Source organism: Bufo bufo, chromosome 1, assembly GCF_905171765.1.
Source record: "Bufo bufo chromosome 1, aBufBuf1.1, whole genome shotgun sequence".
In the NCBI taxonomy this organism is placed as follows: Eukaryota; Metazoa; Chordata; class Amphibia; order Anura; family Bufonidae; genus Bufo; species Bufo bufo.
In genome coordinates, this window is record NC_053389.1 from 422,938,392 (window position 1) to 423,226,749 (window position 288,358).

General features: G+C 43.5%; 1 protein-coding gene across 5 annotated transcripts; it reads right to left on the minus strand.

Moving 5' to 3' along the window:
- Positions 1 to 88,788: 88,788 nt before the first annotated feature.
- SH3TC2 (SH3 domain and tetratricopeptide repeats 2) lies at positions 88,789 to 203,277 on the minus strand. 5 transcript variants are annotated; one of them, XM_040406420.1, is made up of 18 exons: positions 203,198 to 203,277; positions 188,713 to 188,838; positions 172,796 to 172,885; positions 165,112 to 165,239; positions 159,368 to 159,473; positions 146,680 to 146,823; positions 145,709 to 145,913; positions 142,180 to 142,256; positions 139,922 to 140,117; positions 136,546 to 136,679; positions 131,803 to 131,844; positions 117,471 to 119,174; positions 112,379 to 112,559; positions 104,536 to 104,686; positions 102,187 to 102,309; positions 100,438 to 100,588; positions 90,566 to 90,762; positions 88,789 to 89,466 (listed from the first exon to the last, which is right to left on the minus strand). In XM_040406420.1, the coding sequence occupies exons 2-18, from the start codon at positions 188,720 to 188,722 to the stop codon at positions 89,275 to 89,277; spliced, it is 3,831 nt and encodes a 1,276-aa protein (XP_040262354.1). In that variant the 5' UTR covers positions 188,723 to 188,838; positions 203,198 to 203,277; the 3' UTR covers positions 88,789 to 89,274. The 5 variants fall into 5 exon arrangements, with proteins under 5 accessions (XP_040262354.1, XP_040262340.1, XP_040262332.1 ...); XM_040406406.1 differs by lacking the exon at positions 203,198 to 203,277 and adding an exon at positions 189,295 to 189,361 and having other exon boundaries at positions 136,546 to 136,655; XM_040406398.1 differs by lacking the exon at positions 203,198 to 203,277 and adding an exon at positions 189,295 to 189,361.
- Between the last annotated feature and the right edge of the window lie 85,081 nt (positions 203,278 to 288,358).

Genomic DNA, 288,358 nt, shown 5'->3' on the forward strand with positions numbered 1-288,358 from the left:
ATCTGCAGGAAAAGCTCCACAACAGTCTTCCTGGAAGGTGTTGCTTCCTTACCTTTCCAAAACAGACGGGCCACATTCCTACGGTCCCCCCCGGGTGTGGGGTGAGTCCAGACGGTCTCACCCCCCTTTTGCTCTCGGAAGGTTCTCAGCCCGTGTCTCTCCGTCCAGAAAGACAGGTCAACCGATTCACCCTCTACTTGTATGGAGGTCTCCGCACCCTCTTTCAAGGCCCCCAAGAGGCGCCGTTGCAAGTTTCCCTTGCCAGAACCTGTGAGCAAAGAGTCCCTTGTTCCCTGCTGAACGATATTTGAAAACGTACGTTTTGCATTTTTTCCCTGTCTCACCCTTTCTTCCTCCTCCTCCTTATCTTTTCTCAATTTCTCCATATCCTCAGCAGTCAAAATCCTTACATCATATTCTTCCATATCCACATTTTCACCACCTACAACATTCCCACTTACATAATTTCCACTCACTTCCATATTTTCACTTACTTTTGTATTCCCACTTGTATCCACAATTGCACCCACACTTACATCCACATTTGGTCCTGCATTACTGGCTCCATTCTCCCCTTCTTTCATACTACCGTTCATATCTCTTTTTTCATCATTCACTCTACTTTTCACCACATGCTTATCACTTTCTCCCTGGGAACCACCACTCACTCCCCCTAGACTGGCAGGGTTCTCCCCACACCTCAGTGATGCCTTTGCAGGAACCACCACCCCTTCTACCGCAGAAGGAGCTACCTTGTCCGCAGCCAAACAACTCCCCCGCTCTGTATGGCCTAGCTCCACTACAGGAGCAAGGTTGGGCCCAGCAGCGGGTTTTAGAGGCTCATATACCAGGAGCTCCCTCTCCACAGTCTTGCTTTTATTTATTTTTCCCTTTACTGTCTCATCTTCAGGAATCTCTTCATTACAAAAGTATAATTTCCCCATTGGGGATTCCAACTGTTTTATTTTTTTTAGAATTAGCCCTCCACCAGATCCACTTTCTTCTCCAGATACTGCTTCCTGGCTCCAGGAAGGTTCTCCCTGCCCTGCTGGCAAGGAGTCCTCCTCAGATTCCTCTATTACCTGTTTTTTTTCCTCACTCCTGATCTGTGGCCCTGACAGCCCAGGAGAACCAGACTCAGTTCCAGACATGCATTCAAACCGTTTGTCATTATTAAATTTTTCCATGAAGGGGCCACCGTTTTTCTCTATGGCCAGTTTATCCTCTTCTAGAAACATTATCTCTTCTTCTAACTTGTCTAGCTTAGCAGAGAGAATAGATTGTTTGCGTTTAGGCAATGAGCCCTCTTGCAGCTTCATCTTTTTATGCTCCAGTTTGACTTTCCTTAAGTCTCTTTTAACATCATCATATAGTCTTAGGTAGTATACCACTCTAGTGGCCAAAACGTCCGGGGTCTCCGTGGGGCCTTGTATCCCCCAGTTGCGCATCCCTCTGGCCCCCTTACTTCTGGACTGGGGCACATAAGGGCAAGATACACCAACCTCCCCTGGAGGAGATATGCCGGACACACCAGGGCGAGGCATACCGGACCCACCAGGGCAAGATACAGTCTTACAGTCTCCAGACTCACGCACCTCAGCCGCAGACACCACATTTTTTGATACCTTTACCGGCGCCTTCCCCACCGATTTCTCTGTCGCCACTTTATGGCTAACCAGAACTCTCTGAGCCGTTTGCTCAGCGGCAGTCGCCTTTTTCCCTGCGCCCACTACTTGTTCAGCAACAGGCATTTTCACGCTGCAAGGCTTTACCGGATGGACGCCAGCCCTATCCAAGGATGAGTCCAGGCTGCTTCCCTTCCTAATGTTACCTCTGCTCTTTTCAGAGGACCGGGTCTCCGTACCTCTCTTATTTACTGTGCTCCTTACTGGAGCGCTTGATTGCAAAACAAAGGTCCCATGTCGCTTACCTCCTGGCTGCGACACTACCCCCGATCTTTCCATGTCCTCGGGCATCACATCCGAGCTCTCCGGACTTTCCGGTGTCTCCACTCTTTCAACTTCCACCTCTATTTCCCACATCACAGACGCATCCTGTGACGGGCCTCTTGCAATTCTTTCCACCGCTGTACCTCCATCATGGCCGCCTGATGTAGCACGTCGCAAGGCAGTAGACCTGGTAGCCATACCAGGAGAAAGCGCTACCCCCTGGGGAAAGGGCAGCGCTCCCCCCGGCAAACACTGTTGGCCTCCAGGCCCTGCCTCCAAGCCTTTCCTGCAGCTCTCACCTTCCAGGACCTGGGATGATGTCACACTGGTCAGCTGACAGGAAGTGATGCAAGCAGGATGGCCCACACAGACTGTATTGTGGCCAACGGCTAGTGGCTAGACCTCCACTTATACCGTTACAGGGTGTCACTCACTCACAAATACCTCGCAGATAAAAAATATTATATTTCATATTTTTCTGTGATATAATCACAGTTGCAAGCCCGTGTGTGTCAGGCCCACACAGACTGTATTGTGCCCACTGGCTAGTGGCTAGACTTCCACTTATACTGTTACAGGGTGTCATTTACTCACAAATACCTTGCAGATAAAAAAAAATTCTATTTAATATTTTTCTGTGATCTAATCCCATTTACAAGCCCGTGTGTATCAGGCCCACACAGACTGTATTGTGGCCAACGGCTAGTGGCTAGACCTCCACTTATACCGTTACAGGGTGTCACTCACTCACAAATACCTCGCAGATAAAAAAAAAATTATATTTAATATTTTTCTGTGATCTAATCCCATTTGCAAGCCCGTGTGTGTCAGGCCCACACAGACTGTATCGTGTCCGCTGGCTAGTGGCTAGACCTCCACTTATACCGTTACAGGGTGTCACTCACAAATACCTCGCAGATAAAAAAATATTCTATTTAATATTTTTCTGTGATCTAATCCCATTTGCAAGCCCGTGTGTATCAGGCCCACACAGACTGTATTGTGGCCAACGGCTAGCGGCTAGACCTCCACTTATACCGTTACAGGGTGTCACTCACTCACAAATACCTTGCAGATAAAAAAAAATTATATTTAATATTTTTCTGTGATATAATCCCATTTGCAAGCCCGTGTGTGTCAGGCCCACACAGACTGTATTGTGGCCACTGGCTAGTGGCTAGACCTCCACTTATACTGTTACAGGGTGTCATTCACTCACAAATACCTTGCAGATAAAAGAAATTCTATTTAATATTTTTCTGTGATCTAATCCCATTTGCAAGCTCGTGTGTGTCAGGCCCACACAGACTGTATTGTGTCCGCTGGCTAGTGGCAAGACTTCCACTTATACTGTTACAGGGTGTCATTTACTCACAAATACCTCGCAGATAAATAAAAAATCTATTTAATAAATGGAACCCAGATTGGGGACGTAACAGGGATTAAACTGATGAGAAGAGAGAACTACAGAAAATACCACTCATATCGGGTGGGGCAGTAAATTGCACGGCGCAAGCGCAGTGACCGTGGCGTGGATTTTAACAAAGGGGAGGGAGCCAGCACTTTTTTTAACAATCTCCCTGTTCGAAAAATCTATTTAATAAATTGACCCCAGATTGGGGACGTAACAGGGATTAAACTGATGAGAAGAGAGAACTACAGAAAATACCACTCATATCGGGTGGGGCAGTAAATTGCACGGCACAGACGCAGTGACCGTGGATTCAAACAAAGGGGAGGGAGCCAACGTTTTTTTAACCATCTCCCTGTTCGAAAAATCAATTCAATTCACCTTTCGGGGACCCTTGTTGTTGTACGTGGCTGGGTGGAGGAAGAAACCTTCAATGACATCAACGGGACATGGCTAGCTTGGTATCCAACCTTGAACAAATGGGGAGTTTGCGGTTGGGCAAATGGACTTTTTTTTAAGGTTGTTTGCGGTGCATTAAAAGGGGAGTTTGGTCTGTCAATGTCTGTGAAGCGGGCGTAACCCTTACACTACCTGATCGATACAACATCATACCTGATCGTATACACACACTGGATGTTTTAAAGCACGTTGTTCAAAAAAAAATTTGATTGTTAGGTGATTTATGCCCTTTATGGATTAAAATCCAACTCTGCGTCAACTACATAATTTTCCATGGGAGTTTTGCCATGGATCCCCCTCCGGCATGCCACAGTCCAGGTGTTAGTCCCCTTGAAACAACTTTTCCATCACTACTGTGGCTAGAAAGAGTCCCTGTGGGTTTTAAAATTCGCCTGCCTATTGAAGTCTATGGCGGTTCGCCCGGTTCGCCCGTTCGCGAACATTTGCAGAAGTTCGGCGTTCGCGAATGGAAAATTTTATGTTCGCGACATCACTAGTCCCGAACTATTCGCCGGCGAACAGTTCCCGGCGAAGATAGCTTGTTCGCGTTCGCCGCGGCGGGCGAACATATGCGATGTTTGGTCCGTCCCCTATTCGTCATCATTGAGTAAATTAGACCCTGTACCTCACAGTCAGCAGACACATTCCATCCAATCAGCATCATACCCTCCCTCCCAGACCCTCCCACCTCCTGGACAGAATCCATTTTAGATTCATTCAGAAGCTGCATTCTTAGTGAGAGGAGGGACAGTGTAGCTGCTGCTGATTTAATAGAGAAACCAATAGCTAGGCTAGTGTATTCAGTGTCCACTACAGTCCTGAAAGACTCATCTGATCTCTGCTGTAAGGACAGCACCCCAAAAAGCCCTTTTTAGGGCTAGAACATCAGTCTGCTTTTTTTTTTTTTTTCCCTGTGTAATCTAATTGCAGTTTCCTACCAGCATGTGTGTCAGGCTCACAGCGTATACTGTGCCCACTTGCCCAGTGCCACCACTCATATCTGGTGTCACAGTAGCTTGCATTAAAAAAAATATATACTTTTTTGACTGTAATATAATAGCAGTCAGTTGCCTGCATGCGCGTGTGTGTTTCATGCCCTGCGCTGCAAGTGCATAGTGTCACCAGTGAAACTCATATCTGGGGTCACAGTAGATTACATTTAAAGAAAAACAACAATTTTGACTGTGAATAAATAGCAGTCAGTTGCCTGCACGCGCGTGTGTGTCTCGTGCCCTGCAAGTGCATAGTGTCACCAGCGCAACTCATATCTGGTGTCACAGTAGATTACATTTAAAGAAAAACAACAATTTTGACTGTGAATAAATAGCAATCAGTAGCCTGCACGCGTGTGTGTGTTTCAGGCCCTGCAAGTGCATAGTGTCACCAGCGCAACTCATATCTGGTGTCACAGTAGATTACATTGAAAGAAAAACAACAATTTTGACTGTGAATAAATAGCAGTCAGTAGCCTGCACGTGTTTGTGTGTTTAAGGCCCAGCTGCAAGAGCATAGTGTCCCCAGCGCTACTCATATCTGGTGTAACAGTAGATTACATTGAAAGAAAAACAACAATTTTGACTGTGAATAAATAGCAGTCAGTAGCCTGCACGTGTTTGTGTGTTTAAGGCCCAGCTGCAAGTGCATAGTGTCAACAGCGACACTCATATCTGGTGTCACAGTAGCTTGCACGCATAGTACAACTAAACTAATCTAAAAAAAATGACAGGCAGAGGCAGGCCACCCCGCAGGGGCCGTCGTGGTCGTGGTGCTGTGATTCCCTTTGGCCCTAGAATAATGCCCAGTGTTCAGAGGCCACGTACCCTGAACTCGAAAAGTTCTGAGGACATATTTGACTGGCTAACACAGGGCACCCAATCTTCTACAGCTTCCGCTCGGAACCTTGACGCACCATCCTCCTCCAGCTCAGCTTCGGGCACCTCTCAAGTTACCACTCGCCTGCCTGCCGCCACCACCAACACTAGCTCAACAGCCGCTTCACTTGATCTGTCAGAGGAGTTATTTACACATCAGTTGGAAGAAATGAGTGATGCGCAACCATTATTGCCAGAGGATGTAGATAACAGACATATGTCTCAGTCAGGCAGCATTACACACATGGACGTACGGTGTGATGATGATGATGATGTTGTACCCGCTGCTGCTTCCTTTGCTGAGTTGTCAGTTACAAGTGAAGCGTTGATGATGACGATGTGTCCATGGATGTCACGTGGGTGCCCGCTCGAAGAGAAGAAGAACAGGGGGAAAGTTCAGATGGGGAGACAGAGAGAAGGAGGAGACGAGTTGGAAGCAGGGGGAGGTCGTCGCAAGGAGCTAGTGGCACAGTCAGACAGCATGTATCGGCACCCGGGGTCAGCCAGACAGCACGCCAATCAACGCATGCTCTTGCCACCACCAGAATGCTGTCATTGCAGAGCTCAGCAGTGTGGCATTTTTTTTGTGTGTCTGCCTCTAAAAACAGCGATGCTATTTGCAACCTGTGCCAAAAGTAACTGAGTCGTGGGAAGTCCAACACCCACCTAGGTACAACTGCTTTGCGAAGGCACATGATCGCACATTACAAACGCCTATGGGATCAAAACATGAGTACAAGCAGCACACAAACTCAAAGCAGAATCTTCATCCACGTCAACCACTGCTGTCCTCCTTGCCCCCTCTCAACCATCCGCCACTCTGTCTCTCGCCTTGAGCAGTTCCTGCTCATCTGCCCACAGTCAGGTGTCTGTCAAGGACATGTTTGAGCGTAAGAAGCCAATGTCACAAAGTCACCACCTTGCCTGGCGTCTGACAGCTGGCTTGTCGGAACTCTTAGCCTGACAGCTTTTATCATACAAGCTGGTGGAGTCTGAGGCCTTCCAAAAAAATTTAGCTATTGGGACACCGCAGTGGAAGGTACCCGGCCGAAATTTCTTTGCACAAAAGGCAATCCCCAACCTGTACTCGATTGTGCAAAAGGAAGTAATGGCATGTCTGGCACATAATGTTGGGGCAAGGGTCCATCTGACCACTGTTACCTGGTCTGCAAAGCACGGTCAGGGCAGGTACAGTTGCAAGAAAAAGTATGTGAACCCTTTGGAATGATATGGATTTCTGTACAACTTGGTCATAAAATGTGATCTGATCTTCATCTAAGTCACAACAATAGACAATCACAGTCTGCTTAAACTAATAACACACAAATAATTAAATGTTACCATGTTTTTATTGGACACACCATGTAAACATTCACAGTGCAGGTGGAAAAAGTATGTGAACCCTTAGACTAATGACATCTCCAAGAGCTAATTGCAGTGAGGTGTCAGCCAACTGGAGTCCAATCAATGAGATGAGATTGGAGGTGTATGTTACAGCTGCCCTGCCCTATAAAAAAACACACACCAGTTCTGGATTTCCTTTTCACAAGAAGCATTGCCTGATGTGAATGATACCTCGCACAAAAGAGCTCTCAGAAGACCTACGATTAAGAATTGCTGACTTGCATAAAGCTGGAAAGGGTTATAAAAGTATCTCCAAAAGCCTTGCTGTTCATCAGTCCACGGTAAGACAAATTGTCTATAAATGGAGAAAGTTCAGCACTGCTGCTACTCTCCCTAGGAGTGGCCATCCTGTAAAGATGACTGCAAGAGCACAGCGCAGACTGCTCAATGAGGTGAAGAAGAAATCTAGAGTGTCAGCTAAAGACTTACAAAAGTCTCTGGCATATGCTAACATCCCGGTTAGCTAATCTACGATACGTAAAACACTAAACAAGAATGGATTTTATGGGAGGATACCACAGAGGAAGCCACTGCTGTCCAAAAAAAACATTGCTGCATGTTTACAGTTTGCACAAGAGCTCCTGGATGTTCCACAGCAGTACTGGCAAAATATTCTGTGGACAGATGAAACCAAAGTTGAGTTGTTTGTAAGAAACACACAACACTATGTGTGGAGAAAAAGAGGCACAGCACACCAACATCAAAACCTCATCCCAACTGTGAAGTATGGTGGTGGGGGCATCATGGTTTGGGGCTGCTTTGCTGCGTCAGGGCCTGGACGGATTGCTATCATCGAAGGAAAAATTAATTCCCAAGATTATCAAGACATTTTGCAGGAGGACTTTAGGCCATCTGTCCACCAGCTGAAGCTCAACAGAAGATGGGTGTTGCAACAGGACAACGACCTAAAGCATAGAAGTAAATAAACAACAGAATGGCTTAAACAGAAGAAAATACGCCTTCTGGAGTGGCCCAGTCAGAATCCTGACCTCAACCCGATTGAGATGCTGTGGCATGACCTCAAGAAAGCGATTCACACCAGACATCCCAAGAATATTGCTGAACTGAAACAGTTCTGCAAAGAGGAATGGTCAAGAATTACTCCTGACCGTTGTGCACATCTGATCTGCAACTACAGGAAACATTTGGTTGACGTTATTTCTGCCAAAGGAGGTTCAACCAGTTATTAAATCCAAGGGTTCACATACTTTTTCCACCTGCACTGTGAATGTTTACATGGTGTGTTCAATAAAGACATGGTAACATTTAATTCTTTGTGTATTATTAGTTTAAGCAGACTGTGATTGTCTATTGTTGTGACTTAGATGAAGATCAGATCACATTTTATGACCAATTTGTACAGAAATCCATATTATTCCAAAGGGTTCACATACTTTTTCTTGCAACTGTATATCACCTACACTGCGCATTGGGTAAACCTGCTGACGGCTGCCAAGCATGGAATGCGTGGCTCTGCAGAGGAGTTGGTGACACCGCCACGACTGGCAGGCAGGCCTGCTGCCACCTCCTCTACTCCTCCTACTCCATCCTCTTCCATAACCTCCTCGGCTGAGTCCTCTTCTGCTGCTGCGTCTTTCTCCACATCAACGGCACCTCCCCAGCTCCCCAGGGGCTATTCCACATCCCGGATACGACAGTGTCACTCCTTCTTGGGGTTGACTTGCCTGAAAGCAGAGAGTCACACCGGACCAGCACTCCTGTCCGCCCTGAACGCATAGGTGAATCAGTGGCTGACTCCGCACACACTGGAAATCGGCAAAGTGGTGTGTGACAACGGAAGCAATTTGTTGGCGGCATGGAATTTGGGCAAGTTGACACATGTGCCGTGCATGGCACATGTGTTGAATCTGTTCGTACAACGCTTTGTGCATAAGTACCCAGGCTTACAGGACATCCTAGAGCAGGCCAGGAAGGTGTGTGGCCATTTCAGGCGTTCCTACATGGCCATGGCGCACTTTTCAGATATCCAGCGGCGAAACAACATGCCAGTGAGGCGCTTGATTTGCGACAGCCCGACACGTTGGAATTCAACACTCCTAATGATAGACCGCCTGCTCCAACAAGAAAAAGCCATGAACGAGTATTTGTATGACCGGGGTGCTAGGACAGCCTCTGCGGGGCTGGATGCTCATGCGCAATGCCTGTAGGCTCATGCGTCCTTTTGAGGAGGTGACAAACCTAGTCAGTCGCACCGAAGGCACCATCAGCAACATCATCTCATTTGTTTTCTTCCTGGAGCGTGCCCTGCGAATAGTGCTGGATCAGGCCGTAGATGAGTGTGAAGAGGAAGAGTTGTGGTCACCATCACCACCAGAAACAGCCTTATCAGCATCGCTTGCTGGACCTGCGGCAACGCTGGAAGAGGAGTGTGAGGAAGAGGAGTCAGAAAAGGAATGTGGCTTTGAGGGGGAGGAGGAGGACCAACCACAGCAGGCATCCCAGGGTGCTCGTTGTCACCTATCTGGTACTCGTGGTGTTGTACGTGGCTGGGGGGAAGAACATACCTTCAGTGAGATCACTGAGGACGAGGAACGGGACATGAGTAGCTCGGCATCCAACCTTGTGCAAATGGGGTCTTCCATGCTGTCGTGTCTGACCCTCATATAAAAAGGCTGAAGGAGAACGACCTGTACTGGGTGGCCACGCTACTAGACCCCCGGTATAAGCAGAAAGTGCCTGAAATGTTACCAAATTACCGCAAGTCAGAAAGGATGCAGCAGTTCCAAAATAAATTAAAAAGTATGCTTTACACAGCGTATAAGGGTGATGTCACAGCACAACAGGAATCTAACAGGGGAAGAGGTAAAAGTAATCCTCCTCCTACCACGACCACGCCGGCAAGGACAGGAAGCTTTACAGACGTGTTGCTGATGAAGTACATGCGGACCTTTTTAAGTCCTACGCATTGCCACAGCCCTTCGGGGTCCACCCTCAGAGAACGACTCGACCGACAGGTTGCAGACTACCTCGTCTTAACTGCAGATATCGTCACTCTGAGAAGCGATGAACTCCTTGACTACTGGGTGTGCAGGCTTAACCTGTGGCCTGAGCTATCCCAATTTGCGATAGAACTTCTGGCCTGCCCCGCTTCAAGTGTCCTGTCAGAAAGGACCTTCAGTGCAGCAGGAGGTATTGTCACTGAGAAGAGAAGTCGCCTAGGTCAAAAAAGTCTAGATTACCTCACCTTTATTAAGATGAATGAGGCATGGATCCTGAAGGGACTGACAGTGGGCGATACATTAGACTAAAAAAGGCCTGATGAGATGAGCTGCCTTGGGCTAAAAATGTTCCACACGCTGCTGTATTTTATCTCTGAATGCCGGATGACTTGCGTGACTTATCCGCCACCAACTAGGGTTCAAGCCGCAATGTTTTAGGGCACTTTCTGCCTGGGAAGCATCAATTTATCTGGCCGCTGCAACAATACCAAATTTTTCTGGCATGTGTACATGCCTAATTTTTCTGACCTCTGGTGCTACACTGTGGCTGCAAAAACAAAACAAAAAAATAGGCACATACATGTGTCAATCCCCCTTCGTGATCGTTACCTTGTTGTGGTGAAGGAGCTTGTGTATCACAATGAAGCGACCACCTCTATGAGTGTGTTGGCAATGGAAATGTTGGCACACCCCAGTTGATAAGGTCATTGCTTCATTGTGAACAGACCAAAAGCGATCGGCTGAATAATTTTGCATAGAAAAAACATAAATTTTCTTTGTGATCATCTAAGGTGATCATTAAAGCCTACTAGGCCAACAATGGGCCCATACTGCAGAATCATTGTTTTCTGGGTCAGTTAACTGTCACTGAAATACCTCAGCACGACCAGAGGCTTTGAAAAACCCCCATCGCCTGAAATCTCCCAAACGTGCGCACGAGCACAGTCATCACTACACCAAGATTGACGCATAGAGGAATAAAATTTATGATAGGGGACGTAACAGGGATTAAACTGATAGGAATAGTACTACTTAACACACCACTCCTATCTGGTGGCACAGTAGATTGCACGCGCAGTGCCCCAAATTGGAAGTAGGAGGACCGACCAAGCATCTTTTTCCATCTCCCGGTTCCTAAAATCTATTCCATATACACGTCCCCTGATAGGGGACGTAACAGGGATTAAACTGATAGGAATAGTACTACTTAACACACCTTATAATAATAATAATAATAATAATAATAGTGGACGTAACAGGGATTAAACTGATAGGAATAGTACTAATTAACACACCACTCCTATCTGGTGGCACAGTAGATTGCACGCGCAGTGCCCCAAATTGGAAGTAGGAGGACGGACCAAGCATCTTTTTCCATCTTCCGGTTCTTAAAATCTATTCCATACACGTCCCCTGATATGGGACGTAACAGGGATTAAACTGATAGGAATAGTACTACTTAACACACCTTATAATAACGCAGAGAGAGGCAATGCAGAGAGAGGAGTCTGAAGAAGAGGAGTCAGAGGAGGAAGGTGGCTTTGAGGAGGTGGAAGACCAAACACAGCAGGCATCCCAGGGGGCTTGTTGTCACCTTTCGGGGACCCTTGATGTTGTACATGGCTGGGTGGAGGAAGAGACCTTCAATGACATCAGTGAGGACACGGAACGGGACATGGCTAGCTTGGCATCCAACCTTGTGCAAATGGGGCGTTTGCGGTTGTGCAAATGGACTGTTTGCGGTTGTTTGCGGTGCGTTAAACGGGGAGTTTGGTCTGTCATAGTTTGGTCTGTCACTGTGAAGCGGGCGTAACCCTTACACTACCTGATCGATACAACATCATACCTGATGTTTTAAAGCACGTTATTCCAAACAATTTAGGAATGTTAGGTGATTTATGCCCTTTATGGATTGAAACCCGACTCTGCGTCAACTACGTAATTTTCCATTGGAGTTTTGCCATGGATCCCCCTCCGGCATGCCACAGTCCAGGTGTTAGTCCCCTTGAAACAACTTTTCCATCACTATTGTGGCCAGAAAGAGTCCCTGTGGGTTTTAAAATTCACCTGCCTATTGAAGTCTATGGCGGTTCGCCCATGTCGAATCCGTCTGCATGAAAGTAGCCTACGGACACGGATCATGGACACGGATGCCAATCTTGTGTGCATCCGAGTTTTTTCACTGACCCATTGACTTGAATGGGTCTGTGAACCGTTGTCCGTCAAAAAAATAGGACAGGTCATAGGCGGATGACAAACGAGGCATTTTCTGAGTTTTCAACGGACCCATTGAAAGTCAATGGGTCCGCAGAAAATCACGGAAAACGGAACAACGGCCACGGGTGCACACAACGGTCGTGTGCATGAGGCCTAAAGCTGACAGTCTGCAATTAAAGCACATCTAGTTCATTTCATTTTAAATCCATTGTGGTGGTGTATAGTGCCAAAAATCTTGTGTCGATGTCCCAATATTTATGGACCTGACTGTATTATTGGTATATAACGCCCCGCTTCTATAATTTTTTTTGGGGGGGGTGACTGGTATATCACACCAGTTATAATAATTTTTTCCAATACCGTTTGTCACTGTGTGTAGCAGAGGGAACGCAGAAAAACAGCAAACAAATGCTGCAGTACCTAAATGCACTATAGATAAAGTATATAATTGGTATATAACACCCCTGCTTCTATCAGTTTTTTTGGGGGGGCGACTGGTATATCACACCAGTTATAATTATTTTTTCTAATTGCGTTTGTCCCTCTGTGTAGCTGCTGTATCGCAGCAGATCTGCTCACCACTGCTGCACAATACAAATCCACTATAATATGCTTTCTATGTTAGAAAGTATATTATAAGTGTATTACACCCCTCTGTGTATCACACCTATCAATAGTACACCTATACCAGTCCTTAAAAGGACTTTTGTGGACCTATTTGATAGCGTTTTTGTCCCTAACAGTCTGTCCCTGCTCCACACAGCAACCTCCCCTACACTGACAAAAGACTGAATGTAAAATGGCAGCCAGATCAGGTTTATTTATAAGGTGGGGGTATGTCCATGTGATGAAACTTTTTGTCCCTAACAGTCTGTCCCTGCTCCACACAGCAACCTCTCACTACACTGACAAAAGACTGAATGTAAAATGGCAGCCAGATCAGGTTTATTTATAAGGTAGGGGTATGTCCATGTGATGAAACTTTTCAATTGGCTGTCCTGTACCACCTGATGGATGTGTCATGGGTCAAAGTTCTTCACAATGTAAAAGAATATGGCGGGCGCGAGTATCGCCATATGTTCGCATGTTCGGCAAATCGTGAACGAGCAAAGTTCGCAACGAACCGACCGCCGGGCAAACCGTAATGCCATCACTAATCTTAAGCTCTGTCAGGTAGGATGGCGACCGTTGGTGTACAGTCATTTTCAGTTCTCTCCAGAGATGTTTGATTGTGTTCAAGTCAAGGCTCTAATTGGGTTACTTAAGGACATTCAGAGAGTTGTCCCTAAGCTGCGCCTTTATTGTCTTGGCTGTGTGCTTAGGGTCATTGTCTTGTTGAAAGTTGAACCTTCAGCCCGGTATGAGGTCCAGAGCACTCTGGGTCAGGGGAAAAATATCTCAACACTTTGCTTCATTCAGTTTTCACATTTCCCGGGCAGTATATATATTTATACGAGAGATGAGCAGTTGTATATTTAATCATCCCCTGCACCTACTGTATTCAGGACATTTGTCAACTATGTGAAATGTTTACTGGCATCTGCATCATGGAGATTCTTAGTCTATTCTTTCACATACAGGTTCTTCTCAAAAAATTTGCATATTGTGATAAAGGTTATTATTTTCTGTAATGTACTGATAAACATTAGACTTTCATATATTTTTGATTCATTACACACAACTGAAGTAGTTCAAGCCTTTTCTTGTTTTAATATTGATGATTTGGGCATACAGCTCATGAAAAACCAAAATTCCTATCTCAAAAAATTAGCATATCATGAAAAGGTTCTCTAAACGAGCTATTAACCTAATCATCTGAATCAACTAATTAACTCTAAACACCTGCAAAAGATTCCTGAGGCTTTTAAAAACTCCCAGCCTGGTTCATTACTCAAAACCGCAATCATGGGTAAGACTGCCGACCTGACTGCTGTACAGAAGGCCATCATTGACACCCTCAAGACAAGCAAGAGGGTAAGACACAGAAAGAAATTTCTGAACTAATAGGCTATTCCCAGAGTGCTGTATCAAGGCACCTCAGTCGGAAGTCTGTGGGAAGGAAAAAGTGTGGCAGAAAACGCTGCACAACGAGAAGAGGTGACCGGACCCTGAGGAAGATTGTGGAGAAGGACCGATTCCAGACCTTGGGGGACCTGCGGAAGCAGTGGACTGAGTCTGGAGTAGAAACATCCAGAGCCACCGTGTACAGGCGTGTGCAGGAAATGGACTGCAGGTGCCGCATTCCCCAGGTCAAGCCACTTTTGAACCAGAAACAGCGGCAGAAGCGCCTGACCTGGGCTACAGAGAAGCAGCACTGGACTGTTGCTCAGTGGTCCAAAGTACTTTTTTCGGATAAAAGCAAATTTTGCATGTCATTCGGAAGTCAAGGTGCCAGAGTCTGGAGGAAGACTGGGGAGAGGGAAATGCCAAAATTCCTGAAGTCCAGTGTCAAGTACCCACAGTCAGTGATGGTCTGGGGTGCCATGTCAGCTGCTGGTGTTGGTCCACTGTGTTTTATCAAGGGCAGGGTCAATGCAGCTAGCTATCAGGAGATTTTGGAGCACTTCATGCTTCCATCTGCTGAAAAGCTTTATGGAGATGAAGATTTCATTTTTCAGCACGACCTGGCACCGGCTCACAGTGCCAAAACCACTGGTAAATTATTTACTGACCATGGTATTACTGTGCTCAATTGGCCTGCCAACTCTCCTGACCTGAACCCCATAGAGAATCTGTGGGATATTGGGAAGAGAAAGTTGAGAGACGCAAGACCCAACACTCTGGATAAGCTTAAGGCCGCTATCGAAGCATCCTGGGCCTCCATAACACCTCAGCAGTGCCACAGGCTGATTGCCTCCATGCCACGCCGCATTGAAGCAGTCATTTCTGCAAAAGGATTCCCGACCAAGTATTGAGTGCATAACTGAACTTAATTATTTGAAGGTTGACTTTTTTTGTATTAAAAACACTTTTCTTTTATTGGTCGGATGAAATATGCTAATTTTTTGAGATAGGAATTTGGGGTTTTCATGAGCTGTATGCCAAAATCATCAATATTAAAACAAGAAAAGGCTTGAACTACTTCAGTTGTGTGTAATAAATCTAAAATATATGAAAGTCTAATGTTTATCAGTACATTACAGAAAATAATGAACTTTATCACAATATGCTAATTTTTTTAGAAGAACCTGTATACTCCAATGACTTCAGTGTCATACCAGCGAATGATGGCATACTATGTAGAAACTGTATGTATTAAAATTACGTGAGGAAAAAAGATCATTGCACCATTGTATTGCATTCTAATTATACTGCTTCCTTGTGTATACATATGACTATATACAAACTACAGATTGCGTGGTATTAAAAAGCAGGAAGTGCTCAACCCCATATGCAGAGGTGCATCTATACAGGAAGGGCAGATCCTGCACTTGTGGTCCACTGCTAATGGCAATCCCCAGCAAAAATGCATACAATGGAGGATGCCTGCAGCGAACCACAAGTACCACAATGGACTGGTGTATCACTGCACACTTCACTTATTTGGGCAGTTACGGGGCCCAAACTGACCAAATAATTCAAGTGTGAACTCAGCCTTACAAGTCAATGTTAGCGTCAAGAAGAAGCGCACTCGACAGGAGTGAATCCAAAACATGTGAATGGAATATTTGCATGTCTTCTGTGTTTTGTACCCACTTCTCCTTTTGGCTACCAAATCATAAGCCAATTCTGATGCAAAATCGGGACCATGTCATGCATGCCTAACAGCTGTTACATAGACAGGATCTGTTGTGCTTCTCATTTTTCCTTCCTTCTGACAGATCAGAAGAAGGGTCAAATAAATGATGATGTCAGCCAGGCCGAAAGGCAAAATAGTGGCCCAGTCATTAATTGGGGAGGGTGGGAACAGCATGAGAAGCCCAAAGAGTGGCCCTACGACATAGTAGTGAGGTAGAAGCAGCATGAGGAGAACACAGAGTGGCCCAATGAGTATGGAGGTGGCGGCAGCAGCAGCATCAGGAGGAGGCCATAGAGTGGCACAATGACAGTGTGGAGGTGGCATCAGCAGCATCAGGGGGCCACAAAGTGGCACAATGACAGAGTGTGGAGGTGGTGGCAGCAGCAGCATCAGGGGGAGGCCACAGGGTGGCACAATGACAGTGTGCAGCATCAGGAGGAGGCCACAGGGTGGCACAATGACAGAGTGTGGAGGTGGCAGCAGCATCATCAGGAGGCCATAGAGTGGCACAATAACAAAGTGTGTAGGTGGCAGCAGCATCAGGAGGCCACAGAGTGGCAAGGTGACATAGTGTTGAGGTGGCAGCAGCATCAGGAAATCACAGAGTGGCCATGTGACATAGTGTGGAGGTGGAAGCAGCCTCAGGAGACCACAGAGTGGCACAATGACAGAGTGTGGAGGTGGCAGCAGCAGCAGCATAAGGAGGCCACAGAGAGGCATGGTGATATAGTGTGGAGGTGGGTGGCAATACCAGTACCAGCTTAAGATGGTGTGTGAAAGAAAGAGCACTTGGCATCAGATGTGTGGCATCAGGCGGGTGGCAGCATCAGAATAGTATCTGAGGCAGGTAGCCAGAAGAAAGTGTCAAAGTGTTGGTGTGGCACCATGGATGATGTAGTCTGATGCATCAGGCATTGGTAGGTGGAAATCCTGGCTGATCCATGCCTGATTCATCTTGACAAAGGTCAGTTTCTCCACAGGCAAGTTCTTTTTGGGGTTACTATGACCCCCCACCGCACTAAACACCCACTCTGATGTCACACTTGTGGTCGGGCAGGACAGCTTTTCCAGGGCAAACTCTGCCAGCTGCGGCCACAAATCCAGTTTGGCTGCCTAGTAGTTTAGCGGATATTCAATGTGGGGTGACAGGGTGCTGTCCAAGTATGTCACCACCTGCTGGTTCAGGTCCTGCTCCAGGTCTAGTTACTGCTGCTGCTGGTCAGCGACTCTAGACTCAAGTTGTTGCTGATGGAGCTGAAACTGCTCCTATTCCCCCAACCTACTACAGCAGCCATGGCAGAGGAAAGTGAGTGCAGAGGGCCCCCCAGTCAGACCTGTGAGAGGATGGACGATGGCGCAGATAGGCAGCGGCCAACTGACTACATAGGGTGTCTCTATAGTAGTTCAGTTTGTCCTCCCTCTCAGCAGGTGTAAAAAAGGCCCCCATTTTCAACCGGTAGCGAGAGTCCAACAATGTGGAGAGCCAGAAGTCATCGCTCTGCTGAATGGTGACAATTCAAGCAAGTGAGCTTGCATCGGGACATTTCTGCAAGGGACTCAGAGGGACTCCCTGTCTCCATCTCCACTGCATACTGCCATGGTGTGTCTGGGTCCATTGCCTCTTCCTCATCACCCTGTAACTCATCTGGATGCTCCTGCTCCTCCTCTCCTGTCACCTGTGTAGAAAAAACAGCCATTTTGCTATACATTGCTTGTGCTCCAATGTCCTCCTCCTCCTCTAGTTCAGCCCGCACAAGGCTCATGTGGCCATGAGATCTAGGCACCACGTCTCCAGTCCCCTGACCAGCCAGATTTACCAGCATCTGTTCCAAGACATGAAGCAGTGGAATGACATTGTTCATCCCATAGTCCTGGCAACTGACAAATAACGTGGCCTCCTCAAAGGGCCTGAGCAAAGAGCAGGTGTCACACATGAGCTGCCATTGGCTGACATCGAAGTTACACAGGGGAGTACTCCTGTCCGCTTGGATCATCAAGAAATCGTTTATGGAATTTCTCTGTTCGTATAGTAGGTCCAACATATGGCGGGTGGAATTCCAACGGGTAGAAATATCACATATCAGTCTACAGTGGGGGATGCCGTTCTGCCGCTGCAGCTCAAGTGGCTGAAGTGCATGCAAAGTTTCCTGGCCATTTTTAAGATGTCTTGCAGATGGGTGGAAGACTTCAGGAACCGCTTGACAAAAAGATTGAACACGTGTGCCATGCAGGGCACATGGCTCAGCCCTCCTTGATCTCCTTGATGCAGCGCCCACACTATGTTCTTCCCATTGTTGGTCACCATACTTCCGATTTTGAGTTGTTGCGGAGAAAGACAGGATTCGATTTCTTGATGAAGGACACAAAGCAGTTCCTCCCCTGTGTTACTCCGTTCGTCAAGGCAAACGAGGTGCATAACAGCGTGACACCGCCATGCCCTGCACATGTGGTATGCTGGAGGGGCACTGTGAATTGTCCCTGCAGTAAAGGCTGAGAACACGGTGGAGGAAAAGGAGGCAGAGGCGGACATTGTCGCAGGACCAACTGAGTGAGAATGTGGAGGCGGAAGCGGCATCACCTGGCCAAGTTACTGGCCAGGTGATGCCGTAAAGGACATGTACTGTCCTTGACCGTAGTTACAGCTCCACACATTGGCGCTGCCGGGCACTTTTTTTTTTTATATTGACAATTTTTATTGTTTTTCTTTTTCATACGTTTGTAAATTGCCAAGGACAGTATATAATAATATCACAGGTGTAATATTGAAATGAAACAGTCACAAATAGGACTAGCATGTACAAAACGTGGCCGGCAAGGCCCAGTAAGGACAGGTAACAAATAGTGTTAAACAATTGTACTGGTTTAAGATAACAGTATGACATGAATATCTAGGCACAGGCAATGTGTTATGAGGTAGGGATTTTTTTGTGCATGAACAACTTAATTTTGGATTGTGGGTTATACTACTAGTAAGGGGTGAGTGCTAAGAGAATTTTCTGTAGGTCCTCCAGGGAGACCAAATCTGGAGAAAGGTGGATCTGGACAGGGCCGGTGCTACCATAAGGCAGACCAAGCGGCTGCCTTAGGGCGCACCCTGGGGGAAGGCGGAAAAATGTGACATGGAGGGGGAGAAATGTGACATGAAGGACTGATGTGACATAGGGGGGTGATTTGACACAGAGAGGGAGAAATGTGACATGGGGGGCTGATGGCTGACATGGGGGCATGATGGCTTACATGGGGGCATGATGGATAAGGGCTGATGGCTGACATGGGGGGCTAATGGCTGACATGGCGGCATGATGGCTGACATGGGGGGCTGATGAATGGGGGCTGATGTCTGACATGGGGGTCTGATCTGAGATCTGATTAACATTGGGGGTCTGATTGGGGCTGTGAGCTGAGATCTGATTAACATTGGGGGTCTGATTGCTGGTCTGACCTGAGGTGTAATGGAAAAAAAAAAATCTTATTATCCTCCTCTAAAACCTAGGTGTGTCTTAGAGGGCGAAAAATACGGTCCTCAAACCAGCGATTGTCTGAAGCAGAGAGAAGATACCAGGAACACACAGAGAAGAAGCCAGCTGCTGCAGATGGGACCAGGGCGAGGTGAGCTGCAAGGGGGGTGGGGGGGCTCCAAAATGTAGCTTCGCTTGTGTTGGCAAAAATCCTTGCACCGGCCCTGGATCTGGAGCGTGACTCCCAGTGAGAAATTTCTTCTAGCCTGTAGATCTGGTCCACTTTGCTAACCCAATGTTCCACACTGGGAATCTCAGGGGACAGCCAATGGTTCGGTAGGAGCAATCTGGCAGCTGCTATCATAAGGGAGAAGAGTGATGATCTATGGGGGCCCACTCCCCCAACTCCCAGGGATAATAAAGTTAGTTCGGGGGTGCAGGGGAAGGAAGTCTGGCAGATCTGATTGCTTAGTTTAATTATGTTGAGCCACCAGGGTTTGATTAGCTCACAAGACCAACAGATGTGGATAAAGAAGCCTCTATCTTTGTGACATCTCCAACAGACATCAGAGGCACTTGGATTATACAAACATGTCTTATCTAAAGTCCTGGACTTTGTAGCTGTTTTCTTCAATACAGGTGCATCTGGAGGTCTTATGAGGGGTGATTAATACTTTTGCAATCTCAGAGGGTGTCAGAGTTCGCTGTAGGTCTTTCTCCCAGAGACTAATTACAGCCGGTTTTGCTAAAGAGGGAGGGGATTTCAATTGTTTGTATATTGTAGAAATGATTTTGGGGGGGGGGGGGGTACTTCGTGTTACCTAACATTTCTTCAAACCAGCTAGACTCAAGTGAAGGGGGAGTCTTCTTTGTAAGAAGAGTGATTCTGACCTAAGGAAGTGCATAAGAATAGGGTTACGGGTCTGTGTTTTAAGTATTTTGCAAATTTCAAGGTCCGGGAGCATACAACCATCTTGATCTAACAGTTTTGAAATGGCAACTTCCGATGACCTTAAGGAGATTGGACAGCTCTCTTTCAGCTCTTTGGGAGCCAAGACAATAACATCCTTTATAAGCATAAGGGGGGAGGGGAGTGTTAAGGCCCTAGAGCTGGCCGAGAACCACCTCCAGACCTTTAGAGTATTATGGATGAGGGGATTACAGTCGTGGCCAAAAGTTTCGAGAATGACACAAATATTAGTTTTCACAAAGTTTGCTGCTAAACTGCTTTTAGATCTTTGTTTCAGTTGTTTCTGTGATGTAGTTAAATATAATTACACACACTTCATACGTTTCAAAGGCTTTTATCGACAACTACATGACATTTATGCAAAGAGTCAGTATTTGCAGTGTTGTCCCTTCTTTTTCAGGACCTCTGCAATTCGACTGGACATGCTCTCAATCAACTTCTGGGCCAATTCCTGACTGATAGCAATCCATTCTTTCATAATCACTTCTTGGAGTTTGTCAGAATTAGTGGGTTTTTGTTTGTCCACCCGCCTCTTGAGGATTGACCACAAGTTCTCAATGGGATTAAGATCTGGGGAGTTTCCAGGCCATGGACCCAAAATGTCAACGTTTTGGTCCCCGAGCCACTTAGTTATCACTTTTGCCTTATGGCACGGTGCTCCATCGTGCTGTAAAATGCATTGTTCTTCACCAAACTGTTGTTGGATTGTTGGAAGAAGTTGCTGTTTTTGGTACCATTCTTTATTCATGGCTGTGTTTTTGGGCAAAATTGTGAGTGAGCCCACTGCCTTGGATGAGAAGCAACCCCACACATGAATGGTCTCAGGATGCTTTACTGTTGGCATGACACAGGACTGATGGTAGCGCTCACCTTTTCTTCTCCGGACAAGCCTTTTTCCAGATGCCCCAAACAATCGGAAAGAGGCTTCATCGGAGAATATGACTTTGCCCCAGTCCTCAGCAGTCCATTCACCATACTTTCTGCAGAAGATCAGTCTGTCCCTGATGTTTTTTTTGGAGAGAAGTGGCTTCTTTGCTGCCCATCTTGACATCAGGCCATCTTCCAAAAGTCTTCGCCTCACTGTGCGTGCAGATGCGCTCACACCTGCCTGCTGCCATTCCTGAGCAAGCTCTGCACTGGTGGCACTCCGATCCCGCAGCTGAATCCTCTTTAGGAGACGATACTGGCGCTTGCTGGACTTTCTTGGACGCCCTGAAGCCTTCTTAACAAGAATTGAACCTCTTTCCTTGAAGTTCTTGATGATCATATAAATTGTTGATTGAGGTGCAATCTTAGTAGCCACAATATCCTTGCCTGTGAAGCCATTTTTATGCAACGCAATGATGGCTGCATGCGTTTCTTTGCAGGTCACCATGGTTAACAATGGAAGAACAATGATTTCAAGCATCACCCTCCTTTTAACATGTCAAGTCTGCCATTTCAACCCAATCAGCCTGACATAATGATCTCCAGCCTTGTGCTCGTCAACATTCTCACCTGAGTAACAAGACCATTACTGAAATGATCTCAGCAGGTCCTTTAATGACAGCAATGAAATGCAGTGGAAAGTTTTTTTTGGGATTAAGTTAATTTTCATGGCAAAGAAGGACTATGCAATTCATCTGATCACTCTTCATAACATTCTGGAGTATATGCAAATTGCTATTATAAAAACTTAAGCAGAAACTTTTCCAATTTCCAATATTTATGTAATTCTCAAAACTTTTGGCCACGACTGTAGGTATTGAGCAGGGTGCAAGAGGTGGTCTGTCAGCCAGCAGAAGGGCCCGGATAGGGGAAGGTAGCAAAGCATTTTCCAATATGAGCCAGGACTTATGAATTGGGCCCCTCACCCAATCTACAACTCTTGAAAGCTGGATAGCCTTCATGTACAGTACAGACCAAAAGTTTGGACACACCTTCTCATTCAAAGAGTTTTCTTTATTTTCATGACTATGAAAATTGTAGATTCACACTGAAGGCATCAAAACTATGAATTAACACATGTGGAATTATATACATAACAACCAAGTGTGAAACAACTGAAAATGTCATATTCTAGGTTCTTCAAAGTAGCCACCTTTTGCTTTGATTACTGCTTTGCACACTCTTGGCATTCTCTTGATGAGCTTCAAGAGGTAGACCCCTGAAATGGTTTTCACTTCACAGGTGTGCCCTGTCAGGTTTAATAAGTGGGATTTCTTGCCTTATAAATGGGGTTGGGACCATCAGTTGCGTTGAGGAGAAGTCAGGTGGATGCACAGCTGATAGTCCTTCTGAATAGACTGTTAGAATTTGTATTATGGCAAGAAAAAAGCAGCTAAGTAAAGAAAAACGAGCGGCCATCATTACTTTAAGAAATGAAGGTCAGTCAGTCAGCCGAAAAATTGGGAAAACTTTGAAAGTAAGGGCTATTTGACCATGAAGGAGAGTGATGGGGTGCTGCGCCATATGACCTGGCCTCCACAGTCACCGGACCTGAACCCAGTCCAAACTTTTGGTCTGTACTGTACATATCAGGCTCAGGTAGCCCAATTCCCCCTTTAGCTCTAGGTTTGGTTAGTGTATCAGAGATACGTGGGTTTTTTCCCTGCCATATGAACTTGCGAATGTGTTTGTTTAGGGAAATAAAGTAAGATTTAGGAATCTCAATGGTGAGCACTTGCATCAGGTATGTGAGTCTCGGTATCACCAAAGACATGAGGATATTCTTTCTCTCGAACCAGGAGAGATAGGGAAAGTCCAATGAGTCCAGCTGGGCATGTATAGATAGTAGCAAAGGTTTATAGTTCAGCTGGAATAGATCTGACAGGTGGGGGGAAATCTTCACACCCAGGTATGTCAATTGTTGGGTTTGCCAATTAAAGGGAGAATTTGTCTAAAGCAGTGGTGGGCAACCTTTTTTTTCAACTGAGCCAAATCTCGCCAAAACCACGATTGAAATTTATTTTGAGAGCCACATTTTTAAAACCGAAAATGCATAGGATGGTACACTGTTTTTAGTTTCAATAAGTTTTTATTGAGAATATTGTGCATGCAAGTATCCACATAGGTCGGGTACTGTGGGACTCTTTGCCCCGGCCCTGTCACGTGGACGTGACCAGAGCCTGTGCAAGGATTTTTTGGCAACACAAGCGAAGCTACATCTCGGTGACCCCCCCCCCCCTCCCCCCGCCCCGCCCGCAGCTCACCTGGTCCTGGTTCTGTCTGCAGCAGCTGGCTTCTCCTCTGTGTGGTCCTGATATCTTCGCTCTGCTTCAATCTGGTTTGAGGACTGTACTTTTCGCCCTATAAGATGCACATAGGTTTTAGAGGAGTATAATAAGAAACAATATTTTCCATTATACCTCAGGTCAGACCACCAATCAGACCCCCAATGTTAATCATACCTCAGATCAGCCCCCCATATCAGCCGTCAGCACCCCATCCATCATGCCCATGTCAGCCGTCAGCCCCCATCCATCATGCCCCTATGTCAGCCGTCAGCCCCCCATGTCAGCACCCCATCCATCATGCCCATGTCAGCCGTCAGCACCCCATCCATCATGCCCATGTCAGCCGTCAGCACCCCATCATGCCCATGTCAGCCCCCATCCATCATTACCCCCCATGTCAGCCATCAGCCCCCCATGTCAGCCATCATGCCCCCCATGTCAGCCGTCAGCACCCCATCCATCATGCCCATGTCAGCTGTCAGCCCCCATCCATCATGCCCCCCATGTCAGCCGTCATGCCCCTATGTCAGCCGTCAGCACCCCATGTCAGCCGTCAGCCCCCCATGTCAGCACTCCATCCATCATGCCCATGTCAGCCATCAGCCCCCATCCATCATGCCCCCCATGTCAGCCATCATGACCTTATGTCAGCCGTCAGCCCCCCATGTCAGCACCCCATCCATCATGCCCATGTCAGCCGTCAGCACCCCATCCATCATGCCCATGTCAGCCGTCAGCACCCATCCATCATTACTCCCATGTCAGCCATCATGCCCCCCATGACAGCCGTCAGCCCCCATCCATTATGCTCCCTAATGGGGGACAATGTTGGAGTCTGCACCATCGGGGGGGTGACATGATGAGGGACAATGTTGGAGTCGGTACCTGATATATCACTGGGGTCTGGCTGGAGTGGGGTTGGTCTGGTCCTGGCTCCAATCTCAGCTGGCTCTGCCTTAAGGTGTCTTCTCCAGAGTCCAGACTAGAGTCCAGCAGGGTCGGCCAAGTTCCAACAAGTCGTGCCTCAGTGTTACTCTGTGACTGTGTTCTTCTGCTGCCAGCCTGGAGGGGCAGCTTTTACAGGCCATAGCAGACAGAGCAGCTCCGCCTCCTCGCCTCCCTCCGCCGCGGCCCCACTGACAGTCAGTGACGCCTCCTTTGGCCTGAGCGCCGCACGGCACACATGTAGGCAGGACAGCCGCAGGCTGCCGCCCCCGAGAGGAGGGAGGGGAGCGGGCGCCCGGCACACAGAACAGTGCTAGTTCCTAGTAGCCATTGGCTCCTGAACTGAAAAATTTAGGAGCCAAATCAAATTTTTAGTCGCCAAATCGAAACTGAATCAAAATTTTGGTATCGTGACAACGCTACGCCGATCAGATCGGCGTAGGGTTGTTTTGAAACCAAAATTTTGATTCGCTTTCGTCACCATAAAAAAGTATTGTGATACTCAATACCGTGCAAAAAAAAAAAAAACACCAAAAAAAGCTGCGTGCATTTCGCATTTTATGAAACATTCGGCCCATAATAGAACAGTCCTATGCTATTTTTTGGGGTGACAAGGTGACTAAAAAGGCTATGTAATAGCTTGTGCGTTGTGTGAAAATCGCAGCATGCTCTGTTGTGCGTTTTTCGCGCAACGCAGGCCCCATAGAAGTTAATGGGGCTGTGTGAAAATCGCAAGCAAGTGCGATTTTCACGCATGGTTGCTAGGATGAAAGTCTATTCACTGTGTTATTTTCTCTTATAACATGGTTATAAGGGAAAATAATAGCATTCTGAATACAGAATGCATAGAAGAAGGTCAATATAATAAACATTGGTGGCGCAGTGCGCCCCCCCATCACCCCAATATAATAAACATTGGTGGCGCAGTGCGCCCCCCATCACCCCAATATAATAAACATTGGTGGCGCAGTGCGCCCCCCCTCAATATAATAAACATTGGTGGCGCAGTGCGCCCCCCCCATCACCCCAATATAATAAACATTAGTGGTGCAGTGCGCCCCCCCTCAATATAATAAACATTGGTGGCGCAGTGCGCCCCCCCCCATCACCCCAATATAATAAACATTGGTGGCGCAGTGCGCCCCCCCATCACCCCAATATAATAAACATTGGTGGCGCAGTGCGGCCCCCCCATCACCCCAATATAATAAACATTGGTGGCGCAGTGCGCCACCCCTCAATATAATAAACATTGGTGGTGCAGTGGGCAGTGCCAATGAGGGTTAAAAAATAAAAAAATAATTAACTCACCTCCTCCAATTGATCGTCTCCTGTTCTTACTTCTTTCTAGTTTCTTCAGGACGCAGGACCTGTGGTGACATCACTGTGCTCATCACATGATCCATCACCATGGTAATGGGCCATGTGATGAGCTCAGTGACGTCACCACAGGTCCTGAAGAAACTAGAAAGAAGTAAGAACAGGAGACCGGCAGCTACCTGATCAACTGGAGGAGGTGAGTTAATTTTCTTTTATTATTTTTAACCCTCATTGGCACTTCCCACTGTGCCACCAACGTTTATTATACTGGGGGGGGGGGCACTGTGCCACCAACGTTTCTTATACAAATACAGGAGGCGGGTGCTGGAATCAAATAGCCGGCACCCGACCTCTGTGACAGGGAGCTGCGATCAGCGGCAGTTAACCCCTCAGGTACCGCACCTGAAGGGTTAACTCAACTGCAGCGGATCGCAGCTCCCTGTCACAGAGGCCGGGTGCCGGCTATTTGATTCCGGCACCCGCCTCCTGTATTTGTATTAACAGGTCAGTTTTCTTCATTGGTGGCGCAGTGGCCACTGCCCCTCCCCTCCTCCTCCCGTCTCTTCTTATTGGCAGCGGAGGGGGCAGCAGCACAGGGGGGAGGGAGAGACTCCTCCTGCGCTGCTGAGAACGATCATCTCCTGTGCCCGCCGCTGTATTGAGCAGAGCTGCGGCGGCGGGTCCAGTCGCAAATGGCATCTGGAGACCTGCAGAAGAGCCGCATTAAAGTGTGTAAAGAGCCGCATGTGGCTCGCGAGCCGCGGCTTGCCGACCACTGGTCTAAAGGAATGAAAGAATAGGGGGAGAGAGGCCAACATGGAGCATTTGGGACTTGGAGGGGTTGACTTTAAAATTGGACAGGGATCCAAAGAGGTTAAGTTTTAATAATATTAAAGGCATGGATTTGTGTGGATTTGTAGTAAGGATCAGTAAGTCATCTGCAAAAGCCGCCAATTTTAATTCACAGCCCTCAACCTTCAGACCTCTGATTTCATTGTCTTGTCTAAGGACTTGTAGGAGTGTTTCCATCACCAAGACAAATAGGAGAGGTGAGAGTGGGCAGCCCTGTCTAGTTCCGTTTCTAATTGGAAAGTGGAAGGATAGGATCCCGTTAACTGATACGGACGCCGAAGAGCAGGAGTACATAGAGAACACAGCATTAATGTAAGGGTCTGGTATTTGAAATTTAGAGAGAGTCAACCTAATGTGACTGTCACATTTAGGACAGAAATACAGCTTTTTGGTTAGGGTGAAAAAACCCTCTAATATACTGCACATCTGGGATTAGACAAGCATAAGTGACTGTCACATTTAGGACAGAAATACAGCTTTTTGGTTAGTGTGAAAAAACCCTCTAATATACTGCACATCTGGGATTAGACAAGCATAAGTGACTGTCACATTTAGGACAGAAATACAGCTTTTTGGTTAGGGTGAAAAAACCCTCTAATATACTGCACATCTGGGATTAGACAAGCATAAGTGACTGTCACATTTAGGACAGAAATACAGCGTTTTGGTTAGGGTGAAAAAACCCTCTAATATACTGCACATCTGGGATTAGACAAGCATAGGTGACTGTCACATATAGGACAGAAATACAGCTTTTTGGTTTGTGTGAAAAAACCCTCTAATATACTGCACATCCTGGATTAGACAAGCATAAGTGACTGTCACATTTAGGACAGAAATACAGCTTTTTGGTTAGGGTGAAAAAACCCTCTAATATACTGCACATCTGGGATTAGACAAGCATAAGTGACTGTCACATTTAGGACAGAAATACAGCTTTTTGGTTAGGGTGATAAAACCCTCTAATATACTGCACATCTGGGATTAGACAAGCATAAGTGACTGTCACATTTAGGACAGAAATACGGCTTTGGCATACTGGGGTGAATAAAGCCTCTCATATACTGCACATCTGGGACTACACGTGCATAAGTGACTGTCACATTTAGGCCAGAAATACGGCTTTTTGGTCATTGGGGTAAAAAAAAAACTCTAATATATTGCACATCTGGGATTACATGTGCATAAGTGACTGTCACATTTAGGCCATAAATACGGATTTGGCATACTGGGGTGAAAAAAGCCTCTCATATACTGCACATCTGGGATTACACGTGCATAAGTGACTGTCACATTTAGGACAGAAATACAGCGTTTTGGTTAGGGTGAAAAAACCCTCTAATATACTGCACATCTGGGATTAGACAAGCATAGGTGACTGTCACATATAGGACAGAAATACAGCTTTTTGGTTTGTGTGAAAAAACCCTCTAATATACTGCACATCCTGGATTAGACAAGCATAAGTGACTGTCACATTTAGGACAGAAATACAGCTTTTTGGTTAGGGTGAAAAAACCCTCTAATATACTGCACATCTGGGATTAGACAAGCATAAGTGACTGTCACATTTAGGACAGAAATACAGCTTTTTGGTTAGTGTGAAAAAACCCTATAATATACTGCACATCTGGGATTAGACAAGCATAAGTGACTGTCACATTTAGGACAGAAATACAGCTTTTTGGTTAGGGTGATAAAACCCTCTAATATACTGCACATTTGGGATTAGACAAGCATAAGTGACTGTCACATTTAGGACAGAAATACGGCTTTGGCATACTGGGGTGAATAAAGCCTCTCATATACTGCACATCTGGGACTACACGTGCATAAGTGACTTTCACATTTTGGACAGAAATTCAGCTTTTTGGTTAATGTGAAAAAACCCTCTAATATACTGCACATCTGGGATTACATGTGCATAAGTGACTGTCACATTTAGGCCAGAAATACGGCTTTTTGGTCATTGGGGTAAAAAAAAAACTCTAATATATTGCACATCTGGGATTACATGTGCATAAGTGACTGTCACATTTAGGCCATAAAAACGGCTTTGGCATACTGGGGTGAAAAAAGCCTCTCATATACTGCACATCTGGGATTACACGTGCATAAGTGACTGTCACATTTAGGACAGAAATACAGCTTTTTGGTTAGGGTGAAAAAACCCTCTAATATACTGCACATCTTGGATTAGACAAGCATAAGTGACTGTCACATTTAGGACAGAAATACAGCTTTTTGGTTAGGGTGAAAAAACCCTCTAATATACTGCACATCTATGATTACACGTGCATAAGTTAGTGTCACATTTAGGCCACAAATACCGCTGTCATATAGAGTAAAAAAAATAAAATTAGTGCAATACCCTACATCAGGGTTTTTATTGGCGGTTCATTTTTTTTAACAGACTTAACCACTTTTTGCTTTTCTTTGTAAACGCTAACTATGAGGAAAACATCTAATAAGGGACGCTGTCATGGTCGTGGTGGTGGTGTTGGTGGAGCCTCTGTTGCAGGGAGAGGACGTAGACGTTTTGCCACAGCTACACGTCCTACTGAACCTACTACCTCAGGTCCCAGTAGCCGCCAGAATCTACAGCGATATTTGGTCGGGCCTAATGACGTTCTAAGGATGGTAAGGCCTGAGCAAGTACAGGCGCTAGTCAATTGGGTGGCCGACAGTGGATCCAGCACGTTCACATTATCTCCCACCCAGTCTTCTGCAGAAAGCGCACAGGTGGCGCCAGACATGCCCATCAGTCTGTCACATTACCCCCGTGCATATCGGGGAACCAAGAAAGGGCTCAGGCCCCTCCTGCTCCCTCTTCTGCTGCTGCCTCGGCCTCTTCCTCTGCAGGAACGTTGGCACCTGCCGCCCAGCAAACAGAGGATGTACCACCAACAACACCACCTCCGTCACCAAGCATCTCCACCATGTCACACAGAAGCGTTCAGCTCTCCATCTCACAAACCTTTGAGAGAAAGCGTAAATTCCCACCTAGCCAACCTGGCCCTTAATGCCAGCATTTCTAAACTGCTGGCCTTTGAAATGCTGTCATTCAGGCTGGTGGAGATGGACAGCTTCAAACAGCTCATGTCGCTTGCTATCCCACAGTACGTCGTTCCCAGCCGCCACTACTTCTCCAGGAGAGCCGTGCCCTGCCTGCACAACCAAGTATCGGATAAAATCAAGTGTGCACTGCGCAACGCCATCTGTGGCAAGGTCCACCTAACCACAGATAAGTGGACCAGTTAGCACGGCCAGGGACTCTATATCTTCCTAACTGCACACTGGGTAATTGTAGTAACGGCTGGGCCCCAGGCGGAGAGCTGTTTGGCGCACGTCCTTCCGCCGCCAAGGATCGCAGGGCATTATTCTTTGCCTCCTGTTGCCTCCTCTTCCTACTCGGCTTCCTCCTCCTCTTCTACTACCTCCTCATCCGGTCAGCGACAGACCTTCACCACCAACTTCAGCACAGGGGGTAAAAGTCAGCAGGCCGTTCTGAAACGAATGTGTTTGGGGGACAGGCCCCACATTGCGCAGGAGTTGTGGCGGGGTATAGAACAACAGACCGACGAGTGGTTGCTGCCAGCGAGCCTCAAGCCCGGCCTGGTGGTGTGCGATAATGGGCGAAATCTCTTTGCAGCTCTGGGACTAGCCGGTTTGACGCACATCCATTGCCTGGCGCATGTGCTGAATTTGGTGGTGCAGAAAATCATTCACAGCTACATCGACATGTCTGAGCTGCTGCATAAAGTGCGGGCCGTCTGTGCGCGCTTCCTGCGTTCTCATCCTGCCGCCGCTCGGCTGTCTGCTGTACAGCGTAACTTCGGCCTTTCCGCTCACCGGCCTCATATGCGACGTGCCCACCAGGTGGAACAACACCTTGCACATGCTGGAGAGACTGTGCGAGCAGCAGCAGGCCATAGTGGAGTTTCAGCTGCAGCACGCACGGGTGAGTTTCACTGCGGAACAGCACAACATCACCACCAATGACTGGGCCTCCATGCGAGACCTGTGTGCCCTGTTGCGCTGTTTCGAGTACTCCACCAACATGGCCAGTGGCGATGACGCCGTTATCAGCGTTACAATACCACTTCTATGTCTCCTTGAGAAAAAACTTAGGGCGATGATGGAAGAGGATGTGGCCCAGGATGAGGAGGAGGAAGAGGGGTCATCTCTAACACTTTCAGGCCAGTCTTTTAGAAGTGGCTCAGAAAGAGGATTTTTGCAACAGCAGAGGCCAGGTACAAATTTGGCTAGCCAGGGCCCACTACTGGAGGACGAGGAGGAGGAGGATGGGGAAGTAAGCATGTTCACAGCGGGGTGGCTTTTAACGCAGCTCGGGCCCATCACTGGTGTGTGGCTGGGGGGATACGGAGGACGCAGACGATACGCCTCCCACAGAGGACAGCTTGTCCTTACCTCTGGGAAGCCTGGCACACATGAGCGACTACATGCTGCAATGCCTGCGCAACGACTGCAGAGTTGCCCACATTTTAACGTGTGCTGACTACTGGGTGGCCACCCTGCTGCATCCCCGTTTCAAAGACAATGTGCCGATTCCCTCACTGAATCGTGATCGGAAGATGCGCGACTACAGGCGCACGCTGGTAGACGTGCTCCTGAGAGCATTCCCGACTGACGCCGGGGGACAAGTGATAGCACAAGGCGAAGGAAGGGGAGGAGGAAGAGTTCGCCAACGCAGCTGTGTCAGCGCCAGCACCTCAGAAGGCAGGGTTAGCATGGCCGACATGTGGAAAACCTTTGTCAGCTCGCCGCAACAACCGGCTGATTTGGAGTGTGTTAGCAGGAGGCAGCATTTGAACAACATGGTGGAACAGTACCTGTGGACAAGACTACACATACTGACTGATGGTTCTGCCTCATTCAACTTCTGGGTCTCCAAATTGTCCACATGGCCAGAGCTTGCCCTGTATGCCTTGGAGGTGCTGGCCTGCCCTGCAGCCAGTGTACTCTCTGAACGTGTATTTAGCACGGCAGGAGGCGTCATTACAAACAGACGCAGCGGCCTGTCCACAGCCAATGTGGACAAGCTCACGTTCATTAAAATGAACCAGGCTTGGATCCCACAAGACTTGTCTGTACCTTGCGCAGAATAGACATTTATACCACCATCAAACATACATTCTTGTACTTAAGTCAAGTGCAGTGATTCTTTGTTTTCTTTTTATTTTTATTTGTCCCAATATTTTGGGGGCTACCTACCCCCATAAAAAATAAAAAATAAACATTGTTGGCTACCTCTTCCTCCTCCATTGCTACCTCCACCTACAACACCACATTCACTGCCTCCTCAACCTCCGACTCCATATCCACCTCCTTCTCTGAGTTGCAGGTTAATAATTTGTCATTTTTAGTTATTTTATTTCATTATAAGTTATTTCTCTATCCACATTTGTTTGCATAGCAGTTGCCGTGCTCTTAAGCTCATTTTACTGCCTTTTACATCCCTCTAGCCTTTTTTAAGGACCATTTTAGAGCCATTTTAATTTAAAAAGTGTCAAATTTAGTGCCCTAAATTGAAAAAATTCTTATTTTCAATTGTCGGGTGACATTTTACAATTTTTGGCGTATGCAAACCACTGCTGTGCCTGGGTGACAGGGGCCTAAATCTCTCAAAATCCTCTGTTGTATTGCTGGGTTACATGAACCCCCTTTTGCCGTGAATGAACCCCTTCTGTGCCTGGGTAACAGGGGCCTAAATCTCTCAAAATCCTCTGTTGTATTGCTGGGTTACATGAACCACCTTTTGCCGTGAATGAACCCCTTCTGTGCCTGGGTAACAGGGGCCTAAATCTCTCAAAATCCTCTGTTCTATTGCTGGGTGACATGAACCCCCTTTTGCCGTGAATGAACCCCTGCTGTGCCTGCGTGACAGGGGCCTAAATCTCTCAAAATCCTCTGTTGTATTTCTGGGTGACAAGAACCCCCTTTTACTGTGAATGAACCCATGCTGTGTCTGGGTGACAGGGGCCTAAATCTCTCAAAATCGTCTGTTCTATTGCTGGGTGACATGAACCCCCTTTTGCCGTGAATGAACCCCTGCTGTGCCTGGGTGACAGGGGCCTAAATCTCATAAAATCCTCTGTTGTATTGCTGGGTGACAAGAATCCCCTTTTGCCGGGAATGAATCCCTGCTGTGCCTGGGTGACAGGGGCCTAAATCTCTCAAAATCCTCTGTTCTATTGCTGGGTGACATGAAACCCCTTTTGCCGTGATTGAAACCCTGCTGTGCCTGGGTGATAGGGGCCTAAATCTCTCAAAATCCTCTGTTCTATTGCTGGGTGACAAGAAACCCCTTTTGCCGTGAATGAACCCCTGCTGTGCCTGGGTGACAGGGGCCTAAATCTCATAAAATCCTCTGTTGTATTGCTGGGTGACAAGAATCCCCTTTTGCCGGGAATGAACCCCTGCTGTGCCTGGGTGACAGGGGCCTAAATCTCTCAAAATCCTCTGTTCTATTGCTGGGTGACATGAAACCCCTTTTGCCGTGATTGAACCCCTGCTGTGCCTGGGTGATAGGGGCCTAAATCTCTCAAAATCCTCTGTTCTATTGCTGGGTGACAAGAAACCCCTTTTGCCGTGAATGAACCCCTGCTGTGCCTGGGTGACAGGGGCCTAAATCTCTCAAAATCATCTGTTCTATTGCTGGGTGACAAGAACCCCCTTTTGCCGTGAATTAACCCCTGCTGTGCCTGCGTGACAGGGGCCTAAATCTCTCAAAATCCTCTGTTGTATTGCTGGGTGACAAGAACCCCCTTTTGCCCTGAAAAAACCCCTTCTGTGCCTGGGTGACAGGGGGCCTAAATCTCTCAAAATCCTCTGTTGTATTGCTGGGTGACAAGAACCCCCTTTTGCCCTGAAAAAACCCTTTCTGTGCCTGGGTGACAGGGGCCTAAATCTCTCAAAATCCTCTGTTCTATTGCTGGGTGACAAGATCCCCCTTTTGCCGTGAATGAACCCCTGCTCTGCATTGCTGACAGGGAACTAAATTTAGTGAAAACATCTGTTACTGATCGGAAGATGTGCGACTACAAGCGCACGCTGCTGATGGCATTCCCACCTGACAGCGGGGGCACAGTGGAAGCACAAGGCGAATGCAGAAGAGGAGGAAGAGGTCGCCAACGCAGCTGCGGCACCACCAGCACCTGAGAAGGCAGGGTTAGCATGGCCAAAATGTGGAAAAGCTTTGTCAGCCTTGGAGGTGCTGACCTGCCCTGCAGCCAGTGTATAGTGTCAACGTGTGTTTAGCACGGCAGAGAGCATTATCACAGGCCGCAGCCAATGTGGACAAGCTTACGTTTATTAAAATGAACCAGGCATGGATCCCCCAGGACTTGTCCGTACCTTGTGCAGAATAGACATTTATACCAGCCTCAACCATCCATTCTTGTACTTAAGTGAACTTATTCTTTGTTTTATTTTGTTATATGTCCCAATATTTTGGGGGATACCCCAATTAAGAAATAAAAAATAACACAAATCAGTGTTGGCTACCTATTCCTCCTTCACCGCCGCTTCCACCTACACCGCCACGTCAACCTACACCGCCACATCCGCACATCCACCGCCTCCTCAACCTCCTACTCCTGGATCCAGATTGTTATTTTTAATTTTTCTGTATTTTATGTTATTTTAAGCCATTTCCCTATCCACATTTGTTTGCAGAACAGTTTTCATGCTCTTAAGCACATTTTGATGCCTTTTGCAGCCCTCTAGCCCTTTCCAGGACTATTTTAGAGCCATTTTAGTGCCCAAAAGTTTGGGTGCCCATTGACTTCAATGGGGTCAAGTTCGGGTCAAGTTCGGGTCCCGAACCCAAACTTTTTTTTCAAGTTCGGCCGAACCTGCCGAACCCGAACATCCAGGTGTCCGCTCAACTCTAGTACTGACCTATATAGACAAGCAACGGATAGAAATAGCGTGTTACACTATCAAAGTGCACATCCATTTCCCCTTAAAAAAGCCATCCCAAAATCACAGTTTATGAGGATTAAGAGGATAGTCTCAGATCCAGGGACGCAACATACAAGGATGGAAGAGATAACATTTAGATTTTTAAATAGGGGTAATTCTAAGAAGATACTAACTGAGGCCAAAATTGATAGCGGGGTACAATCCATCCCCAAAAACAAGAGTAACCGCATAGCGTTTGTATATACAGGGAGTGCAGAATTATTAGGCAAGTTGTATTTTTGAGGATTAATTTTATTATTGAACAACAACCATGTTCTCAATGAACCCAAAAAACTCATTAATATCAAAGCTGAATATTTTTGGAAGTAGTTTTTAGTTTGTTTTTAGTTTTAGCTATTTTAGGGGGATATCTGTGTGTACAGGTGACTATTACTGTGCATAATTATTAGGCAACTTAACAAAAAAACTAATATATACCCATTTCAATTATTTATTTTTACCAGTGAAACCAATATAACATCTCAACATTCACAAATATACATTTCTGACATTCAAAAACAAAACAAAAACAAATCAGTGACCAATATAGCCACCTTTCTTTGCAAGGACACTCAAAAGCCTGCCATCCATGGATTCTGTCAGTGTTTTGATCTGTTCACCATCAACATTGTGTGCAGCAGCAACCACAGCCTCCCAGACACTGTTCAGAGAGGTGTACTGTTTTCCCTCCTTGTAAATCTCACATTTGATGATGGACCACAGGTTCTCAATGGGGTTCAGATCAGGTGAACAAGGAGGCCATGTCATTAGATTTTCTTCTTTTATACCCTTTCTTGCCAGCCACGCTGTGGAGTACTTGGACGCGTGTGATGGAGCATTGTCCTGCATGAAAATCATGTTTTTCTTGAAGGATTCAGACTTCTTCCTGTACCACTGCTTGAAGAAGGTGTCTTCGAGAAACTGTCAGTAGGACTGGGAGTTGAGCTTGACTCCATCCTCAACCCAAAAAGGCCCCACAAGCTCATCTTTGATGATACCAGCCCAAACCAGTACTCCACCTCCACCTTGCTGGCGTCTGAGTCGGACTGGAGCTCTCTGCCCTTTACCAATCCAGCCACGGGCCCATCCATCTGGCCAATCAAGACTCACTCTCATTTCATCAGTCCATAAAACCTTAGAAAAATCAGTCTTGAGATATTTCTTGGCCCAGTCTTGACGTTTCAGCTTGAGTGTCTTGATCAGTGGTGGTCGTCTTACAGCCTTCATTCATAAAGTGGGCGGCGCAGGCACGTGACATAGTAAGTGACGCACCGCCCGCCTGTCCTCCCAGCCTGCCTCCTCCCTCCTTTCTGCTACAGAACTTAATGTTGTAATGTAAGTAATACAGATGGATTATTATATCTTAACAATGCAGGTTAGATCATAAGATTATACTACAGTGAGCGGGGCCGGTGCATTAGAATACAGGTACTTCACCGGTCCCCTTTTTGTATTTGTAGTATTGTATATAGGAGTTGTGGCTGATTTAAAATTGATGCTGGGAAGGGGGGCGTTGCACAGGTAGAGAGGAGTTTGGGGGGCTATATATGGGGGTGGTTTAAGGTGAGGGGTGCCATTTTGTGTGAAAGAAAAACTTGTAAGATGTCCCAGGCACTTACCATTGAGGACATGCTGTCTAGGTTGCAGGAGGCAGCAGCGGAGCGGGGCCATGAGTCTTTGAGCTCCCAGATGGATGGCATGTTGAGGGGGGAGGCGGTGGGTGCTGTCAGCTCGCCGCCTGAAGGAAGACGGACGCGGCAGGTACGGCCGCTGGCGCGCCTGAGTCCTACTGAGACCCCCCTGGTTCGGCGCCGTGTCAGGAGCCCCTCCAGGGACCCTCCACCTCGGGGGACTGCAGGACAGCCTCCATCCTTGTCCTCCCGGCGTGGGAGGAATCCTATTAACAGGCAGAACCCAGCACAGGGCAAGAGGACCCTCCCCCTGCCCTATCCAGCAAGCAGTGGTGGATCGGGAGCGGGAACGGCGGGATCCTTCCCTGCTATTGGGGATGGGAGGCCTGCTCAGCGCTGGAGTGACAGGAGCCATGAGGCACACGGGGCTGCACAGCAGCAAGATGGTGGAGAGCGCAGGCCCCAGGAGGAAGATGTGCCGGGAAGATCTGCGTCTCTCCAGCGCCCCCTGGTGGCCAGAAGTGAGGAGAGGAGCGCACCCAGCATGGAGCCTGCTGGGGTGCAGAGTATCAGCGTCAGTCAAGTCCCAAGACGGAGCGTGGTGGTCCAGAGGGATGAAGGACGTCAGGATGCAAGAAGTTCCGCTGCAGGGTTCACAGCGCCCTGGCAGCAAGGTGAGAACCCGTGGGGATCCCTTAATTCTCTGTTTAGCGCCCAAGGGGGGAGCGGGCTGGGGGTGGTCATGGGGAGTTAGCTGGTGGTTTAGGACAGTTGGGGAGTGCGGGTAGGGCCCCGTTGCAGGCATGGGGGGTCGGGCGGGGAGCGTTGGTGGGACTGGCGAAGTGGTGACGCGGGATGGCGGGTCGGTTTCTGTGCAGACGCAGGTGGGGGGTGAAGAAGTGGGGGAGAAGGTAGGTGATGCGGCTCAAGGGGAGGTATATGTGTGTTTTGAAGGGCCGTTAGGGGCGCATTTGAGACAAGAGGTGCGGGATAGTATTTGGAAAGGGGAATACGTGGAGATTTTTTCTCTCCTCCCGCTGGTGCGGTTTAATCTGGATAGGGAGCGGAAGGACGAGAAGAGGAAAGGTGAGGATGAGAAACGGCGTTACAGATTGATACCGCATACTTTTGGGAATTGGTTGCAAGCGTTTGCAATTTTGGCGAGCGTGATAGGGGAAAAGAATACGGAGTGCTGCTCGGCGTTATTCTGTTACATGGATGCGATAGGGGTAGCTTGGATCCTGGGCCACTCCTTTGTATGGTGGGGAGCGCTTAGGGCGGACATGAGAAAGCATGGTTGCGATAGGGGAAGCAATCCAACAAGATTTGAGGGATTCGTGGATTTGACGAATTCGTCGTCCAACCTCTATTTATTATTTACTTTTAAAACGAAAATACTCAGGTATAGACAGGTTGCAGTATAGGGCAAGATCCACAACCAGCAGGGTCGCAATCATTGTCCAGCTCAATACATATTGTGCAAATGTTCTGAGGCAAACTGCCTGATCTCCCAGCGTGTGAGATGTGTGAATGAATAATGGATGTCTGTCGCATAGGGATAAAGGAATACATCTCAACTATTTACAATAGAAACTCCTATACTTAGGACCTATAGGGACACCAAACAATTCACCATTTAAAACACATCTGCTAACCTGTGGTGATACATGGCCACAGAGTATCTATGAGGTTAACCACCTCTTAAATAGAATGTAGAGCGAGCGACAGCAGCCCAAAAAAGACATAAATTAACTGACTTAGCCCGTAACTGCAACCTGATATTTTTAAATTACCTTGTAGTATTGGTTTCTCCGAGTATTTTTGTTTTAAAAGCAAATAATAAAGGTTCAAGTTTTAACATATAGATAGGACCCCTAAAAGGAGTTTTTGGTCAGGTGACCGTGGTTTGATTTTTGTTACAATCTCCTGAGCGCCCTATAGGGACATAAATCTGGTTCTTTTTCACTGTATGCAATGCATGTGTGCAGAAGGGCCAATATTTCTATCATCCACTCACTGGAAAACCTTATAAGATCAAAGGTTACTATACCTGTGACACCACAAATGTAATTTATCTTATAAAGTGCCCTTGTGGTCTATTGTATGTTGGGGAGACTATGCAGATGGTGAAAGATCGCATTAGCAAACACAAGTCCACTATACGTAAAAAGAACCTCTTGTTACCCATACCTTTTCATTTTCATACTTAAAAACATTAAATTGCTCAACTGAAATATCAAGTCATAGAGCAGGATCATCAACCAAGGAGGGGAGGTGATCTAAGAAGACTATTACTCAAAAGGGAGGCTTTCTGGATCCATACTTTGGATACCTTACAACCCAAAGGCCTGAATAGAGATTATGAGGTTATGTGTTTTTGATTTTAATATGGGATATATTCTCTTACAGACCACAACACCACGATCATAGTCTGGAAGACTGTTTTTCTTTTCTTTATGATGAACATGGACCATAGTAAGAAAAATACACTTTGATTATATGCCTATGTCATTTCCTGTTTGTTTCCTCAATTGATGATGTCATGACCAGGTGATTGTAATTTGTGTCTATAAAATGTTACACGGTGTCATTTAGCATCATGCAGTTGAGGAAGGCTGGACGAGCCGAAACGCGTTCTGTGATTTTGTTATTTTGATCATGAAATAAAGCATACTATAGATTGGAAACAAGTACGCCTGCCGAGATTATCCTTTGAATTTTGATTTGGGGATTGCCCTTTCTCCCGCAGCGTAACAAGAGGATCGTGAGCTGTCTGATTTGGTTCTCACACCCCTGTGCAGGGCCTGGCACTTTTCTGTCTGACATACTGTTAGACCAAATAAATTAATGAAAAGAAAATTAATACACCCCAAAAAATACTGTAATTTTCTCACTTCACCGCACAACGGCTAAAAAGCCCCTTTTTTCCCACTAATACACGCAAAAAAGGGCTTTAGAACATATAACTGCACCGCTGAACAGCAAAGGGCCCTTATTTTCTTCCACTTATACACGCCACAAAAGGCTTTAGAACATATAACTGCACCTCTGAATGGCAAATATATATATTTTGCCACTAATACATGCCAAAAAGGGCTTTAGAACAGATAACTGCACCACTGAATGACAAATATATATTTTTTTGCCACTAATACACGCCAAAAAGGGCTTTAGAACATATAACTGCACTGCTGAACGGCAAATATATATATTTTTGCCACTAATACAAGCCAAAATGGGCTTTAGAACATATAACTGCACCGCTGAATGGCAAATGTATATTTTTTGCCACTAATACACGCCAAAAAGAGCTTTCGAATATATAACTGCACCCCTGAACGGCAAATACTGTATTTTTTACTTTATAAGACGCACCTGATGATAAGACACACCTAGTTTTTTTAGGAGGAAAATAAGAAAAAAATATTTTGAACCAAAAGGTGTGCCTTTTGTGTGTTTTGAACTAATAGTGGTCTGTGGATGACACTGTTATGGAGGGGATCTGTGGATGACACTGTTATGGAGGGGATCTGTGGATAACGCTTTGTTTTGGGCAGCGGTGTACATAGAAATCATTAGGCCCCATAGCAAGAATCTGGATTGGGCCCCCATGCCCCACCAACATGAACTACTGCATGCCTATATAGTGTGCCATACCAGCCAAGAACTATGTCTATTGCTGCATATAATATACAGTGTGTCATACCCCCCCTGACTGCCTGCTGCAGCATATTATATAGTGTGCCATATATACCATCCCCCCATAAAAAGTGTGCCTGCTACATATAATATATAGTGTGCCATAGCTCCCCAATGATCTGTGGTTGTTGTTCCCTATTATATAGTGTGCTATACCCCCCCTTCCCCGTGAATAGTGACACCTCCCCCTCCTTATTCACTGAATCGGTCCCAGCCTTCATAAACTTTTATTTTGAACCTGTAGTAAACAGGGCTGACTTTACTTACACAGTAAGCTACTCGGCTTTCACTTGGACTGGTATCTGCAGTGCCTAGCCTCAGTCATTACTTGCTGGCAGAGGGACTCCAGCGTGGCACTGCTCTGCTGGTGCAGGCTAGGCCAGCCAATTGCAGCAGGCTCTGCTAGCACTGCAAATGCTGATTTGCTAAGGTGGTGCTTAACCGACTGGAAGCATTATCTGCTGCAATCCAACCAGCCACCTGGTCGCACTGGTCTGACTTCGAGAGTGTTGTCCTGTGCCGCCGTACAAACTGGGACATGAAGCTAGGTATAGTGGATGATTGTTTTTCTTGTGCTCTGGCAGCAGGCACAGTTTCAACGCGCCCAGGGCCACAGCCTCTGCGTGCACCATCAGAATCACAGCAACTTTCCTGTCTCTTACTGCTCGCCTTCTTCATATTAAATGTTATATATGATTGAAAGTATGTCACACGTACAGTAGCGTAGGATTTGTAAGTGTATGCGCCAAAAAATTAAAAAAGGTATTTGGGATGTGGAAACGTCACACAGGAGATATACCGCAGATAATGTCACTGATGTCACCAGCGGCTCATAAAAAAATTACAGGGAATGTCGCAGGTATTTGGGATGTGGAAACGTCACACAGGAGATATACCACAGATAATGTCAATGCTGTCACCAGTGGCTAATATAAAATTACTGGGAATGTCACTGGTATTTGGGATGTGGAAACGTTACACAGGATATGTACCCCAGGTAATGTCACTGTCCAGAGGGAACACCGTCTACGGAAAAAGTACACTGGATGTCACTGATATTTTTTGGATGTGCACACGTTACACAGGAGATGTAGTCCAGCTAATGTCACTATCCGCAGCGGGGCGGGGCAACAATGAAAGAAGGCAGGGCAACCTGGGCACCAACACAGTGAACGCCGCCCCTGGGCACTTGCGAGTGCTCATTTGCATATGAATCAAAGTGTAAAGCTTCTGCAAGTGTAAAGACAAAGACAGAGGTACCATTACATTCATGTATAGGTGTGCTATAGGGCCATGTAAGCACTGTATATGGCCATATGGAGGTGACAGACTACCTTTAAAAGGACTTTTGGGTCTCTGACAAGTTTTTCTAAGAAAATTTCACTCCCTACACTATCTTTACCTTCTTCAGCACAGCTTTCCCTTACTAACACTGAGCCGAACACGTGTCATCGGATGCTATATAGCACCCGATGATGCGTTCTGGCCAGCCAATCACTGTAATGCCAGTAACCAACATGGCATTACAGTGAAGGGCAGTACTTACCTGTCCGTTTATTGGCTGCATAGCAGCCAACAAACGTGCGGTGAGGAGACTCGAGCATTGCGCTCGAGCACATGCGGTGTTCGGCCGAATACCGACTTGTGACGCGCATCGAGATCCTCGAGCTGAGCTAGTGTTCGGCCGAGCATGCTCCATCAACTCTAGTCATCAGACCTAATAGGGTTATGAACCTCTGTAGATGATGTTGTGTCATAGCATTACAGCAGAGGATCCAGCAGTAAAAAAATGTTATAGACGTCATAAAGTAAGGTTAGCGCCAGGCCATAGCTTTGCAAATTGTTTTTGTTGCCTCTTTATAGTTTATGGACTTGTTTGACTCCCACAACAGACAACAGCAGCGTAATTAATAGATGGGAGTTTATAATTCACTTATTTTGTGGCTTAATTCAGCACAGCTCCAGCTCCTCAGCAGCTTCATAGTGCAGACCATGAAATGATGTTAATGTGCTGCAGATGTTGCATTGTTGGTGAGGGCAAAAACATTTACTGTAGATAATGTACTTTATGGTTAATATATTGCACTGTGTGCACTATGTTATGTGCTGGAGTCCGGAATAGATAACCACTCACATACAATAGCTGCCAATTTTTTGTAGCGGAAAGGGAGAGGGAAGGAATAGTCACTTCTCCAGAAATGCACTCTACATAACATTTCACCCCACAGTACAGTACATGCTGACTGTATGTTTTGTTAACGTCTGTATATGGGTGTGTAGCTGGAGCCAATTTTCTCATTTCCAGTAAAGTACTGTATACTGACATAGTGATATTGTGTATTTCATGTGTTTATTAATGCTTGCTACCTATTACCATGTTTCTTGGAGTTACATATTTTACAAATTTATTTAATTTCCCAATGTCATGATCATTTATCTGTGACAAGCTAACATTGTGAGGCAGGTTTCTTTTAGTCAGAATACATAGATTTTAGAACCATAAACTAAATTATAAATATTAATTGATGGATCATTAACAAAAAACATTATGCATATGGGCAGCTGTCTCACAAAGAAAATCATGCCCGTATGACCTATTAGGGCATGAAATCAGATGAGCGTAGAGTAGAATAGGACTTTTCCACAGTTCTCCTTTACACTCTTTTTCCAAAATTATGCAGATTTAAAGCAACCATCCAGTTCAAGAAAACAATCACATTAAAAAAAAGATTATGGGATTCATCAAAAGGGGCATAGATGCCCGTGATGAGAGCATAGCCCTACCACTTTACAAATCACTGGTCAGATCACACATGGAGAACTGTGTCCAGTTCTGGGCTCCTGTGAGCAAGGCAGACATAGCAGAGCTGGAGAGGGTTCAGAGAAGGGCAACTAAAGTAATAACTGGAGTGGGGGAACTACAGTACCCTGAAAGATTATCAACATTAGGGTTATTCCCTTTAGAAAAAAGACGACTGAGGGGAGATCTAATTAATATGTATAAATATATCAGGGGTCAGTACAGAGATCTATCCCATCATCTATTTATCCCCAGGACTCTGACTGTGACGAGGGACATCCTCTGCGTCTGGAGGAAAGAAGGTTTGTACACAAACATAGAAGAGGATTCTTTACGGTAAGAGCAGTGAGACTATGGAACTCTCTGCCTGAGGAGGTGGTGATGGTGAGTACAATAAAGGAATTCAAGAGGGGCCTGGATGTATTTCTGGAGTGTAATAATATTACAGGCTATAGCTACTAGAGAGGTGTCGTTGATTCTGATTGACTGATTGAAGTCGAGAAGGAATTTTTTCCCTAAAATCAGAAAAATTTGCTTTCATCTTATTGCTTTTAAAATTATTTTTTGCCTTTCTCTGAACCAATTTGCGGGTTAACAGGCTGAACATACAGTATGTCTTTTTTCAGCCTTATAAACAATGTTGCTTTGTAACTAGAGAATGAACAGAACACTTATCTGGTGCCCTCCTTTCCATCTTTTCAGCTGCAGATCCACCGATTCCTAAGCTTCTCTTCTGCCATTCAAGATAGTCACACAACTTTGCACACTATCTAGATAGATGATAAATAGACAGACACAGACAGACAGATGTCACATGAACACAGTGCTACATTTAATAGGCCTGGGGCTGTTACCTATCCTCTTTCTTTTTCTTCTCCATCTGGCTATTCAAATAAATTCAGACAACTCAATAAATATAGATCAAGGAACAGTTACAAACCCCACTTAACAAACAAATACCCCACATTGCAAAGCCATTAAAGTCACTAGACAAGAACCTACTAAAATAAAGCCAAAGAACAGACTCCCTAAATAAATACAGACCACTGAACCAGTCATTCTAAATACAGAGCCAGATCCCAATAAAAATTTAGACCTCTTAAATACAGAATTCAGATCCCCAGACCCCCAAAACCACAAATGTCAAACTCATGCTCCTCCAGCTGTTGCAAAAATACAACTCCCAGCATGCTCTGATAGCTGTAGGATGTTCAGGCATGATGGGCATTGTAGTTTTGCAACAGCTGGAGGGCCACAAGTTTGACATCCCTGCCCTAAACTATTTTATTTTTCAGACCAAACCTCCCTAAATACATATAGTGCCCAGAACAGACCCTTACCAGGTCCCCTATATAAACACAATCAATCAAAACAGACGACCTTAAAATAAATACAGACCCCCAAAGCCACATTCCTTAAATACCTAGAGCTGACCTGCTAAAGAAACTCAGATCCCAGGCCCCTAAAGTCAGACTCCCTAAACTAAAGCAGACCCCATATACCTACTATTTGCAGCTCATTGAAATTCTCTGCCTCCTTGCTACTGTCTCATCTGGTTTGAGGACCTGCAAATGTCATGTAACCATGAGCAAGTCCTTCTGATCATTGCACTTAGCAGTAGTGTTGAGCGCGAATATTCGAATTACGATTATTTATCGCGAATATCGCAACTTCAAGAATTTGCGGATATTTCTAATATAGTGCTATATATTCATTATATCGAATATTCGTAATATTTTTCCATCTGAAAACATGATTCCTCCCTGCTTCTTGCTAGTAAGCCAATGAGTCATTGGCCCACAAGCAACTTAAGCAGGGAGGAATCAAGACTTCAGATGGGAAAAAAATTACGAACATTCTAAAAATGAATATATAGCACTATATTCAATATAGTGCTATATATTTGTTTTCTAGAATATTCGTCATTTTTTTCCATCTGAAGTCATGATTCCTACTTGCTTAAGTTGCTTGTGGGCCAGTGACTGTTCACTTCAGATGGAAAAAAATGACGAATATTCTAAAAAATTAATATATAGCACTATATTCTATAGTGCTATATATTCGTTTTTTACCCACTTCGCATTATGTGATTTTTACATTGCAGATTTTTTGCAATCACAAAAATAATCTTAAGCGATTTTTACATTGCAGATTTAATCTCGAATACGAATATTTGCGAATATATGACGAATATTCTACCACATATTCGCGTAATATCGTGAATTCAAATATTTCCCCTGCCGCTCATCACTACTTAGCAGTTGTGTCATGAATTTTACTACTATAATCATAAAAAACACAATTAAACTGCAGTGTCCATCATGACTTTTAGCACTTTGTACTCTGGGTGGACATCTTTGGATACATAATCAAATGCTGGTGGTGTGAGACTATGTACTATTTTGCTTCTTTTAGACAAACAAGTTGAGTCTGTACCATCTGAAGGCAGAGATAACTACAGTATTATGTAAAAAAAAATAGCAACATTTTGAAAACATGCTTTTTTGTGCTTGTGTACAGCTGAGATCCTAGAGCACAAATGTAAGGACATGAAGAGTTAGTACAGATAAAATCTGATGTCTGGTTGCAGACACGCAAAACAGTTAAACTTTTACTTGACCTTCCTGAATCATCTGGAAACTCAGAACTTTCTCAAGATTATAATTTTGCTTTAAAATGAGAAGTTTCAACAAGTCTACGGAGTGCACATATTGTATTGGATGATACATGTAATACATTTTTTTTATTCTCATTTGTAACCAAATTACAACTCCATACCAATGGAGATGCTAGAAAGTTTTGGAATCCTTTAGCAATTTCTCAGTTTCTGCATAAATTTAAACTAAAATTATAAACAGTGATCTTAAACCTGATTTTTCAGCATACCATGTAGCTGTCAGGGCATGGTAGGAGTTGTAATTTTGAAGTAGCCAGAGAGCCACACGTTAGAGACCATTAATTAAAGGGGTTGTACCACAAAAAATATTCTACAGTTTTCAAACCGGCATCTGAATCCTTTTGTAATTGCATGTAGTTAAAAAATTTGTACAGCCACTGAGTTATTCAATAAAATATATCTGTATAGTGCCACCTGCAGTTAGTTTTTTTCTTATTTCTTTGACCGGTTCACTGAGATGGCCGCACATGCTCAGTTTAATCCTTCAGCTTTCTCCTGAGTTGTGATAGGGAGAGCATGGATACGCCCCCTTAACTGCAGCAGTAAAGACACTCCCCTTGAGCTGTCATCTGGACATACAGTAAATCTAGCAGAACAATGAATAGGGAGATCTCTGGATCCATGTGAGGTACAGGGCTGGTTCTAGCTTTGTTCGAAAGAAATTGTCATGTACTATATGGTGTCTGATTTTCATTTTTTACATTAGTCATGGTATAACCCCTTTAACCCCTTTAGGACACAGCCTTATTTCACCTTAAGGACCAGGCCATTTTTTTGCAAATCTGACCAGTGTCACTTTAAGTGGTGATTAGGGATGAGCGAACCCGTACTGTATAGTTCGGGTTCCTTCCAAATTTTGGGGTGTTCGTGACACGGACCCGAACCTGAACATTTTCGTAAAAGTTCGGGTTCGGTGTTCGGCGCTTTCTTGGCGCTTTTTGAAAGGCTGCAAAGCAGCCAATCAACAAGCGTCATACTACTTGCCCCAAGAGGACATCACAGCCATGCCTACTATTGGCATGGCTGTGATTGGCCAGTGCAGCATGTGACCCAGCCTCTATTTAAGTTGGAGTCACATAGCGCCGCACGTCACTCTGCTCTGATCAGTGTAGGGATAGGATGCAGCTGCTGCTGTTAGGGCGAGATTAGGCAGTGATTTACTTACTGAAGTAATCGATGTACAGCTGTGTATCATACAACCTCTGCTATTCAATTGCTCACTGTTTTAAGGCTGCCCAGAGCGTTTTTCAGTCACTTTTTTCTGGGGTGATCGGCGGCCATTTTGTGTCTTGTGGTGCGCCAGCACAAGCTGCCACCAAGTTTATTTTTAACCATTAATAGTGTTTTTTTTTTTTTTTTTTTGCTATATCCTACATCAGGGACTTGGCTGTGCTTGCTATTTTATTGAGGGGTAAAATACAATTGCCAAAATAGCAGTACCCTAAATCTGGTGTTTCAGCTGTGGCTAGCCAATTGTAATACTGTCTGCTGTCTGTCGAAGCACAGTTTTTGTTCTGGGTTGAATACAATTCCCAACTTAGCAATTCCCTAAATAATTGTTTTCTGCTGTATCAGGCCAAGTTTAAATCTATCCATAAAAGGGTATATTAGATTAAAGGTGCGGATAGGGTCATTCTCAATAACTTCAAACGCTACCGTGCATCACCAAGTCTAATTCTGTCCGTAAAAGTATACCTGTCATCCAGCGCCTAAATAATAGGCCTAAAATTTATATTCAGCTAAATCTGTGGTTACTGCTGTGCCTGGCAAAGTTATTTAGTGTCTGCCAAAGCACAGTTTTTGTTCTGGGTTGAATAAAATACCCAACTTAGCAATTCCCTAAATAATTGTTTTCTGCTGTATCAGGCCAAGTTTAAATCTATCCATAAAAAGGTATATTAGATTGAAGGTGCGGATAGGGTCATTCTCAATAACTTCAAACGCTACCATGCATCACCAAGTCTAATTCTGTCCGTAAAACGTATACCTGTCATCCACTGCCTAAATACTAGGCCTACAATTTATATTCAGCTAAATCTGTGGTTACTGCTGTGCCTGTATTAGTGTAATATGGTACCTAAGTAGATAGCTAGATAGTGTTAGGTGCCTGTAAAAAAAGGCCTGAATTTGAATTCAATACATTGGGCCAAATAATTTTTTTATTATTGTGGTGAACGGTAACAATGAGGAAAACATCTAGTAAGGGACGCGGACATGGTTGTGGTGGTGTTAGTGGACCCTCTGGTGCTGGGAGAGGACGTGGCCATTCTGCCACCGCCACACGTCCTAGTGTACCAACTACCTCAGGTCCCAGTAGACGCCAGAATTTACAGCGATATTTGGTGGGGCCCAATGCCGTTCTAAGGATGGTAAGGCCTGAGCAGGTACAGGCATTAGTCAATTGGGTGGCCGACAGTGGATCCAGCACGTTCACATTATCTCCCACCCAGTCTTCTGCAGAAAGCGCACAGATGGCGCCTGAAAACCAAGCCCATCAGTCTGTCACATCACCCCCATGCATATCAGGGAGACTGTCTGAGCCTCAACTTATGCAGCAGTCTCTTATGCTGTTTGAAGACTCTGCTGGCAGGGTTTCCCAAGGGCATCCACCTAGCCCTTCCCCAGCGGTGGAAGACATAGAATGCACTGACGCACAATCACTTATGTTTCCTGATGATGAGGACATGGGAATACCACCTCAGCACGTCTCTGATGATGAAACACAGGTGCCAACTGCTGCGTATTTCTGCAGTGTGCAGACTGAACAGGAGGTCAGGGAGGAAGACTGGGTGGAAGACGATGCAGGGGACGATGAGGTCCTAGACCCCACATGGAATGAAGGTCGTGCCACTGACTTTCAGAGTTGAAGAGGCAGTGGTGAGACCAAGCCAACAGCGTAGCAAAAGAGGGAGCAGTGGGCAAAAGCAGAACACCCGCCGCCAAGAGAGTCCGCCTGCTACTGGCCACTGCCATCTGGGACCGAGCACCCCAAAGGCAGCTTCAAGGAGTTCCCTGGTGTGGCACTTCCTCAAACAATGTGCTGATGACAAGACCCGAGTGGTTTGCACGCTGTGCCATCAGAGCCTGAAGCGAGGCATTAACGTTCTGAACCTTAGCACAATCTGCATGACCAGGCACCTGCATGCAAAGCATGAACTGCAGTGGTGTAAACACCTTAAAAACAAGGAACTCACTCAGGCTCCCCCTGCTACCTCTTCTGCTGCTGCCTCGGCCTCTTCCTCCGCCTCTGGAGGAACGTTGGCACCTGCCGCCCAGAAAACAGAGGATGTAGCACCAACACCACCACCTCCGTCACCAAGCATCTCAACCATGTCACACGGCAGCGTTCAGCTCTCCATCTCACAAACATTTGAGAGAAAGCGTAAATTCCCACCTAGCCACCCTCGATCCCTGGCCCTGAATGCCAGCATTTCTAAACTACTGGCCTATAAAATGCTGTCATTCAGGCTGGTGGACACAGACAGCTTCAAACAGCTCATGTCGCTTGCTGTCCCACAGTATGTTGTTCCCAGCCGCCACTACTTCTCCAAGAGAGCCGTGCCTTCCCTGCACGACCAAGTATCCGATAAAATCAAGTGTGCATTGCGAAACGCCATCTGCGGCAAGGCCCACCTAACCACAGATACGTGGACCAGTAAGCACGGCCAGGGACGCTATATCTCCCTAACTGCACACTGGGTAAATGTAGTGGCGGCTGGGCCCCAGGCGGAGAGCAGTTTGGCGCACGTCCTTCCACCGCCAAGGATCGCAGGGAAACATTCTTTGCCTCCTGTAGCCTCCTCCTCCTACTCGGCTTCCTCCTCCTCTTCTTCCACCTGCTCATCCAGTCAGCCACACACCTTCACCACCAACTTCAGCACAGCCCGGGGTAAACGTCAGCAGGCCATTCTGAAACTCATATGTTTGGGGGACAGGCCCCACACCGCGCAGGAGTTGTGGCGGGGTATTGAACAACAGACCGACTAGTGGTTGCTGCCGGTGAGCCTCAAGCCCAGCCTGGTGGTGTGCGATAATGGCCGAAATCTCGTCGCAGCTCTGGGACTAGCCGGTTTGACGCACATCCCTTGCCTGGCACATGTGCTCAATTTGGTGGTGCAGAAGTTCATTCACAACTACCCCGACATGTCAGAGCTGCTGCATCAAGTGCGGTCCGTCTGTGCGCGCTTCCGGCGTTTACATCCTGCCGCTGCTCGCCTGTCTGCGCTACAGCGTAACTTCGGCCTTCCCGCTCACCGCCTCATATGCGACGTGCCCACCAGGTGGAACTCCACCTTGCACATGCTGGACAGACTGTGCGAGCAGCAGCAGGCCATAGTGGAGTTTCAGCTGCAGCACGCACGGGTCAGTCGCACTGCGGAACAGCACCACTTCACCACCAATGACTGGGCCTCCATGCGAGACCTGTGTGCCCTGTTGCGCTGTTTCGAGTACTCCACCTACATGGCCAGTGGCGATGACGCCGTTATCAGCGTTACAATACCACCTCTATGTCTCCTTGAGAAAACACTTAGGGCGATGATGGAAGAGAAGGTGACCCAGGAGGAGGAGGAGGAAGAGGGGTCATTTTTAGCACTTTCAGGCCAGTCTCTTAGAAGTGACTCAGAGGGAGGTTTTTTGCAACAGCAGAGGCCAGGTACAAATGTGGCCAGACAGGGCCCACTACTGGAGGACGAGGAGGACGAGGATGAGGATGAGGAGGAGGTGGAGGAGGATGAGGATGAAGCATGTTCACAGCGGGGTGGCACCCAACGCAGCTCGGGGCCATCACTGGTGTGTGGCTGGGGGGAAACGCAGGACGATGACGATATGCCTCCCACAGAGGACAGCTTGTCCTTACCTCTGGGCAGCCTGGCACACATGAGCGACTACATGCTGCAGTGCCTGCGCAACAACAGCAGAGTTACCCACATTTTAACGTGTGCGGACTACTGGGTTGCCACCCTGCTGGATCCCCGGTAAAAAGACAATGTGCCCACATTACTTCCTGCACTGGAGCGTGATAGGAAGATGCGCGAGTACAAGCGCACGTTAGTAGACGCGCTACTGAAAGCATTCCCAAATGTCACAGGGGAACAAGTGGAAGCCCAAGGCGAAGGCAGAGGAGGAGCAAGAGGTCGCCAACGCAGCTGTGTCACGGCCAGCTCCTCTGAGGGCAGGGTTAGCATGGCAGAGATGTGGAAAAGTTTTGTCAACACGCCACATCTAACTGCACCACCACCTGATACGGAACGTGTTAGCAGGAGGCAACATTTCACTAACATGGTGGAACAGTACGTGTGCACACCCCTCCACGTACTGACTGATGGTTCGACCCCATTCAACTTCTGGGTCTCCAAATTGTCCACGTGGCCAGAGCTAGCCTTTTATGCCTTAGAGGTGCTGGCCTGCCCGGCGGCCAGCGTTTTGTCTGAACGTGTATTCAGCACGGCAGGGGACGTCATTACAGACAAACGCAGCCGCCTGTCTACAGCCAATGTGGACAAGCTGACGTTCATAAAAATGAACCAGGCATGGATCCCACAGGACCTGTCCATCCCTTGTTCAGATTAGACATTTATAACTACCTCCCCTTAACCATATATTCTTGTACTCCAGGGTACTTCCTCATTCAATCCTCGTTGAATGAACCTCTCCTCTGTCTGGGTGCTGGGGCCTAAAAATATCTGACAATGGCCTGTTCCAGTGGTGGGTGACATGAAGCATGATTCTCTGTTATGACATGAAGCCTGATTCTCTGCTATGGGACCTCTCTCCTCTGTCTGGGTGCCGGGGCCTAAAAATATCTGACAGTGGCCTATTCCAGTGTTGGGTGACATGAAGCCTGATTCTCTGCTATGACATGAAGCCTGAATCTCTGCTATGGGACCTCTCTCCTCTGTCTGGGTGCCGGGGCCTAAATATCTCACAGTGGCCTGTTCCAGTGGTGGGTGACATGAAGCCTGATTCTCTGCTATGACATAAAGCCTGAATCTCTGCTATGGGACCTCTCTCTTCTGTCTGGGTGCCGGGGCCTAAAAATATCTGACAGTGGCCTGTTCCAGTGGTGGGTGACATGAAGCATGATTCTCTGCTATGACATGAAGCCTGAATCTCTGCTATGGGACCTCTCTCCTCTGTCTGTGTGCCGGGGCCTAAAAATATCTGACAATGGCCTGTTCCAGTGGTGGGTGACATGAAGCCTGATTCTCTGCTATGACATGAAGCCTGAATCTCTGCTATGGGACCTCTCTCCTCTGTCTGGGTGCCGGGGCCTAAAAATATCTGACAATGGCCTGTTCCAGTGGTGGGTGACATGAAGCATGATTCTATGCTATGACATGAAGCCTGAATCTCTGCTATGGGACCTCTCTCCTCTGTCTGGGTGCCGGGGCCTAAAAATATCTGACAATGGCCTGTTCCAGTGGTGGGTGACATGAAGCATGATTCTCTGCTATGACATGAAGCCTGAATCTCTGCTATGGGACCTCTCTCCTCTGTCTGGGTGCCGGGGCCTAAAAATATCTGACAATGGCCTGTTCCAGTGGTGGTTGACATGAAGCATGATTCTCTGCTATGACATGAATTCTGATTCTCTGCTATGGGACCTCTCTCCAATTGATATTGGTTAATTTTTATTTATTTTATTTTTATTCATTTCCCTATCCACATTTGTTTGCAGGGGATTTACCTACATTTTGCTGCCTTTTGCAGCCCTCTAGCCCTTTCCTGGGCTGTTTTACAGCCTTTTTAGTGCCGAAAGGTTCGGGTCCCCATTGACTTCAATGGGGTTTGGGTTTGGGACGAAGTTCGGGTCGAGTTCGGATCCCGAACCCGAACATTTCCGGGAAGTTCGGCCAAACTTCTCGAACCCGAACATCCAGGTGTTCGCTCAACTCTAGTGGTGATAACTTTAAAACGCTTTGACTTAACCAGGCCATTCTGAGATATTTTTTTCGTCACATATTGTACTTCATGACACTGGTAAAATGAAGTAAAAAATAATAATTTTTATTTATAAAAAAAATACCAAATTTACCAAACATTTGTAAAAAAAAATAGCAAATTTCCAAGTTTCAATTTCTCTACTTCTATAATACATAGTAATACCTAAAAAAATTGTTATTAATTTGCATTCCTCATATGTCTACTTCATGTTTGGATCATTTTGGGAATGATATTTTATACTATGGGGATGTTACAAGGCTTAGAAGTTTAGAAGCAAATCTTGAAATTTTTCTGAAATGTTCAAAAACCCAATTTTTAGGGACCAGTTCAGGTCTGAAGTCACTTTGTGAGTCTTACATAATAGAAACCACCCAAAAATGACCCCATTCTAGAAACTACACCCCTCTAGCTATTCAAAACTGATTTTACAAACACCGTTAACCCTTTAGGTGTTCCACAAAAGGTTAATGGAGATAAAATTTCCAAATTTAGATTTTTTGGCAAATTTTCAATTTTTATCTATTTTTTCCAGTAACAAAGCAAGGGTTAACAGGCAAACAAAACTCAATCTTTATTGCCCCGATTCTGTAGTTTGCAGAAACACCCCATATGTGGCCGTAAACTACTCTACGGGCACACAGTAGGACGTAGAGGGAAAGGTGCGCCATATGGTTTTTGGAAGGCAGATTTTGCTGGACTGGTTTATTTACACCATGTCCCATTTGAAGCCCCCCTGATGCAACCCTAGAGTAGAAACTCCATAAAAGTGACCCCATCTAAGAAACTACACCCCTCAAGGTATTCAAAACTGATGTTATGAACTTTGTTAACCCTTTAGGTGTTGCACAAGAGTTATTGGCAAATGGGGATGAAATTTGAGAATTTCATTTTTTTGTCAAATTTTCCATTGTAACCCATTTTTTTCACTAACAAAGCAAAGGTTAACAGCCAAACAAGACTGTATTTTTATTGCCCTGACTCTGCCGTTTACAAAAACACCCCATATGTGGTCGTACACTACTGTACGGGCACACAGTAGGGCGTAGAGGGAAAGGTGCGCCATATGGTTTTTGGAAGGCAGATTTTGCTGGACTGGTTTATTTACACCATGTCCCATTTGAAGCCCCCCTGATGCACCCCTAGAGTAGAAACTCCATAAAAGTGACCCCATATAAGAAACAACACCCCTCAAGGTATTCAAAACAGATTTTATGAACTTTGCTAACCCTTTAGGTTCAGATTGGAACAGTTTCATTGGAGTCCAGGAGAAATGGGACTACTTAAAAGTGGCACTATTGAAGGCAACAGAAAATTGCATTAGGCTTGTCAGTAAAAGCAAAAAAAGGAAGAGACCACTGTGGTACTCAGCAGAAGTGGCCAAAATCATTAAAAACAAAAAGATAGCATTTAGGAATTATAAAAAAAACAAAAAAAAAACGAGGATGACAGGCAAATTTATAAGACTAGGCAGAGAGAGGCAGAGAGAGGCCAAACAAGTTATAAGAGCTTCTAAAGCACAGGCAGAAGAGAAATTAGCTCAGTCAGGGAAAAAAGGCGATAAGGCATTCTTCAGATACATAAATGAAAAAAGGAAACTAAAACAATGAATTACCAAATTAAAAACAAAAGAAGGAAGGTATATGGAAGAAGATAAAGAACTAGCTGACTGCCTCAATGAATACTTCTGTTCATTTTTCACAAAGGAAAATGAAGGAAAAGGACCTCAGTTAGGAAAGAAGACTAATGAATCTTTTGATGCATGTGTCTTTACAGAGGAAGAGGTTCTAAGTCAGCTGTCTAAAATTAATACAAATAAGTCACAGGAGCCTGAATGGAAATTAGCAAATGTTGTGCCCATTCACAAGAAAGGTAGTAGGGAGGAATCGGGCAACTATAGGCCAGTAAGCCTGACATCAATAGTGGGGAAATTAATGGAAACCATACATAAGGAGAGGATTGTGGAACATCTAAAATCCCATGGATTGAAAGATGAAAAACAGCATGGGTTTTTCTTCAGGGAGATCATGTCAAACTAATCTTATTGATTTTTTTTGATTGGGTGACTAAAATAATAGATGGAGGAGGTGCAGTAGACATCATTTATCTAGACTTTAGTAAGGCTTTTGATACTGTCCCACATAGAAGGCTTATCAATAAATTGCAGTCTTTGGGCTTGGACTCCCATATTGTTGAATGGATTAGGCAGTGGCTGAGGGAAAGTCAACAGAGGGTTGTAGTCAATGGCGTATATTCAGACCAAGGTCTTGTTACCAGTGGGGTACCTCAGAGATCTGTTCTGGGACCCATATTGTTTAATATCTTTATCAACGAAATTGCAGAAGGCCTCGATGGTAAGGTGTGTCTTTTTGCTGATGACACAAAGATTTGTAACAGAGTTGATGTTCCTGGAGGGATACACCAAATGGAAAAGGATTTAGGAAAACTAGAGGAATGGTCAAAAATCTTGCAACTAAAATTTAATGTTGATAAGTGAAGGATAATGCACATGGGGCGTAAAAAACCCAAGAGCAGAATATAAAATCAGTGATACAGTCCTAACCTCAGTATCTGAGGAAAGGGATTTAGGGGTCATTATTTCAGAAGACAAAGGTAGGCAGACAATGTCATAGAGCAGCAGGAAATGCTAGCAGAATGCTTGGGGTATAGGGAGAGGAATTACCAGTAGAAAGAGGGAGGTGCTCATGCCGCTCTACAAAGCACTAGTGAGACCTCATTTGGAGTATTGTGCTCAGCACTGGAGACCATATCTCCAGAAGGATATTGATACTTTGGAGAGAGTTCAGAGAAGAGCTACTAAACTGGTACATGGATTGCAGGATAAAACTTACCAGGAAAGATTAAAGGACCTTAACATGTATAGCTTGGAAGAAAGACGAGACAGAGGGGATATGATAGAAACTTTTAAATACATGAAGGGAATTAACAAGGTAAAAGAGGAGAGAATATTTAAAAGAAGAAAAACTGCTACCAGTGGACATAGTTTTAAATTAGAGGGGCAAAGGTTTAAAAGTAATATCAGGAAGTATTACTTTACTGAGAGAGTAGTGGATGCATGGAATAGCCTTCCTGCAGAAATGGTAGCTGCAAATACAGTGAAGGAGTTTAAGCATGCATGGGATAGGCATAAGGCCATCCTTCTATAAGATAGGGCCAGGACTATCCATAGTATTCAGTATATTGGACAGACTAGAAGGGCCAAATGGTTCTTATCTGCCGACACATTCTATGTTTCTATGCACAAGAGTTATTGGCAAATGGGGATGAAATTTGAGAATTTCCTTTTTTTGCCAAATTTAAAATTTTACCCCTTTTTTCCACTAACAAAGCAAGGGTTAACAGCCAAACAAGACTGTATTTTTTTTGCCCTGACTCTGCCGTTTACAGAAACACCCCATATGTTGTCGTACACTACTGTACGGGCACACAGTAGGGCATAGAGGGAAAGGTGCGCCATATGGTTTTTGGAAAGCAGATTTTGCTGGACTGGTTTATTTACACCATGTCCCATTTGAAGCCCCCCTGATGCAACCCTGGAGTAGAAGCTCCCTAAAAGTGACCCCATTTTGGAAACTACGGGATAAGGTGGCGGTTTTGTTGGGACTATTTTTAGGGTACATATAATTTAAAGTCTAAGATTCTTTTTTTTCTTTTTTCGTTTTTTAGCCGATTATCTTATGTAGGGGCTCATTTTTTGCAGGATGAGAGGACAGTTTTATTGGCACTATTTTGGGGGCTATATGACTCTTCGATCACTTGCTATTAAACTTTTTGTTATGTAAGGTGACAAAAAAAGTTCTTTTTTTTGCACCGTTTTTTGTTTTTTTTTCTTTGGACCGTGTTAATCTGGGGGGTTATGTCATAGGGTATTTTTATAGAGGAGATTATTACCGATGCGGCGATACCTAATTTGTGTACTTTTATAAAATTTATTTTAGTTTTACAAACTTTTAGAACAATTTTTTTTTGGTGTCTCAAGTCTGAGAACCATAGTTTTTTTATCCGATTGTCAGGGGTTAAATTGGGATATAAATTTAGTACTCCATGGAAGTATGGTACTCCCTGAAGCAACCAATAATGCAGAGGCCCGAATGATCGGGGCACGTGTCACATTGAGTAGTGGTGTCCTTCCGTATCCCCCTCCTGTGACACACTCTGCACCTTTTTTGGGTCCGTCCCTTCTTTCCAGTATGGGGGACCACACCTGGAAAGTGTTGGCCAGGGACGATCCGGGTGCCTCCAGTTCCCGAGGTACTCCGGCCTGCTCTTTCCCGGTCCGAAAAGATCAGGGCCTTGAGGACTGCCTCATAGAACTGAAGGAATGTCCTGTGTTGCCGGCGCTCCGGGACAGCGCAAAAGAGTTGTACAAGGCAACCTGTACCAAGTAGACCGCAACTTTTTTGTACCATGCCCGGGTTTTGCGCATGGCATTATATGGCTTGAGGACTTGATCAGAGAGATCAACTCCTCCCATATACAGATTTTAGTCGACGATACAATCGGGCTTGAGGACCGTTGCCGCGGTACCTCGCACAGGGACAGGGGTGATGCCGTTACCATAAATTGTGGACAGTACAAGGACATCCCTCTTGTCCTTATATCTGACCAGCAACAGGTTTCCACTGGTAAGGGCACGGGTCTCACCCCTGGGGATAGGTACCTGGAGGGGGTGGGCAGGGAGGCCGCATTGATTTTTCCGCACGGTCCCCCAAGCGGACGTGGATCTGGCGGCGAGGGACTGGAACAAGGGGATACTAGTATAAAAGTTATCCACGTACAGGTGGTAACCCTTATCTAGCAGTGGGTGCATGAGGTCCCACACAAGTTTCCCGCTAACAACCAGAGTAGGGGGACATTCTGGGGGTTGAATACGGGAATCTCTCCCCTCGTACACACGAAACTTGTAAGTGTACCCTGAGGTACTCTCACAAAGTTTGTACAGCTTCACACCATACCTCGCTCGCTTTGAGGGAACATACTGGCGGAAAATGAGTCTCCCCTGGAGCGCAATGAGAGACTCATCAACCGCAACCTCCCTTCCAGGTTACATAGGCCTGTACAAATTTGGCCCCAAAGTGATCGATGACCGGCCTGATTTTGTACAGGCGGTCATAGGCAGGATCACCTCGGGGGGGGGGGACATGCTGCATTATCTGAATAATGCAGGCATTTCCGGATGGCCTCAAACTGAGAGCGTTTCATGGCCGTACTGTAAAGTGGGGTCTGGTAGAGGACGTCCCCACTCCAGTAATGCCTGACACTAGGTTTTTTGACTAGGCCCATATGCAGCACGAGGCCGCAAAATGTCCTCATCTCGGCTGCACTGACCGGCGTCCAGCCACCGGGCCTAGCCAAAAAGGAGCCCGGGTGTTGAGCAACGAACTGTTAGGCGTACAGGTTCGTCTGCTCCACCATTAAATTTAACAGTTGGTCACTGAAAAAATGACTAAAAAAGTCATATTCAGTGAAGCCCACTGTGGAAATCTGGATTCCTGGTTGGCCTAAAAAATCAGGAATCACTGGCTCAAATCGCTCTGGGGTATACCAGACAAGTTCACTGGCAGGGGGCTCCGGTGAAATTAACCGGTGGGCTGGAAAACTAGTACGAGCCCCAGAGCTGCTCATACTAGGGTGGGCCACAGTGTCCCTAGCATGGCGGTCCCCTTGCTCCGCCTGGTGGCGTCTCCGCCGCCTTGGGGCTCATCATCATCGCTAGATGATGAGGAGGACGTGGATTACAACAGGAAAGTGGAGTCACCCTCGTCCTCACTGGGACTCTCGGACTCGTAGGCAAGCTGGGCGTATGCCTCCTCGGCCGAGAACATCCGGCGGGCCATAGGGGAGTGTGTGTCTGCGTGTGTATGTGGGTGCATGTAAATCTTTATTTGGTGTGCGTGTATGTGGGGGCACGGGTGTTCGCGGACTTATCCCTAAAACGAACAAAAAAAAAAGACTAAACTAAAAAAAGGGAACAAAATTTGAATAAAAAAAATTCTAAACCGCTGATCAACCGTCCGAAGTTGATCAGCGGTGGGGTGTGCGATGTGCTAACAGTGGCCGGATGCTAAGAGTGCCGGCCACAGTCAGCGTACGCACAAAAAGGGGAGAAAGCGGCAGCACCCCTGGGGGGTGTAGGGTCACACAGCTGTGCTGTGGACCCCAGACACCCTACTTAGGGTGATGCAATCAAACTTTTTTTTTCCCACTAACTTTCCCTTTTTATATCCCTGCCTAGCCCAACCTTTCCCTAGCCTTTCCCTAATTACCTGGCTGATCAGATGGGGGGTGCTGGGGCACAGATCGGGTCCTGGGGCAAGGATGGGTGCGGGGGCACAGATGGGGTGATGCTGGCTGAGATCCACATGTGCAGGCAGCGCAGGCAGTGCTCTCTCCTCTGCTCCCCGGACACAAAAGGAGGAGAGAGCACTGCCTGTTGTTCCGATCACCGGGCGGCGGTGATAGGAACAACACATAACGTACCGGTATGTCATGTGTCCTGAAGAGGTTAAGGGGCTGTGTAAGTTATATAAAAGTTCCATCAGCCATGAATTGTCATAAAATAATAAAATAACATATACTGACCATTTGGTACTGTTTATACTCTTCAATTTGTATTCTACTTTAGGAGCAACAGTCCACATACAGTACACAGTTGAGTCACATTATTATAACTAGAGATGAGCAAAGTTTGCAAAAATGCTTCTTGAAGTTCACAGAAATTCGATTTGTGACGAATTTATTGTGAGATTTTATCTTTTGACACAAGTTAGTGGAATATGAGACTTTGTAAGAAAACAAAACAATTTCCGCTAACTTGGGCCAAAAAAATGTCTGAATGGAGCCTTACAGGGGGGTGATCAATGACAGGGGGGTGATCAGGGAGTCTATATGGGGTGATCACCCCCCTGTCATTGATCACCCCCCTGTAAGGCTCCATTCAGACATCCGTATGTGTTTTGCGGATCCGATCCATGTATCCGTGGATCCGTAAAAAACATACGGACGTCTGAATGGAGCCTTACAGGGGGGTGATCAAGGACAGGGGGGTGATCACCCCATATAGACTCTCTGATCACCCCCCTGTCATTGATCACCCCCCTGTCATTGATCACCCCCCTGTAAGGCTCCATTCAGACATACGTATGTGTTTTGCGGATCCGATCCATGTATCCGTGGATCCGTAAAAAACATACGGATGTCTGAATGGAGCCTTACAGGGGGGTGATCAATGACAGGGGGGTGATCAGGGAGTCTATATGGGGTGATCACCCCCCTGTCATTGATCACCCCCCTGTAAGGCTCCATTCAGACATCCGTATGTGTTTTGCGGATCCGATCCATGTATCCGTGGATCCGTAAAAAACATACGGACGTCTGAATGGAGCCTTACAGGGGGGTGATCAAGGACAGGGGGGTGATCACCCCATATAGACTCTCTGATCACCCCCCTGTCATTGATCACCCCCCTGTCATTGATCACCCCCCTGTAAGGCTCCATTCAGATGTCCGTATGTGTTTTGCGGATCCGATCCATGTACCCGTGGATCTGTAAAAAACATACGGACGTCTGAATGGAGCCTTACAGGGGGGTGATCAATGACAGGGAGGTGATCAATGACAGGGGGGTGATTAGGGAGTCAATATGGGGTGATCACCCCCCTGTCATTGATCACCCCTCTGTAAGGCTCCATTCAGACATCCGTATGTGTTTTGCGGATCCGATCCATGTATCCGTGGATCCGTAAAAAACATACGGACGTCTGAATGGAGCCTTACAGGGGGGTGATCATTGACAGGGGGGTGATCAATGACAGGGGGTGATCAGGGAGTCTATATGGGGTGATCACCCCCCTGTCATTGATCACCCCCCTGTAAGGCTCCATTCAGACGTCCGTATGTGTTTTGCGGATCCGATCCAAGTATCCGTGGATCCGTAAAAAAACATACGGACATCTGAATGGAGCCTTACAGGGGGGTGATCAATGACAGGGGGGTGATCAGGGAGTCTATATGGGGTGATCACCCCCCTGTCATTGATCACCCCCCTGTAAGGCTCCATTCAGACGTCTGTATGTGTTTTGCGGATCCGATCCATGTATCCGTGGATCCGTAAAAAACATACGGACGTCTGAATGGAGCCTTACAAGGGGGTGATCAATGACAGGGGGGTGATCAATGACAGGGGGGTGATCAGGGAGTCTATATGGGGTGATCGGGGGTGATCAGGGGTTAATAAGGGGTTAATAAGTGACAGGGGGGGTGTAGTGTAGTGGTGTTTGGTGCTACTTATTACTGAGCTGCCTGTGTCCTCTGGTGGTCGATCCAAGCAAAAGGGACCACCAGAGGACCAGGTAGCAGGTATATTAGACGCTGTTATCAAAACAGCATCTAATATACCTGTTAGGGGTTAAAAAAAATCGTATCTCCAGCCTGCCAGCGAACGATCGCTGCTGGCAGGCTGGAGATCCACTCGCTTACCTTCCGATCCTGTGAACGCGCGCGCCTGTGTGAGCGCGTTCACAGGAAATCTCGCGTCTCGCGAGATGACGCGTATATGCGTGACTGTGCCTGGAGCTGCCGCCTCCGGAATGCGATCCTGCGTTAGGCGGTCCGGAGGCGGTTAAATATGGCAGAGCAGGCATCTGCTTACACTGATGGCAGGTGCCTGCTCTGCCAGTAAATTACCGGAGGAGAGGAGGCGGGTGGCAAGGGAGGCTGTTCTAGCAGCTCCCCACTCCTCCCTCGTGCGCCCTCTGTGATGCCGGAATATGACGTCATTCCGGCCCCGCCATACTAAACGGCGCGCTGGAGGACTAAGGAGCTGCACCACACTGGACCCCAGGGAGGTGAGTGTTTAAAGGGAACCTGTCACCAGTTTTATGGTGTCCTAACTAAGGGCAACATAAATAAGTGACTGATTCTCTTAGCACAATGCTGGGTCACTTTCTTTAATTGACCCAGTCAATCTGCCAACATCGTGTATTGAAAAGCTCCAGCTGATAATGATGAGTCATGAATATTCATGAGCTCCTGACACTCCCCGCCCACCTGCTTCTGAATGACAGTTTGTTTCCATATGAATCAGCAGCAGGTGGGCAGGGGAGTGGCTATAGCTCTGAATTAAATATACGCTGGACTCAATGACATCACGCCGGACTCCAATCAGATCATTAGCATGCGGCATCTTTGTGTGTATATTATGAGATAACCATCCGTCACACCAGTAAGTGAATACATCTAAGGTACTTTTTAGTAGTTAATGATTGTATATAATTAGTTAGATTATAATCAAATATCCACATGACAGGTTCCCTTTAAGTGTTTGACTGAGCGAGCGTCTGCCTGTGTATTTATGTCAGTGAGTGTATGTATGTCTGTCTTTCTGCCAGTAAATGTATGTCTGTCTGTCATTAAGTGTCTGTGTGTGTATGTCAGTGAGTGAGTGTATGTCAGTGAGTGTGGATGTCTGTCGGTCAGTAAGTGTCTGTGTGTTTGTCAGTGAGTATGTGTATGTTTGTCAGTGAGTATATGTGTGTGTTTGTCTGCCAGTGAGTGAGTGAGTTTCCGTGTGTGTGTCTGTGTTTCAGTGGGTAGGTGTATGTCTGTCTGTCAGTGAGTGAGTGTGTCTGTCTGTCAGTGAGTGTGTGTGTGTCTGTCTGTCAGTGAGTGTATGTGTGTCTGTCAGTGAGTGAGTGTGCCTGTCTGTCAGTGAGTGTGTGTCTGTCAGTGAGTGAGTGTATGTGTGTCTGTCAGTGAGTGAGTGTATGTGTGTCTGTCAGTGAGTGAGTGTATGTGTGTCTGTCAGTGAGTGAGTGTATGTGTGTCTGTCAGTGAGTGAGTGTATGTGTGTCTGTTAGTGAGTGAGTGTATGTGTGTCTGTCAGTGAGTGAGTGTATGTGTGTCTGTCAGTGAGTGTGTGTCTGTCTGTCTGTCTGTCAGTGAGTGTATGTGTGTCTGTCAGTGAGTTTCTGTGTACGTCATTCAGTGAGTGTCTGAGTGCGTGTCTGTCTGTCAGTGAGTGAGTGACATGAGGGGGCGGCAAAAATCCTTGCACCGGCCCTGGGTTGCAGAATGTTCTGTGATATTCCTCGCCTACCATGTCAACGTTCATCCGTTTGATGGCACTGTACGGTTCACAGTCCACCCTAGTGCAACTTTGTAGCCAATGTTCACCTCTCACATCAATGGCCATTGATAATGTTAAGGTGCCATTTGTCCTCTCATAATACACTTTCACAACAGCAGCACATGAAAAGTGCAATTCTGATAACTCGCCCCTTTAACTACCATCAAGCAGGAGCCCCAACATCAGGGTGTGCAATGAGGAAAGAAAGGGTGCTGCGTTCAGTCACTGTCCGGCCCTAGGAAGCATTGGTGTGAGGATTGCCATTGTGATTTATATGAATAGCTGTTGCAGCCAGAGCCACTAGCACTTTTGTCCTCTGCTCCTCCCAGGCTGTAGCACATGGTACCATGTAATTTGGCTGAAGCTCTATAATAGTTCCATATGAAAACAGAGCCTTAATACAGAGGACTCTGACCACAGACTCTGAATGTACTCTGTAAAGGGTGTCGCAGACAGCATGAGTGAGGGGAGTTGTAGTTGTAGCCCGGAGGAGGGTTGCTGTGCTCACAGATCACAGTGGCAATCTCCCCTCTGCAGTGACTGGTGGGTGCACCCTTTCTTCTCTCAGGGTACACCCCGATGTTTGGGCTCTTGGCTGGTGGTAGTTGGGGTTCACAGTTGCACAGTATGTTAATGAGAGCTAAAATATGCTCATACTATATAATATAGCTGCTTAAATGATTGACTGTTTTCCCCACATATAGATATTTCGTTTTTTTTTACCATAGATGAGTACAACTTTTGTATGTGAATCTGATCCTGTATAGACTTCTAAGATGAGATTCTCCATAGTGCTTGATAGTTGATTAGAGAATAGAAGGTGGCAATTCATCTGCAAACTAAACTTTTCATGGAGCGAATGTGAAAAACATTGAAACAAAATTATTATCTACTCACAGCAATGCGATTTACAACCGACAGATCTGAGCAAAAATTGAAAAAAAATAAAATATGGAAAATATGCCAGGATGTCAACCAACAAAGTTTAGCTTTTCTGGACTATGGACTGGGGCCAGAATGTAACGGATAGTCATATTCATTTAGAAATGTCCGTATTATGTAATATTTTGCTTATTGGGTCTATTTGTTACCAAGAAAGAGGACAACAGAACAAAAATGGTTTATACAATTTTGACAGGTGAATAATTTATCTTAGAGATCAGAGGAATAGAGACAAAATGAATGCAGTGATCTAGTGTAAATAATTAGATTAGGGGAATTCTCAAGAAGATAACAAAGAACCTAATATAGTTTAGAAATATATTGGAGTCTCCCAAAAACTCCTTGTGAATAAACAGCCCTGAGGTAAATATCAGCATTTTCGTGGAATTCATTCTTAACTTAAAGGGGTTGTCTCGCTTCAGCAAATGGCATTTATCATGTAGAGAAAGTTAATACAAGGCACTTACTAATGTATTGTGATTGTCCATATTACTTCCTTTGCTGGCTGGATTAATTTTTTTCATCACATTATACACTGTTCGTATCCATAGTTATGACACCAAGCAATCCAGCTGCGGTGGCCGTGCTTGCATACTATAGAAAAAAGTACTGACCTATGCATACCCCATGGCCTCGGCCACCAGAGAGGTCAGTGTTTGTTCCTATATTGTGCAACCATGGCCACCGCTGCTGAATTGCAAGGTGGTCATAACCATGGATAAAAGCAGTGTATATTGGGATGGAAAAATTGATCCAGCCAGAAAAGAAAGCAATATAAACAATCACAATACATTAGTAAGTGGTTTGTATTAACGTCTTCTAAATAATAAACGCCATTTGCTGAAGTGACACAACCCCTATAATTAATTATGGTATTCAGAGAAAAGAACAAAATGGAAATGATTGGAACTTTTCATTGATTGAGCATCTGTCAGAATGATCTGCCCTATTAAACCAGGCATATTGCTTGGTTTAATGCAGCGTAAAATGATATATTTATATTTATTTTTAGGTGTATAAAACTAATATAATCAAATTTAGTACCATGCTGACTCCCCTCCTGGTGCCCCCTCTAATTAGTTCCAGCTCCATTAGTAAATACTATACAGTACAGTGCCAGTGTTCCCTTAGCGTACATGCATCTATCAAACAATGCCAGTGATGTATTCTATATTGAAGATTTCCTTGCCATTGCCGAACTTTTTGTCAGGGGAACTGTATTTGTCTTATTTGTCTATTGACAGGTGGTGCGTGACGTACTGTATTAACCCTTGTATTATTACCATCTGCCCAGAAGGGGCGCTCTGTGCTAAACTGGCCCTCTGTAAATGTTTTATAGATGTTATTGTATTTATTTTGGAGTGGGGGGGGATATGCTGGAATTTTTTTATGAACTTAACCCCTTCTGGACCTCTTCTTTAAACATGGTGCCCGCTTGCACATGCAGCGGACACCATATTATTATTAAATAGCAGAGACCCTTGGCACATGTATGCGATCAGTCATAAGGATGATTGCATATATTTTCCCTTTCAGATGCCATGGTCAAATGTGACCACGGCATCAGGACAGCCCGGAAGCTGAAGCTGCGCGCTTCCGCTCCAGTAACAGCGTCCCCTGGCTGAGATTGGGGAACTTGTTACATTGCGCTAATAGACCGAAGACTCAAGCAGGCTTCGGAGTCTATTAAAGAAATATACCAATATGTCCCACTAGGTGACAGCATTGTATTGTCATATTGAAAATTATGACTCTAATGATTGCCAGTTATTGTCACCCAAGGTGACTTAAAAACATATTTAACCCCTTCAGGACACAGCCTTATTTCACCTTAAGGACCAAGCCATTTTTTGCAAATCTGACCAGTGTCACTTTAAGTGCTGATAACTTTAAAACGCTTTGACTTATCCAGGCCATTCTGAGATTTTTTTTTCGTCACATATTGTACTTCATGACACTTGTAAAATGAAGTAAAAAATTATAATTTTTATTTATAAAAAAATACAAAAATGTACCCAAAATTTGTAAAAAATTGCAAATTTCCAAGTTTCAATTGCTCTACTTCTATAATACATAGTAATACCTTCAAAAATAGTTATTACTTTACATTCCCCATATGTCTACTTCATGTTTGGATCATTTTGGGAATGATGTTTTATTTTTTGGGGATGTTACAAGGCTTAGAATTTTCGAAGCAAATCTTGAAATTTTTCAGAAATTTTCAAAAACCAAATTTTTAGGGAACAGTTCAGGTCTGAAGTCACTTTGCGAGGCTTACATAATAGAAACCACCCAAAAATGACCCTATTCTATAAACTACACCCCTCAAGATATTCAAAACTGATTTTACAAACTTTGTTAACCCTTTCGGTGTTCCACAAGAATTAATGGAAAATAGAGATACAATTTAAAAATTTCACTTTTTTGGCAGATTTTCCATTTTATTTTTTTCCAGTTACGAAGCAAGGGTTAACAGACAAACCAAACTCAATATTTATGGCCCTGATTCTGTAGTTCACAGAAACACCCCATATGTGGTCGTAAATTGCTGTACGGGCACACGGCAGGGCGCAGAAGGAAAGGAATGCCATACGTTTTTTGGAAGGCAGATTTTGCTGGACTGTTTTTTTTTACACCATGTCCCATTTGAAGGCCTCCTGATGCACCCCTAGAGTAGAAACTCCATAAAAGTGACCCAATTTTAGAAACTACGGGATAGGGTGGCAATATTTTTGGTACTAGTTTAGGGTACATATGATTTTTGGTTGCTCTATATTACACTTTTTGTGAGGCAAGGAAACAAGAAATAGCTGTTTTGGCACCGTTTTTATTTTTTGTTATTTACAACATTCATCTGACAGGTTAGCTAATGTAATATTTTTATAGACCAGGTTGTCACGGATGTGGCGATACCTAATATACATACTTTTTTTTATTTATGTAAGTTTTACACAATGATATCTTTTTTTAAATCATGTTTTAGTGTTTCCATAGTCTGAGAGCCATAATTTTTTCAGTTTTTGGGTGATTACCTTGGGTAGGGTATGATTTTTGCGGGATGAGATGATTGTTTTATTGGCACTATTTTGGGGTGCGTGTGACTTTTTGATCGCTTGCTATTACACTTTTTGTGATGTAAGGTGACAAAAAATGTTTTTTTTCTACACCGTTTTTATTTTTTACGGTGTTCATCTGAGTGGTTTGGTCATGTGATATTTTTATAGAGCCGGCCGATACGGACACGGCGATACCTAATATGTATACTTTTTTTTATTTATGTAAGTTTTACACAATAACAGCTTTTTTAAAACAAGAAAAATGATGTTTTAGTTTCTCCATATATTGAGCCATAGTTTTTTTATTTTTTGGGCGATTGTCTCAGGTAGGGGCTCATTTTTTGCGGGATGAGGTGATGTTTAGATTGGTACTATTTTGGTGGGCAAATGCTTATTTGATCACTTGCTGTTGTACTTTTTGTAATGTAAGATGACAAAAAAATGGTTTATTTAGCACAGTTTTTATTTTTTACGGTGTTCATCTGAGGGGTTAGGTCATGTGATATTTTTATAGAGCCGGTCGATACGGACGCGCGATTCCTAATATGTATACTTTTTTTCCCCCTATTTTCTACCAATTTTTTTCACTTTATTTGGGGAAAAAATGACGTTTTTGTTTATTTTTACTTGAAACTTTAAATTTTTTGGGGGGAAAACTTTTTTTTTCACTTTATTTTTTGTCCCACTTTGGGACTTGAACTTTGGGGGTCTAATCCTTTACAATGCATTCCAATACTTCTGTATTGGAATGCATTGGCTGTATGATTAATACTGTGTGTATTACTCATACAGCTTCCGGCCTGTGAGATCTAGGGGACTGGATCTCACAGGCTCATCACTGGAAGGCAGCGCGATTCCTTCCTTAGGCATCACGCTGCCTTCCATGCCATCGGGTCCCCCCTACAGCCGCATGGTGACCCGATGGCACCGCCGATCGCCGCCGCAAATCACAGTTCTAAATTGATCAGTGGTTTGCGGCTATTGCCAACACGGGGGGGTCACGGGAACCCCCCGTACATTTAGCCAAGGTGTCTGCTCAACGGGCGGCGGTGATCAGAAATACACAGGACGTACCCGTACGCCCTGTGTCCTTAAGTACCAGGACATCAGGGCGTACCGGTACGCCCTGTGTCCTGAAGAGGTAAAAAAAAAAATATATATATATATATATATAAAAGTTCAAATCACCAAATCAATAAAAATACTTAACAAATACAAAAATAAACATTATGGACATTGCCGCGTGCGAAAATGTTCATACAATTTAAATATAACAATATTAATCAACTTGTGTCATGGCACTTAACAGGTTGAACTTAGTGGTTATGTTTGCAGCTTGTATTGGAGGTGTGGCTGACTCTCCTATTTGGTCGTGCACTTCTGAATAGCCTGTTTGCCTCATAGGCTTATTTTAAATTAGTATGAGTATAAAACTTAGTTTGCTCTGCATGCATGTTGGTACTTGTAGTCCCTAGATTCAATGGAGGCCATTTTGGCACTGAAAATGATAAAAACCAAAAGGGGGCCCAGCATGCATGCGGAACCTACATCCCCTGAACTTTATGGTCGCTGTCATGGCACTTAACAGGTTGAACTTAGTGTTAGGTTCCCGTCTTACAGAGATCGCCTTAACGTGCGGCAGACGGGCTCAAATAATTTTGTACAAAATGATTTGCCAAGCATCTCTAATTTATAAGCATAGCATTAGCAATATAATTCATTTTTGTACTTTATTTGGTTTGCAGAGTGCTGTTGCATTGTATGTTTTGTTATATGGCAAATGGCGTAACAGGAAAAAAAAATTAAAACAGCCAATTTACCATTTTTTTATCACTTCAACTCCCTAATATTTTTTTTTATAAAAAGTGATCAAAAAGTCACACACACTTCAAATTGGTATCAGATTGGTATCAATTGGTATCAAATTGGTACAGATCACCCCGCAAAAAATGAGCCCTCACACAGTCCCATACACATACTACAAAAAAGTTATAGGGGTCAAAATATGTTGCTAATTTTTTTTTCTCAAAGGTTTAAAAATAAAAATCAGTATTAAAACGCAAGAAAAATTATACAAGTGTGGTATTGTAACTGTACAGAACTGGAGAATGAAGATAACAGGTCAATTTTACTGCATAGTGCATGATGTAAAAAAAAAAAAAAGAAAGAAAAACTTTTGTCAGAATTGTGTTTTTGCCCAATTGTACCTCTTTTAGAATGTTTTTTCAGCTTCCCACTACATGTTATGCAACCGTAAAAGGTGCCATTGGAAAATACAACTTGTCCCACAAAAAATAAGCCCTCATAATGATAGTATAAAAGTTATCCACGGACAGGTGGTAACCCTTATCTAGCAGTGGGTGCATAAGGTCCCAAACAAGTTTCCCGCTAACACCCAGAGTGGGGGGACATTCTGGGGGTTAAATACGGGAATCTCGTCCCTCGTACACACGAAACTTGTAAGTGTACCCTGAGGTATTCTCACAAAGTTTGTACAGCTTCACGCCATACCTCGCCCGCTTAGTGGGAATGTACTGGCAGAAACTGAGTCTCCCCTTGAAAGCAATAAGAGACTCGTCAACAGCGACGTCCCTTCCAGGTACATAGGCCTCCAAAAATTTGGCCCCGAAGTGATCGATGACCGGCCTGATTTTGTACAGGCGGTCATAGGCAGAATCACCTATAATGCAGGCATTTCCGAATGTGTCATGGCCATACAGTAAAGTGGGGTCTGGTAGAGGACGTCCCCACTCCATTACTGCCTGACACTGGGTTTTTTGACTAGGCCCATGTGCAGCATGAGGCCCCAAAACATTCTAATCTTGGCTGCACTGACCGGAGTCCAGCCACCGGACCTAGCCAAAAAGGAGCCCGGGTGTTGAGCAATAAATTGTTGGGCGAACAAGTTTGTTTGCTCCACCATCAGATTCACAAAGTGGTCACTGAAAAAAAAAACTAAAAAAGTCATATTCAGTGAAGGCCACTGTGCGAATCTGGATTCCTAGTTGGCCAACAAAGTCAGAAATCACAGGCTCAAAATCCTCTGGGGTACTCCAGGCCAGTTCACCGGTAGGGGGCTCAGGTGGACTTGCCTGGTGGGCCGGAAAACTAGTACGAGCCCCAGGGCTGCTCATACTAATGTGGGCCACAGGGTCCCTGGCATGGGGGGCTCCTGGCTCCACCTGGCGGCGTCACCGCCGCCTTGGAGCTCATCATCATCACTAGATGATGAGGAGAACGAGGATGACAACAGGAAAGTGGGGTCATTCTCGTTCTCACTGTGGCTCTCAGAGTAGGAGAGCAGCTGGGCGTATGCCTCCTCGGCTGAGAACATCCGGCGGGCCATCTTCTAACGCTAAAGGGGAGTGTGTATGTGTGTGTAAAACTTTATTTAGTGTATGTGGGGGGGGGGACAGTGTGTTTTTACGTTTACCCTACCCTAACCCACCCTAACCTAACAGAAAAAAAATATTTCTAACTAAATTTAAAAAAACGCAAGCCCCAAAAAGTGGTAAAAAAAAAATCGCTTCAATCCTCGAAAAATTGCTCACACCCCAAAAACTCGCTGATCAGCGGTACCAAGCTGATCAGAGGGGGGGTGGGCCATGCGATAACAGTGGCCGGATGCTGTTTTACGGCTAAGAGTGCTGGCCACAGTCAGCGCACCTACAAAAAGAAAAAAAAAGCGCTTGCGCCCTAAAAAATGTGTGGGGGGGGGAGAGCAAGCTGCAGCACCGCTGGGGGGTCGGGGGTCGCACAGCTGAGGTTGCTGTGGACCTCAGACACCCTCAGATCCGGATGCTGCACACACAAAAAAACTTTTTTTTTTTCACTTCCCCAGCCTAACTAAAGCTTTCCCTTAATGTTTATGTGCCAGATGGCACTTTATGGTGGCTCAAGGGCCAAGGGCCACAGATGGCGGCGGATCGCATGGGAGGCAGAGGGACTGACACAGGGCTCCTCTCTCCTCGCTGACACGGAAGTCTGTGGGCGGGGAGAGCGGAGCTCCGGGACATTATCCCCCCGTCCGTCCAGCCAATCGCAGGCGATCCTGAGAGGTGGCCACCTCCAGGATCTATGGAGGGTGATTGGTGGTGTATATTACACCACCCATCACCCTCCTATTCCGGGTCACCGGAGACTCGAATGACCCGGAAACGCTGCAAACCGCAGGTCTGAATTCAGATGCAGTTGAAGTTCAAACTTTCAGCTTTAATTCAGTGGGTTGAACAAAATGATTGCATAAAAATGTGAGGAACTAAAGCATTTATTAAACTCAATCCCTTCATTTCAGGGGCTCAAAAGTAATTGGACAAATTAAATAATTGTAAATAAAAAATTTATTTCTAATACTTGGTTGAAAACCCTTTGTTGGCAATAACTGCCTGAAGTCTTGAAATCATGGACATCACCAGACAGAGCTGTGTTTCCTCCTTTTTAATGCTTTGCCGGGCGGTTTTCAGTTGCTATTTGTTTGTGGGCCTTTCTGTCTAAAGTTTAGTCTTTAACAAGTGAAATGCAAGCTTTATTGGGTTCAGATCAGGTGACTTGGCCATTCAAGAATATTCCACTTCTTTGCTTTAATATTCTCCTGGGTTGCTTTGGCTTTATGTTTTGGATTATTGTCCCTCTGTATTCTGAAACGCTGACCAATCAGTTGGCTGCATTTGGCTGGATTTGAGCACACAGTATGTCTCTGAAAAGCCCAGAATTCAGCTGGCTGCTTCTGTCCTGTGTCACATCATCAATAAACACTAGGGACCCAGTGCCACTGGCAGCCATGCATGCCCAAGCCATCACACTGCCTCCGCCATGTTTTACATGTGGTATGCTTTGGATAATAAGCTGTACCATGCCTTCACCATACTTTTTTCTTTCCATCATTCTGGTAGAGGTTGATCTTGGTTTCATCTATCCAAAGAATGTTCTTCCAGAAGAGTGCAGGTTTTTTAAGATGTTTTTTTTTTTTTTTAGCAAAGTCCAATTTAGCCTTCTTATTCTTGAGGCTCATAAGTGGCTTGCACCGTGCAGTGAACCCTCTGTATTTAGTTTCATGCAGTCTTCTCTTTACAGTAGATTTGGATATTGATACGCCTATATCCTGGAGATTGTTGTTCACTTGGCTGGCTGTTGTGAAGGGGTTTCTCTTCACCATGGTAATTATTCTGCGATCATCCACCACTGTTGTCTTCCGTGGGCGTCCAGGTCTTTTAGCATTGTTGAGGTCACCAGTGCTTTCTTTATCAGTATGTACCAAACTGTAGATTTTACCAATCCTAATAGTGTAGCAATTTCTCGGATGTTTTTTTTCTGTTTTCGCAGATTAAGGATGACTTGTTTCACCTGCATGGAGAGCTCTTTTGACCGCATATTTACATCTTCAAAATACAAGCACCACACCTCAAATCAACTCCAGGCATTTCATGTGCTTAATTGAGAATGAAATAATGAAGGAATTGCCCACACCTGCCCATGAAACAGCCTTTGAGTAAATTGTCCAGTTACTTTTGGTCCCTTTAAAAACAGGTTGCCAGATGTAAAGGAGCTGAAACTCCTAAACCCTTCATCCAATTTTAATGTGGATACCCTCAAATGAAAGCTAAAAGTCTGGACTTTTATGTCCATTATATAACTATATCTTGAATATGTTTTAGTAAACAGGTAAATAAAACAAAATTTGTGTCAGTGTCCAAATACATATGGACCTAACTATGTTTCACTTAGTGATCCATTGATTCATTATGAAGAAAATTTACTTTTAATCCTTCTTGATTGACAGGGCAAGGCAAGACTTGGTGCACTTAACTGCTCATTTGCATATGGATTAAAAGTACTTTTTCTCCAGAATGAAGCAATGGATCACAAAGGGAAAAGCTTTCTACATTCAGCTGAGCTAGCCCTACAAGAAATTGTATCGGGTGCAAGAATGAATTTCCTGAGACTCCCTTTCATAATCACATTCAACATATGTTTTGCAATATATAAAAAAGAAATGCCATCAGCCTCTACATCCTTAAAGTGAGCATGAGATCAACCAAGCATGCATGTTTTCTACCTTCAAGATAGGGATTAAAACCACTGGCAGACACCTGTGGCCTATTGCAATCCCCTTGTATGCAATGAGGGACAGTCAACTGGCCCATACACATTAAATTTTCAGCCAAGAGTTACTTAATGTTAATAACTAGCTCTAGTATACCTGTTAAAGAGTTAATGAAGATTGACTTCCACTTATCTGAAATAGCATTTGTCAATTCCATTGCCTACTTTTCTTGACAGATTAGGCTATGTTCATATTGCATTCATCTTGCACCAGGAGATTCCTAGACCTGACAGATGCATTTCTGGAATGCATACACTGGGGTTACAGGTTGCATATGTTTAAAGAGGTTGTCCAGGACTTATTCTTAGGATAGGTCATCAACATCCGGTCAGCGGGTGTTCAACTCCCAACACCCCCACTAATCATCTTTTTTTAGAAGCTCCAGTGCCACAAATAGGTAGCACTCTGGTCATTACTAGAGACGAGCGAATTTCTCAAAAACTCGATTCGGTCTGTTCGCTGAATTTTCCGAAATGATTCGATCCGAATTAATTTGTGGCAAATCGCGTTAAAAAACAGCTATTTCCTGGCTGCAGAAAGCCCGTGCCTTACAGCAACACGCAGAGTGAGTCTGCTGTGGTAGTATAACAATACTGTCAGTCAGTATGACATGCAGATGACAGGAGTCGCTCTTAGAATCACTGCACACTTCACTTCTTTGAGCAGTTAAGGGGAAAAAAAATGATAAAATAACTCAAGTGTGAACTCAGCCTTACAGGTCTATGTTAGCATCAAGTATAAAGAATCGTGCAGAGGCCCAAGATCCTACTACAGCGTTAAAGAGCGCACTTCTTTTACACCATCATCAGCTGATTCCACCTAGATGTCTATAGAACCTGTTCTATTAAACGCTTATACAAGTAGAGCCCCCCTGACAGAGTGGAGAGGGTGTCAGCAGTAAGTTTGTGTTGACTTCACTGATTATTTTGCCCTTCCTCTGATTCTTCAGAACAATAACCCCCCAAAAAACTTATCCTGTCTGTTGAGCATCCACCTTCACTTGGTCAGCATTTGGTCAGTAATCCATCAATATTCCTAATGCAAAAAAAAACAGGAGTGGATCCAAAACAGAGATGACACATAAATGGAATGTTTGCATTTCTTCTAGTGTTTTGTACCCACTCCTGGTTTTGGCTACCAAATTATAAGCCAATTCTGATGGGACTATACAGGCTTTACAGATGCTACACAGACAGGATCCGTTGTGTATCTCATTTTTCCTTCCTTCTGGCAGATCAGAAGAAGGGTCAAATAAATTATGATGTCAACCAGGCCAAAGAGGCATAATAGTGGCCCAGTCATAGAATAGGGAGGGTGAGAACAGCATGAGAAGTCCAAAGAGTGACCCAATGACATAGTTTGGAGGTGGCAGCAGCATCAGGAGACCACAGAGTGGCAAGGTTACATAGTGTGGAGGTGGCTACAGAGGCAGCATGAGGAGGCCACAGAGTGGCACAATGACAGAGTGTGGAGGTGGCAGCATGAGGAGGCCACATAGTGGCAAGGTGACATAGTGTTGAGGTAGCAGCAGCATCAGGAGACCACAGAGTGGCAAGGTGACATAGTGTGGAGGTAGCAGCAGCATCAAGAGACCACAGAGTGGCACAATGACATAGTGTGGAGGTGACAGCAGCATCAGGAGACTACAGAGTGGCAAGGTGACATAGTGTGGAGATGATATATGAAGGGGAGCTCGTCTGCACTGGGTTCGTGCGGCGAACGGATGGACACAAGGCGCAATTTGACCACAGCAATATTTTATCATTTACCAAAAGTCCACAAAGGCATTGAAAACCCGCCAGGAAGACCCATCATATCAGGGATCAACTCCCTGACTAGTAACCTCTCACATTACGTCGACCTTTTTTTTACAAAAACATGTTACCAATCTCCGTTCTCCTAAGAGATTCCGCCCAACTTATATCCTTGTTAAAAGATATCAAATGCAATCCCACGTACCGCTGGCTGAGACTAGACGTGGCATCTCTGTATTCAAACATTCCACACTAAGCAGGCATTACCACATCCCAATATTACCTAGAAACGGATAACCAACTTTCTCCAGAACACAAGACATTCATTACAGCATCCATTCGGTTCATCTTAACACACAATATATTCAACTTTGAGAACTGCCTGTATAGACAGCAGAGGGGGACCGCTATGGGGACGCGTTTCGCGCCGAGTTATGCAGACCTTTACATGGGACGTTTTGAAGAACAACTAATATACAACAACCACAACTGGAACGACGTGATCATATTATACAAACGATATATCGACGACCTTATCATCATCTGGGGAGGTAGCAATGAGGAGGCAGAAGCATTAATTTCACACCTCAACACTAACACCTGGAACCTCACCTTTACAGCCAACATCTCAACTACGTCAATCGAATATCTGGATCTACTTCTATTCTCCTGTAATGAAAACATCCAAACAAAAACTTTTTTTTTGAAAAAGTAGATGGAAACAACTATCTTGACTTTAGGAGTGCACATTATAGAAAATGGAGGAACAACATACCATACAGCCAGTTCAAACACATAAGGAGAAATTCAGATCTTACGGAATAGATTCCTGAACAAAGGGTATCCAAGTAGGATCATCGAGAATGCCTACTCCCGGGCAAACACCCTAAGCCAAGACGAATGCCTGGCGACTAAAACTAAACCAAGAGAAACAGAAAATCCTAACCAATACAAAACATCACCGATCACCACCTGTAACTCCAACCATGAAACCCTGAGGGGAATTCTGACGAAACACTGGCACATTTTAACCAATGATCCATACCTCAAACCCAATATACCACAGAGACCGCAAATTACATTCAGGAAGGCAAAGTCGCTGAAGAATACTAAAAAAAGAAACTAAAAAAAAAAAACAGCCACGATTAGCACTATCAGTGGGACCCCTGGCCCTGTTGGCAGCTTCTAGTGCGGCCACACCCTATGTAAGTGCTACACCAATATCTCTAATAAAATCAGGACCTTTAGGAGCAACACTTCTGGCGAGGATTTCCACATCAAAATTGTCATTAACTGTTCAACATCATATGTGATATACCTATTGGAATGCGAATGTGAATAGTACGTTGGCAGGACTATCCAGGCCCTAAGGGAACACATCAACAAACACCGATCCAACATAACTAAGGGGTACCAAAAACATAGCGTCTCCAGACACTACCTGGCCACCCCCAACCAGGATCCCTCTAAACTATCCATAACCCCTATAGAACATATATAAGCTCATTGCCCGGACAGATACAGGACCCTCCAAAGACGTGAAATGTTTTGGATATTCAAACTCCACACACTTGAACCCAATGGACTTAATGAAAGCATGGAGAATCAGTGTTTTTAAATACTCCCGCTCATATATTTCACACCACCGGGCCACCTTCGCCTTTGGTAAATGATGAAGGGGTGACAGCACCCTCTGATAAAACTGTGCATGGACGTATTTATTTATTCATCTATCAATTTTTTATGTATTTATTCTGTTAATTCCTGTCTCATCCAGTCCAAATAATTATATCTTTTAAATTATGTATATTGACCCGTTATTACGTCCACATATACTTGCTCATATTTATGAAATTTCTCATAACCAACACACCTTCAAAAGATAACATTTTTATTTGTTATACATATAGATCTTTTACATTATTATAGATATATTTTCAATATTTTTTGTTTTAACCTAAATCTTTTATCCATGGATCCGTTTATATGTATATACATTATTGTATCAACCTTTGTGTTTTTTTAGACTTGATAAAGGGGTCCTGTGTACCGCGAAACGCGTCATCTTTGTTAAACAAAAAAAAAAATAATACTTTGTATCCACAATTGGGTTGTGAATTGTGCCTTGTGTCCATCCGCTCGCCGCACGAACCCAGTGCAGACGAGCTTCCCTTCATATATCACAATACGCACCAAAGTGGCGGCTTGGCTCCTGCCCATGGTCAACTTGGACAATATTCGGCTGCACCAACCCAGAATACCCCAACTCTTTTATCTCTACCAGAGCTGCACTACATACAGTGCAACTAAACCAAGGTGAATAGCAATCACTCACCCTGGTTAGGAATAAGTAACAATATCTTGTTCACCACTACCTATGAGCGCCTTCTCCCCTTTCTTTTTGGCCATTTAATCATAGTGTGGAGGTGGCAGAAGCATCAGCAGACCACAGAGTGGTAAAGTGACATAGTGTGGAGGTGGCAGCAGCATCAGGAGTCCACAGAGTGGCAAGGTGACATAGTGTGGAGGTGTCAGCAGCATCAGGAGACCACAGAGTGGCACAATGACAGAGTGTGGAGGTGGCAGCAGCATGAGGAGGCCACAGAGTGGCAAGGTGACTTAGTGTTGAGTGGCCAGTTGCAGCCACAAATCCAGTTTGGCTGCACAGTAGTCCAGCGGATCTTCAATGATGGTAAGCACGGTGCTCTCCAAGTATGCCACCACCTGCTGGTTCAGGTTCTTCTCTATGTCTAGCTGCTAGTGAGTAGGCTCTTCACTATGTGGGTGAAGAAAGCTGCTCATCAGCGACTCTAGACTCAAGTTGCTGCTGATTGAGCTGGTACTGCTCCTGCCACCCCCCCAAGCAGCCATGGCAGTGGAACATGAGCGCAGAGGGCCCACCCAGTCAGACCTGCTAGAGAATGGACGATGTGCAACAGAGGGTCGGTCCGCAAGGGGTCACTTTAAAATGAGTTAAGTGTTTTGTGACGCCAGTTGCAATGAAGCAACAGGACAGAGTCCCTTTAAGAAATGGTGTTGGTACCCAGGTGTAGGAATGGCCGAGTGGTATAGGGTGGCCTATAATGTCCCTTGATGTTTTGTGCACGTGTCACGGTGCTCCTATCTGGATACGATGGAACCCCAGGCGTTGGCTTTGAAGCAGACAAAGGGGGTAGTTGAATTGTGGGATGAAGAATAAATTGAGTCCAGACCTTGTGATGAAGTTGAATAACAGCTTTACTTTCAATAAATGTTTCTCCAAACGGTTTCCAGACTTTGTCTTGGTCCCAGCAGGTTTTAGCATTAACTCTAGCAGTCAAACAAACTCAACTCTGTTACATCGGTTGCTCTGTAGCTCTGCTGTGCCAGGTTGACTGAATTGCTCAGCTTTTTCTGTATGCTGCAACTTCTCTCTTAGTCTGTCTCTTTATTAGGCCAGGGAACTTTTCCTGCTGGCTCCTGAGGCTCCAAGCTGTGGCCTCTATATCCAGCAGAGCTTAGGATGCTCTAGCTGCCTTGCTTTGCTTGACTGGAGAATGTCCAGCAGGGACGTGTACCTGCTGCACACACTTCCTCTTGCTGGGGGTGTACTAGACTGACCTCTAACTAACTAGTCTCCTCCCCTCCTTGGAGGAAGTGTTAGAATGGAAAGAAGGGTTTCATTTTCTTTCATTTTAGCACTGCCATGCTTGCTGCCACCTACTGGTGAACCAGGTAAATTACAATTGAACATAACAGTTGCAAAACATATGATGACATGAGGTTACCCAATAAAGAGGTTAGTCAATAATCCTTGACAACTGTAATGTTCTAATCTCCATCCTAAACTGTTCTTGTGGCGCCCCCTCGGTACTCTCAGGAGCCCCCTGAAAGAGCACCGCAGACCATTTTCTCACTCATACTTACCTAACAGTCCACAATTGTGTACTGATTCTCCTTTTTTTTGGCTTGGGGAGCTGCCTCACCACCAACATCAGTGTTTGTTTTGTTTGCTTGGTTTTGTTTGCTTGTTTTTGTATCTACCTCTTTTATTACTTCCATCACCAACTACCGCCATCTGGTGCATCCACTGGCGCCTCCTAATCTCCTTTCCTTCCCTCCTTTCTTTCCAAAATTTCCTTACCCCAATATATTTGTCCAGTCACTCCTTTGTTTCCCTTTTTTTGCCAATTTTTAGTTTTTTTTCTCTTTTCACTACTTTCCAGGCCGGTTAGCTCCTGCAAAGTGGGTGGTCTACCCCGGCATGTTTGGCTACCAACCTTGCACTGCCACCCTGCTGACTCTTGGCCACACTATCGACTTGCTTGCTGCGCCGCTGCCTCACGCGCAAACTGCCACCCTCTTCTCCGGATGATGATGAAGCCCCTTCGTCACCCGGCTCCCAATTGCGATCGGCTACATCATCATCGAGTACTGTCTGCTCAGCACTGATATCCTCCTCAACGGTCTCCGAGCCAGGAGCCTGACTGCTCACAACACCAGCTCCCATGACACTCTCCTCATCACTACTAGCCCGCCTAGCAGAGGAAGCGGCGGATATCTACTCCAGATCTTGACTGGGCAGTATCTGCTGACTGTCCTCTAGTAGCTCATCTTCGCTGTATAGTGGAGCTGAGCCCACAGCATGTAATACTTCTCTGGCTGAGGAAACAGAAAAGGACAGAAGCAGGTTGAGGACAGGTGAGCAGTGATGGCCAGTTCGCATTGTTCGCCCGCGAACATATGCGGGCTGCCATCTTTTTTCACAAGTCCGGCGAGGCACAGGTAAGCCCTTACCTGTGCCTGTGCACGAGCCGGTCTGAAAACAAGTGCGGTCAGCGGGAGCATGCAGTTCCGAGAACAGCCACCGGGGGCCTTCATCGGGCTGTTCTCGGAACTGCCTGCTCCCGGTGACCGCATTTGTTTTCAGACCGGCTCGCGCACAGGCACAGGTAAGGGCTTACCTGTGCCTCGCCGGACTTGTGAAAAGATCAGCTGATCAGGCCTCTCGAAGTGACCCCTGCTGCCATGCCCCTTACTCTGCTGCGACCTGTGCCTGCGCCAGAAACATTTAGGCCTGTGCCCCTCCCCTGTGCAGGGCCTGTCACTTCTCTGTCTGACATACTGTTAGATCAAATAAGTAAATAAAAAGGAAATTAATACACGCCAAAAAGGGCTGTAATTTTCTTACTTCACCACACAACGGCTAATAAGCCCTTTTTCTTTTTCCCCACTAATACACACCAACAAAAGGCTTTAGTACATATAACTGCGGCCGTGAACGTCAAATAATACTTTTTTTTGCCACTAATACACGCCAAAAAGGGCTGTAATTTTCTCACGTCACCACACAAAGGCAAATAAGCCCTTTTTCTTTTTTGCCACTAATACACACCAAAATAAACTTCACCGCGCAAGGGCTAATAAGACCCCAATAACAAAAACAGTTTGAATCCGCAGTCAGTGCAGCAAGGTGTAATAGGATTGTTCCTATTACCCAGGCTGTAAACACCCCTATTGAACCCTGTTCTGCTTCAATACTGTGGAATAATTCCTCCCTATTCTTTCCCTACACTTCTAATGCTCTTTCCCTGAACTTCTATTGAGCAAAATATACGTTTTCAAGTCTTTCCTAGCACTGTCCCTACTGCCTGCTGACGTCTCTCCCTGCACTAAGTACACTGGAAAATGACTGAATCCAAGATGGCTGAGGCTATTTATAGGGCTGTGACATCACAGGGCTGGCTGGCTGCTGATTGGCTGCATGCATGGCATTGTGGGTGATCCCTTGTTCACAGAGTTCCTTGCTCCATGTCCTAACATGTGCAGCAGCCATTTTAGGAAAAAATGCGATTCGTTAGCACGAAGCGTGAGGAAATTCTGATTCGGTGCGAATCTAATAATTCCTAAAATTCGGATCGAATTCCCCTTCGACAGCTTAGATTTTCTCATCTCTAGTCATGACCAGATGTGTTCCTGAGCCTCCCTGTTCAACTACATTTACTGTATACAGCTGAATAAGAAGACTCAGGAACAGATCCAATTTAGATCTAAGAAGAAGAGCCCTCAGCCACTTTGAGTGCAGCAGGGACAGTGGAATTGGTAGTGTAAGGAAGGGGTAAGTTCTGACCAAACTATCTTCCCACAAGAGGTCAGAAGGCTGCTTGATTGTTTTAATGCCCTCAGAACCCCATTCAAATTTGAAAAAGAGTTTACTTGATGTTCAAATAGCTTAATAACAGCTACACTTAAATGAAGTAGCACCTTGTAATATGAAGATTCAGGTGTAATTAGGTTCCCTAAAAAAGAGATGTAAGTCTTTACTGTCATGTTTTGAAGGCAGTCTGTCATTTTTGTCCCATTTGTGTAGTTATTTTGCTGTGCCGTATGTTAGTTTTCAGCATGACAGGGGTGTTTATAGAACTGAGCAGTGTATCTTCTTGTCTAGTTAAATCTTGGTGATCACTCTTAAGGAACATATAAGTGACAGCCTGGGAAAGCTAAATCAATGTTCAGTATTATCCACAAAAGGTACAAGTGTCCAGAACATAGCAGATTTAGCAAGAGTACATGTAATTTAGTAAAAGCAAATAATAGTAAAAGCAAACACAATGTAGCAGAACTCTGCAAACATAGAAGATATGGACTAGTGCTTTATTTACTATATAATATGAATATGAGGTACTAAGCAAATATATATGATCAGTTGATCAAATCATTTGTGTCCATCCACCACGGCAAGGTGACCTCAGTCTAGATAGAAACCTACTCTCTGATACCATCTGGCCTCTTAATTCAGGGTAAGATAGTTCCACATTTGTTCAGTGTCTGCTCCATTTTTTACCTCTCTCTGTGCCAGCAGGGAGAACAGACTACAGCTACATATACTGCACTTATTAAAATCAGCCTGTGGAAGGCATGGGTTATTTAGGAGTGTACAACCAAAATGGAGACAGCCACACCTCCAAATGCATACTGCAAAGACAAAAGTCAGCACCCCCTGAAAAATGAGGTAAATGCGCATCATCATGACTGAAGCTACAAAAGTAAAAGCAAGTACAGTGTCCATTTGGAGGTCTGGCTGTCTCCATTTTGGTTGTACACTTTGCAGGGTTGGTTTGCGGCTGGTATGGGAGAGATAAATTTGTAGAGTAGACCTGAACAAGCCACCTGGGTCAAAATAGATTCAGCCAGCGGGAAGTGAGAAATAGTGTAGTCCATGACAGATATGTTGAAGCAGCTACAGCAATTATCAATAATTACATGGATGCACCATAATTACACATGATATCAGGGAACATGTGCACATCTGTTGCTAGTGTACACATGAACATACTGTTAGCTAAGGCCTCCTGCACACGACCGTTGTGTGCACCCGTGGCCGTTGTGCCGTTTTCCGTTTTTTTTCGCGGACCCATTGACTTTCAATGGGTCCGTGGAAAAATCGTAAAATGCACCGTTTTGCAGCCGCATCCGTGATCCGTGTTTCCTGGCCGTGAAAAAAATATGACCTGTCCTATTTTTTTCACGGCCAACGGTTCACGGACCCATTCAAGTCAATGGGTCCGTGAAAGAACACGGATGCACACAAGATTGGCATCCGTGTCCGTGATCCGTGGCCGTAGGTTAGTTTTTATACAGACGGATCCGAAGATCCGTCTGTATAAAAGCTTTTTCAAAGCTGAGTTTTCACTTCGTGAAAACTCAGAACCGACAGTATATTCTAACACAGAAGCGTTCCCATGGTGATGGGGACGCTTCTAGTTAGAATACACTACAAACTGTGTACAAGACTGCCCCCTGCTGCCTGGCAGCACCCGATCTCTTACAGGGGGCCGTGATCAGCACAATTAACCCCTTCAGGTGCGGCACCTGAAGGGGTTAATTGTGCTGATCACGGCCCCCTATAAGAGATCAGGGCTGCCAGGCAGCAGGGGGCAGACCCTCCCCCCCCTCTATTGTAATAATAGGTTGGTGGCCAGTGCGGCCCCTCCCTCCCTCTATTGTAATAATTCGTTGGTGGCACAGTGTGCGCCCCCCCCCCTCCCTCTATTGTAATAATTTGTTGGTGGCACAGTGTGCGCCCCCCATCGGCCCCCCCTCCCTCTATAGCATTAACAACATTGGTGGCCAGTGTGCGGCCTCCCATCTCCCCCCCCCCACCCCCCCATCATTGGTGGCAGCGGAGTTCCGATCGGAGTCCCAGTTTAATCGCTGGGGCTCCGATCGGTAACCATGGGAACCAGGACGCTACTACAGTCCTGGTTGCCATTGTTACTTAGCAATAGTACAATAGTAGAAGATTCATACTTACCGGCTGCTGCGATGTTCGTGTCCGGCCGGGAGCTCCACCTACTGGTAAGTGTCATTGCTAAATGAACTGTCACTTACCAGTAGGAGGAGCTCCCGGCCGAAAGCAGACATCGCAGCTCCCAGGTAAGTATGAATCTTTTACTATTGTACTATTGCTAGTAACCCGCTGCCACCAATGATCGGGGGGGGGGGTAGATGGGAGGCCGCACAGTGGCCACCAATGTTGCTAATGCTATAGAGGGAGGGGGGGCCAATGGGGGGCGCACACTGTGCCACCAACGATTACAATAGAGGGAGGAAGGGGGGGGCGCACACTGTGCCACCAACGAATTATTACAATAGAGGGAGGAAGGGGGGGGCGCACACTGTGCCACCAACGATTTATTACAATAGAGGGAGGAAGGGGGGGGCGGGGGGGCGCACACTGTGCCACCAAGGAATTATTACAATAGAGGGAGGAAGGGGGGGGGGGCCGCACTGGCCACCAATGATATTCAAACTGGGGAGGGGGGAGGGGGGGGGGGTCTGCCCCCTGCTGCCTGGCAGCCCTGATCTCTTACAGGGGGATATGATAGCACAATTAACCCCTTCAGGTGCGGCACCTGAAGGGTTAATTGTGCTGATCACAGCCCCCTGTAAGAGATCGGATGCTGCTAGGCAGCAGGGGGCAGTCATGTACACAGTTTGTAGTATATTCTAACTAGAAGCGTCCCCATCACCATGGGAACGCCTCTGTGTTAGAATATACTGTCGGAAATGAGGTTTCACGATCTAACTCATATCCGACAGTATATTCTAACATAGAGGCGTTCCCATGGTGATGGGGACGCTTCAAGTTAAAATATACCATCGGATTGGAGAAAACTCCGATCCGATGGTATAAAAGGGACTCCAGACTTTACATTGAAAGTCAATGGGGACGGATCCGTTTGAAATGGCACCATATTGTGTCAACGTCAAACGGATCCGTCCCCATTGACTTGCATTGTAATTCAGGACGGATCCGTTTGGCTCCGCACGGCCAGGCGGACACCAAAACGACTTTTTTTTCATGTCCGTGGATCCTCCAAAAATCAAGGAAGACCCACGGACGAAAAAACGGTCACGGATCAGGGAAAAACGGGACCCGTTTTTGCGGACCGCAAAAAAATACGTTCGTGTGCAGGAGGCCTAAGGCCAAGAACAGCTTCCAACTCCAAGCAAGCTATTGACACTGTGGCAATCATGGACACTCAACATGGACACCTTGTCACACTTTCCCTTTTCTGCAGTACTATCACTGTCTGAAGGACTTTTGGCAGGAGGACTTGAAATATAAAGACTGATTACATATTATTAGCAATAGCTTGAAATAGCTTTTACTTTGTGGTGGATCTTGCATGAGGTCGCTCTGTTTAGCTGTATGTTAGAGAAGCAGAGTGACAACCATTGTTGGTGCCAAAATAGAACTTTAATTTTTTCATTCCTGGTTGCTGTGCCAAGTTGAGACCTACAATACATTATACAAACTGAAATGGGAGGGTTTTCCTGGTTGAATAAATACAGTAACTGCCGGAACCAGAATTATGATAATATAATAAAGTAAATGAAGGCAACTTACTATATATAAATATAGAATTCTTTTTATTTACATTAGGCTCATATCCATTACATGAATAGCATCGTCATACATGATTCTTACAAATGTTCTTACACTCTGGAACTTCATGTACAAAAACGTTCAACAGGAAAAGGAAAACTTTGTAGTCTCATTTAACATGTTATGTTTTCTATTGTCCTATATGCTATTAGTAGGTAACTTGGGATTTCTGTGTGCCAGAATATTATGGTACTTTAATGTTGCCACAACCATGTGCTAGACATCCTATATATAAAAATGTATAGTTTTCAGAAGATTTCTTTATTTACTGACATTTCTACCTATTTAGGTTTATAAATGTTACTGTGTCTTTATGCAGGTTGTACATTACATATATAGACTATGGATCATTCTCAGTGCATGAGAGTTTCTTATTTTTTATCTTCAATATACTTTTTTTTATAAATTAAGAATTGATAAAAACACTTAATTCAGGCAAACGATTTCAATAAGTAAAAGCATGGGGTGAATCGCTGCATTCAGTATCACTTGATCTACGCGTCCATTTCCAGCCAATTGCATATTCTATATACACTGTGCAGGAGAAGCAACAATCAGTCACACTCAACCCAAGAAAAAACTGCGATATTTATGTAAGAAAATGGCAGGTATATGATAAGGATCATTGCTCCCCGTGACAGCTGCTTTTTCCTATCCATAATTATAGTGTAGGTCAGGCAGGATCAATGGATTCCTTGGACAATCCGATTTTCCACCACCTCTGGTAAACAAAAAATTCAAGATGCATCTTTTCAAAAACACCAATCTGCTTATTTTAAATGCATATAATGAATAAAGCTGAAACTATAGTAACAGAAGTGGCAGCAGAGATGACACCTGCTGTGAGCAGATTAATGACATAGAAATCTGTGCTATATATAGTGTAGTGATATATATATATATATATATATATATATACAGTGGGGGAAATAATTATTTGACCCCTCACTGATTTTGTAAGTTTGTCCAATGACAAAGAAATGAAAAGTCTCAGAACAGTATCATTTCAATGGTAGGTTTATTGTAACAGTGGCAGATAGCACATCAAAAGGAAAATCGAAAAAATAACTTTAAATAAAAGATAGCAACTGATTTGCATTTCATTGAGTGAAATAAGTATTTGAACCCCTACCAACCATTAAGAGTTCTGGCTCCCACAGAGTGGTTAGACACTTCTACTCAATTAGTCACCCTCATTAAGGACACCTGTCTTAACTAGTCACCTGTATAAAAGACACCTGTCCACAGAATCAATCAATCAAGCAGACTCCAAACTCTCCAACATGGGAAAGACCAAAGAGCTGTCCAAGGATGTCAGAGACAAAATTGTAGACCTGCACAAGGCTGGAATGGGCTACAAAACCATTAGCAAGAAGCTGGGAGAGAAGGTGACAACTGTTGGTGCGATTGTTCGAAAATGGAAGGAGCACAAAATGACCATCAATCGACCTCGCTCTGGGGCTCCACGCAAGATCTCACCTCGTGGGGTGTCAATAGTTCTGAGAAAGGTGAAAAAGCATCCTAGAACTACACGGGAGGAGTTAGTTAATGACCTCAAATTAGCAGGGACCACAGTCACCAAGAAAACCATTGGAAACACATTACACCGCAATGGATTAAAATCCTGCAGGGCTCGCAAGGTCCCCCTGCTCAGGAAGGCACATGTGCAGGCCCGTCTGAAGTTTGCCAATGAACACCTGAATGATTCAGAGAGTGACTGGGAGAAGGTGCTGTGGTCTGATGAGACCAAAATAGAGCTCTTTGGCATTAACTCAACTCGCTGTGTTTGGAGGAAGAAAAATGCTGCCTATGACCCCCAAAACACCGTCCCCACCGTCAAGCATGGGGGTGGAAACATTTTGCTTTGGGGGTGTTTTTCTGCTAAGGGCACAGGACAACTTATTCGCATAAACGGGAAAATGGACGGAGCCATGTATCGTGAAATCATGAGCGACAACCTCCTTCCCTCTGCCAGGAAACTGAAAATGGGTCGTGGATGGGTGTTCCAGCACGACAATGACCCAAAACATACAGCAAAGGCAACAAAGGAGTGGCTCAAGAAGAAGCACATTAAGGTCATGGAGTGGCCTAGTCAGTCTCCGGACCTTAATCCAATCGAAAACCTATGGAGGGAGCTCAAGCTCAGAGTTGCACAGAGACAGCCTCGAAACCTTAGGGATTTAGAGATGATCTGCAAAGAGGAGTGAACCAACATTCCTCCTAAAATGTGCGCAAACTTGGTCATCAATTACAAGAAACGTTTGACCTCTGTGCTTGCAAACAAGGGTTTTTCCACCAAGTATTAAGTCTTTTTTTGTTAGAGGGTTCAAATACTTATTTCACTCAATGAAATGCAAATCAGTTGCTATCTTTTATTTAAAGTTATTTTTTCGATTTTCCTTTTGATGTGCTATCTGCCACTGTTACAATAAACCTACCATTGAAATGATACTGTTCTGAGACTTTTCATTTCTTTGTCATTGGACAAACTTACAAAATCAGTGAGGGGTCAAATAATTATTTCCCCCACTGTATATGTGTGTGTACATTGAGTGATCTCGGGGCTTTGGCAAATTCCTACAGTTTCAGAGTAACTCTGCCCATTTCTCACCAAGCACTGTTGATTAGTGGTTTTAATCCTATAAATTATACAATACAGTTTAATCTAAAACAAGACCAAAATCCTGGAGAAAATCATATTCATTCATGTGTATACCAAGTAACCACCATTGTGGAAAGTACATTTTTGAAAATATATTTTTTTTTTTACATTTTTAAAATCTCATTGATCATCCAAAGTGCTCATAGACTCCATGTCTGAATTCAAAAGAATTTCCCCTAACCTTTTCATTCTTGTGATTGGAAGATTAAAGCACTTGGGTCTCCAATGATCATAAATTATTTGCAGACACAGCACTGGTTTTATCCAGGCTCTATGTCTGATACTGCAACTAAGCCCCGTTAAGGCTACTTTCATACTCGCGTTTTGGGCGGATCCGTCATGGATCTGCAAAAACGGATCTGTTGCAATAATACAACCGCATGCATCCGTCATGAACGGATCCGTTTGTATTATCTGTAACATAGCCAAGACGGACCCATCATGAACTCCATTGAAAGTCAATGGGAGACGGATCCGTTTTCTATTGTGCCAGATTGTGTCAGAGAAAATGGATCCGTCCCCATTGACTTTCATTTTGTGTGTCAGGACGGATCCATTTGGCTCACTTTCGTCAGGCAGACAGCAAAACACTGCAAGCAGGTGTCCACCTCCAGAGCGGAATGGAGACTGATCGGAGGCAAACTGATGCATTCTGAGCGGATCCTTTTCCATTCAGAATGCATTAGGGCAAAACTGATCCGTTTTGGACCGCTTGTGGGAGCCCATGACGGATCTCACAAACGGAAAGCCAAAACGCCAGTGTGAAAGTAGCCTAACTTGAGCTGTAGGAGTTCTAGCAGTTAAATCCCACATGAATGGCATATCTTGGAAAACCTCCATAAAGATAATCACACACCCTCCCCCCCACCCCAAAAAAATGACATCAATCTGACATAAAAGTAAGATTAGGTAGTATTCTCAACTGATTTCAAGATTGAACCTGGTGGAAGGTCACACAAGGTTAATCTCAAAAGAAATGAACACACATCTACTCTCGAGAGTGCTCATAGGTTTCCATAAATCCCATTCATTTCATTGGATTGGTATTGCACATACATGGCCAGTATTTTCATGACAACAGGAATGGCGTTAGTTCATTTTCAGGATCTGTGACCATCGCAGTTGATATTCACCAATCATTTATGGTATTAATGAGTGATATTTCATAAAAGTGTCAAATATAAAAGTATTGTATATAATAGCTAACATTGCAAATGGAAGCAGTTGGATGCGATATAAGTCAAGGAGCAGTTGACGTACATCACATAATGGAGTTGTGTAAGAAAACAGCAGAGCCATGGCACTTACTTCTGAATAACTTACACAATCCATAAATCCCATCTGTGCAGGACAGGTCATTCCAGACAATGGCCGTTTTTCATCGAGAGTGACATTTTGTCAAGGCCTTGCCTTGACATGGCCTTGACGTGGCACCACTTATCACTAGTAATGGCCATTGGACCTAATTGCACTATTCTGACTTGTATACTGCCTTTAAAAGCAGCTTAATGTATTCAAAATGGTGACAATCACCAGTACTGGCTGCATAATTGAAAGAAAGGATCTAGAAGTTAATGATCCAAATGACATCTATTGATGATGCTTTTATAGCCTGGGTCTTCTTAAAACAGGTTGTTTTATATAATTTATTTGTTGCAGTCTATTTGTTTTCTTGCATATTCTTCCTATGCATTTGACTGAGGAATCCAATTTAAACACATTTGTTTTTCTAGTGATGTGATGATCGTTACCGATTTCACAGATTTCTATTTCATATAATATTGGCATGTGTAATGTGCTGAGCAATATCCCATATTTTAAGATTATAGCAGAGATTCAATATTGTTCAGTGTCTTGCTACCTCCGGGGAATATATTATTGGATGATTCATATATGGGACCTGTAAGTTCACATAATTCTACACAAATCTCTCTATCACTGTGAAGGATAAGACGATGATCTCCTTTATACCTGAGATGCTATGAAGAGCTCTGTGCAATAAGTCTAGTCCTGTGCCGTCCAGTACGGAGACCGAGGAGGTAATCCTTAGCAACCTCAACTCCAGTAACTTGTCAGTGATCGTTCATATACCGGGGCTCTTTTAACCCCATATGTTATGTACAATGGAAGGGGTTTATGTGTCTCGTCATTATAAGAGTATGTACAACACAGCTTCACGTACAAGTCTGGTTATTGCCAAGTTGCAGAATCTGTTTAATGAAAATATCTGCCTGTTCTTCATCACATAGGAACTTCCCATACACATCGGAAAGTTTCCCCATTAAGAGCAGCTGAAACTCTTCATTGCCCACTTCAATAGCAGCTGCAAGGGCCAAGGAGAGGTAAGTGACCGCATCTTCAGCATCCTGTAAACAGGTAACATGGTTACATCAGGACAGCTGTTCTGCTACTTCGTCTAAGAGGAAGTATCATCACCCTTCAGTCATCAGGGCTAATACACACAGCACAAGCAGACATGTTCACGTGACGTTATGCACTCATATTTAACTTGAACGCTTACCAAATTATTTTATTGTCTTCAGCATATTATTTCCTTCACGTCTACTGTAAGTAATGATGCATTTATGTACCATTGCTCCATTGTATGATAATATGGTACACTAGATACTATTAAACAGCACATAGGTTATGTTCGGTTAAAGGAGCTCCAATATTTTTACATTTCTGTTTTTAAAACAAATTCTCAATTTAATGGTGATTTTTTTATTGTTCTCTTTTATATGGCTTACCACTAAAATAACATGGCATATTACAATTTTCATTATTGGCCACTAGATGTCAGTGCAAAAGTCAATACTGGGGCCAAATACAGTATGTTACTGGCTACAGTAAATATGAGTGTTATGACAAAATAAAATTGCTTTAACCTGACACCTAATTGTCAACAAATCTTGGCCAATAATAGAATGCTTTACCATATCCTAAACCAAGTTTATTTAAAGGGGTATTCCAGATTTTTGATAGTGATGACCTGTCTTCCAAATATTTTTTATCAAAATCATTATTAATATCAGATCGGTGGATGTCCAACACCTGGCACCTCCACCATTTAGCTGTTTTCAGCAGCTGCCCGCACCGGAAGCTAAACATTGGATAGAGCCAGAAGCAGAAGGATTCATCTACTGTGTAGTGGTCGTGTTGGTGTACTGAATCTCAGGTCAAGTGAATGAGACCGAAGTTGCGGTATACCAGTACGACCACTGACCAGAGCCTTCTGTTTCCAGGTCTACCTACAGTTTAGTTTCCATTGCCGGCAATTCTTCATAACAGCTGCTTGTGGGGATACTAGGAGTCAGAACCCCTAAGTATCATTATGATGACCTATGCAGAAGATAGTCCATGAATATCAAAAAGCTGGTTTACCCCTTTAAAACAGATATGGCAGCCTAAGGTTTTCTTTCAGTTCTGTCATACATAAAATACAACTTTTATAGGAAATTTTACCTTTCGTCTATACAGCGCAATGTCTCCCAGCCGCCAATACACCTTCACATAATATCCAGCCTCGGCTGCATGTTGTATTGGTGATGAACATACAGACAATGCCTTGAGATAACAGTACTCAGCAATCTCATAAATCTGCAAGGCATAGTAGACTCCTGCCAGTCGATGAAATGCAACCAGCTCATTTACTGGGTCATCTGGTTGGAGATATAAAACAATCAGGAGGGAGAAATTCTTTTAGTGTTGTCAATTATAGAATTACATGTGAAATACAGCACTCCATCAATTTCAGATGAAGATTTCTTACATTCCATTACTAAGACATGTACAAGGCTTCCAATAGTATATGACTGCTGATGATGTGCCAAACCCATATCCCATCCATCAAAGGGGTTCTCCAATGAATAAATGTTACATTTCTCAACACGTTTTCAGTTGGGATCATAATGTGCCTATGTCCAGATATTTCCTATTACATGCTTGTTTTGCACCCATTGTGATCTTTTAACTCCCTTTCAGAGTGCCCACCTAGTGTCCAAGTTGATTGGTCACATCTGCAGAGTAGCTCAGAATCAGGATCCTCTTGTACATGGGCGGAGAAGTAATTCCTGTATTGGGCAGACCAGCCAATAAGGATCACCAAACTAGAAGCAGCTTCTCAACAGCACTAGAGACACATTAGGTGGGCACCTCATAGATTGTAAGCCATTGCGGGAAGGGTCCTCTCTCATTCTGTACCAGTTTTTAACTTGTCTTGTTCATGTTTAGTGCAATTGTCTGTATTATATATGTTCACCCCTTTTCATGTGTACACCAGGGGGCGCCACATCAAGTATGTAAGAGAAATATCTAGATGAAAGAGCACATTTTTTTAAATAATTCCAATGTTTTCCATAAACTAAGAGATTAAACTAATATTTAATAATGAGACAACCCCTTTAAGGATGATGTGTATGAAATATACATTTTAATAAGACTGTTGATAAACTATTACAGATTAAGGGGTAGCTGCATGGGAATTTAAGAGAATTAAGAGTAATAGTGATAAGTTATGTTAAATAAGCCATATGCTCACGATCGTGCATGTTTATTTGACATATACAATATGTTGGCTATTTTTAGTTAAACCAATTAAGAAAAGTCGTAACCTTACATTTTATTATGAAATACCAAAGGGGTCAAGATAAAATAAAAGTTTTTTTTTATCTCTTCCATGTAATATGGAAATATTCGGGGTTATGTATATGCAAACTAGTTCAGTAAAAAGCTTGGATTTTAAAGTTATATAGGATTCTTAAATCTCATATAAAGAGCCACTTGATACTCATGGGCCCTGATGTAAGCTTTCCTTTTCCGCTATGTTTACTGTTGTCTTTTCATTACTTTGTGCAATGATAGAACCTATTTTACGACTTTTTTGTGCCATGGTAATGATTCAACAGCATTAAAGAGGTATTACAGTTACAACAAGGTATTTGCTATCCACTGAATAGGTAATAACTGTTAAATCATTGAGGTTCCCCTGGGCCTTGCACCAATTACAAGAACTGAGGTCCAGTGCACCGCCACCCCTTGTATGAATGGAATAAACTGGTGAATGTATGGAACAAGTAGTGCTGCTGTAATTCCAAGCCACAGAGGTATATTTGAACATAGCCTTTATTTATACAATACAACATGTTCCAGGGCCAAACGGGCCCCTTTGTCCTGATTGTACTGAACCTGACAAAAGGTGCCGGTTTGGCTCCAAAACACATTATTCTGCATAAATAAAGACCATCTTCAAAAATACCTCAGTGGCTTGGAATTCCAGCAGCGCCACTTGTTCCATACATTCACAGGTTCATTGTATCTTCAGGCCCAAAACGACACCTGCCTAGAAGGTGAGAAACAGCTGAATATCCCTGGGTTCAAAGCTTGAAAGGTTGTTTGCCGAGCTAAACTTGATGGTTAACACATTAACAAATTGTTACACAAGTGAATAATGGTACAAAAAGGTTAACTAACTCTTTCAATGTATTGCAATGGCATTTTTCAAGTGAAAACACTGTGACATGTGTTATCAGAGTTATCAGAGTCAATTTTAGCTTGGCTACATCTGTAGGTGAGCATTTCCTTGTCATGTATTGGAAGTTCTGCCTTTGATGTGCTTCTTTTCTCTTGGATAATTGTATAAAAGGAGTGGCAGGTTCAGAATGCTCATTGCTGCTGTAGTCATCTCTATGGAACTGTTGGAGATATATAAGCATGGTGCTTATCTATTTCTAGGAGTCTCGTAGACTTTTAATGGAGCAGAGTCGGGCATGCTCAACCATCACTCTATTCAAACAGAGGACATGGGCCATCTTTGTCGCTGCAGGTAGCAGTAGCCGGACCCCACTATAGAGGGGATAGCTTGTCCTAACCAGAATTTCCCTTTAATGAACCAATCAATTTCCCCCAAGCAGTAGGTGCTTAATTTACCTGGTCCCTAAACCTATACCAGTATATGTTTATGGTGTGGGCATAAAATTGCTGTCTGAGTGACCTGGGACATTGGAAAAAGTCAATGAGTGCTTAAATAGCCTAAAGACTCATTCAGATGAGCAATTTTCAAGTCCGAGTTTAGAATGGACAGGACTGAACACTGAAACCTTAGGCTGCTTTCAAACAGGGGATGCTTTCATCTGAGTGTTGTCGAGTTGAGCTCCCAGTAGCTCTCTTGTACCCTCTGCGAAGAGATTGGACCTCCAATGACTTCTTGTTACATTATAATTATAAGACCACTATGTCCAGGGTTAGTGTCAGCTGAGTGCTCCTATGGGGCCCACTCAGGTCTACAGGGAGTGCAGAATTATTAGGCAAATGAGTATTTTGACCACATCATCCTCTTTATGCATGTTGTCTTACTCCAAGCTGTATAGGCTCGAAAGCCTACTACCAATTAAGCATATTAGGTGATGTGCATCTCTGTAATGAGAAGGGGTGTGGTCTAATGACATCAACACCCTATATTAGGTGTGCATAATTATTAGGCAACTTCCTTTCCTTTGGCAAAATGGGTCAAAAGAAGGACTTGACAGGCTCAGAAAAGTCAAAAATAGTGAGATATCTTGCAGAGGGATGCAGCACTCTTAAAATTGCAAAGCTTCTGAAGCGTGATCATCGAGTAATCAAGCGTTTCATTAAAAATAGTCAACAGGGTCGCAAGAAGCGTGTGGAAAAACCAAGGCGCAAAATAACTGCCCATGAACTGAGAAAAGTCAAGCGTGCAGCTGCCAAGATGCCACTTGCCACCAGTTTGGCCATATTTCAGAGCTGCAACATCACTGGAGTGCCCAAAAGCACAAGGTGTGCAATACTCAGAGACATGGCCAAGGTAAGAAAGGCTGAAAGAAGACCACCACTGAACAAGACACACAAGCTGAAACGTCAAGACTGGGCCAAGAAATATCTCAAGAATGATTTTTCTAAGGTTTTATGGACTGATGAAATGAGAGTGAGTCTTGATGGGCCAGATGGATGGGCCCGTGGCTGGATTGGTAAAGGGCAGAGAGCTCCAGTCCGACTCAGACGCCAGCAAGGTGGAGGTGGAGTACTGGTTTGGGCTGGTATCATCAAAGATGAGCTTGTGGGGCCTTTTCGGGTTGAGGATGGAGTCAAGCTCAACTCCCAGTCCTACTGCCAGTTTCTGGAAGACACCTTCTTCAAGCAGTGGTACAGGAAGAAGTCTGCATCCTTCAAGAAAAACATGATTTTCATGCAGGACAATGCTCCATCACACGCGTCCAAGTACTCCACAGCGTGGCTGTCAAGAAAGGGTATAAAAGAAGAAAATCTAATGACATGGCCTCCTTGTTCACCTGATCTGAACCCCATTGAGAACCTGTGGTCCATCATCAAATGTGAGATTTACAAGGAGGGAAAACAGTACACCTCTCTGAACAGTGTCTGGGAGGCTGTGGTTGCTGCTGCACGCAATGTTGATGGTGAACAGATCAAAACACTGACAGAATCCATGGATGGCAGGCTTTTGAGTGTCCTTGCAAAGAAAGGTGGCTATATTGGTCACTGATTTGTTTTTGTTTTGTTTTTGAATGTCAGAAATGTATATTTGTGAATGTTGAGATGTTATATTGGTTTCACTGGTAAAATAAATAATTGAAATGGGTATATATTTGTTTTTTGTTAAGTTGCCTAATAATTATGCACAGTAATAGTCACCTGCACACACAGATATCCCCCTAAAATAGCTAAAACTAAAAACAAACTAAAAACTACTTCCAAAAATATTCAGCTTTGATATTAATGAGTTTTTTGGGTTCATTGAGAACATGGTTGTTGTTCAATAATAAAATGATTCCTCAAAAATACAACTTGCCTAATAATTCTGCACTCCCTGTATGCAGAAGATCGCTGTACGGGGAATCCCCCAGTGCTACTGAAGATCGCTGTACGGGGAATCCCCCAGTGTTACTGAACAGTCAGGACTCTAGTTCCCGGCTTAGGAGTCCCTGCTCTGACTCCATATATGGCTATGTCCATATATGGAGTCAGTGCTATGAACATGAAGGAGGTATCCCCAAGCATTATCTGAAATGTTTCTGCAAGGATTTGAACTCACAACCTTCTACATTAGAGGCAAAAATCTTAACAGCTGAGCTATGGAGCACAAAATAAATGTGTAATTACTAATTATATAAATATAAATATATATATATATATATATATATATATATATATATATATATATATATATAATCATACTTCTGATATATATGAATGCATATTATGTGGGAAACTACTATTGAGGTTTTTAGCCATAATATATGTTCAGAAAATTAACATGAATCTGTATAGCCCAGTGGTTAAGGTTCCTGACTTTAATGTAGAAGGTTGTGAGTTTGAATCCCAGCATAATCATTTCTAAAATAGAGGCTAAATAAAACTTAATTAGACACACCAACCTTTTTAATTTGCGTACCTATTATTTTTTGTTGGGAAAGGTGGCAACCCTATCAGAACCCCTGCTCCTCGGTGACCCCAAAAACTTTTTTTATAGTTATGTCTACGGAGATGTGTGGGGGCTCATTTGAGCCTTTTTTTTTTTTTTTCTGTTACATCCTTCACCATATGGGCTAACTTTTTCACATGCAACTGACGATGCCAATAATGTTATTTTTTTATTGGTAATTTTGGGGGAAAGTGGGGTGAGTTCACGTTTTAAGTTTTTAAAATATTTTAAAATCTTTTTTTTTACTTTTTTTAAATTACTTTTCATCAGATTTGAACTTATACAGAATAATGGAAATTGCTCCATTATTCTCTATAGAAATCACTATATCACAGTTTAGTGCTGCCACCTAGTGGCCTGAACTGGGATATATTAACAATGAGCCTGGATGTCTAGTACAGGCTGCGGCTCATTTCTAGAACAGGGTGCTTTCCCTGATCTTCGCTTTGGGAAGGCGCGTCTGAGCAGGAAGCCTGTGCTTCCATTTTTTAACACTCTCAGATGCTGTGGTGACATTTGACAAATGCCACAAGGGGGCCCACTGAGATTTATTGCCCAAGGGCCCACATGAACCTGGAGCCGGCCCTGACTATGTCACCAATGTTTTTACTTATTGATGATATTGGAGGGATGGGGGTACGCTGAGAATCGAGGGGATAGGGTGCAATGTCATTTAGGTGATACACTATTGGGATGGGTGCTTGAGAAGCAAGAATACAATCAAAGGGGAGGGGGAAGTTCCTAGAGGAGATGGACAGTGCTCAAAGGCTTCTGGCCTACACCTTGGTGCACAAATGAGCTAAGGTATTGTTTTCCTCAGAATGATCAACCCTACCAGGCAGTATGCCTGCATTTATAGGGTTGATCCTTCTAACAGAGGCTCTTTAAGTAAAAATTTGAGGAGCAATACATGTACCCATCTGTAATCTTTTGAGATTTAGAAAATTCTTAATAAGGCTACTTTCACACTAGCGGCACGGACCTCCGGCAGGCTGTTCCGTCGGGTGAACAGCTTGTCGGATTCGTCCTGCCGCTAGTGAATGTGTGACCCCGGACTGCCGCTCCGTCCCCATTGACTATAATGGGGCGGGGGCAGAGTTCCGGCGGAGGCACGGCAGTGAGAGGCTGACGGAATAAATGTCAGATATGTCGTAGTTTTATTTCGGCAGCCTCTCACCGTGCGCTGCCGTGCCTCCGCCGGAACTCCGCCCCGTCCCATTATAGTCAATGGGGACGGAGCGGCAGTCTGGGGGCACACGTTCACTAGCGGCAGGACGGATCCAACAGGCTGTTCACCCGATGGAACAGCCTGCCGGAGGTCCGTGCCGCTAGTGTGAAAGTAGCCTTAAAGGGAGTCTGACACCAACCAGGACCATTTGTAATGGTTGGGATGTCTGTATAGCTCTCCTAATGTCAACTCTTTTCGGTGTGTGCTTGAGCTCTCTGTTACCTGCTGCTTGCAGCGGCTTCAATAACCAGTGTCGGACTGGGGTACTTAGGGTCCACCAGTGTAACTGATTCTGGGGCCACCTTAGGGCTCCTGTACACTAACTTATTTTTTTACGTGTCTGTACTATTCACTTGACTTCAATGGGGCCACAAAAAAAGAAAAAAAAACACTCTGTGTGCATTCCGTGTCTGTATGTCCGCATGGCCGGCTGTTCTGTTCCGCATAATGTGAAATGCACACACTCGGTATCCATGTTTTGCGGATCTGCAATTTACAGACTGCAAAACATCCAACGGTCGTGTTCATGAGCACTTACAGTGATAACAGAAATATTAAAGCTGAAGTATGATGGCAGACATTCACAGCAAAATGCACAAACATACATGTGGCAGAATTTACACATATATGGATATCCTGCACTTAAGTCAGTCAGAAACAAGACACATGCAGCGCACACCAATCACTCATTGGACACATGAAGCACACAAGACACTTATACATGGGTCACATGCCACTGATGAATTTGTCACATGCTGCACATACACCACTGATACATAGAACATATATAACACACACCAATCACACATAGGAAACACACAATGCACACACCAAGACATTTAAGCTGAACCCTATTAAGTGTAACACACTTAAAGGGGTTAAAGGGGTTGTGTCACTTCAGCAATTGGCATTTATCATGTAGAGAATGTTAATACAAGGCACTTCCTACAATATATTGTGATTGTCCATATTGACTCTTTTCCGTCACATTATACACAGCATTTATCCATGGTTTTGAGCACTCTGGAATCCAGCAGTGGTGGCCATGCTTGCACACTATAGGTAAATGTGTTTGCCTATGCGCACTTCCAGCCTTTCCCTATAGTGTGTAAGCACGGCCACCACTGCTGGATTACACTGTGGTAATAATAATGGATACGTGCTTTGTATAATGTGATGGAAAGGAGGCATTATGGACAATAACAATACATTAGTAAGTGCCTTGTATTAACTGCATGATAAATGCCATTTACTGAAGTGAGACAAACCCTTTAACCTCTTTAAGCATAAATGTCTGGCATGAAATTTACCAATTCTTAACTTCCTCATATTGTACATAATCTACATTATAATTAAATGGGTTGTCCTACCATAATGACCTATTGCCTATCTACAGGATAGGTGATAAATATCAGATTGCTGGGGTCTGACTGCTGGAACAGCCACTGAACATGAAAAAAGGGGTCCTGAGACATTCAATTACATTACCACCAATCTATGTACACAAGGCAGGGGTGTAGCTATAGCGGAAGCAGGGGAAGCGGCTGCTTTGGGGACCTGACCCAGAAGGGGCCCATCCAGGAGGAGGAGGACTAAAAGACTTTGTCAGGGCCCCCTCAACAGTATTACACAATGAAATGATATACAGTGACAATATAGACAGCGTATAAAACAGATGGAACAGCTGCCGGCCCTGGTCTGAGAGAGCGATCTTTACTAGCCACAGGAATGGGGGCTGCATGAAAGGAAGGGGTTGCGAAAAAATTACTAGGGGAGGGGGGCCCCATTCAAAAATTTGCTGTGGGGCCCAGTCATTTCTAGCTACGCCACTAGGGGTCTTAAGACCACGTTTCCTTGATCATGGGGGTCCCAGCAGTCAGACCCCCATCAATCAGACACTTATCATCCATCGTGTCATAGCTGTTGGACCTTTTCATATTCCCTATCCTTAAAAGTTTTTGTGTAAAAGATAAAATTAAATTAAAATTAAAACTCTGGGCCAAAATATGTGTCAAACTAAAAAAGAAATCCTCACCTGTTAAAGGACCTGTGTCCACTTTTCTAGTTATCCTCCATCCACAGTGATCTGTGGGGGTCTGAACGCTGGAGCTCCCACTAATCCCTCTTCTTCATTGAGTGGCAGGTCGAGCATATGCCCTGCATCTCCATCGATTCTCTATGGGGTCGCTGGAAATGGCAGAGTAGAACGCTGGCTATTTCCAGAGAGAATAAATGAAGCAGCAGGGCATATGTGTGGCCTGCCACACCGTTAAAAAGGGGGAACAGGACCCGTTCCTGGGATCAGTGGGGGTTGCAGAATCGGACCCTACTAATCATATAGTTATGCCCTATGGTGTGGAGAGGATAACTTAAAAACCTGGAGTCAGTCTTCAGCCCCAGGCATGTACATCAAGAGTTAATATTATCTACATTTTACCCTACACCAGCACTGCAGGCGTTCCTTAACATTTTCAATTGATTTCAGTCTCCTCTTTTTGTTTAAAAAGCAGTTACATGCTTGTATCTGAATACTTTATACTATGAATCCATAAAGATTGTACTATTGATTTACATTATGTTACCGTATATGCCGGCGTATAAGACGACTTTCTAACACAAAAAATTATTTTCAAAAGTCGGGGGTCGTCTTATACGCCGGGTATACTCAGATCCGATGGTATATTCTAACCCCCAGGCGTTCCCATGGTGACGGGGACGCTTGCCTGGGTGTTAGAATATACAGGGCCCCACCGCTCACTACATTTATTAACTGTAATCTGTAACTTTAACTTTAAATGAGCGCTCATGTCTTTACTATTGTACCTTACTCTCAGCTCAGTGCGGGCGGCGCTCACTCACTGACGTCTGACGTTACGTGCCTGCTCCTTCCACTAGGCGGCGCAGGCGCGTGACGTCAGTGAGTGAGCGCCGCCCGCACTGCCTATTACCAGAGCTGAGAGTAAGGTACAATAGTAAAGACATGAGCGCTCATTTAAAGTTAAAGTTTACAGATTACAGTTAATAAATGTATACTCCTCTGGGCGTCGGGGAGGAGGATCTGTGGATGGCACTGTCATGGGGAGGGAGATCTGTGGATGGCAGTGTTTAGGGGGGGATCTGTGGATGGCACTATTTGGAGGGGGGATCTGTGGATGGCACTGTCATGGGGGGATCTGTGGATGGCACTGTCATGGGGGGATCTGTGGATGACACTGTTATGGGTAGGGAGATCTGTGGATGGCACTGTTTAGGGGGGGATCTGTGGATGGCACTGTTTAGGGGGAGGGGGATCTGTGGATGGCACTGTCATGGGGTGGATCTGTGGATGACACATATAGCATAAGATGCTATATAGTGTCATCCATAGATCCCCCCCATAGCAGTGTCATCCACTGATCCCCCTCCCCATAACAGTGCCATCCACAGATCCCAGTCAGTTCCCTGGACTGGAGAAGATCGTCTTGAAGACAGGGAGGGCTGGGCATTCAGGGGTAGTCTTATACGGCGAGTATAGCCCAAACCCTATATTTTAAATGGAAAAGTTGGGGGTCGTCTTATACGCCCAGTCGTCTTATACGCCGACATATACGGTATTTTTATTGAAAAGTTGGGTACACTTTAAAGATGAGAAGAAACATGTGGAATACCTACCAATAAGAGTGCTGAGCCTGACAGCCATTGTAGCAAATTCCAGTGATGATTTATGATCTCCTTGATTTGTTAGAAGCTGTGTGAGTTTGTGAAAGATTCGGAGCTGTGCTCGGGTGTCTTCTACTTTCTTTGCTAGTGGTAAGGCACCTTCCTGAAATTGAGGATACACCTTATGAATATGGCTGTACTGAAAATTACTTACAAAACAGACTACTTTTCACTAAATATTACATATCAACTCTTATCATATGAGTAATGTTATATGGGTGTAATGCCTGTAGGAAGGGACAGACCCGGACAGTGAGCCCCAATCTGGAACCCAGCCTGCTTTCTCTACCTACTTGCAGTGCAAGCCTTAGGTAGCAAGACCACAACTGGCCGACAGTCCCTATGCTACAGACAGACAAACTCCTACAGACAAGCAACACAAAGACAGAGTCGTATGTAAATGGGTCAGAACAGGGAAATGCAATGCAGTACAAAAATGAGACACAGAGAGTAATCAAACGACGAGACGAGGTCAGAACCAGACAGGATGCACAGTACAAATCATGAGAGACAGAGAATGGTCAAAGGATAGGACAAGGTCAAAAACATTAACAATCCAAATCAACATAGGAACAAGAACCAGGAACCTAGCTATCACTGGCACTGGTGTATGGCCAGGAAGGGGTTTAAATAGAGCACCGAGCCCCTGGATCAGCACCTGATAGGTGCTCCATCAGAAATATTAGAACGTAGGAATAGAGCAGCTGAGCAATCAATCCACTGCTAATCTCGTCCAGCACACATCCGCTGCAGGGAGAAACAGAGCATTGCATCTTGTTGCTAAGGATGCTGTTGCATTACCAGGGGACAGGGTATGGCTTTGCAGCATGTCTCTCCCAACAAGGCCGTTCTGAGGCTGAAGATCGCGCCGCTCGGACAGGTTCCAACTTCTTATGTCAATATTCACTGAGAACTGGGCAATCCAAAGATGATGCTCAAATAATATGCATTTATTGAAAGCATAACATAATGTTTCAGTTTGATACCAGATCTGCACCACAGTAAAAACACTGCAATAAAGGCACTGTGCAATGCAACCACCAGCCCATGAAAATAATTCTGTCTCAGAACTAGTCTCTATCGACGAGAAAAAAAAAGAAAGAAAGATAACATATTTTTGGCCCTGTTTGGGGGTTACATATAAATTACTTTGCAATTTATATATTTATTTTGAAATAAAAAATTGTTTTGATGTTTAAAATATTTTATACTATTCAAGTTTCACACTGAATTACCCTGTTAAGTAATTCTTCATGCTATTATGGTCATGTGTGTTTTTTTTATTTTTTTAGAGTAATTTTTTGAGAGTAATTTTTTTCTAGCGAAGGCTTACCTCCAGGAAGAGCAAAAGAAAATATACATTTGATGAAGTTGGGGAGAGTCGGGAGCTCCCCATAAACATTATAGTTTTGTCCTAACCCGCCAACAAAAGAATAATGTATATGGACAGCTTTACAGCAGGAGCATACAGTAAACAGCTCTGCTCCCTATACTATGGCAAAAGATGATTGTAGACAAAGGACTTGCACCATTTGCCATCAAAAGTCAGCAGGCTGTCATTAACTAGTTACTATATTCTTTGTATAGATGCATATCATGCAAGAAACACTAAATTCTTGATTAAACACGGATTACAATATTAGGGCTCTCCAGTTCCCAAAGGGTTAGCATTTAGAAGTTTTATTTATAAGTAGTCATTACCTTATAAAATGGTAGAGCCTTCTCTCTCGTCTGCAGCCCATGGAAGAACACATCTCCAGCAGCTTCATACAGGTGCAATGTTGCAGTAAAGTGCTCTGCTTTCAAGGAAGTCTGGATGCCAGCCTGTATTAGATGCATGTTATAGCCACAGTGTATCTTAACATTTTAGCATTATTTCACAATTTATAGGTATAATCAGGGGTTTAACAAGGGGGTGCGGGGAGTCAAGGAACATGTAACAGTTTGTAAGAGGGTTAAACATACCTGTAGTATGTAATTGCAGTCTGTTCTAGTATCTGTATAATATGTATTCCACTGTACTATGTCTAAGATGTAACTGTTTTTCGCAGTAAAGTTGTGCAAAATCTGCCGCCTTCTTGATTCTTATGATTATATGCTACACTGGTTGTGCTCACAAGTTGCTAGATGCTAGGAGGGTAACAACAAGCCACTCTGCTTCATTCTCAATGCAAAGCCAGGGCGGTTAACAGAATTTTTGCTATTGATGAAGAAAAGCATAGGTACATAGGACTCTGGGTATAAGTTAGCACTGTTAATGCATTACTTTACGTGTAGTTGATCCTCATCCAAAACTGAATTTATAAATCTACTGAACACAAATCTCCCAGCATTCCTTATATTTACAGATGTACAGAAAAATGTATAACTCCCAAGATGAAGAGCGCAATAAATTACATTAATTTGGGTAATATGATGTATATGTCATCAAACTGTTGACTGTTTCTAATGGTGATCAGCAGAAATCTAAAGCAACTCTGGGCTATAGAAAAAAGGCTGTAACTCAGGACCAGTTCTCGTTATACAATTTATTCACAAACTTACTAAACCTTTTCTATAACTATATCTGCGTATAATTAAGGCAAAGTGAGAGAATTCTTAACTGTTAGCATACTGTGCATTGGCATATAAACATATTAAGCAGGTGAAGGCTATGTACACCTTTAGGGCCAATTTGTTTTTATTATTGCATTGTACTCATTTTGAGCTAAAAATAATTTTTCAAATTGGTCTTTATCAAAAATATGAAGTTCTTTTTTTCTGTACAGAGCTGAGATGCCCTAGTACTGTGATGGCCAACCTCTGGCACTCCAGCTGTGGTAAAACTACGACTCCCAAGATGTAAACTTGCTTGGCTGTTTTCAGAACCCCATCACTGCTCTAGTAGCTCCCTTTGAATTTTCTGTCTTTTCCGTCTGTTAGGGAGCTCTGCTCTCTGATATTAGAAACACTCAGTTCTTATCTTACTGATAAGAATGTGGCTTAAATAAGTGTTTATGACCTCTCAGTAGTTTAGAAATAAGGTTTCTTAGATGACCGGCACAAAGTTAAAGTAAAAAGTCAACACAGCTAAAAAAAATAGTTAAACCTTTGTGACAGAATGGCTCAATATTTTTAATAAAGGTTAGTTGAAAAAAAAAAAGATTTTAGCCAAAAATGAGTAAAATGCAATCATAAAAAAATTGCCTTCAAATGTGTACATAGCCTTTAAGACACATAGCTGTGGTTCGCCTGATTAATACTCTGGTTTTCTTTTGTTGATCCAAGGCTCCGTTCCCGAGTTATGATACTTTTTCTTAATATACAAATTGGTGCAATGAGGACGTCACCATTGCTCTTGTTGCATCCAAGCTCCACTCTTTTCTGTGGTCAGCCTCTCACTGGCTGCTTTGATTGACAGAGCCAGACAGTGGCAAAGCAGCCAGGGAGGGGCAGGCCACAGAAAGGAGCAGAGTTTGAGAGCAACAAGAGCAATAGTGACCCCCTCATTGCACCAAATGACTAATCATCATTATAACTCGGGACCAGAGCCATCGATCAACAAAAGAAAAACAGCATTTTAATCAGCTGGACCACAGCTATGTGTCTTTGAAAATATTTTGATGGGAAGGTTGCTGGTGACAGACTCCCTTTAAAATCTGCACACTAATGCAGCATAGATATTTTTGCTATCATCCAGTGATAATATAATGAAATTCGGTGGAATTATATATGATGTATACCCTATTTAGACTTTGCCCTGCCATGTTGCCAGTTGAATTCTGTCTGCACAGTTTTCAATGAACCCAAGACAGCTGTGCCAGATCTGATTTCTGACAGATCCTGGCAAACCTTGGTGCATCCCATCGATTCATATTGGCATTTGTCAAGGGTTACAGTATTTTGACAGCAAAAATAAAAAAGGTCTGCAGACTGTATTTTTCATACCATCAAAATAAGGTCAGAACCCCTGACTGGCAAACTCAGGACAGACTGCCAATAATACCACTGTGAGCAGAGCCTTCCCATTCACATTTTAGTGTTACATTGCATTTCACATTTATTACGTACATGCAGGTATATCTCGACAAGTTCATCTTCCTGCAGCAGATAATATAGTTTTCCAGCTTGAATCCACCTCTCAGCAGATTTTTCATGTTGCCCCAGATCAATGGAAATCCTTAGACTTTGCTTTGTATAATCCAGAGCTTTTCTAAGGGATCTAGAAATGAATACAATATTCTTAATACAGCAGTGTTGAGACTCATGATAGGGTAAAGCACAGAGAAGTAAATTGAAGCTATTCTTCCCAATCACTAATGTGTATAATGTGTTTCTGGTTATGTACTTTATTATATAACCCTATATAATGACATTACTGTATTAGAATTTTATCATGGTTCCATTATGTTATGTCAATATCTTTGAACAGTTTACTAATAATTATGCTTTCGCATGGAAGCCTGCTGGGCCCCAAAGCATGATAGCCAAGTTCAATTGCAAACCATGCACCCTATATTGCACTGCTAGAGCACACCATACCATACTAGAAGAATAAAGTCAAAATAAAAATTCCAGTCACGATAGCTTTCTCTAAAAATATACTTGCGCTCCAGGTCCCTTAAGTGAAGTGGGTATATTCCCACAGAGTTCCAATGTGTAAATTTGGGACCGTGCTGCTTCAGTTGGTGCAGATAGCACTATCCTCCAATGCAGTTAACCCAATAATCCGACACAAGACACTAATACTCCCAACTTCGGTCTCCATCCAGCGTCTGCAGAGCATCAAAATAGCACAATAGTGAAGTACCTTCCGTGCAGTTGAATAAATAAGGGTTTTATTACACTCACAAACAAGTTAAAATTGATAGCATGTCTTAAAACAGATTAGCTTCACATGGGCGGCGATATGAAAGAGAAGCTAATGTGTTTTAAGACATGCTATCAATTTTAACTTGTTTGTGAGTATAATAAAACGCTTATTTATTTAACTGCACTGAAGGTACTTCACTATTGTGGGATTTTCATGCTCTGCAGACGCTGGATGGAGACCTAAGTTGGGAGTATCAGTATCTTGTGTCAGATTATTGGGTTAACTACATTGGAGGATAGTGCTATCTGCACCATCTGAAGCAGCCCCAAATTAACGCATTCATACTAGAAGAATAGTCAGCGACAAGCACCTAAATGGGATCATTAAGTCAAAATTATTTGGAGTAAAGAATTGTACAATATTATGTACACAATATATACATATGAATATTTAATAATAGACCTTTCATTAAAAGGGTTGTCCCATGAATAAAATGTACATTGCTTTACATTGTGCATTTTTACAATATTGTTGGTACATACTTTTCATGATGCCCTCTGGTGTTACTTTGATTCCCTCTCAGAATGTTAACCTAATATTTGCAGTGTAGGTGGTCACAAATGCCTAGTAACTCCTACTGCCCAGAGTTTTTCTGTACATAAAAAAACAAAGTGGTTCCTGCTTATATGTAGGCCAGCCAATAAGAATCATCACACTATGGGGGCACCCAAACAAGTACGTACAGCAATGGCTAGATAAGTGACTACAATTGAAAAATACATTTTCCTGATTTAACAGGGAGATCTAACAAGTAATAGAAGGAAACCTCCTTTAAGTGAATAAAAAAAAGAGACCTTCTAATCCCCAGGATAGGGAATAACTATCAGATCACAAGAGCAGGGGCCCTGTACCTCTTGCAGGTTCTCTGCTTCTCCCCTGAAATTAATGGAGTATTCATGGTAACAGGGGCTCTAAATTAATGGTTCCATTGGCCAAATGTAGGCAAGAACATATCAAAGGAATCAAATCCCTCACCAAAGATGCTCTCACAAAGACTAAGAGACTAGGAGACCAGTGAGGAACGGAAACTCCTCAACAATCTGAATCTCCCCAAATTAAACCTCTCTCAGCAAAAAGTCTGGGCACAGTCAGACTTATAATCCTTTATTATAAAACTTTTGAGAATGTTTTGTTTCCCCACCTACTAGTTACTTTTAGCAACAGAAGAAAGTAATCCAGTTTCCATTAAAATTAAACTTTCCTGGAAAACCAGTAAAAGACAAAAAAGACAACATGTGCTAGGATCTCTCCTAAATAGAGAATCCTACTGGATTTTCTCTATGGATACACGTACACCAAAGGGACTCAATCGCAGACAGGATTTGATATTGCACTACTGATCCTAGCATATGTTGTCTTTTTTGTCTTTTACAGATTTTCCAGGAAATTTAATTTGCATGTAAGAAGGAGTGGTTATTGCCAATTATCTCCACCTGAGATGTCCGGCCTCTCTTTTTATTTAAGACTGGCACTCAGCATATACCATTGTCATGAATAAGAATCAGAACCTGACGATCCGAAACGCGTAGATGTACATGTTGGATTTTATTCTGCACCCATGAAATAAAGAATATCACGTTTACTACTGGCATCCTGGAAGCTGGATTACTTTCTTCTGTTGCTTTCGTTCACGCCTGGTTCCTGGCATTTTTTCCGGGCTTACACTGGTGGTGATTCAGGTGAGCTCCGCCACACTCCATTGCATCCTACTAGATACTTTTAATTCCATCTCACATATGTCCCCAAATTCCCAAAGCAATCACTAGAGGCACATGACATAACTATCGAAGGAGGGTATATGGATGACTCTCAGTGCAGTAGCTACCAGCCAATATTACTTATAGCAATACTTATAGCCAACATGCTGAAACACTACAGGGAGGGCAATAATAACAACCTGAGAATCCTCCATCTTATCCAATTCACCGGGTCTAGGAAGATTCTGCCAGTCACTGATGCTGAAAAAGTCTTTGAGCTGTGGACTGGACTTTTGTGAAACGGACATTACATAAATCTGGACTACCAAACTGTGTTATCAGTATGATGACGTATGCCTGTCTGCATCAGTCAATGGAACTTTATCTCCCCACTTCAATATCTTAAATGGCACAAGACTGGTGTGTTCCCTCTCCCCTTTGCTTTTGTCCTCTCCATTGAGACATTAATTCAATCCATATGTCACACTCATCCCATAAAAGGAATAACTGTGGAGGGTTATACACATTACACTGCAGCCTCCAACTATAACGGATCATTACCAGCCCTAACAACCACATTGGATTACTTTCACTCTATATTCAACAACAATAGTTCCTCTAAATCAATAACTCTCAATGCCACATGCCCCTGCAAGATAGTCCTGACATCAATACAGCTCCCATGGGCTACTAATTCAATTAAATCTCTAGGACTGTAGATATCAGCCTCCCCAAACTCCTAGTTTTCATTGAATCATGAACCTTTGCTGCAAAAAAATGATGCTATTAAATGATAAACGATCCCATTTATTTCCCATTATTAAGTCTTATTTTATGAAACTACACACAAATCTTTAAACTACTTTTGGCAAAATACTGGTCATTCTACTCAGTCTTAATCAGACCTAAATTTCTTGATGTGATTAATTACTGCTATGTACACATATTATCAAGTTACAGATGAAGCAGATAGAATTATTGACTAGCACAAAACGTTAAGTATAAACTTGACCTCCCAATAGAGGAAACTATAATAAAATCCCCACTTACACATTCTTTATTATACATACAGACAACTAAAATGCTCTACTTTAACAGAAATCACTTTACAAATGCTATTCTTGAGGTATGGAGCGAGATTTCAAAAGACGAAAAGGTGTGGTCCACTTCCTCACAAGAATGGGAGATTTTTTTTAGGACACAGGCAACCCCTCACTGGCACATGGCTCCCTCTACAAACTATCTTAAAAGTTTTGTGGGAGATATCTTAGGCTGGGTTTACATGACGTTTTTCCCATCTGTTTAATATATACCAAAAATGTATACGTTAAATGGATGCCATAGAGGATATAGGATGTGCAGGATACAAGAAGGTGGTGTGCTGCATTTTAGTATTTTTTTCAAATGTATACATCAAAAAGAGGGTTAAAACATGATGTGAACCCACCCTTAGTGGATGGAGCTTGTTCCCCCAAGCAACAATGGGTCTTTTCAAAAATGCTGACTAAATTTAAGAACTTAATAAAAACAATGCCATAGCCTAAGAGATCTAGTCTGGCTAAAACAAATGGTTTTCTCTGCTTCACCAACAAAGAAGGCAACTTCAAAAATATACAGACACCTAATTTCTCACAACCTTGATAAGATCCTTCAATATGCTAAAGCTTAGATGAAAGAATTGGAACACAATATCACCTCATCGAAATATTGACTATTTTAGGCTGGTTTCACATCAGTGTTTCATTTTCTGTTCTTCTGATCCATCAAGAAAAAAAATGGATCCTGTTGCATCTGTTATGCACATTTTGCATCTGTTTTAGCCATTTCTGTCTGAGATCCATTTTTTAAGATAAGTATTGCATAAAAAAAATATATTCTGGTCAGAAAATGAAACGGTGATGTGAAACCAGCCTATAGGCATTCTTATAGTTCCTCCAGAAGCATAAACTTGCCATAAACTAGTTACAAGCTTGCAAGTAGATGGTATGAAAAGCCAGTGGTGCAACATAAATACAGTACAATACAATTCCAGACTTATACTGGAGATGCTTAGTTAGCACATCAGAGCTCAGTCTTACACATTTGGTGGGAATGTGACGCAGTCACTGGTAGGAAACATTATAAATGATGTATGAACAAGGATTCCTTCACTAAATCCCCACCTCATATTCCTGCCCCGGATTTTCCTTGACCACTTGAACCCATATGATAAATATCTGTGGCTACAACTGCTTCTTGCAGCAAAGGACATGATCCCATTATAAAGGTGTAAATCTCCCACTTGGTGAAAAAAGTAGTTCAAATTGCTGCATTAGAAAGAAATATGAACATTTGAACAAAGGAAAATGTTAAATTCACAAAAATATGCCCCCTCCCCTCACCGGATACATGTCAATATGTGATGCCTGTCTACATTATGGCTACCAATGTGGATTATGATTCTTGTAACCTCTGGACTGCATAGGGATCTTTCTGCTCTCTTTGTATGACTGCATGTTCAATATATATTGCGTCTTTTTTATTCTCTTGTGCAATAAGTACAATAATTCACTGATTGTTAATTTGTGCATATCCGTTGTGAAAATGTTTCACACAGTTCTATGCGCATGCAAATAATAAAGAAAGTATCTACTGTTAGCAGATGGCACATCACTGTTAGAAATTATACTGAGTAATAGGTGGTAACCAGGAATCACCTATTTTTAGCAGATGGCACTTCACTATTAGAAATTTATAGTCAGTGATAGGTGGTGAGTAAGAAACATCTACTGTAAGTATCAGATAGCACCTGTGTTTAAACAAATTATAGACAGAGATAGGTGTTGACCAGGAAACATCTACGGTTAGCCGATGGCACCTGCATATCCACAATTTATAGCCAGTGATGGGTGGTGACCAGAAAACATGTACTGTTAGCATTATATGGCACCTATATTTATACAAATTATAGCCAGAGATATATGTTGACCAGGAAACATCTACTGTTAGCAGATGGCACCTCAATATCTGACATAGTCAGTGAAAGGTGATAGCAGCATGGTTATTGGACAAATGTACACTCCAGTAACTGAACAATGAACACCATGAAGGAGTTAAGATTTATAAGAAAGCCTATTTTACAATATGGCAATGCTGGAGGGTGTTATACATCACAGTTTTTCATCTTCTTTCTTACTGGACTGTTGATTGGGTGTTGTTGAAATGTTCACTATGCCTGCTAGACAAAGATGTGCACTATTTGTGCAGTTAACGGACATTGAAAAGGGATAAATAGTGAGACTCCTAAGAAGCTGGATTGTCCATCCGTCAAATCTCGGAAAGAGTTAGACAAGAAAATTCTGTTTACAATGGTCAGAAGGGGGGCACTCACACATGTAGAGAGGGTTCTGGATGGTCAAGACAGATGCAATATAAGAAGACCTGCTGTATCGCAAAAGACAGCCACAGCATCACAAATTGGTTCTGCAGTAGCTCCAGCTTGTTTGCCATTGACCTCTCATCATCGTCATGAATGCCTGCACTGGTGTGGCAAGAGGGCCCACTGGAGACATGAATGATAAACAATAGTGTTCAGTGATGAAGGAAAGGTCTGCCTTGGCACTATTGAACCTTGGCTGAACTACAGGTGCAAGCTGAAAGAGTTTGGAATGACAGGAGGATATCTAGCATCTTTACAGCGTTACAATGCCAGAGTGGTAGCTTGTATCGCAGCAAGGGGAGATGCTACCCAGTCTTAGTTGACCCTGCCTCAACATAGACCATGCTGCAGAACCCAAAATAAAGGATGCACCACCTTGGTTCTGTGATCTTTAACCAAGCACCACTAGCAATTTATACGTTGTCAATCTCAGCTCAATCGCATTGTTTTCCAGGTGATTATTTTTCATCATCTGCTAGTGTATATATTTGGTTATCAAAAAATTTGTCAATGGGCAAAAATGCTAGTGGCTTCACAGTAAACACAGACCTTGTATGCTACATTACATTCTCAAGGAATTGTTCACAGTACACCAACACTGTACAACATAAATCATATATTTTCTTTCAACAGTAGTTAAAGTCATCCATAATAAGAAATAAAGGTCCATCTGAGCATTACACACTTTGCCAGCGCAAATAGATTATTACAACCATATGTAACCTCCAGGCTAAGAGTTAATAAAAACAAGTAATTTTAAAATAAAACTTTTGATATTTTTCAAATGCAACTGCAGAAAAAGAGATGATACAAATGAAAATAATTTATTCTTTTTATCAGCTCCATAGAGTGATCTTTTACAACCTAAAAGTTATTTTTACAAATTTAAAAGAAGCAATCATTCAGGTTTTATTTTAATTTCATTTATCTTTTGTAGCTGTGAGTTTCTGGCTGAAAGGTGTCATATATATAACACCAGGTTTTGTAATATAATTTGCTATCTGGATAAAGGGTGATCTGCCAATCCTGACAGTTCAATATTTAACTATGGTTGAATAAGAGTAAAAAGATTAATCAGAAAAATCAGAAAAATAGACAATGTTATCGCTTTTCAAAAGTAGTTTTTTATTAAACCGCAACATTCTTTGTATATACCGTATGCTAAAATGTGTAAGACCATCTGGTACATAATGAGAAGAGGTGAGCAAAGTTTTGAAAAATTCAACTCGACAGCTTCGCTGAACTTTGTCAAGTAATTGAATTCCTTACCAATTACAGAGCAGGTGCAATGAACTGCGATTGCGCTGCCCTTATCATTTAATCCCTCAGATGCCGCTTTCAACACTGATCGTGGCATCTGAGACTCATCTTTATCTTCTCAGGGGTTAATCCAGGGGTTAGTCACCTCATCCACTTGATCGTGGAGAGGCCATCTGCTTCCTTCCTTTATCGGGTTTTCTTCAATGAAGATGGGAGCAGACAGCCTCTTCATGATCAAATGAATGAGGTGAGTATAATTTTTTTTATTTTCAACTACCAGTTTAGGGGGAAGAAAAATTGTTACCAAGAAGCACGAGGAAATTCTGTTTCGTGGAGAATCGAATGTTTCCTGAAATTCACTCAACACTAATAATGAGATTAAAAGTCCAGTCATATGGTGACTTTAAATTAAATGTATGATCACCCATATGCATATGCACATTACTGGGTTATTTCCCCCACTCAAGACTCTCCTCTGTGAGCCAGAATGGACAGCAACACTCTATGATGGGCTCCGAATCACCTTGACAAAATAAGCTTTTTGATGGGTCTTTGATAGTGACTCAGGGTGATTGATATCTAGTTCTAGATTTTCAACATAATTATTACTCATGTTTGCTGATCAACTCACTTCACATAATACACCATCAAGTTGACTGTACTTACTTGGCAGTGTTCAGAGTCTGATAAAGCCTACTTAGGGTACTTAAAACATCTCCTTCCTTTTTTCTGTCTTTCAAAAGTTGCAGTAGGTGGACCCAGTGTTCACAATATGTTATGTGAGCTCCAATGACCGGACACACCTCACTGTAGAAATTGGACAATTCTTCTATGACACTAAGTTGACCTGCATAAGTAATGCATAGTACAATCACTTTTCAAATTATATAAAATTACAAAAAGACCTGTGGGAAATAAATCGTATAAGAAATTAAAATATAAGTGCATGCTTTTCACTCAGTATGTAAATTACATAGTATTAAGGCCTAAACATTTGAAATCTCTCTAAATCTGATAAAGAAAAAGGGGAGAAAACTAAAAGAAATATTAAACATTTCAATTGTTCAAAACTTGCATATATGGCATACTTGGCAGGATTCTTGTGGTGTTTAAATACATTTCATTAATATTATTTTGCCATTTTTTGCAAGGCAAATTAATATTTTATGACATATATAGGGTGAGTAGAATGTCACTGTTGAATTTCGAAAAACTGGATCAGAGAAGGACACATTGAGACCAAGAAAACCAGGACACTCATAGATTTAAAAGTACATAATATTTCAGCTTCAATTACCTAAAATCCCAAACAGTCAGTTTGTAAATTGACACAGCAGTGAACCATTTCCCAGGGCAGATATGGCACTATCTGCCATACCTATCAGTAATATATAGTCGGCATCCACCACAGATGGAGCGGGCTTGACAGTTGAGCACACTCCATACATATTTACCCCACAATGTAACTGTAAATCATGGTGTGTGTAAGGTTAAACCTCTGACTTCTTCTATACATATACAGCACAAGTTGTTAAGGGATTTGCTTTAAAAAAAAATTGGCGTAAATTCTTTGCCCTGCATTTATCAAGCGTTTTAGACACTTTTCTAACCCTTTTATGCCAGAAAGGGGACATGCCTTAGTGAAAGTGGGGTGTGGTGTCACTGAAAAAAGGGCATGGCTTATATATGCCTCTGTTTGTCAACATATAGGTGGCATAAACTTAAATTAAATGGTCTAAAAATGCAACAGATTTATCATCCAGCATCAACCTAAATCTTATGCAGTTTAACATTTTCTAAGTTTACAATTGCTTACTTTTAGACAGTATTATTAAAGAGGACCTTTCACCACTCTTGACATGTCTGTTTTAATAGCTACATGCATTCCCCATGTAATAACAATTCTGGAACATCTATTCTTATGGCCCTATGTTGTGCCATTCCTTTATTATTTCTAGGAGAATTTATGAATGAAGTTATATATTAATTGCTAGCAGTCTGCAGTAAGGGTACAGAGGGGTGGTAATAAGTTGGGAGTGTGCACACTCTATCCAATCAGTGTTGCCATTTTCAGACTATGCAGGTACACCCCCCAACTTATCACCCCTCTGTACCCTGCAGACTTCTAGCAATTAATTTATAACTTATAGTAGATAAGTAGGTAATAATAAAGGAATGGCACAACATAGAGACATAAGAATAGATGTTCCAGAATTGTTATTACATGGGGAATGCATGAAGCTATTAAAACAGGCATGTCAGGAGTGGTGAAAGGTCCTCTTTAAATCTGCTCCAATGTGTTTAGGGATAGATTCATTTTCAATTACATACATTTGGACAGTATTCAGACTCTTTCACTTTTTGCACATTTTGTTAGATTGTGGCCTTCAGCTAGAATAAAACAATATTTTCTCCAATTATTCTACATTACTACCCTATAATGAGAAATTGAAAACAGGATTTTAGAGTCTTTTGTAAATTTATTAAAAAAGAAAAATTAAAATTATACATGTATTCAAACCCTTTTCTATGACATTTGAAAACTAGCTCTGGGATTCCCCCCATTTTTTTTGAACATCCTTTAGATGTTTTCACACCTTGATTGGAGTCCACCTGTTGTAAACTCAGTTGACTGGACATGATTTGCAAAGACAAAGACCTGTCAATATTAGGTCTTACAGTTGACAATGCATATCATAGCAAAATCCAAGCCATAAGGAGGAAAGAACTGCCTGTACAGCTCAGAGACAGGATTACATGGCGGTAGAGAACTAGAGAAGGGTACAAAACATTTCTGCTGCATTGAAAGTTCCCAATAGCACAGTGGTGTCCATAATTCTTAAATGGAAGGAGTTTGAAACAACCAGGACCATTGCCTTGGTAAGAGAGGTGACCAACAACCAAATGGCCACACTGGCTGAGCTCTAAAAATCCTGTGTGCAGATGGGAGAAACATCCAGAAGGTCAACTGTAGCACTCCACCAATATGGACTTTATGGCAGGCCAGAAAGAAGTTTCTTCTCAGTACAAAACACATGAAAGCCCACCCAGTTTTCAAAAAAGCAGACTGTGAGAAACAAGAGTCTCTGCTTTGATGAAACCAAGATTAAACCTTTTGGCCTCAATTCTAAGCTTCATGGAAGCTTCTGGAAGAAACCAGGCACTACTCATGACCTGCCAAATACCATCACGACAGTGTTCCTTTCTGACAGTCGGCTGCTCATTCAATGAAGGAGACTGGTGCATTTACATGCAGCAATCTTCATCACAGTATGAGGACGAGGGATCGCTATTGCGATTGCTTTTGCCCATACAGAATTTTTGTTTCTGGGCAGCAGATCGCTGTTTAGACAGCACAATTTGCTGCCCAGAAACAATAATTGGTGTTTCTGCAAAAACGAAAGGATCACCCGATAAACAAGCGTTTCAATCGTTCATCGGGTGATTAGCGGCACATTTAGATGGGCAGATTGTCGGGAACGAGTGTTCACAAGAAAGTTTGTTCCTGATAATGTAATAGATTATCGGAAAGAGGAAAATCCACCTTAAATCTTGAGTAAAGAGTCTTTATATTTATGTCAATACACTGCGTGCAGAATTATTAGGCAAATGAGTATTTTTACCACATCATCCTCTTTATGCATGTTGTCTTACTCCAAGCTGTAAAGGCTCGAAAGCCTACTACCAATTAAGCATATTAGGTGATGTGCATCTCTGTAATGAGAAGGGGTGTGGTCTAATGACATCAACACCCTATATCAGGTGTGCATAATTATTAGGCAACTTCCTTTCCTTTGGCAAAATGGGTCAAAAGAAGGACTTGACAGGCTCAGAAAAGTCAAAAATAGTGAGATATCTTGCAGAGGGATGCAGCACTCTTAAAATTGCAAAGCTTCTGAAGCGTGATCATCGAACAATCAAGCGTTTCATTCAAAATAGTCAACAGGGTCGCAAGAAGCGTGTGGAAAAACCAAGGCGCAAAATAACTGCCCATGAACTGAGAAAAGTCAAGCGTGCAGCTGCCAAGATGCCACTTGCCACCAGTTTGGCCATATTTCAGAGCTGCAACATCACTGGAGTGCCCAAAAGCACAAGGTGTGCAATACTCAGAGACATGGCCAAGGTAAGAAAGGCTGAAAGACGACCACCACTGAACAAGACACACAAGCTGAAACATCAAGACTGGGCCAAGAAATATCTCAAGACTGATTTTTCTAAGGTTTTATGGACTGATGAAATGAGAGTGAGTCTTGATGGGCCAGATGGATGGGCCCGTGGCTGGATTGGTAAAGGGCAGAGAGCTCCAGTCCGACTCAGACGCCAGCAAGGTGGAGGTGGAGTACTGGTTTGGGCTTGTGGGGCCTTTTCGGGTTGAGGATGGAGTCAAGCTCAACTCCCAGTCCTACTGCCAGTTTCTGGAAGACACCTTCTTCAAGCAGTGGTACAGGAAGAAGTCTGCGTCCTTCAAGAAAAACATGATTTTCATGCAGGACAATGCTCCATCACACGCGTCCAAGTACTCCACAGCGTGGCTGGCAAGAAAGGGTATAAAAGAAGAAAATCTAATGACATGGCCTCCTTGTTCACCTGATCTAAACCCCATTGAGAACCTGTGGTCCATCATCAAATGTGAGATTTACAAGGAGGGAAAACAGTACACCTCTCTGAACAGTGTCTGGGAGGCTGTGGTTGCTGCTGCACGCAATGTTGATGGTGAACAGATCAAAACACTGACAGAATCCATGGATGGCAGGCTTTTGAGTGTCCTTGCAAAGAAAGGTGGCTATATTGGTCACTGATTTGTTTTTGTTTTGTTTTTGAATGTCAGAAATGTATATTTGTGAATGTTGAGATGTTATATTGGTTTCACTGGTAAAAATAAATAATTGAAATGGGTATATATTTGTTTTTTGTTAAGTTGCCTAATAATTATGCACAGTAATAGTCACCTGCACACACAGATATCCCCCTAAAATAGCTAAAACTAAAAACAAACTAAAAACTACTTCCAAAAATATTCAGCTTTGATATTAATGAGTTTTTTGGGTTCATTGAGAACATGGTTGTTGTTCAATAATAAAATTAATCCTCAAAAATACAACTTGCCTAATAATTCTGCACTCCCTGTACAATACTTTAGTTTTTATACTTTTCAATAAATTAGCAAAGATTTCAAACTTTCCATTTTCACATTGTCATTATCAGATATTGAGTGTAGAATTATGGGGAAAAGCTTTGATTTTTTTTTTATTTTAGCACAAGGCCACAATATATAAAAATATGAAAGCATAAAATGATCCAAATGCATTGTATGAACTCAGCATTCACCCAGATGCACATCCTGATATTACTTTCTATATGATACTATGAAAGGTATAGTTTACAAACACAACAAGATAAAACAAGTACGGTACATGCATGTCTAAAAGCATGTCTAGAGCAGGAGGAACTGAGCAGCTATATACTGTATGTATAGTTTTTTGGGAGAATATTCAGCAAGACTTGTAATTTATGCATTACAATCGCTGCTTATTTTTGAGCTTCCAAAGTGGGCCATCTTATCTGAGATTGACTGCTATCTCCTAATATGCCCTTAGCAGAAAAGAGCAGAAACCATTACTCGTATTTTTTCATATTTTCCCACCAAACTACATTATATATCAATCTGCTCAGCTTCTCCTGCTCTATAACATGCTGCCTGCAGTGAATTTCATGGTGACAGGTTCTCTTTAGGGCACACGTTAAAGGAATAACTCACTTTTCAAGTTAGTGGACTTCATAGCAAACAGCAATGCAAGTTCAAAGCAAACATTGCCATTTTCAAGCTTCTGTTGTTCTATCAAGATTTTTCCCAACCAGAGCAAGACTTGAGATAGCTCTCTCTCTGCATCACCACAGTCATGTACATCTATAAAAAGTTGGACAGACTTTACAAAATATCTCTCTGCCATAATAAAGGCTTGGCAAGACACAGCCAATGTCCCAAAGTTTGCAAGGGCTATGGCTTGGTTTCTTCTATTGCCTGTTTCAGTAGCCATTTTAAGGGCATATGAATACCCCCTTGAAGACTCATGTACCTTTTTATTCCTCTTCTGTGCATTTGCAAGGAGATTGTGCACAACACCACACTGAGTGGTACTGTCAGTTTCCTGCATGGAGTCTAAAAGAGGCATTAAAATACAGCAAGCTTGTTCAAAATTCCCGTTCAAAATATATAACCAGCCTAAAAACAGAGCAGACTCAAAAGCTGCTTCTTCACTGGTCCATCTACCTAATTCAACAGCCCTTTTAGTATAACCAATGGCGCCAGAAAGAAGACTTTGTTGGAGGTAGAGCTTGGATAAAAGAAGACACAACGTTCTCTGAGCTTTCACATCTCCACCTTCGTATGAAGAGGATAATGCATGTTTTAAGTAAGGGGAAGCTTGAGCTGGAATATGGTTGCCTTTTAGTGGACATCCCATAATTTTGGATATATTTTGCATAACTACACCAACTCGCCACAATGGAGATGGCATTATTTTCATGCCAACTGATTTGTACAGTCTAGCTGATGCCAAAGCAACATGGGGCAGATATTTTTTATCATACAAGTAACTTAATATGGGCATCACACTTGTATTGGAATTCAAAGTTTGGGAGCATGAAGTAATAAGAAGAAACTGCAAGCGTTCCAGAAATGGTAGAGCATCGTCATGCCTTCCGAGCTGATATAGCAACCGAAATATAAGGAAGCAAGTACGAGATTCTAAGGAGGCATTGTTAACAATTACAGCTTTCCTAAATACATATTTTAGCACCTCAAGCTCACTTTCTGAGCTAAAATTATGCTGAGATATGCAAGTTAAAAGGCTAGCAGCTTTTTCCAGCAAAAGTTCTTGCTTAGATTTCAAATTTTGCTTCAAGTAGATAGCTGATAAATTTCCGTACAAGGCAGCCAAAAGTTGCAAATCTAGAAATCCATGACTAATGGCACTTAAGGCTTCTTCAAAGTAAACTCTTGCCTGGGATAGCTTCATTCTCTTGGCACAAATCCGTCCTAGAAGGAAACAACATCGTATGTGAGCCCAAGACATGTTATTCCTTTTTGCCCAGTTCCGGGATGTTTCCAAGTACATTACCAAGTCTTCTTCTTCTGAAAACCCGTAAAATGTAGAGTTGAGGAAAGACATAGAAAGATCATATAAGGGCTGGAAATGAGAATCATAGCCTTCTTTATTGAGAAATGTCAATACAGGATCAAAGACTTCAGAGTCTTCTAGGTCTCCAGCATTTAAGTCAACGAAGAACTTTGGGTCATCAATATCCTCCTGCCCGGCCACATGGAAGCCTTCTACTTCATATCTCCACTCTGAATCTGGACTTGACTTCTCAGACACACTGCATTTAGTAGATTCACTTATAGCTTCAATTTCCTCCCAACTATCAGATATTTGTGTTTCATAAAATTTATTTCGGGCACCTGGAAAAATTGCAATGTAAGATTATTACAGATTGTGACAACATATTTAGCACATTTGGCACGTTTAATAAAATCTCAGTAAATGTTATGTCAAATACAGAAAATATGTTTGATTGAACCATCAATGAAAGCACTATGCAATATAACTCCAAAAATGTTGCTATAAACTATGGCTGCTTTCATAAGTATGTAAAATTGTGTCACCTCAGTCTACTTCTTTGTAAAAGATTCCTTATCAGTGTTGCCAACCTGAATTTTACTTTTTTCCTTGACAAATTATCCCCCCCCCCCAAAAAAAAATCACAGAAGCAAACATTTTTTACGTACGAACTGTAAAACTATAATAAATGATAAAGGTTATACAGTGAGTATTACATGTCTAAGGCTCAATATACTGATGTGGACTGATTACCAGCATTTACTGTGAGCCGTAACATCATGATAATTACAATAATAATAACCTGCTAAAGTACACCCAGACTCTTAAAAATCACGGATGCCTCATTTTTTTGTTCATTGTCACTAGAAAAAGTTCCCTATTTTGCATATTGTCCAAGAATTTCTGGACGGTTGACATCCCTGCTAACCACCTCAGCCCCCATGGCTTAAACACCCTGAAAGACAAGGCCACTTTTTACACTTCTGACCTACACTACTTTCACCGTTTATTGCTCGGTCATGCAACTTACCACCCAAATGAATTTTACCTCCTTTTCTTCTCACTAATAGAGCTTTCATTTAGTGGTATTTCATTGCTGCTGACATTTTTACTTTTTTTGTTATTAATCGAAATTTAACGATTTTTTTGCAAAAAAATGACATTTTTCACTTTCAGTTGTAAAATTTTGCAAAAAAAAACGACATCCATATATAAATTTTGCTCTAAATTTATTGTTCTACATGTTTTTGATAAAAAAAAAATGTTTGGGTAAAAAAAAAATGGTTTGGGTAAAAGTTATAGCATTTACAAATTATGGTACAAAAATGTGAATTTCCGCTTTTTGAAGCAGCTCTGACTTTCTGAGCACCTGTCATGTTTCCTGAGGTTCTACAATGCCCAGACAGTACAAACACCCCACAAATGACCCCATTTCGGAAAGTAGACACCCTAAGGTATTCGCTGATGGGCATAGTGAGTTCATAGAACTTTTTATTTTTTGTCACAAGTTAGCGGAAAATGATGATTTATTATTATTTTTTTTTTCTTACAAAGTCTCAAATTCCACTAACTTGTGACAAAAAATAAAAACTTCCATGAACTCACTATGCCCATCAGCGAATACCTTGGGGTGTCTTCTTTCCAAAATGGGGTCACTTGTGCGGTAGTTATACTGCCCTGGCATTCTAGGGGCCCAAATGTGTGGTAAGGAGTTTGAAATCAAATTCTGTAAAAAATGACCAGTGAAATCCGAAAGGTGCTCTTTGGAATATGGGCCCCTTTGCCCACCTAGGCTGCAAAAAAGTGTCACACATCTGGTATCTCCGTATTCAGGAGAAGTTGGGGAATGTGTTTTGGGGTGTCATTTTACATATACCCATGCTGGGTGAGAGAAATATCTTGGCAAAAGACAACTTTTCCCATTTTTTTATACAAAGTTGGCATTTGACCAAGATATTTATCTCACCCAGCATGGGTATATGTAAAATGACACCCCAAAACACATTCCCCAACTTCTCCTGAATACGGAGATACCAGATGTGTGACACTTTTTTGCAGCCTAGGTGGGCAAAGGGGCCCATATTCCAAAGAGCACCTTTCGGATTTCACTGGTCATTTTTTACTGAATTTGATTTCAAACTCCTTACCACACATTTGGGCCCCTAGAATGCCAGGGCAGTCTAACTACCCCACAAGTGACCCCATTTTGGAAAGAAGACACCCCAAGGTATTCGCTGATGGGCATAGTGAGTTCTTGGAAGTTTTTATTTTTTTGTCACAAGTTAGTGGAATATGAGACTTTGTAAGAAAAAAAAAAAGAAAAAATCATCATTTTCCACTAACTTGTGACAAAAAATTAAAAATTCTAGGAACTTGCCATGCCCCTCACGGAATACCTTGGGGTGTCTTCTTTCCAAAATGGGGTCACTTGTGGGGTAGTTATACTGCCCTGGCATTTTCCAGGGGCCCTAATGTGTAGTAAGTAGGTAAATGACCAGTGAAATCCGAAAGGTGCTCTTTGGAATGTGGGCCCCTTTGCCCACCTAGGCTGCAAAAAAGTGTCACACATGTGGTATCTCCGTATTCAGGAGAAGTTGGGGAATGTGTTTTGGGGTGTCATTTTACATATACCCTTGCTGGGTGAGAGAAATATCTTGGCAAAAGACAACTTTTCCCATTTTTTTATACAAAGTTGGCATTTGACCAAGATATTTATCTCACCCAGCATGGGTATATGTAAAATGACACCCCAAAACACATTCCCCAACTTCTCCTGAATACGGAGATACCAGATGTGTGACACTTTTTTGCAGCCTAGGTGGGCAAAGGGGCCCATATTCCAAAGAGCACCTTTCGGATTTCACTGGTCATTTTTTACTGAATTTGATTTTAAACTCCTTACCACACATTTGGGCCCCTAGAATGCCAGGGCAGTCTAACTACCCCACAAGTGACCCCATTTTGGAAAGAAGACACCCCAAGGTATTCGCTGATGGGCATAGTGAGTTCTTGGAAGTTTTTATTTTTTGTCACAAGTTAGTGGAATATGAGACTTTGTAAGAAAAAAAAAAAGAAAAAATCATCATTTTCCACTAACTTGTGACAAAAAATAAAAAATTCTAGGAACTTGCCATGCCCCTCACGGAATACCTTGGGGTGTCTTCTTTCCAAAATGGGGTCACTTGTGGGGTAGTTATACTGCCCTGGCATTTTCCAGGGGCCCTAATGTGTAGTAAGTAGGTAAATGACCAGTGAAATCCGAAAGGTGCTCTTTGGAATGTGGGCCCCTTTGCCCACCTAGGCTGCAAAAAAGTGTCACACATGTGGTATCTCCGTATTCAGGAGAAGTTGGGGAATGTGTTTTGGGGTGTCATTTTACATATACCCTTGCTGGGTGAGAGAAATATCTTGGCAAAAGACAACTTTTCCCATTTTTTTATACAAAGTTGGCATTTGACCAAGATATTTATCTCACCCAGCATGGGTATATGTAAAATGACACCCCAAAACACATTCCCCAACTTCTCCTGAATACGGAGATACCACATGTGTGACACTTTTTTGCAGCCTAGGTGGGCAAAGGTGCCCAAATTCCTTTTAGGAGGGCATTTTTAGACATTTGGATACCAGACTTCTTCTCACGCTTTGGGGCCCCTAAAATGCCAGGGCAGTATAAATACCCCACATGTAACCCCATTTTGGAAAGAAGACACCCCAAGGTATTCAATTAGGGGCATGGCGAGTTCATTGAAAAAAAAAATTTTGGGCACAAGTTAGCGGAAATTGATTGTTTTGATTTTTTTTCTCACAAAGTCTCCCTTTCCGCTAACTTGGGACAAAAATTTCAATCTTTCATGGACTCAATATGCCCCTCAGCGAATACCTTGGGGTGTCTTCTTTCCAAAATGGTGTTATTTGTGGGGTGTTTGTACTGCCCTGGCATTTGAGGGTCTCCGCAATCATTACATGTATGGCCAGCATTAGGAGTTTCTGCTATTCTCCTTATATTGAGCATACGGGTAATGAGATTTTTTTTTTTCGTTCAGCCTCTGGGCTGAAAGAAAAAAATGAATGGCACAGATTTCTTCATTCGCATGAACCAATGTGGATGAAAAAATCTCTGCCAAAAAAAGAAAAAGGAGGGGAAAGGCGTCTGCCAGGACATAGGAGCTCCGCCCAACATCCATACCCACTTAGCTCGTATGCCCTGGCAAACCAGATTTCTCCATTCACATCAATCGATGTGGATGAATAAATCATTGCCGGGATTTTTTTTTTTATATATATATACAAAGTGTTTGCCAAAGTCTATGAACACCGCCACCTCCTCAGCTCATATGCCTCGGCAAACGTATCTTTTACTGCAGAGGAGAAATCTCGTCTTGCAGCGCCGCATACACCGACTTGCGTGTAATCTGACAGCAGCGCAATGCTTCTGTCAGAATGCACATCAGTGCTGCAGCTAGTCGATCGGTTGGTCCACCTGGAAGGTAAATAAAACAAAACAAAAAAGAAAAAACCAGGCCGCAACGCAATAAATTTATTAACTTTTGAACAGAACATATAAACTTTTTTTAACTTTTTTAACTGAACATTAACTTTTTTACTTACCGGTATTTTTTTTTTTGTTTAGTTTTTTTTACCTTTATAGAACAAACCTCTCCTTCCCCATGGGACAATGTGCAAAGCGCAAATCGCCCAAAGATGTGGCGAAGTACGTTATGCACTTTATCCCAGGTGAAAGGAGAGGTTTGCAGAAGCTGTGAGTAAAAGGGCCCTAATAGCCCTGTGTGCCTGTCCTGTGAGATGCAATCCCTATGCTAAGTGTACCTGTGTGTGGTACTTCCGGAAACACTCACCAAAGCATAGGGCAGGGTGGTCAGGACAGTCAGGACAGAAATAGCGGGTGTCACGCCTTATTCCACTCCTGCTACAGACACGACATCTTTTTCGGGGTGACGGTTGGGTTGAGGTACCAGGAACGACACTGGGGAAATGTCGCTCGTGTAGACGGCTAACTACACTGGTGGATGGGGCCACGGAACCTCCTGGATACAGGAGGTTCTCAATGATCTCTTCCTGGAATTTGAGGAAGGATCCTGTTCTCCCAGCCTTACTGTAGAGAACAAAACTATTATACAGCGCCAATTGAATTAAATATACAGACACCTTCTTATACCAGCGTCTGGTTCTGAGGGAAACTAAATACGGAGACAACATTTGGTCATTGAAGTCCACCCCTCCCATGAGCGCATTATAGTCGTGGACACAGAGGGGCTTTTCAATGACACGGGTTGCTCGCTCAATTTGTATTGTCGTGTCTGCGTGAATGGAGGAGAGCATGTAAACGTCACACTTGTCTCTCCATTTCACCGCGAGCAGTTCTTCGTTACACAAGGCAGCCCTCTCCCCCCTTGCAAGACGGGTGGTAACGAGCCGTTGGGGGAAGCCCACGCGACTAGTTCGCGCGGTGCCACAGGCGCAAACCTGTTCTAGAAACAAATGCCTAAAGAGGGCCACACTTGTGTAGAAATTGTCCACATAAAGATGGTACCCCTTGCCGAATAAGGGTGACACCAAGTCCCAGACTGTCTTCCCACTGCTCCCCAGGTAGTCAGGGCAACCGACCGGCTCCAGGGTCTGATCTTTTCCCTCATAGATCCGAAATTTGTGGGTATAGCCTGTAGCCTTTTCACAGAGCTTATACAATTTGACCCCATACCGGGCATGCTTGCTTGGGATGTATTGTTTGAAGCCAAGGTGCCCGGTAAAATGTATTAGGGACTCGTCTACGCAGATGTTTTGCTCGGGGGTATACAAATCTGCAAATTTCTGGTTGAAGTGGTCTATGAGGGGCCGAATTTTGTGGAGCCGGACAAAAGCTGGGTGGCCTCTGGGACGGGAGGTGGTGTTGTCGCTAAAATGCAGGAAACGGAGGATGGCCTCAAATCGTGCCCTGGACATAGCAGCAGAGAACATGGGCATGTGATGAATCGGGTTCGTGGACCAATATGACCGCAATTCATGCTTTTTAGTTAGACCCATGTTGAGGAGAAGGCCCAAAAAAATTTTAAGTTCGGAAACTTGGACTGGTTTCCACCGGAAAGGCTGGGCATAAAAGCTTCCCGGGTTGGCGGATATAAATTGTGTGGCATACCGGTTTGTCTCTGCCACGACTAAGTCCAAGAGCTCCGCAGTCAAGAACAGCTCAAAAAATCCCAGGGCCGAACCGATTTGAGCCGTCTCAACCCGAACTCCAGACTGGGCGGTGAAAGGGGGAACTAATGGTGCGGCTGAAGTTGGTGACTGCCAATCAGGGTTTGCCAGCACCTCAGGGATTCTAGGGGCTCTACGGGCCTGTCTGTGCGGTGGCTGCGACGGGGTAACTACTGCACGTGCCACCGTACCAGCTTCAACTGCCCTTCTGGTGCTCGCCACGTCACCATGTTGTACGGCAGTGCTGGTACTAGGTCCAGGGAGGGCTGCGCTGCTGGTGTATGCCTCACCACGTGATCCGGCAGAGACAGCCCCACTCTGCTGCTCTTGAAGCGGATCCTGCATAACCTGTGGTCTAGCGACATGGGGCCTGGTACGCCTGGTGCTATCAGGGACCTCCACCTCCACGTCCGAACTTTGGGTCAGAGAGCCACTGCTTTCCACAGGTTCATATTCTGACCCGCTAGATTCGTCAGATGAGGGTTCCCACTCCTCATCCGACTGGGTCAGAATCCTGTAGGCCTCTTCAGAAGAATACCCCCTGTTTGACATTTTGGACTACTAAATTTAGGGGTATTCCCTGAGACTACCCAAGAAAAAAAGCAAGCCTGTCTTACAAAGGGGAGGCTAGCGAAGTACCGGAGGCCGCTGCGGTTGATAAAAAATATCAAAACTGATTTTTTTTATCGCCGCAGTGCGTGTAAAATGAATGTGCAGTGATCAAAAAAAAATATATTTTTTGTCACTGCGGTGGGGCGGGCGTGGGTGAACGCACGTGTGGGCGACCGATCAGGCCTGATCGGGCAAACACTGCGTTTTGGGTGGAGGGCGAGCTAAGGTGACACTAATACAATTATAGATCTGACCGTGATCAGTTTTGATCACTTACAGATACTATAAAAGTACAAATGCTGATTAGCGATATACGCTAAACAGAGAATAAGTGACTGCGGTGCGGTGGGCTGGGCGCTAACTCACGCTAAACTACCTAACCAAGGGGCCTAAACTATCCCTAAAACCTAACAGTCAATACCAGTGAGAAAAAAAAAAGTGACAGTTTACACTGATCACTTTTTTTCCTTTCACTAGTGATTGACAGGGGCGATCAAAGGGGTGATCAAAGGGTTAATTGGGGTGCAGGGGGGTGATCTGGGGCTACAGTGAAGTGTTTGGTGCTACTCACAGTTCAGTCTGCTCCTCTGCTGGATCCAACCGACGAAAAGGACCAGCAGAGGAGCAGAGAAGCCATATAACAGATCATATTTACTAATATGATCTGTTATATGGCTTGTGATTGGATTTTTTGAAAATCACCAGCCTGCCAGCCAATGATCGTTGCTGGCAGGCTGGTGACGAACTTGTTCTTTAATTTTTGCCGGCCCGCGATGCGCATGCGCGGGCCGGCTTTGAGCAAAATCTCACGTCTCGCGAGATGACGCGTATATGCGTGACTCTGCGCAGCGCTGCCACCTCCGGAACGCGAATCTGCGTTAGGCGGTCCGGAGGTGGTAAGTCAGCATCACAAGCTTTAGGCCCCTTTCAGACGAGCGTTTTTTCCACACGGGTGCAATGCGTGATGCGAACGCATTGTGCCCGCATTGAATCCGGACCCATTCATTTCAATGGATCTGTATACATGAGCGTTGTTTTTCACGCATCACTTGTGCGTTGCGCATGATCTATATTCTGCATATTTCACGCAACATTGGACCCATAGAAGTGAATGGGGCTGCGGAAAAAACGCATCGCCTCCGCAAGCAAGTGCGGAAGCGATGCGTTTTTCACTGATGGTTGCTAAGAGATGTTGTTTGTAAACCTTCAGTTTTCTATCACGCGTGTGAAAAACGCATCAAGGTGCATTTCACCCGTGCGATAAAAACTGAACAACTGAATGCAATAGCAAACAAAACTGACTGAACTTGCTTACGAAATGGTGGAGTTTTCCTGAACGCACCCTGAACGCATCCGGACCTAATCCATATCGTTCGTGCGAAAGGGGCCTAAGGAGCAATCCCTTTTTTCATCTCTCATTTAAAACATAACATAAAATCTGACTTAACCCTCTCAACACTGCCGCTGTACATGTACGGTGAAAGTACAGGTTTTAAACATGACACCTGCCATGGCAGTTAGACAGGGCAGGAGACAGAGATGCTATGTGTACTACTCAAACAAAGTTACACACAGCACAGGTATCCTACCCTATTGTTTCACTCAGGCTATGGCTGCTCTTCTCATCACTATGGCTGTCTACTTTCAAATTCAACCACACTGTCCACCCTTTGTCCCTTCTCTCCACATCAGTCCCTCCTTCCCTCACCCTTGTTCAGTTCCTATACACTTTATACCCTCATACATTACACTGACCCATCTTCCTCCACAGTGCAGCATAAAAAACACCAATATAAATCTTTCAACCACTTGCTGTCTCTTTCTGTTCTACTGCCACTAGCTGCAGGGGATATTTTACCAAATTCGGGCCCACCCTCTGTTGCTAAATTCTCCTTTGCCACACACAGAAACTCCAAAAATCATATTAATGTTAACTGCACATCCTCTCCAGTCCCTTTTAACTGCGCACTCTGGAACGCATGGTCGGTTCGAAACAAACTACCCACAATTCACGATTTCTTCCTCTCACAATTTCTGAACTTGCTGGCCCTTACATAAACCTGGCTTCAACCCTCTGACACTGCTTCCCCTGCTGCCCTATCCTATGGTGGACTTCACTTCTCCCATACCCCCAGACCGGATGACAGGCACGGTGGAGGAGTAGGCATACTACTTTCTCCACAGTGCACATTTCAGGTCATTTCCCCTGTACCCGCTCTCACATTCCACTCTTTTGAGGTTCACACCATTAGACTCTTCCTTCCATTCCCCCTGAGAGTTGTAGTTGTCTATCGTCCCCCAGGCTCCCCCCACCAATTTCTGGATCACTTTGCAGCTTGGCTTCCTCACGTCCTATCTTCTGAATCACCAACTCTTATTATGGGTGATTTTAATATCCCCATTGATGCTCCTAACTCCCCATCAGCCACTCACTTTCTTTAACCTCCTCTCTTGGCCTATCACAACTTTACTTCCTCTGCCACGCATGAACAGGGCAATATACTTGATCTAGTCTTTTACCATCTCTACTCAGGCTCAAACTTTAGTAACTTATCCTTCCCACTTTCTGACCAAAATCTTATTTCATTTACCATAAAGACCTCTCACTTTTCTCATGGCAATCCTACTTTTTACACTTACAGAAACCTACACACTATTAACTGCAGCAATTAACACCCTACAACTAGTTCTTACCCCAATCACTTCCCTTCCCTGTCCAGACTTGGATGCCAATCATTCCAACCAGACCCTCAAAACCACTCTAGATGAAGTTGCTCCAATATCAATCCGACCCTCTCGACACAGAATACGGCAACCCTGGCACACACCTGAAACACGTTTTCTACAGTGCTGCTCCAGATGTGCAGAACGCTTATGGAGAAAATCGAGAATATCAGCAGACTTCCTCCATTATAAATTTATGCTCAAAACATACAATTCGGCTCTCAACATTGCCAAACAAAAGTACTTCACCTCTCTAATATAACCCAAAATGACTCTTTGACACTTTTCATTCCCTTCTAAGCCCTAAGGTTCCAGAACCTGTCACTGACCTCTGTGCTGATGGCATGGCCACTTACTTCAGAGACAAGATTGGCAGTATCCGGCAGGAAATAATCTCCCAGTCCCCAAATAATTTCAATCCTCCTCCCTCTAATTCCTCCACATGCTCTCTCTCTCTTCTTTTGACCCTATAACAGAGGAAGAAGTCTCCAGGCTTCTCTCTTCTTCTCGACCCACAACCTGTAGCAGTGATCCTTTTTTATCACACCTCCTCCAGTCCCTGTCCCCGGCTGTCATCACTCACCTAACTACAATTTTCAACCTCTCTCTCTCTTCTGGTTTCTTTCTCTCCTCTTTAAACACTCTATTATAACCCCACTACTAAAGAAACCATCTCTTGACCCGACCTGTGCTGCTAACTACCGACCTGTTTCTAACCTCCCCTTCATCTCTAAACTCCTTGAACGTCTTGTCTACTCTCACATAATAAGTTATCTCTCTGCAAACTCTCTTCTTGAGCCCTTACAATCTGCCTTTCGCCCCCTCTTCACTTGACAGAAACTGCCCGTACTAAAGTGTCTAACAATCTCCTAACAGCAAAAAAAAAATCATGTCCTCTCTGTATCTAAAATGTAACCTCTCAAAAACTGAACTTCTTGTCTTTCCCCCATCTACTAACTCACCTAAACTTGATATTTCAATTTCGGTCTGCAGCACTATCATAACTCCTGGGCAGCACGCCCGCTGTCTTGGGGTCATATTTGACTCCGATCTTTCCTTTGTTCCCCATATTCAATCACTTACACGCTCTTGTCGTCTGCACCTCAAGAATATCACCAGAGTCCGCCCTTTTCTTACAGTGAAAACTGCAAAAACTCTTGTTGTTGCCTTAATTCATTCTTGTCTTGACTACTGCAAAGCATTACTAATCGGTCTCCCGCTCACTAAACTCTCCCCCCTTCAGTCTGTTCTAAATGCTGCAGCCAGGCTCATCTATCCATCCAACCTCTACTCTGATACTACTAGTCTATGCCAGTCACTTCACTGGTTGCCCATCCACCACAGAATACAGTTCGAACTTCTCACCCTCATCCACAAAGCTCTCCACAGTGCTGCATCTCCTTATATCTCCTCCCTCATCTCCATCTACTACCCTACTCATGCTCTCCGTTCTGTTAGCGACCTAAGATTAATAATCTCCATAATTCGTCCCTCTCACTCCCGTCTTCAAGACTTTTCTCATGCTGCACCTACTCTCTGGAATACTCTGCCCCGGAATACCAGGTCAATTCACAACTTCTCCACCTAAAAACGTGCCTTAAAAACACATCTTTTCAGGCAGGCTTATCAAGCTACCTAAAATGACTTTTCCCAGACTAAACCTTTCCCCCCACCAACTTCTCTGGCCTAAACTCGATCCTCTAGTAGTCCCAAACCCGAAGCAGATTGGCCGGCACCACTCCTGTCAGTTCAATAATGGCTCAAATCCTACTTATCACAGTCAACTACCTTATGTGTCACCCCCAATTCCTCATAGATTGTAAGCTCTTGCGAGCAGCGCCCTGACTAGTGTTTCAGTAACATATTAGCCAGTTACTTTTGCTTTGTACATGAACCCTATGAATTTGTAAAGCGCTGCGGAATATGGTGGCGCTATATAAATACATTTTATTATTTATTATTATTATTAGTCCTGACCCCACCGGGCTCCATAGTGGCTAGTTTCTTGCTGTTTTGAACAGCAGACACCTGGGGTTAATGTCTCTGATTGACGATAACACTGACAGCAAAAATGTAACCCCTTGATGTGACCACAATATCTGACAGCGGAAAACCGTGAGCCTTGCACTCCTGGGGCAGGATCACATTCCCCTTGTTGAGATTAAGGAAGGCATTCCTTACTGGTAATAGGCCTAAACCAGTACAAGCCTAAGAGGCCTATTACAGATATATTCCAATGCAGGTCTGCAGGTAGTCGCACTGCATTGGAATTTTCTGTTCAGTAATATACAGTATTAAATTCCATTACTGAATAAAAAAAAAAGGCATACAATCTAATGATTGAAAGTTCGGGTCCTCTTGGGGGCTAACAAAAAAAAAAAAAAAGAAAAAAAAGTTTCCCCTTTCCCCAAAATTTATAAAAAATAAATAAAATATCACAGGCAACACCTTGTCAGAAAACAACCATACTATTAAAATATAAAAATAATTATCCCATACAGTGAACAGCATAATGGAAAAAAATAATCAAAATGGATAATTCACCAGTTTTTGGTGACTCCCCCAAAAAATGTAATAAAAAGTGATCAAAAAGCCATACACACTCCAAAATGGTATCAATAAAACAACAGATCACCACCAAAAAGGAGTCCTACAAAAAACTTATGGGGCTCAGAATATGGCGATAAAGAGAAAAAAATAATTTGTTCCAAAGTTGTTGCTATTTTCAATATTAAAACACAGGAAAGACTATATGAATGTGATGTGGCTGTAATTGTTCTGACCCAGAGAATGATCGTAACAGGTCGATTTTACTGCACTGGGAAAGCTGTAGAAACAAAATCCTGTGGTGGAATTTTTTCCAATTCCCCCCCATTTTGAATTTTTTTTCAGTTTCCCACTTCATTGTATTCAATATTAAATGGTGCCATTAGAAAAAACTTGTCCTGCAAAAAAACAAGCCCTCATACAGCTATGTGAACCGAAAAATAAAAATTTTATGACTCTGGAAAGGCGAGAAGTAAATAGTGGAATCGGAAAAAAAGTTGGAAAATGGACTGACCCTAAAAGGGTTATACAGTTACACTTTAGATATACTGTATATAACATAAAATTAAACTCAAACTGAAGAAAAGAATGAAGGGTCGATACAGATGTTTACTAGTAATTGTTGGAGGACTGAAATTTCCTAGGGGAACAAATCTTTAGAAATAAACTTTGGTTTGGTTACACTGGTCCCTTTTCTATATTCATTGATTAATATTGTATACGCTTATTTACATGCCCTACTTGCTATGTCCGTGAGCTGTGGTTATAATAACAGTGTACATACACACACATTTTCCTTTTATAAGATTAAAACTAAATTCTAGTATCAGAAAATTATATTTACATCTATTATTTCATAATATATCTTACCTGGAGGCGATTTCAGATATATTTCAACTGGATCAAGACCATCTGCAAAAATGGCAAAGATTAGTAACAATACTACATGTGATTGTAAACATTATATGACTCCATGTGTGCAAGCTATGTATTATGCTTTACACATTGGGGAGATTTATCAAAACTAGTGTAAAGGAAAACTGCCTTAGTTGCCCATAACAACCAATCAGATTCCACCTTTCATTTTTTAGAGCTCCTTTGGAATATTACCAAATATTCACAGACATCACCAAATGCAAGGCCTTGTTAGCCTCTGGTTTGATGTTGTAGGATCAAAATGTTATGTAGACCTAATAATCTGTGCCAAAACGTTTTTTACATTTGCACAATGTCACCAAGCATGGAGGAACCAGGCATGGACACTAATTTATCACTAATTTCTCACTAATACTTGTTGAAAAGATATAGGTGTTGCCTAGGGTCCTGTACCACCAGAAGCATATCTACTATTACCTTTTGCTGTTTTTTATATATAAAACCAAACTACAGAGACCACCAGGGCAGTCTTTAACAAGGGGAAAAAGGGGAAGCTGCCCCGGGTCCAGTTGCTCCTAGGGGACCCAAAGCAGCTGCCTCTTGAGCCCTGCTGGCCACTGCCCCGGGTGTCAGGCTGTCAGCTACACAGGGGGTGCTGCCATGCCATGCCTGCCGGCACTCCAGGCAGCGTACTGTGAGAGCTGTGATTCTCTAGGACCTTAGATGACATCATCACCATGTGACCAATAACCTAGCAATATTACTGGTCACATGGCTATGAGGTCATCAAGGTCCTTTCTACCAGGAGTGTTGCTGTAGAAGTTTGCCTTAACTGTGGAGCTTTTTTTGTGAAGATTACATCAGAAAAAGGTGACAGGGGTTGTTATGCTAATATACTGTAAACTACTGTATAGTGGGGTGCTGTATAGTGTTGGGGCCTGTATACTGTGGGGGGCTGTATACTGTATACTGTGGGTGCTGTATATTGTGGAGTGCTATACTGCTGTACTGTATACTGTGGGGGGCTGTATACTGTGGGTGCTGTATATTGTGGAGTGCTATACTTCTGTACTGTAAAGTGTGGGGGGCTGTATAGTGTGGGGTGCTGTATCGTGTATAGTTTGGGGTGCTGTATATGGTGAGGTGCTATACTGCTCTACTGTATACTGTGGGGTGCTGTATACTGTGGGCTGCTATACTGCTCTACTATATACTGTGGGGTACTGTATAGTGTGAGGTGCTATACTGCATACTGTGTGGTGCTGTATACTATAGGGTGCTATACTGCATACTGTGGGTTGCTGTATACTAAAGGGTGCTATATTGCATACTGTGGGGTGCTGGGGTGCACTGTAACACTAGGGTGAGCCGAGCCCTGGTCTCCTTCCTGCAGAGCGGTGACCACTTCCAGCCTGAGCCCAGCTGCCCAGAGCACTAATCCTGAGCCGCTGGAGTCTTCAGAACTGGAAGTATTTACAGTCATTCACTGGACTCTACCAGATGTGTGGATTTTTTGTGTGTGTGTTTTGGTGGAGGGCGTGATTGCCTGCTAAGGTGTGGGAAGGCGGGATCCAGGGGGCCCAAGTAAATTTTTGCCCATGGTCCAATCAATATTAAAGACGGCTCTGGAGACCACACATGTAATACAAAAGCCTTCCTTATTGTGTCATATCCAAGACATACAATACATGCATATAGAAAAGTAATAAATAAAAAGCAGTGCAGATCAACGCTGTGAGAATGATAGCCCAATAATAATACGCGCCCAGAGGAAGCGAGGCGAAGCATACATCAGGGTTTTTCTGCCCCCCATCCTCCCCTTCTCCTGGTATGTTTATCTCATTTATCTCAGTGCTCTTTAACTTTTCTCTTTTGTGCCATCTGGTTCTATTCTAACCAGGAAGGCCATCCAGATTTCTGGATTATTAGCATAGTAGTTTGGTCTGATCACTTCCCTATTATAAATTAATGTCTATGATAATATGATAAAGTGTAGGGGATTGGATTCTAATACTATTTCTTTTGCTAATATGGCACTGGTGATTCAGTTTACATCTCTGTATTACTGGTTGAATGTTTAACATTACTAACCATATATCCTTAAGTGAGATGGACTAATATAATACATGCGGACCTAGAGCCCGGTGGGGCTATCATTCTCACAGCGTTGATCTGCACTGCTTTTTATTTATTACTTTTCTATATGCATATATTGTATGTCTTGGATATGACACAATAAAGAAGGTTTTTGTATTACATGTGTGGTCTCTGTAGTTTAGTTTTGTAGTTATGTTCCCACACATGATTCTTTATTTTAGGGCTGCTTTTGTTTGGTTTTCTTCTTCTTTTTTTATATATGCAATGAACCATGGATGAGTCAGGGTTAGCAATCCTAAATCGGCAGTTAGGTGTGGGCATAGCTCCTTGTTAGTCAGTCTAGAGTTAGCAGAGGAAGTGAGAAGAAGCTACATGTGCTCCACTATTCACAGGACTAAGCCAAAGTTCCAGAGAATGACCATCTCTGAGAATTTTTTCTACCATCTCTGTAGATAATTATTTATTTTACAGTACTCCAGAAAGGAAGAGACAAAAACAACTAAGAAGATCCAAAATCTGAATAGCTGAGCATTGGTGTCAGTTATTTGCTGCTTAACGGGGTTCTTCAGTTTGTTTTAACTGATGATCTATCCTCTGGATAGATCATCAGCATCTGATCGTCGGGGGTCCGACACCCTGGACCCCCGCCGATCAGCTGTTTGAGAAGGCAGTTGTGCTCCAGCAGCGCCGTGGTCTTCTCACTGTTTACCGCTGGCCCAGTGACGTCCCAACTAGTATCAACTAGCCTGGGCGGGGCTAAGCTCCATTCAAAGTGAACAGAGCTTAGCCGCTCCCAGGCCAGTTGATACAAGTTGTGATGTCACTGGGCCAGCGGTAAACAGTGAGAAGGCCGGGGCGCTGCTGGAGCGCCGCTGCCTTCTCAAACAGCTGATCGGCGGGGGTCCCGGGTGTCGGACCCCCGCCGATCAGATGCTGATGATCTATTCAGAGGATAGATCATCAGTTAAAATGAAACTGTAGAACCCATTAAAGGCTGATCGAGACTTTATTGAGAGGGACATGGCTAATACACCTTTCACACTTGAACATGCTCCTGGCCAACTGTATCTCAATCCTGTACCCCTCATTTAGGAATTACAGGCACCACCAGGAGTATTATTGCCAACCTTAGATTCTGGCAGAATCTAGAGAAGAAGGAGTACTACAATCCTCACCCTGGCCTATATCCATACATTGCTATATGAGGAGATTTTCACTGCAAATTATATTGAACTGTGTTTTGATACTGTTGGATGTACTAGAACTCCCATACTGCACTGCAAGTAAAGAGAGATTTATTTTCCTATAACTGGCCTGGTGTCTAACTCCAGCATCATACGCAGGTCACTGCACCTATATATCCTGCCTTGCACCCGTATAACACTTATTACACCAAGGGCACGCCAGCTATCATCAGGCAGGAGCCTCAACATCAGGGTGTGCCCCGAGGAAAGAAAGGGTACAACCTTCTATCACTCTCCCTGGCCCTAGGGAGCATTGGTTTGAGGATTGCCACTGTGAATAATCATTGGAGCCAGATCCATAATTACTTTCATCTTCCACTCAAACAGAGCTTGCGGCAATGACTTGACTGGCCCTCAGTTGAGGTGATCGCTGGGGGTCTAACACTGGCACCCCCATTCACCAATCACAATGAACGGGTTGCCAAGCACCTTGAGCAAATGTTGCAGTAGAGCACATGCATGACCACCACTCCATTTACTTCTATGAATCTTCTTTGGATGGGTGCCTAATGTTTTCAGGACAGCCTTTTTAAGGTTGCAGCCATTTATACTATTTTAACTGAGATGAAAATGTAATTACAAGACAGGGGACTTTCACATTCCTGTATTCTGTCAATAGACTGTCACACACAATTGACCCATTCAAAAACATGTTGAATTGAAATGAGTTGTCCCTTCTGGCGACCTCCTTGTACCCAGTTGACATCCATTGGCCACCTTTAGCTCCTTGCTCCCACTCATTCACTATAGAGATAGACCTTTAAATAATTCAATGATCATGTAATACCAGGTGATACTGGGTCCACCAGCTTGAGAACCAGGATGAGGAGTAATCGACCACCTAGGGCGCCATCTTGCCACAAGGGGAGAGGAGGTGGCACAATTTTTTTGTGTTAGAATCTCTTTTATTAGCAAGTGAAGTTGTTTTTAATGAATTTAACTCAAGGGGTGTAATTTACTTAATCTGCCTAGGTCAACCAAAATACTTAGTCCCAGCCCTGGTGGGAGCTGCCCTTTGTATTGGCTCTGTAATCTGGACCTTCCCTTCAAGATATTAAGATGTTAAGAAATTTACAGATGAGACAAACCATTTAACATTTGCCAAAGTCCTGCTGAAATCTTTAGTGCAGTGTATGGTCTGTGCGACAGTGCTTCCTGTGATAAAAGCTGTGTCGTGATGTGAGGAGGTGAATGAAAGGAAATGAACAGGCAGAGGATTAGATAAGGAGAGCGGCAGGGTCCCCTAACAGTACAACGGTAATGATATATTGTTATTCGTCTGTCAATATGCTGCTAAGCTAAATATTATATTGTCAATCCCATCAACATCCGCTTTGTTCCTCCTCGCCGCTCAAGGGTACATCTGTAATCAATAGTAATATATCACAGAACTCACCCAGTCTGTACACCGAGCTGATGTCTGTCTGAGCCAAGCTGCTCAGTAGCTCCACCGGGCCTTTCTGAGCATCTTCATCAAAGGAATTAAGGGAAATCTTCTCATCCTCACTAAGAAATAATAAATCCTTACCCCTGGAGGAATTCAATACAAATATGATAATGGTGGTTTCAAGTATGCAGTCACACGCTTTGCAGAAGAAATGGAGTACTCTCAGACTAATGGAAAAATCTTTAGGCCTACATGATACCTGTGCAAGGCTACTCTTCAGATCAGTAGGGTGCCTGTTTCATTAGCTTAAAGGGCATCTGTCAGCAGATTTGTACCTATAAAACTGGCTGACCTGTTACATGTGCGCTTGGCAGCTGAAGGCATCTGTGTTGGTCCCATGTTCATATGTGCCCACATTGCTGAGAAAAATGATGTTTTATTATATGTAAATGAGCCTCTAGGAGCAATGGGGGCGTTGCTGTTACACCTAGAAGCTCTGCTCTCTCTGCATTTTGAGTAGGAGGGCCATGCAGTGCAAACGTGATCACGCCTGGCCCTGACTTCTAAAGTCTCACACTGAGCCATGTGCTTCAGTATCCGGCGCAGGAACAGTACAGGAAAGAGGCTTGCATTACAGAAGAGAACTGCTGGTAAGCCTGTGCGGGATACTGAAGCGCACAGCGCAGCGCGAAACTTTGGGAGAAGTCAGGGTCACGTTTTCACTGCCGGGCCCTGCCGATCAAAGTGCAGAGTTGCAAAGAGAGCAGAGCCACTAGGAGTAACGGCAACACCCTTGTTTCTCCTAGAGGCTTATTTGCATATATATATAAATATTTTTCTCAGCAACGCAGGCGCATATGAAAATGGGACCAACACAGATGCCTTCAGCTGTCAAGTGCACGATCAGCCAGTTTCATAGGTACAAATCTGCTGACAGATGCCTTTAAAGGCACAGGCAATCAATATCTGATCATTGGGGGTTCAACTCCCAGCATCCCAACTGATCAGCTCCTGGAAGCTTCATCACACCTTCCCAAGCACAGTGCCGTTCAATGTTTAGTGGCTATATAACTTTTTTTAGACTGATAGTTTAACATCTTATTCTCTAATCTCTTCTTGAATCTCCTTTGCTGGTGGCCTGGTAATCTAGAAGTACTCATGTGATCAGTGTATGTTAGATTTACATTCAAGACGGCATTTCACTACAACAAGCTTTACTGTTTTCCCGAATGTTCGCGATGAACCATGTACAGAGGAAGTAGGTCCTGGCATGCAACATATGTAATCATTTAGACCACTTGATGACACAATTAACTTGATGTTTTAAAGGGATCTTGTCCTTTGCCATCCAGATTTGCACTGCAAACAATCAGGCAAATCACGATTATTTTATGAGCCGTTTCATGATGTCATTTACATTTAATAGCTTTGGCAATTTAGACGCTGAAAGTCTGGAAGAAGAAAACAAAAGCATTTTCCTAGGGAAAAAAAATCTGATTTCTATCAGTCCATGTATGCCTGTGAGAACCCTAATTCTTACAGTCTGCAGAGACTGATGTTAAATGGTAGTGCTAGGCAGAATTCTATTTTTATAGAAGCATTAGAAACCAGCAAAACATAAAAATGTTGCCATCTGTTAATATTTCTGTTATCCAAAAAATCTCAGTGCATGCTCATTAATATTTTGGACAACACATATTTTTGATTATAACAATACACAAAAGTCAAAAATCTAGACCTCTATTTTTTTCAATAAAATAGTGAGTTGGGTGAGGTTAGAGCTATAGCCCCACCAAGTGGACAATCTTAGTACAGCACATTTAGATGACTAATGAGTTGGTTGAATACCGCCACATCTTGCATGGCTGTATCTACCCTAGGCAGACCTACTATTATGGGGAAAGTGGTGGGAACAGGATTAGCAACTGCTTTAGGGTACTTTCACACTTGCGTTGTTGGATTCCGGCAGGCAGTTCCGTTGACGGAACTGCTTGCCGGATCCGGAAATCCGTATGCAAACGGATAGCATTTGTTTCCAAATCCGATGCGGCTGACAAATGCATTAAAACACCGGATCCGTCTCTCCGATGTCATCCGGAAAAACGGATCTGGTATTTATTTTTTTCACATTTTTAAAGGTCTTCGCATGAGCAGATTCCAGAACACTTGGTACCGGATCCGGCATTAATACATTTCAATGGAAATTAAAGCCAGATTCGGCATTCCGGCAAGTGTTCAGAAATTTTGGTCGGAGAAAATACCGCTGCAGTATTTTCCCTGGCCAAATACCGTAAAAATGACTGAACTGAAGACATCCTGATGCATACTGAATGGATTGCTTTCCATTCAGAATGTATTAGGATAAAACCAAAGCGTTTTTTTTTTCGGGTATTGAGCCCCCGTGACGGAACTCAATACCGGAAAACTTTAACGTTAGTGTGAAAGTACCCCAAGTCATTCAATTAGTGTTTGACTGCAGCTGCCACCAGGGGGCAATCACGGAACACAGAATTTTTTCAGCTTCCATTAAGTTCCCTTCTTAAATATTTCTACATTGATGCAGTTCTTTTTTTTTGTGTGCACTGGCTATTATTGCACCTTTTGTGATTTTTCAATAACTTTGTGGGCATTATTTTAACCAATGTAAAGTATTAGCATATGGATGTATACCTTTCTAGTGACATGCATGATCTTTGGAATCTGAAAACTTACTGATATTATGAATTATAGTGGGAATTAGCTTTCTTAATAACATGTTTTATCCCAACTGGGGATGGGTCCCTGCTGGATGTTTGCTATGGGGTCTATAATTCCAAGCCATATATAAAGCCATTTCCTTTATACATTATTTTCTAATTATTCATTATAATTCTTGAGCAGGGATGGATTGGCCATACAGGGAAATTTCCCAGTGGGCCGATGTCCAGATGGGCCGCTCGAGACCTCCTCACAGCCGCTAGCCAGGTACATAATGATTTGATGCTCACAGCATAATGCTAGGAGCATCAGGTACTTATTCACCTCGCCCAGCAGCCGCAGGAGCCCTTCAGAATTGAACTGTATCACTGTCCTCAGTATGGTGATGGGGCAATATTTTATGCTGTACTACGGTATGTTTTCCATGGGGCGGTATTTTTGCTGCACTGTGGTATTGCTGGCCTCACCTACTTCTGTTGTCCCTGCCTACTTGAGTTTCCTGCCTTCTGTGAATTTGGACTCGCCTACAACATGAAGCCACTTTTGGTTTTGTTTGCAATTTTAGGTTCCCTGTCCACCCCTGTTCCTATGTAAGCCGCTGTATGTGCCATTGTCTTTACATTACTTTCTACTTGCTCATAGCAATAGTAGATTAACAACAGCGATAATAAGCTGCAGAGGTACTTACAAAGGTTTTAAGCAGTTGGGATCAACATGTTTAGTTTGGACAAAGCCAGTGGCTCCAGTAGAAGGACATTTGCCCACAAACCACTTGAGTCCAGGTACAAAAAAGCCAACAACTTCAATGGCATCACCCCTGCAGTAGTTGAGCTCATCCCATCCTGTAGCTGAGTGGTTCTCTCTAGCAGTACATTGACCCAAACCTAAAAAAAATGAGAAATTGAGCTTGAGTTACACAAAGATTAACAAAATGCATGCAACAAACCATACGTTGGTGTGTAATGAACCGTATGAACTTGCTGCAATGCTTTCTGGATATTTCTTAATTGAAACTCAATAGTAGCCTTGGGGCTACTTTGGGGTCTCCTAAGGTTTCTCGGTATTCCATCTATGCCTAGTAGAGACATGGAATCCAACAAAACAAAGGCAAGAGGGCAAGAGTGGAGAACAACTATTTAATAGGAATGCATAATTTATGGCTCATAATAGTAACCAAATGAGATCCAGGAGCTAGAACGCCATATCCAGAATATGACAAAATCACCACATATGTGGGTGCATATGACTGACTATTAAGGGCAGGGCCGGCTCCAGGTACATGTGGGCCCTTGGGCGATAAATAGCAGTGGGCCCCCTTGTGGAATTTTTTTACATTTACATGTACCCCTCTGGCTCCCACACCGTATAAAGACCTCCAGTGGCCCCCCACACAGTATAATGACCCCCCAGTGGCCCCTCACACAGTATAATGACCCCACAGTGGCCCTGCATTTAAAATAATGACCCTCAGTCACCACCCATTCAGAATAATGACCCCCATTGGGCCCCACACTGGGGGTTATACTGTATGGAGGGGGCACTGGGGGTCATTATATTGTATGGGGTCACTGGGGGTCATTATACTGAATGGAGGGTCATTGGGGATCATTATACTAATTGGGGGGCACTGGGGTCATTATACTGTATAAGAGGCCTTCACTAGCTAAAACTGACTGGGCCCCACAGCAAATTTTTGTACGAATCTACTCTTTAATTTCTAGGAGTAAAAACAGAAGAATGGCATAATATAGAGTTCTAAGGAAAGATGCTGCAGAATTGTTATTTCATGAGGAATAAAGCCTTCACTCAAACAGATATGTCAGGAGAGGTGACGTGTCCACTTTAAGTGCACTTGTATCAGCTTCACTGAAACAATGGCTAAATTAAAGGCTATGTATACCTTCGGAGGCAATTTTTGTTTATGATTGCATGTTACTTGTTTTTAGCTAAATATAATTTTTTCAATTGACCTTTATTAAAAATATTGAGCTGTTCTGTCACAAAGGGTTAACTGCTTTTCTAACTGTGTGACTGGTAAATTCACTTCTATTAAACCTCATCTCTAAATTATTGAGAGGTCATAAACTCTTATTTAAGCCGCATTCTTATCAGTAAGATAAGAACTGAGCTATAATAAGTGTTTATAATGTCAGAGAGCAAAGATAAGGAGTCCGTCAGCTCCTGGTCTGATAGAAAAGACAGAAAATCCAAAGGGGGCTACTCGAACATGTCAGCTCTGTACAGAAAAAAAAGAGCCATACTTTTAATAAAGAAGATCAATTTAAAAAAATGTTTTTAGCTCAAAATGAGTACAATGCACTAATTTAAAAAAATGCCCCCAAAGTGTACATAACCTTTAAGAAATGAGTGGGAGACAAATTACAAAATGGTTCTATTCAAGAAGGGATTTCTGGAATGTACATTGATGCCCTTCTAGACACATTAGCACATCTGTACATCTAGCTGTGCCTAGTACTGTTGATAGGTGGGGACCCAGAGGCTGGAACTCTAATTGATCACACCTTGGTGACCTCTCCTGAGGATAAGCTATCTATGTGTACCTATAAAATGGCACAACTTGCGAGGCCGAGAGGAAAGTGCCTTAAATAGTGCATCTTATTACAGTGCCAGTATGCAGGCTACATGAACATTTCTGTCTCCTGTAAAATCATATACTGCGAAAGCATCACCGCTGTTGCAATGGATAATATTATTCTTGCGTTTGCTAAAAGTGATAGGTCATTATAAAGTGATTTGCTTGCCGTACTTTCAATGCAAATGTTTATGAATAGATTTTCATCATAATCCATTATACAAACAGTCTTGGCTTCACTGTAGGAACATGATGATACTGAGCAGTACAAAGGGAGATTGTGCTGAAAGTAATTGATACATACAGGACTGTAACCATAGCATGTCTGTGTGTGGTGTGGTAAGGAACTTTACCTATTGGCTGAGAGGTAATGTTCCGGCAGTTCTGCTCTGTCACGTTACAGGACATCGGGTATGTTTTCAGAAACCATCTGAAGGAAATACATCAAATCTTATCAGCTCATCTTACTGTACATCCTTAGTAATCAGAAAAGTGGAGAATTTCGAAAAACATTAAAAAAAATATCTAACAGAAGGCTATACAGTATATGACAATAATAATATGCATTATGGACATTTCTTATATTATACTTTTGGCCACAATCAGTAATGTACTTTGTGGAATGAATAAGAAGATTCTTGTTTAGCCCAGTGTGCAATCTAGGAAATATGTGGCGACTTGGCTGATTAAACTCACTGATCATTCAGGGATTTATGATGCTGTGAGTTCTAGCTCAACCATGGATCTACTGTCATGTGCTCCAATGAATCTGTGAGTAGGGGACAGTAGACCAGTGGTGGGGCTACATCTCACAGCATCATTGTTCACTATGAAACAGTGAGTTTGTGTTGGTCAAGCCACAGTCGGTCCATGAAATTAAGCCATCACACATACTGGACTCATATGAAACTGGCCATAAGCTGAAAGCTAGAGATGAGTGAGTATGAGAACAATTGCTCTCCTGCTGTTTCGCCAACAGTTGAAATTCCTACTAGATTTTTATTACAGAAAGTATTGCTATAGCATTTTTCCCTTTTTTTGTGTTAAAAAGCCATGTTTTTCAACCTTAATTTTATTTAAAAAAAATTCACAAACGTGTGGCTTTTTAAACATTTTTTTACTGTGATATTTTATGCAGGCATTTTTCAACTGGCAAAGAGAACCCTAAAAGAAAAGTGTCTGAAAAATCCATACCTAGAGCATGCTGTGTTTTGTCAAAAATGTCAAACACAACTCCAAAAATGGCATGCAAAAAAAAAAAAAATCACTTTGGAGGAGATATATCAAACTGGTGTAAAGGATAACTGGCTTAGTTGCTCATATCAATAAGAGCGATCCTTTCATATTCCAAAGGAGCACAAAAAAATGAAGGGTGGAATTGGTTGCTAGGGGCAAGTAGGCCAGTTTACCTTTGCAACAGATTAATCTCTGCATTTGTCTGTAGTGAATTTCATAACATCTGGACACAAAAAAAGCTGCAAAAATGATGAAAAAAAATGTTAAAAAAATTGTAAAAGTGAAAAAAAAAACACAACGGAGTAGGTTTACTATTGCAAATGTGTTATGCTGGCTATACAACATGAGAGAAAAGTTGGCCAGCTGTTTGAAAAACTAGCAGAAATGATTATTCATGATCGGCAACAGCAAGGTCTTGTCTGCCGTAAACGTAATTGGCCATGCTGGAAAATTTCATCGAACCTTGGCCATCTTTATGGCATGACCTGCCGAGTTACAAAGGGTGAAATCCGCAGTGGAACTTCACAGCATAAAATGACATGCTGTGGGTTTAAAACTTATACTGCAGATCAGTTTCCACTTCTGAATTTTTTCAGCCTACAGTTCTGTGAACTGTTAAAGGGACTCTGTCACCACTTTCTAACCCCCCCCCTTTTAAAAGTATTGTTATCTCCATGGCGCCCCTGTGATTACAAAGGTGTTGTTAGAAGATAAATTCGCCGTCTCCTTTTGATAAAAAGAGCTTTTATCTAACCTGTCAATCTTCTTGATAAGGTGCCCAGGGCGTTTCTGTTGGTCTCAAGCTGCCGCCCGCCGCCGCCGCCGTTGGTGCCCAGCTCCTCCCCTGATCCTTTCAGCGCCGCCTGAATGTAATGAAATACGCCTCCGGCTCTCGCTCAGTGCCCCCTCCTCCTTTTCAAAGATCCCGCGCGTGCGCACAGGCCTGTGCCTGATGCGCCCGTGCGGACATTTAGAATCAGCCTCATCAGACGAGCACTGCAGCCAGCCACTCAGAGCCTGCCAAGCGCTGTATGGAGCCGCACGTCTGCCCACAGCTGATTTCAAAGACCCACAGAGGACTATATTATATCCCCCTTTTCTCCACTCCATATTTGTGCGCACGCGCGGGATCTTTGAAAAGGAGGAGGGGGCACTGAGCGAGAGCCGGAGGCGTATTTCATTACATTCAGGCGGCGCTGAAAGGATCAGGGGAGGAGCTGGGCACCAACGGCGGCAGCGGCGGGCGGCAGCTTGAGACCAACAGAAACGCCCTGGGCACCTTATCAAGAAGATTGACAGGTTAGATAAAAGCTCTTTTTATCAAAAGGAGACGGCGAATTTATCTTCTAACAACACCTTTGTAATCACAGGGGCGCCATGGAGATAACAATACTTTTAAAAGGGGGGGTTAGAAAGTGGTGACAGAGTCCCTTTAAGTGTGAACTTACCCAAAAGTACCATGGACATGTTATATCACATTTCTTCTACTGTACTGCATCAATTATGTAGGGGGGGAAATTCCAGTTTGTTTTTATTGCATTTTTTTCATTTTGCTTCTGCAGCTTGACTGTGTTCCAATACAGAGCATGCTGCAGAATGCCATTCAGTGCTACAGCTAACAGCTCATCTCTATCCCCTCTTTCTCAGATTTGATTAGAATTTAGAAAATGCTCACTAAGGCCTCTTTCACACTACCGTTTTTTTTTCCGTTTTGCGGTCCGTTTTTTGCGGTCCGTATACGGTCCGTATACGGAACCATTCATTTCAATGGTTCCGCAAAAAAAACGGAATGTGTTCCGTATGCATTCCGTTTCCGTATTTCCGTTTTTCCGTTCCGTTGAAAGATAGAACATGTCCTATTATTGCCCGCAAATCACGGTCCGTGGCTCCATTCAAGTCAATGGGTCCGCAAAAAAAACGGAACACATACGGAAATGCATCCGTATGTCTTCCATTTCCGTTCCGTTTCCATTCCGTTTTTTCTGAAACATCTATTGAAAATGTTATGGCCAGCCCAATTTTTTCAATGTAATTACTGTATACTGTATATGCCATACGGAAAAACGGAACGGAACGACGGGACGGAAACGGAAACACAACGGAACCAAAAAAACGGAACAACGGATCCGTTAAAAACGGAACGCAAAACACTGAAATGGACATACTGTAGTGTGAAAGAGGCCTAAAGAGGAGAACTAGGGAGAGAAGATGAGCTGCCAGAAAGTCCATGGCATTCTGCGGCTTCCTATGTATTGGAATAGATGCAAGCTGCAGAAGCCAAGCAGATCAAAATGTTTAATAAAATCCCACTTTTTTGTTACATAATTGATATAATGCAATAAAAAAAGTTTACCAAAGGTATCCACAGCCTTAAGCTATATATGCATGTATGTATTTCTACTGTATCTAGGTGTCTATAGGCCAATTACCACAGCTGAACAGGGTATTGCTCCAATTGTGCCTTGTTTGACAAGTTGTTACACTCAGGACCCCTAGGCCATGCCTCTTTTCCTATATACTCTACAAGTGCAACAAGTGTAAATAAATAATTGGGCATTTTATCTAATATCCGCCATTATCTGCACACATTTCCGTCACATATGGCAGATTTTCCCAGTTCCTCATGAAACCTTGAAAAGCACTTACTGGTAGAAAGGATGCGGGAGCGGCTCCACTGCTATAATTGGCAGTAAGCCACGTTCTCCTGTGCTTAATGACTGTCCTTCCCATGACGACTCATCACCAACATCTTTAACATATACCACATCATTGACAGACACTGCTAAGAATTCTTTCTCTGTCTCCACTTGTGCACTGGCATCATGTACCACGGCTCTTGCATAAAAGCACCCTAAAATGAAAAATAATAAACATTAGTTACTTCGACAATCATTGTAAGCTACAGTATGACAAAGCAATAGGCATGACCTGACCTTTCATATGAGGGGTATGGCATACAAACTATACAGGGTGGTGCATGCTACCCATGGGCAGTCAGTTTGAAATTAGATCTAAATGTCACTTCATAAGAGTCCTATGGGCCTGAAACAATGGCTAAACTAATTTGTGAGTTAATAACCGCTCATGAGCAGCGTAAGGCTACTTTCAGATCTGCGCTTTCCCTTTCCGCTATTGAGATCCGTCACAGGATCTCAATAGCGGGGGGAAAACGCTTCCATTTTGTCCCCAATTATTGTCAATGGGGACATAACTGAATTGAACGAAATGAAGTGCACCAGAATGCATTCCGTTCCGTTTGGTTGCACCCCCATTGCAGACAGAATAAGCTGCAAGCAGCGTTTTTCTGTCCGCGATGTGGTGCGGAGAAAGATGGATCCGTCATGACTCACAATGTATGTCAATGGTGCCAGATCCATTTTCTCAGACACAAAAGAATCCGTTCGCCATTGACTTACAATAGTTTTAGTGACGGATCCGTTTTAGCTATTTTACAGATAATACAACCGGATCCATTCATAACAGATGTAGCTCATTGTATTATTATAACAAAAGCGTTTTTGCTGATCCATGACGGATCAAGTAAAAACGCAGATGTGAAAGTATCCTAAGAACGCTGTAACACGTACTGTAAACCAACATGAAACGTCTTCTCTTACCTTCTTGAAGAAGCAAACCAAGATATAATGTTGCCAATTCATCTTGATTTACAGATACTTGTATCTCAGTGTCTTCAACCAAGGCAGTGTTCAACCAGTACCTCTCATCAAACAGCAGATGTTCCAGAGTGCAAGCCACTATGCCTAGTGTAGCATAACACATTCCACATTATATTCACAGATGTCAGACATTCATGTACAATGATATAACAGAGGAATTCCCTTAGGACTATGCTATGACTATGATCAAACAATCATTATATGTTGCTGGGTATGTGGCCAAAAAGAAACAAAATAATAATACATTATTATGTAGAGCAGCAGGATGTATGGTACGTGCTCTGTTGTGTGATGACTGGAATTATACTGACATCTAGTGGCACAAGAGAGAATTTACAGGCATCTTCTTTCAAACTATCTGCTTTTATTTTACAGCATTATGCCATCAAGTCTCCGGCATACATACAACACTAAACATGCATAATAAAAAATGGAAAAATGGGTTATCCCATGACTAATGTAAAAAATCTGAGCATGATATAGTAAATGACAACCTCTTTCTAACAAAGCTAGAACCAGTCCTGTACTTGGTATGGATCCAGAGATCTCCACATTCATTGCTCTGCTAGATTTATATCAAGCTGACAGCTCAAGGGGAGTGTCTTTTCTGCTGCAGCTAAGGGAATGTGTCCATGTTCTCCCTATCACAGCTCAAGAGGCAGTTAACCCCTTCAGGACCCTGCCATTTTTCACCTTAAGGACCAGGCCATTTTTTGCAAATCTGACATGTGTCACTTTATGTGGTGATAACTTTAAAACGCTTTTACTTATCCAGGCCATTCTGAGATTGTTTTCTCGTCACGTATTGTACTTCATGACAGTGGTAAAATTGATTCAAAAAAATAATTTTTATTTATAAAAAAAAAAAAAAAAAATGTACCAAAAATTTGGAAAAATTAGCAAATTTACAAATTTCAATTTGTCTACTTTTATAATAGATAGTAATACCTCCAAACATAGTTATTACTTCACATTCCCCATATATCTACTTCATGTTTGGATCATTTTATTTATTTTTTGGGGACGTTAGAAGGCTTAGAAGTTTAGAAGCAAATCTTGAAATTTTTACGAAAATTTCTAAAACCCACTTTTTCAGGACCAGTTCAGGTCTGAAGTCACTTTGTGAGGCTTACATAATAGAAACCACCCCAAAATGACCCCATTTTACAAACTACACCCGTCAAGGTATTCAAAACTGATTTTTACAAACTTTGTTAACCCTTTAGGTGTTCCACAAGAATTAATGGAAAATAGACATAAAATTTCACTTTTTTGGCAGATTTTCCATTTGAATCCATTTTTTCCCAGTTACAAAGCAAGGGTTAACAGCCAAACAAAACTCAATATTTATGGCCCTGATTCTGTAGTTTACAGAAACACCCCATATGTGGTTGTAAACTGCTGTACGGGCACATGGCAGGGCGCAGAAGGAAAGGAATGCCATATGTTTTTTTAGGAAAGCAGATTTCACTGGGATAATTTTAAGCTGTCATGTCACAATTCATTACCCCCTGATGCACCCCTAGAGTAGAAACTCCAAAAAAGTTACCCCATTTTACAAACTACACCCCTCAAGGTATACAAAACTGATTTTGCAAACTTTGTTGACACTTTAGGCCAGGGGTGGCCAACCTGTGGCTCTTGAGCCACATGCGGCTCTTTGCTTCTTCAAGTGAGGCTCTAGCTGTGAAGCCAGGGAGCAGTCAGGCCGGCTATATTTCCGCCCCATGCTCAGATCTCTTTTCCTGATCGGGCACTGTTACTACTTTGCAGCTCCAGCTCACTCTCCACTACATCCTGATGCACACAGTGTGAAAACGTAGTATGTGGAGACACGCACTATGACCTGACGTTGTGCTCATCAGGTCACAGTGGAGAGCGTGTCAGACCTGCAGAGTAGCAGATGCCCGAGCAGGAGAGGGAAGAGATTTTTTTAAATGATAGAACTGAGCATGGGAGGTTCTTGTCTGAGCATGGGGGGGTCCTGATCTGAGCAATGGGGGCCTGATCTGAGCATGAGTGGGAAGATCTGAGTATGAGGGTTCAGATTTGAGTATGGGGGCAGATCTGATCATGGGGGTCTTGTTTGAGCATGGGTTGGTCAGGTCTGAGCATGGGGGGTCAGATCTGAGAAGGGGGAGATCTGAGCATGGGGGGGGGATCTGAGCACTGAGGGTCTGACACTGGGAGTCTGATTTGTGTTGTCTGATCCGAGCATTGGGGGGTCTTATTTTGGGGGTCTGAGTTGGAGGTCTGATGAGGTTAGGGGATCTTATTGTAGGTCAGATTAGGATTGGGGATCTGATTTAAGAGTCTGATCTGTGGTCTGATGAAAAATATATTTTTTCTTTTTTTCTCTGCTAATGAAAAATAAGAAAAATATATATTTTTTGCAGATCTCAGATCGGTTGAAAAATATTTTTTTTAATCTTATTTTTCTTTGTTAACTTGTGTGTAAATGTATAGCTTGTGGCTCCTGGTAGTCATACTTTTTTTGGGGGGCTCTTTGTGTATGTAAGGTTGGCCACCCCCTGCTTTAGGCGTTTCACAAGAATTTCACTTTTTTGGCAGATTTTCCATTTTATTCAATTTTTTTCTAATTACAAAGCAAGGGTTAACAGCCAAACAAAACTCAATATTTATGGTCCTTATTCTGTAGTTTACAGAAACACCCCATATGTGGTCATAAACTGCTGTACGGGCACACGGTATGGCGCAGAGGGAAAGGAATGCCATATGGTTTTTGGAAGGCAGATTTTGCTGGACTGGTTTTTTGACACCATGTCCCATTTGAAGCCCCCCTGATGCACCCCTAGAGTAGAAACTATAAAAAAGTGACCCCATTTTGGAAACTACAGGATAAGGTGGCAGATTTGTTGGTACTATTTTTAGGGTACAGATGATTTTTGGTTGCTCTATATTACACTTTTTGTGAGGCAAGGTAACCAAAAAAAAGCTGTTTTGGCACTGTTTTTATTCTTTGTTATTATTGTAAATAACAAAGAATAAAAACAGTGCCAAAACAGCTTTTTTTTTTGTCTCACAAAAAGTGTAATATAGAGCAACAGCTTTTTTTTTGCCTCACAAAAAGTGTAATATAGAGCAACCAAAAATCATCTAACAGGCTAGATCATGAGCTATTTTTTATAGAACAGGTTGTTATGGACCCGACAATACCAAATATGACAACTTTTTTGGTTGTTTCAGTTTTACATAATAAAGCATTTTTTTTTATAAAAGATTTTTTGGGCGACTGTCTTATGTAGGGGCTAATTTTTATCGTTGCATATGACTTTTTGATCGCTTGGTATTACACTTTTTGTGATGTAAGGTGACCAAAAAATGGCTTATTTTATGCTGTTTTATTTAAAAAATTTACGGTGTTCATCTGAGGGGTTAGGTAATGTGATATTTTTATGGAGTAAGTTGTTATGGAAATTCCAAATATGTATATTTATTTATTTATTAAAGTTTTACACAATAACAGCATTTAAAAAAAAAAATCATGTTTTAGTGTCTCCATATTCTGAGAGCCATAGTTTTTTTAAATTTTTGGGCAATTGTCTTATGTAGGGGCTAATTTTTTGCGGGATGAGATGACGGTTTGATTGGTATGATTTTGGGATGCTTATGACTTTTTGATCGCTTGGTATTACACTTTTTGTAATGTAAGGTGACAAAAAAAATTGCTGATTTGACACCGCTTTTTTTTTTTTTTTACGGTGTTCACCTATGGGGTTAGATAATGTGATATTTTTATAGAGAAGGATTATTTGGATGTGGCAATACCTAATATGTATACTTTTTTATTTATTTCAGTTTTACACAATAATATGTTTTTTGAAACAAACAAAAAAATCATGTTTTAGTGTCTCCATAGTCTGAGAGCCATAGTTTTTTTATTATTTGAGCAATTGTCTTAGGTAGGGTATCATTTTTATGGGATGAGGTGACGGTTTGATTGGCACTATTATGAGGTGCGTATGATTTTTTGATCTCTTGCTATTAAGGTGACAAAATGGTGACAAAATGTTTTTTTACACAATTTTTATTAGATTTTTTTATGGTGTTCACCTGAGGGGTTAAGTCATGTGATATTTTTATAGAGCATGTTGTTACGGACGCCGGCGATACCGAATATTTTTACTTTTCTTATTTATTTAAGTTTTATACGCTAATATCATTTTTGAAACAAAAAAAAAAATCATGTTTTAGTGTCTCCATAGTCTGAGAGCCATACCTTTTTTAATTTTTGCGGGATGAAATGACGGTTTGATTGGTACAATTTTGGGGTGCATATGACTTTTTGATCGCTTGCTATTACACTTTTTGTGATGTAAGATGACAAAATGGCTTTTTGACACCATTTTTTTTTTAAGGTGTTCATCTGAGGGGTTAAAGCATATGATATTTTTATAGAGAAGGTTGTTACGGACGCGGGGATACCTAATATGTATACTTTTTTTTTATTTATTTAAGTTTTATATACTAAGATTTTTTTAACCAAAAAAAAAAAATGTTTTAGTGTCTCAATAGTCTAAGAGCCATAGTTTTTTTAAATTTTTGGGCGATTGTCTTAGGTAGGATCTCATTTTTGCAGGATGAGATGACGGCTTGATTGGTACAATTTAGGGGTGCTTATGACGTTTTGATCGCTTGCGATTACACATTTTGTGATGTAAGGTAAGAAAAAAATATCTTTTTTTACACCGTTTTTTTTTTTTACGGTGTTCCCTTAAAGGGGTTATCCCACTTAGCAGTTTCATACTTACCTGCTGCCACCGCGCGTTCACTTCTTGGATTCTGGCTGGGGGCGGGCTTCATCTTGATTGAAGTCTTCTCCCGGCCGGGCCGCGCGCTGGACTGAACGCGCACGCTGCCGCGCATGCGCAATGTGACTTATTTCTGGCCAGTATAGTACAGAGCCGGCGTGCGCGTTCGCAGCTCTGTACTATTCTGGCCGGGAAGAAGTCACCGTCGCGCATGCGCGGCAGCGTGCGCGTTCAGGACAGCGAGTGGCCCGGCCGGGAGAAAAGAAGAAGTCTTCTGGGCAAGCGCGACCATCGGGATTTTGCGAAAGAGCGGTGGTCGTAACCAGGGGAGACCGAGTCACAACAATAAGGTAAGTGGGGATGAATTTTCTCCTAATCGGTGGGAATTTGTTAATAAAGTATATTTACAAAAATGATCACTGTCAAATCACTAACAGATTTAACAGTGATCATTATGATGGGATAACCCCTTTAAGGGATTAGGTCATGTGGTATTTTTATAGAGCAGGTTGTTACCGATGCGGCGATATCTAATGTGTATACTTTTTTAATTTTTTTTACATTTAACACAATAAAAGCATTTTTTTTAAAAAAAAATCATGTTATAGTGTCTACATAGACTGAGAGTAATAGTTTTTTATTTTTTGGGCGATTGTCATATGTAATGGCTCATTTTTTGCGGAATGAGGTGACGGTTAGATTATTATATTATAGACTATTTTGGTGGCATACGCCTTTTTGATCGCTTGGCGTTGCACTTTTAGTGATGTAAGGGGACAAAAATGGCTTTTTTTTTTTTACACAGTTTGTATTTATTTTTTTATGGTGTCTATCGGACGGGGTAGATCATGTGATATATTTATAGAGCCGCGCTACCTAATATGTGTGTATTTTCTTTTTTTTTCTCTATTTTTTATTATAAAATCAGGGGTAATGGGAGTTTTTTCTGTTTTTAACTTGAAACTTATTTTTTTTAAATTGAAAACACTCTTTTTTACATTTTTTTTTAAAACTTTATTTCTGTCTCAGTCTGGGACTTCAACTTTTGGGAGTCTGATCCCCTCTGCAATGCATTACAATACATCTGTATTGTAATGCAATGCCTGTTAGTAAATTACACAGAGTAATACACTAACAGGTTGCCTAGGAGACCCAGCCTGAGGCTGGATCTCCTATGCACCTGTAGAAGGCAGGTCCCCATGCCGTGCAAGGCATTGGGCAGCCTCTGCATGGCATTGGGCTGCCTTGTCACACATCCTGGACCCGATGCGCTCCTTCACCCGCCGCAAACCACTTCTATGTCGCGGTCAGCGCTGACCGTGGCACAGAAGGGGTTAATCCGCTGGCATCGCTGTAAATAGCGGTCGGCATATACAGCAGGGGCCCGGCTACCAGGGACTGCCGGACCCCTGCAGCTGATCGGGTGGGCGCAGCTCCTGCACCCGCCCAATCAGCCCGCCGTGCATGTATGGCAAAATGCGTTCTGACACAGCATCCCCCGCCGTATATGCATGGCATTTTGTGTTAAGGGGTTAAAATTGTAGAATATTTTTCGTGGGACAACCCCTTTAATAATATCTGTTAATATATATATCTGTAAATTCTACATAGAATCAGTTCCTGTAATTTTACTGTTGATGCAGGAGCAGTAATCAGCATCACAGAAGCTTTCAATTTTGGATTGCATGAAAGGGGTTGTCTCACTTCAGTAAGTGGCAAAGGAGGCAATATGGACAATCACAATACATTAGTAAGTGTCTTGTATTAACTTTCTCTACATGATAAATGGCACTTACTGAAGTGAGACCACCACTTTAAGTAGTGTTGTTCAAGCACCAAAGTGCTCGGTTGCTCGAGTAGATCCCCTCGGAAGTCAATGGGAGAACCCAAGGATTAAACCACGCACCCCCTGCTCTGAAGAGGGGAGGGTGTCTGGTTCACATGAAAAGGTCAGCAATTGATGGAAACACCACTGAAATGGTTCAGGAATGGCATGGGGAGGATGTCTGGATGCATCTTGGACTCCCAGGTCACTGCTGGGAACAATGTTGTCCGAGTAGTACGCCACTTTTACAGACTGACAATAATACGCACACAACCGAAGATAAAATCGATTTTAAAAGAAAATTGTTAGGAAACAATCTTTCCTGTATATTTACTTCTATATAAAGTACAAGTGCTGCCAAAAATTACAAGGAAGAGAGACTCCGATACAACCTGTATATTACATAAAGGAGGGCCTCATTCACATTGTGCTACAATTGTTCAGGTAGTGGGACTCCTACACTCATAAAGCCTATGCAAGTGAAAGGGCTCCAAAAATTACAAGGACCTGGCACTCCAATACACCCTTTATTACAATTAAAGAAGGGGGTCATACACACCCTTGAAAAATTATGATTAATGGCCTGCTGGTTACCCTCAAAAACATTAGGAGCAAAGGCCTGCTGGTGACCCTCTAAAACATTAGGGGCAATGGCCTACTGCTGATCTGACCATCTAAAACATTAGGGGTAAATGTCTCCTGCTGATCTGACCATGAAAAAAATTATGGGCGAGTGCCTGCTGCTGATCTGACCATGGAAAAAATTATGGTTGAGGGCCTCCGCAAGGGGGTGCTCCGGGGGACCGTTGACTTTTTGGCAACTGTGTCTCATCATTATCATCCACCTCGTGAAACAATAATTGCCATTCCCCACCGTCATCTTCTTGTGACTGTGGATGCTCAAGAGTTTGGGCATCGGTGCACACGATCTCCTCATGTCCCTCTTCAAGCGGGTTTGGCGAGAGGGCCAAATCAAGGAATGGTGATAAAAAGAGCTCCTCGGAATATGCAAGTGTGGGATCACTTGTTTGCCAAAACTCTCCATGGTGGGAGGAAGAAGGATCAGGGCGAGGATTCTGTTGACCAGACTCTTGGCTACTGAGACTGGACTTTGTGGAAGACAGGGAGATGCTCAACCGACTGGAAGCATTATCTGCTGCAATCCAACCGACCACCTGGTCGCACTGGTCTGACTTTGAGAGTGGTGTCCTGCTCCGCCCTGCAAACTGGGACATGAAGCTAGGTATCGTGGATGAGTGTGTTTCTTGTGTTCTGGCATCAGGCACAGTTTCAACGAGCCCAGGGCCACGGCCTCTGCGTGCACCATCAGCAGCACGGCCACTTCCCCGTCCCTTACTCCTCGCCTTCTGCATATTAAATGGTATATATGCTTGCAAGTATGTCACACATACACTAGCGCAGGTTTTGTAAGTGTATGCGCAAATAAATTAAACTGAATGTCACTGATATTTAGGATGTGAAAACGTTATACAGGAGATGTAGCGCAGGTAATGTCGCTGTAACTAGTGGCTAATAAAAAATTACAGGGAATGTCACAGCTATTTGGGATGTGCAAACGTTATACAGCAGATGTAGTGCAGGTAATGCCGCTGCCACCAGCAGCGAAAAAATTCGACTGAATGTCACTATTTAGGATGCGCAAAAGTTATACAGGAGATGTAGCGCAGGTAATGTAACTGTCCGCAGCAGACACCGTCTATGAAAAAAGTACACTGGATGTCACAGATATTTTTAGTATGCGTACACGTTATACAGGAGATGTAGCGCAGATAATGTCGCTGTCTACAGCATCTACGGAAAAAGTACACTGGATGTCACAGATATTTTTAGGATGCGCAAACGTTATACAGGAAATGTAGCGCAGGTAATGTCACTATCCTCAGCGGACACTGTCTATGGAAAAAGTACACTGAATGTCAGATATTTTTAGTATGCGCACACATTACACAGGAGACGCAGCGCAGATAATGTCACTGTCTGCAGCAGCCAAACAATTGCAAGCTATTTAGACATGGTTGCGCTAAAAATATATATTGCTGCCAGATACAACAATAGTCCTTAAAAGGACTTTTGGGTCTCTAACACCAACCCTGCCTAGCAAAAAAAATAAATATTCAATTTACCAACACTATCTGTTCCTACAGCACAGCTCTCCCTGACTAATACTGGCCGAACCACGTGTCATCGGGTGCTTTAAAGCACCCAATGACGCGTTCCTGACAGCCAATCACTAATGCCAGTAACCAACATGGCTACGGCATTACAGTGGGTGGCAGTACTTACCTGCACGTTTAATTGGCTGTGTAGCAGTCAAAAAAATGCGCGGGAAGGAGACTCGAGCGTGCTCGATCAACACTACCTTTAAAGGGACTCTGTCACCACTTTCTAACCCCCCCTTTTAAAACTATTGTTCTCTCCATGGCGCCCTTGTGATTACAAAGGTGTTGTTATAACATAAATTCGCCGTCTCATTTTGATAAAAATACCTTTTATCTAACCTGTCAATCTTGTGGATAAGGTGCCCAGGGCGTTTCTGAAGGTCTGAAGCTGCCGCCCGCCGCCGCCGCCGTTGGTGCCCAGCTCCTCCCCTGATCCTTTCAGCGCCGCCTGAATGTAAAGAAATCCGCCTCCGGCTCTCGCTCAGGGCCCCCTCCTCCTTTTCAAAGATCCCGCGCGTGCGCATAGCGAGAGCCGGAGGCGGATTTCTTTACATTCAGGCGGCGCTGAAAGGATCAGGGGAGGAGCTAGGCACCAACGGCGGCGGCGGCGGGCGGCAGCTTCAGACCTTCAGAAACGCCCTGGGCACCTTATCCACAAGATTGACAGGTTAGATAAAAGGTATTTTTATCAAAACGAGACGGCGAATTTATGTTATAACAACACCTTTGTAATCACAAGGGCGCCATGGAGAGAACAATAGTTTTAAAAGGGGGGGTTAGAAAGTGGTGACAGAGTCCCTTTAAGGTCTGCACGCACCCCTGAGCTAAACATTGATTGCCCCCTACCTTTTCTATTTGGAAAAAAGAAAAAATTTACTAGCTCAGAGGATTAAAATAGGACACTGATAAATTACCATAAATATGATTTTTTTTAGCATCATAAAAAAAAATGGTGTGATCATAATAACCGTTTGTTAATAAGTATGTATCATAAGGTGCACAAATAAGAGCACCAGGCATAGACTAAACAATGCTACCATATAGTACACAAATAAAACCACCATGTAGAGCTGAAATAACAATACCACACCGTGCAAAAATAATACCACCACCAGTGATGGTCAGTTCGCAGTGTTCGCCAGCAAACACATGCGGGCTGCCATCTTTAGTAAGGTAGACTCACCCGTCCGGCGAACTGCCTGCTCCTGGTGACCGCATTTGATTTCAGACCGGCTCCTGGCACAGGCACAGGTAAGGGCTTACCTGTGCATCGCCGGACGGGTGAGTCTACCTTACTAAAGATGGCAGTCCGCATGTGTTCGCTGGCGAACATTGCGAGCTGACCATCACTGACCACCACACAGTACATTAAAAATTCTTGCAGTGTAGAAATAAAACCTCTAGTCAATGTATAAATAAACATCATTCAGTATATAAATAAAACCACCATACAGTATGTAAATGAAACCTCTATTCAGGATGTCTAAAGGGGTAGTGGCACTCTCTGCATCATTTCCTGCATGTTGTCTTGCTTGTAGAGGCCACACAGTATATTTGCAACTGCTCCATTCCATCAAGTGAATGTGACGAGCAGTTCTAATTACACTGCGTGGCTGCTGCAAGTGACACAGCACACAGGTTATTTTGAAGCAGAAGCAGCACTTTTCATATTCTAGCGAGGGTCGTACCGACAGCTAGAACATCTTAGGCAAACATACCAAAGCAAGCAGAGACAAAAGACATGACAGTGAGCAAAACTGAATTCTTTATTAACAAGATTAAGAAGTGTCAGAAAACTGAATATGCCTGGACCCCATGCAGAACAACACATGGCGGTCATAGACAGAGCTTTCACAGACAGATGTCCTCAATCCGGAGAACCAAGAACCCTCTCACCGAACGCAGATCATACAAGACAGGAACAGAAGCAGTAAGCACTGCCAGGATATCATAGACCTAGGCACTGGTAAACAGATAAAACAGATGTCCTCCCTCCGGAGGACCCAGGAGCCTTCTCACCAAAGGCAAAGACGTGGACAGACAAGCAGATGCCTGGACCCCATACAGAACGACACATGGCGGTACCAAACAGAGCTGCACAAACAGGCAGATGTCTGGACCCCAAGCAGGACAACACGTCGGCCACAGACAAGACCTGGAACAGAAAAGCAGATGTCTGGACCCCATGCAGGATGACACATGGTGGTCACAAACCAGACACAGAACCAGATGTCTTGACAGTATGACTTACTAGGTGGCCACACAGACAGGGCAGGTGGAATAACCCTAGGTCAGGTGCATAGCTCGTGCACCCAGCAAAGCTGGAGACAGACTGACCCCCAAGCCCACAGCAAATAGGAATATAAAGCACCTAGTGACCACACCCAGACAAAGACAGTAACACCACAAAAAACAGGACCCAGGGAAGGGAAAGAAAGGAAGAGACAGAACACACACAGGTTGCCGCCACTACACGTCTCCCCTGGCAACCAGCCTACATGGAATCCATCATAGCCAGTATGCCAGAGCACAAACGTGAGCAAGAAGGCAACCCGTGTCACAGAAAACCACACTGTGACAGCACTTGCAGATGCGTCATCACCCCTTCAAACAGGTGATCGTTGGGAGGGCCAGGACTCAATCCCTTTGACCCCCCCTTCACTGATCTGATTTGATGACCTATCCAGAGGATAGGACATCAATATTTTTCTACTGTGCGACCTTTTTAACACCATACAAACTGACTTTTTGCCATTAAAGGCTAAGTACACCATTGCATTTTTTTAATTATTGCATCGTCCAAATTTTGAGCTAAAAATCATGTTTTCTATTGATCTTTATTAAAAATTCTGAGCCCTTTTCTCTGTACAGGGCTGAGTTTCTCCAGTACCAAGATCTGATTTTTTTTCTCTGCTCCATCAAGCAGCTGAGCTGACGGCTCCTTATCTCTTATCTCTGACCTTATAAACACTCTTTATAGCTCAATTCTTATCTTACAGATAAGAATGTGGCTTAAGTGTTTATAACCCTTTATGACAGAACAGAATATTTTTAATTAAGACCAATTGAAAAAAAGATTTTTAGCCCAAAATGAGTAAAATGCAATCATAAAAAAATTGCCCCTGAAGGTGTTGTGATAAGTGTGATAAGGAGGACAGTGCGGAAAGAGGTGTATATCCCACTCCGATACCTCAGCTGGGTGGGATAGCTAAAATACCGGAGGTAATAGTCTCAGCAGCATGTAGGTTGCTGAGACAAGGTTCTTGTTGGTGTAGTCTGGGCTGGATTTTAGTTGGATTGGCAGAAAGGATTGGAAGTGGGATCTGCCAATCCACACCCTTCCAGCACGGGTGTTCCCTTGGACCAGAGAGGATTCCAGGTGAGATCTGCGATAATCAGACTGGGATAAAGATCCTCCTAGGGTGTCAGTTAGTGGGGAATGTACAGACAGAGGCCTGGTGAAGCTCTGTCAGTGTGGCTTCATCAGGGCAAGGCTGAGTGACCAGAACGTGTTGAAGGGTCACAGCCCAAAAGCTGCTGGACTGTATACCTGGAGAAAGCCGCATTTATGTTCCATGTGGGAACAGCGCTCTGTATAGGCGAGTCAGGGATCATGTTATATTTTAAGGTAGAGCCTAGACGGGATGGTATTCATTTTGTATCGTTTTTGCTGGTATCAAAATAAATGCACTGTTTGGACATTCAACACTGTTGTCAGCGAGAATATTGTGACTGAGACCCCGGAGATAGAGCTAATCCCTCACAGTGTACATAGCCTTTAAAATATACTGTAGTTTGTCAAAACATTGCCTAGTCATTTTATTCTATGTTTATTGCAAATGTTACATTACCAAGTGAGAGATAAGTAGTAAATTTCCAGATTTCCTCTATAGTCTTGAAGGTGACAACAAAGACATCATTCTGTGCTTGAATAGACACTAGCCGGGCGGACAGTTCCTAAAGTAAGGGGGGAAAAAATCAAAAAAAAGTTTATAAAAATGAAAACTCTACTGAAAAGAAGTGATCTTCTCAGTGTAAGGCTACATGCACACAACCGTATGTGTTTTGTGGTCTGCAAATTGCGGATCCGCAAAAAAAAACAGATGACATTCCGTATGGCATCCGTTTTTTTTGCGGATCCATTGTAATAATGCCTATCCTTGTCCGCAAGCTAGAAAAAAATAGGACATGCACTATTTTTGTTTGCGGGGCAACGGAACGGACATACTGATGCTGTCCGCGTTTTTTGCGGACCCATTGAAATGAATGGGTCCGCATCCTATCCGCATACAAAACGGAACGGACACAGAAACAAACAACGTTCGTGTGCATGTAGCCTATTTCTAAGTAATTGTAAATATCAGTGACGGTCATTTTTTTTTATACATGCTTGAACATTGATCCATTTGGACAAAACATATTGTGAATAAATTGGACACTCGAGATTAAATACTATCTATGACGGCGATATTACAATGAACGTGTTTGTATCCTTGCGTTGCTTCGTTTTAGGAGAATTCACCTGCTGTCTCAGCAGTTTCCGGGTTGACAGTGCTCTTTAAATGTCTGTTTCTTCTCTGTTAATACTTCCTAATTAGAGAACAATACTTGCAGGCTATGGACAATTAAACGGGCTGTCTGGTTTGGAAAACCTTTCCTCTAATACCCTATTAAAACAGTTAAAATTAATAAAGGGGTTTCCCTCAAGTGTAATCTGTATCAATTAGCCACAGCAGGGAGTAGCTTCAAAGACTGCCTCTCTGGAGTACTTGGTACGTACAGCATACATAGTACGCACACAACCCACTGATGTCAATGGACACCAAGAAATGCTTAATGAGGACCTGATATGTCTGTTGTAGTAACCATATGCATTTCCCATGTAAAAATAATTCTGGAGCATCTTTACTTATGACTCTACGCTGTAAAGTTCTAAATGAATTACTAGCAGTTTGCAATGAAGGTCCAGATGGGAGAGTATCTGATCAGTGCTGCCAGTGTCACTGTGCAGGGACACACCACTAATGAGTAACACACATCTTGACCTTCATTATACTTTATTCAGAACTTCTAGCATGAATAATAAGGGCTCCTCGTGTCCACACAGTCGTCAAGGCATCTCCCCATCGCGTGGATCAAAACATCCGGCGATGGGGGGGGGGAGCAGCCAAAAGTAGGGCGCGACGGGAACAAGCCTCCCTGGAGTCACCCCCACTCATCCCTGTTTTGATCTGTGCGACAGGGATCAGGAGCAACGCAGATGCCATATGGGGGGATGCTGCATTTTGGGGGGCATTATAGGGGTTGGAAGTAAGAAACATAAGAACAATTTACTAACCATAACTATCTATAGCGAGTGGTGACATCTATCTATGCAGTGGCATACATAGAAAAGTAAGGGCCCCATAGCATGGATCACACCAGGCCCCCACACAGGACAAATGATTTCCACCTTAACCCCTTGCAATGACCCTTGGGCCATTTTTTCCACTGTCTCGTTTGCTAAAAGTTGTTCCTTTAGAGGGTAGAGTCCTGACCAAGTTTTCACCTCCAGTAGAAGAGGAGATTATCACAACTACGACTGGACCCCCTCTTGCCCTGGGCCCCATAACAGTCGCATGGTCTGCCGCTATGGTAGTTACGCCGCTGTATCTATCTATCTATCTATCTATTATTGTCACTACCAGAGCTTTGGGACGTTCTCACAGCTCTGTTTCTCCACCCCTGTGATGATGTCACTACTAGAGCTGGGAGGAGTTCTCACTGCTCTGTTTACTTTTGGTTTCCTTCCTCCCAGCTGTTCCTCATGCGTTTGATTTCCCTCTCTTTATATCACCCCTCCTCCTATTGTAGGGCGTGGATTATAGTTCTCATTTCAGTTGTAGCTCTTGCTTTAGTATCGTCACTTGTAGCTATCAGTTCACTGGATCTGTGTTCTGCTGCAGCAAGCACTCCGGATATTGCCAGCTGTCCTTGGATCCGTCTTCTCTGCGGCTGCAACACCTTCAGCTAAGTGTACAGACATTGTTGTGTACCTGATTATTTTCTGACTGGATCTGAGGTGGCCACGATTCCCTCAATATATTGAGTAGGGTACCGGTGGCCGTGCCCCTTCCACTATTGTAGGGGTTACAGTGGTCATCAGTCTTAGGTACGTGGGCATGCCTCGTTCCGCCATTTGGATCCGGGCATGTGCTTAGCAGCATAGGGAGAGCTTTGAGGGTCTGACAGGGGTCACCCTTTATCCTCCCTAGTTTGGGTCCGGTCACTAGCTCTTTTACTGTGTATACTATTGTTGCTCACATACAGCCGTGACATTTATATATTATCTATTTATTTATCTATATATATATATATATAATATATTTATATATTAGATATTACTATAGATAGATAACTAGATATCTATTTCATATCTATCTATCAAAATATCTATCTATCTATCTATCGTTAGATGAAGTAAGAACATTATGGCCACTTTCCCCTTAGCACACAGCCTCTCTTATGAATGGTAAACTATAGGTCAACAATGGCTGCCTTGGTTAGGAGTACAGCTCCAGGCCTCCTTACATGAACCCTGCTTAGCAGTGCCTCTGTGGACTCTGGCCAATGTTATTTGGCGAGATACCCAGATGCTTTGACCTTTATGTGACACAGCATGAAAGGTCTGTAGTGAAGCCCAGCTCTGGTGTGTGCAGAGAGGCGGCTGGGAGGGACGGACACTCCTGTACGGTCTGTTGTTTCACTTCATCATGTAAAGAGACTATTACTTCTGGAATCTTTGTTACAGTAACATGAAATCATTTTCCATTTCATAAACATACCTAGATGATTATATATACTAATAAGTTTGTAGGTTCTATACAAATTTACATTTACAGACCATGCTACAGCTAAGGGGTCTATGGTAAAAGTGGGCATGGTGCTCACTCGACACATAGGAACAGCACTCTCATGCAGTCACCTATGGGGGGAGCTCAGTGCATAGACATTTTATGGCATTATTGAGTTCAATGCATATGAATTCACATGCACTGGGCTCCTCCTAGTGGTGGCCACAGGTAGTCTATTTTATCATGTGAAGAGAGGCAGATGTGGGAGATGAATCAATATATTTATGGCAGTTATAGGGAGTCTGTCAGAAGTTTTGACCATGGTAAATTGCAGACAACTAAAAGGTAGGGGCTGGGGAGAGCAGTATAAATATAACTTTTGTGTGTGGGGGGGTTCATTAGGAGTAGAGAGAATATGATGTTATATTCTGCTCCTGCAAGTACCCAGGGAGGAACTTCACTGTGGAGGGCTCTCTGCATTGATCTGCGTCACACCCCTCACCTCTGCTCGGAGTGGAAAATGCACTGATCTCCTGGTTGGATGATACAGCTGTCACACAGAGCATAGAGGGGCGGCTCAATGCAGACAGCATTTCACAGGGAAGCTTTAGGAACTTGCAAGAGCCAAATCTGGCCGAATAAAACTTCATATTCTTACTACTCCTGATGAGAAAAGCTACAAAAGGTATGTTTGTACTACCCTCCCCAGCCCCTACCTAGTGTTGTCAGCATATTGGTCAGAACTCCCCTTAACTGGAGAAAATACTTTAGAAAATGTGGTGTTCATCTAAATGCCATATATATGAAATACTTGCTCTATTTTTCTACATAACTTGGATAAAGTTGTCAAGCTTTCCTTTTAAGTCAAAATATCCTCCACCTTTCTGCATAGTAAAGTGTCATAAAAAGGCAGTTTATTAAGCTGTTACTTGTATACAAATGAGAGATCTTACAAAAGTATGGCGAACATTAATAAAAAATGTTCTAGAGCCGGGTGATTGGTTAGCATTGGGGGCCTTGCAGCTCTAGGGGCCTGAGTTCAAATCCGACCAAGGACAACATCTGCATGGAGTTTGTATGTTCTCCCCGTGTTTGTGTGGGTTTCTTCGGGTACTTCGGTTTCCTCCCACAGTCAATAGACATACTGATAGGGACCTTAGATTGTGAGCCCCATTGGGGACAGCAAGCAATGATAATGTCTGTAAAGCGCTGTGGAATATGTCAGCGCTATATAAATGAGTAAAATACATAAAAGGATTGCAAGTATGTCAACATGGTATATAATGTTATATAGGTGAGTTGGTTGAAGCAAAGCCCTGAGACACATCAGAAAATAGCACAGCTTGGGGCCCCCTAACCTTAGGCACATGCACTACAGGGTAAAACTGGCGGTAACAGTTTTATGCAGGGGCTATAGCTGGTTCATATACTCACTATGCATATTAGCCCTTATAGATGCAAATCGCAGATCTGCAAAATATGGATACGGTCTGTGTTGCATCTGTATTTTTTGCAGACACATTGCCTTTAATGGGTCCATGGTCCGCATTTTGAGGACAAGTATAGGTCATATTCTATCTTTTTGCGGAAAGAACATATGGATGGGGAAAGCACATGGATCATCCATGCTCTTTCCACATCCATATGCCCGTTCAGTAAAAAGATAGCATATGTCCGCAAACATTGAAAACAATGGATCTGCGAATAAAATGCTGATGGCACACAGACTGCATCAATATTTTGTGTATCCATGGTTTGTGGTCTGTGAACAGGTACAGACAGTTGTGTGCCCGAGGCCTTACATAAGGACTTCAGCTCATTTTCTTATAAGTGTATTGTTACACGTGCCTTACTATTTGGTTCAGTCTATACTACAAAGCATCTGGTACCAATTCTTCTACTTTCTTTACTTATTCAGTCACAGACTGGCTGAACAACCTAAACTCTCTGATCTTCAGGCATCCAGATGTCTGACATATCAAGAGGGTCGCCAATGCGTCATGTTAAAATAGCGACATTTTCTTTTGCCATCGTGGAACCCTAAGGCCTAGTTCACACAATCGTTTTTTTTGCGAGTGTACAGGCTTTTTTTTGTGTTCCGTATACGGTCCGTATACGGAACCATTCATTTCAATGGTTCCGCATTAAAAACGGAATGTACTCCGTATGCATTCCGTTTCCGTACTTCAGTTTTTCCGTTCCGGTGAAAGATAGAACATGTCCTATTATTGCCCGCAAATCACGTTCCGTGGCTCCATTCAAGTCAATGGGTCCGCAAAAAAAATGGAACACATACGGAAATGCATCCGTATGTCTTCCGTATCCGTTCCGTTTTTGCGGAACCATCTATTGAAAATGCTATGCCCAGCCCAATTTTTTCTAAATGACTGTATACTGTATATGCCATACTGAAAAACGGAACGGAAACGGAAACACAACGGAACTCAAAAACAGACCGCAAAAAACTATAAAAGCCATACGTTCGTGTGAACTAGGCCTAACGTAGAGGTGATGCAATAGCATGCAGTTTTTTCTGGATTTGTTTTATCCCATGCAGATTTTATTTTAATCTGAATCTCCAACATGTCATCTCTTTACTTACAATGTGATTGTCTCAGTTGGATTGACCAACACAACCCCCTAAATCATGGTGTTTTCTCAGAGCAGTACATCCTGCGTTTTTTGTGGCGTGAAAACATGACATGTAAGAGTTAAAACTGATCCGGCACCATGAATGCATAACGTACACAATAGAAGTCTACCTTGAATAGCAGCAGCATTTCCTTGTTGTCATTTTCGAGAGCCCAGAGAGTCTTCCTAGCTGCCTCCTGCAGAGTGACATTAGGGCCCAGGGTGGAACGTCGCAGGATGGAAAAGGACAAGGAGATTTCTGTAGAAAACAGGAAGGGCAGAAACAGGAGAGGAAACGAGCAGCGTTTACTTGGTAACTGTGCTATGACCAAATACCTGGAGATCTAATAAAATACAGACAGACCCCACACCAGTTATACCATCGCCCTACCATCTGCTCACACAAATTCATAAAGAGGTCACTAGACCAGAGAGCTTGCAATCTATTCCGTCCATACAATGTTAGCTCACTGAATTAAAATTAAATAGGTCACCAGGGATAAACTACAAATAAGCAAAAAATCAGTTTTTCTAAAGCAAAAATAGTCACTTATTCAACACAGGCCATATGTGAAGATTATGGGGGTCATCTACTAAACATGTACCAGTTTTTTTCAAGCGTGCAAAGGTCACTAATTTTTTTTTTCCGAGTTTTACACCACTCTTGCCACCTTATTAGTAGAAGGAGAGGAGTCACCACCGTTGGACACATTTTACTGTCATTTATGTCAGAAAATTGGCACAAATAATGACTGAAATCGATGCCAGCTCCGAGCTGATGAACAGATATCACAGATGTGACAGTTTTATTAAAAAGAGGACCTGTCACCACTCCTGACATGCCTGCTTTAATAGCTTCATGCATTCATCATGTAATCATTCTGGAGCATTTATTCTATGGCTCCAGTTGGGGGGGTGTCCCTGCACAGTCTGAGACCAGCAGCACTGATTGGATAGAGTCAGACTGTGCAGGAAGACACCCTCAACTGGTTACCTCCCCTCTGTACCCTTACTGCAGACTGCTAGCAATTCATTCATAACTTCTAGTAGAAATAATAAAGGAATGACACAACATAGAGCCATAAGGATAGAGGCTCCAGAATGGTATTGAATTAATAGCCTGTCCGTTCATCCACAGCTACCACATGTGTACATGTATCAGGAACAGTTTACATTGCATCTACGTGATTTTCCATTGGCAGAAAAGAGGCATCAATTATAGGGGTCTGGTGCACAAAAGACATTACCAACAGCACTATTTGCCAGCAGAAACATATGTAGGCGGCAGTGTCACTACCAGAGCTTTGGGACGTTCTCACAGCTCTGTTTCTCCACCCCTGTGATGATGTCACTACTAGAGCTGGGAGGAGTTCTCACTGCTCTGTTTACTTTTGGTTTCCTTCCTCCCAGCTGTTCCTCATGCGTTTGATTTCCCTCTCTTTATATCACCCCTCCTCCTATTGTATGGCGTGGATTATAGTTCTCATTCCAGTTGTAGCTCTTGCTTTAGTATCTTCACTTGTAGCTATCAGTTCACTGGACCTGTGTTCTGCTGCAGCAAGCACTCCGGATATTGCCAGCTGTCCTTGGATCCGTCTTCTCTGCGGCTGCAACACCTTCAGCTAAGTGTACAGACATTGTTGTGTACCTGATTATTTTCTGACTGGATCTGAGGTGGCCACGGTTCCCTCCATATACTGAGTAGGGCACCGGTGGCCGTGCCCCTTCCACTATTGTAGGGGTTACAGTGGTCATCAGTCTTAGGTACGTGGGCATGCCTCGTTCCGCCATTTGGATCCGGGCATGTGCTTTAGAAGCATAGGGAGAGCTTTGAGGGTCTGACAGGGGTCACCCTTTATCCTCCCTAGTTTGGGTCCGGTCAGTAGCTCTTTTACTGTGTATACTATTGTTGCTCACATACAGCCGTGACAGGCAGTACAGGAAGACATTACTAGTGTGTAGAGGCATTACTGTGAAAAGGAGCCCAAAGAGAAGCACCATTACTGTTTGGTGGCACAAAAGGGGGCACTTTAACTGTGAGAGGTACTGAGAGGAGCACTATTAATGTGTCTGGCCTAAAGGGGCTTTAAAACTGTTTAGGAGGCACTAGTAATGTTTAGGGGTACTATTATTGTGTGGTGTATAAATGGGTGGTACAATTACTTATCTTTCGGTCCTAGCAATACCACTGAGGCCTGCACATCCAAGTGACAAACTGGTGGGGGACAAGGTCCAAAATCTGTCCTGGGGCCAACAGAACTTTAGTTATTCCCCTGACTGTAGAGTACAGTCAGGACTGGCGCAAGGATTTTTGCCACCCTAGGCAAAAGTTAATTTTGTCGCCCCCTTGACTCCGCCTATTGACCACGCCCCTTTTTTTCGCCCACCTATTTATACAGACTGTACCCTTCATTGTGGTAAGGCCACGTTTTCTCCCTCCAGCTACATACTATGTCATCCACAGATCCCCCACAAGTGTCATCCACAGATCCCCCACAAGTGTCATCCACAGATCCCCCACAAGTGTCATCCACAGATCCCCCACAAGTGTCATCCACAGATCCCCCACAAGTGTCATCCACAGATCCCCCATAAATGTCATCCACAGATCCCCTCCCCGCCCAGCGCCACCTCCTAGCTAATTTATTCACTTAACTTGCCTCTGTGTAATCTCGCACAGGCGCACTGGCAGAGGCATCGTCGAACGAGGTGCGCTGGAAGACGGCGCATGCGCACTTCGCTCGACGGGGCCTCTGCCAGTCCGCCTGTGAGAGATTACACAGAGGAAAGTTAAGTGAATAAATTAGCTAGGAGGCGGCGCTGCGGGCCGGCGCCTCCAGCAAGAGTGCGCTCTACGCGGTGGCCTACCTTGCTCATGGGTGGCGCCGGCCCGGAGTACAGTCCCAAATGTATGGCACAATGCTGTATGTACGGTAATTACATACGGGAAAATTTGCCATAGGTTTCTGAGGTAATGTTTGCCCCCTTTGACCATAGACAGCCATGGACATTTTCCATAGAATTCAAAAAAAATTCAGGCACTGCAGATCCCCAAACCATGAAGTTCTTTTCATCTTTTAGACACCTGACTATCAAACTTTATTTTCTGCGGCCCAGATAGCCACTTTAGTGCAGATATAGTGCAGCAAGCTTTACACATGCATATGACATTTCTAAGCTGCTTCTTGCTATTGTTACTAGGGAAACAGAAGTATTGTAAAAGAAAATCTTCTTTTCTGCCGCATATATTTTAAAGGGAAAATATGCTTTTGTTACAATTCCAGATTCTGAAGCAACATAAAGGGGGAGATTTATTAAAACTAGTGCAAAGGAAAGCTGTCTTAGTTTCCCATAGGAACAAATCAGATTCATCCTTTCATTTTCTAAAGGAGATCTGAAAAATGAAAGGTGGAATCTGATTGGTTGTTATGGGCAACTAAGGCAGTTTTCCTTTACATTAGCCTTGATAAATCTCCCCCACAGTGTCTATTTTGCTTTACTGTTTTTCTAGTTACACAATGGATTTTTCTCCATTCAGTCATTTTTTTCCACTCATTCAGCTGGTTTCCAATTGCCAGAGAGCAGTACATTATAACATCTATTAGGTTACATGTCTGAAAGGAGACTACAGACAAATTGCTGTCTGTTTTCAATGGAAGAATTTTGAATTCACTTTAAGCTAGGTGACATGTATTCAGAGATATCTATTACTGGCTTCTTTAACCCTAAGGACCCGTTCACATGGCGTCTTTTTCTGTCAAAATTCTGCCGGTTGTGAATTAAGGCCGCAACCACTCCAAGTAGAGACATCTCTCCTTGGTACAGTGTCTGGACAGATGCCGCTGGATGTCACAGCAGCTGTCATCTCACACTCAGGGGCATTGCTACAGGGGGTGCAGAGGTAGTAGTTGCCTGAGGGCGCCCAAATACCCTTGTGCCACATAAGAAGACACTGGTATTGTAGAAAGTGCATGCTGGCCAAGTTACACCTCTGACTGGAGGGAAGGGGTTAGGTCAAGAATTTGGCATGGGGGAAAGTGCCTGTTCAATTTTTGCCTCAGGCAGCACGATTGCGATGTGCTTCCCTGCCCCTGGCCACAAAGCATTGAGAGAAGGCGGGGCCCAAGCGGAACTCTTGCACTAGGGCCCATGAGCCTTTAGCTACGCCACTGCTCGCAGTTTAGCTCTGTGCAAAGGGACTAAACCACAAGAAGGTTCCACAGCATTCAAAGTGAAACACTGCAGCAGAAACCGTGTCAGTTTCCACTGCGGAATATTTTGCAGTGGCAAATCTGCTGTGTGAATGGGCCCTTAGTGATTAGCTGAGGTAAGAAAGTTACAGGCAGCCAGTGCAGAGATAATGCAGTATTACAAAATGCCCATTCAAATGTCCTGAAGAGTCTGTCAGATGGTAAAGAAGCTTTTTGCATTGGCAGTCTGGAGCAGATACCCACATTTTATGATGCCCCTATGCCCTATGGAAACTAGTCCCAAGAGGCTATCCTAGAAATATCTAACATCCAATCATGCAGAAAAGGCTGGGTTTAGCTGAGACTATTCACATTTTTCCAATTCATTCAATATTATGCACAAAAATATTTGATTTAGGGTACTTTCACGCTTGCGTTTTTCTTTTCCGGCATAGAGTTCTGTCACAGGGGCTCTATACCGGAAAAGAACTGATCAGGTATATCCCCATGCATTCTGAATGGAGAGTAATCCGTTCAGGATGCATCAGGATGTCTTCAGTTCAGTCATTTTGACTGATCAGGCAAAAGAGAAAACCGCAGCATGCTACGGTTTTACCTCCGGCAAAAAAAACTAAAGACTTGCCTGAATTCCGGCATTTTTCCCCATAGGAATCTATTAGCGCCGCATTCAGAATACCGGAATGCCGGATCCGTCCTTCCGGCCTGCGCATGCGCAGACCGGTAAAAATGTGAAAAAATGTACAAGACGGATCCGTCTGTCCTCATGACAAGCAGAGAGACGGATCCGTCCTTGCAATGCATTTGTGAGACGGATCCGAATCCAGATCCGTCTCACAAATGCTTTCAGTCAGTGGCAGATCGGCGGATCCGGCGGGCATTTCCGAAAGTAGCCTAAGATAGGAACAGAATATATACACATTACACTCTCACATTATCAAAATGATCTCAGAATTCCCATAATGTCATTTGCCTTCCAACCAGCATTAAAAAGCAGTATATTCCTCTCACCAATCCCCTGGAGTTTCCATGACAATGCTTCCCTGGTTCCCAGCAGACTCTGATCACCCAGTTCCAGCAAAGATCTTGTAACTGGCTGCATTGGTCACATGTCCACATTGCATATCATTGCTGGGGGCTATAATAGGAGACCACTGGGGACAAGAAAGTATTGCCTTGGGACTGGCAGGCAATTGGTAAAGTGATTCAATTATTAGCCACACCTATACATGTTGCTGCAGATCCGCAATCTGGATCAATCCTCACAACCCTAGGTTTTGATTGCAGGTTTCTTCTTCCCCATTAAGAAAGCATTCACACGACCGTGTTGGTTTTGCGGTCTGCAAATCACGGATCCGTGTGTTCGTATGTCTTCAGTTATCTTTCCTTTTCCGTTCCGTAAGTCCGTATAATACGGACGTGGTGATTCCGTGTGTCATCCGTTTTTCACGGTCCGCAAAAAACTGAAATGGGGTTTCCTAGAATGTTTTCAGTCCAGGGATCCGCAAAACACGGATGACATACGGATGCATTTCCGTGTGCTATCCGTTTTTTACTGACCCAATGACTTTCTATGGGGCCACGGACCGCAATTTGCGGCCAAGTTAGGACATGTTCTAAAATAAAAGGAACGGACAGCACACGGATGACAATTTTTGCGGACCCATAGAAATGAATGGGTCCGTGCATTGTCCGCAAAAATTGCAGAACGGACGCGGAATGGACACGGAAGAAAAACACGGTCGTGTGAATGCTTCCTAAATCCAATGGGGAAATCTGCAACAATTTCATGACCAACATTAACATTCTGCAGATTAGAAAATCTGCACCCCGGGTCAGTTTCCTCATCGAAATTTTGTTACATTCTCATCCACTGTATTCTGCTGCTGATGTTTCCAGCTCACATCCACTATAACATTCTGCTGAATTTTTGTCATGTGTGAACTCTCCCTAAGGATACAGGCCCATGGGAAAGATGTGCTGCTGATTTTCTGCAGAGAATTAACATGTCTAAAATCTGCAGTGTTTATAGTAACGACAGGACACAGTGTGCTGTCTGCATTTTTTGCGGACCCATTGAAATGAATGGGTCTATATCCTGTCCACAAGAAAAACGGAACGGACATGGAAACAAAATACGTTCGTGTGCATGAGGCCTTATGCTAAAGATTTTGCAATGTATAGGGTGAATTTCAAGGCAATTATGCAGCAAAATCTGTTCCTAATTTGCAATCTTCATTGTTCATTTAGCAGTGAATGTATTTGTATCTTTGTTTATATATGTATATATATATTGTGGCAATGTGAATAGTGATGGGTGCAGTAAAGTCCCGGGGAAGCATGAAAAAGGGGTGTTGTTTGCACCAGGAATGTGTCACCAAGAGGCCCAGCCGTGGTGGAGTAAAGGCCCTAGATATAGGTGGCCACCAAGTTAGTTGGTGGACACCAAGACAGTTAGCTTAGCTGGCTCCAGCTAGTCCGGGGCGGGCTTTTACTGGGAACAGGCAATGTGTTGGGTGGGTGCCTGTTCCCCATGCTCCAGTCCCCGATTTTGGAATATGCCCATGTCCAGGGATGGTATTTAATCCTGTTGCTGGACTTGGGTGTGGCTCCCAGTCTGGGGAAGGAGACAGAGTTTTTGTGAAACACAGTCCTGCTGGAGGCTCTGGAAGAGTGGTCTCAGCTGGGCTGGCTGAGGGGCCACGGGGGCTAGGTGCTAGCCGGAATGTTGGGGGACGCCGTGACGCTTGGGCACAAGTGGTCACAAGGCCGGAGTCAGGAGGACTACTGGGCCACACTCCCCATAAAGGCACTGGACTTTAGACCGTGTGTGAATGGTGCTCTGTACAGCCAGGAGGCTGATGGACATTGGGCTGGGAAAGCCGCATGTTATGACATTGTGTGTGAACAGTGCTTTAGGGGAGTCAGGTTATGTTATGTTTAGTTAGAGCCCAGTCCGGCAGGTGTTTATTTTGTATCATTTATGTTTGTTTTGCTGAGGTGTCAAATAAAGCAATGTTTGGACCTGAAACTTGGTGTCTAGCAAAGATACTTGTGTGAATGACCCCCGGAGAAAAGCTAACCCCCACAATATATATATAAACCTTTGAATACTTTTTTACTTTCATAGTGTTGATCAATCTACAGCAAATTAATTACTCAAAACAAGAAAATTGTAGAGAAAACTAACTTGAAACGATGCAATAACGCATCATATAAAGTGCATATACTCTTTACAAATTAGCATGCATTAACAGTTTAAGATTTAGAAGGGTCAGTATATGTAGTAGTAGTTCTTATTAGAAATTATTTGAGATAAATAAGAACTCTCCAGATGGATTTATCTACTGGATAACTTTGTCTTCATAATTTAGTTATTGGTGTCCAGTCACTTACCTGTAGTCCATATACAACAGAGTTTTTGCCAGAGTACTAGACCTACATTTATTAAATTATATTCCCTTACATGCCCATACATTAAAGTGAGTTTACTGTAATTTTCCATTAAAGGTTATAGCATTGTTGCTCACATCTTACAATGTTTAAGCAACACAGAGCCTTCACAGACTCTTTTGAAGAACATGTCTGGTTTTACACCAGGTATTACCAGTGATATATCCTTCTCCCACTCCCAAGGAGATAGTTTCCTTCCCCAGTGGGGTCTCCTCAGCCACTAGCTCTGAATCCTCCAGGTCATCTATGGAGACAGAACGTTACAAAATGTATAAGTGCTTAGAATTAAGCATGGTGTCTGCAAATCTATCTAAAAGGAGGCCATAGTATGCATTATAGATAAATTAGATTTGCATATTATTTTAATTGCTTGCTTCATCTTTAGCATTAAAGGAGTTGTGCAACGGTTGGATCACAAGAGGTTAAAAATAAAAAAAAAGCCTTACTCACCCTTACCAATCCCCTGTCGTTGCTGTTCCGACGCTGCTCTGATCCCCACTGTTCTCAATTTCTGGTCTCGCCTCAACACACTGAAAAAACCAGAATAGTCCTGCATAGTCAATCACTGGCTGAGGTGGTTATGGCCAATAACTGGCTGAGGAGGCCTTTCCTGGAATTTCCAGTGTGTTGAGCTAGGACCATATCAGTACTAGAATGGCAGTGAAAGGGGATAAGTGAGGGTGAGTATTTTATTGAATCCCTTGTAAAACATATTTGAATTAATACTGCTTTAAACAGTGGTTCATTTCTAGTGGTACTCTTTACAAATATGAGGGGACTGAGAAAATTAGTCAATCAACAATGAAAAATGATGGTAGGCCTTGCAATGATAACTCTTAGAATAGTCTACTAACTCTTAGAATAGACTACAGACTTGAAAATTAAAAGCTATGCACACTTTCAGACAGAATATTTTTTTTTATTACCCACATAAATTCTATAATAAAAAGCAAATCCCCCTTTTAATAGGCTTTCATTAATTTTCTCCTCTCCATGGTGACAGACAGAAACTGTCAGTGCAGTTCACTGTGTCACTGGCTACTGCATGCGCTCTCACGTACTGGCTGCAGGCTAGCCTCTATATATGCTGGTTTCTTTGGCCTTCTAGTGTGTGAGCTGTGGCCTGTAAATACTCCCCGTGTCTGCACCACAGTGCAGTTCCTGACACTGTTGCCGTGCAGGCTGGCTGCAGGTTCTCTTGCGTACTGGCTGCAGACTTCTTCCCGTGTATGCTGGTTGCTTGGGAATGCATGCTGGCTGCAGCTTTTTGGGTGTGAAAGGTGGCCTGTGTATGTGGATACTCTTTTCCTTTTTTCTCTCTGGTTCGTTTGGGGTTAACGTTCCCTGTTCTTTCTGGGTGTGTTAGCTAGGTGGTCAGATTACCTTGTTATCCTGCTATATGATCCAGTGTGCTGTGGGTTTAGGGGTCAGTCTGTCTCCAGCCTTGCTGGGTGCAGGAGCTGTGCACCTGACCTGGAGACATTCCATCTTCCCTGTCTGTGTGGTCACCTAGTGAGACATCAAAGTCACCTTGCTGGGTTCCATGTTTTGGGGTGCAGCTGTCTGTTCCACCATGGACGAACTCCACATGGAGAACAGGCATCTGCAAGTCTGGTTCTATGTCTTATGTGCAGCTGTCTGCTGGCCCATGGACTATCTCCCCATGGGCAGGCATGGGATTCAGCTGGTTCCCTCCGGTTCTCTAGATCTGGTTGTTAAAATTACAGCTGGATCGGAGAACCGTGTTACCGGCTGAATCCCGATCCAGTGCTGCAGGAGATGAGCGCTTGTATTGTGGAAGCGCTCATCTCTCTACATTCATATGTATCACCGTCGTCAGGATGGCGATGCAGATGAACACTGCAGCAGGGCAAGGGGGAGGCGTCTCCCTTCCCTGTTCCTCTGATAGGCTGCAGACACTAGGCAGAAATAGGCCTGCATCCCACCGCTGACAGCGTGGAGGTAAGTGTTTTTTTTTGTTTTGTTTTCTGTGGCACGCTGGGGGCATTGTTGGCACATGGAGGACACTATGGAGGTATCTACTGGGGGCATGGCTGGCACATGGGGGACACTATGGGGGTATCTACTAGGGTCATTGCTGACATATGGGGGACACTATGTGGGCATCTACTGGGGCATTACTGGCACATGGGGGACACTATGGGGGCATCTACTGGCACATCCTTGGGGACACTATGGGGGACTTCTACTGGAGACATTGCTGGCACATGGGGGACACTATGGGGGCATCTACTGGGGGCATTGCTGGCACATGGGGGCATCTACTGGGGGCATTGCTGGCACATGGGGGACACTGTGGGGGCATTACTGGCACATCATGGGGTCACTATGGGGCCATCTTATACTGGCACATTATGGGGACACTATGGTGTTGGAGGGGGGGAGAACACTATGGGGGCATATTATATAGGCACATTCTGAGGGCACGAAGAAGGGGCATTTATACTGGCACATTCTGGGGGACACTATGGGGGAATCTTATACTGGCACATTATGGGGGCACTATGGAGAAGAGGAGCACTACTAGGGACATTATATAGGGGTATTTTATACTTGCACACATTATGGGGGCACTATGGGGACATTAGCTCAACTGGGGGCACTGAGGGAATTTTTTTGTACTGGCACACAGAATGGGAGCATTTTTGAACTAGTGCATGTTATTATTATTTATTATTATTATTATTATTATTATTATTATTATTATTATTATTATTATTATTATTATTGAAGGTGGCAGATGAGTTGTTAAGAAGGTAGGAGGATGATAGAAAAGTAGGAACTTAAGATGTCTTTTGTCAAACTGCAGAGACGAGAGATGGGTGAAAAATCATCATGGCGGTCTGGTCTCAACGGAGAAGATGAAGAAAGAGAAGGTCTGCATCAGAGGAGAAGTCACTTGATGTAAGAGGTATGTGGTGCTGTATTCTCGATAGCACAGAATATAATATGTATGCAAATATGTATTAAGTGCTATGTACAAATGTGTATAAAATGTATATGGTGTAGGTAAATCTACGGTAAGTGTAGCCTAGGTGTCATTTATATACTGTATGGTGTATATTGTATATGTGATTATGTGAGTGTAGTGTCTATATAGTCTGTTTATGTATGCATACCTCCCAACCATCCCAGATCTGGCATAACTACTGTGTGGGGGGCACAATGGAGACTAAGCAGGGTTAGGACATGTACAGATAGACATTGGGAGAAGTTAGAGGTGTGGGCCAGGGCTGTAAAAAAAAATCACGCGACACTGATAGTTTAGCTCCTTAGGCTTTTTAAAAGTTTTGTGGTATGTGTGTGTAGTGTATACATGATGTATTTATGTATGTGTACCATGTATATGGTGTATTTATGTGTGTTGCATATTTATGGTGTATGTATATGTAAACACGTATCGTGACGCTGCGTATCTGTCTTTTGTGCAGCTGTCTGTTCGCCCATGGACTAACTCCGCATGGGGAACAGGTATCTGCTAGTCTGGTTCTATGCCTTGTGTACAGCTACTGTATGTCTGTTGGCCCATGGACTAAATCCGCATGGAGAACAGGCATCTGCTAGTCCGCTTCTATGTCTTGTATGCAGCTCTGTCTGTTGACCCATGGACTAAATCCACATGAGGAACTGGCATCTGGTAGTCTGTTTCTATCTTTTGTGTGCAGCTGTCTGTTCATCCATGGACTAACTCTGCATGGGGAACAGCCATCTGCTAGTCTGGTTCTATGTCTTGTGTGCAGCTCTGTCTGTTGGCCCATGAACTAACTCCGCATGGGGAACAGGCATCTGCTAGTCTGAGTCTATGCCTTCGGTGAGAGGTCTTCTAGGTTCTCCGGAGGGAGGACATCTAGTCTGTGTGCAGCTCTGCCTGTGACCGCCATGTGTCGTTCCGCATGAGGTCCAGCCCAGGCATCTACTTGTCTGCCTGTTTGGGCAGCTCTGCCTGTGACTGCCATGTGTCATTCCGCATGTGGTCCAGGCATCTGCTTGAGTTCTGGTTCCCATTGTCTTGTCTGAACTGTGTCCTGTGTGGTTGTTTGGGTTCCAGTCCTTGTCTGTGTGGACCACTGGTGCTTGCACCATCAGTCTCCACAGGTAAGTGGCCAAGTGCACCAGGACCATCCTGGAGGTGCAACCAGTAAGCCCTCAGCTAAGTCCATCCCCACCATCCGGGGCTCTGTCAAGAACGGGCCTAACTGAGTCTCTGCCCTCTGGATTTGGCCCCAAGTCAAACTGGAGCACTTGGTTCAGTGGTATTACCTGCCATTGGTCCCTTACCTACTGGTCCATTTTACTGTCGTGTCTTGATCTCTGTGTATAAAGTATTTGTCTTGGTCCTTGCCTTGTTTATCTCTGCTTGCTTTGGTGTGTTATGCCTGAGAGATGTTCTAGGGGTCAGTAGGACCCTTGCTAGAACATGACAGAAACAAGTTCTGTGCAGTGTAATCCAGTAGTATTATACTTTTTCCATGTGTCCCCTACTTTGTATTATGGTACATGTGGTAGATCAACCAGAATATAAGGATAGAGAATAGGGAATATGATTCCAGGGTTAGACAATGCAGAGTTTGTTGTCTGTTACCATGGAGAAACATAGTCAGCACAGAAGGTGCAGATACAAAATGGTAAAACATTGTAATGAAGACTTAGTGCAAAGCTGCTTCATTTTTATTTTGATTCTTTTTTTAATAAAAAATATTTGAGATGGTGCACATAGCCTTTAAAAGGGGTCGCTCACTCTTTGCTTTTTTCAGACCCCAGTGTCCCCAGTGTGGCTGGACCTGCAGTGGTGAGCATACATACTTGATTTCCAACACTGGGTTCCAACCCCCCATCGCAGGTCCCGGGTCTTCTCACATCATCCTGTTTGCCGCTGGTCACGTGGCTGCTGCAACCAAAAAAATGGCTGCAGTGGTGATGAGGAGATGAGCGCTTGTATTGATACCCATGTATCACATAATCCATGCCCGAGTGGGAGTGTTGGAGCCGGAACCCAGTGGTGGAGATCAGGTAAGTATGTCCACCACCGAAGGGTTAGCCATACAGGGGAGGGTCTGAAAAAAAAGCACATCAAAGGTGAAGAACCTCTTTAAAGTACTTTTGTCACCAGATGTTTTCTAATTCCCTCCTGTATTTATAGTGAAGAAGGTGATGAAGTGAGAGGGAAAATCTTCTTTATGAATCTTCAGATCTCAATGAGCTAAAGGTGCTTTTGAGTGTCAAAGAAGAAGGTGCTCCTTTCCTACTCCTTAAATTTTTTACTTAAACATATGCAGCCACTAAGACTTTACTCCTTCACAGTGCTACACATACTTGACTAAAAACAGGAGCAGGGGCTAAGAAGTACCCCCATTGCTACACATACTTGAGTAAAATCATGAGCAAGGACTATGAAGCAGCTTTCTCTTCAGGGTTTCACATATTTGAGTAACTTCATGTGTAGTGACTAGAAAGTTTTTCCCTCTTCACTAGTCTACTTGACCAGTGAGCAAGAACTAGGAGTATCTGAGCGAGGTGACAGATTTACTGAAATGATGACATATTGACTATTTGTGAAAATGACTATTCCAATATGAGTCAAAGTTGCATCTATTGATTATAATGATTTATGAATTGCAGAAGTTAAAAAGTAGGTTTAATACAATTTCATATACTGATTTGTAGCTACAGCTACATTATCTTGCATAATATCCTAACAATGTCTACTAAATGTAGAAGTGCAGACACTAAAAAGACCTCAAGAACACAATACATTTTCTGGTAACAATAAATGTCATACTGTAAACATCATTCAAGCAGATACTATTTGCACTTCATCTTTGTACAGTATACAAAAAAGGTCCTGGAAAGAACCTGTTCTGCCCCTTGTTCTATACCGCTTACATGGTGCTAGTTCTTGGCTGTACGTCATCTCCAGAAAAATAAACGGAAACTATTTTTGGTGCTTTGACCTGGAATTATCTGTTAGCCTCAAAGATAACAAATAAAAAGTTGCTTTGATAACAATATGATATGGCAGATGTCCTCATACACATTAGCTCCATTGAATGGGGCTAAAGCTGTGGGTAGACCCACAACATTCAAACTGCAAAACCACAGCAGAAACACGAGGGTCAGCTGCAGGAGGGCATTGCATTGATTAATGTTGTGTAATGCTCTATTTGAGTCACTACAGGGGGGTGGTCTCACTGAAAAAGCTAAGAGAGACTGGTTGCTGTGTTAAAAGTCCAAACCACAGCCTAGTATGGACAGCTTTAGGAGAATCTTTTTAATTATTGCATTCCATTCATATATGGATACAATTATATTTCTTTTCAGTTGCTCTTTATTAAAAGTTTTCAACAGGCTTTCTTCTACAGATTTCAGTTTTAGAGTATCTGCAGACTATTGTTTTATGCTTTACACTGAATCAGTCCGAGAGCTGCTCTGTTGGCTTGATCTGAGCCCTCATCTCTGAACTCCTGGCAGCTCATAAACTCTCATTGAAGCTAAATTGTTATCAAACTGATAAGAATTTATCTAAATTATTTATGAGCTGTCAGGAACGTACAGCTAGAACAAAAAATCCAACCAACAGAGCAGTTCTCTAATGGATTAAGTGTGAAACAGAGAGTTTGCTAGTCTGCAACTGAAAGCTGTAAAAAAAAAGACTAAGGGGGGGGTTCACATCAGCGTTATGGATTCCGTTTTTGTTTTCCATTATAACATAGTTATAACGGAAAATAACGGAATCCATAAGACGGAAGTCAAAACGGAAGCCTTTAAGAGGCATTCCGTTTTGATCCATCATGATAGAAGTCTATGGGAAACAGATCCGTCCGGTTCCCGTTAATCAAGATGGAAAACAAAGTCCTGACGACAGGACACCAGACGGATCAGTTATGATTCCCATAGACTTCTATTATGACAGAAAGCAAAACGGTATGCCTTTTAAAGGCTTCCGTTTTGCATTCCGTCATAATACAAGTCTATGGGCAGCATAACGGATCCGTCCTGGTTTCCGTTATGCAGGACTGGACTCCTACATAATGGAAACCAGGACGGATTCATTATGCTGCCTATAGACTTGTATTATAAAGGATCAAAACAGAATGCCTCTTAAAGGCTTCCGTTTTGACTTTCGTCTTATGGACTCTGTTATTTTATGTTATAACGGCAAACAAAAACTGAATCCATAACTGTGATGTGAACCCACCCTAACTAGTCCAAAATGAGTAGAATGCAACAATCAAAAGAAATTACACCAAAGATTTCCATAGCCTTTAAAGAGTTAGGGCATGAAGTAGGATACATGGAGTGACTTAAAGAGGACCTAAGTATCATGATATATACAGCGGCGCCTAGGGATCTCACTGCACTTACTATTATCCCTGGGCGCCGCTCCGTTCTCCTGCTATGCCCTCCGGTATCTTCGGTCACTTGGTTATAGTAGGCAGAGACTTAGTGGACTTGTTTATAGTAGGAGGAGACTGCCCTCGTTCTCCTGGGCGTTTTCTTCTCCCAGGCTGTAGCGCTAGCCAATCGCAGCGCAGAGCTCACAGCCTGGGAGGTTTTTTCTCCCAGGCTGTGAGCTCTGCGCTGCAATTGGCCAGCACTACAGCCTAGGAGAAGGAGACGCCCAGGAGAACAAGGGCAGTCTCCTCCTACTATAACCAAGTGACCGAACATACCGGAGGACATAGCAGGAGAATGGAGCGGCGCCCAGGGATAATAGTAAGTGCTGTGAGATCCCTGGGTGCCGCTGTACAGATCATGATACTTAGTTCACAATGTTTGGACCGATGAAAGGTCCTCTTTAAAAAAATATATATCCAGAAAACCATCATTTTTTAAATGAAATATATTCACATATAGGCTACTAATATGTGATTAAAGATTGATGGAAGTATTCCGTTAAAATCCACTGAGTAAAAGCAATGTAAATTAACAATTAAAATGAGTTAGCATTTATTTGAAGGGGGGGAGGCGATGCTGGTTTATGGTCAGTCTACCAACCATCATCTGGTTTATTTCCTGCTTCCTCCAAAGTATGCATAGTGTGATATCATCTGCATATATTACTATGACTTTATCAATATTTAAACCTTAGAAAAAACACTATAAGGCCTCTTGCACACGAACGTGTGCGCCCCGTTGCCGTATTGCGGACCGCATTTGCGGATCTGCAATACACGGGTGCCGTTCTGTGGGCATTCCGCATCACGGATGCGGACCCATTCACTTCAATAGGTCCTCAAATCCGGAGTTTCGGAATGGTGCGGAACGGAAGCACGGAATGGAACCCTACGCAAGCACTACGGAGTGCTTCCGTGGGGTTTCTTCCCGTACTTCCGTTCCGCAAAAAGATAGAACATGTCCTATCTTTTTGCGGAACAGCCAGATCGCGGACCCATTAAGGTGAATGGGTCCGCAATCCGCTGCGGCTGCCCCACGGACTGTGCTCGTGCATTGTGGCCCGGGGGGGACCACGGGGCGCACATGTTCCTGTGCAAGAGGCCTAATACAAAGGATCAAAGAATGGGCCAGATTATGACATCACTGTGTGCACACTATATATATATATATATATATACATACAGTACAGACCAAAAGTTTGGACACACCTTCTCATTCAAAGAGTTTTCTTTATTTTCATGACTATGAAGGCATCAAAACTATGAATTAACACATGTGGAATTATATACATAACAAACAAGTGTGAAACAACTGAAAATATGTCATATTCTAGGTTCTTCAAAGTAGCCACCTTTTGCTTTGATTACTGCTTTGCACACTCTTGGCATTCTCTTGATGAGCTTCAAGAGGTAGTCACCTGAAATGGTCTTCCAACAGTCTTGAAGGAGTTCCCAGAGATGCTTAGCACTTGTTGGCCCTTTTGCCTTCACTCTGCGGTCCAGCTCACCCCAAACCATCTCGATTGGGTTCAGGTCCGGTGACTGTGGAAGCCAGGTCATCTGGCGCAGCACCCCATCACTCTCCTTCATGGTCAAATAGCCCTTACTTTCAAAGTTTTCCCAATTTTTCGGCTGACTGACTGACCTTCATTTCTTAAAGTAATGATGGCCACTCGTTTTTCTTTACTTAGCTGCTTTTTTCTTGCCATAATACAAATTCTATTCAGTAGGACTATCAGCTGTGTATCCACCTGACTTCTCCTCAACGCCACTGATGGTCCCAACCCCATTTATAAGGCAAGAAATCCCACTTATTAAACCTGACAGGGCACACCTGTGAAGTGAAAACCATTTCAGGGGACTACCTCTTGAAGCTCATCAAGAGAATGCCAAGAGTGTGCAAAGCAGTAATCAAAGCAAAAGGTGGCTACTTTGAAGAACCTAGAATATGACATATTTTCAGTTGTTTCCCACTTGTTTGTTATGTATATAATTCCACATGTGTTAATTCATAGTTTTGATGCCTTTAGTGTGAATCTACAATTTTCATAGTCATGAAAATAAAGAAAACTCTTTGAATGAGAAGGTGTGTCCAAACTTTTGGTCTGTACTGTGTATATATATATATATATATATACATACATACATACATACATACATATAACATATATATGTATCACCCATACCACAAAAAGGAAATCCTCAAGACTTGAACTGTTAAGTTCCTCAAGAAAATCTTTCTGGATAAACTGTACATTTCAGCATACATATCTGCATACATCACTGTAAGGAGGACAAGGAAGGTGGCGAAAGGCTGGGATGAATACACAAGACTGATAAACTGTGTATTTTTCTAATAGCCTTATGTGTCCCCCAACTATGATGTTATTAAATGCTGTATACTAAAAATAAACTAAAATGAGAAGAAAACCACAAAACCGTTTGTGAAAGCATCCGGAAACAAGACGAATAGCCATTTACCAGATATAAACTAATATGGGCATGTACTAGTAAAGCAGCTACTGGGACGATCGTCACAACACGGTCCAGAGTGGTGATCCCAATGAGATCCCCACATGCAGTGATGTACCAGAAGAAAAAAGCAGGATAGATCGGGACCCTGATCCTCAGAAGTTAAAACATGGTGGTTTATTTGTTAAAAGCATATACACTAAAATCATTGTGTTTCGAAGGGGGTTCTCATTCTTTATCAAATACATGTGAAGAAGGGGAACCCCATTCGAAACGCATTACACAAGGATTTTATGTATATGCTTTTAAAACATAAACCACAGTGTTTTAACTCCTGAGGATCTGCTTTTTTCTTCTGGTATACCTTATCTTGTCTTATTTCTTGTACAGGATAATAGGAGAACAAACTGCCACCTCAACTCAACCATAGCTTCCTTTTTCCAACAATTTCATGCCTTCTTTTTTTTGCAAACTACAAGACATGCTTACCTGGTAACTACATCATGCATGCTTGAAAGAAGAATAAAGCACTGTATATTAATAACAGTTTTTGGTATATTTAATCATCATAGCAAGAGTTTCTGTAGTTCACATTTCATTAGGACGTTCCATACTCTGTGTTAAATATATGCAGTCACAGAACCTTGCTCGAATTTTCCCCTAGTTGAGTGCAAATAGTATTAAAGGGATTGTCCAGCCTTGAAGCCAACCTCCCCTGGGATCTTCCCTTGTCCCCCTGAACATAAAAAATCTCACTCACCTGTCTGCAGTCCCGCAGCTGCTTCATTCCCAGCCGGTTCCAGTCCCCACAGGACCAGGAAGCAGCTTGATCCCATGACCACTGCGGCCAATCACAGGCCTCAGTGGTCACAGCAGCTTGGATGTTACATCACAGAAGTGATGAGGTTAGAAACAAGCTTTAGTTCTTTGCATTTCATCATTGTTATCTTCCACGTCACAAACTGGGTTGCCAACCATCCTGAAATTTCTGGACAATCCGTAAAAATTGGTAACTTTTTCCTTAAAAAAAATAGGCGTGTCCGTGAAAAAAATAGGCGTGCCCATGATTCTTTTAAGGCTGGTGGTTCTTGACTAGATTATTATGGTGGTAATTATTATCATTTTACAGCTCACAGTAAATGCTGGTGATGAGGTGTTATCAGTAAATTGAGCTATAGACATGGATTACTTCTAATCTTTATCATTCATTATGGTTTTTCAATTTGTCCGTGAAAAATGTTGGCTGTCCGTGATTTTGGGATAAGTTGTAAAGAAAAAAGAAAAATTCTGGTTGACAACCCTGGTCACAGGTGATGTCATGGGGAAACACAGGAAGGATAGGTTTATGTGGAAGCATACCCGGCAAATTTATTGCAGTCATTTCTTCTGCTGTCCCATTCATCTAAATAGAACTTGCCGAAATCCATGCACGGGATGCAGAAACTAACCCATTAATGTAAGGATAGGTTCTTAGGAAATTTCTGCAGCAAATATGCCACATGTGAACATATGTATAGAGATGAGCAAACTTTAGCAAATTTCAATTCAGCTACTTCGCGGAATTTTACAAAAAAAATTGCTTTGTGTCAAATTACTTTGCTAGCACTGCTGCCCATCATTGTACCCCTCGGATGCCTCGTTTATACATGATCGCAGCATCTGAGAGTAATAATACAGTGTAAAATGAAAAGATTTTTTTTTTTTATAATACTTACTGCCTCCATTTGCTCGCAACGGGCCGGCCGCAGCTATCAAGATCTTGCGCAAAATATCGCGGGGCCCGAGAGAACGTTGTCACACCGGCTGCCATGGTGACCTCATATGTCACCATGCACTGGATTTTGGCTGAGAACTTCAATCAAGATGGCAGCGGCTAGGCCGTCGCGAGCAAATGGAGGAGATAAGCATGATTTTTTTTTTTGTTTGTTGTTTACACAAATTCAGGTTAAATCGATGCCACAAAGCACGAGGAAATTCAGCTTTGAATTTATCCTGAAATTTGGATCGAATTCCACTTCGTTGGAATGGATTTGCTCATCTCTACATATGTACCCTAAGGACAACACAGCTAAGGCTTCTTTTACATGGGCACTCATTTAAACAACCTTTCACAAAGGTCAAAGCAAACTGAAAGGCAGATGGATGATGGTAAGTATGATTGTTCATCCTCATTCAGTTTGCATATTGCTGGCACATTCACTTTTCACAAGTTCAGCCAGCTTTTTTATGCCCACACAAAAAGATCTGATTAGCCAGTAAATGCCCATGTTTAGGTCTATGCACATGGCCATTGCCGTTTTTGCAGTACACAAATTGCAGATACCAGCCATGTGCGTTCCACATTTTTCAGAACAGTACGTCCTACCTTCTGTAGAACTGTCCTATACTTGTCTGCAAAATGGCCAAGAATAGGACATTTTCTTCTGTTTTGCAGGGCCGTGGAATGGATATATGGATGCGAACAACACACAGGTGTGCTGTCCACATCTTTTGCGACCCCATTGAGATAAATGGGTCTGCATCTCATGTGGATCGGATACGGACCAAAACTACGGCCGTGTGCATGAGGCCTTACGCTAGGCATCAGTCAGGAACTAACATGGTCTTCTGAATGTGTAAATGGGCCTTCAATCAGGTGAAGATCTTTTCAACCCTGCTGACTGGTCTAGTGTTACTCTGGAAATATCACATCTAAGAGGATACAGATGCTACTTCTCTAAGAAGTCATGTTACTGGAGCTGTAGAGTTTGTCACATGCACCATCATGTTATACCATACCCTGTTAGCAATGCCAATGATATTTACAGTGATGTAGAAGTACAGGCTTCTTCATGTCAAAAGAATGATTCCAACTACATCATCAGCACTCCCATAACATGTGCCATCTAGTGTCTTTTATGTCTTCTTTGTTATGAATTATATTGTCTACTAACAAGACCACAATTAGCTTTCACAGAGGGTATAGTTTAGGTTTTGCTGCCAAAGGACAAAAAAAATTAAGGCTTTGTTCAGAGTGACTGGTGCCAGGTTACATAGTTATATAGTTAGTACATTTGAAAAACCATATATGTCCATTGCATCAAGTTCAACCAAGGGATAGAAATCATGTGGATTCATATAGAGGAAGGTACAAAACCCATAGGCATGAACCAATCTGTCCCTTCTGATTCTAAGTGTCAACATTCAGAAGAATTCGACACATTTCTAGAAGTGTTTCTAGAAGAGTTACTGATATTCAGTTGGAATAATAATCTACTGTAAGACTTTTTGAAGTTGTCTACTGACCAGCATGTCCCCCATTAAATGCCTCTTCTCTAATCATAACGAAGATCCTTCAGGCCCTTTATCAGTTTAGTTGCTCTCACCTTTTTTTAATTGTTACTTTTCTTATATTTCATAGCACTTTTTCTAATTCCAGGGCATCATTTGTATGAACTGGTGCCCAGAATCGAAATGTATATTCCATCTGAGATCAAATTGTTCCTGGTGGCAACATATAAAAATGCTGTGCTATTCTGCTCAAAAATGTATGAAAATCTGACTGACCAGTTCTAAGTTAAAGGGGTTGTCTTACTTCAGCAAATGTCATGTATCATGTAGAGAAGGTTAATACAAGGCACTTTCTAATATATTGTGATTGTCCATATTGCCTCCTTTGCTGGCTTATTTTTCCATCACATTATACATTATATATTCAGGTGCAATCTAGCAGCGATGGCCATGCTTGCATACTATAGTAAAGGTATAGTATGTGCTGGCCTCTCTGGTGGCCGGGACTGCAAAGGTGCTTAGTCCTATAGTGTGCAAGCACGACCACTGCTGGTAGATTACAGGGGGATCATAACCCCTGGATGTACAGTATATAATGTGATTGAAATATAAGCCAGCAAAGGAAGCAATATGGAGAATCACAATACATTAGTAAGTGCCTTGTATTAACTTTCTCTACATGATAAATGCCATTTGCTGAAGTGAGACAAGCCCTTTCATTTAAAATATTACGAATCCGATCCAATACAGAACAGATCTGCCATATCCATCATGGGTCTGATAAAAACTGAGCTTATGACTCACCTACGTGAAAAATGTCTTACTCATCACATCTCTATTTATCCATATCTGAGACAACCCCTTTAAGCTGTGCTTCTGCTGATTATTACACAGAAGTTATAGACTTTATAGACTTCATCTTCAGTGACTTGAGATAATTTATCTTTGTAAGCCTATGAGGCAGATCTATTATATATTATAATACAAATTTTATTAGATACAGCCAGCCTCTTTCAGGTCATATGCTGAATGCCTGTGTTATGGTCAGGGCTACACAGCGACATATGTTGCGCGACATTAAGTCACACGTCAAAAAGGGAACAACTACATTGCAACATGTGTCGTGCGACAGGTCATTCATGTCGCACCCATGTCGCGCAACATTTTTTGTAATGACAGTCAATGGGGTCGACGTGTCATGCTGCGACTGCGACAACCAATCCAACTTGCAACTCGCAGCATGTCGCAGTACGACACCATTGGCTATCATTATAAAACATGTTGCACAACTTTTTGGCAACAAGAAGTCATGTGAAGTCACCGTGTAGCCCTAGCCTATGTCTCATTGAGTCTCTACATACACAAATTTGGCACGAACATATGTTTTACCCCGAAAAACACCAGAATAACCGCATGCGTTTCTGTTGCATTTTTGCCATGTTTATTGTGGCATTTTTTCCAGCGTTGTTTGCAAGTGTGTCCTACCACTAGAGTTTTCTTCATGGCATTTCTCCTCTATAGAGGGGTGAAAATGTCTGAAAACATGCCAAGAGCTACCAAATGAACAAAAATGCAAAGAAAAAAATGTTTCAGTGTCCTGCTTTTAATATTTCCCATGGACATTTAGCTAACATTTAGAGCTGGTGTTTTATAGCAAAAAAAATAGGCACAAGATACCACTAAAAACAAACAATTACAGAAAAACGCGAGCAAAAACCTTTGTGTGAAATCACCCTAAGGCCTCCTGCACATGGCCGTTTTTTCCCCCCGTTTACTGGCCGTTTTTTGCGTTCCATATACGGAACCATTCATTTCAATGGTTCCGCAGAAAAAACGGAATGTACTCCGTATGCATTCGGTTTCCGTATTTCCGTTTTTCCGTTCCGTTTAAAGATAGAACATGTCCTATTATTGCCCTCAAATCACGTTCCGTGGCTCCATTCAAGTCAATGGGTCCGCAAAAAAACAGAACACATACGGAAATGCATCCGTATGTCTTCCGTTTCCGTTCCGTTTTTTGCGGAACCATCTATTGAAAATGTTATGCCCAGCCCAATTTTATCCATGTAATTACTGTATACTGTATATGCCATACGGAAAAACGGAACGGAAAAACGGAACAGAAATGGAAACACAACGGAAACAAAAAACGGAACAACGGATCCGTGAAAAAAGGACCGCAAAACACTGAAAAAGCCATACGGTCGTGTGCAGGAGGGCTAAAGCCTAACTCCACTCAAACACTACAAATATTTATCTAACTGCAATTGACTAGAACAGGGATGCACAACCTGTGGCCCTCCAGCTGTTGTAAAACTACAACTCCCACAATGCCCTTCTGTAGGATGATAGCTGTAGGCTGTCAGGGAATGATGAGAGTTGTAGTTTTACAACAGCTGGAGGGCTGCAGGTTGAGCATGCCTGGACTAGAACATCCTCCTCCCTCCCCCCAGTCTCTCCCTGACTAGCACAATATAGGCTCTCCTGCTCTCAGCTTCCTGGACCCATGTGAGCGCGACATAGTGGGCATATTCAGGGGGTGAACTGCAACCGCACTTAAATTATTTCAGAATTTAAATGGTATTAAGGTATAAACTATTGATTGTAATGTGGTCAAGGAAGGATCTCATTTTTAATGTATACAGTATAGTACACAGTAAATTTTTAACTGCTCAGTTACATTAATACAGCACATGCGCTGTTGGTAGATGTATGTAAATGTGGCAGAAAACTCTTGTTTTGAAATGTACAGTGCCATAGGAGATAGATGTATTAATAATGGTAGTGAACGTGATATGATATAATCAGTGCTATTACTCTAGCTATAACACAGAATACAATCAGAATGTCCACACTGACACTGCACACATTCATCAACCCACTAAATATACAAAAATCCAAGATATTTACTTGCCTGATGCCATCGTTTCCACAGCGGGACATCCTTCTTGTCTGTGAGGACTGCAGCTTTGCCAGTGTGTCCAGCCGGCCAGGAATCCTGAGTCGGTGCTGTCCACAGATCCTCTACCTGCAGAGGACACTGAAGATTGTGGAAAACATTACATGGAATCCTTCAATCAGTCGATACATAGTAACAGTAATGGAATCTCAATCCCCAAGTCATTACAGACATACCCTGAAACAAACAGCTCAGCCTCTTTGTTAGATCTATAGAATGTGTCAGTAGAAGGGTTAAGCTTTGCTGGAGAAAGTGCGTTCCTGAGAATTATTGTCATTTTCTTATCAGCTTGCACTTCTATATCTGTCCCAATTCCCATCTATTTAAGGCTGGTATTTCAAATACATGGGGTGGGGGGATGTCAGTATCCATGGAGATATCTATGTTGAGAAAAGGTGAGCCTTGTTTACTGTAGGAACACGTCAGTAGAAAAAGCGTGGCTGAAAAAATAGAATTACACATGAGAAATAGAGACGTAGAGAGCGGAGGGAGAATCTGGAGAATAAGGAAGAGATGAACAAAAATTCCAGAACACACCACAGGAGCAAACCCAAGTGCACATGGAATCGACGCAGCTCAGAGCCTCCTAGCAGCCTATTCTGAGGGACTCAACAGATTGTGGGAGGAAAAAACGCTAATGGCTATATTTATGCAGGAGAACAATTGTACAGGAAACTGACATCCATGAAGAAAACACTCATGAGATTCATGTTTTTATTTTAGGATTGTCCCTGAGGTTCCTGTTCCCGGGAAGATGCAGGAAAGCCAAGAGGGATTGTATGAAGATGTTCCCTAAACATACAATACACACATGCATGGATTTTACTGCTACATCCGTTCATCACACAGCAAAGTGACAATTTCCAAATTAAACAGTATTCTAAAACATAAAGTTTGTGCCTGAATGTGATATAATCAATAAGGTAAAAAAACACAAGCTATGATGTAATACATAAAGATGGGCGAATCAATTCTAAACTGATTCCAACCTGATTCAACTTGTCTCAAATTTCCCAAAAATTCAAAATGGCAGCCACCACTTTACAGGTCAGAAGACAGAGAAGAAGGCATCTGCCACCAAACAGAAATAATGTGTGGATCAAGTTTAAATTTTAAAAATGCTCCTCCTGCTTTCTATGCCAGCCCCTCCCTCTCCTATTTGATTGACAAAGCCAGGTGAGATGACTACACAGGAACCTGGCCTGTCAATCAAAACGCTGGCAGAGGAATGGTAGGGTCAAGGGTGCACAGAGTGGCTCAGGTCTACCTTCAGTGCAGTCATCTGAGACATTGGTGGCATTTTGCTAGGATATACCACCAATGTCATATAGGTGGTGGTCCTACATGTGGGACCCCCATGTATCTCTAGAGGTGAGTGCCCAAAGTGAAGGAGAGCATACATCATTAGTTCAGATGCGTCAGAATGGTGGGGGGCCATGTAGTGTGCTGTTGTTGACTTTTTTACTTTGGGGGTCCCATTCTAGAGAGAGATGGGGTCCCAGAGTTGAGACCAGCACCTATCATTGGTGGGATATCCTAATTATATGCCTCCAGTGTTTGAGGTGAGACAACCCCTTTAACTGCACATTCAAAGTAGTAGGATTAAAGGTAGTGAAGCATGAAGCAACGGATCAGTATTCTGTCATGTTCCCTCTGCTACCTCACCTGAGGGAAACCTAGGACAGAGAGAAGGACACTAATCTTCAGGATATATCTTATACTGTCTGTCCAGCATGGCCTTTAAGTGGTTCTCAAACATCTGTAAAATGTCTGTTCTCTTGCTCTCTAGTCGTCTTTATATTTAGTTGCTTTTTTGGTAGGTTTCAATCTCAGGGATGAAGGTTCCCTGGACTAGGCCTAGTTCTCAACAGCTCACACAAACATATGCTTAAGGGTCCATTCACACGTCCGCAATTTCGTTACGCATTTTGCAGAACGGAATTGCTGACCCATTCATTTCTGTGCGGCCCAGCTCCGGAAATGCGGACCCTTCCGGGACCACTTCCGAGTCCGCATTTCCGTTCCCGAAAAAAATAGGCATATTCAATTAGTGCGGTCCGCAAAATGCGGGACACACATTGCTGCTGTCCGTGTTTTGTGAATGGAGCCTAAGGCCTGCTCTACAAAGACTCACTAACCAGGAGGCAGGACCAGCCCATTACCCCGAGAACTGCACTAAGATTATTTTCTGTGTATATGCAACATTTGGGATTTACAATGAAGGAAATAGAATACTTTTAAGTTACTTTTAAGTGCTTTGGCAGTAAACCACCACATTGATCCAGTTCACAGTTAGAGCTCATGCACACAATCGCGCCGTGTTTTGCGGTCCACAAATTGCGTATCATCGTGTGTGTTCTGCAGTTTGCGGAACGGAATGGGTATCCCATAATAGAAATGCCTATTCTTGTCAAGAATAGGACATGTTCTATTTATTTATTTTTTTGAGGCCCCACGGAACAGAACAATGGTTGCGGACAGTATCCTTTATCTATATGTCAAATGTGGCTCTTAGGAAGCCACTAACCACATGTACTGATCTATGCCTCTTATCAGATGTAGATATGACTGTGTTTATAGGTGCGGTATGCCAGGTTCAGTTACATAACAAGCCATTTACCTAGAAAGGAATGCTCAGATGTCCTATAAGAAGTACTTTACGACTTCATTCAAAACTGTAAACCTCATTGGGATAATAACAATCAGTTCTAGTCAATAGGACGAGTATCAGTGAACAGAACTGAACTGCAATTTACCTCTGGAAGAGTGGCCAAGTATCTAATATCCTGCCTTAATGCTACGGGAGAAGATACAGTGAGGTCAGCAGATCGGAAGAAGCCAGCTCACTCCAAGAAACGCCACTTAACAATCACTTAAAAACTCAAAAGCAAAGCTAAAAGGCTTTAATGTGATTAACTCTTCAAGATCGGCTTTGTGGAGGACATGGAAACATCAAACTAGAAATGGATATGTCAGAATGTTAGAGATGATGTTAATTCATTCATAGTTCACATGATTTTTTGTGTCTTTTTTTTGTGTTCCAGCTGAACTAACCTGGACACCTGAAGAGTTTCTTCCCCCAGAGGATTCCTAGACAGCAGCCCATTGGTATGAGGGTCTCTTACAGCACAGCAATGACAGTGCCCTGAGTGTAGAGCAGTGACATGATTTTGCTGTGACAAGATCCCAGTCCTTTGCACAATGCATCTTTTGACAGCACCGCACATCTGTAGGCTGGAGGAGGAGACAGAATGGCAGAGGCCTTGTAAAAGGAGTATAAATGGCCTGGTTTATGCAGAATGAGTTCCTTGCTCCCACTCCTGTCCTAGAATTCCTTGCATTCTCTTGGGTTTTCAATTTCAGTCCTATAAAATCTATAACTGTCATGGTTCAATAGGAAAAATCAATCTATATGTAAACCAGTGGTGTACAGCTATTGTGAAAGCCTCTTTATGTAGACTGACATGGTATGCTGGGTCTTGTAGTTTCACAAAAGTTAATGAGAACCTGTCAGCAGGATCAATCCTATTAAACCATGTACTGTATGCTGCACGATGGGCTTCATCCTGCTGATTAAAAATCATGCCTGTTTTGTGAAAATAGGTTTATGTCATTTCCAAGAAAAAAGACTTAGGGGCACCAGTCTTAATAAACCCCTGAACTGGCGGTGGATCCACTAGTTGCTGTCCGGCATGGACAGCAACTAGACGGGCTGAGTGTGACTCAATAACGTCCTGGTACAGTAGGTAGTCACAGGTACTTGGAGCTATGCTTACTACAGTGCATCCCACAGCTGCTGGAGGGTGCATGGGGGAGCATCCATAGAGGGAACTGATGATTAAGGCAATCTCACAGATGCTCAATTAGGTTCAAGTCTGGGGAATTAGGGGCCGAGGTAGTACTTGGAAGTCATGGTCATGCTCGTCCAACCAATATAAGACATTTCTAGCTGTGTGACATGCCACATTTTCTTGCTGGAAGATCCCATCCGCCCCAAGGAAGACAATCAGCATGTAGGGATATACATGATCTGCAAGGATGGATTCATACCCAAATCGGTTGAAAGTGCCTTCCACATGGATGAGTTGGCCCAGAGAATGCCCTGAAAACATTCCCCAGACCATAACACTGCCACCACCAGCTTGTGTTCTTCCAGCAATGGTTGCAGGGTGTTTGTTCTCTGATGTTTCTCACCTGACTCACCATCCATCCGTTCGATGAAGTGAAAAACCTGACTCATCTGTGAAGGCAACCCTTTGCCAAACAGTGGAAGTTTAATTCCGATACCGCAAATATTGAAGCCTTTTCTGCCAATGCAACTTTGTTAGCAAAGGTGCTGTAACCATCCATCTACTTTGAGCCCCATAGTCAGGTGGTGTCACTGAACTGCTGTTTTAGACACATATCTGGTAGCCTCCTGGTTCATTTTGGTAGTGAGCTGCTCCACTGTAGCATGTCAGTCCACCCTTGTGCACCTTTGTGACCGACATTCACCTATCACATCAATGGCAGGTGGTGCTCCATAGTTTCACGTCTCTTATTCGCAATGGTGTCCACTCACGATGCACTTTCACCACAGCAGCATGTGAACACTTCACACACTGCACGGTTTTAGAAATACTGCTATTCTCGAAAGCCAATAACCATGCCTTTTTACAACTGCCGACGTCGAAATTAGGAAGTGGTCATAATAATATGACTCAATTTTGTATAGAAGTTTGTTAAAATTAAGATTCTTTTCCTTTTGTGCAATACTAGTGCAAGACCATGTCCACCATGGAATCACTGGCTGACAAGATAACATTTTACTAGGGTGTTTCAGTGCTGTACATGAAATGTAGTCAGGGCAAAGTTCGCACCATTTATAGAGCTATGGCCAACCATTACTTATAATAGCTTAAAGGGGTTCTCTGGGAATTAAGAAAATGAAAATACCTAAATATTACTTTATTATAAATTTATTCCCAAATATCTTTCATTAGTTATAATGGCTCATTATGTCTAGGGTGCAATCATTAGGAGAAATAAAATGGCCGCCGTCCTATTAGTAAACACAAAACCTATCATAATCACACAGCAGCGCAAGGTACTTCACAACACTGAGGTGAAGAGCTGTCTCATCCCTATCCTACTTGTCAGGAATAATCATAATAAACACAGTTTAATTTGATCTATGTCTGATGAATGTCTGTAGGAACGGAGTTCATGAGGAGACCTGAAGTACAGAGAGGACGGACAGGACAGACTTTGATAATGTGCTGGTGTTCATCAGCCTCACCCCACCTCCTCTTCGTACTTCATGTCTCCTCCTGAACTCCATTCCTACAGAGAATTCAGCTGAAAATCACATTAAACTGTATTCAGGATCATAATCCCTGAAAAGTAGATCAGAGAGGAGGATAAGGCAGCTCTTTAGCTCAGTGTTCTGAAATAACTTGTCCTGCTGTGTGATTAGGATGGGTTTTGTGTGTACTAATAGGAAGGCGGCCATTTTATTTCTACTAATGATTGCCCCCTGAGCCATAATAACTAGTGAAAGGTATTTGGGAATATATTTATAATAAAGTAATATATAAGTATTTTCATTTTCTTAATTCCTGGAGAACCCCTTTAAAGCAGTTCTGCAGTGCTGTAATATTGACGAACTGTCCTCAAGTGAATGGGACGAGCAGTTGTAATTACACTGCGCCACCGCTACAAAGGAGACGAGCTACAATAAACTCTGAAGAGGAATCAGCGCTCGCACAAGCACAGTGAACACTTCAAACAGCTGATCGGCAGGGGTGCCACTACTCATAGTTTGTCACAAGTCTATGCCTTCTATCAGTATCATAGCAATATAGATTATATAGTCATATGATCTACATAATCTCATTTTAGCACTCATGTACATATCAAAGCCCTGAGCACAGAGTCTGTATGGCAACTTCCCCAGAGATCAGCTGTAATTGAAGAGTGAACCTGGCAATAAGTGTTCAGTTTCCCTACATTACAACCAGATTTGAAATGAAGCATTATAACGTGTCCATTCAAGTCAATTAGCTGTCTGCGTATTGTAAGACAGGACTCCCAGAATGAGAGACACTCTGTTCCTTACTTTGGCTAAGAGATACCTGCCTGAAACCAAAGAATCCCCATCGATTAAGGCCTCATGCACACGACAGTATTTTTTCACGGTCCGCAAAACGGGGTTCCATTGGTCCGTGATCCGTGACTGTTTTTTCGTCCGTTTGACTGCTACTGCAGTCCTGGTTGCCATGGTTACTTAGCAATTTTTAAAAGCATTATACTTACCTGCGAGCTGCGATGTCTGTGACCGGCCGGGTGCTCCTCCTACTGGTAAGTGAAAGGTCTGTGCGGCGCATTGCCTATAGCACAGACCTGTCACTTACCAGTAGGAGGAGCCCCCGGCCGGTCACAGACATCGCAGCTCGCAGGTAAGTATAATGCTTTTAAAAATTGCTAAGTAACCATGGCAACCAGGACTGCAGTAGCGTCCTGGTTGCCATGGTTACCGATCGGAGCCCCAGCGATTAAACTGGGGCTCCGATCGGAACTCTCAACTGCCACCAATGATGGGGGAACGTGATTTTAACTGGGGGGGGGGAGAGGTGAGGCCGCTCTGGCCACCAATGATGGGGGATTCGGAACGTGATTTTAACAAGGGGGGGGAGATGTGAGGCCGCACTGGCCACCAATGATGGGGGATTCGGAACGTGATTTTAACAAGGGGGAGGGAGAGGGGGGGGCCGCACTGGCCACCAATGAATATAATATTGGGGAGGGAGGGGGTCTGCCCCCTCCTGCCTGGCAGCACCTGATCTCTTACAGGGGGCTATGATACACACAATTAACCCTTTAGGTGTGGCACCTGAGGGGTTAATTGTGCGGATCACAGCCCCCTGTAAAAGATCGGGTGCTGCCAGGCAGCAGGGGGCAGTCATGTACACAGTTCGTAGGATATTGTAACTTGAAGCGTCCCCATCACTATGGGAACGCCTCTGTGTTAGAATATACTGTCGGATATGAGTTTTCACGAAGTGAAAACTCATATCTGAAAAAGCTTTTATGCAGACGGATCTGCGATCCGTCTGTGTGAAAGTTGCCAACAGCCACGGATCACGAACGCGGATGCCAATCTTGTGTGCATCCGTGTTTTTTCACGGACCCATTGACTTGAATGGGTCCGTGAACCGTTGTCCGTCAAAAAAATAGGACAGGTCATATTTTTTGGATGGACAGGAAACACGGATCACGGCCGCGGATAACAATGGTGCATTTTCCGAGTTTTCAACGGACCCATTGAAAGTCAATGGGTCCGCAGAAAATCACGGAAAACGGAACAACGGCCACAACGGTCGTGTGCATGAGGCCTAACTCAGAATTCTCTACTAGGGCATATTAAAATGGGTTTCCTAAACCTTAACTACTGCATGCAAAAAACATTAAGGTGATATTCAAAACATTCCAGTGCTATAGATAGCCCTTGTCTATAGAATGTAATGGTTCTAATATCTCAAAGAAAACATTGTAAAGATTCAGCAGTCAAGGATAGAAACTTTGGAGAAGATGTCCTATCCACTATTGTGCATCTGAATGTGGACGGAGCTAGTGTATTTCACAGCTCTTCTCTAAGGTTCTGTTTGGGAGATGATGTCACGGTCCCTATCACTGGTGTCAGGAGATCAGAGAGACTGGCTGAGCGTGGAGAAATCTAACTGCCTCCTTGATTTCTCTTTATCCAGTGTTGATAGGGTTAATGACCACTTCCCGGATTAGGGTTGTCTAGTAGGTGACCTGTTTCATCCCTATTTTCCAGTCCCAGTTACTGTTCCCCTTCCCTCCTGTGTTCAGTGTGGAGTTTCCCCCACACACTGATCGTGACATTATCTACCGCCATATAAACCGTCATTGAAAGCAGCTGTGTCCCTTGCTGTACGTCTGAATAGACGCCTGAGGGGGAGATCTAAGGGTCCTCACCCTCAGGACACACTGTCAAATAAGGTGGCGGCTTCCTTTGACACTTACGGTAAAGAGACACCTGTGGTTACACCTTGTGAGGAGCCTATGCAGTTGGGGGGAGCTACTCCTGGGACTGCTGGTAAGAGCTCTGGTCAAATGAAGGGAGTCTGTTTTTGTTGTGAAAAAAGGGGCATTTCGTGAATATTTGTCCGTACATTCAGCATCAAGGTGAAAACAAAAGAAAGGCTATGCGAGAGTATATCACTGAGAGCTTAGCGAAGGGTCATATCAGACCATCCAAATCCCCAGTGGCAGCTGGGTTTTTCTTTGTAAAAAAAAAAAATGGTACCCTTAGACCATGTCTGGACTTCCGTGAGCTCAACCGTATTTCTGTCTATGATCCATACCCCCTTCCTTTGATTCTGGATTTGTTTGATCAAATTGTCGGTGCCAAGGTGTTCTCTAAATTGGATCTGAGGGGGGCATATAATTTTGTAAGTATCAAAGAGGGGGGGCAAATGGAAGATGGCCTTTAATACCCCTGAGGGTCATTTTGAAAATCTGGTCATGCCTCTTGGGTTAACCAATGTTCCAGCAGTTTTTCAACACTTTATCAATGACATCTTTCATCATCTGGTGGGGAGATTTGTTGTTGTATATCTGGAGGACATACAAATTTATTCTCCAGACATGGAGACTCATCAGGATCATGTAAAACAGGTGTTACAGATCCTAAGAGAGAATAAATTGTATGCGAAGATGGAAAAATGTGTTTTTGCTGTTCAGGAAGTGCAATTCCTGGGTTACCTGCACTCATCCTCAGGTTTTCGTATGGATCCCGAGAATGGCTGTGCGCTGTTGGACTGGGATCGACCCGAAAATCTGAAAGCGCTTATGCGGTTTTTGGGATTTACGAACTACTACCGTAAATTCATCTTGAACTGTTCAACTGCTGTTAAACCTTTAACAGACATGACTAGAAAGGGAGTCGATTTCTCTGTTTGGTCTGAGGCGGCATTACAAGCCTTTTCTGCTATGAAGGAAGGTTTTGCTTCAGCCCCTATTCCAGTGCAACCAGATGTATCTCAGAAATTCATTGTAAAGGTTGACGCATCTGAGGTAGGGGTGGGAGCAGTTTTGTCGCAAGGTCCTTCACCTAGTAAATGGCAGCCATGTGCTTTTTTCTCTAAAAAACTCTTGACTGGTGAAAGAAATTATGACGTGGGTAATAGGGAATTGCTGGCCATTAAGTTGGCTTTTGAAGAATGGCACCAGTGGTTGGAAGGAGCAATTCATCCTATTACAGTAATTACTGATCACAAAAATCTGGCTTACCTTGAATCGGTTAAAAGACTGAATCCAAGGCAGGCCAGATGGTCGCTGTTTTTCACCAGATTTAACTCCATTGTCACCTTCCGCCCTGGTGTTAAGAACGTCAAGGGAGATGCTTTGTCATGCAGCTTTCCTGAGGGGGTAGGTGAAGGGGTAGTCATATCTGCCCTATATCCTGATCTTGAGGCTAAGGTGTTGGAGGCCCAAGAGGATGCACCGGACTCCAGGGAAATTGTTTGTTCCTTCAGACTTATGTCACAAGGTATTTGAGGAATATCACTGTACTGTCTTGGCTGGACACCCTGAGAGTAGATTCACTGTCGATCTCAACTCACGCAGATTTTGGTGGCCGGGGGCTGCGTAAGTGTGTTGAGGACTATGTGTCAGCCTGTTGTACCTGTGTTCGTGCTAAGGTGACGCATACTCGGCCTTCTGGATCTCTTCTTCCGTTGCCCATCCTGTCCAGACCTTGAACGCATTTGTTCATGGACTTTATCACGGATTTAAATAATTCTTCGGGAAAAAAACTTGATCCTGGTGGTAGTTGATCAGTTTAGCCTGCTCTACCAAATGCCAAAACTCTTGCACAGGTGTTTGTCGATAACATTGTGAAACTACATGGCATTCCCTCTGATGTGGTGTCTGATCGGGGGACTCAGTTTGTTTCCAGATTCTGGAAAGCATTTTGTACTCGACTGGGGGTACAATTGTCCTTTTCTTCGGCTTTTCATCCTCAGTAGAACGGACAGATGGAGCACACCAATCAGAATCTGGAGATTTATTTGAGATGTTTTGTTTCGGAGAATCAGGAGGAGTGGTCTTCATTCTTGTCGTTAGCTGAGTTTGTCATAAATAACCGTAGACAAGAGTCCACTAATAAGTCACCTTTTTGTGGGGCATATGGATTCAATCCGCAGTTTGGCACATTTTCTGGTTCTCAGACTTCCGGTATTCCTGAAGAGGAACGATTTTCCTCTTCTTTGTCTTCGATTTGGTGGAAAATTCAAAATAACCTGAAAAAGATGGGCAACAGGTATAAGCGTGTAGCTGACAGGAGACATATGAATGGTCCGGACCTGGGAGTGGGTGATTCTGTCTGGCTGTCTACAAGAAACATTAAGCTTAAGGTACCTTCTTGGAAGGTGGTATGCTCTGTGGTCCATATAAGATTACTGCCATTGTTAACCCTGTAGCCTTCTGTCTTGAACTTCCTCAGGCTTTGAAAATTCATAACGTATTTCATAAGTCGTTGTTGAAGAAATGTGTCGAACCTGTTGAGCCATCCTCCTTGCCTCCCATCTCCTGTCATGGTGGACAGTAATTTAGAATTTCAAATCAGCAGGATTGTGGACTCCCAAGTTCTCCATAGATTGCTCCAGTATCTCGTCCACTGGTAGGGTTACGGACCAGAGGAGAGGATGTGGGTTCCAGCGGCCGATGTTATTGCGAATCGTCTGGTAAAGGCCTTTCACAGAGCCCATCCTGTCGGGTGGTCACCCGTAGAAGGGGGGGTACTTTCACGGTCCCTCAGGTGACTGGTGTCAGGAGATCAGAGAGACTGGCTGAGCGTGGAGGAATCTAACTGCCTCCTTGATTTCTTTTTATTCAGTGTTGATAGGGTTAATGACCACTTCCCTTTTCTCAGCTGTTGCTCAGTGGTCATCACTTCTACCCATTATAGTCTGACCCCACCCTTCTGACTATGCGGTAGATAACTTCATTTGGGTTTGGCTGAGCTGGTGTGAGATTGTCTCTGCTTTTCTTGTTCTTCCATCTCTACAGAAGTTAATTGTCGCATTTATTTGTATTTGTTATATTCCCTGTTGTTGTATCTGGGCCTGAGACAGAGACTTTCATTCGTCCATCTGGAGAGGAATGGGTTGTCTTTGGTCCTATACTTATTCCAGGGCTTTATAGGGAAATCAGGGCCTAGGTATCCTGCATATGAATATTCCTACCTTCAAAGTCTATTCATATTGTTAGGTAGTCAGGGCCTGGATTAGGGTTGTCTAGTAGGTGACCTGTTTCTTCCCTAGTTTCCAGGCCCAGTTACTGTTCCCCTTCCCTCCTGTGTTCAGTGTGGAGTTCCCCCCCACACTGATCGTGACAGATGATTGCTCACACAACACTGTCATCATCAAGCATCTTAAATGAGTTATCCTATCAGTTAAAGAGGACCTGTCATGGGTCCAGACATTATGAAAGTAGCAGGTTATGTAGGGCATAGTCCATGGATGTAAGATCGCTTACAATTTTTTCTGGGCGTTGCACCATTCGCCCGCTGTGCCCTTGTTCACTGCTCCCACCTGGTATGCTAATGAATATCATCGGTACAGGGAGGAGGAGACTGCCCTGTTTCTCAATGGCCTGTAGTGCTGTCCAATAACAGCAGAGAGCATCACAGCCAGGGAGAAAAAAAGCTCACCTTCTCCCACCCATTGAGAAACAGGGCAGTCTCCTCCTCCCTGTACCAATAATACTCATTAGCATACCAGGTGGGAGAAGTAAACAAGGGCACAGCGGGCGAACGGAGCAATGCCTAGAAAAAATAGTAAGCGATCTTACATCCATGGACTATGCCCTACATAACCTGCTACTTATTTCATAATGTCTGGACCCATGAAAGGTTCTTTTTAAGAAAAAAATAAAAAATGTCTGGAGTATATAATACCAGCATTTTAACTTTATAAATGCAAAAAAAAAAAAAAAAAACACTGCTCTTCAGCTTTTCCTCATTTTTATTCACATTATCTGTAAAACGTCTCCTCTTCCCTTTCTGTGGGTGGGCAGCAGCTCATGAAGGACCTGAAACCCCAGGTCCTGTTAACTCCTGTTATTCTGTTCCTCTCCTTCATAGAAAATAGTTCCTCACACACAGCACCAGAGATTTCAGTAATATATTGCACTATTTTATGCAATGGAATCTCCTTTTCCACTGACTAGAGAGATATAGTTTACAATATTGGACTATTATCTGCAGTACAAAATTGTTGGGACTGCTGCATGCGGGCACATAAGTCCTCTCCATCATATTAGAATGGCACAGCAGTCCAGACTGTGTATTTTGGAGAACTGTGGCTGGTTCTTAGGGGTATGGTGGTTGGCACTATTGGCATTATAGTTGCCCTTTGTGGCTGACATGGTGCTGATTAGGGATGAGCGAAGCGAGCTTAGGATCCTAGATCTGAAGTCGCTCTACTCAACACTTAGTTTTAATGCTGTACAGAGATTCGTCTCCGTACAGTATTCAAATGTATGGGCTTGAAATGTATAGGATTTGATTTTTCAACTTGAAAACCATTTTAGAACTTGCTTTTAAAGTCGGCTTCGATACCGAGGTACCAGTCAGTACCGAAGTCGACTATGGATGCCTATATTAAAATGTTTTTTAAGGTTAATAACCAAATGGCGAAGTTATTCACTGTGATAACTCATTTTGCCGCTCCGGCGCCAATACATTTTAATCCTGTACGGAGACGTATCTCCGTACAGCATTAAAATGAAATTCGGATCTAGGATCCGAAGCTCACTTCACTCATCCCTAGTGCTGACTATGAGGAATTTTGACGGACATTCGAGCTGACTTTAGACAAGCATTGTGGTTGGTTTTTGGTGTCACTGTACATACATTGACTATATATCAATCTGCTCAGCTCCTCCTGCACTATAACTGCTGCCTTTAGACTGAATTATGTTTTGTGGTGACAGTTTCTCTTTAAAGAAAATGTGTCACCAAAATTTTATCTGCCAGTTAAAACTACATAGTAGCACATCTCATTTTCTTCTAATCTCTTTTTATTTTCTGATTGCAGATTTATTTCTTCTATTTTGTGAACATGATTATTGGGGCGGCCATCTTGCCTGAGCTGTTCTTAACAGCATTTAGAAAGCATTAAGAAAATTGCTTTACAGTAGCCCCACGGGCCATAGACACAATGATCAGGAGGGGACCTCATTGACTTGTATAGGAGAGTTTTCTAGGCATGTTCTGTCACCTGTGCAGAGGACATTGTACAAGGAAAAAATAGATAAGCTCTGACAATCACCTATTGTGAATGGTGGATCCTGTCTTATCTGTACACAGAGGTGATATCATTACAGGCAGGATTAGAATGACAGATAAGCAGGTAACTGCAGTAACGTGATCTGTACAGACCAAGAAGTGGCGCCTATTATTAGGCTTAGTGGCTAGTGCGAAAATTGCAGGATTTTATGATTTTTGTTTAAATATAGATATTGACAAGAAAATAAAAAAAATAATATCATCAAAAAATCTTTAAAAGTATGTTCAACATAAAAACGTGTTTTAAACAATAGGTCATTCCCTTTAAATGTATATATTACACGTTCACTGACTCTTTTCTCATAAAACTATATATAAATCTGCTCAGCTCCTCCTGATCTATAACATGCTGCCTGCAGCACAAGACACCATGTTCAACACGACAGGTTCCCTTTAATATAAAAATATAATGATTTCTTTCCTAGGACACTGACACCAGGACATATAAAATTGAGAATATAGAATGTAAACCTCACTGGGGACATAGGGGAAGATTTATCAAAACTGGTGCAAAGTAGAACTGGCTTAGTTGCCTATAGCAACCAATCAGATTCCACCTTTCATTTTCCAAAGAAGCTGTGAAAAATGAAAGGTGGAATCTTATTGGTTGCTATGGGCAACTAAACCAGTTTTCCTTTACCTCAGTTTTGATAAATCACCATGGACCTGTGTGAATGAGTGCAATCTGTATACAGCAGAACAGAATAGGCAAGCACTATTGCATGAAGTAAAACAGATACATGTATGATAGCCTAAGATTATGCATGTAAATGACAACATAGTCACTATCAGTAAAAATTGACAACATAAGTAAGGACATGGTTGAGAATGCATTTCCAGAAGAAGAAAAAACAAGAAGTCTAAAAATATGATCAGAACAGCAATCACAGAGGTCAATGTCAAAAGCAACAATGTGATCTTTCAAGTTTTGTAAATGTAGTGAGCAGAGAGATAACATAAGGTTTGTGCACATGTCAAGCAGCAGTAGACAAGCCTGGCTCCACTCTATAAATAAAGGCTGAGATGAGAGAGGAGCCAAATGATTCCTGCCCAAACACAAGAGCCCCACTAGTGTCCCCTTACCAGGCCGGCCCGCTGCCTCTGATCACGGCTTCCCCTGTTGTGCTGTGCATGGCAGGAGTCTTGACAGGATTTAGGTGTGTGACTCTGTAGTTTCCAAGTGTAGAATGCACTGATTGTGAGCCAAGTGTATGCAGACTCAACCCCTCCCTCCTACAGCGGAGAAGGAATTTCTCACTAGTTCCTTATCAAGCCTGTACCAGGGACTTCTCCTTTTCCCAGAAGATCATTCTCTCATAATGCATCACCCCCCTCTTGTCACCAGCACAATCCGCAAGACTGTAATGAATGTCCCTCCCGGGTCAGTGTTGTTGAGAGTGGGCTATGTAAATTCATAAATGAGTAAAACAATATCTAGCTTCAATTCTAACTAAAAATATAATCTCAGGTGATAAATGTGCTCTTCCAACAAGTGCCGTGACAAATCCCAAGTAGGCAACATGATTAAAAAGGTCAGAGCCAGTGGCGTACACACATTCCATGGGGCCCCGGTGCAAAACTGATCTATGGGGCCCCCTCCATCCCCCACTTATGGGGGATATCTGTGGAGGGCACTTTTGGGGGATATCTGTGGAGGGCACTTATGGGGGATATCTGTGGAGGGCACTTATGGGGGATATCTGTGGAGGGCACTTATGGGGGATATCTGTGGATGACACATATATAGCATCTTATACTATATATGTGTCATCCACAGATATCTCCATAACAGTGCCATCCACAGATATCCCCATAAGTGCCTTCTAGTAAAGTAATGTATTAGTGGGGGGAAGGGAGGAGGCAGGGACACTTGCGGCGGGGCCGATGCAGTGCCCGGCGCTGTGCACACACCGGGGGTAGCTCCTACCTTCCCCCATAAGTGCCTTCCACAGATCCCCCCACAACAGTGCCCTCCACAGATATCCCCATAAGTGCCTTCTAGTAAAGTAATGTATTAGTGGGGGGGAAGGGAGGAGGCAGGGACACTTGCGGCGGGGCCGATGCAGTGCCCGGCGCTGTGCACACATCGGGGGCAACTCCTACCTTTCTGGGAGTTAATTCTACTGCAGGACATTTTGCTCCACAAGTCTCCTGAGCGGCGGCCGCTACACCACTCCACCACTCCTCACATGACCAGCAGTGGGCAGCCGAACTAGAGCGCCGCTGCCCGCCCTTCTGCTGCTGTGCTGCCTGTGCGCAGCATGACATCTCTCCCTCCATCATGCACCTCCTGCCCCGCCTGCCTGCTTCATTCATAAAGTGGAAGGAGCAGACAGACGGGGCAGGAGGCACATGACAGACATTTTGCAAGCAGCTTGAGCAGCGCGATATGGCTGCGCGGCCGCCCACCCGCGCCACTTAGACGTAAGGGAACACTGGCTGCAGGGGCCAGGGGGGTTCACAGGCGGCCGGGCCCCGAGCCCCTGGAGGGCCGGGCCCGGTCGCAACTGCGACCCCTGCGACCCCTGTATGTACACCACTGGTCAGAGCAATAAAATCATCGCACCTACTTGGTGATATCACTAGTCCCAGTCAACTCTGTCATGAACATAGTGGGTCTATCCATGTCAATCTATGTGAAATTATGAACAGTCCCCATTTTATTACATTGTAAGGGCACAATTTTGCCCCTAAACAGCTGCAAAAAGGGAAAAAAAAACCTTTAAGGGGGCCTTCCAGAATTTTAATATTGATGGAATATTCTCAGGATAGGCCATTAATATGAAATCAGTGTGGGTCCAACACCCTGCACCCTGAGCAGGCAACTGAGCTGCAAAGCTCCTTCCATTGTGTGGTGGATGGAGTAAAGGTATCTTTACACGAGGCGATAATCGGTACGATTGAGCGATGAACAAGTCGTTTCTTGGTGTAGTGAACATTTCAACAATGACCCTTTAGACACAATTATGGTTCACGAAATCGTAATTTTGATCACATGTTTCATCGTGTAAAGTGTTACATTTACACAAAGCGAAATCTGAGTAGTGTGCAGTGAACGATTCTTGTTTATACGAATGAAATCGTTAACATCCAACTGTGATTTTTGTGCCCGCACACTATCGAATCAACGAGAAATCTAACAGTTGTCGCTCTATCGTTCATTGCTTTTACATTGCTCGATTACCGTGCAGTTTCACTCGATTTAACAATAATTTACATAATAGTCGCCTCTTGTTTTTGTTTTGCGCTCCCTGCCTTCCCAGAACCATAACTTTTTTATTTGTCTGTTCACATAGCCATATGAGGGCTTGTTTTTTGTGGGACGAGTTGTACTTTCAAACACCACCATTTAATATTGCATATGATGTAGTGGGAAGCGGAAAAAAAAAATTACAAATGGGGTGAAATTGAAAAAAAAAAGCCAAATTCCATCACAGTTTTAATTTTTTTTTAATTTACGACGTTCAATGTGTGATAAAACTGACCAGTTACTTTTATTCTACAGGTCAGTACAAATCCGGAGATACCTTATATGTATAGTTTTTCTTTCATTTTGATAGTGATGAAAAATAAAAAAAAGTGGGAAAAAAAATCTGTTTTATTTTTTTGTCGCCATATTTTGACCCCTATAACTTTTTTGTAATTATGTGTATGGAGCTGTATGGGGGCTTATTTTTTGTGGGGAGATCTGAACTTTTCATTGATATCATTCTGGGGTGTGTATGACTTTTTGATCACTTTTTTGCATTGGAATCTATGATGATTTTACTACTTTCCCTATTACAGGCAAGGGCTCAATAGGAAATACTATGCAGCAGCCTCCTATCATTCACAAAGACAGGGGCTGCTGCAAGCTCCGGCTCCTCTGATCGCCACACGGGGGAGCCGTAGCACCACCGAAAGTGTTCACTTTCGGTTTTCAGCACGCTGAGATGCTCTGGTCAGGATTGACCACGGCATCTGAGGGGTTAAATGTCTGAGATCGGCATTACTTCCAGTTTCGGACATGAGCCGCGGGTGTCTGCTATAAGAAGCAGGCGGCCACCTGTCGCTATGGCACCCGCAGCGGCCCTGGTCAGGAAGGGGTTAAAGAGGACCTTTCATCTGTTTTACTTATAGGAGCTAAATACTTGTACTTGCGGGGTACTTGCTGATGCTGCCACCAGTTTTCGTTTTTTTTTTAATTGCCCCTACGCCCCGCTGCGCCCACCTGAAGTTTTTGCACTCAGTATGTAAATACTAAGCATCGGAACTGGGAGGAGGAGACGCCAGGGTTTCTCAAGGGGAGCCGCCTTCTCCCTGGCTGTAACACTCTCCGATGTGATTAGATCGCAGCATAGCCCATTGAGAAACCCTGGTGTCTCCTCTCCCTGTTCCTATGCTCAGTATTTACATACTGAGCGCAAGAACTTCAGGCGGGCGCAGTGGGGCGTAGGGGCGATGTTTAAAAATATAAAACTGGGTGGCAGCATCAGCAGGGGGTACCCCGCAAGTACAGGTATTTAGCTCCTATAAGTAAAACAGATGAAAGGTCCTCTTTAAGTAACCACAGTAGTTATCTCTGTAGGCAGGTGTCGTCGCTGCAGCTGGGTGTCAGCTTAAAGGGGGTGTCCCACGAAAAAATATTCTAGTTTTCAAACCAGCACCTAGATCTAAATACTTTTGTAATTGCATGCAATTAAGAATTTTGTATAGCTACTGAGTTATTCAATAAAATGTATCTGTATAGCTCCACCGGCTCTTTGTTCTGTTTATTATTTCTTTGTCCAGCTCACTGAGATGGCCGCACATGCTCAGTTTCATCCTTCATCTGCCTCCTGAGCTGTGATAGGGAGAGCATGGACACGCCCCCTTAGCTGCAGCAGAAAAGACACTCCCCTTGAGCTGCAGCTGGATATAAATTTAGCAGTGTAATGAATGGGGAGATCTCTGCACCGATGTGAGGTACAGGGCTGGTTCTAGCTTCGCTAGAAAGAGATTGTCATGTACTATATGATGTCTAATTTTCATTTTTTACATTGAAGTGGTTATCTGAGGCTAACAAATGCTCCCCCATATGCCGGGCCCCTCACAATGAATATACTTACCTGGCTCCCCGCTCCCTGCGCCGCTCCTGGTCCCAGCACCGCCGCAGCTGCTTCTCCCCGTGAGAGGATGAAAAAATCTGGTGTCGGAAGAAGAAGCCAATGGCAGGTGGTGACAGGGACGGATAACGCTAGGGAGGTTTGTCCCCATCACCACCTAGCATTGGTATGTGGGGTATTTTGCATCAGCTTTTTGGAAATGATGGGCCATCAATTGGGCACAACTGCCCACTAGTTTAAAGCATATTACAAAAGGCCTAATTGATTGAGGTCCTGCTTTTACAGGGATGGAATGCTAAGCAAAACAGTTTGGGTCTTTTTATTTCTAGTTATACTTTCATACCAATTAGTATCATTCTGTGAAGACTCTGTCTACTTTATGAAAATGGAACAGTGTCAAAAGAAAAAACTGAATGTGGCAGATGTTTTCTGGCGTAAACACATAAAAAATGTAAGTGCCTTAATTATAAAGATCCTGCACAAAAGTGGCTGAGACTGCAGCAGGATGTTCCGGTGTAGAATGCCGTGAATGGGCCGGACAAAAAATGTTGCATACAGCAGTAGCGGCCGGATATATAGTAAATGGGGTCCGGTGGACAGGCAGCAGTATCTGGCGATGCTGGATCAAGTAGCGGCCAGAACAGCCTGCCTGAGAACCCTGCCACAGGTGTGAGAATAGCCTTAATAAATCTTCCCTATTGTTCATTAGGCAGCTACTGGACGTCAGTTTTAAAGGGAATTTGTCACGCTGATTTTGGACCATTATCTACAGTAATACATGCATAGTACAGCAGCCAAGGAGTCCAGGTCGCTATTTTTTAATTTCCTACTGTCCCCATTCCCCGCTGTCAGTGCTCAAAGCTGTACTGAAATACATTGTCAGGACTGCTGTGCATGCGCACACGAGTCCTCTCCATTATGTTAGAACAGCACAGCAGTCCTGACTGTGTATTTCGGGGGAATGGAGGGCAGTAGGAAAATAAAAACAAGTGATCTGGACTCCATATCTGCAGTACTACTCATGTATTACTGTAGATAGTGGTCCAAGATAGGAGTGACGGATTCCCTTGAACTTGAACTGTAGTTTTAGTATTTTGTGAACATTGCTGGGTAAAGGTGGGTTAATTACTCACAGTAGTAGTATGGTCATTGATATCACTTACAAACACAGCTATAGCCTGTACAAAGACATTTTATACTCTGAAGTATTATTCAGACATAATCATTTTGGCAAATGGAAATAGGAGGAAATGTTTACATATTTGGCCTTACTATGATTAGGCAATTGTCACACTGTACTCTGACCTGAGCTCCCTGCCCCTCCCCATAGCAGAGTTCACGAGTACAGCCAAGACATCTGGCCGTGGACTTCTCCAGCCACCCTTGAAGTATGAACTTTACAGTGCAGTTAAATATAAACTTGACAAACATCTCACAAACAAAAGCAGAAGGTATTTACTACCTACATCAGATATCAGCAACCTTTGGGACTCCAGCTGCTGTGAAACAACAACTCCCAGCATGCACACTTGCTTGGCTGTTCTTCTAACTCCCATAAAAGTGAAAGGAAGGTTCTGATAGTTGTTGTAGTTTTAGATCAGCTGGAGTCCCAAAGGTGATCCCTGGCCTATATTCATATAGGTAGCTAGAGTCCTCAAATCTATTATTACAGTATGTTCTAGGGTATCATGGATCAGCATGTTAGCTCAGTGGTTAAAACTTGTGGTGCTGGGGTCCTGAGTTCAAATCTGACCAAGGGAAACATCTGCAGTTTGTATCTCCTCCTTGTGTTTCTGAGGGTCTTTTTCCACAAACATTATTGATCCATTTGGAATTAAATTGTAGACCCCAATGGTATAGCTTCCAACTTTTGAAAAACACAAAGAGGGACAATATGTGCAGCGGGCCGCAGCAATTTTTTTAATACTAGGCTGCACCTCTAACTCCGCCCCAAAACATAACTATACACACCCAGTCCCCTTAACCCTTTAGTGACAAGCCTGTTTTGGGCCTTACTGACCAAGAGTTTTTCTTCCTTTTTTCATTGTCGCGTTCCAAGAGCTATAACTTTTTTATTTTTCCATCTATGGCTTGTGTTTTGCAGGACAAGTTGTAGTTTTTAATGCGCTATTTTGGGGTACACATAACTTTCTGATTAACTTTTATTAACTCTTTCTGGAAGGAAGATGGGAAAAACAACAGTACTGCCACTGCATTTTTACATATATATTCTCTGGGTTAGTACGATTACAGTGATACCAAATACATATAGTTTTTTTACATTTTACTACTTTTTTGCAATAAAACCCCTTTTTTTTAAGAAAAAAATGTTTTTGCATTGCAACTTCCCAAGATCCATAACTTTTTTATTTTTCTTTATATGGAGTTGTGTGAGGGCTTGATTTTGGGGGGACAACTTGTATTATTCATTGGTATAATTTTGGAGTAAATGGCTCTTTTTGATCGCTTGCTAATACGTTTTTTAGGTGGCAACTAAGAATAAATGAGCAGTCTTTTTTTCTTTTCTTTTTTTTTTACAGCGTTCACGTTAGGGGATAATTTACATTATGTTTATGTAGTCCGGGCCGTTACAGACGCAGCAGTACCAAACATATGGGAAAGATTTTTTTTTGCAATTTTTTTCATTGAAAAGCGTATCTTCAATGAAAAAAAAGCATAATTTTTTAATGGGATTTTTTAATTGAATAAATGATTTATTTTTTACTTTTTTTTTACCAATTAATAGTCCCACAAGGGGATTATAACAGACAGGTTTTTGATTGCTTTTAAAATGCAATGCACTATCCCTATAGTGCATTGCATTTTAATGGCAATGCTATTCTGACATTGACCAGCAGATTGCGCCAGAGAGGAGCAGCCTGCTGGAAATTACTCAAGGCTGGTCTGGGGCCTACATCAGACCCCAGGCAGGCTTCACACACATCGGCACCCCGCGATCGCATTTGCGGGGTGCCGATGGGAGACAGAGGGAGTTCGCTCCTTCTGTCAGCACTTTACATGCGGCGGGCGCCATTGCCCGTGGCATGTAAAGTGTAAAACAGCCTGGATCGGCACTCCTGCTGGTCTGGCCTGTTACAGCAGGGCCGCGGCTCTCATGTGAGAGCCAGGTCTCTGCTCCCCACTGCACGGGTGATCCGCGCAGCGCTTAGACTGGGCTTCCATAAAAAAGCGGAGGCCCAGCCTGAGGCCCCTTAGTGACCTCCGTAAAAAGGCGTATGGGTGGTCACTAAGGGGTTAATGCCCCCACATAGTAAATATTCCCCCTTTGTGCCAGCACACAGAAGTAATACCCACATGTGCCTTCTTCACAGTAGTTATGCCCAGATGCACCCCCTTCACAGTAGTTATGCCCACATTGTGCCCCTCACAGTAGTTATGCAATATTGTGCCCACCTTCACAGTAGTAATGCTCACATGTGCCCCCTTCACAGTAGTTATGCACAGATGTGCCATCTTTACAGTACCTATGCCTAGATGTACCCCCTTCACAGTAGTAATGCTCAGATGTGCCCCCTTCACAGTAGCTAGGCCAAGATGTGCCCCCTTTCTCAGTAATTATGCCCAGATATCCCTCTTTACAGTAGTTATGCCCACATTGTGCCCACTTAACAGTAGTAATGCCCAGATATGTGCCAGATTATGTGCTCATAATTATGTGCCAGATTATGTGTTCCCTCACAGTAGTTATGGCCAGATATTGTATGTGCCCCCTCACAGTAGTTATGCCACATATTTCTCCCCTCGTAGTTATGACCAGATTTGTGCCCCCTTCGAAGGAAGTTAAAAGAAAAAAACTGTAAATCCTCACCTAGCTCCTTCGATGATTACAGCTCAGATGCCGGCGCTCCCCAACAACAGCAGCAGGATACTGTCAGACATCGCACTTGCAGGGCTGTGTAGGAGGAGGAGCACAGAGGCCTATTCCACCGCTGCTTTTTTTTTCATAACTTCTCTGTAGTTATGTGTATGGAGCTGTGTGGGGTGATCTGTACTTTTCACTGATACCATTTGGGGGGGGGGGGTATGACTGTTTGATCACTTTTTATTTAATTTTTTTGTAGGAGGTGAAGCGACCAAAAAGGGGAAATGGAGGTTGATTTCAATTGTTATATTTTATATTTTTTGATTTTTAAAAACTTTTTTCACACTTTTTTATATTTCCCATAGGGAACTATAACATGCAATCATTAGATTGCTTCACTCATACATTACAGTGCATTAGCATTGGAGTGTATGAGAAATACACTGTGGGGGTCATTTATGAATAGATATTTGCAAATTTTTGGCATATACAGTACAGACCAAAAGTTTGGACACACCTTCTCATTCAAAGAGTTTTCTTTATTTTCATGACTATGAAGGCATCAAAACTATGAATTAACACATGTGGAATTATATACATAACAAACAAGTGTGAAACAACTGAAAATATGTCATATTCTAGGTTCTTCAAAGTAGCCACCTTTTGCTTTGATTACTGCTTTGCACACTCTTGGCATTCTCTTGATGAGCTTCAAGAGGTAGTCCCCTGAAATGGTCTTCCAACAGTCTTGAAGGAGTTCCCAGAGATGCTTAGCACTTGTTGGCCCTTTTGCCTTCACTCTGCGGTCCAGCTCACCCCAAATCATCTCGATTGGGTTCAGGTCCGGTGACTGTGGAGGCCAGGTCATCTGGCACAGCACCCCATCATTCTCCTTCATGGTCAAGTAGCCCTTACTTTCAAAGTTTTCTCAATTTTTCGGCTGACTGACTGACCTTCATTTCTTAAAGTAATGATGGCCACTCGTTTTTCTTTACTTAGCTGCATTTTTATTGCCATAATACAAATTCTAACAGTCTATTCAGTAGGACTATCAGCTGTGTATCCACCTGACTTCTCCTCAACGCAACTGATGGTCCCAATCCCATTTATAAGGCAAGAAATCCCACTTATTAAACCTGACAGGGCACACCTGTGAAGTGAAAACCATTTCAGGGGACTACCTCTTGAAGCTCATCAACAGAATGCCAAGAGTGTGCAAAGCAGTAATCAAAGCAAAAGGTGGCTACTTTGAAGAACCTAGAATATGACATATTTTCAGTTGTTTCACACTTGTTTGTTATGTATATAATTCCACATGTGTTAATTCATAGTTTTGATGACTTCAGTGTGAATCTACAATTTTCATAGTCATGAAAATAAAGAAAACTCTTTGAATGAGAAGGTGTGTCCAAACTTTTGGTCTGTACTGTACCTGCTTCCACAAAATACTGATTGAAGGGTGCGATATACCTGCTTCTACAAAATACTGATTAAGGGGTTTGATATACCTGCTTCCACAAAATACAGATTGAGGGGTGCAAAACTTTTGGTCTGTACTGTATGTGTAACTTCTTTCCCATCCACACCACGTATGCCAGTTCTAAAAAAGGGAGTATGGTGTGCGTGGGGAAGGGGGCTGGCCGCCCTGTATCATTTATAATTTTCAACGCCTGTTTTAGACATAGAAAATTATCTTAGTCTACGCCAGCAAGTAAGCCGGTGTAAATTTAGGGTGGTAGAGGATCCGCCTAAGTTATGTCGAGTACTTTTCAAGACCACTACAGCTGTCACTCAGAGCAGAGGATCGGGGCTGCGAAGCAGCTCAATGCAGAGGGCACATCAAATGAAGCATCGCCTCCTGGGCGCTTGTAGAAGCAGTGCCTACAGAATAAAAGTTCATATTTACTACTCCTCCCGATAAAAGCTCCACAAAAAATATGTGTGTCCTGCTCCTCCTGGCCTCTACCTAGTGCTGTCAGCAGTTTTGCATGGTCAAAACAGTTGACAGGCTCCTTTTAATAGAGACTACGAAACTATTATAATAGCTTTGTTCATAAATTGTGCTCACATCTTAATCTCCCTAAGCCATAACAATTTTTTTCCCCAATAAAATAAATTGATAAAACTAATTATTTATTGCCCTGCATTAAAAAGTACTTTGTATGACCACTTTATATATTTCTCTTTGTATCTCTTTAACTTTTTTAATATTGTAAGGCTACTTTCACATCTGCTGCATGGAGATCCAGCCTCCTGATCCAGCAAAACTGCAGAGACTTGTCCGGATACAAACCGCGGCATAAAGTGGTCTGTGTCCAGCTAATTCTCTGCATTTTTGCGGGAATGAGGCCGGATTCAGCCAGACCCCACTATACTTAATGGGGGCGGTGAAGGGTATTCTGTTTGCATCCAGCAGTGCGGGATCCAGAGAATTCCGGCAGGCTGTTCTCTGCCAGAATCGCTGCCGCAGATGTGAAAGTAGCCTAACACTGGTAAAGTTTTTAAAAATGAAAAATATACACCTGCTCCAGAAAAACCACCATACATTATTTTAATAAATTTGCTTAATATTCACTCACAGTTATATATACCAGCTAACTGCACCTCAATTCATTGACTTTGAAGGAGATTGTGAAGCAATTGGCACTTAGATTATATTTTCAATTGAATTGTACAAATCACTTACACAATGTTTTAACACATAATATAGGAAACAGGCTTCTCATAATTGCAGTTTGCTAAGGTGACACGGACCCTCTGTATATAATGGAGGAAATGTCACCAAAAAACTGTAAATTTAATTTCATTATATAAGTCTATACTTAAAAATGTTCACATACTGAATTACTTTAAAAAGTTTAACCAATAGTAAAAGGACAAATAAAATCAAAACCTTATAATCTTTATGAGTATCTACAGATCAGATGTAACTTCTGCTATGCAGTGACTTCCTATGATTATCAATGTAAAGGATTACACTTACCAAACTCAGACGCATGTTTTTGTAGAGATTTCCAAAAAGAGAATGTTTGTCCTTTTGGATGGCAATTATTATACCAAGATGCCCTGCTGCTGCCATTCCTGGCCAACTGGTACAACATACTCACACGTCTCCGTTCTTCCATTTCCACTTGGTATGTTTCTGAAGTCCCATCAACAAGCAATCATCCAATGTTGCGTCATGGTTCACGCAATAGACTGAAAGCTTCTCAATGCTTCAGAGATATTCTCGTATAGAGAGTACATTAATTATTAAATCAAATCAATAGCACCACTCCCAGTCAGGTACCATTCAGCAGTGAATGTTATCATGGGACGTAGCTTATAGTTACTGTAAAATGGTCCTAATGGACAAGATTTCTGCTAAACAGTGAAATAGAAAATGCAGACTAACCAGACCAGCAAGACAAAAAGTTTGACGGAGAGAATGAACACAATGGAAACAACAAAGGTTCAAGACTTGTTCTGCTGTCTGGGATACATTATTCCAAGCAGCGTTCAGAACCTGCGGTTGACTGACATACAGTCAGGTCCATAAATATTGGGACATCAACACAATTTTAACATTTTTGGCTCTGTACACCACCACAATGGATTTGAAATGAAATGAAGAAGATGTGCTTTAACTGCAGACTGTCAGCTTTAATTTGAGTGTATTTACATCCAAATCAGGTGGACGGTGTAGGAATTACAACAGTTTGCATATGTGCCTCCCACTTGTTAAGGAACCAAAAGTAATGGGACAATTGGCTTCTCACCCGTCCCATGGCCAGGTGTGTGTTATTTCCTCATTATCCCAATTACAATGAGCAGATTAAAGGTCCAGAGTTAATTTCAAGTGTGCTATTTGCATTTGGAATCTGTTGCTGTCAACTCTCAAGATGAGTTACAAAGAGCTGTCACTATCAGTGAAGCAAGCCATCATTAGGCTGAAAAAACAAAACAAACGCATCAGATATATAGCAAAAACATTAGGCGTGGCCAAAACAACTGTTTGGAACATTCCTAAAAAGAAGGAACGCACCGGTGAGCTCAGCAACACCAAAAGACCCGGAAGACCACGGAAAACAACTGTGGTGGATGACCAAAGAATTCTTTCCCTGGTGAAGAAAACACCCTTCACAACAGTTGGCTAGGTCAAGAAAACTCTCCAGGAGGTAGGTGTATGTGTGTCAAAGTCAACAATCAAGAGAAGACTTCACCAGAGTGAATACAGAGGGTTCACCACAAGATGTAAACCATTGGTGAGCCTCAAAAACAGGAAGGCCAGATTACAGTTTGCCAAACGACATCTAAAAAAGCCTTCACAGTTCTGGAACAACATCTTATGGACAGATGAGACCAAGATCAACTTGTACCAGAGTGATGGGAAGAGAAGAGTATGGAGAAGGAAAGGAACTGCTCATGATCCTAAGCATACCACCTCATCAGTGAAGCATGGTGGTGGTAGTGTCATGGCGTGGGCATGTATGGCTGCCAATGGAACTGGTTCTCTTGTATTTATTGATGATGTGAGTGCTGACAAAAGCAGCAGGATGAATTCTGAAATGTTTCGGGCAATATTATCTGCTCATATTCAGCCAAATGCTTCAGAACTCATTGGACAGCGCTTCACAGTGCAGATGGACAATGACCCAAAGCAACCAAAGAGTTTTTTAAGAGAAAGAAGTGGAATGTTATGCAATGGCCAAGTCAATCTCCTGACCTGAATCCGATTGAGCATGCATTTCACTTGCTGAAGACAAAACTGAAGGGAAAATGCCCCAAGAACAAGCAGAAACTGAAGACAGTTGCAGTAGAGGCCTGGCAGAGCATCACCAGGGATGAAACCTAGCGTCTGGTGATGTCTATGCGTTCCAGACTTCAGGCTGTAATTGACTGCAAAGGATTTGCAACCAAGTATTAAAAAGTGAAAGTTTGATTTATGATTATTATTCTGTCCCATTACTTTTGGTTCCTTAACAAGTGGGAGGCACATATGCAAACTGTTGTAATTCCTACACCGTTCACCTGATTTGGATGTAAATACCCTCAAATTAAAGCTGACAGACTGCAGTTAAAGCACATCTTGTTCGTTTCATTTCAAATCCATTGTGGTGGTGTATAGAGCCAAAAATGTTAGAATTGTGTCAATGTCCCAATATTTATGGACCTGACTGTAGGTCATCAGGTTAGTGTAGACATTGAATCAAGTGCATTTTGTATCCAAAAATATACACAAATATAGTTGCGTTTTGGTAAAGGGAGCAAAGTGACAGACCTAAACAAATCCGCCTGCTTCACCTATGCAGACATTATTTATACTGGTCTACAAGGCAGCAAAAGGCGCTTCAGTTTAGATAGATCTCGCCAGGCCATTCTGACCAGTTCACGGCTCAGCACATTCATCTTTGTGACAAGGTACCAATTTGTAGTAAGTGACAGAAAGGTGGGGAGAACCTGCCAGAAACTTTTGCTAGAAAGCCTTTAGAAACTCCACACAGGAATGGTTCTGAGATGTCATGTAACACTACAAACATGAAACGGAAAGGAACAGGAAAGAACAAGTTATTTTTAGATGAAAGTCAATTCTGGTAGTTTTTGAGCTTTGTTACAAAAAAGTAAGTTAACAAGTGGGAATTTTTACAGCTCCACCCAATATAGTTTAATTTATACTTCTAAAGATGAGTTAAGGTGAGGAAGATTACTGGAAAGTACCAAAGATCACCTATTACTAGTGATGGACGAACATCTGCCGGGACGGTTCGCATTCATTTTAAACCTTCAGCTCATATTTGCAGCTAAGAAATAATTACTAGAAGTGCACAAATAGTCCCACAACATGGACAGTGACATACCAGATGTATTATTCGAATTTGCGATGAGAAATATCGGCAATATAATTTTCGCATGCGCAAACCAGTTATAATTACTTTTTCAATACTATTTGTCACTGTGTGTAGCAGAGGGAACGCAGCAAAACCGCAAACAAATGCTGCAGTACCTAAATGCACTATATAGAAAATATATAATTGGTATATAACACCCTGCTTCTATCAGTTTTTTTGGGGGGGCGACTGGTATATCACACCAGTTATAATTATTTTTTCTAATTGCGTTTGTCACTCTGTGTAGCTGCTGTATTGCTGCAGAACCACTCACCACTGCTGCACAATACAAATCCACTATAAAATACTTTCTATGTTAGAAAGTATATTATAAGTACCGTATTTTCCGGCGTATAACACGACTTTCTAACACTAGAAATTATTTTCAAAAGTCGGGGGTCGTCTTATACACCGGGTATACTCAGATCCGATGGCATATTCTAACCCCCAGGCGTCCCCATGGTGACGGGGACGCTTGCCTGGGGGTTAGAATATACAGGATCCCGCCGCTTTACAGGAGTACATTTATAAACTGTAATCGGTAACTTTAATCATCGCTCATCTGTTTACTAGGATACCTTTACTAGGATACGGTAACTTTAACTTTAATCATCGCTCATCTGTTTACTAGGATACCTTACTCTCAGCTCTGGTAATAGCAGGCAGTGCGGGCGGCGCTCACTTACTGATGTCACGTGCCTGCTTCTCGCACTAGGCGGCGCAGGCGCGTGACGTCAGTGAGTGAGCGCCGCCCGCACTGCCTGCTGTTACCGGAGCTGAGAGTAAGGCATCCTAGTAAACAGATGAGCGATGATTAAAGTTAAAGTTACCGATTACAGTTTATAAATGTACTCCTGTGAGCGTCGGGGAGGGGGATCTGTGGATAGCACTGTTTAGGGGAAGGGAATCTGTGGATGGCACTGTTTAGGGGAAGGGAATCTGTGGATGGCACTGTTTAGGGGGGGGGATCTGTGGATGGCACTGTTTAGGGGAGGGGGATCTGTGGATGGCACTGTTTAGGGGAGGGGGAGCTGTGGATGGCACTGTTTAGTTGAGGGGAATCTGTGGATGGCACTGTTTAGGGGAGGGGAATCTGTGGATGGCACTGTTTAGGGGGGGATCTGTGGATGGTGCTGTTTAGGGGAGGGGGATCTGTGGATGGCACTGTTTAGGGGAGGGGGATCTGTGGATGGCACTGTCATGGGGTGGATCTGTGGATGACACATATAGCATAAGAAGCTATATAGTGTCATCCATAGATCCCCCCCATAGCAGTGTCATCCACTGATCCCCCTCCCAATAACAGTGCCATCCACAGATCCCAGTCAGTTCCCTGGACTGGCGAAGATCGTCTTGAAGACAGGGAGGGCTGGCATTCAGGGGTAGTCTTATACGGCGAGTATAGCCCAAAATCTTTATTTTAAATGGAAAAGTTTCGGGTCGTCTTATATGCCCGGTCGTCTTATACGCCGGAAAATACGGTATATTGCACCCCTCTGTGTATCACACCTATCAATAGTACACCTATACCAGTCCTTAAAAGGACTTTTGTGGACCTATTTGATAGCGTTTTTGTCCCTAACAACCTGTCCCTGCTCCACACAGCAACCTCTCCCTACACTGACAAAAGACTGAATGTAAAATGGCGACCAGATCGGGTCTATTTATAAGGTAGGGGGTATGTCCATGTACTGAAACTTTTCAATTGCCTGTCCTGTACCACCTGATGGATGTGTCATGGGTCAAAGTTCTTCACAATGTAAAAGAATATGGCGGGCGCGAATATCGCCATATGTTCGCATGTTCGGCGAATCGCGAACGAGCAAAGATCGCCGCGAACCGACCGCCGGGTGAACCGCAAGACCATCACTACCTATTACTGTATATACTGCTCATATTTCATGTAGCACCTCATATTGAATACTTATTATGAGCACTCTTTAGATAGATTATGAAAAAAACTAAGTACTGTACACCTTCTCTGAATTCTAAAATGTTATGTATTTGGACATAATAAAAGAATATATCTTCAGGATAGGCTATCAATATCAGATTGGCGGGGGCCCGACTGCCGGCACCACCGCCGATCAGCTGTTTGAAGAGAAGACAGCGCTTCATTGTCAATTTACTTATTTTGTGTGTATTAGTAAATAAAATTAAAAAAAATTTGTAAACAATAGAAAAAAAAAAGTCATAGGGTCTGTAGACCCAGTGGTGTACATAGAGAAGTAAGAGCCCCACAGCAAGAATCAAACCAGGCCCCCCACACAGGACAGAAGGGTTTCAATGACCCTTGGGCCATTTTTTCCACAGCCTCATTTGCTAAAAGTTGTTCCTTTAGAGGGTAGAGTCCTGACCAAGTTTTCACCTCCAGTAGAAGAGGAGATGATCCCAACTAAGACTGGGCCCCCTCTTGTCCTGGGCCCCATAGCAAGGATCACACCAGGCCCCCAAACAGGAGAGAAGGGTTTCTGCCTAAACCCTTTCAATGACCCTGGGACCATTTTTTCCACAGCCTCATTTGCTAAATGTTGTCCCTTTAGAGGGTAGAATCCTGGCCAAGTTTTCACCTCCAGTAGAAGAGGGGATGATCCCAACTAAGACTGGGCCCCCTCTTGCCCTGGGCCCCATAGCAGTTGTATGGTCTGCCGCTATGGTAGTTACGCCCCCTGGTGCACCCTATTACCTGTGTTTGCTGTACTGCTATCTCTTGGAATCCATGCTGTAGGTCAGACGATGGCTCTAGTATATGTCTGAGATCCAGAAATATGTTTGTGTTCCCCACTGAGAACAGGGAACAATGTGTCTGGATACATTCTGTGAAAATGAGCTGGCACTTTTTAAATTTTAGGAAATCCATTAAAGGTCTCTTATACTGCCCTCTCTGAAAATGGCATAGTGCAGCGACTTGTATAAGTCATGTATGTGTATTTGTGCAAGAACTTGTGTGTGGTCCACACTAGGGCTACAGCAAGGAGTCCCCCGGTCCTTCATCTGCTGGTAGACAGGTTTCTCCCTGTAAGGTCAAGTTCACACATCAGTTATTTGATCAGTTATTTCCATCAGATATTGTGAGCCAAAACCAGGTGCGGGACCAAAACACAGAACAGGTGCAGATCTTTCCATTAGGGTCCATTCAGACATCAGTAGTGTTTTGCAGTCTGCATATTGCGGACCGCAAAACACTGACGCCGCACATCGCTGGCACTTAATAGAGGATTCCTATTCTTGTCCGCAGCTGCAGACAAGAATAGGACATGCTCTATATTTTTTCCAGAGCCACGGACCGGAAGTTCGGGGCCGCGGATCGGAAATGCGGATGCGGACAGCACACTGTGTGCTGTCCGCATCTTTTCCGGCCCCATTGAAAATGAATGGGTCTGCACCCATTCCGCATAATTGTGGAACGGATCCGGACCCATTCTACGGACGTCTGAATGAGCGCTTACACTTATCTCTGTGTAGCCTCCACTCCTGGTTTTGGCTCACAAAAACTAATGGAAATAACTGATTAAATAACTGACATGTGAACAAGGCCTAACTGTGCATAGCGAGATACCTGTCAATCAGCAGCTGAAGGGCCAGGAAAGTCCACATATCATGAATATTATTGGACTTCTTCCGGCCACGCTGGCTGCACATTGCACAGATTGACATATAAGTTCTCTAAAACAATTACACAAATACACATACCTGTGTGACAGATCTATGAAATCAGTGCGTCTGCCACTACAATGCTGTTCTCAGAAAGGGCAGCTTAAGGAACTTGAAAGACAAGTTCCTTTAAAAAAGTATGACTTTTGAAACTATATCTGTTAATAAGCATGTACAGTAAAAGGGGTTGTCTCACTTCAGCAAATATCATTTATCATGTAGACAAAGTTAATACAAGGCACTTACTAATGTATTGTGATTGTCTATATTGCTTCCTTTGCTGGCTGGATTTATTTTCACATCACATTATACACTGTTCATTTCTATGGTTACAACCACCCTGCAATCCATCAGTGGTGGCTGGGACCGTGGGAGTGTGTATAGGTATGCTTGCACCACAGCTTCCTCCCCAGACACCTCGTATCTGCGCTGCAGCAATGGCCATGACCCCTGAAAATAAGCAATATATAATGATAAATGCCATATGCTGAAGTGACACAACCCCTTTAATCAAATGTAAGCTGATGTTATAGGTTACCCACATTCTGTCTATTAGGCTTGTAACATGAGATACAGGACATAGAACAAAGCAAATAGAGGAAATGTTCTAAATAATGTTAATGGAGGAAGAATGCACATCAGTGAGCTGTCCTGGCTGCTAATATACACAGTAATTAAGTAACTGTTTACATTACATGTCTGCAGAACTAGCATCTTCCTTAAAGGGAACCTGTCACCGGGATTGTGTGTATAGAGCTGAGGACATGGGTTGCTGGATGGCCCTTAGCAGATCTTCAATACCCAGTCCCCATAGCTCTGTGTGCTTTTAGTGTGTAAAAAAAACTATTTGATACATATGCAAATTAACCTGAGATGAGACTCATCTAAGGGACAGGACTCATCTCAGGTTAATTTGCATATGTATCAAATAGTTTTTTTTTTACACAATAAAAGCACACAGAGCTATGGGAACTGGATATTGCGGATGTGCTAGCGGCCATCTAGCAACCCATGTCCTCAGCTCTATACACACAATCCCGGTGACAGGTTCCCTTTAACCGCCTCCGGACCACCTAACGCAGGATCGCGTTCCGGAGGCAGCTCACTCAGGAAGAGTCACGCATATACGCGTCATCTCGCGAGACGCGAGATTTCCTGCGAACGCGCGCACACAGGCGCGCGTGTTCACAGGAACTGCAGGTAAGCGAGTGGATCTACAGCCCGCCAGCGGCGATCGTTCGCTGGCAGGCTGTAGATGCGATTCTTTTTTAACCCCTAACAGGTATATTAGACTCTGTTTTGATAACAGCGTCTAATATACCTGCTACCTGGTCCTCTGGTGGTCCCTTTTGCTTGGATCGACCACCAGAGGACACAGGCAGCTCTGTAATAAGTAGCACCACACTACACTACACCCCCCCTGTCACTTATTAACCCCTTATTAACCCCTGATCACCCCATATAGACTCCCTGATCACCCCCCCACTGTCATTGATCACCCCCCTGTAAGACACCATTCAGACATCCGTATGTGTTTTAGGGATCCACGGATCCATGGATCGGATCCGCAAAACACATACGGACGTCTGAATGGAGCCTTACAGGGGGGTGATCAATGACAGGGAGGTGATCACCCCATATAGACTCCCCGATCACTTCCCTGTCATTGATCACCTCCCTATCATTGATCACCCCCCTGTAAGGCTCCATTCAGACGTCCGTATGTGTTTTACGGATCCACGGATCGGCAAAACACATACAGACGTCTGAATGGAGCCTTACGGGGGGGTGATCACCCCATATAGACTCCCTGATCACCCCCCTGTGATTGATCACCCCCCTGTAAGGCTCCATTCAGACGTACGTATGTGTTTTGCGGATCCGATCCATGGATCCATGGATCCGCAAAACACATACGGACCTCTGAATGGAGCCTTACAGGGGGGTGATCAATGACACGGGGGGGGGGGGTGATCAGGGAGTCTATATGGGGTGATCACCCCCCCTCATTGATCACCTCTCTGTAAGGCTCCATTCAGACGTCTGTATGTGTTTTGCGGATCCGCAGATCCGTGGATCCGCAAAAAATGGACACCGCGGATCTGCAAAACACATACGGACGTCTGAATGGAGCCTTACAGGGGGGTGATCAATGACAGGGGGGTGATCACCCCATATAGACTCCCTGATCACCCCCGTGTCATTGATCACCCCCCTGTAAGGGTCCATTCAGACTTTTTTTTTGGCACAAGTTAGTGGAAATTGATTTTTAATTTTTTTGTTTTTTCTTACAAAGTCTCATATTCCACTAACTTGTGACAAAAAATAAAATGACCATACCCCTCACAGAATCCAAATGCGTAAAAAATTTTTGACATTTATATTCCAGACTTCTTCTCACGCTTTAGGGCCCCTAAAATGACAGGGCAGTATAAATACCCCACATGTGACCCCATTCCGGAAAGAAGACACCCCACGGTATTCGCTGAGGGGCATATTGAGTCCATGAAAGATTGAACTTTTTGTCCCAAGTTAGCGGAAAGGGAGACTTTGTGAGGAAAAATAAAAAAATAACAATTTCTGCTAACTTGTGCCAAAAAAATAAAATCTTCTATGAACTCGCCATGCCCCTCATTGAATACCTTGGGGTGTCTTCTTTCCAAAATGGGGTCACATGTGGGGTATTTATACTGCCCAGGCATTTTAAGGGCCCTAATGCGTGAGAAGTCTGGGATCCAAATGTCTAAAAATGCCCTCCTAAAAAGAATTTGGGCCCCTTTGCGCATCTAGGCTGCAAAAAAGTGTTACACATGTGGTATCACCGTACTCAGGAGAAGTTGGGCAATGTGTTTTGGGGTGTCATTTTACATATACCCATGCTGGGTGAGATAAATATCTCGGTCAAATGCCAACTTTGTATAAAAAAATGGGAAAAGTTGTCTTTTAGAGAGATATTTTTTCTCACCCAGCATGGGTATATGTAAAAAGACACCCCAAAACACATTGCCCAACTTCTCCTGAGTACGGCGATACCACATGTGTGACACTTATTTGCAGCCTAGGTCCGCAAAGGGGCCCACATTCCAAAGAGCACCTTTAGGATTTCGCAGGGCATTTTTTACACATTTTGATTTCAAACTACTTCTCACGCATTAGGTCCCCTAAAATGCCAGGGCAGTATAAATACCCCACAAGTGACCCCATTTTGGAAAGAAGACACCCCAAGGTATTCCGTGAGGGGCATGGCGAGTTCTTAGAATTTTTTATTTTTTGTTACAAGTTAGCGGAAAATGATGATTATTTTTTTTCCTTACAAAGTCTCATATTCCACTAACTTGTGACAAAAAATAAAAACTTCCATGAACTCACTATGCCCATCACGAAATACCTTGGGGTGTCTTCTTTCCAAAATGGGGTCACTTGTGGGGTAGTTATACTGCCCTGGTATTTTAGGGGCCTAATGCGTGAGAAGTAGTTTGAAATCAAAATGTGTAAAAAATGCCCTGTGAAATCCTAAAGGTGCTCTTTGGAATGTGGGCCCCTTTGCCCACCTAGGCTGCAAAAAAGTGTCACACATGTGGTATCGCCGTACTCAGGAGAAGTTGGGCAATGTGTTTTGGGGTGTCTTTTTACATATACCCATGCTGGGTGAGATAAATATCTTTCTAAAAGACAACTTTTCCCATTTTTTTATACAAAGTTGTCATTTGACAGAGATATTTATCTCACCCAGGATGGGCATGTGTAAAAAGACACCCCAAAACACATTGCCCAACTTCACATGAATTCAAAAAACAGGAGAAGTCGTATCTACCCTTTATATTTTCTCTCTTTTTATGATCCACTCCTGATTTTGACTTCCAAAACTTCATACAGAAACCTGACTGTGTGGTCGAACTCTTATTGTGTTCGTAAAATGGGATTATATAATAACAGCAGCAAATGTACAATGTGGCTATTCCAAATTTCAGAAAAACACAAGATGAATCGATGCTTCTGTACTTGTGATTATTCAAACGCTGTTGTGGTAATTGTGGACATTAGTCACAGGGAATGAAGGCGAGCTGTGCCTCCGCGCAGTTACTCAGTGCAGTCTGGATACTTTGTAATGCCCAGAATGTACCATCAATCCACACATGTGCACTCCTACAAATCCTCCCACTACCAAATCATATGCATCACATTTCAAGGAAAAGAAAAAAAAAGGTCATTTCATTCTAAAGCTGTACACAATCACATTAATGCATGGCAACATAACAGAGAGTAAGGCCCCTTTCACACGAGCGAGTATTCCGCGCGGATGCGATGCGGGAGGTGAACGCATTGCACCCGCACTGAATACTGACCCATTCATTTCTATGGGGCTGTGCACACGAGCGGTGATTTTCACGCATCACTTTTGCAGCATGCTCCTCTTTGTGCGTTTTTCACGTAACGCAGGCCCCATAGAAATGAATGGGGTTGCGTGAAAATCGCAAGCATCCGCAAGCAAGTGCGGATGCGGTGCGATTTTCACGCACAGTTGCTAGGAGACGATCGGGATGGAGACCCGAACCTTATTATTTTCCCTTATAACATGGTTATAAGGGAAAATAATAGCATTCTGAATACAGAATGCATAGTAAAACAGCGCTGGAGGGGTTAAAAAAAATAAAAAATCATTTAACTCACCTTAATCCACTTGCTCGCAATGCCCTGCATCTCCGTCTGACTCTTTTACTGTATAGGACCTGTGGAGAGCATTAACTATAGTTTAAGGACCTGGGATGACGTCACTCCGGTCATCACATGGTACGTCGCATGATCTTTTACCATGGTGATTCACCATGGTAAAAGATCATGTGACGTACCATGTGATGACCAGAGTGACGTCATCCCAGGTCCTTAAACTATAGTTAATGCGTTCCACAGGTCCTATACAGTAAAAGAGTCAGACGGAGATGCCCGCATCGCGAGCAAGTGGATTAAGGTGAGTTAAATGATTTTTTATTTTTTTAAAACCCCTCCAGCCCTGTTTTACTTAGCATTCTGTATTCAGAATGCTATTATTTTCCCTTATAACCATGTTATAAGGGAAAATAATACTATTTACAGAACACCGATCCCAAGCCCGAACTTCTGTGAAGAAGTTCGGGTTTGGGTACCAAACACGCGCGATTTTTCTCACGCGAGTGCAAAACGCATTACAATGTTTTGCACTCGCGCGGAAAAATCGCGGGTGTTCCCGCAATGCACCCGCACATTTTTCCGCAACGCCCGTGTGAAAGAGGCCTAAAGCTGCAACCTATGTTCGCTTTTGTTAAAGTGATAGCTAACGCTTGAGTACATGTTGTCTGAAATGTGGATCAGAAAAAATAACTTGTCCTACAATTTTATGGATGGAGTGTAATTTGGTGACCTACTGAATATTGAACCTGGAACGCAGCAGCAGATCAGAAGGCAAAGATGCACCTTCTACTCATCAATGTTTTTGTTACCCCTTTCCCATTGATTTCAAAGGGAGAAACAGCCTTAAAAACACTTCCAAAAAATATGCTACTTCTGAAATGTTTTTAAAAATAGCTCCATAAAAATACCTGCCCATGTGAACAAGAGCGTGCACTTCCCATTGATATCAATGGGAAGCAGTTAGGTAGCCGATTGAGCAGGTATTAGGCAGATACACCGCGTTTTTGGCCATGTGAAAATAAACTTACCATGCAATATAGAATACCTATCTTGATCAAATATCTTGCAAAAAAAGAAGATTAAAATTGTTTTCTCCATTGATTGTTCTCTGAAAAAGGCTGGAGGGAATTAGGTAATGGAGGTAAATGGGGAATCCCAGATGACTGCAACTATTTCCCACCCTATGATATGGACCCTGATACAGATGTTGCACTTAGTTGGGTATAATAAAAGTCCTAGCCCTAGAAGACCACAAAAACTGGACTAGCCTTCGATATGCCGCACCACCTTCCCAGGGTAGACGCGCTGTATATCTGTTTATCGCACCCTCTACTCTGATCGGACCCCATACATCTAATCGGTCCTCAACTGGGACATGCAAGTACTGGGTTCCAGTGCACCATATTGCCAGCATATTTATTTATGTGTGTCTCTATAGCATAATTGTGCATACCTAGTACTCTATCAAGGAGGATCAGATTGGTTATAACGAATGACCGAACTAAATTTTGCACTAATAAGCACATTAACATTTGGCACATGAGCATTAGCACTTTATATCTTACAGGTTGAGGGATTTACACACTGTCTTGGCGGTATACCTCTTTTATCCTGGGTGGGCATACCTCTTTTACCTAGAGTGATTATCAGAATATATCTTGAGTCACTCAACGGGATATATAGTGCTGTGGATATTATCATCCTATATCTTTGGTTGAGTATGATACCATCTTATATCTTTATTAAAGGTGACCAGTTTCTTCTCCTCTCTATAAACAACTTTTATGCATGTCTAAAAGAAAAATCCTGAGGAGTTACTTTGTCCCCTGATGAGCTGTTACCTTAGGGTACATTGAAACGTGTCGGGACGTGAATTAATGGTATGTGAATTAATTTAACTACCATACTTGATATCTAACTACAGATATTTTGTGTATACTACAGATACTATTTCTTCTTAAACGGGTTGTCTCACTTCAGCAAATAGCATTTATCAAGTAGAGAAAGTTAAAGGGGTTATCCAATATCAATAACTGCTCCCCCATGTGCCCCGCCCCTCACAGGGAATATACTTACCCGGGTCCCCGCTTCCTGCATCGCTCCTGGTCCCCGCACCGCCGCTGCTGCTTTTCCCTGTACACGGATCAAAACATCCGTTGTTGGGGGGGATAGCCAATGGCTCATCCCCCTCCCCGCCTGTCATTGGCTGCTCCCCCCCCCCCCCCCCCCCCGAAATTGGATATTTTCATCCATGTACAGGCAGAAGCAGCAGCGGCGGTGTGGGGACCAGGAGCGGCGCCGGGAGTGGGGACCCAGGTAAGTATATTCCCTGTGAGTTGCCTGGCACATGGGGGGGGGGGGGGCAGTTATTGATATTGGATAACCCCTTTAATACAAGGCACTTACTAATGTATTGTTATTATCCATACTGCCTCCTTTGCTGGCTGGATTCATCACATTATACACTGCTTGTTTCCATGGTTACAACCACCCTGCAATCCATCAGTAGTGGCCGTGCTTGCTGACTATAGGAAAAAGCTCTAGCCCACGGATCTGACCACCAGAGAGGCCGGCACTTTTTCCTATAGTGTGCAAGCATGACCACCATTGATGGACTGCAGGGTGGTCATAACCATGTGTATAATATGATGTCTATAATGTGATGGAAAAATGAATCCAGGCAGCAATGGAGGCAGTGTGGATAATCACAATTGATTACTAAGTGGCTTGTATTAACTTCCACTACATAATAAATGCCACTTGCTGAAGTGAGACAAACCCTTTAATAGAATTAATGATATGTTCTTGAATGAGAGGAATTGTACTTATCCCTTACCGTGACTGATCAATTGACTCTGGGGTGGTGGTTATATTTCTCTGTATCAGGGACAATCCAGGGTCACTAGGAGGTTCCTTACATGGGATCACCCCTATCAGGGCGGCCATTCTGTTTTTAAGCAGGGCCTACAGAATAGGGACAAATATGGACAACCTTTATCTTTGCTCCAGTGCCCACAAGTCCTAATCTTTTTTAAGCCACTAATTGATATTTTTAGATAAATCAAATAAAGGTTATGTTTTAATGGTGGTGGTCTGTAACACATGGCTATAATAAAAGGTTTTTTTCACCTTCAGCTTTTCCATAGAGATAGCTGAGGAGACATCAGTACCTGGGTAGAAGAAGACAGCAATAAAGAAGAGACAGATTTATACAACAGGTACCTGTAGACCAGCTAGTTAATCTTCGTTTGTGTGTGCTAAAGGTTTTTACACAAACATGCAATTTAACTACCATCTACTGTATAATATGGCCTGAGAAATTAGATCAAATTATAATTTAGGATATGTTATTTAGGTGTATCCAAAAGGCAAACAAATTAAATTCTTTATTGGAACATCCTAAACAATATTATGCTCACAAACAACAAACATGGAAATACATTTGTCATCTTCTTAAAGGTGTTGTCGGGGATCAGCATGTTGATGTCCTATCCTCAAAATAGGTAATCAATACTAGATCAGTAGAGGTGCTACTCTTGGCACCCCTGCCAATAAGCTGTTTGAAGGAGTTGCGGCTCATGTGTTAGTGCCTCTGCGTTTCATTGTTTAAATTGGTAAATGATGTATTGCAGCTTTACCTCATTGATGGGCTACCTTAAAGGATAACTGTCATGTTTTCATCAAAAAAATCTTTTTTAGCATATGTTACTACTGCAGCAGCATTATGCATAAAGCAATCTTTAGTTTCTTCACTTACCAATGTTTTCCTTGCGTTTTCCCCTTAGTTACGGCTGTTTTGAATCGTACATTATGAGGGTCTTCTCAAGATGGCTCCTCTGCCAGTTCTCTGAGGCCAAAACTGCCTTCCCTTACTTCCCATAAACACTTGCTGTAGCCAGCAGCTTCCTGCCAGCCAATCAGATTGAATTACTGAAAGACACGCCTCCTCACTCTGAAGCCTAATGCAGGCATGCAGTGTGAAGGACCGCCCCTCTGTCTTTTGTTTACATTAAGTTGGGAGACAGATGAGCCATAGCAACGGTCTTTTAAGGGAGCAATGGAAAGGGACAGGAGACATTAATGAAAGCTGGTATTTTAAAGTAATTACAGATCTTTTGGCAATCATTGACAGACTAACTCAGGTATACATGCCTAGCTCTAATAAACTAGCAAATAAAAAAAAATATGACAGTTATGCTTTAAAGGGAACCTGTCACCAGTTTTATGGTGTCCTAACTAAGGGCAACATAAATAAGTGACTGATTCTCTTAGCACAATGCTGGGTCACTTTCTTTAATTGACCCAGTCAATCTGCCAACATCTTGTATTGAAAAGCTCCAGCTGATAATGATGAGTCATGAATATTTATGAGCTCCTGACTCTCCCCGCCCACCTGCTGCTGAATGACAGTTTGTTTCCATAGGAATCAGCAGCAGGTGGACAGGGGAGTGGCTATAGCTCTGAATTAAATATACGCTGGACTCAATGACATCACGCTGGACTCAAATCAGCTCATTAGCATGCGGCATCCTTGTGTATATATTATGAGATAACCATCTGACACACCAGTAAGTGAATACATCTAAGGTACTTTTTAGTAGTTAATGATTGTATATAATTAGTTAGATTATAATCAAATATCCACATGACAGGCTCCCTTTAAGGATAGCTCATCAATTTTCTAAACAGGGGAAACCCCCTTTACCATGCTGCTTTGGACACCGTTTTTCTTCATTTTGTATGGTTTATGAAAAGATGCAAAGTACTGCAATACATAACAATATATACAATTTTCACATGATATGCATTATGCCTCACAGTTTCCTTACATAAACCCACATTTATTAGTCAGTGTACACCAATATACTGAGCCTCAACAAGTCACAATTTGTGCATACAAAACAAATCTCACTTTTTTGTGCCCTGCTTACGAAAAGCTGATATTGTGGGTATGGCCTGAAACTTTTTGACAGATTCATTAATACTAAAGCCTCATATTAGGCATACATTTCATTTTCTATATTTAAGACAGTTTAAAATAGACCAAAAAGACATCTGCACCTTTAATAAATGTTTCAAATTTTTTGTCCATCATTTGAAGTACTAGTCTTAACCTCCTTGGCGGTATTCCCGAGCATGACTCAGGGTTAATTTTCGCTGCCAGGAGCGGTAACCCCGAGTCGGGGTAACATTGCAGAGTCCCCTCACCTTCTGCCGGCGATCGGGCGATGTCTTCCCCTGTGATCGCCGGCGAGAGCACATTTGACTTCCTGGTTCCGTTCCCTGCTGCGCATGGGAGCAGAACTGGGCGGGAAATTCAAATAAATATAAACACAAAAAGTGACACACACGCAAAATAGGTTATACATTGTAATCTGAGAGGATTACACTGTATAACCTCAGATCTGACTGTACAGTGCCCCTTGCCTGCCATTTTACTGTCATTTGTGCCCATAAAATAAATTTATAACATGGCATCAAAAAAGCGCAACTTTACTACAAAAGCGCTTTTGGACCAGTTCAGTGACAGCGACAGTGACACGGAGGTGCTCGCAGAACTGACGATAGTAAGTTGTGGGGAGATTTGTCGTCTGACACTGACACTGATCTGGCAAGTGACAACGGCGATGATCCTGCACCTAACCTCAGCCATGTGAGCACTTGGTGCCCTATTGACTGCGATACGGACCAGGTAGTGCCCCCCAGATTCCTGTTCACTGGATCACCTGGGATGAAGGTAGATATTGAGCGTGACAACCCTCTGGCATACCTGCAATTATTCCTCACTGAGGAGGTAATTGAAAAAATTGTCACGGAGACAAATCGCTACCAAGAGCAGCAATCCGCTACGCTGCATGCCACCTTTTCCAGAAGCAGAAAGTGGGAAACGGTGACCAAAGAGGACATGTGGCAGTTTCTGGGACTCATCATTCTTCAGGGGGTGATGGGGAAACCGCTCCAGAAATGGTACTGGACCACCAATAAGTTACTGGCCACTCAATTTTTGGGCACCGTGATGTCAGAATACCGGTTTTCCCTCATCATGAAGTATTTCCACTTCACGAACAATGAAGAATTTGATGAGGCCACGCATCCTGCGCCCAAACTAAAAAAAATCTGGGAGGTATGGCAAATTATTGTGACCAATTTCCAGCGGACCTATGTGCCAGAAAGGGACGTGAGCGTAGATGAAAGTTTGATGGCCTACAAGGGACACCTAAGCTGGATACAGTACATTGCATCCAAAAGACCGCGGTTTGGCATCAAATCCTACATGCTCTGCGAGTCATCCACTGGGTACATCTGGAATTTGGTCATTTACACCGGTAAAGGTACGAAGTTCAACCCCAGGTACAGCGGCTATGGGATGGCCACATCATCTGTCCTTACACTGCTGGAGCCATTGCTGTACCAGGGATATTGTGTGACCACGGACAATTTCTACACGTCTCTGGAACTGTATGAGGTTTTGCTACAAAACAAGACTGATGCATATGGTACCGTTAGGCCTAACCGAGTGATATGCCATCTATGTTTGCCAAGAAAAAACTCAAAACCAGAAAAATGGTTGCCTGGCAGAAGGGTAAGATGATGGCAATGCGATGGCGAGACAAGAAGGACGTGTGTCTCATGAGTACTGTGCACAATACTTCTACTGCCATGGTCCACCCAAAAGGTGGGAAAGATGTGCTGAAGCCGCAAGTCGTGATAGACTATAATAATACCATGAGAGGTGTCGACAGAGCCGATCAGGCAATGACATTTTATCTGGCTATGCGCAAACAGCATAAAAAATATTATAAGAAGATCTTCAGGCATCTTCTGGAACAATGCTTTTGGAATGCATATATCCTGCACAAAGCAAAGAGTGACAAGCCTCTTGTTCATTCTGAGTTTATATGGAAGGTGGTTGAGCGGATTTTTGTCAACCACCAGACGCCATCAGTAGCTGTGAACAGACCTGGACGTCGTGCTGTTGACGTGGTCAACCCAGAACGCCTGACTGGCCGTCACTTTATCGACTACATACCGCCAACCGCAAAAAAGGCAGCACCTACCAGGATGTGCGTGGTTTGCTGCTCAAAGAGAGATGGCAATGGAAAGAAAGTCCGAAAAGAAACCAGGTTCCATTGTCCTGATTGTGACGTCGGACTTTGTGCAGTCCCATGTTTATAAATTTATCGCCCTCAGGATGTTTATTAAATTTTCTGTGTTTGACAAATTTCATTATTTTTATTACATTATTAAATAAAATTATATTATTTATTAGATTATAATTCAGGATTTTGTGTTTGAAACTTTATCACATCTGGGATGTCTACTAAAGTCTTGTTTGGTCAGGTTTAAGTAAGTAATTACTAAGAATTGCAAGCCTACAATACATAACAGCAAATTTCATGCAAAATTTTTTACCACTTTTGGTACAAAATTCCTGACATAATCATACCGCCAGGGAGGTTAATAAACCTTCCCCATATGGTCTTCCAGTATACATCCTTTTCAAGAGTACATTCACATGCACCATTATCATAACAGATTTTAATATATGAAACATGATGACTATAATTGCATAAAAGCTACAACCCAAAAAATATATTGGTTATTGCCAGGGCCGTCTTTAATATTGATTGTCCTCTGGGCAAGAATTTACTTGGGCCCCCTGGATCCCGCCTTCCCACACCCTAGCATGCAATCACGCCCTCCACCACAACACACACACACAAAAAAATCCACACTCCTCGTAGAGTAGTAAACTTTAATAATGATGAGTGGCCACTAGAGGTGTTCCTTGGCAGTAATGTAAATACTGCCTTTTTTCTGAAAGGGCAGTGTTTACATTAAAAAGCTTGCAGAGACATGCTATAGACACCAGAACTACTGCATTTAGCTGTTGTGGTTCTGGTGACTATAGTGTCCCTTAATATAGAGAAAAAAAAAGAATCAGCACGAAAGTATCAAATAAAATGGCTGTATCATTATTCTAAAAATTTAAAAAGCACAACTTCTGACACAAATATATAGTATTTTGTAGATTACTTTTTTTTTTTTTTTACAATGTGCAGATAGTACTGTTCTACTAACCCCTCCACCCACCTCTACATACAGGGTAAGGCTACTTTCACACTAGCGTTCGGGTGTCCGCTCGTGCGCTCCGTTTGAAGGGGCTCACGAGCGGCCCCGAACGCATCCGTCTGGCCCCAATGCATTCTCAGTGGAGGCGGATCCACTGAGAATGCATCCGCCTGCCAGCGCTCAGCCTCCGCTCCGCTCAGTGAGCGGACACCTGAACGCTGCTTGCAGCGTTCGGGTGTCCGCCTGGCCGTGCGGAGGCGAGCGGATCCGTCCACACTTACAATGTAAGTCAATGGGGACGGATCCGCTTGAAGATGACACTATATGGCTCAATCTTCAAGCGGATCCGTTCCCCATTGACTTTCAATGTAAAGTCTGAACGGATCCGCTCAGGCTACTTTCAGACTTAGAAAATTTTCTAAATATTAATGTAGACGGATCCGTTCTGAACGGATGCAAACGTCTGCATTATCGGAGCGGATCCGTCTGATGAAACATCAGACGGATCCGCTCCGAACGCTAGTGTGAAAGTAGCCTAATACAGCGCTACATACCTCTTACATCCAGTGATGTCTCTTTGATGTAGATGTTCTCTTTCCTCATCTTCTCCTTTCAGACCTTCAGACCAGACCACCATTTTTCAGCCATTTCTCGTCTCTGCAGTTTGACAAACAAAATCTTAGTTTACTGTTATGTTATGACTCACACAGATTTTCTTGGTTTTACCTTGTTTTTATCTTTTGATATGTTTTAAGGTGTTATCTGATACCCACTATGCATTTGGATTCTTATTAGACATTACTATATTCTCCTATTTATTTTTATTCATACACTACGTTACAGGGTTGGCGCACTCGAGCCCACTTTTTTTCTCTTTTTCCAAGTATACGCTAATTCTACTAGCAGTGGCCTTCCACTGCAGTTCCAACCACTCTCAGGAAGCCTCTTACTACCCTAATCCCCATTCTGTCCTAATACATCTCCCTTTGTTCGTGCCTGGTAGTTTTTCAAAGACTCTTCCTTTGAAAGTCTGTGATTAACACTCATTCTTTTTGGGCAGGGGTCTCTTTTGCCCCCCCCCCTACTTTTTTCTCCCCCAATCATGTGCCAGTAACAAGTACCCCATAGATGCCCCCAATCATGTGCCAATAACAAGTGCCCCCATAAATGCCCCCAATCATTTGCCAGTAACAAGTTCCCCCATAGATGCTGCCTAATCATGTGCCAGTAACAGGTGCCCCCATAGATGCCCCCTAATCATGTGCCAGTAACAAGTGCCCCCATAGATGACCCCCAATCATGTGCCAGTAACAAGTTCCCCCATAGATGCTGCCTAATCATGTGCCAGTAACAGGTGCCCCCATAGATGCCCCCTAATCATGTGCCAGTAACAAGTGCCCCCATAGATGACCCCCAATCATGTGCCAGTAACAAGTGCCCCCATAGATGCCCCCCAATCATGTGAGGATAGGGAAAAAAAACGTAAGAAAAATAGACCTGTATAGGGCGCCAATAGCCTCAAAAGTAATGGCCTACTTGCGGTAAAAATGGTCAATTAAGTGGTAACTTTGATACAGTTGTTTAAAAACACAACGTTTGTGAAACCGTGCAAAATAACCTAATTAAAACAGTAAAGGAAGTTGGTTAAAATCGCAATGAGAATAAAAAAGGCATTTTGTAGTAAAGACTCACTTCACCCAGGAGGGGCAGGGTGGGATAAAGCACATAACACCCACTCTGCTTCCTCCTGCGCCTGGATCGCCTGTAAGATCGTCCGGAAATAACGGAAGTTACACTTGGAACTTCTGGTTATTTTCTTTTTATTGTAGGAGTAGGCTCAACACGTTTCTGGGTCACTGGGATCCCCTTCATCAGATCCCTGTGCTAAAACAATAAAAAGAAAATAACCAGAAGTTCCAAGTGTAACTGCCGTTATTTCCGGACGATCTTACAGGCGATCCAGGCGCAGGAGGAAGCAGAGTGGGTGTTATGTGCTTTATCCCACCCTGCCCCTCCTGAGTGAAGTGAGTCTTTACTACAAAATGCCTTTTTTATTCTCATTGCGATTTTAACCAACTTCCTTTACTGTTTTAATTAAGGTTATTTTGCACGGTTTCACAAACGTTGTGTTTTTAAACAACTGTATCAAAGTTACCACTTAATTGACCATTTTTACCGCAAGTAGGCCATTACTTTTGAGGCTATTGGCGCCCTATACAGTTCTATTTTTTTCTTACGTTTTTTTCCCTATCCTCGCATTATGTCCATTTCAGGCTTACCCCTGTCTGGACACTAGACCTGTGGCTGCCTACCACCTCTCCAGTAATCAAACACACCCGTATTACACCCGAATTTTAAACCATCCACTAACGGTCCTTCTCTTTGGCGCCCTGCCTGGATATCCCAGACTCTTTTCACCATAAGGAGTCTGTGACTAATCCCCTCTCTTTTTTCCCCTCGTATCTCTGTCTCCCCAATCATGTGCCAGTAACAAGTGCCCCCATAGATGCCCCCTAATCATGTGCCAGTAACAGGTTCCCCCATAGATGCCCCCCAATCATGTGCGAGTAACAGGTGCCCACATTGAAGCCCCCCAATCATGTGGCAGTAGTAGTGCCATATTAAAAAAAACACTTATATTTACCTCCATCAGTCTGGCAGCGATGCGATGCAGGCCTCTTCCGGCCTGTGTCCGGCACTGTACGGTTCTGGCAGCGCAATGACGTCATCGCGCTGCCTGCACCGGCCTCTGATAGGCTGCTGGCACTAGGCCTGTAGCCTACCAGAGGAACGGGGAAGGGAGACGCCTCTCCCTCCCCTGCCCCGCCCCGCCGCAGCACTTCCATCTGTATCGCTGTCCTGAGGAGGGCGATTCAGATGACTACGGAGATGAGCACTTCCACAATGGAAGCGCTTATCTCCCTGTGCTCTGCCACCGCACCCCACGTCACCTGTGCCCTGCAGTCGCCCCCCACGTCAACTGGGCCCGGGGCAGCTGCCCTTTTTGCCCCGCGTTAAAGACGGCCCTGGTTATTGCAGGGTGGTAATCTACCACATCATTAACTCCAAGTGTGAATGTCCCCAAGGCCCTTACCACATAACTGGCTCTATGAACAGTTAACATCAGATTCCAGCAAAACTACAGTTCACAAGAGTTGATGAGATTCAGGACATCACCTGTGACAGGACAATTTCTGCTGGAAAAGATGTGGATCAGCTAGAAGAGTTGTAGAACTCAAAGTGACAGTTGAATGAATAGAAGAATAGTGCACTACCATGATAAATACAGATTGGCAAATATTCATATCTGATTTCCATTTTATAACTATTTGTTTTATCCCAGATTGATTTTTTACTTGGATTGAAGATAAAATAGAACATGTTCTCTCAATATTACATTTTAATAGTTACTGTATGTCACCATAAAGTTATATTTAAAGGTACCTTGGCAGTTTTTGATTGTTAATTTGCTCAAAGGCTAAACTATGCAACTTTCTTTTTGAATCAGATGTTTCTTTATTAACAGTTTTCAGTCATATTTTATCACATTAACATGATACTTTTGTAGACCTCAGACGTATACATTATCTGTCATATATAATATATAGTATATACATTATATTACACATATCTACATAAGACATGGCATAGATCCACATAGAAACTCAGGTATCAAAAATGTTTTCAATGTGAGTACAACTATTCATCATAAACAAATAAACCCATACCCCCCCCCCCTCCCAATCCCTTTAAGGCAGGACACATTTGTAACAACCCTCCTTTATCATCACACCCGGGGTGTCGGCACCACAATACTCCTACATAAACCATCCACCATCATCCAATTTCAACCAGCGATACTTCATATAACATCACAGTCCATCAACAATCTTCCCATACAGCCATATTCCAATTCCAGGTAACCCAGTCACCAACAAGCTTCTGTATATGCACCACACACCTGCTACAATCCAATATTCTATATATCATCCATCCTCACTGCATTCACCTTGTCAACTATGCAACTTTCTAAACAGCCTTTATTAAGTCCTGACCAGTCTGTGTAACCCCTTCATATAGCTGGTGGCGCTGCTGCTCCTGGATGTGTGGACACTCTTTACTCTACCCCTTCCTTCTGTCAGTGTCACAGATAGAAGCAGGATGGTTAGAATATTATACACAGAAGATCAGAGAATGGGGAAAGCATCCAAGTCTTTAACCACTAAAGGACCTTATGATTTTCTATTTTTGCTTTTTCATTTTTTACTCGCCACCTTCCCAGAGCCATAACTTTTTTATTTTTCCATTCATATAGCCTTATGAGGGCTTATTTCTTGTTGGGTAGGTTGTACTTTCTAATAGCACTATTTAGTATTGCATATTATGTAGTAGGGAGCTGGAAATAAGTTCCAAATGAGGTAGAAAGAAAACAAATTTTCTTTTTCGTTGCCATATTCTATAACTTTTTGCAGTTATGTGTATGAACCTATATGAGGGATTTCTTTGCTGGACGATCTGTATTTTTCAGTGATACTATTGAAGTGTGTGTAGCTTTTTGATCACTTTTTATTACTTTTTTTGAGCGTTAAAGTGACAAAAAAATGGCGAATTGTACGGGTGTTTTCAGATGTGGCGATGCCTATAATATTTTTTTTCTTGCTTATTTGGTTTCATTTAGATTTTGGGAAAAGGAGGTGATTTGAACTTTTTATATTCTTTTATTTTTTATATTTAAAAACTTTTTCCTTTTTTTTTTAAGTCACCCTGGGTGACTATAACTTGCAATCATTATATAACCCATTGTGTTCTGTGATGCCTATATAGTCATCTCCTCATGGGGGAGCCAATCCAGCCGCTGGGAGCGTGCCCCCCTGGGTTTTTCACTTCTCAGATGCCGTGGTCACATTTGACTACAGCATCAGAGGGGTTAAATGTCTGTGATTGCCATTATTGTCAATTGCAGACATTAGCCCTGGATGTCTGGCATGTAAAACAACAGGCACCAGTCAGAGAGGAGTGGGCACCATCCCTACCGCTGACCTATACAGTCGTGTAGCTAGGGAAAAGGTTAGATAACAAACCAATTGCAGATACCCCTGCTCTGGAGTATTTAGTGCAACTTGTTTTAACTGAAGGTAACAACTGGCATTTTAAAGAGCATCTGCCATCATGATCGACCCTATTAAACCAAGCATACTGCCTGGTAGGGTTGATCATGGTGACTAAACTGAGCTAATTTTCCCTGCAACCGGTATTACTGATTCAGAGAAATTCTTATTTTTAGTTACATACAAATGAGGTACTCAGAGCACATAGGAGCTGGCCCAGCCCCTCAAAACAACTTTCGGCACTTTCCTTTTGGCACTCCCACTTCCAGTGACATTGACAGAGCCAGGCATCCTCATCGCTCCGATTCTAGCCCTGAAATCTCGCACGTGCCGACAGTATTAATAACTGCGCGTGTGCATTTACATATAACTAAAAGTAAGAATTTCTCTGCATCAGTAATAGCCATTGCAGAGAAAAGAAACTCACCATGATCAACCCTACCAGGTAGTATGCATTCTTTAATAGGGTTGATCATGGTGATAGATGCTCTTTAAAGGTGTTCATTGGTTTTCAAATTTACAATTAGTCAGAGACTACTAGATGCCTCCTTTTAACTTATGTTAATTTTCTATCTAAAACATAACTTTTATTGTTAGTCACTAAATTGTCTTCTTAGACCATTACTTTATTGTTAAAACTCTCAGTTGCGTGCCCTCTATGTTAGGGCTCATTCACACGGTCGTAGGTGGGCCATTCCATGCATTGGGGACCGCAATTTGCAACCTCCGTACGGCCACCGGGTTGAATCCAGACCCATTCAACTTGAATGGGTCTGCATTCGTCCTTTCCGCAAAAAGATAGAGCAAGTTTTCTCTTTTTGCGTAACGGAAGTACGGAACAGAATCCCACGGAACACTCCGTAGTGCTTCCGTAGTTTTCCGTTCCGTGATTCCGTTCCGCACCGTTCTGCATCTCCGGAATTGCGGAACCATTGAAGTGAATGGGTCCGCATTCGTAATGCAGAATGCACACGGAATGGTGCCCGTGTATTGCGGATCCACAAATGCGGTCCGCAATATGGCAACGGGCAGCACACGTTCGTGTGCATGAGTCCTTACTTTGTATCTGGGCATCACTAAGATACTGTGCTGCTACTTAGTATTGTAAGGGATCACTTTACTTCCGGGGGTTGTCATCACAGGTTACTTCACTAGACACGGATATACTTTCCAAACTCGTGCTTTATTTTACACACTCCAACCAATACAGGTCATCATGAAGTCGCAGCTTCACCTAAACATGTGTGACAACCACACAAAATAAAAAACACTTGCCCGGCTAGGCTCTAACTAATACAGATAACGTGTCTCCCTGACTCACCTACATAACACAGTTCACACACTGTCTCAGGTGTGGTTTTCTCAGCCAATCGTCCAGCAACCTCCAGGCTGCCACTACACCATGCATAGTTCCAAACAGGGAAGAGATTAGGCTACACAGCCTCGTGGCCCCTCAGTCCTCCTGACTGAGACCACATTTTTATTAACCTACAAAAAACCTCTCTGTCTATAGTTGACAGCACAACGTTCCACCTGGAGTAACATACAATGTCATAACAAAAAAGCCAGTGGAAATAATATATCAAAATTCATATCACTTTATTATATATAAAATATGGAGAGAAAGGGCAAGATGGAAAAAGTTATACAGAGAAGCAAAGGGCATATATACCACTGGACTATCGTGTATCCCCACAAGGCTGATAAGCACTTATCGGGTACCAGGTTCGTACTGTGACACGCAAACATCCAATATACACCAAAGAGATGTGTAGCATACCATATCCACACCCCGATGGGGAATTACACAATACCCTGCAATTACCCCAAAAGGAATCCATGGATATTAATGCGGTCCACAGCCAACGTCCATGGCAACCATCAGCAACATGAATATATATAGTGCCTGGTACCAAAATATCCACAGTCTATTTTACACACAGGCACACAGTTATGTGTCTGTATCGCCTAATCAATAGCATAGGCCCAATATGGAAGCTGTATATGGCAGTGTCTAAATTGATGTCTCAATATACACTTAAAACCTGGGACGTACCTGAAGACATGACCAAGCCCAGATGGATATACAAGCCCTAAGCGCAAGACCTAGAGGTCTTGCGCTTAGGACTGAGGTCTTTTTCCATCTTGCCCTTTCTCTCCATATTTTATATATAATAAAGTGATATGAATTTAGATATATTATTTCCACTGGCTTTTTTGTTATGACTGAGACCACACACAGAGCCTCGGCAGGTCTCTGTATCCCAAGTTCACTCTCTCCCCAGACTGACACACTGGGAGGTGCTTTATGTCGGCCTGATTATAGCAGGCCTCACCTGTGATCACCTCAGGTGAAAAGAAAACATGCCCTGGAATGAGGTGGTGGATTGAGAGATCCCACTGCCAAACCTACTATCCCAATCCAATAAAATCCAGCCCTGAACAAATAAAGAAAATAGCTTCAGCAACTAGGTTTGCTGAAGCCGGCGCCATCTTCCTGGACTTTACTTATCTCACCTAGATGAGATATACATCCCTTCCAGGGCTTTACCGTACACATCACTGTTCACATTTCCACAGTATATACTGGGAGGCTTGTAGCTGCGTGCCAGCTCTAGGCTCTTCCCTCAAATTTTCAGTCCAGTTACTACTAAGTTATCATAGCGTAACATTAGGGCTCACTTCTGTATCTAAAATAACCTCAAACACTGACCCCCGACATGTTTCGCCAGCTAACCTGGCGTCTTTAGGGGATCGGGCAGTATTATTACCACACTAATTGACTACGATCCGAATTTCAGGAAAAATTTGACAAATTTCCTCTGACTTCTTGGTTATGAATCTATTTTTCCTGAAATGGCGGTAAAAATAAAAAATACATACTCACCTTTTCCATTTGTGCGCAAAGAGGCCATTGCAGCCCTCTTGATTTTTTTTTTTACCCTGATTAACCTCTAAAAGGACTAAATTGTAGCCTCAGATGCTGCGATCAGCAATGTATGCAACATATGAGGGGTTCAATGATGGGGGGTGGCGGGATTGCCTTTCTCGTCATTATTTGCGCCCACTACATACAAAAGAATGCCAAAGTAATCAAATCAAGCAGAATCAAATTTTTCATTACTTCACTTATCTCTAGTAGTTAGTGTAACACCCCTTTGGGCAGCCCTTGGTAGTTAGGGTGTATGGTGGTTCTCACCTCAGTATGGTGCAGTGCCTCCACCCAAATCTTGCTCGGAGCCCTATAGAATAGCAGGAGGGTCTTGCTCTTCTGCCAGGGGTCGACTTGGGAAACCCCTGCCTAGCTCAGAACACACTCACCCTACGAACAATAGTGATGAGCATTAAGATAATGCAATAAAAGGTACAAATCACAGATTGGAACTCTGTGATGGTGGTCACATACACTCTCCTTTGGAAGATAAAGACAGTATGCACTTCCCAGCTATCTACTCCTAGCATTTAGATTACTATACCCTACTATCTAGCAATTAACCCATAAGTCTGAATGTTGGGGCCCAGTTGCAGTAAACATTGGTGCGCTAATGTTGGTGCACTTACGATTGTCTTGCCCGGGAACCAGCTGGGGGCTGCAGCATTCGGAAGCTTGGATGGCAGTGAAGTGAAGGGGGGGGCAAGATCCTCCTGAGATGCAGGCTGGGCTATAGGGCTAATGCAGCAGCTGATCTCTCTCCTCTCACACTGGAATCACAGGAGCTGTCTGGGCTTAGCTGTAGGGAACAACTAATCACTCGACCAAATTGCGCATTGGACACTGCCTGAAAAAAGTCGGTATCGTATTTCAGAGTAGGTATATAATCGTAAAGAGATACCATTTAAAACGTAACTTTTATTAATATCAGTTAAATCCCTAAGTATGCATGATATAAACCAGTCGCTGCGCCAATGGTGACCAGGAACTAGGGATGTGTGAAGACTAGTGCTGGGTCTCTAACAACTAATCTTACCCTACACTGGATGTACCTTGAGGTGGCAATGTACTATCCACAGAGATATCCCAAATTGCCAATGGACACCTATAAGGCCCTCCCTGTCCCTGCGCAGCAATGGAGACTGCCCAGCTTCGTCACACTGTGGTGGGAGGCCCTGTTACCAATATGTTATTCTTGGTCCTAATACAATATTATTCTTTTGGTCCTAATAAGCATCCCAACGCGTTTTGTTGGACATAGGTCCAACTCATCAGGGGACCTGTTAATAATGGTCCCAGTTTCGGAGGTGGTGGTCCCCTTTGTTGGGCTGTGTTTATAATCCCAGACTCAAACCCACCTTTTCCTACTGGGTTACAATACAATCGTCAGATACTAAGGGGAAGATGAACCCCCATAGAGTAGTATATTAAATAGCATAGTAGTTATCTTTGCCTCCCCATGTATTGGTCCACACGGATGCGGCTGTATTGTAGTTTGTAGCAGCAACAGTGCCACATATAAAATGGCACCTTTTTAAAGAACGCCGGGAACACCGGCCCGCCTCCACAGCAGTCAGCTGTCTGCCCCGTGACTGGGTCATGTGACTAACCCAGAGACGCGCAGACAAAGCCTCCACCTCCCCCAGTGAATCACATGACCGCCGCGCCTCCCGATCATGTGTGAGGCTCGATGATGCACGCGCCCTGTGATCCAGGGGGGTGACATCAGGGAGGGAGTGTCCCTCCTCTTTAATGTCCCGCCGAAGTAGGCGGGTATTCAAGCGAAGAGGAAAGGGGCATTACTGCGGGATAACAGTGCCCCTCATCTCCACTATTTCTAAACAGGTATTTGACAGATAGTAATAGATAAGCTGCGCTTTTAATGTCAATGCAAACAGCGCGCTATAGGGCATTTTAAAAAGCATGAGAAAAATCAGCACCCCTCCTATATATCTACAACCAAAGCTAGTCAGCAGAAGGGGAAGATGATTCTCCGAGACCCCACTTTTGAGGATTTTTCTTATTTGTTTATATCTTGAGGCTGAACTATAAACACAAGGCAGAAAGCAAAGACACGTGAAAGGAAGATCAAATATCAAAAATCACCTGGCAGGCGAGCTCGGATCCATATCCCCACTCCAAATCCCCCACCCCATCCAACCATCCGGATAGCACGAAATATGGGGAAATAAATGGCCCTCTGGCTGGGAGACAAGAGTCAGAGGAGTCAGATCGGCTCAGGTTAAATGAAGCAGCCAAACGATAGCTGCTCATCGAGCCCCCCTGGTTGTACAGTTCTCAGTTCGAAGATCCACCACGCCTCGTGCTGTAGGATCCTTCTATCCCAGTCCCTCCTTCTTTTCGGGTATGGCACTGATTCAATGCCCATGAATTTAAAGCCCGAGAAAATTCCCCCGTGGTGACTCGCGACATGTTTTGCCAAAGGAGTATCCCTACCATGTCGCATGTCTCCCACGTGTTCGCCCACGCGCCTTCTGAGTTCACGGGTAGTCTTACCCACGTACTCCAAACCGCATGTACATGTAGCTTTATACTGTATATGACACCTTTTGTTCGACAGTTGATAAATTGTCTGATGGAATATCAGCCCTAGGCAACATAATCGCATGCCACGCATCCACTACAACGATAACAACCCCACACTAGTCTCAGACAGTTCAAACCTTTATTTCTAGCTGAATCTAGGAAATGGCTGTGTACCAGCCAATCCCGCAAGCTACGTCCTCTACAGTATGTAATCTGTGGTCTGCTTGTAATCACATCCTTAATATCGGGGTCTAGTTGCAGTATATTCCAGTGTTTCGAGATCACCTTTTTTATCTCATTGGCTGCTCCGTCATATGTGCCAATAAGGCATATTGGGTTGGTAGTTGCCTGTCGGGGTGGGGGATGTAGAAGCTCTGTTCTATTACATTTCAGTGCCCTTTGATAGGCCTTTCTCAAAGCTGCACTGGGATATCCTCTATCTAGGAATCTTTGCTCCAAATCCCTTGCCTGAAGTTTGAAATCGCAAGGGATGAGCAATTCCTACTTATCCTCAAATATTGACCCACTGGTATCCCCCTCTTCAGTGGCTCAGGATGCTGGCTGTCCCACCTCAAGAGGGAATTGGTTGCTGTGGGTTTTTGTGTGTACTTCACCTCCTGGCGCCTTTGTAATTTCAATATCGAGGAAAGGTAGAGTATTCTCACCTAGTTCAAATGTGAACAGTAAACCAAGGTAATTTTGATTGATCACCTGTACGAACTTTTCAAAGCCACTCTTAGTCCCTCTCCATATCACAAACACGTCATCTATGTACCTTGCCCACATGATGACTTCCACTGTCTAGGGGATCGGTGGATCTCCAAATACACTGTTTCAGCCCAGGAACAGGTTGGCATACGATGGGGCGCAAGGACTCCCCATCGCCATGCCCCTGAGATGGTGGTAGAAGACCCCGTCAAACAGAAAATAATTCTAAGTGAGCGCAAATTCCAGTAGGTCTCACACAAAACGGTTGTGTGCCCTGAACTGACACCCCCTGGTGTTGAGAAAGTCACCCACTGCCCTAATCCCGAGCTGGTGAGGGATAGAGGAGTAGAGGGACTCCACATTGATCGACTCCAGAAGTGCCTCCCCTTCAAGGACTACCCCCTCCAGCCGGCCGAGTAGATCCCCAGTATCTCTGAGGTAGGACGGCAAAGTTCTCACAAAGGGTGCCAGAATGGAGTCAATGTATACCCCAGAATTCGGGCTCATGCTATTGATGCCTGATACAATGGGGTGACCTTTCAATGGGCATGTTCCCTTGTGAACTTTCGGCAAACTATAAAAAGTTGCCACCGTAGGATGTCTACATTGTATAAACTCAAACTCCTCGACTGAGATGAGATCCTCAGTTTTAGCTTTCTGCAGGATGACACTCAGTCTTTTTTGATATGTAGAAGTGGGGTCCACTTGAAGCCTCTCATATGTGTCTTTATCTTGTAGTAGGCACAGACACATCTTTTTGTACTGGGCCACATCCAAGATTACCAGGTTCCCTCCTTTGTCTGAGGGTTTGATAACTATATTACGATCCTGTTCAAGGGAAGAGACGGCCTTGAATTTTGCCTTTGTGCAATTAAATCTTTCATGGGTTGTTTGCGAGCCCCTCTAGCTCCCGGGAAACACGGTTGAGAAAAACATCAATACATGATGGGTCACCCATTGGGGGCATTTTGCAGCTTTTTGATTTAAGCGAGGTAAAGGGACCTTTTCCTTCTTGGGGCGCGTTGTCCCCTAGATTATATAAGAAACGTACATCTTGTAGGATATCAGGAGGGATCCCCAATTCCTTACTCTCTCTCTTATCAACCAGGGCAAAATGTTTGCGCCATCGCAATTTTCTCACAAACAGATTTAAATCCTTAATCCAGTTAAAAGGATAAATGATTACACTGGCACGAAAGATAAACCGCCATTTCTGCCTCCTGGATAAATCTGGATGACAAATTCAATATCTGGCTGGATATGCTATGGATGCAGCGAAAATATGGGTGGACAGCACTCCTAAGTAATGGTGTTTCGGGTGCTCGTCTCCAGGAGGGGTGGTAAAAAGCCCCTAGTAAAGCAACTTGTAGGTATCCAGAAAAATAAAAAAATGGAGACAGCACGTCCAAAAGGTGCAGAAAGTGGAATTTATTCCAGAAGCAACGTTTCGGCTATGCTTGAAAAAGGCTAACACATAGCCGAAACGTTGCTTCTGGAATAAATTCCACTTTCTGCACCTTTTGGACGTGCTGTCTCCATTTTTTTATTATTATGCTATGGATGTAGGCGGAAGATTCGATGTGTGGGGTGGGGATCTGGGTGGGTTGCGTGTTCGTAGATGGTAGGAGTTTCCTTGTTCTAAAAAACGTGGGCCCGTTTCTTCCTGTCCCCCTCGTCTGCTTCTACCCCTCTGTCGCCCCCTCCCTCTCCCTCTATTCTTTGAGAATCCCAATCTTTCCTTTTCACTTTCAGAGAGATTTGTATCACGCGAAGTTGGCTCAGAGTCTTTTTTTTTCTGAGTCCCACTTCTATCAATCCTTGAGTATACCCGAATTGCTGCGCAGGGACAGGGAGGGCCTTATAGGTGTCCATTGGCAATTTGGAATATATCTCTTTGGATAGTACATTGCCACCTCAAGGTACATCCAGTGTAGGGTAAGATTAGTTGTTAGAGACCCAGCACTAGTCTTCCCACATCCCTAGTTCCTGGTCACCATTGGCGCAGCGACTGGTTTATATCATGCATACTTAGGGATTTAACTGATATTAATAAAAGTTACGTTTTAAATGTTATCTCTTTAGGATTATATACATATTGCTTAGCTGTAGGGGTAATGTAGCAGTTGAGCTTTCCCTTTTTACATTGGAATCACAAGAGCTGTCAGGGCTGTACTGTAATGTCTGCACAGAAGTCTCTAAGATGGCTGCTGTTTCTCTTCCTTCCTTAGGCTTTCCCCCTGGTCCCCCTGCTATTGGCTGCAGGAAGGAGCAAGTGCTCATTGGATTTGTAGTCCACTTCACCTCAGAAGAATCAGCAGTAATGCCTGCTGCTGTGAGTCCCTGCTTGTAACTGACAACAGCAGCGTCCACTAGACCCACTGCTTTCTCTGAAGGGATTACATAAGGATAACATCACATGGTAGAATATTTTCACAGGAAGCAACATCCAAAGCATTGTACCGAAATCCACAACGATTGACAATTAATGTATCATCCTACAAGATTAGTAGCTTTCAACCTGGCAAGAGCCAGTTCATTACTTTTTTGTACTTTTGGAGTTACTCAGTCACCAATTAAAGCTGTTAATATGAAGTGAAAATATCAAGAACAGATTATATATTAATTAAGAGGCAGAATGTACAATTAACAGAATCAGACCATTATGCACAAACCAGCTTTGTGATGTCATCATGGAGGAGCGGAAGAGGATTGCAAGGGCAACCTGTGAAGCTCTAGTGAACTCCATGCCCAAGAGAGATTAGGCAATGCTGGAAAATAATGGTGGCTACACAAAATAATGACACTTTGGGTACAATTTGGCCAATTTCTCTTAGGGGTATACTCACTTTTGTTGCCAGCGGTTTAGAAATGAATGCTGTGTGTTGAGTTATTTTGATGGCACACCAAATTTACACTGTACACTAACTACTTTACATTATATTAAAGTGTCATGTCTTCAGTGATGTCACATGAAAAGATATTATATAATATTTACAAAAATGGGAGGGGTGTACTTACTTATGTGAGATACTGTAAAAGATACAAGTAGAGCCAAAGGGGAGAGCATAACTTTGAACATCCAGATTATTGGATATTAGAAACTAAGAGGGAAATTTAGCATTCTCCTATGCCATTTTTTGCGTTAAAAATTCGCCAAAAAAACAGTTATGCAACTTTTTTTGTCGCAACTGACATTTTACACTGCCCTCGCCAATTTCTGATAAGGGGGGATGGCAAGGGTAGGGTGTGAATGGGGCAATCAACCCCAGCACATTCATCATTATTTACCCCAGAAAGTGCTGCAAATAATATCTGAAACCTATATACAAGCCAAAGTAGATTTCAGGCTGGCACACAGCCGGAGGAGGCAAGTCATTTAGCACAAGGCCTGTGCCTCTCCATAAATGATATGCCTCCTCCGGCAGTGTAGGCCCTACCAGTCTTGACAAATGAGGGCCTAAGTTTCTTTGGAAGACCAGGCCATTTCCCATAGACCAACATAATTATGCTTAGCTTCTCTGGCCAGTATGGCAAGCCTTTCTCCAGTGTCGGACTGAGGTGCCTAGGGCCCTCCAGTAAAAGTTATTTTGGAGGCCCACCGTATGGATACATTCAAATATTACCTGCTCAATCAGCATCAAGATGCTACCAGATGATTGAATATTGGGGCCCCTGCAGCAACTTTGAGAACGTAGGTCCTGGGGAAAAGAGGATACTGGGTAGTAGTGTTGGGCGAGCATGCTTGGCCGAACACTATTTTGACTCAAGCATCGCGATGCTCGGCACATGTGTGCTTGAGCGCGATGCTCAAGTCTCCTCCCCGAACGTTTGTTGGCTGCTACGCAGCCAATAAAGGTGCGGCGAAGTCCTGGCACTCACTGTAATGCCGTAGCCATGTTGGTTACTGGCATTACAGTGATTGGCTGACAGGAACGCGTGGTTCGGCTCAGTCTTAGTCAGGGCGAGCTGCAGCAGAAGGGACAAATAGTGTAGGGACAAGATTTTTTTTTTAGGCAGGGTTTAGTGTTGAAAGGTGTTAGAGACGCAAAAGTCCTTTTAAGGACTATTGTTTTTTCTGGCTGCAATATATATTATTAGCGCAACCTGTGCTAAATTGCATGACAATTGTTTGGCCGCTGCTAACAGTGACACAACCTCTGCTACATCTGTTGTGTTACATTTGCGCATCCTAAATATCTGTGACATTCAGTGCAATTGTTTGGCCGCTGCTGACAGCGACATTACCTGCGCTACATCTCCTGTATCACGTTTGAGCATCTTAAATATCTGTGACATTCAGTTTAATTTTTTCTTAGCTGCTGGTGACAGCGACATTACCTACACTACATCTCCTGTATCACGTTTGCGCATCTTAAATATCTGTGACATTCAGTGTAATTTATTTGCGCATACACTTACAAAACTTGTGCTACTGTACGTGTGACATACAGTACTTGCAAGCATATATAATACCGTATTTTTCGCCCTATAAGACGCACCGGCCCATAAGACGCACCTAGGTTTTTGAGGAGGAAAATAAGAATAAAAATATTTTTAACCAAAAGGTGTGCTTTTGGTGGGTTTGAACTAATGGCGGTCTGTGCATGACACTATTATGGGGGATCTGTGGATGATGCACTGTTATGGGGTGGGGGATTTGTGGATGGCACTGTTATGTGGGGGATCTGTGGATGGCACTGTTATGGGGGGAGCTGTGGATGGCATTATGATGGTGGGGGGGGGTCTGTGGATGGCATTATGATGGTGGGGGGGATCTGTGGATGGCATTATGATGGTGGGGGGATCTGTGGATGGCATTATGATGGTGGGGGGGATCTGTGGATGGCATTATGATGGTGGGGGGGATCTGTGGATGGCATTATGATGGTGGGGGGGATCTGTGGATGGCACTGTTATGGGGTAGTGGATCTGTGGATGACACTGCTATATGTGTCATCCACAGATCCCCCATAACAGTCCCATTCACAGATCCCCCCATCATAATGCCATCCACAGACCCCCCCATCATAATGCCATCCACAGATCCCCCCCACAATCATAATGCCATCCACAGATCCCCCCACCATCATAATGCCATCCACAGATCCCCCCATCATAATGCCATCCACAGACCCCCCCCCAATCATTATCCCATCCATAGATCCCTAAGGAGGGGCTGCAGTAGGCGGGGAGAGCAGCGGGCAGTGCAGGCACTGTACTCTGGCCTGCCGCTGAGTATGTGCTGTATTATACCTAGTGTTAATCATAATATCTAAACTGCGGTCCCCTGCTCCCCATCTGTACCGTACTTACCGGTACATGTCACACTCCGTCTCCTGTAGTAAGCGCTAGCAGGCAGGCCGGGCTGCAGGCGGCCATAACTTACTGAGGTCACGTGCCTGCTCTGCCTACTTTATGAATGAAGTAGGCAGAGCAGGGGAAAAAAGTGCGTCTTATGGGGCGAAAAATATGGTATTTAATATGCTCAAGGCGGAAGTGGCCGTGCTGCTGATGGTGCACGCAGAGGCCGTGGCCCTGGGCGCGGTGAAACTGTGCCTGCTGCCAGAGCACAAGAAACACACTCATCCACGATAACTAGCTTCATGTCCCAGTTTGCAGGGCGGTGCAGGACACCACTCTCGAAGTTACACTAGTGCAACCAGGTGTCACGGCTGAGGATGGGGTAAATCCTCAGCCGTGCGATGCCAGATGATGTTATGGCTGCTAGGCCAGGACAACAGGATTAGGGAGCAGGTCACCTCCTACAGCATCCCTAACCTGACCCTAACTCCTATCTGCATGGGCCGACCTTAAAGGTAGGAGGACCCATGCGCAGGAACCTAGGAGCCCTGACTTACCCTCCGTCCGGTCCCTGGGCTAAGGAGCAGGGCAAGACAACCCACTCCTCCTAGGCATGGAGGAGCAGGAGTCTCAATGGCCAAGCTGCTGGAAAAGAGGGAACATAAACAGCTCTATGGATATGGCAGGTGAACAAGGAGTTCCACCTACCTGCCACAGCCTTGCTGACTGGATCCCTGTGCTGGGAGGGTGCAGATCACAACGCATCCCCACACAGGGACCCAGATCCATAGCTGCACAAAATCACAAGGAAACATCAAATAGACATCACACATAACTAGACATAAACTTAAATGTGACATTATGGTTATGACCACAGGGGTGGCTCTCACTGGCAGGTATAAAACACAGGAGGCTGCTACAGCTAAGCATGGCTGAAGCAACCTGCAGCCCTGGGAAAACAGTGAGGCTATATAGGCCAAGAAGCCACACCCCACAGTCAGACACACCCAGTGAAACACAAACACACTGGGAAGGGGGTTAACCCTTCCAGCACCAAAGAAGGGAAACACACGCTTAAAAGGAGAAGTGTCCAAACAACACACACACTGTGGCCGTTGCCGCAGGCAACGACATGGGTGGCACTCATGTCCTGGGAGTCAGCCCGAAGGCCGGGACACTGTCACCACATGTACAGACAACGACCAAACGTTGCCACGGGCAACCACAGTGAGGGGAAGAGTCACAGTGCACACCTAACAAACTTCGTGCACACCAGACATACAACGTGCATAACATACACACACACACACACCTAACATAGAGGTTGCTAGGTGTAACCGCATGAAGATTGCCGCCAGCTGCCTAGCACCAGCTCAGGCTGCTCTACAGCGGCAATACCAAAACTACAACGTGTTGCCCGCGGCAACCACAAGTGAGGCAGCACACTAGCGGCCTTCACCTGTGGTTGAACACCAGAACCAAACCGCAGGCAACCGCATGTGGTTCAGGAGTCACGACCATGACCATGGCTGTGACACCAGGTGGTCAGTTGGATTGCAGCAAATAATGCTTCCAGTCGGTTAAGCACCACCCTGTCTTCCACAAAGTCCAGTCTCAGTAGCCAAGAGTCTGGTCAACAGAATCCTCACCCTGATCCTCCTTCCTCTCACCATGGAGAGTCTTGCCAAACAAGTGACTCGGATATACCAAGGAGCTCTTTTCATCACCATTCCTTGATTTGGGCCTCTCGCCAAGCCCGCTTGAAGAGGGACATGAGGAGAGCTTTTGCACTGATTCCCAAACTCTTGAGCATCCACAGTGAGAAGAAGATGACGGTGGGGAACGGCAATTAGTGTTTCACGAGGTGGATGATGATGATGAGACACAGTTGCCAATAAGTCAATGGCAATTAGTGTCTCAAGAGGTTGATGATGAGGATGAGACACAGTTGTCAATAAGTGAGGTTGTTGTTAGGTAAACAAGTCGGAAGGATGACCAGAGTGAGGAAGTGGAAGAGGAGGTGGTGGACGATGAAATCACTGACCCAACCTGGGAAGGTGGCACACCGAGCGAGGACAGCAGTACAGAGGGGAAGGGATCCGCAGCACCGCAACAGGCTGGAAGAGGCAGTGGGGTGGCAAAAGGGAGAAGGCGGGCCACACCAAACAAGCCCGCAACTGTTCCCCGCAGCACCCTCTTGCGGCAATCTCTCTTGCCAAGGGGTAGGTGTTCCGCAGTCTGGCGCTTTTTTGAGGAAAGTAGGACGATAAAAGAATTGTCATTTGCAACCTGTGCCGTACCAAAATGAGCAGGGGCGTGTACACTAGCAACCTCACCACCACCAGTATGATCCACCACATGGCATCAAAGCATACTTATAGGTGGGCCGAACGCCTGGGTCCACAATCAGTGTCTGTGGGTTACACCACTGCCTCCTCTTATTATGTGCTGGCAAATCCCCTGTCCAAGACGCAGGCCTGGATGCCTCCCGCCCTACACCTGGACCTTCGCAAGCACCATCAGCTAGCAGAGTCACTTCTGTGTCCCAGCGCAGCGTACAGATTTCCATACCCCAGGCCTTTGAACGAAAGTGCAAATACCCAGCCACCCACTCACAGGCCGTAGCACTAAATGCGCACCTTTCCAAATTGCTGGCCCTGGAAATTTTGCCATTTAGGCTTGTGGACACTGAGGCTTTCCGCAACCTGATGGCGGCGGCCGTCCCTCGTTACTCAGTCCCCAGCCGCCACTATTTTTCCCGGTGTGCCCTCCCCGTCTTACATCAGCATGTGTCCCGTAACATCACCCGTGCCCTGACCAATGCAGTTATTGGGAAGGTCCACTTAACAACTGACACATGGACAAGTGCTTTTGGCCAGGGATGCTACATTTCCCTGACGGCACACTGGATGAACGTTGTGGTGGCCGGGAGCGAGTCATACCCTGGAACAGGTGCTACCGACGCCAACGCGATTGCGGGCCCTACTTCCATCAGGATTTCCACCACCATCTACATTAGTGGATGCAACCCCCCCCCACACTTCTTCTCCTCCCCTTCCACCTCTGAATTCTCATCTTGCAGCACCAGTCAGCCATCAGTCAGTAGCTGGAAGCAGTGTAGCACTGTAGTGGGGAAGCGGCAAAAGGCCGTGCTAAAACTAATTTGCTAAGGTGACAAACAGCACACCGCTGCAGAGCTGTGGCAGGGTATAAGGAACCAGACTGAGCTGTGGCTCTCGCCACTCAACTTATAACCAGGCATGGTTGTGTCTTATAATGGCCGTAACTTGGTGGCAGCTTTGGAGATCGGCAAGTTCACACACAAACCATGCCACACCCACGTGTTCAACTTAGTGGTTCAGCGGTTTCTCTAAACCTACACCAATTTGCCTGAGCTACTGGTGAAGGTGCACCGTGTGTGTGCCCATTTCCAAAAGTCATCTACAGCTGCTGCCGATCTGGCAACGCTGCAGCAGCAATTGCAATTGCCAGCTCACCGACTGTTGTGCGATGTGAGCCAGCGCTGGAACTCCACATTCAACATGTTGGCCAGGCTTTGTGAGCAGCAGGGGCAGTAGTGGAATACCAGCTGCAACATGGTCATTGCCTTTCCAGTCAGCTTTCGCTCTTCACAAGTGACGAGTGGGCATGGATGTCTGATCTCTGTGAGGTTTTATGTAACTTTGAGGAATGAACACAGAAGGTGAGCCCCAATTATCAGCGTAACCATCCCACTTCTGTGTCTACTTAAACGCTTGCTGCTCACAATGAAGGCGCACGCTTTGCATGTGGAAGAGGTGGAAATGGGGGAAGACAGTACACAAGGTGATAGCCAGACCACCTTCAGTTCGTCTTCTCAGCACGAATTGGATCATAATGAGGAGGAGGAGGAGGAGGAGGAGGAGCAGGAGATGGTTGCCTCCGCTACAGAGGGTAGTACCCATAGCAGGTTTATTCCATCTGTTCAGTGTGGATCGTTAGAAGAGGAGGAAGAGGATGAGGAGATTGAGAGTCATCCTCCTGATGACGACAGCGAAGTCTTGTCTGTTGGGACTCTAGCACACATGGCGGACTTTATGTTATGCTGCCTTTCCCGTGACCCTCGCGTTATACGCATTTTGGCTAACACCGATTACTGGTTGTTCACCCTTCTCGACCCCCGCTACAAAGACAACTTCTCATCTCTCATTCCTGTGGTGGAGAGGACTAGCAAAATGGTGCAATACCAGAAGGTCCTTGTGGAAAAATTGCTCCAAAAATTTCCAGCTGACAACGCTGGCGGCAGAGTACGTAGTTCCTTGGGCAACCGATGAGGGGAGACTAGGGGAACGCACAGCAGTTCCAACAGAGGCAATGCCTAGGACAGTTTCATGACACCCCACCAGCACCCTCACCCTGATGCGTGGCCTAGTGTCACAAGGAGGGAAAAGTTTTGGAAGATGGTGAAGGAGTACGTAGCAGACCGTGTCAGTGTCCTCAGTGATCCCTTTGTGCCTCACCCCTAATGTTTTAGAGGGTCAACTCAGCAGCAGACCCCCGCCCCTAATGTTTTAGAGGGTCACCAGCAGGGCCTTGCTCCTAATGTTTTTGAGGGTCACCAGCAAGCCAGCAATCATAAATTTTCAAGGGTGTGTATGATGCCCTCCTTTATGTGTAATAAAGGGTGTATTGGAGTGCCGGTTCCTTGAAAATTTTGGGCAGCACTTTCACTTAGTGCATAGGCTTTATGAGTGTAGGAGTCCCACTACCTGAACAATCAATTGTACCACAATGTGAATGAGGCTCTACTTTATGTGATATACAGGTTGTATCAGAGTGCCTCTTCATTGTAATTTTTGGCAGCACTTGCACTTTATATACAAGTAAATATACAGGAAAGAATGTTTCCTAACAACTTTTCCTCTAAAATCGATGTTATCTTCGGTTTTGTGCGTATTATTGTCAGTCTGTAAAAGTGGCGTACTACTCGGACAACATCGTTCCCAACAGCGACCTGGGAGTCCAAGATGCATCCAGACATCCTCCTCATGCTGTTCCCGAACCATTTCAGTGGTGTTTCCATCCATTTCTGACCTTTTCCTGTGAACCAGACACCGTCCCCTCTTCAGAGCAGGAGGTACCTGGTTTAATGCTTTGGTTCTCCCATTGACTTCCATTTTGCTCTGGTGCTCGTTCAACACTGGCTAGCTTTCCTCTATACCTAGAAGTCATCTCAGCTCTGATCGTGTCTATAATAATAAACTGGGGACTTTCTATAATTATCTATTAAGTTTTTTATATTAACATAGGCTGCCTGAGGTGCTGTATATTGAATATATGTATGTAGTGCAGTAAGGCTACTGTGTTATGTGCCACTTGTGCAGGGGTTAGGAGACTAGGGGCCCACCGGTGGATTCACTTGTATCCCTGTGGGGCAGTCCGAGCCTGCCTTTCTCCATAGCCTTTGCTCAGATAATAGGGGACATAATACGGTAGCACTAGACAAGAGACATTCCCTAGAGATGTTGACATGATAGGGTTACACACTTGAAAGACATATTGCTTAAAGCGAACCTTTCACCAGGATTTCACCTAATAAACTATTACCAGTATCTTATAGATTATCCTCATTCTGTTTAAATGCATTCTTGTCCCGCTTTCCTGGGATGTACAGTACAGACCAAAAGTTTGGACACACCTTCTCATTCAAAGAGTTTTCTTTATTTTCATGACTATGAAGGCATCAAAACTATTAATTAACACATGTGGAATTATATACATAACAAACAATTGTGAAACAACTGAAAATATGTCATATTCTAGGTTCTTCAAAGTAGCCACCTTTTGCTTTGATTACTGCTTTGCACACTCTTGGCATTCTCTTGATGAGCTTCAAGAGGTAGTCCCCTGAAATGGTCTTCCAACAGTCTTGAAGGAGTTCCCAGAGATGCTTAGCACTTGTTGGCCCTTTTGCCTTCACTCTGCGGTCCAGCTCACCCCAAACCATCTCGATTGGGTTCAGGTCCGGTGACTGTGGAGGCCAGGTCATCTGCCGCAGCACCCCATCACTATCCTTCATGGTCAAATAGCCCTTACTTTCAAAGTTTTCCCAATTTTTCGGCTGACTGACTGACCTTCATTTCTTAAAATAATACTGGCCACTCGTTTTTCTTTACTTAGCTGCTTTTTTCTTGCCATAATACAAATTCTAACAGTCTATTCAGTAGGACTATCAGCTGTGTATCCACCTGACTTCTCCTCAAAGCAACTGATGGTCCCAACCCCATTTATAAGGCAAGAAATCCCACTTATTAAACCTGACAGGGCACACCTGTGAAGTGAAAACCATTTCAGGGGACTACCTCTTGAAGCTCATCAAGAGAATGCCAAGAGTGTGCAAAGCAGTAATCAAATCAAAATGTGGCTACTTTGAAAAACCTAGAATATGACATATTTTCAGTTGTTTCACACTTGTTGCGCTGCTACTGAGACCGACGGCGCCAGTACAAGCGCGGTCCCAGCGACTGAGCCGGGTGTCAGTTACACTACTTAGAGGAGGGGTTAGGGCAGGGGAGTTACAGCCCGGAGTGAGGGAAGGGCTACCCCCTTGACTTCTAGCGTGACTGCAGGAACTGGAGACAAGGACTTTATAAGTCATTTTTTTCATCAATATACATCCCAGGAAAGCGGGACAAGAATGCATTTAAACAGAATGAGGATAATCTGTAAGGTACTGGTAATAGTTTATTAGGTGAAATCCTGGTGAAAGGTTCGCTTATGCTCCAAATCCTTATACTACATTAGAAAGGTGCTCAGTTAGGTTCAGATCTTGCGAGGATATTATTTGTTCTAAATATACAACATAACAATTAAGACATCATCACCCGAACAACATGTTCATGCAGCAATTTATGTCTCATTAGTAATACTGGCAATTAGAAGACACAGTAATCTCATCACTGAACAGTCTGTTCGATTGCATCATGCTGGCACATAAAAAAAAAAAGTAAAGGCTGTGGATACGGACTAATTTAAGTGGGCGTCTTCATAACAAGAGGGTCATATTTTGCTAATATCTCTTAATAATTTGGGACTGGGGTGCCATAAAGGAGTATTAAATAAAAGGGGAATGTCAGGTCTATATATGAAAATATTTATTTAATAAGCTGAATCCATGCCCATTCAACTCCATCTGGCCAGTTAATCATAATATTAATTAAATGGAATCTGTCAGCTTGTTTTACCATATAAACCTAAATACTGAGCACCAAGGGCCCTTGTTTCTCGGAGCACCAGAGTTCCATCCCTCTAGTCTTAGCAAGGCTACTTTGGGCTAAGGACATTTGTGGATATTTGCCCCTATTGCTATATGAAAAGCCATCAACCCCTACTTTATTGCACTTTGAAGGTTTAACTTGCAGTATGATTTATGCAATTGTTTACACATACTGTTTTATGTTGTTGAACTGCATTTCATATGTTTATTCTACTATACCCTGTTCATTTGCTCTATTATTGCACTGTTCTGTGGAAATGGTTATTAATGCACAGCCAGCTAATACCGAGAGATTTTATGGCTACCTATGCACAGAGAAGTTAAAAATCTTCCACAGTTACTAATAAGAGACTATGGAAAGTTTTGAAGGGAAAAACAGACACAACTTTTGACTGTCTGGTTTAGCTTTGTTGTTTGTTATGTCTGAAGACTTATTTATGTTTGGAAAAACTGCTTAGTCATTTCCATAGACTTGTATTAAAACTCATACAAGTCTATGACAGACTCAGATTGCAACATTGTTTTTGTTTAGGTTGTGATTCTCCACTCCACCCCTCTCACTAGAAGGTTCTAGTTCAGTTAGAAACTGTATTTAAAGGGAACCTGTCACCAGGATTTTGTGCATAGAGCTGGGGACATGGGCTGCTAGATGGCCACTAGCTCATCTGCAATACCCAGTCCCCATAGCTCTCTGCGCTTTTATTGTGTTAAAAAACAGTTTTGATCAATATGCAAATGACCTGATATGAGTCCTGTATCCGGAGATGAGTCAAGCGGAAAGGAGCCCAGCACCGCCCCGCGTCCTCCGAATCTCCTCCTTGCTGGCTGACGTCACATAGCTGGAGCGCCGAAATCTTGCGATGTGCGAGCCAGCGCATGAGAAGTTCGTTCCCTGTGCTGATGCCTGTACAGGGAATGAACATGATGCCGACACTGCGCATGCGCTAGCTCACGCATCGCGAGATTTCGGCGCTCCAGCTCTGTGACGTCAGCCAGCAAGGAGGAGATTCGGAGGACGCGGGGCGGTGCTGGGCTCCTTTCCGCTTGACTCATCTCCGGATACAGGACTCATATCAGGTCATTTGCATATGGATCAAAACTGTTTTTTAACACATTAAAAGCGCAGAGAGCTATGGGGACTGGGTATTGCAGATGAGCTAGTGGCCATCTAGCAGCCCATGTCCCCAGCTCTATGCACAAAATCCTGGTGACAGGTTCTCTTTATTAAGGAGAGTAGGTAAAGCCCCTACTTGTCTGCAGATAGGGACCAGTGTTTAGTGAAAGAGACTCTGCCAGAGTGCACAAGTGACCAGAAGAAGATGCTGAGATGGGGATATTGAGCCACAGACCCTGGGTCACCAGCTCTTTGACCATGGAGCCAGATGGATGATGGAGCCATAGACCTTGGACCATGAGCTCATTAGCCAGGGTACCAGCCTTCTGATAGAGAGAGAGGGACAGCTAGCTCAAGCCTTTCCTCAGCACAAAACCTTCTTTTGCCAGGGAAGAGACTGGAGAAGTTAACTCAGTGTCTTCCTTGTATTGTTTTGCACTTGATTTCCTAAAGAAGCACACTGGTTTACTGTAGACACTGAATCTCTGGATTTATTTCTGTAACACCCCAGAGTGGTGGTACCACTCCTACACCCTGCTACTGTCTTTAATGGGCTAACGCAATGTCATCTTATGTATTTTGCTCCAGGTCCTCTCCATATTGTGCATTGATAATCCCGTCAGTTTCCCAAACTGAAATGGGTGCCTCCCCCAAGGGCCCTCCTATAACGCAACCCAGGTGTAGGAATGCCAAGTGGTATAGTGCAGCCCATCTGTTTATTTATGTGTTGCGGTGCTCCTACTTGGATATGGCTGGACCCCAGGCTTTGGCTCGGAAGCAATAAGTAGGGATAATAATTGAGGGATTGGAAAGAATAACTTGAGTCCAGACCTTGAGATGAAGTTCAATGGCAGCTTTACTTTGAATAAATGTTTCTTCAAACAGTTTACAGGCTTTGTCTTGGTTTCAGCAGGCTTTAGCATTAAACTGGCAGGCAAACTCAACTCTGCTCTATCCTTCTCTCACTCTGCTGTACTGACAAGCTGACTTGGTAACTTGGCTTCTTCTTTATGCTGCACTCCACTTTTTAGTTGGACTTATCTTCAGCCAAGGAATAGGTTAGAATCCTGGCAGCTCCAATATGGAGTCTCAACCAGCACAAACCAGAACTGCCCCACCTCCTTCTGATCGCAAGCAGGACTGTCCCACTTCTGACTAAAGGGGGGGAGAATGGAATGGTGAGTTCCATTTTATCTAACTATAGCTCTGCGGTGTTTGCTGTCACCTGCTGTCACCTGCTGTCACCTGTTTTGAGAGACCTGGAAATAAATATGCAAGATGACATGATATTAGACCATTAAAGACAGTAGCAGGTTGCCGGAGTGATAACACCACTCTGGGGTGTTACATTTCCTATTGGGGTGCACCACGCCTTATTATTCCTTCCAGAGAGCAGCACCACATGGTGACACCTTGAAAGTGTCCAGGGGACCCAGCATATCATTAAGGTCATTCAAAACCCAGCCACTGCAAAAGGCCCTCCTTCCCCTTGTAGAGTGACAGGCCAGGTATCTGTATCGTGCTCTTGCCTCAACCTGTAATCTTGAATCAGTTCTCTATAATTTCAATGAATGTTCAATACAGAGTCTTGATCCTGGCTAGGACTGAAAATATGTTCTGCACATGGGCCGAATTTCTGGCACACTGCACCAGTGAAAGATTACAGGGCCATGAGAGAGCAGGATATAGATACCTGGCCCTGTCAATCTATGAGCTGAAGGATGGGCTTTCAGAATAGAGGAACAGAACTCTGGTGCTCCAAGGGCCAAAGGCCTGCCCTGGGTGCACTGAAGCTTGATTTGCATTTTTTTTTTTTTTTTAAGTGATGCTGCAACAGCTCTGCAAAAAAAGGTATACTTTTGTCAACACAAGCATTACATGGAACTATGTTCAGGTTAATAGGGTAAAACAAGCTGACATTATCTGATCAGCTTACCAGTTGCATACTTGTCTACCTTCATGTATATTGTTTTTCTGACCCAGGCATTCACCTACATAGATATACAGCTAAATGATAAACTTCTGATTACTGCAGGCTTGGCTGGAACCCCCACTGATTCGTAAAACAAAAGGAGCACTAGTTGAAGACATGCTTATGATGTATGGGGAATTAATATAAGTGTGGGGTTAGACTGGGAATTTAACAGTAGCTTTCAGATGCTAAATTACTTGACTTTGAGACAGGGGTACTGAGCCACAGAGCCTTGGTCACCAGTCCTGTGACCAGAGCCCCTGATGGGCTTCTGCCATTGTATATCTGATCTGCCTTGTTAGCAGCAGCTACTGTGGACATGCCCCTTTACGGGTTGGCCCCACTCCATCCGTGATGCGCCAGACCCCTTCCTGTGACTCACCACATCTCCCAGAATACTTGGGCACCGTGAGCTGCATCTAATGATGCAGGATCCTGGTGCTACATATATTGAGAGCTAATAAAGGGCTACTTTCCATGAAAACACAGCTTTGTATGCGCTGTGCAGGATATTTACCAATTCTTCTGGGGGTTCGGGAGGTTTCTCCTTTTCCGGTAGCCTCTAGGACACTTTGAAAGTATATTCTACTTTATTTTTCATTTTTACTGAGAGCTGTCTTATAGCTCGCTCTCCGGCCCCTCTCTCCTCTTCTGTACAACTTTCTAAGTTGATTTATGACCAAGTGAAACTGAAACTAAAGATAGCTGCCCTAGTTTTTCAGAAAAACAAAAAACAAAACTTAGCAGCTATTAAAATGAATTGGCAACCATATAACAAATGGATTGCCCAAGTTCACTTGAGCAGTAGCAGCTCTTCCTCCTAAGCTGAGGACCCATTTTATGATGTCCACATGACCTATGGACATAGGTAAGTATATAGTTATAATAAAGTTTCCTTTTACATTATACTAACATTTGGCTCAAAAATAAATACTGTAGACCAAATTTATTAATCCTGTCTAAAATTTAGTCAGCATAAAGCATCAGAAGATGGGCCAAATTTATCACAGTGAGGCACAGCAGGGTAATTTACTAAGGTTGTATGTCAGTTTTTGGCGTACACAGATGTGTGCGCAAACTGCAATTTTTGCAAGAATTTTTTACTTTTTGCCTTTCTCCACTGCTCACATCAAGTGGGGAGAATTTAGCAGATGGGGTGGTGCCAACACAGCCACAACACATTCACTATCATTTGCACGGAAAACTAGAATAATAACTGAACTCTACACCAGCTCCTAGTTAGATCTATGGATGGGACTGAGAAAAATATTAAATGAACTGTTTTCATGGACCAAAATATGGACACAGTTGTGTGACCTAAGTGTGCCAGAAATCTCTCTCAATTTGAACAATCTATATCAACATAAAAGAAAAATAAAGATTCCGCTATGAGCTTATTTGATTTACTGTAAATCCAGCTCAGCATTTCTAATCGCATTACTGATGAAGAGCCCCTTTGTCTTATTGAAAATCAATACATATGAACTCTATGCTCAGCATGTATATGTTAACATCAATAACTTAAAATCTATTGACTGCAGTTAAAAATAGATGCATCCCTATAAGAACAATTGTGACTAAAATCACTTGTGACCTTAAAGGGGCTGTCTCACTTCAGCAAATGACATTTATCATGTAGAGAAAGTTAGTACAAGACACTTACTAATATATTGTGATTGTCCATATTGCCTCCTTTGCTGGCTGTATTAATTTTCCCATTACATTATACACTGTTCATTTCCATTGTTACGACCACCCTGCAATCCATCAGCAGTGGTCGTGCTTGCGCCTCTCTGGTGTCCAGGACTGTGAGAGTGCACATAGGCCGATGTTTTTTCCTATAGCGTGCAAGGACGGCAAGCACGGCCACTACTGATGGATTGCAGGGTGGTCGTAGCCATGGAAACGAGCAGTGTATAATGTGATGGAAAAATTAATCCAGCCAGCAAAGGAGGCAATGTGGACAATCACAATACATTAGTAAGTGCCTTGTATTAACTTTAACTACATGATAAATTACATTTGCTGAAGTGATGCAACCCCTTTCAAGTGCATTTCTGACCAAACAATGAAACGTACTGTACATGTGCTGAATGTGCAGTTCTGATACTCACTTGTTAAAACTGTAAATCAAACTCCAGAGCTGCACTTCTCATTGTAAACTGGAACCAGAAGCTTCAGCCATAGTCACCTTTTTTGTAGGCACTGTAGCAGTGATGTTGCTAGCACTGGGCATTGAGGGAACATGTCCTGGACTTCTGGCTGGCTCCATGGATGAACGCCATTTTCAACTGAATATGCATCTACAGGACTTGAATTCAGCTGAAATCTATGGCGGGACCCAAAGGCTGCTTTAGGCTTGGGGCCTATAACACGCCAGGACCATGCACAGGATGTCAGTGTCCCAGGACAGGGGGTGCAATAACGTCACCTTTCAACTGACTTTACAGGACAGAAAAGTATACATTTTATTTTATTGATAAGTACACTTTTTTTTTTCTTCTGGGGAACAGGAGCACTGTAAGAAGTTTAGCTGCCCTGACTCTAGTAGTGTCGGGAGAGACACGTTGCTGAGCCATGCCCCCTGGTGATGCGACAGCACCTTCAGCAACAGGATGCAATGCTCTGTTTCTCCCCACAGCGGGCGTGTGCTAGAGCAGATTAGCAGTGGGCTGACGGCTCAGCGGCTCTATTCCTGTATGCTAGTGTTTCTGACTAATGGAGTCATGGACCGATCAGGTTCTGATCCAAGGACTCAGTTCTCTATTTAAATGTCTTCCTAGCCATACACCATTACCAATGATAGTCTTTGACTCACTAGCTGTATTCCTGATTCCTGTGTTATTGGATTGCTCATTCCTCTAACTGTAGCTTGTCTTCTGACCACTCTCTGTCTATCGTTTGTTACTGCGTTGTCCGTCTGGTTTTGATCTCGGCTTGTCTTCCGACCACACTCTGTCTCTCATTTGCTACTGAATAGCTTAACTGTTTATGACCCATTTACGTACGACTCATAGCATAAGGACCGTCAACCAGTTGTGGTCTAGTTATCTAGGGCTTGTACTGAAAGTAGGTAGGGAAAGTGGGCTGGGTTTTAGCCTTAGTGCTCACTCTCCTTGACTGTCCTTACCTACAATCGTAACAGGCACAATTACCTATCATGGATGCACAATGGTGGGAATGGTAATTGTTATTGTGTATTACTTTTTTTTGTGCACACAAGGGACCTTTTTACCTTTTAGGGGGCATACCCTATTCCCTCCTGTTCTGTCTTCATACACGTTCACACAGTGTGCAGTCTGAGATTCAGCATAAACCATTCCTGTCTTCCAAATAAGAGGACTGTTCTTTGTAGTCTAACTTATTTATTGGTCAGAAGCTCGTACATATGTGATTGATTGATGATATACGATTGATTGATAAAACAGGATTGGTTGGTAAAACTCCAAGAATACAAATAACATGTATAAGTATTAAGCATAGCGTAGCATGTACTATAACATTACATTAACACTGGAGCACATGGTGAAATAGCTGCCTGTACATAAGATTGCATAGCTAACTAACAGTAATAACAACTCCCTGAGTAACAATTACAACTAGCTGAACAGCTCTGCAACACACAATATCCCTGAAACAAAGATAGATCTCTCAATAGAGATGCTTTTACAAGGATGGTGGAGTTTGAGAAGGAGACATGCATAGGACAGCTTTGCTGATATGTCCTGGAGACTTCTCTTTCCCAGGATGCTTTGCACTCCCACAATGCAGTGCACCACCCACAATGCAGTAGTAGTGTAACAGGCAAACAAAGTGTAATACAATTTTAGACCACTAGATGGTCTGATAACCACACTAAACACTTCAGAATTACCCTGACCCTGGCAGAATGAACTAGAATCATTTTCTAACCCTGGTGGGCAGAACATCTCCGATCAGTGTCTGTAGGAGCACCGGCGATAGCCGAGCACTGTACTCGGCTATCTCCAGTGCTCCTATAGAGAATGAATATAGCAGCTGTGTGCATGCAGAACCTGCCACTCCATTGAAACACAGAAATTAGACCACTATTTTCGGAACTGAAGGGGGTCTTTAAACCCCCAGCAATCAGCTAGTTATCCCTATCCAGTGGATAGAGTATAACTTAGAAGCTTGGCACAACCCCTTTAATACTTTCTCGGGGGCACACAAGGGCACTATTACTTTCTAATTAGCACAAAGTGGGTATTTTCGCTTTTTAGGAAGATTCCTGGGATTACCAGAACTCAATTTATTTGAATAAAGCACCAAATAATGAACATATTTTTATTTATTTTTATTTTAAAAAAATCTGAATAACTTGATCAACAGCCTCTCCAGAAATCTAATAACTATAACCTATAATAGTATTTCCCTCCAGAAATACATCCAAGCCTCTCTTGAACTCTTTTAATGAACTCACCATCACCACCTCCTCAGGCAGAGAGTTCCATAGTCTCACTGCTCTTACCGTAAAGAATCCTCTTCCATGTTTGTGTACAAACCTTCTTTCCTCCAGACGCAGAGGATGTCCCCTTGTCACAGTCACAGTCCTGGGGATAAAAAGATGATGGGAGAGATCTCTGTACTGACCCCTGATATATTTATACATAGTTATTAGATCTCCCCTTAGTCATCTTTTTTTTAAATAAATAACCCTAATTTTGATAATCTTTCCGGGTACTGTAGTCCCCCCATTCCAGGTATTACTTTAGTTGCCCTCCTCTGGACCCTCTCTAGCTCTATCTGCCTTGTTCACAGGAGCCCAGAACTGTACACAGTACTCCATGTGTGGTCTGACTATGATTTGTAAAGTGGTAGGACTATGTTCTCATCACGGGCATCTTTGCCCCTTTTGATGCAACCCATTATCTTATTGGCCTTGGCAGCAGCTGCCTTACACTGGTTTTTGCAGCTTAGTTTGCTGTTCACTAAAATTCCTAAGTCCTTTTCCATGTCAGTGTTACCGAGTGTTTTACCATTTAGTTGTACTGGTGACATGTATTGTTTCTTCCAATGTGCATAACCTTACATTTGTCTGACAACCCCTTTAAATTCTAACTGACTGCTGCAACCTTAGTTTTTGTTCTGCCAGACCTTTGCCAAACCCTGTAGTATGTGCTGACATGCACTGTAGGTAGGTACTGCTCTAAGTAGGAGTTGCATAAACCAATGAATATGTGTACTGAAACAGAAGATGAGTCAATGTACAGCCTACACACAGTGTACGACAGAAAGACAAAATGCCACAAAAGCATCTCCACACAAAATACCAATTTGCAAAAGCATGTCTCACCCCAGCACAATATCCTTCTTCGGCATATGTGGTGTATCTATAATAACTCTGTACGGTGATGCATCATGTGTATATCAGTATGAGTAATTCACCATTATGCAGATGAGTGGGAGAGAGGAACTGCGGAGTCGTCAATGTGCTGGGAGGATAAACCAAGGAATTGAATCACAGATGACGGCAAAGAAAGGATGAATGACAATGGAGATCTTATCTACAGAAGCAAGTTATATACTAATGAATATCCCAAATCACCTTGAATACTGTTCTTGTTATTTCCTATGGTGGTCACTAGATGGCAGTATCTCAGAGTACTTAGCATTTAATACAAAATTTCACAGGCATGCATAAATAGATGAAAAAACACATTGTATAAACTTCGAGATCTAAGTTTTTTGTCTTTTCAATGTAAATGCATAAATTAATTTGCAGAAATAGCAGACATAACACATGGACCAGATTGTCCCCGTTCTTAGCACCTGTAAATTATCGAACAGTTCATACTGAACTGCATGTTGTTTGGTGCCTTAGGGTTTAGGCATTTAATTTTTTGACAGAAGAAATGTATTTTCTGTATGCAAAAATATTTGTATGTGGCTGGGGACTAATGAGAATGCTTATTGCTTTTGTAATAATGGGATATGTCTCCCCCTTGTGGCAAGAAGAACTAAATGCAGACTTCTAAAGCTGGTGCAAAGAATAGTCCTTGGAGCATCATCCACCCACAGAGTGATTCAGAAACTGCAGTCGGAATAACACCCACACGTTCCATAAAAAATTGTTATCTGCTACAGGCAACCCCTTATCATCTTATGTTAAGGAATATAGAGGAACATGAAGCAGGTCATCTATCCGCTGTATTATCTAAAGCCAAGAGTCATTATGTCCATCCTGCCAGGGCCAATATCGCAATTTTCGAAGAATCATTAAACAGAATATTTCAATATATAATGAAGACTTGTTTAAGGGCAGCATAGTGTGGAGCAGGGTTGCCAGCCTGATTTAAAATTTTTGTTCTGCTGTTTGGGCTAATATACTGTATTAGGCTGATCACAGGTACAATTGAAGGGCTCATTCACACGACCGTTTCCTTTTTTTTTTAGACCGTAAATTGCAGATCCACAAAACATGGATACAGGCTGTATGCCTTCCGCATTTTGTGGAACTGAACATCCTCCTCAGTGAAAGAAATGCCTATTCTTGTCTGCAAATACGGGCAAGAATAGGACATGTTCTATCTTTTTTGTGGGGCCACAGAATGGACATACAGATGCGGACAGCACATGTCGTGCTGTCCACATCTTTTGCAGCCCAACTGAAATGAGTGCGTCCGCATCCGAACCACAAAATTGCGGAAGAGATATGGACAGAAATATATAGTCATGTGAATGAGCCCTTAGTTATATAATGAAGGACCTTGCACGCATAAAAAGAACAGTGTAGTACATTCTAAATGGGGCTTGGTGCACAGTAAAGTTTTTAGGGCGTTCATTTTCAAATGGACTTAAATGGGTTGTCTGGTTATCTAAAAATATAGAGCAATGTTTGTGTCAGCATTATACAATAAACATACTAATGAGACTTAATTTCAGATTTGGCTCAAATTCCATTCCAATTAGGTGGTACATATAGGTGTGCTTGCTCCTCCTCCCATTGGTTGCTTGATGCACATGGAGGTGACTAGGAGCAGCACACCATATGTGTGGGGTCTGCGCTCCCGAACATAGAAGCCCAATGGCTTCAGCTTAAAGGGACACTGACAGGCCCGATAAACATATTTAGATATTCCTATGCAGTCATAGGTCTATTAAAGTGTATTCCAATCATATAAGAGTACCCCCTGTCCGCATTTTAAACCATGTAAAATCAACTTTAGAATGATCTGTCAATCACCTTCCTTTTTGCCCAAGTGGCGGTTTTTCTCCTACCTTTGTGCCCAGCCGCGCCTCAACTGTCGGTTCCTACCGCCGCCCAGCTCATTATTATTCACTGCGCTGGGCGGCTTTTACAGTCCCCGATCCTGCCGAGCCGGCGCAGGCGCAGCAGGAGACACAAAGAGCAGCCGCATAGAAGAATAAGGCACCAGGCGCACAAAAATTCCGGCTTGTGAGGGTGCCGAATACAGGTATCCGGCGCATGCGCAGAAGGTCCGATTGAGGCCGATGCCCAAAAGTTTCTATCAGGCATGCGCGGGATCTAACAAGATCAGGGACTGTAAAAGCCGCCCAGCGCAGTGAATAATAATAAGCTGGGCGGCGGTAGCAAACGACAGTTGGGGCGCGGCTGGGCACAAAGGTAGGAGAAAAACAAAGGAAGGTAATTGACAGATGATTATAAAGTTGATTTTACATGGTTTAAAATGCGGACAGGGTGTACTCTTATATGATTGGAATACACTTTAATAGACCTATGACTTCATAGGAATATCTAAATATGTTTATAGGGCCTGTCAGTGTCCCTTTAAGGGACAATAAGGCATTTTGTCTACATGACAGGTAAGTAGGTATAATGGGTTGGCAAGCTAGATTGGGGAGGGAGGGTCACATGACTTGAAGACATGTCTTGCTGGAACAATTAACCGCCACACACTTTCAATCACATGACATCACGACAGGTATAAGAGCCAAAGGAGAATCTATCACCTACTGTGTAATTTTTTGTAATTAAATCCAGATACTGATACATATTCTTTTTTTCTAATCTGATTTTATTTTTGGAATGTATATTGTTTCTGTATCATTTTCTGTACATGATTACAGGGGCAGCCATCTTGCCTGAGCAGTTAACAGCATTTATAGATATGCTATACGGCAGCCATATGGACCATAGACACAATACACAATACCGGTTTCATAGGAGAGTTTTCCAGACATGGTCTGTGACAAGTGTAGCAGATCATAGTACCCCAGAGCAATGGCTACTTGCAAGTTGTTTCAAATAGTTTGCTGATTAATGTGTGTAATGTTATTTAATGTCATTTTATGAACTCTGGCACAGCCCTTACAGGTACCTTGGGTGTACAGTCGTGGCCAAAAGTTTTGAGAATTACATAAATATTGGAAATTGGAAAAGTTGCTGCTTAAGTTTTTATAATAGCAATTTGCATATACTCCAGAATGTTATGAAGAGTGATCAGATGAATTGCATAGTCCTTCTTTGCCATGAAAATTAACTTAATCCCAAAAAAACCTTTCCACTGCATTTCATTGCTGTCATTAAAGGACCTGCTGAGATCATTTCAGTAATCGTCTTGTTAACTCAGGTGAGAATGTTGACAAGCACAAGGCTGGAGATCATTATGTCAAGCTGATTGGGTTAAAATGGCAGACTTGACATGTTAAAAGGAGGGTGATGCTTGAAATCATTGTTCTTCCATTGTTAACCATGGTGACCTGCAAAGAAACGCGTGCAGCCATCATTGCGTTGCATAAAAATGGCTTCACAGGCAAGGATATTGTGGCTACTAAGATTGCACCTCAATCAACAATTTATAGGATCATCAAGAACTTCAAGGAAAGAGGTTTAATTCTTGTTAAGAAGGCTTCAGGGCGTCCAAGAAAGTCCAGCAAGCGCCAGGATCGTCTCCTAAAGAGGATTCAGCTGCGGGATCGGAGTGCCACCAGTGCAGAGCTTGCTCAGGAATGGCAGCAGGCAGGTGTGAGCGCATCTGCACGCACAGTGAGGCGAAGACTTTTGGAAGATGGCCTGGTGTCAAGAAGGGCAGCAAAGAAGCCACTTCTCTCCAAAAAAAACATCAGGGACAGATTGATCTTCTGCAGAAAGTATGGTGAATGGACTGCTGAGGACTGGGGCAAAGTCATATTCTCCGATGAAGCCTCTTTCCGATTGTTTGGGGCATCTGGAAAAAGGCTTGTCCGGAGAAGAAAAGGTGAGCGCTACCATCAGTCGTGTGTCATGCCAACAGTAAAGCATCCTGAGACCATTCATGTGTGGGGTTGCTTCTCATCCAAGGGTGTGGGCTCACTCACAATTTAGCCCAAAAATACAGCCATGAATAAAGAATGGTACCAAAACACCCTCCAACAGCAACTTCTTCCAACAATCCAACAACAGTTTGGTGAAGAACAATGTATTTTCCAGCACGATGGAGCACCGTACCATAAGGCAAAAGTGATAACTAAGTGGCTCGGGGACCAAAACGTTGATATTTTGGGTCCATGCCCTGGAAACTCCCCAGATCTTAATCCCATTGAGAACTTGTGGTCAATCCTCAAGAGGCGGGTGGACAAACAAAAACCCACTAATTCTGACAAACTCCAAGAAGTGATTATGAAAGAATGGGTTGCTATCAGTCAGGAATTGGCCCAGAAGTTGATTGAGAGCATGCCCAGTTGAATTGCAGAGGTCCTGAAAAAGAAGGGCCAACACTGCAAATACTGACTCTTTGCATAAATGTCATGTAATTGTCGCTAAAAGCCTTTGAAACGTATGAAGTGCGTGTAATTATATTTCACTACATCACAGAAACAACTGAAACAAAGATCTAAAAGCAGTTTAGCAGCAAACTTTGTGAAAACTAATATTTGTGTCATTCTCAAAACTTTTGGCCACGACTGTACAGTCGTGGCCAAAAGTTTTGAGAATGACACAAATATTAGTTTTCACAAAGTTTGCTGCTAAACTGCTTTTAGATCTTTGTTTCAGTTGTTTCTGTGATGTAGTGAAATATAATTACACGCACTTCATACGTTTCAAAGGCTTTTAGCGACAATTACATGACATTTATGCAAAGAGTCAGTATTTGCAGTGTTGGCCCTTCTTTTTCAGGACCTCTGCAATTCGACTGGGCATGCTCTCAATCAACTTCTGGGCCAATTCCTGACTGATAGCAACCCATTCTTTCATAATCACTTCTTGGAGTTTGTCAGAATTAGTGGGTTTTTGTTTGTCCACCCGCCTCTTGAGGATTGACCACAAGTTCTCAATGGGATTAAGATCTGGGGAGTCTCCAGGCCATGGACCCAAAATGTCAAAGTTTTGGTCCCCGAGCCACTTAGTTATCACTTTTGCCTTATGGCACGGTGCTCCATCGTGCTGGAAAATGCATTGTTCTTCACCAAACTGTTGTTGGATTGTTGGAAGAAGTTGCTGTTGGAGGGTGTTTTGGTACCATTCTTTATTCATGGCTGTGTTTTTGGGCAAAATTGTGAGTGAGCCCACTCCCTTGGATGAGAAGCAACCCCACACATAAATGGTCTCAGGATGCTTTACTGTTGGCATGACACAGGACTGATGGTAGTGCTCACCTTTTCTTCTCCGGACAAGCCTTTTTCCAGATGCCCTAAACAATCGGAAAGAGGCTTCATCGGAAAATATGACTTTGCCCCAGTCCTCAGCAGTCCATTCACCATACTTTATGCAGAAGATCAATCTGTCCCTGATGTTTTTTTTGGAGAGAAGTGGCTCCTTTTCTGCCCTTCTTGACACCAGCCCATCTTCCAAAAGTCTTCGCCTCACTGTGCGTGCAGATGCGCTCACACCTGCCTGCTGCCATTCCTGAGCAAGCTCTGCACTGGTAGCACTCCGATCCCGCAGCTGAATCCTCTTTAGGAGACGATCCTGGCGCTTGCTGGACTTTCTTGGACGCCCTGAAGAACTTCTTAACAAGAATTGAACCTCTTTCCTTGAAGTTCTTGATGATCCTATAAATTGTTGGTTGAGGTGCAATCTTAGTAGCCACAATATCCTTGCCTGTGAAGCCATTTTTATGCAACGCAATGATGGCTTCACGCGTTTCTTTGCAGGTCACCATGGTTAACAATGGAAGAACAAGGATTTCAAGCATCACCCTCCTTTTAACATGTCAAGTCTGCCATTTTAACCCAATCAGCCTGACATAATGATCTCCAGCCTTGTGCTCGTCAACATTCTCACCTGAGTTAACAAGACGATTACTGAAATGATCTCAGCAGGTCCTTTAATGACAGCAATGAAATTCAGTGGAAAGTTTTTTTTGGGATTAAGTAAATTTTCATGGCAAAGAAGGACTATGCAATTCATCTGATCACTCTTCATAACATTCTGGAGTATATGCAAATTGCTATTATAAAAACTTAAGCAGCAACTTTTCCAATTTCCAATATTTATGTAATTCTCAAAAATTTTGGCCACGACTGTACATCCTAGATCCACCCCAGCTGTGTCTAGAGAGTTCCAGCAAGTAGAGGAAGAGTGAGGAAGCAAAGCAGCTCCATGTACTCCATTCCTCACAAGACTGGACTAAAGCTAAAGACACACCTATTTCTGGATGATCTTGAGAAAGTAAGAAAGAGAGAAAAAGATATGAAGGTTCAGAAATCTACATGGCTGAGCATTGGAGTCAGTAAGGTATCCTGCTACCTGAGCTATTTAGACTTTACTGCAGTGAGAGGAACACAGATAAAACACCCTTCCCACTTGGATACAACTGGGCCAGTCATATCTATAAAACTTCTATGCTTCAGTTGCAGGCTCAATTATAAAAGAGAGCTATAGATACTGCAGGAAGAACAATGAGAAAGATAGAGAGGAAATAGGTGATAATTTACATCCTTGCTCAAATCCATACAAAATCATCTGGAAGATTCACATTGTATATTGTGGGAACTGTCAATAAAAATAGAAGTACTGACGGCACTACCCTCTTGAAACAATGTGGATCTCCACAGGAACCACCTCCCACCACATTCAACTAGGACATGGAGTGTGTGTAAAAACAGTTTTATTGGTGCTCAGCTATATCAACAACTGAATGTCAAAGAAAGGAGAAATAAGGATCGCGGCACTCACCACAAAAAAATCTTCTTTATTCCAAAGCTGCAGTTAAAAGCATCATAGTGGTACAGGGTGTATGAAAGGCGACGGCCATTTCATGCATTTTCGCTTCCTCTGTTTTTTTTTGTAGTGATGGGCGAACATCGGCCGGGACGTTTCGCGAACGCGCGCTCGCTGCGGGCCCCATTCACTTTATTGGTAGGCGAACGTGAAAAACCTTCAGGTCATATTTGCAGCCACCAAATACTTACTAGAAGTGCACAAATAGTCCCAAAACATGGACAGTGACATACCAGAGGGGGATAAATGGCAAAAATTCGCACAAAAAATATGTATTTTAATCAGGGGCCATTTTTATGCGTCTTAAAGGGAAACTCTCAAAAATGTGCCATGCTGTAGCCTAGAAAAACTTTATTTTAGGCCACGGGAGTACAGGCCCCAAAAAATAGGCATTCATTTGACAGAAAAGAACAAGTGATTATGTGGCTGGAGTTATAGTAGACGGTCAGTGGATAACAATTTTACTGTAGGACAGTACAGGCCCCAAAAATTAGGAATTCACCTGACAGAAAAGAACAAGTGATTATGTGGCTGGAGGTATATTAGGCGGTCACTGAATAACAATTTTACTGTAGGCCAGTGGAGTACAGGCCCAAAAAATTAGGCATCCACCTAACAGAAAAGAACAAGTGATTATGTGGCTGGAGGTATATTAGACGGTCAGTGGATAACAATTTTACTGTAGGCCAGTGGAGTACAGGCCCCAAAAATTAGGCATTCACCTGACAGAAAAGAACAAGTGATTATGTGGCTGGAGGTATATTAGACGGTCAGTGGATAACAATTTTAATGTAGGCCAGTACAGGCCCCAAAAATTAGGCATTCACCTGACAGAAAAGAACTTGTGTTTATGTGGCTGGAGGTACATTTATGCGGTCACTGGCTAAAAAGTTTACTGTAGGCTAGTAGAGGCCCCAAAAATTATGCATTCACCTGACAGAAAAGAACTTGTGATGATGTGGCTGGAGGTAAATTAGGCGGTCACTGGCTAAAATTTTTACTGTAGGCCAGTACAGGCCCCAAAAATTAGGCATTCACCTGACAGAAAAGAACAAGTGATTATGTGGCTGGAGGTACATTAGGCGGTCACTGGCTAAAAATTTTACTGTAGGCCAGTACAAGCCCCAAAATTTGGCATTCACCTCACAGAAAAGAACCAGTGATTATGTGTCTGGGGTTAAATTGGTCGGTCACTGGATAAAAATTTTACTATAGGCCACCGGAGTAGAGGCCCCAAAAATTAGGCATTCACCTGACAGAAAAGGCCTTTTATGCCACTGTATATACATAAGACAAGGACCATTCTTTGTTCTGGGTGGTGGCGGATGAGTGTGGGCTGGCATGAGGAAATTTTATTACACGTAGTCGTCACAGGTGTTGAATTACTCTGAGATCCATGCCTCATTCATTTTAAGAAATGTGAGGTAGTCCACACTGTCGTGAGCTAGGCAAGAGTGCTTATTGGTCACGATCCCCCCTGCTGCCCTGAATGTCCTTTCGGACAGGACACTCGACGAGGGGCAAGCCAAGAGTTTCATGGCAAATTGTGCCAGCTCTGGCCACAGGTCAAGCATGCACACCCAGTAGTCCAGGGGTTCCTCGCTTCTCAGAGCATCCACATTGGCCGTTAACCCAATGTAGTCGGACACCTGTCGGTCTAGGCATTCCCTGAGGCTTGTTCCAGAGGGCGGCTCTCGATGGGTTGGCTGCAAGAATGATCTCAAATCTGAAGTGACCAACACATCTTCAAAACGCCCTCTTCCTGCAGGCACGGTAGGATTGGTACCCGCACCTGTTTTGCTATGGGTGGAAATTCCTCTGCCAGCGCCCGCAACAGCAGAATGCAGCATCTCACGCAGCAAGGCCTGGAAATGCTGCATTCTGACAGCCCTCTATGATGCTGGTAACATGTCCGCCATTTTGTGTTTGTACCGGGGGTCTATGTACGTTGCCACCTAGAACTGGTCCTTTCCCTTTAAGCGTTTTATATGGGGGTCCCTCTTCAAACACTGTGGCATGAAGGCCCCCATTTGCACAAAATTGGAAGCGGTGGAGCGCCTTGGCTCCTGCTCATCGCCCAGGAAAATGTCGTTCTCGGTCTCCTCCTGAAAGTCTGCTCTTCTTGCTCCTCCTCCTCCCCCCAGCCACCATCCTCCTCTGACTCCTCTTCAGACTCCCGCTGACTTGTCTCAGATGGAGTAGCCCCCCCTGGGAATTCATTCAGCATTGCGACTTCCTGGTCTTCCAGCTCCTGCTCCTCGACGGCTTGATTAATGACACGACGCAATGCACACTCCAGAAAGAAGGCGTAAAGTACGATGTCACTGATGGTGCCCTGGCTACGACTGACCAGTTTGGTGATCTCATCAAATGGGCGCAGAAGTCTGCATGTGTCGTGCATAAGCAGCCACTGGCATGGTGAAAAGAAACCAAGCTCCCCAGAAGCTGTCCTGCTGCAGAGTTTGTACAGGTAGTCGTTAACGGCACGTTGCTGCTGGAGCAGCCTATCAAGCATATACAAGGTGGAGTTCCAGTGCGTCGGGCTGTCACAAATCAGATGACTGACGGGCATGTGGTGTCGCCGCTGAACGTCAGCAAGGCGAGCCATGGTCGTGTAAGAGCTTCTAAAATGGCCAGAGATTTTCCTGGCCTGCCGCTAGACTTCCGGGGGAATTTGGCAACGAATCGCTGCACGACTAAGTTCAGGACATGTGTCATGCACGGCACGTGTGTCATTTTGCCCTGTTTCAGCACGCTCAGCAGATTGGTACCGTTGTCGCACACAACTTTACCAACTGTCAAATTGATCACGGTTAGCCACTGATCAGCCTGTGACTGCAGAGTTGAAAGCAGTGCAGGACCGGTGTGAATCTTGGTTTCCAAACGCTGTAGCACAGCATGGCAACGTCTCACCTGGCCCGTCGAATAGGTCCTGGGGGAGTTTGGGGGGTGCAGCTGAAGAGGCGGTAGCAGTGGAAAAGGAGGAGTCAGCCGAGGAGGAGACGGAGGATGGAGTAGGAGGAGGAGAAGAAGAGGCAGGCCTGCATGCAATCCATGGCGGTAACACCAAATCCACATGGGTGCCACGGGTTACATGAAGGTTCACCCAGTGGGCAGTAAAAGTTATGTACCTTCCCTGCCCGTGTTTGCTAGACCACTTGTCTGTGGTCAGATGTATATTGGCACCAACACTGTGTGCCAGAGATATATTCAATTGCCGTTGAACGTGGCCATATAGCTCTGGGATGCCCTTCTGGGAGAAATAGTTCCTTCCCGGGACCTTCTATTGCAGTGTGCCAATGGCCACAAATTTTCTAAAGGCCTCCGAGTCCACCAGTTTATATGGCAGTAGTTGGTGGGCTAGCAGTTCCGACAAGCCAGCGGTCAACCATTGGGCAAGAGGGTTATCCGGCATCATCAACTTTTTACGTTCGAACATTTGGACAACAAAAGCCTGCCTTCTGCCAGATTAACGCGACGACGGCACGGTTGAAGGTGGCGTGGAGGACAAATGGGAGGAGAGAGGAGAAGGAGAAGAGGCAGGATGTGGAGCGCCAGGAGTGTGGCTTTGTGGGTTCTGACAGTGTTGCTCCCACTAGTCTCGGTGATGGAAGGCCAGGTGCCTTCTTAAGGCGGTCGTCCCTAGGTGAAAGTTGGGCTTACCGTGACTTATGCGTTGACAGCACAGGCTGCAGATGGCAACACTATTGCCAGTAGCTGACATGTTAAAAAAAGGCCACACTGCGGAGCCATGTGCCGCCATCCTGGGAGCACAAGATGTGACAGTGCATGGTGGATGGCTCACTCCAGATACATTTGCAGTCTGCTTTTTGCCTCCTGTGCACTGCGAGTTCTGCCTGCTTCTCCTCTTTCTCCTCCCTATCTGCTGCTCCGTCTCTCCTTTTGAACTCCCCTCCTCTTCCTCTCTCATGGGCACCCATGTGACGTCCATCGACACGTCATCATCATCCCCTACACCACCACTGACATTAGAGATCTCGGAGTAGGCAGCAGCAGTGGGGACCACCCTCCTTGGGCTGATCTGGGTACTGTCATCAGACCGGTGGGTGGCGGCCATTGCTACCTCCTCTTCCTCATCCGATGCCAAGAATGGCTGCGCATCGGTAAAATCTGGGAATGGATGGGAAAATAATTCTTCTGACTCGAGTGGAGGGGCTATGGTGGTGGTGTCTCTGGGGGTGCACACAGCAGAGAGTGAGGAGGGTTCAGATACAGAGGATAAAAGAGGGTGCAGAAGCGGAAGGCTGAGTGGGCCACTCAACCAACTCTGGTGCGTCCTTTGACGTAATCGCATGTACCTTCTCCCCTTCCCACTTAGGCTCCAGCCTGGTGCACCTTCCCGACCCTATGACCCCTGCGGAATGGCCTGCCTCTTCCTCTGCCTGTCACTTTAAAAATGACCCTGTGCCAAAGTCCTGTCACACCGGTGACAGGTTTGAGAAGATCTGAAAGTTTATCTGCTTATTAGTGATCTGACAGCATCTTTTGGTTTCACTTTGTCTGTGTGTTGCTTGTATGTCCACACCTCCTGTTCAGGTGTGGATCATGTGACCTTTACCTTCCCCTATTTAGTTTGACTCCACCCATCACTCCTTGCTCTGGATAGCTTCTTTTTGTGTTGGAAGAGCTGCAGTGTGGTTCTAGTTGAAGTCCTGATCATCCATCATCCATCATCCTTAGGCCCCTTTCACACGGGCGTTGCGGGAAAATGTGCGGGTGCGTTGCGGGAACACCCGCGATTTTTCCGCGCGAGTGCAAAACATTGTAATGCGTTTTGCACTCGCGTGAGAAAAATCACACATGTTTGGTACCCAAACCCGAACTTCTTCACAGAAGTTCGGGCTTGGGATCGGTGTTCTGTAGATTGTATTATTTTCCCTTATAACATGGTTATAAGGGAAAATAATAGCATTCTGAATACAGAATGCATAGTAAAACATTGCTGGAGGGGTTAAAAAAAATAAAAAATCATTTAACTCACCTTAATCCACTTGCTCGCGTAGCCCGGCATCTGCTTCTCTCCCCTTTACTGAATAGGACCTGTGGTGAGCATTAATTATAGCTCAAGGACCTGTGATGACGTCACTCCGGTCATCACATGGTACGTCACATGATGTTTTACCATGGTGATTCACCATGGTAAAAGATCATGTGACGTACCATGTGATGACCGGAGTGACGTCATCACAGGACGCACAATCTTGGGCTTTTTCTCTGCCGACCGGATTACCATCCCTCCAGTCGGTGGATGAATTCTTTAGAGCCTTGGGTCTAATCTATGATGACCCGGATCGGATCTCTCAGGCCGAGACCAAGTTACGGGTACGGGGTTTGCGGCAGGGAGAACGTTCTGCGGAGACCTTTTGCTCTGAATTTAGGAGATGGGCTACGGATACAGAGTGGAACGATTCTGCTCTCCGTAGCCAATTATGCCAGGGTCTCTCTGAGAGACTGCAGGACGCATTGGCTTTTCATGAAAATCCTGAGTCATTGGAAGCAGCTATGTCCCTTGCTGTATGTCTTGATAGACGCCTGAGGGAGAGATCTAGGGGTCCTCACCTTCAGAACGTACTGTCCAATAAGGGTACTGCTTCCTTTGACACTTATGGTGAAGAGACTCGGGTGGTTGTGCCTTGTGATGATCCTATGCAGTTAGGAGGAGCTACTCCTGGAACTACTGGCAAAAGCGTGGGTCATGTGAAAGGAGTCTGCTTTTGTTGTGGCAAGAAGGGACATTTTGTGAATATTTGTCCGTACTTGCAGCATCAAGGTGTAAACCAAAGGAAAAAAAAGTTTAATCCCCAAATTACTATTGGAAGTGTGGGTGGGCAGCAAGAAAACCTACTTTTGTCTTTTACTGGTAGTACCCGTTTTCTCCTGTCAGCCGAGGTGGCGCTAGAGTCCCAAACTGTGAAAATCAAAGCTTTTATCGACAGTGGGGCAGGAGTTAACTTGATTGATGGACAGTTTGTACGCATTCACGGGTTGACTACTAATGCATTAGAGAATAGTATTTCTGTCTTTGCAATTGACTCAGCACCTCTCACCCAAAAATGCCTGTCGCAGGCAGTGAATGACATTCATTTAAGAGTGGGTGATTTGCATCAGGAATCTATCTCCTGTTATGTGTTGGAGGGTCTGCCTGCTCCGTTGGTGTTGGGCTTACCATGGTTAAGCAAGCATAACCCTAACATCGATTGGCAGGCGAGACAGATTCTCGAGTGGAGTGATTTTTGCATGGACAACTGTCTTAATGCATCGTTCTCTATGGTTACCACTAAAACTGTACCCTCGTTCATTTCTGAATTTTCTGATGTGTTTTCTGAGAATGGTAATCAGGAGTTGCCTCCGCACCGGGAGTATGACTGTCCTGTCAATCTTATTCCCGGAGCTAAATTGCCCAAATCTCGGTTGTATAATCTTTCGGAACCCAAAAGAAATGCTATGCGAGAGTATATCACCGAGAGTTTGGCAAAGGGACATATTAGACCATCCAAGTCCCCAGTGGCTGCTGGATTTTTCTTTGTAAAGAAAAAGGATGGTACCCTGAGACCATGTCTGGACTTCCGTGAGCTCAATCATATTACCGTCCGTGATCCTTACCCCCTTCCTTTGATTCCGGATTTGTTTAGTCAGATTGTTGGTGCCAAGGTGTTCTCTAAATTGGATCTGAGGGGGGCATATAATCTGGTAAGGATCAAGGAGGGGGATGAGTTGAAGACCGCTTTTAATACCCCTGAGGGTCATTTTGAAAACCTGGTCATGCACTTTGGGTTAACCAATGCTCCTGCGGTTTTTCAACACTTTGTCAATGACATCTTTCATCATCTGGTGGGGAGGTTTGTCGTTGTATACCTTGATGACATACTAATTTATTTGCCTAATATGGAGACTCATCAGGATCATGTGAAACAGGTGTTACAGGTCCTAAGAGAGAATAAGTTGTATGCTAAGTTGGAAAAGTGTGTATTTGCTATACAGGAAGTGTAATTTCTGGGTTACCTGCTCTCATCCTCAGGTTTTCGTATGGATCCCGAGAAGGTCCGTGCCGTGTTGGACTGGGATCGACCCGAAAATCTGAAACCGCTTGTGCGGTTTTTGGGGTTTACCAACTACTACCGTAAATTTATCTTGAACTATTCATCGGTGGTTAAACCTTTAACAGACATGACTAGGAAGGGTGCTGATATTTCTATCTGGTCTGATGCGGCATTACAGGCCTTTTCTGCTGTGAAAGAATGTTTTGCTTCGGCCCCTATTCTGGTGCAACCGGACGTGTCTCAGCCATTTATTGTTGAGGTTGACGCGTCAGAGGTTGGGGTAGGAGCAATATTGTCGCAGGGTCCTTCACCCAGTAAATGGCGCGCATGTGCATTTTTCTCTAAAAAACTTTCGACTGCTGAAAGGAATTATGATGTGGGGAATAGGGAATTGCTGGCTATTCAGTTGGTGTTCGAGGAATGGCGGCATTGGTTGGAAGGAGCAATTCATCCTATTACGGTAATTACGGATCACAAGAATCTGTAACAGTACAGCCTGGATCGCAGCAGCTCCCTGTGACTCCGCCCACTTACCTCCGGGCCTTAAATAGAAGACAGGTGCTAAGCAGGGTGTTCCACTAATGGAGTGCGCACCCTGCTAGCTCCATTGCATCTGAGGACTCTGTCCACATATCCAGACCTGGATCCCTAACAACATTGTGAAGGACTGCCTACCTTCTTGCCACTGGCTTCCCCACTGCTGGCTTCCTAGCCAGGATCCACTAACCGCAAGTATATGCCTGTTACCTGCTCTGATTAAGGTCCTGGAACTCAGAGTGGGGTGGTTCCTGCTGGTGTGAGGCGATATTCCCAAACCAACACTGAACTCAGGACATGCTATACAAACTCTGAACCTACTGCATATTATATACTAAACTGAGGACATGCTATACTAACTCTGAACCTGCTGCATATTATATACTAAACTGAGGACATGCTATACTAACTCTGAACCTGCTGCATATTATATACTAAACTGAGGACATGCTATACTAACTCTGAACCTACTGCATATTATATACTAAACTGAGGACATGCTATACTAACTCTGAACCTGCTGCATATTATATACTAAACTGAGGACATGCTATACTAACTCTGAACCTGCTGCATATTATATACTAAACTGAGGACATGCTATACTAACTCTGAACCTACTGCATATTATATACTAAAACTGAGGACATGCTATACTAACTCTGAACCTACTGCATATTATATACTAAAACTGAGGACATGCTATATACTAACCGTGAACCTATGGCATACTATAGACTAAACTGAGGGCATACTATATACTAACTCTGAACTGTGCACAAGCTTATACTAACTTGTGACTCCTGTAATACTGGGGGACCTTCCTTTCCAGCAGTAACTAATTAGATGGATAGCGGTAAATGATTTTGTTACCCCAAACTCTCCGCCCAAGACTGAGAGAGACGCCTGGGGTACATACTGAGTAACCGCGAATCCCACAGCCAAAAACAAGGGCGGTGGGATAATAGTGGATGTCCATTGCTTCCGCAGTTGAGATCCTAACTGATCAACTAGGTGCGTTACAGAATCTGGCCTACTTGGCGTCGGCTAAGCGACTGAACCCAAGGCAGGCCAGATGGTCATTGTTTTTCACCAGATTTAACTTCATTGTCACTTTCCGCCCTGGGGTTAAGAACGTCAAGGCGGATGCTTTGTCACGTAGCTTTCCTGGGGGGGGGGGGGGTGAGTCTAATGACCCTAGTCCCATTTTATCTGAAGGGGTGGTTATATCCGCTCTTTATCCTGATCTCGAGGCCAGGGTGTTGGAGGCACAAGAGGATGCTCCGGACTCTTGTCCTCAGGGGAAATTGTTTGTTCCCCCCGAATTACGTCACAAGGTGTTCGAGGAACATCACTGTACGGTGCTTGCTGGGCACCCTGGGAGCAGATCGACTATCGATCTCATCTCTCGCAGATTCTGGTGGCCGGGGTTGCGTAAGTGTATTGAGGACTATGTGTCAGCCTGTAGTACCTGTGCACGTGCTAAGGTGACACATACTCGGCCTTCCGGATCTCTGCTTCCATTGCCCATCCCGTTCAGACCTTGGACCCATTTGTCCATGGATTTTATCACGAATTTACCGAATTCTTCAGGAAAGACAGTGATTCTGGTGGTTGTCAATTGTTTTAGTAAAATGGCACACTTTATTGCATTACCTAGTCTACCCAATGCTAAAACTCTTGCGCAGGTGTTTGTCGACAACATCGTGAAACTACATGGCATTCCCTCTGATGTGGTGTCCGATAGAGGGACTCAGTTTGTTTCCAGATTCTGGAGAGCGTTCTGTACTCATCTGGGTGTACAATTGTCTTTCTCTTCGGCTTTTCATCCTCAGTCGAACGGACAGACGGAACGCACTAATCAGAATCTGGAGACTTACTTGAGATGTTTTGTTTCAGAGAATCAGGAAGAGTGGTCTTCATTTTTGTCATTAGCTGAGTTTGCTATAAATAACCGTAGACAGGAATCCACTGATAAGTCGCCGTTTTTTGGGGCATATGGGTTCCATCCACAGTTTGGTAAATTTTCTGGTGCTCATAATTCCGGCATTCCTGAGGAGGAACGATTTTCCTCTTCTTTGTCTTCTATTTGGCGGAAAATCCAAAATAACCTGGAAAAGATAGGAAACAGGTATAAGCGTGCAGCTGACAGGAGACGTATGAGTGGTCCGGACTTGAGAGTGGGTGATTCTGTGTGGCTGTCTACAAGAAACATTAAACTTAAGGTACTTTCTTGGAAGTTGGGACCAAGATTTATTGGTCCATATAAGATCACTGCCATTGTTAACCCTGTAGCCTTCCGTCTTAAACTTCCTCAGGCATTAAAAATCCATAACGTATTTCATAAATCGTTGTTAAAGAAATGTGTTGAACCTGTTGAGTCGTCCTCCTTGCCTCCCGCTCCTGTCATGGTGGACGGCAATTTGGAATTTCAGATCAGCAGGATTGTGGACTCCCGAGTTCTCCGGAGATCCCTCCAGTATCTCATTCATTGGAGAGGGTACGGACCAGAGGAGAGGATGTGGGTTCCAGCGACCAATGTTAATGCTAGTCGTCTGGTGAGAGCATTCCACAGAGCTCATCCTGATAAGATTGGTCCTGGGTGACAGGTTTGAGAAGATCTGAAAGTTTATCTGCTCATTAGTGATCTGACAGCATCTTTTGGTTTCACTTTGTCTGTGTGTTGCTTGTATGTCCACACCTCCTGTTCAGGTGTGGATCATGTGACCTTTACTTCCCCTATTTAGTTTGACTCCACCCATCACTCCTTGCTCTGGATAGCTTAATTTGGTGTTGGAAGAGCTGGAGTGTGGTTCTAGTTGAAGTCCTGATCATCCATCATCCATCATCCTTAGAAGTTAAGTGTTCCGCTTGTTGTGTTTTGTATTCCCCCCCCCCCCTCTGTTGTTTACTAGGCCTCAGTGAGACGCTGCTTCCTTCACCTGGGAAGGAGCGGGTTGTCTCTGCCCTGTCATAAGTCTAGGGCATCTGAGGGCCACCAGGGTTTTCTAGGTTCCTGTGTATGGGCATCTCTACCATCTGGAGGTGCCCATACGGATAGGAGTTAAGGCCAGGAGCAGGGTTTCATAGGTGGTGACCCTTTTCCTTCCCTAGCGATGAAGTCTAGTGTCTTTTCCCTTCCATCTTGTTGTCTTTTGGTGTTCTCCCCTACAACATCCGTGACAAGTCCCTAGAGAAGAGCAGTATTTGTGGAAGCAGGTATACCGCAGCCCTCAATCATTATTTTTGGAAGCAGGTATATCAAATCCCTCAATCAGTATTTTGTGGAAGCAGGTATATCGCATCCCTCAATCAGTATTTTGTGGAAGCAGGTATATAGAACCCCTTAATCAGCATTTTGTAGAAGCAGGTACAGTATATCACACCCCTCAATCAGTATTTTGTGGAAACAGGTATATAGAACCCCTGAATCAATATTTGGTGGAAGCAGTTATTTCGCACCCCTCAATCAGTATTTTGTGGAAGCAGGTATATTGAACGCCTTAATCAGTATTTTGTAGAAGCAGGTACATCGCACCCCTCAATCATTATTTTGTGGCAGCCGGTGTATCGCAGGCCTCAATCAATATTTGGTGGAAGCACGTATATCGCACCCCTCAATCAGTATTTTGTGGAAGCAGGTATATAGAACCCCTTAATCAGTATTTTGTAGAAGCAGGTATATCCCACCCCTCAATAATTTTTTTGTGGAAACAGTTATATCGCACCTCTCAATCAGTATTTTGTGGAAACAGGTATATAGAACACCTGAATCAATATTTTCTGGAAGCAGGTATATTGCAGCCCTCAATATTTGGTGGAAGCAGGCAAATTGCACCCCTCAATCAGTATTTTGAGGAAGCAAGTATATCGCACCTCTCAATCAGTATTTTGTGGACGCAGGTATATCGCACCTCTCAATCAGTATTTTGTGGAAACAGGTATATAGAACACCTGAATCAATATTTTCTGGAAGCAGGTATATTGGAGACCTCAATCTGTATTTTGTGGAAGCAGGTATATCAAACCCCTTAATGAGTATTTTGTGGAAGCAGGTATATCAAACCCCTTAATCAGTATTTTGTAAAAGCAGGTATATCGCACCCCTCAATCAGTATTTTGTGGAATTAGGTATATAGAACATCTGAATCAATATTTGGTGAAAGCAGGAATATTGCACCCTCAATCTGTATTTTGTGGAAGCAGGTATATCAAACCCCTTAATCAGTATTTTGTGGAAGCAGGTATATCACACACCTCAATCAGTAATTTGTAAAAGCAGGTATATAGAACCCCTTAATCAGTATTTTGTGGAAGCAGGTATATCAAACCCCTTAATCAGTATTTTGTAGAAGCAGGTATATCGCACCCATCAATCAGTATTTTGTAGAAGCAGGTATATAGAACACCTGAATTAATATTTGGTGGAAGCAGGTATATTGCACCCCTCAATCTGTATTTTGTGGAAGCAGGTATATCAAACCCTTTAATCAGTATTTTGTAGAAGCAGGTATATCGCACCCTTCAATCAGTATTTTGTGGAAGCAGGTATTTAGAACCCCTTAATCAGTATTATGTAGAAGCAGGTATATCGCACCCCTCAATCAGTATTTTGTGGAAACAGGTATATAGAACCCCAGAATCAATATTTGGTGGAAGCAGGTATATCACACCCCTCAATAATTTTTTTGGGGGCAACATGTATATCACACCAGTTGCAATTAGTTAATCCAATAGCGTTTGTCCCTCTTTATAGCTGCGGTATCGCAGCAGAACCGCACACAACTGTTGCACAATACAAATGCACTATAATATACTTTCTATGTTAGAAAGTATATTATAAATATATCACACCCCTCAGTATATCACACCTATCGATAGCTCACCTATACTAGTCCTTAAAAAGACTATTGTGGCCCTATTAGCTAGCGTTTGGTGTCCCTAACAGTCTGTCCCTGCTCCACAAAGCACCCCCTCCCTACACTGGCAAAACACCGAATGTAAAATGGCTGCCAGATCGGGTTCTGTTATAGGGTGGGGGGGTGTCAATGTGCTGAAACATCTCAATTGGCTGTCCTGTCCCACCTGATGGATGTGTCATGGGTCAAAGTTCGCTGCAATGCAAAAGAAAATGGCGCATGCGAACATCGCCATATGTTCGCATGTTCGGCGAATCGAGCAAAGTTCGCCTCGAAACGACCGCCGATTGAACCGCAAGGCCATCTCTAGTGTTAGATAGACACACTTCATCTGGGATCATTCAGAGACTTTTGGATTTTTTGTATGTCATTTATTTGAACACCACTTATACGTGCCTAAGCACAGCTGAATACATATTTTTTAAAATCTCAAAAAATTGTATCGCAAAAATAACCATTAAAAACAGTATACCATAAAATAAAAATAATAAACAATTGATTGTAAATAATAAAACGAGATCCTCTTGCTATGGTGCCTGTCAAACACACAGTTTGCTGCTGCTGTGATGGTTATCAAAAATGGGTATGCTGTGTGTATGGCAGACAACCAAGGTAAGAACTCTATTAAATTGTATCTCAATAGTGCAACCTAATATTATGAAGATTCCATCAATACATTTAATAATGTCCAAAGTTTTTTAATGCATAATGTCCATCTTTGTACCTGTTCCCTTTTGTCTTTATATTAGTTTTTTGTCCAGAGATCAATTATCTATTTATATCCTTGAATATTTCACTAGTATAAGAGCAGTGTTAGATTTTTTTATAAAACATATGTAATTCAACTGCAAAGCGGCCGTTGTATCATTCCATTTGCTTTAACTGCTTATTCACCAGTTAGATGTTCTTCTATTCATTACTAGTGGTGATGTATACAGTTACTGGGTGCATATATTACTCTCTGTTGTTGGTATAGTGGAGAAGAACGTATTTTTCCTCGATAAGATGGTAGGGAGTTGTATCTTACCTCCGTGTCTTTTATGCGATGAAATAGGCGATTGCCCGTTTAGATCTTATGCGCTGGCGTCCCACGTGGTTCTCTGCTCTTGGCGTCCAATGTGGTTTGTTATACACACCGCTCAGATCGGGTTGGTTTAACTTACAGTGGTAAAGTCCTATGGAGCGCTCCAATTTCTTCTTTAGTGTAGCTGAAGACTTTTAATAGGTCATTCCTTAAGTTGTGGATCTTGGATCTTATTTCACCAAACGCGTTTCAGAGTCTCACTCCTTCATCAGTGGCCATATTGATACTGCCTCTTTATATACTTTTGCAAATAGGAAGACCCGGAATGTATTTTTTTTGTTTGTACTCCTAATGTGTTTCATTGACCTTTCCATTAATTTTTAAAACAGGGATCTCTCCATATTGTTGTTTGTTAGTCTTAGACTACCTTTCTGTATATAATAGTCCATAGGAACCGCATTGCGGTTTAGTTGTGTTTTTCATTCGTTTTTTTTTTTTACTATTGTGTTTTTTTTTACATATCACAGCTCTTTTACATATCAGAATATATCGAGATAATTTTTTATTTATTAATCAAGCAAAGTAAATAAATATATATTATAAATGTATATTGAAAAAATAGAAATAAAAAATAGAAATAAAAATAAAATAAAAATAGGAATAAAAGTGTCGCTCACATACATAACCAGGAAAGCTTTGTATACATAAATAATTTGGTTATTGTGGAACTGTTAACCTCTACTGTCTGTGCCATCTAATATATTCCTTATTGTTCTATAGTTAATTTCTTTGGAATTTTTTTCTTCTAGATTTGGAAAAGTATTTAAAAAATCTAGAAGAAAAAAATTTCTAAGAAATTAACTATAGAACAATAAGGAATATATGAGATGACACAGACATACTATTATTCCTATTTTTATTTAATTTTTATTTTTTCAATATATATTTATAATATATATTTATTTACTTTGCTTGATAAATAAATAAAAAAATTCTATCTATATATATACAGTTGCAAGAAAAAGTATGTGAACCCTTTGGAATGATATGGATTTCTGCAGAAAATGGTCATAAAATGTGATCTGATCTTCATCTAAGTCACAACAATAGACAATCACAGTCTGCTTAAACTAATAAAACACAAAGAATCAAATGTTACCATGTTTTTATTGAACACACCATGTAAACTTTCACAGTGCAGGTGGAAAAAGTATGTGAACCCCTAGACTAATGTGATCTCCAAGAGCTAATTGGAGTGAGGTGTCAGCCAACTTGATTCCAATCAATGAGATGAGATTGGAGGTGTTTGTTACAGCTGCCCTGCCCTATTAAAAAAACACACCAATTCTGGGTTTGCTTTTCACAAGAAGTATTGCCTGATGTGAATGCTGTCTCGCACAAAAGAGCTCTCAGAAGACCTATGATTAAGAATTGTTGACTTGCATAAAGCTGGAAAGGGTTATAAAAGTATATCCAAAAGCCTTGCTGTTCATCAGTCCACGGTGAGGCAAATTGTCTATAAATGGAGAAAGTTCAGCACTGCTGCTACTCTCCCTAGGAGTGGCTGTCCTGTAAAGATGACTGCAAGAGCACAGCGCAGACTGCTCAATGAGGTGAAGAAGAATCCTAGAGTGTCAGCTAAAGACTTACAAAAGTCTCTGGCATACAAAAATGGATTTCATGGGAGGATACCACAGAGGAAGCCACTGCTGTCAAAAAAAAACATTGCTGCACGTTTACAGTTTGCACAAGAGCACCTGGATGTTCCACAGCAGTACTGGCAAAATATTTTGTGGACAGATGAAACCAAAGTTGAGTTGTTTGGAAGAAGCACACAACACTATGTGTGGAGAAAAAGAGGCACAGCACACCAACATGAAAACCTCATCCCAACTGTGAAGTATGGTGGTGGGGGCATCATGGTTTGGGGCTGCTTGCTGCATCAGGGCCTGGACGGATTGCTATCATCGAAGGAAAAATGAATTCCCAAGTTTATCAAGACATTTTGCAGGAGAACTTAAGGCCATCTGTCCACCAGCTGAAGCTCAACAGAAGATGGGTGTTGCAACAGGAAAAGGACCCAAAGCATAGAAGTAAATCAACAACAGAATGGCTTAAACAGAAGAAAATACGCCTTCTGGAGTGGCCCAGCCAGAGTCCTGACCTCAACCAGATTGAGATGCTGTGGCATGACCTCAAGAAAGCAATTCACACCAGACATCCCAAGAATATTGCTGAACTGAAACAGTTCTGTAAAGAGGAATGGTCAAGAATTACTCCTGACCGTTGTGCACGTCTGATCTGCAACTACAGGAAACGTTTGTTTGAAGTTATTGCTGCCAAAGCAGGTTCAACCAGTTATTAAATCTAAGGGTTCACATACTTTTTCCACCTGCACTGTGAATGTTTATATGGTGTGTTCAATAAAAACATGGTAACATTTAATTCTTTA

What these genes read in the sequence shown, in the direction of transcription:
- SH3TC2 (XM_040406398.1), bottom strand. Translation starts at nt 189,319, where the DNA reads ATGTGCACTTGGGTTTGCTCCTGTG. An exon ending in CAGCTCGGTGTACAGACTGG is followed by an intron (nt 131,845 to 136,545) that starts GTGAGTTCTGTG and finishes CCATTTTTGCAG; the next exon opens with ATGGTCTTGATCCAGTTGAA. An exon ending in GAAGTCCACTAACTTGAAAA is followed by an intron (nt 112,560 to 117,470) that starts GTGAGTTATTCC and finishes TTACTTATGCAG; the next exon opens with GTCAACTTAGTGTCATAGAA.